The sequence below is a fragment of the Perognathus longimembris genome, chromosome 16 (assembly GCF_023159225.1).
Source record: "Perognathus longimembris pacificus isolate PPM17 chromosome 16, ASM2315922v1, whole genome shotgun sequence".
NCBI lineage: Eukaryota > Metazoa > Chordata > Mammalia > Rodentia > Heteromyidae > Perognathus > Perognathus longimembris.
The window spans coordinates 29,138,114-29,426,471 of NC_063176.1; the positions used below are offsets into that span (position 1 = coordinate 29,138,114).

General features: G+C 41.9%; 5 protein-coding genes, 1 long non-coding RNA gene, 1 other non-coding gene and 2 pseudogenes across 12 annotated transcripts; 6 read left to right on the forward strand and 3 right to left on the reverse strand.

Moving 5' to 3' along the window:
- Nucleotides 1-377: 377 nt before the first annotated feature.
- On the reverse strand, nucleotides 378-40,542 carry Ppat (phosphoribosyl pyrophosphate amidotransferase). Its single transcript, XM_048364731.1, has 11 exons — nucleotides 40,281-40,542; nucleotides 16,837-16,903; nucleotides 15,440-15,646; nucleotides 12,502-12,614; nucleotides 12,258-12,403; nucleotides 10,861-10,933; nucleotides 9,001-9,152; nucleotides 8,447-8,574; nucleotides 7,338-7,559; nucleotides 3,815-3,935; nucleotides 378-1,109 (listed from the first exon to the last, which is right to left on the reverse strand). Exons 1-11 carry the CDS (start codon nucleotides 40,406-40,408, stop codon nucleotides 913-915), a joined length of 1,554 nt encoding a protein of 517 aa, XP_048220688.1. The 5' UTR covers nucleotides 40,409-40,542; the 3' UTR covers nucleotides 378-912.
- On the forward strand, nucleotides 18,996-76,941 carry Paics (phosphoribosylaminoimidazole carboxylase and phosphoribosylaminoimidazolesuccinocarboxamide synthase). 4 transcript variants are annotated; one of them, XM_048364735.1, is made up of 14 exons: nucleotides 18,996-19,527; nucleotides 22,593-22,682; nucleotides 22,985-23,425; nucleotides 24,545-24,634; nucleotides 35,895-36,022; nucleotides 41,160-41,217; nucleotides 44,267-44,464; nucleotides 47,783-47,961; nucleotides 49,581-49,760; nucleotides 49,882-49,995; nucleotides 50,613-50,696; nucleotides 52,769-52,949; nucleotides 54,162-54,320; nucleotides 55,161-55,979. In XM_048364735.1, the coding sequence occupies exons 1-14, from the start codon at nucleotides 19,140-19,142 to the stop codon at nucleotides 55,325-55,327; spliced, it is 2,457 nt and encodes an 818-aa protein (XP_048220692.1). In that variant the 5' UTR covers nucleotides 18,996-19,139; the 3' UTR covers nucleotides 55,328-55,979. The 4 variants fall into 4 exon arrangements, with proteins under 4 accessions (XP_048220692.1, XP_048220691.1, XP_048220689.1 ...); XM_048364734.1 differs by lacking the exons at nucleotides 18,996-19,527; nucleotides 22,593-22,682; nucleotides 22,985-23,425; nucleotides 24,545-24,634; nucleotides 35,895-36,022 and adding an exon at nucleotides 40,726-40,854; XM_048364732.1 differs by lacking the exons at nucleotides 18,996-19,527; nucleotides 22,593-22,682; nucleotides 22,985-23,425; nucleotides 24,545-24,634; nucleotides 35,895-36,022 and adding an exon at nucleotides 76,887-76,941 and having other exon boundaries at nucleotides 40,930-41,217; nucleotides 55,161-55,339.
- On the forward strand, nucleotides 59,870-91,352 carry Srp72 (signal recognition particle 72). 2 transcript variants are annotated; one of them, XM_048364729.1, is made up of 19 exons: nucleotides 59,870-60,028; nucleotides 62,875-62,995; nucleotides 64,401-64,524; nucleotides 66,033-66,176; nucleotides 66,256-66,367; nucleotides 69,702-69,733; nucleotides 71,542-71,666; nucleotides 71,753-71,810; nucleotides 73,009-73,140; nucleotides 73,891-74,019; nucleotides 74,947-75,019; nucleotides 77,227-77,291; nucleotides 79,857-79,952; nucleotides 81,020-81,123; nucleotides 81,222-81,299; nucleotides 82,541-82,678; nucleotides 85,723-85,760; nucleotides 88,170-88,329; nucleotides 90,022-91,352. In XM_048364729.1, exons 1-19 carry the CDS (start codon nucleotides 59,917-59,919, stop codon nucleotides 90,197-90,199), a joined length of 2,019 nt encoding a protein of 672 aa, XP_048220686.1. In that variant the 5' UTR covers nucleotides 59,870-59,916; the 3' UTR covers nucleotides 90,200-91,352. The 2 variants fall into 2 exon arrangements, with proteins under 2 accessions (XP_048220686.1, XP_048220687.1); XM_048364730.1 differs by lacking the exons at nucleotides 59,870-60,028; nucleotides 62,875-62,995 and having other exon boundaries at nucleotides 64,524-64,658.
- On the reverse strand, nucleotides 78,497-102,698 carry LOC125364942. Its single transcript, XR_007213597.1, has 3 exons — nucleotides 102,680-102,698; nucleotides 82,013-82,016; nucleotides 78,497-78,817 (listed from the first exon to the last, which is right to left on the reverse strand). It is a non-coding gene; the product is annotated as an uncharacterized LOC125364942 (long non-coding RNA).
- On the forward strand, nucleotides 92,852-101,444 carry Arl9 (ADP ribosylation factor like GTPase 9). 2 transcript variants are annotated; one of them, XM_048364736.1, is made up of 4 exons: nucleotides 92,852-93,665; nucleotides 96,600-96,759; nucleotides 100,279-100,454; nucleotides 101,030-101,444. In XM_048364736.1, exons 1-4 carry the CDS (start codon nucleotides 93,384-93,386, stop codon nucleotides 101,207-101,209), a joined length of 798 nt encoding a protein of 265 aa, XP_048220693.1. In that variant the 5' UTR covers nucleotides 92,852-93,383; the 3' UTR covers nucleotides 101,210-101,444. The 2 variants fall into 2 exon arrangements, with proteins under 2 accessions (XP_048220693.1, XP_048220694.1); XM_048364737.1 differs by lacking the exon at nucleotides 92,852-93,665 and adding an exon at nucleotides 96,033-96,257.
- A 3,303-nt stretch (nucleotides 102,699-106,001) lies between the features above and the next one.
- On the forward strand, nucleotides 106,002-148,199 carry Thegl (theg spermatid protein like). The gene is made up of 10 exons (XM_048364117.1): nucleotides 106,002-106,184; nucleotides 106,428-106,692; nucleotides 119,400-119,433; nucleotides 126,679-126,744; nucleotides 131,400-131,528; nucleotides 134,916-135,053; nucleotides 139,273-139,387; nucleotides 144,169-144,300; nucleotides 146,488-146,663; nucleotides 148,006-148,199. Exons 1-10 carry the CDS (start codon nucleotides 106,002-106,004, stop codon nucleotides 148,118-148,120), a joined length of 1,353 nt encoding a protein of 450 aa, XP_048220074.1. The 3' UTR covers nucleotides 148,121-148,199.
- LOC125365087 lies at nucleotides 134,043-134,173 on the forward strand. Its single transcript, XR_007213639.1, has one exon. It is a non-coding gene; the product is annotated as a small nucleolar RNA SNORA40 (small nucleolar RNA).
- Nucleotides 148,200-210,378: 62,179 nt separating the features above from the next.
- Nucleotides 210,379-231,452, reverse strand: LOC125364514 (annotated as a pseudogene).
- Nucleotides 231,453-265,087: 33,635 nt separating this feature from the next.
- On the forward strand, nucleotides 265,088-266,667 carry LOC125364466 (annotated as a pseudogene).
- Nucleotides 266,668-288,358: the final 21,691 nt, after the last annotated feature.

Consider the following 288,358-nt stretch of genomic DNA (forward strand, 5'->3'; position numbering starts at 1 on the left):
ACGTAGATCACATTTTCTAGTCAAGTACGGCAAAATGTTCTCAACAAACAAATCTGTACAACCATCTTAAGGCATTTCAAAGAGACATGGTAAAATCTGCCCACCTGTACATCTCATCATAATGTAATCTCCACTGCAAACTAATTTCAAGAAGCTAATAATCATTAGCTTTTCAAAAGTTGATTATACGGTATGCTAAAATTTAGGAGTAAAATGATGTCTGTAATCACACAAAGTATGATTCATTCTGATTCATTAAAATAAGTGCCTCACTGTATAGATGGGACATTGAGACATAGACTTTTTTCTTTTTGACAGGGTCTTAAAGACTGTCCTTGAACTCAGAGTCTTCTGAATCAGTCTCCTAACTTTTTATCTTTTTCTAATACACTAAATCCCCAAAATAATGATGTGGGGAATAAGGCAGACAGAGAAGCCAGCTATGACTGTAGGTAGAAGTAAAAACACCTATGGGTTATAATGAATTCAAATTTCACATGAATTGGTATATTTAACTCATCTGACCATGTCACAACTCCTAGTTGTTAACCTCTTGCACACCCTTATAGCATGGACTAGACAAATATCGTTTAACTACCTGCCTTCTCTGACCACATAAAGATTAGCCAATGCTTATACATATAATATACATGTATATACACATACATGTATATACACATATATATGCATGTACATATACATATATACATAAAATATCCTGCATGTTGAAATATATGCAATTAGAAGGTCCAATTAGAACACTTTGGTACCCTTTTCAGAAAAAAAGTTTCAAAACTTCTGAAGGCAAACATAAGCATATGGCATTTTATTTTGTACCAATTAAGTAAATAATGTATAACCACCACTTTTGACCAGCATTCTGTCTGCAAGTAATGTATCTTTCCCCATCAGCTACCATTCCAGTTCTACAGGGTATTTGCCAGTGAGGCAAGCTGTACAATGACCAGACTTTTCAAAATATTCCAGACCATTTCCATTTTCTTGAATTTTAATGTCATGCCTTTTTACTTTCTGTTTTGTAAATTTGATCTTCTCTTGTACAGATGAAACCAGTCCTTCTACTGACAGATATACAACACTGTTTGCTCCTGCAGGGACAAAGAGGGAGAAATAAAAGGCTGAGAGACTATCTTTAAAAGGAGCAAATAGGGACTGGGAATATGGCCTAGTGGTAAAGTGCTCACTTCATATACATGAAGCCCTGGGTTTGATTCCTCAGCACCACATATTTATACATATATGTGTATGTATATATATACACACACACATATATATGTATATATATGTATATATACATATATATACATATACATATATATATATATGGAAAAAGCTGGAAGTGGGACTGTGGCTCAAGTGGTAGAGTGATAGCTTTGAGCAAAAAGAAGCCAGGGACAATAATCAAGCCCTGAGTTGAAGCCCCAGGACTGGCGAAAAACAAAAAGGAGCAAATACTTTGACATAGGATAATTTATGTCAGCAAAGAAATTCCCTTTAGCCTTTCTTTAAAAAAAAAAAATGCCAGGAATGTGGCTTGGTGATAAGAGTGGTAGAGTGCTTGACTAGCATGCATGAAGCCAGAATTGGAGTTGTGGTTCAAGTGGTGGAGTGCTAGCCTTGAGCAAAAAGAAGCTCAGCACAAAAAAAAAAAAAAAAAAGGATTTAATTGTACAGGTTTGTAATAGCAGTAGGCTGAAGCAGCAAGATAAAAAGTTCTAAGTGAGCCAGAGCCAGAGTTCTAAGTAAGCAGAGCACTTACCGAGTAGTATGTATAAATACTCTGAATTTAATCTCTACGGCCAAAGAGGAGGAAAGAAAAAAAAAGAATAAGGCTTAAGAGTCTTTAGTTTTAAACAATTTAATGGGAATATGGGGTATAAAATGATTAAAATAGCACAGGACGCTTCAAGTCTAGAAGGACTTAGGAATAATTTTCTTGACTGAGAAAAAAGTTTTGGGGATGACAGAAGTACGGCTGAAGATCCAACCCAGGATCTATGATTCTAAGATTTCATTCAGAAAGATATGGCCTCAAACTTAGGGTCATGGTCAATTTTGATGTTATTATGATAGTACAGAAAATAAATGAAACAGCTTTTGGGCCATGAGTGAATGTCCACAGTATGAAATAAGCTATCAGAATGATACTCAAATTATTTAAATGGCAAAACTTAAGCATGATCAGAAGAATTATACAAGCCAAAAGTAACCTGCTCATAATTACTAAAGCACAATAAATAAACGGGTTTGAATTCAGGGCCTCATGGTCTATCTACCTTGGCATATGGCTGGTGGAACTAAACAATCTAAGCCACACCTCTACTTCTGGCATGTTGCTGGATAATTGGAGGTTAAGAGTCTACAGACTTTTCTGGGTGAGCTGGCATTGAACTGAGTAGCTAAAAACAATTATTGTTAAGTAATTTATAATTAATGTGATTTTGAATGTAAAATTTGTTTTTATTTGTTCCTAGATGGTCATGGAGCTTAAATCTAGGGCCTGAGTGTTGTACCTGAGCTTTTCTTGCTCAAGGCTAGCACTTGAGCCACAGCTCCATTTCTAGCTTTCTTTGTGATTAGAGATAAGAGACTCATAAACCTCTCTGCTAGGCGGGCTTCCAATTATGATTCTCAAGTTTCAGCCTCCTTTGTAGCTAGGATTATAAGTGTGAGCCAACAGTGCCCAGCTTGTAAGATGTCTTATTCAGGATAATTTAGTATCCAGACTTCATTTTTATAAATAATCTTTCAACTTTTGGCACAGAATCCATATCCAATCGTTCTATTAGAATCTATGATAAAATTATGTTTTAATGATAGGTTTGCAGCTCCCTCTAACCCTTTCTTCCTACTTGGATTGCACCTTGAAGTAACACAGCATTTACTCTCGTGGTGGTCTGTTGATGCCCACCAGTGCCCCTACAATAGTGTTTCAAAGCTACTGAATACATACACACACACACACACACACACACACACACACACTGTAATTGAACACTAGCTTTGACAAGTTTTAGATTTTCTGTTAACAAGTGTAAAAATTTTTGTGTACATGCTAGTCCTGGGGCTTGAACTCAGAACCTGAACAGAGCACTGTTTCTGAGCTTCTTTTACTCAAGGCTAGTGCTCTACCTTCTGAGCCACAGCTCTTTATCCAGCTTTTTTTGATGGTTAATTGGAGATAAGAGTCTCATGGACTTTCTTGCCCAGGCTGGCTTCAAAAAGCAATCCTCAGATCTCAGTCTTGGCTAAATAGTATTGTAAGTGTGAGCCACCAGCACCTGGCAAAATTGTATACTATTTACCACTATTATTATTATTATTATTGCCAGTCCTGGGGCTTGAACTCAGGGCCTGGGCACTGCCCCTGAGCTTCTTTTTGCTCAATCCCCTGGCTTGTTCTTGCTCAAGGCTAGCACTCTGCCACTTGAGCCACACACAGCGCCACTTCTGGCCGTTTTCTGTATATGTGGTGCTGGGGAATTGAACCCAGGGCTTCATGTATACAAGACAAGCACTCTTGCCACTAGGCCATATCCCCAGCCCTTCTATACAATTTTTTTTTTTTTTTTTTTTTTTGGCCAGTCCTGGGCCTTGGACTCAGGGCCTAAGCACTCCCTGGCTTCTTCCAGCTCAAGGCTAGCACTCTGCCACTTGAGCCACAGCGCCGCTTCTGGCCGTTTTCTGTATATGTGGTGCTGGGGAATCGAACCTAGGGCCTCGCGTATCCGAGGCAGGCACTCTTGCCACTAGGCTATATCCCGAGCCCTTCTATACAATTTTTAATACCTACCTAGGTATTCTGCAAGATGATCAAATTCTGGTTTGTTGGCAATCAGTTCTTCTTTCGTAGGAATGTTTATTCCCATGAAGCATGGATATCTAATTGGTGGTGAAGCTACTCGAATGTGTACCTTAGAAAGAAATTAAAACACTCAGAAAATTTACATAAGACTTTTCATTCATAATGCAACATAAAATTCACAGACAATACAGTAACAACATATACATAGTATAAACTATGGAACTTGTTTTACTAATACAAGACATTTTTATTTTCTTGTACCACCTATTAATAAAGTTTTCTTCTTTTAGATCTAATTTAATGACTCTACATTCCCTAGGGCTGCTTTCATGTTCTTTTTTTTTTTTTTTACATTTATCATCTTTATTTGTGTTTTTAAAAAAATTTTTATCGTCAAACTGATGTACAGAGAGGTTACAGTTTCATATGTTAGGCACTGGATACATTTCTTGTACTGTTTGTTACCTCCTCCCTCATTCCCCCCCCCCTTCCCCCTTTCCCTCTCCTCCATGAGTTGTTCAGTTGATTTACCAGTTTTGCAAGTATTGCTTTTGTAGTCATTTGTCTTTTTATCCTGTGTCTTCTCGATTTTGTTATTCCCTTTCACTTTCCTAGTTCTAATACCAGTATACACGGTTTCCAATGTACTCAGGTAAGATACAGTGATAGTGCAGGTACAACCACAGGAAGGGGATACAAGAGGATCATCAACAATAGAAACTATGGTTTCACATGGCATGCTGAAAGTAATTACAATTCCATAACATGGAGTTCATTTCACTTAGCATCATCCTATGTGTTCATAAGGGTATAAGCTACTGGGCTCTTGTGATCCTCTGCTGTGACTAGCCTAAACCTGTGCTAATTATCCCCAATGAGGGAGACCATAGAATCCATGTTTCTTTGGGTCTGGCTCACTTCACTTAATATAATTTTTTCCAAGTCCTTCCATTTCCTTACGAATAGGGCAATATCATTCTTTCTGATAGAGGCATAAAATTCCATTGTGTATATGTACCACATTTTCCTGATCCATTCGTCTACTGAGGGGCATCTGGGTTGGTTCCATATTTTAGCTATGACAAATTGTGCTGCGATTAACATTGTTGTGCTGGTGGCTTTAGTGTGTTCTTGTTTGTGGTCTTCTGGGTAGATGCCCAAAAGTAGGGCTGCTGGGTCATAGGGTAGCTCTATGTCTAGCCTTGGTTTTGTTTTGTTTTGTTTTTTGTTGTTGTTGCCAGTCCTGGGGCATGGACTCAGGGCCTGAGCACTGTCCCTGGCTTCTTTTTGCTCAAGGCTAGCACTCTGCCACTTGAGCCACACACAGCGCCACTTCTGGCCATTTTCTGTATATGTGGTGCTGGGGAATTGAACCCAGGGCTTCATGTATACAAGACAAGCACTCTTGCCACTAGGCCGTATCCCCAGCTCCACACCTTTGTTTTTACTACATAACTGTCACATAACTTCAAAGAATGAGATTATCATAATCCGTATCCATCAAAAAGAGTGGCTGAAAAGTTATAATTAATTTAAAAATATTGTAAGTACTATTCTAAATACTATTGTAAGTGAAACTGTGGTTCAAGTGGTAGAGCTCCAGCTTAATCTAAGGGAGAGCACCGGGAAGGAAGGAGGGAAGGAAGGAAGGAAGGAAGGAAAGATGGAAGGAAGGAAGGAGAAAAAGAAGGGGAGGGAAGAAGAGAGGAAAGGAGGAAGGGAATATTTCATTCAAGGCTGGCATTCTACCTACTACCACTTTTGTCATACCTCTACTTCCTGCTATTTGCTGGTTAACTGAAGGAGTCTCTCAAAAATCAGCAAGACATAATTTCAAAAATGAAATGAAAACAAAAGAGGCTTAGTTCAAGTGACAGAATGTTTGCAGTAAGAAGCACAAAGCAAGCTGGGCACCAGTAGCTCATGCCTACAGTCCTAGCTACTCGGGAGGCTGAGATCTGAGGATCATGGTTTGAAGCCAGCCCAGACAGAAAGGTCCCATTGAAACTCTTATCTCCAATTAACCCACTCAAAAACTGGAAGTGGCACTGTGGTTCCAATAGTAGAGTGCTGGCCCTGAGCACAAAGAGACTCAGGGACAGTGCCCAGGCCCTGAGTTCATTCCCCACAACTGACCAAAAAAAGGTCACCAGTTATATTGGTTTACTAGTTCCTAAAAAAACAGTGGCCTTTTAAAACCAGGAATTGCTCGTTCTCTAGTTATGGAAGTCCCAGAACACACCTTCTAAAATAAGGCTGATTGGAAATCTGTGCTTTGTTTTTGTTGGTCATGGGGCTTGAACTAAGGGCTTAGGCACTGTCCCTGAGCTTTTTTCACTCAAAGCTAGTGCTCTACCACTTTGAGCCACAAGATCACTTCCAGTTTTCTGGTGGTTATCTGGAGATAAGAGTCTCACAGACTTTTGTGCCTTTTGTGCCCAGGCTGACTTCAAACCATGATCCTTAGATCTCAGCCTCCTGAGTAGCTAGGATTATAGACATGTGCCACCAGCTGACTTTACTTGATAGTTAATTTTTAAAAAGAATAATAATATATACCTTTGGAAAAATAAAATTCCTTGTAATATAAATGTTTCTTAGAAAACTATGAAAAGATAACACAATAAATATTAATAAACCAATATAACACTGCAGCAAAAGTAATAATGATTCTATTACCAGGACAACTGAAGATATATCTGGCCATTACACAGCAATACTTATGGAAAGTTCTCTGCATTGGTCCTTTTCTCTTAAAAATGAGATGTGCTTTTATTTTAAGAAAGCCTAACACATAACAAGTCTACACTTAGGAAGTTGGTTGATTCAAGAATACTGATTTGTGCCACAAAATAATTTTTTACCAAAAACAAGAAAGGTTTACAAATGTTTCTGTTCATGATCCTTAAAATAGAATTTTTTTTCCCAAAATGTTTAGAGTATAATTAACCAAATAACCAAATACAAGGGTCCTCAATTTCCTTCCAGTTATAGCTTTCTTGTAAAAAGTAAGATATACATGCAATGAAGTCAAAACAAGAGTTGAACTTCAGGGGCTGGGGATATGGCCTAGTGGCAAGAGTGCTTGCCTCGTATACATGAGGCCCTGGGTTCGATTCCCCAGCACCACATATACAGAAAATGGCCAGAAGGGGCGCTGTGGCTCAAGTGGCAGAGTGCTAGCCTTGAGCAAGAAGAAGCCAGGGACAGTGCTCAGGCCCTGAGTCCAAGCCCCAGGACTGGCAAAAAAAAAAAAAAAAAAGAGTTGAACTTCAGACCTGACTGGAGAAAATTCAGCTGACATTTTTAAAAACAAAATTTCATGTTCTAAATTTCCATGAACTCATTCAGCAACCCTCTGAACCTTTACAGAACTGAAGATAGTTACTAGGCTTACTTCTAAATGAGGAAATGTGGCTAGTTTAATATATTTGGACCACTAAGCCTTTTTCCTTATCAGCAGCAGGGTAGTTTGTTTTATTACTCCCGTGTTCAGAAGAGAAGTACTTACCTCTTTGGCACCAGATTCTTTGAGTAATTTTATTATGGGTGAGATGGTATTGCCTCTTACAATTGAGTCATCTATAAGAACAATCCTTTTGTCTTTAAAGTTGTCTGATAATACTCCAAATTTTTTTGCCACACCAAGTTGTCTCAGTCTCATGTTTGGCTGAATGAAGGTTCTTCCCACATACCGGTTTTTACACAGCACCTCCACATATGGAAGTCCACACTTGCAAAAAAGAAATGAAAATGGACAATAAGCAGCCATGTTTGGAATACTATAGGCTCCCATTTTCTTCTCTAGCTTCTGTTGCCATTTTAATTTGTGAAACTTCAAATTTTGATGTAATTCTAATTTTCCCCCTACCATTTAAATCTACATATATGGAAGTGGGGGGAAAGATTCTTTTTAGATTTTGCATGTTTCCATCTACAATGGACATCATGGGGATGGGAGGCAAATCTAAACATGAATTTCATTTGTGACTGGTTGATTCCTTGTACACGTGGCCTCAAAATAATTTATGCAACACTTTTAATTTGTGACATTGGATTGGTGCTCAAAACTTTTGGATTCTGGGGCTGGGGATATGGCCTAGTGGCAAGAGAGCTTGCCTCGTATACATGAGGTCCTGGGTTCGATTCCCCAGCACCGCATATACAGAAAACGGCCAGAAGTGGCGATGTGGCTCAAGTGGCAGAGTGCTAGCCTTGAGCAAAAAGGAAGCTAGGTACAGTGCTCAGGCCCTGAGTCCAAGGCCCAGGACTGGCCAAAAAAACAAAACAAACAAACAAAAAAAAAAACTTTTGGATTCTGGAGCACTTTGGATTTTGGATTAAGTATGCTCAATTTTTATCACTACTAAATTTGTTATATACTCATGATGATATTAAAAAAAAAGAGTAGACCAAAATATACTAGTGTTTAGGAGACATTTTTTGTGGTCTTCAGAAGACTGCCATTGAATGAAAAGGCCAATAAGTAATTCTTGCAAAGAAAATATACCCCAAGCCTTCTTTTCTCCTTATAATAAGCTAATGAGTTTCTCTTTATGGGCCAAGAATGCTTACTCTACTAGGAGAATACTTTATTGCATATAAATTATAAGACAATACCTTTGCTGCATAACCAAGAGCAGCAGGTGTAGCAGATTCTGGGACAGTGCTAACCATGTCTGCATCCACAGGAGCTTCAATGGCCAACTGCTGACCACAGCGGTATCTGACTGTATAAACCATTTGTTCTGGTGTGTTGGGAAAAGGAAACAGATTATTTCTACTTGGCATGCTATTGCTATTCTAAAAGCTAAAGCTAGAATTCTAAATAATGAGCCTAAAAAGAAAATATATAAAACAAAGTGCAAATACACAAACTAGGGATCAATTGACAGAAGGGAGTGATATGATCAAAGCACAATTGTTATGGTATATCTAAAACCTGACCTGAATGCAGTCCTAAAACCAATCCTTATTCCTACAAGAAAATCAGATCTAAGAGTTGAAAGGAAAGAAAATAGGGACCTTCTTATTTGCAGAATAAGTAATATATGTACAACATATAATTATGTGCCTCCCAAGTCATGTTGAGCCTGTGAGCCAGGAACTAACTGCCATGTTTCAGTGAGACAAATGAGAGGTTTACATTGACAGTCAAAGAAAAGTTTTCTTACCTTCAAAGATGCTATCTGGTCTTGCAAAATAAACATATTCAAATATACAAAAAGCCACTGGGTTTCCTTCAGATCTTGGTATAATGTCAAGAGTACGGACATTATGTCTGGATATTTCCACAATTTCCCCAGGCAAGACCTCCCGGTAATATCTTGAAAACAATGTTGAGACAAAGCAATTCTAATAAATCAATATTTAAAGAGGCTAATAGCTCCAATTATAAAACACAGAGTCTCTGTTGCACAAAGAGTGGATTCATTTAAGTCTAAGATGGATCATAACTGTAATCCTAGCTACACAGTAGGTGTAGATATGAGCATCCCATTTCCAACAGCCCAGGCAGGAAAATCTGTGAGACTCTTATCTCCAATTAACCACCAAAGAACCAGAAGTGTTGCTGTGGCCAAAGTGGTAGAGCACTAGCCTTGAGCAAAAGAGCTCAAGGACAGTACCCAGGATTCTGAGTTCAAGCCCCATGACAGACAAAAAAGAGAGAGAGAGAAAAAGGGAGTGATATGATCAAAGCACTATATATGCTCGCATATAGTCACAAATAAACCTATTTTGTAAAATGACCAAAAATGCCTTCAGTAGTAAGTTCTTTGTACTTTTCTGTTATCTTTAAGTTCTATCTTAAAAATAGTCTACTTTTCTTTAATTTTTGAAAAAGTAAATGATAAGGCGGATGAAACAGAAGGGAGTAAACCCAGATCAAGATGAATTGTATTTATATACTGCTTTGTTAAATGACATCTCTCTTGTACAACTAAATAAGATAATAAAAAAGAAAAATAAATAAATAGTAAAGAGAATTTTTACCCTAGTTTAAAGTTTATTTTGTGCTAAGAAAGTTCTTCCTTTCTAAAATCTTTTGTTATTTTGAAAGAAAGATGACACTTTGATCAGAAGGTATTACTGGACTATTTCAGTCGTACAACTGCAGAGCACAATGAACAATGCATTTACAAGTATTTATTTATTTATTTATTTATTTATTTATTTATTTATTTATTTATTTATGCCAGTCCTGGGGCTTGGACTCAAGGCCTGAGCACTGTTCCTGGCTTCTTTTTTCTCAAGGCTAGCACTCTGCCACTTGAGCCACAGCGCCACCTCTGGCCACTTTCTATATATGTGGTGCTGGGGAATTGAACCCAGGGCTTCATGTATACGAGTCAAGCACTCTTGCCACTAAGCCATATTCCCAGCCCCTAGAAGTATTTTCTTACAAACACCAGAGAAAATAATTTTGTGTAAATATCAAAAGAGGGCCAGGTATACTTGCTTATTCCTATAATCCCAGCTACTTGGGAAGAAGAGATAAATGAATTGCAGTCTGAGGGCAGCATGAATAAATAGTGGGATTCTACCTCAAAAGTCAGATAAGGTGATGCATGTCTGTAATTCTAGTCATTTAAGTGGCATAGGTAAGAAGACTGTGGCACAAGGTATTTCCTTAAAAATAAAGTAAAAATAGTATGGGGTAGAGCACCTGCCTATCAAGCATTAAATCATGCGCTCACCAATACCACTTTTAGAAAATCCTTTTATTAAAAAAAAATCTTATTTTTTCTTGTCTTTCTTCAGTGTTCTTTAAAAAAATGTTGAGACAACTTTCCCTAGTCAAGTAATGCTTCCAACCCAGCCTCCTGAGTAACTGTGACAATGAGTTTGTCATCTAGTACGAAAACACCTGTTTTGCTGTTGCTCTTGCTATACATATAGCCCAGAGAATGGCCTCGACCTCAGGATCCTCCTTCCACAATGATCTAAGTATTGGGATTATAAGTATGAGCCACCATGTTTGGCTAAAAAATTTCATAACAATGTAGAAAATAACTTATTGAAGTGACACTTACCTTGCACCAATAGATAAAAAGCTGCAAGATTCTGAGGACACCACCCATCCTTCAGTTTCTGATGTTTTCTTTCCTGTAAATGACAGGACAAAGAGACAATTTCAATGCAACAGTTAAACATTAAATAAACTTAAAAACGCATGGCTACATGGGAGGTGGAGGTCCAAGATCTTGGTTCAAGACAGCCTAATGTTAGCATAAAATCCTGTCGGTAAAACAACCCAAAAATAAAAGTACTGGAGGTATGGCTCAAAAGGTCCCTTACTGGGCTAATTTGAAGTTCTAATCCCTAGTACAAAAAAAAAACAAAACAAACATATCCTCATTTGAGTCAAGTCAAATATAACATAAATAATCCAAGAGTCTTTTCTAGCATTATGATCTCATGGCTTGAATAAGACATGACTTGAGGGCTGGGGATATGGCCTAGTGGCAAGAGTGCTTGCCTCGTATACATGAAGCCCTGGGTTCGATTCCCCAGCACCACATATATAGAAAACGGACAGAAGTGGCGCTGTGACTCAAGTGGTAGAGTGCTAGCCTTGAGCAAAGAGAAGCCAGGGACAGTGCTCAGGTCCTGAGTCCAAGGCCCAGGACTAGCAAAAAAAAAAAAAAAAAAAGACATGGCTTGATAAGGCAAGCTTGACTAATTAAAAAAGAAAACCACTAAAGCAGTTATCTAAAGTTATCTACTAAATTTATTAAGAGACATCCTCACATGTAGTCAGAGAAATGTACTGTGTATGTGTGTGTAAGAGAGACAGCGTGTGGGGGTTGGGAGGGAATAGTGGGCATCATACTCTCCCTTGGCTTTTTTGCTTAAGGATAGTGATCTATCAATTGAGCCATGCCTCTCCTTCTGGCTTTTTGGTGGTTAATTGGAGATAAAGAGTCTCACAGGAGCTAGTAATGTGGCTTAGTGGTAGAGTGCTTGCCTTGCATGCAAGAAGCCTTGGGTTTGATTCGTCAGCACCACATAAACAGAAAAGGCCAGAAGGGGCTCTGGGGGCTCAAGGCTCAAGTAATAGAAGGTTCACCTTGAGCAAAAAAAGCTCAGAGACAGTGCCCCAGGCTCTGCATTCAAGCTCCAAGACTGGCAAATAAATAAATAAATGAATTAATGTCTTACACAATACAGGTTGGCTTCAAACCTTAATCTTCAAATCAAAGCCTACAGAGTGGATAGAATTACAGGTATAAGCCACCAGCACCCAGCTAAAGAAATGTTCTTTTAAAATTAAGAATGCCAATTTCTTTCTTTTCTTTGCATCTCCCCTCACTCATAAGTTATGTTATACTTAAAGAGTTCAGTAATGAAACAATGACTTTGAACAGCATTATGAAAATTATATCCCCCAAAAGGAAAGAAAATCACTTTCCTTCTGAAGTTTATTTACCTTTATCATTTATATCAGAGACTGGAATAAGACGGCCAATGCAGAGAGGACGATTTCCATAAGGATCCCGTACTGCATAAATAACATCTCTGTGCATTATAATCAGGGAGTACGCTGTGGGTGCTTCCTTCATTAAATTTTTAATCCTGGAATTAAATAACCGAATGAGTCACATTGGCTATAAATATTCACAAGGCAAAGCTTTTCCTACCAGAGCAGCTAGTACAAATGGTTTGACAATTACCTTGCTACCCAGTCTGGGGTGTCATCTCGCTCCTGAGGAGGGGTATACGCCAGTAACTGGGTTATCATTTCACTATCAGAGCTTGTTGATAGACCAATGCCATGACGCAGAAGCTATACAAAAGAGAGATGCCATCAGCAAGGGGCTCCCCATCTTCCCCTCACTCAACAGTAGCTTGTCCTGTCAGTTGAATTTTTAAAACAACATATAGAAATAAATGGATTTGTGAATAAATATGAATAGTTCAAGGCTAAAAACAAGTGTTTTAGATATAAAAAGGTATTTTTGTTTTATCAATTTCATTTTTTCTTTTTTTTTTTGGCCAGTCCTGGGGCTTGGACTCTGGGCCTGAGCACTGTCCCTGGCTTCTTTTTGCTCAAGGCTAGCATTCTGCCACTTGAGCCACAGCGCCACTTCTGGCCATTTTCTGTATACGTGGTGCTGGGGAATCGAACCCAGGGCCTCATGTATATGAGGCAGGCACTCTTGCCACTAGGCCATATCCCCAGCCCCTATCAATTTCATTTTTTAAACTGAGCTCCTCTGCAATGGACTAGGGAGTTTGTGTACTTCTCCAGAGCAAATATAGGCAACCACATTACACACTTGTACTAAAACTAAGGGAAATCAGATAGATATCATTAAATACTACAAGTAATAAGCCCAAATAATATATATATATATATATATATATATATATATATATATATATATATATATATACTATACACAAGACCTCAAGAGTTGAACTACTGAAGGACTAAGTTTAGAACTAGCATATAGAACTGAAAGGGAGGATGGGGGTTAAATTGTGGGCCTTTTTCTACCCTTAAAAATCCTGACCACAGGCTGGGAATGTGGCTTAGTGGTAGAGTGCTTGCCTAGCATGCACTAAGCCCTGTGTTTCACTCCTCAGTACCACATAAACAAAAAAAGCCAGAAGTGGCACTGTGGCTCAAGTGGTAGAGTGCTAGCCTTAAGCAAAAAAGCTCAGCAACAGTGCCCACACCCTGAGTTCAAGCCCCAGGACTAGCAAAAAAAAAAAAAAAAAAAAATCCTGACCGGCAAATAGGACACATTTCCCTTAGAGTGGCACACTATAGTGCTAACTCAAAATTACTTTGTTGGTAGCAGTGATGGTGGCTTCCTATCATCTGTTATTATTGACAAGTGTCAAGAATCAAATACATTAACAAGGTTTGAAGATGTGGTAACACTGGTTCAGTGTACTCAATTGGTAATCAGGAAGCTCTGAACAGGACCAGCACCACAGACAAGCCCAGAATGACTTCAGTGAACACTATAGAACATATTCAGTGGAAAGCTAAATGTGCAGAGCATCTGAGGAAAAGGTATGTTTTCAATTGAACTCTTGGATATTATCTTTAAATGGCGAACTTATAGTAATTAATTTACTTCATAGTTCTTCTACTATTGTGATTGCCTGCATTATTTAAATCAATTATCCTTTTTTCATTTGTGGGAAGAAGACACTCTGTATTATAGCCATAATAATGAAGAGCATACCATGAAACGGAGACTCCCCCTAAGGGTGTCTGACCAGATGATTATTCATATTATGTATGTTAATTTCATCACAGATCTTTGTTGTGACCATGGTTTAATGTTTTGTGCGCTCTCTCTCTCACGAGTCTGTGTGTATGTGTGTGTGCATATGCACACATGCGCGTGCACACCAGTACTGGCACTTGAACTGAAGTTCCTGAACTCTTGCTTAGTTTCCTGGCTCACAGTAAGAACTCCATTACTTGAGACATGACCCCAGTCCAATCATTTTGCTAACTAATTGGAAATGGAATCTCACTTTTCTGCTTTGGCTGGTTTTGGACCTCAGTTCTCCAGGCTTCAGCCTCCTGAGTAGCTAGGAGTACAAGTGTGAGCCACCTGTATCTAGCTTATTTTTATCTTTTAATAAAGGAATGAGCCATTAGGCTACTTGACTGAAAGCTGCCAGACACTTCCCAAGACCAGCCAATACATCAACTGCCCAAGAAGAGCTGAACAATTGCCTGGGAATGGGCAGGTTTAGAAGGCAGCTTGGGAGCTGCTACAGTTTTCTCCATGGCCCCAATCCCCATTTCAGGCCTCTGAGAGACTCTGCAGTGACTCCTGAAAGTCTATGGGAAAAGGAGCAATTGCAACTTGAGCTCATGCCATTTTCAGAAAAAGTCTAGGAGTAGTCCATCAAGCAGTTACTTCTACAGGAATTACTTAAGCTGTCACCAACAAAAATGAAACTGTTTTCAAACTCTTCAGCATTTGGGGGAGACTTATTTCAGCCACTGACACCTAAAGAAGATTTTTGATCAGATGTGAGTAATACAAAAGAGACTTGTTGTGGTAGAAAGGAATCACTGCCCCAGACCTGTGGAACTGGGCTCTTATGTGACCCCAATTCCAAGCCGAACTGAATTTTAGGATGCCTACTTGGTATCCTCTAGAAAACTGGTGGTGTGAGATGCTTCCCTTCCCCCATTTAATCCATCTGCTGGGTTTAGTTTAAATGTGGGAAACATTTTCTTTCTCCTTCCTCACACAATCTCTGAACACAGGAACAAAGTTATAAGGGCAGTAAATAGCTCCAATAGACGCAAATTTCTCTGCTCCTAATAGCAATAATTAATCAATTCCAAATCTCAATTTGAACACACCATACTTCAAGATCAACTCGAGTGAGTTTATTAGAATCTAGAATTACAAGTCATCCTGTGGTATTCATTGCAGTTAGGTAAACGTTGACAATAATTAGAACACGCTCTTTGCTAAGACTAAGACGTTCAACTTCTTTTTATTGATTGATCTGCAGTTAGGTAAACGTTGACAATAATTAGAACATGCTCTTTGCTAAGACTAAGACGTTCAACTTCTTTTTATTGATTGATCTGATCATGAAAAAAAAAACATTAAAAAAACTTACCTTTTTCCTTAATTGAGCAGCATTTACCAATTCACCATTATGTGCCACGGCTATTTTCCCATGCAGTGTTTCAACAACAAAGGGCTGACAATTTTCTAATTCACACTTTCCTGTAGTGGCATATCTTGTATGTCCAATTCCAAGATTTGAAACATACAATTTCTTTAAGTTGTCTTCAGTAAAAACATGATTTACAAGGCCCATTCCCTTGAGAATTAGAAATCAAAGTGCATCTTAGAAAACAGAGTTATGAAATGAAACCCTTTTGTACAACTAAAGATAATAAATAAGAAAAAAACAAAACAGAGCTAATACGGCTGGTAACAAAAGCCTTTCTGCTCAGGCAATCTGAGTTAGACATGACAGTTCACTTTCTCTATGCTTCAGAATTCTAATAATAAAGAATCCAGGCAAGGAAAGGGGGAAGAGAAAAATGAGGGCACAGGGGTGGGAAATGAAAAACATAATTTAAGACTTACAGATATTTATTTAAAAAATGCATTGACAGGGCTGGGAATATGGCCTAGTGGCAAGAGCGCTTGCCTCGTATACATGAAGACCTGGGTTCGATTCCCCAGCACCACACATATAGAAAACGGCCAGAAGTGGCGCTGTGGCTCAAGTGGCAGAGTGCTAGCCTTGAGCAAAAGGAAGCCAGGGACAGTGCTCAGGCCCTGAGTTCAAGGCCCAGGACTGGCAAAAAAAAAAAAATGCATTGACAGTCATATAAAATTAAAATACAGTAGTAGAGTCAGAATGTTTATAATGTTGAAGTACTTAGTTTTTTTGGTTAAATAAAAATAAGACAGAATCTCACTATGACTCCAGCTGGCCTGGATGTTACTATCCTCCTGCCTCTTCTTTCTCAGTGCTGGGATTACAGGCACTTACCACCATCACACCTATCCCCTACTTTATGACATTTTTTTATTAACACATGTAAGAATATACGTACTTAGCAATAAAAGTTGTCAAATAAATACTAAAATGTGAATTAAAACATCAAAACATCTTCAAGTACTTAAATGACCTGGAAGTTGGAAGTGGACAATCCAAATACTACTAATTCAAATGGCAAATTAATCATATCTAGTGAATGTCATCTTTACCATCAAATTTTCCAACATTCACATCCAATACTGGTGGCTCATGCCTCCAATTCTAGTTACCCAGGAGGCTGAGGATTGAGGTTCAAAGCCAACCCAAACAGACAAATCCAAAAGAAATTCATCTCCAAAATACCAGCAAAAAACTCAAAGTGGAGCAGTGGTTTAAGTGGCAGAGGAACAGCATTGAGTGAAAAAATCTAAGGGAAAGCTTGAGGTCTTGAGTTCAAGTCCTAGTTATGTATGACACACAAAAAAATAGACAAAATTGTTTTCAATATTCAAATTTACCTTATGTACTTTGAATGATGGCACTGAACTCCCATCACTGGTCACAATTCCAGCACTCTCCTGACCCCTGTGAATATACAAAAACACCAATTGTTTTTTGCTTTGGGTTTTTGTTTTGTTTTGTTTTGTTTTGCCAGTCCTAGGCCTTGGACTCAGGGCCTGAGCACTATCCCTGGCTTCTTTTTGCTCATGGCTAGCACTCTGCCACTTGAGCCACAGTGCCACTTCTGGCCGTTTTCTATACATGTGGTGATGAGGAATCGAACCCAGGGTTTCATGTATACGACACTCTACCACTAGGCCATATTCCCAGCTCCCCAAAACACCAATTATTAAGTGTGCCCAATTGATCAGTTTCTTCAGCACTTTATCATGCATACCTTCCTCTGCCGGGATTACATGTATCAGTACTGCTGGTGCGGATGGTGGTGATGACACTAGTGCTTGTAACAAGAATTCTAATACCAGTTACTGCCATAAGATCTTCTTTACATTAAAAAAATATGTACCTTGCCTTCAGAACAAGTGCCATGACTATCATTCCTATTTCACGTATAATAACACTAGGAAAAGAAACCAAAGTAAGTTTCCCAGTACCACACAAAGTGGCACTACCAGAATTATAACACAGGTAATCCATCTCCAGAATTTGTGCTTCAGCAGATGAGGCTGTGAGACTTGAGGCTAAGTGTGGCCATGTTTCTCCAGTATTATCCCAAAGAGTAGGGAGATCAAGTTGATATGGCAAAGAAATTCAACCCAAATTTTCTCCAACAAATACTTTTTTTTCTCCTTTTAAGTCTAAAGAAAGAATAAGTGCTGCTTCTACAGAGCCTTCACTGACAAGGCAGGTACCCTTTCCCATGTCTGTACATAATTTCCTGCATTAATAATTTTAGGTGATGATAGGAAAAAAACCAGGAGCTAGACCACAGGTAACAATAATGCTCAGTCTAGTCTGCACCAAGAGGTACACACAAAGGTTTAAATTGTTGTTGTTGGTGTTTGTTTTTGCTTTGGGTCTTTTTTCCTTCTGGTGGGAGAGGCAAAGGCAGGGGGCAGAAAGGGAGGAAGAGGGGCTGGGATATGGCTTAGTGGCAAGAGTGCTTGCCTCGTATACATGAAGCCTTCGGTTCGGTTCCCCAGCACCACATATATAAAAATGGCCAGAAGTGGCCCTGTGGCTCAAGTGGCAGAGTGCTAGCCTTGAGCAAAAAGGAAGCCAGGGACAGTGCTCAGGCCCTGAGTTCAAGCCCCAGGACTGGCAAAAAAAAAAAAAAAGGAGGAAAGGATCAATGGTAGGAAGGGTAACAAATACAATAATGCTATTTTGTATTCCCGTGCAGAAATTACCTGTGTAACTTGTGGGCAGGGATAGGAGGTGGAAGCTAGGAGAAAGTAAAGGGGTGACATTGTCCAAAAGAAGAAAGGTACCTGATTTATGAAGTGGTAGCCCCTCTATACAACACATTAATAAAAACATTTTTAAATTAAAATACACGCACAAAATCTTCTCCCATGTGTATGTACACTAATAATTGCTAAAATACTGATTTACTTGTAAAAAAAAGAATGTTTTCCAAAATTACAGATTATAATTATTTTGATAGTTTACTAGTGATAAAAATGGCATTATCTTTGTATTCATAAACTGCTTTGTTAAATGGCAACTCCTTTGTACAGATACTTAAGTATATTAGCAATATACAGAGCTAAAAATGATTTTTACTGAATTCCCAATGCATAATGCTAAGCTAAAAATTCATATGTATTATTATTCTCTATGAGACTAAATAGTGACTTGGAATTTATTTAGTGACATGATGTGGTCTTTAAGTTGGTCAGTGCTAGAAAACTAGGTGACTTATGTTAAGAGAAAAATGAAAGCATTAGCTATAGATCTCAAAAGCATAATGTAAAACATAGCTCTTAACATCAGCTCTAAACCTTAAAAAAAATTCTGCCAACAATTTCCAAACAATTTCAGAAAATCAACGACCACAGCAATTATGTAAGAAAGCAAATACACACACCAAAAAGCACTATCTCTCCCTTTTTCCTCATCAGTACAATTTTTCCTTAAAGCTGAAAATAACAAGATCAGCAATTATGTAGATTCAGGCTTCTTTAATCACAAAGCCTGTTTATTTGGCAGTTTCTCAAGTTACTCCCACAGGAAGCTTGAACCAGTTAAACTAGATCTTTTCAGGCTCTCAGGAGCTTATTGACAACCAGCTGTCTGGTTTCCTAGGAAACAAAACTGTTGGCTAGAAATAGTGAATCATTTCCAGGTCACTTTCAACATGGAGAATGGAGCAGGGAAGCATTGGACTGAGGAGGAGGTTCAAGCTTTATTAAGTGTCTGGGCAGAAAGAAATATACGAAAACAACTTTATGGAACACTGAGAAATAAAGGAATATTTATTTACATTGCTAAAAGACTGCAATCATTAGGAGTACACAGAGACTGGAAACAGTGCCGGGCAAAGTACAAAAACCTCAAATATGAATACAGAACAGTTAAACATGCCTACAACTCTGGAGACAGCTCTAAGACTATGAAGTTCTACCATGATTTGGATGCAATCTTGGGGCATGGACCTTCCACACAATTAACAGATGGCCAGGCAGCAAGTGGGTGCCGGTTCCTGGCAATGCAGAGCCCAAGCACAACCCCAGACACCACTGAAGGTAAAAAAAGAAAAAGTATTCATTGTTTTTGTCTGTTTTTCTTTCGTTTTACAATGTTACTGTAACAAAAGAGTTCTGGACTTCAACTTCAATTTTTTTGCACAAGGTAAGAATTTTTTAAAAGATGGTAAATGCCTCTTTGTATATTTATAAAATATGGAACAAAGCACATTTTAAAATGGTATTATCTGTGCGTTATTTATGTTTCAGGTGGTTTGAAAGATGGGTTGAGTTAAAAAAAATCTTAGGTTAAGAGTGGTAAAAGGGGGGAAAATACCTAAAACACTGCTAAATTGCTATTTTCCCATAATCCCAAACAAGACAAAATCTTCTCTATTTAAATATCCCCAATTTTCTAAATTTATAAATAAAAGTAAGGATCCTAGGAATTAGATTGCCCCAGGAAATTCGATATTGGGAATAAAAATGAGACCACCCACAAGAAAGACCCCCTTTTTGTTCTAAAGATAAAAAAGACCCCCTTTTTGTTCTAGGAGAAATTATATCTCCATTTGTGTATTTCTCTACTTTCAACTTTTGTATGTAAGTTATAGCACATTCTGTGGCAAAGTGGAGACAGATTAACAATTTCTCATCAGTTCTGGCCCAAACTATAAACTCATTTTTCCCTATCTTTGTATAGTATGTTGTTTTAACATGGGTGAGCACTAGTGCTCACAGCAAGGAGGTGGGCAGTGGTGGCTAGGGACACTGCTAAGATAACAGTCTTTTGATACTGGTTAGGTAAGTCTTTTGGATGTGATGCTTCCAGAGTTCCTCTCCTGGCTCGCTAGCCCCTGCAGTACTTCACAAACCTAAGTGGGGAAAATAGAAAATTGAAATTTTGAAATCTACCAGCTCAAAGTATGTTAACCTGGTAGACTCTTACCAGCTGGGCTGTGCAACCAAGATCTCATTCTTCTTCCACAAATACAATTTGGATTTCACTGTTTATAGGCCTGGTAAATTCATATTACCGTATAACTTTTTTTTTTTTTTTGCCAGTCCTGGGCCTTGGACTCAGGGCCTGAGCACCTTCCCTGGCTTCTTCCCGTTCAAGGCTAGCACTCTGCCACCTGAGCCACAGAGCCCCTTCTGGCCGTTTTCCATATGCACTCTTGCCACTAGGCCATATTCCTAGCCCACCATATAGCTTTGTTATACACTCTATCTGAGGAACTAAAATTCATGAGGGGGTTTTCTACTTTGTCATGGCTGGGTTAACAGACATGTGTCAACTGCACCTGGACTATGAGTGCAATGGATGCTGGACACAAAGTGTGATCCTTTGACTTCCACACCCTGTACACCCTTACAAGATGTGATTTTTAAGAGCAGAGCTGTTCAAGTACCATTGTCTGTACCATGTACAAAGCACATACGCAATCCAGTGATGTGAAGTCTCAAAAAGGAGGGAATCACAAGAGAAAACTACATGAAGAATATATAATAAAAGTACCAAATGCAATGAAGCTTAAGAGGATAAACAATACAGCTGAATTAACGTTGGATTAGCTGAACTTTATGATTACAGCTCAAAGATAAAACATTTTGTTAAAAAACAAACTACTCTACTTAAAATACCTTCTAACAGGGGCTGGGAATATAGCCTAGTGGCAAGAGCGCTTGTCTCGTATACATGAAGCCCTAGGTTCAATTCCCCAGCACCACATATATGGAAAATGGCCAAAACCCCTTAGCTTCACTCATAAGCAGAAGGGCCTGTATCAGCAATTTAACCACGTATGTGTCTTCCAAACCCCCATTCTAAAATCAAACCCTCTCTTTCCCACTCAAAATCAGTCTTCCTATAAACTGCCATCTTGGTAATGCTGTATTTCAAATCATGCATACAGAAATGTTTTGAAAGGCTGGGTGCTGGTGGCTCATGCTTGTAATCCTAGCAACTCAGGAGGCTGAGATCTGAGGATCACAGGTTAAAGCCAGCCTGGGCAGGAAATTCTGCGAGACTCTTATCTCCAATTAACCACCAGAAAACTGGTGCTGGCGCTGTGGCTCAAAGTGGTAGAGTGCCAACTTTGAGCTGAAGAGCTCAGGGACAGCACAGCACCCAGGCCCAGAGTTCAAGCTCCAAGACTGACAAGACAAAAAAAAAAAATAATAATGTTTTGAGATTACCACCCAGGGGTGGTAATCTGGTACTGGTCCCGAGGCTTGAACTCTGGGTCTCAGCACTGTCCCTGAGCCTTTGTTCTAAAGACTAGTGCTGTACTATTTGAGCCACAGTATCACTTTTGGCTTTTTCTGAGTAGTTTATTGGAGATAAGGGTGTCATGGACTTTGCTGCCTGGCTGCCCAGGCTTCAAATGATCCTCAGATCTCAACCTCCTGAGTAGCTAGGATTATAGATTCTTATTACTACCATCCAGAATTTCATCATCTCTCACACAGATTGTTAATATACTCCTTAACTATCTAAGTTTCTGCTTCTTCCCACATTATCTTTCCCAATGCTACCCAAACAAAATATGGTAACAAATGTTTTCATGAGTATAATTCAACTCAAGATATTATTATTATCAATATTAGTCATTTAAGTTTCATTTTCTTAAACTTTTTATTATTAAAAAATTTTTGAACTCAGGACCTGAGTGCTATCCCTTTACATTTTTCATTCAAGGTTAGCACTCTATCACTTGAGTCACAGCTCCACTTCTGGCTTTTGAGGGGTTAACTGCACATAAGAGATTCACAGACGTTCCTAACTATGCTGGCTTGGAACTGTAATCCTCAGATCTCAGCCTCCTGAGTTGCAAGATTACAGGAGTGAGCCACTGGTGCCCAGCTTCCTTTTAGTTCTTTAATGCTGGTACTGGAGCTTAATTCATGACGTGGGTGCTGTATCTTAACTTTTTTCATTCAAGGCTACCACCTGAGCCACAACTCCACTTCTGGCTTTTAGGAGATTAATTGGAGATAAGAGGTTCATAGTCTTTCCTGCCCAGACTGGCTTGGAAATGCAATCCTATGATCTCAGCTTCCTGAGATTACAGGCATAATCAGCTTCCTTTTTACTTATTTCTAAAATTCTGTTCTTCTTCCAGGCAAAAAAAGGTCAGTTGCATTAGAAGATAAGGAAGATACCTTGGGAAATTCTTTACTTTTGTTTTCTCACATCAGGCCACTGGCACTAGGTACAGTATAATGGGTCAAAATTATAATACAGTTGATCTAATGTCAAATTACAAAGACTCTGACTCAGAAAGAAGAGTGGGGAAAGGGACCAAAATGACTAAAAATAATTTTTACTAAAGCCAGTCACTGCCATGACAATGAACAGATGCAAGTTTTGTACTCATCAGTTTAAGGAAAAACCTAGGTTACAACTTGTTATTCTGTCTTCTAAGGTTAAATTCACTTTCTGTGATAATACTATGCCCCATCATTTATCATGTCTGATGTATGCAATCCATGTTTCTTTCTCTCTCTTCCCAAGCTGATACAGGAATCTCAACATCACTAATGGAACCCCCTAACAATTCAACTTTTATTCCAACGGTAGCAAATGAAGGAGGAAAACACTGGACCGTGCCTGAAGTCAGGGCTCTACTAGGGATCTGGTCAGATAAAAACATACAACAACAACTAGAGGGAACAGTAAGAAATAAAAGGATATTCGAACAAATTGCGGCCAAGTTGCAGAAAATTGGAATAGATAGAGACTGGAAACAGTGCAGAACCAAGTATAAAAACCTAAAACATGAATACAAGACTGTAAGAAGAGCTCAAGACCTAGGTATGACTAGGAGTATGAAATATTTTACTGAGTTAGATACTATTCTGGGACACAACAAAACAGAGAAATCACAAGAACGAGATTGTCAAGATGCAGAAGAGTCCATACAATGTGCTGATATAGAAATGGAGGCTCAGTCAGGTAGGAAGATGAAGAAGAGTATCTTTTTTTTTGCAAGGGGAGGGAGGTGGCAGAATTGGGGTTGGGACTCAGGATTCACTTGCTAGGCATTTGCTCTGCCACTTGAGCCATACTCCCCAGCCTTTTTGTGCTGTAGTTTAGGTCTCCTTTAGTTTGGATAGTGTCTCCTGCTTTTTTCTGGAGATGTCCTCTATCTGCAATCCTTCTATTTACATCACCGGAGCTGCGCAAGTGTACATTACCATGTCCAAGTACAAGAAAATTGTGTGTGTGTGTGTGTGTGTGTGTGTGTGTGTGTGTGTGTGTATGTTTGGAGTATGTCAGTATTGAGGCTTGAACTCAGGGCTTTGGCACTGTCCCTTAGCTTTATTTGCTCAAGGCTGGTGCCCTATCACTTGAGCCATGATTCCACTTCTAGTTTTCTGACGATTAAATGGAGATAAGAATCACACAGTACTTTCTTTCTGTGTTGCCTTTGAACTGTGATCCTCACATCTTAGGCTCCCGAGTAGCTAGGATTACAGGTGTGAGCTAACAGCTTTTAGTGAGAAAAATCCAAGTTTTAAATGAAAGCCTCTTTGGAACCTTGAAGCACTCTAGACTTATGTCTAAAGTGTGAAGACTGGGGAAGATGGACTTGATCATTGACAGTGTGATCACCACTGTTCTTCAGACTTTATTACCTGTCTAGAAGACGGGGAAGGGGGTGGGGGAATTGACAGAAAGTGAGACAAAAATGGGACAACAGCAATAAGAGAAGTCTCAAAACATTTCACTAAGAAAAATACAAGTATGTTACAAAGTTATACTTGACTCTATTCAAATTAACAGGTAAGACATCTGAGACAAAGTAGCCCAACAGCATTGAGAGATTTGATGTCCACACTGTTACTGTGGCACATATCAGTTATGTCTGAAGACCTATTGATTTGTGAATGCCCAATACCTAATAGTGACCTAAGGCAAAATGATTCTTAAAGGTACGGAATTTCAGCTACAGAAAAACCATCACATTTAGTGTCAGGTACATGCTAAAAGAAAACAGTACTTCCGACTTTAAAACAACTCTAAAAGGAAATTTAAAAAGCAAACCATTATATATATCTCCTTATGTCATAGTCACTGCTGGAGAGGTTACTGAAGATGACTTGGTCAGAAATAAATCTGAAGACACAGGAGTTTCACATGTAAAACAAATCTCTGATTCAAGTAAGTAATCTGCTTTTTAAAAAATGTGTATTGACTGAGTTATTATGCATCGCAAAAAACTTGAGGACCCCAATTCTCAACATGTAACCTCAGGTCACAAACAAATCAGGTTAGATGAGGTCATGAGAAGGGGACCTTCCAGATTATTTTCACATACACTCACTCTCACACAAAGTATTAGGCCCCAGCATCAAAATTCTGGAGTCAGGGTTCAGCAATCAGTTTTAACAAATCCTCTAGGTGATTCAGATACACATTAAGTTTGAGAGCCATTGCCTCATGGTATTCTGAAGGGTACTCAATTTTCACCTGATGCTTTGTCTCCGCTCCTCAAAGTAAAGTAGGAAAGAGGGAAATCTGAAATTCATGTAAAAGTTGAGCTCTCAAAAAGACTTTATGTAAAGTATCCAACAGCCTTGAAAAGTATATAAAGAAAACACCTACATAATCAAATTTAGCAAGCTTCTTTCTTTGACTTATCAGCTAGGACAGATTCTACTGGTCTTAGGTTTCACAGAGTATTCTAGCAACAACTTTGCTACAAAGAATTAAAAATTCTGATTACATAGCAGGAGGCAGTGCCTGAAGCCTATAATCTTAGTGCTTGAAGGTGGTGATCAAGACAACATGGCTGGGGGAAAAAACAAAACACAAAACAGTTTGAATTTCCCCCCTAACCAATAGCTGAGAGAAGTGGCCTCATGCCTAGCCAGCTACATAGGAAAGAACAAATAAAAGGATCACTATCTAGGCGGGCATAAAGCAAAACTCTATGTAACCAATGTAAAAAGAAGCTGGTAGAGTAGCCCAAAGTAGAATGCTTGCCTAGCAAATCCCAGTACAAACCCTTTACCCTCCCCCAGCCCACTATACTGTTTAATAAAATGACAAGCATGACCACCATACACATCCAATAAATAAATAAATAAATAAATAAATAAATAAAGGATTATACTGTTAATTACAAAGAACAAAGTAAAAGTATAAAGATTACCTAGTATGCTGGAGGTGCTGGACTGATCCCCAGCATTAAAAAAAAAGGAGGGCGGGGCGGACAATAGTATCCCAAAGATCTCAGCCTATTAGTACTCAGAAAAACTCAAGGTAATTTTTAATATATAAAGATTTAAGTCATATCTAAACTTAAGTTCTTTTCACTGACAAGTTTTACAGGATGACTCAAAACATATCTAGAAATTATCAATGAAGTATGATAGTTTAAACATTTACATGGAAATGAAAGCAAAGATATAAACCTACAAAGATCTAATCAATTAAAATATGAAAAAATTTAAGTAAGCAAAAATTTTAGGCATACCAGGTATTATACCTATTAACTCATAAATAAGCGCCATTCAACTGTTGGTAACACTGGAATGTTCACATTACATAAATGAGCCTTACCTATACCAATGTTTATTTTCAGAGGAAAAAAATCTATATCAAATGTTCTTTTTTTACAAAACCCCAAAGTTATGAGTACTTTCATGTAAAACTAGACATTGTCATTCTGATTTTATATATTTTGCCGATTAAACTTGTCATTATTGCTTTATATTTTTAATGTTGACACCTGGTCATCCCAAATGCTGGGATTATAGGCCTGTGCTACACACTCAAAATATTTTCATTCTTATCTTAAATATTTTTGTTGTTAGCTATATAGGTCTTGAACTCAGAACCCTAAAAAGGTACTCATTTGAGCCAAGCCCCCAGTTGTTTTTCTTATTTATTTAATAAGGTTCTCCAGTTTTTGCCTAGCCCACGTGGGACTTGAAAAGGGATCCTAGTTTGTCTCCTGAATAGTTGAGATGATAGGCCAGGTGGAAAAGTCTCCAATTAGTCAGCAAAAAGCTGAAAGTCAAATTGTGGCTCAATTGTAGAACACTAGCCTTAAGCTAAAAAGTCAAGCAAGAGCATGAGGCCCTGAGTTCAAGCCCAGCACCAGTAATAATAAATAAATAAATAAATAAATAAATAAATAATATGGCCTTCATCAAGTAGAGTAGAAAGGCATGATCATCAAACACAGCTTACAGAGAGGAAGGTGGTAATTACTATCACTTCCTCTCACTGACCTCTTACTAGGATCTTCCCAATCGCCACTATCCAAGTAGCTGGGATTACAGGGGTCAGCTACCAGGCTTAGCCTCTTATCTCAAATCTTACAATTTTTCTTTCATATTTCAAATACCCAGCTAGTAGAGCTACAGACCCTTTGGATTCTCAGTAACTAGATTAGCTCCTAATTTTTAACTCAAGAAGATTTTGATCTAGTTGGGACCAATTAATTCAGCACCTGTACTTAGACTCCTCCGTCATAGCCATTGTTGGGAACTGCAGCCGCACTGTCATGGTTAGAGAATAAGACCAGCAGAGGGCTACACACAAAAAAATATAAGTTGTCATTTGAGTCCACTCATATACATTTTCACTTCAAAATGTATGACTACTAATACAATACACAAGAAACCAATCACTGAGAGGTATCATAGACCCGGAGCTACTCATATCACACAAATTAAATAAAAATGGCTCATGAAATTGCATTAACTACTTAATAGTTAAGTATTAACTATTTGAACTTGGGAGAATTTTTTCTCTTTTTTCCTTCTTTACCTGAAGCATAGGCAAGAGAGAAAACTTGCCAAAGGAGAAAGACCTGCCAAAATAGAAATTCATGTTAGACAGTTACGTCTGACAATCTTATGAACAAAAGAAACAAAATTGACTTATTTCACCTCTAGGTCTGCTGCTATTTTTATTTATATATATTTGAATGCCTTAAATTTTTGGTATTTTGTTAGCTGTTTAGTAAATGCTTATCATACTTAGACCAATTTTGATCCAAAGGGGAAAAAGGGAAGAGTCAGGCATTCTTTTTCTTTGTTTTTTTTTTGGCTAGTCGTGGGGCTTGAACTCAGGGCCTGAGCACTATCCCTAGCTACTTTTTGCTCAAGGCTAGCATCCTATGTCTTGAGCCACAGTGCCACTTCCAGCCTTTTCTGTTTATGTGGTACTGAGGAATCAAACTCATGCTGGGCAAGCACTCTACCACAGCCACATTCCCAGCCGAGTCAGGCAATCTTAAGCACAGGGTACCGGTGGCTCACACTTGTAATCCTAGCTACTCAGTAGGCTGAGCTCTGAGGATTGCAGTTTGAAGCTAGCTGAGGCAGCAAAGTCTGTGAGACTCTTATCTCCAATTGACGGAAAACCTGAGGTAGTGCTGTGGCTCAAAGTGGTAGAACGCTAGTCTTCAGCAAAAACAAACCTCAAGGACAGAGCCCAGACCCTGAGCTTTTGTTTTTTGACCAAAAAACAAAACAAAACAAAAAACCCCAAAAGAACAAAAATAACACTCTGCAAAAAATCATTCTAATCTGCAACCTAAAAGCTCCAAGTAAAAAACCACATTGTTCATCTGAGAATAACCCTAAAAATGTATTTCCAAAATTAAAATGTTCACTAGCTCCACAATTAACAAAAATGAGCAATGAGATGGCCACCAGTATGTGGCAAGAGAAAGTATTAAATCTTTCTGCATATTTTGCATGCAACCTGGATAATATGAGTAGTACAATTATTAAATAACGTACTTTAGTCATTTGAGACATAATGTAATTGAGTGCTTTTTTACCCCCTTCATTTTAATCCGATAGAAGATCCAAAGAAAGAAAAATTGATTGCTAAAACTTTGGAAACTTCAAGAATTACAAACATAAAAAAAGAAACTTCAGAAATGGGTAAGATGTTAAATTTAAATAATAGTTTTTTAAACACATGGGCTTTAGCCAGGTGTGGCAGTACCCAACTGTAATCCCAGGAGGCAGAGACAAGAAGATCTAAATTTGAGGTTGGCCTGGCCTACACAGTGAGAACCTGATTCTAAGGCTTGAGTTTTAACATCCTTACTGGTAACACTGCAATAAATTTAAGAAACTATAGGTGGTCTTAGCCCCCCAGTTCCTAGCATAGCTTCAAAAACATTTAGGACTTCCAGGGACAGAAACATTAGTGATGCTGCAAAGGTATAGTACCTGGTGGCTCCCACAGAGCCTCAGGACCCTATGATTAGAGGGTTGCAACCCAGAGTCAGCATGACTGAGGGAGGGAAGCAGGCCTAAGAGTAATTCAACCTTTTGACAATGATTTAATCAGTCATATCAATAAAATCTCTTTCTTAACCACCTCTTGTTTCCAATGATGCAACAGGGCATGCTTTCTTAGTTGCTATTCCAGCTTTGCTGTAGTTTTCATTAGGAATTCCAGAGTGGTGTTATTTTTCTTTCTCTTTTGATCTTTTAGACAAGGATTCTTTTTGTTTTTGAGGTCCTAGGATTTGAAATCAAGGTCTCACGCTTGGTAGGCTCTACCACTTGAATCATATCCATAGCCCTTTCTCCAACTTTTCCTGCAGCTAGCCGGTGAAGCAGCATCTTCCAACCTGTGTCTCCCTCACAGCTGAAGTTGTAGGCAGGTCTCACTAACATTCTGCCTCAGGACTGGTCTCAAACCATGATCAAACTATGACTTCTGCCTCTCTCAAGTAGCCGACACACACACACACACACACACACACACACACACACACACACACACAGTTACTGGTGTATATAGAGAATTAAATTTAAGTTTTCCATAGATGGGAAAAGAATCTGCTTTTCTTGGGTTAACAATCTATAATGCTAGTATATTTAGTTTTTTTGCAGTAACCAGAAACAGTTGTTCATTAGTTGCAGATTCTGTATTTGTGAGCTTGTCAACTCTCTATGATATATTTGCAACAGCAAATCAACCGTTAGGGTTATCTGTACATATGTTACAGAGCAGCAGAGAAGTCTGAGTTTCCTGATGTGCATATTCCTAGATGAGATACATAAGCCACACTTAGCCTTCATTTTACTTCTCTTACTAGAAACCCTAATTATTTCTACCATTTATGAAATACCATGCTGTCCTATACTTTAGGTGATGGTTTTGCTGTTTAAAAGGCTCTAAAATGTAATTCTGTCATGCTAGCTAGGGCTCCTAAGGGGAAAAAGGCTAAGATGGACTGAAGAAAATAGATCAGATAATCTTCATTTGGGCCAGAATAGAATTCTGCCGGCTATAAATTCAATAATAACAAATTCATTTATTGACTAGGTATCTTTAAACAGAAATACACTTAAGATTATGTATCCAGGGGCTGGGAATGTGGTTTAGCAGTAGAGTGCTTGCCTAGCATGCACAAAGCCCTGGGTTTGATTCCTCAGCACCACATAAACAAAAAAAGCTAGAAGTGATGCTGTGGCTCAAGAGGTAGAATACCAGCCTTGAGGAAAAAAAAAAAAAAAAAAAAGCCAGGGACAGTGCTCAGGCCCTGAGTCCAAGCCCCAGGACTGGCAGAAATAAAAGTGTGTGTGTGTGTGTGTATGTAACCATCTGTTGGCAAAATTGTTCTAACCAATCAAATTTTGCCTAGCAACAAAAGTTCAGTATTCACATCAATTTTATATAGTACCACTACTAAGAATGAGAATCAACAGTATCTCACTAGGCAACCTTACATGACTTCAGAGAACCACCTACTATTTGAGGGCTTGACCATGCTATAATATAAACTTTATCTTAGTTCCACAGTACAAGTATGTCCTGAATAGGAAGCACTGGACCTTTATGGATATAATACTTCAACATACCTGTTTCTGCATGTACAGATAGATGCCTAACCACATTTGCTCATAAACCACTATTTTATAATAATCATTACAATAAGCTACTTTTAGATATCCATATTGTTAAAACTATTTAATTACATAGAACATTATCCCAAATCTATATCAAACTAAAGTACAGTCAGCTGAGCAACTGACAGTACTTCAACTGAGAATTGCAATACAAGTCTAAGAGGCAGTGCATCCCCAAACTATAAATACCTGACTTTTATCTTTCTTTCTTTCTTTGTTTCTTTCTTCCTTTCTTTGTTTCTTTTTTGTGTGTGTATTCCAATCCTGGGGCTTTTGTGCTCAAGGTTAGCACTCAACCACTTGAGTCAACAGCTCCATTTCTGGATTTTAGGGGTTAATTGGAGATTAGAGGTTCACAAACTTTCCTGTCCAGGCTGGCTTTGAACTACAATCCTCAGCCTGAGTAGCTAGGATTACAGGTGTGAGCCACTGGCTGGCCTGGCCTAAACATCTGACTTTTAAATATTAGTGTACACATATATTGTACACAGAAAAAATCGATATTATGTTTATTGTATTAAACACAATCAGTTCCTTAAAATATGCACTGATTGTCTTAATTGGCCTAGTCAACCCCTTTTGGGAGAATAATATAAGCTCTTCATGTCTCAAGGTGGAAACTGCTAAATCTTAAGTCTTCTTAATTCACATCAAATGAATTGCAAGAGCATAATTCTTAGGTATAATAAGGTTGCAAAGAGAACAGACAGAAGAGTTCTTGTCAAGCATTGAAACGAAGCAATAAAAGATGTTACAACTTGCCATTAAAAGTACTATCACACATACTTAAGTACATCATACTGTTTTGGAAATTCAAAACAAAAAGATTTTACAAGGTAAACCCAACAAGGTCATTTTCAAACTTGGTTTAAGATGGCAAGTCTTGGCTTCATGGTTACTGCTTGGAGGCAGGCTGGAATGCGATGTTAGTAGTTCTTCAGGCAGACTTTAATTGCAAAGGTGGAGGAGTTTTAAACTGCTATTGTTTTCTAGTAGAGAAAGACACCATTAATACATAACACCTCAAAAGTGAGAGACAGCCTTTCAGTCCTATAATATATCCCTAGGGCAAATGTGGGTTTAAGTTGAATCTTAAAGTTGAGTCTTAAATGTTTCCTATCAGGTTTAATATTGCCTGAAAGTAGCTAAATGGTAGATCTCTATTGTGTACTGCCCCAAATGCTTCCTGTATCTAATTTGGTGGAAAATATGGTAAGGGAAGAAGGAAAATATCGATTCTCTATTCTTACTAAAAGAAAATTAGTAAATAAATCTTTTACATTTCTAAAAATCCAATGAAGATCACCTATTGATTGCAAGTAGCTAGTAAGTATCAGGGAACAAACTGCTTTATAGGATTCAAATATAAGAAACATCAATAGGCTGAAATTATGTTGAACTATAGGTAATAGTCTCTAAATGCTAAAAATTATTAACAGAACATAACAATTAGTGACCCAGAGGTTGGAAAACACTGGTTTGACAATGAGGTCAGAGTGCTGATATTCATAGTCTGATGAAAAATTAAAACAAATGCAGGATGGGGTCACAAGAAACAAAAAAATATTTAAGGAAACTGCCAGAGGATTAATAGAGTTTGGAATAGAGACTAAAAACAATGTCACACCAAATATAAAAATTTTAAATGTGAATACAGAGTTTTACAAAAGAAAAATGGCAACCCTCAAAGAAAAATGAGATCTTATGAAGAAGTTTTAGGCATCATAAGAGGACTAGCTCGTTTAGAATTGTCAGATGGGAATCTGGTAACTTTGGAAGTGACTAATTACAGAAGCAATCCTAAGCTCATTTCTTTTGTTCCAATTCCTTTCCAAACCTTGTACCCAATATTTCCTAATTCTTCCACTCATCTTCATTTTTCCAATTGCTTAAAAATGTTCTCACTTTGGTATTTTTGAATGCTTAAAAACTGTATCAAAAGATGTCACATTCTGATCTTTTTTCTATGCTTTTGTTTAAGAATTATCTGAAGGTCATAGCAAAAGCCATGGAACTTGGGGCATCAAGAGAAAAGTACAAAATGGTGAGTCTGAGAAACACCAATTTTTTTCTACATTGTTAAACTTTGATTGCTTTGTGCTGATATTTAGTCCTGTCCTTGACAAACTAGTCTAAATACACTGTTTATGGACTGTATGAGAGAAGAGAATGAGAAATTTCTTTTATAGCTCATTAGAAGTAAAAGTAACATTTAAGTAAATGGATAACTCCTCTGTACAACCCCATAATAATAACAATAAAATTGTATTATAAAAAACAAAAATGCAGGGCTGGGAATGTGGCCTAGTGGTAGAGTGCTTGCCTAGCATGCATGAAGCCCTGGGTTCGATTCCTCAGCACCACATATACAGAAAAAGCCGGAAGTGGTGCTATGGCTCAAGTGGTAGAGTGCTAGCCTTGAGTAAAAACAAGTGAAGGACAGTGCTCAGGGCCCCAGGACTAGCAGGAAAAAAAAAAAAAAGGAGCACTATGCTGGTAAAGCACTATGCTGGTTCCACAAGACCTATAGTGGAAGGGGGGAGGGGGGTTCTGGGACCTCCCCTAAATGGATATTAAAAATGTGCAGATAATCAAGTATCATATAAAATTATTAAAGTTTGTATTTGCATACAAACTACACACATCCATCTTTTTAAAATCAACTCTAGATTACTTATACAGTAGTAATGTCACTGTTATGGAAATAGTTATTATACTGTATTAGTTAGGAAATAAGGACCAGAAAATGTGCTACTGTAAACATACCCATACATAGGGTACAACAGATGACTGACTGTAAAGAAGATGCACATGATTTGACAATCAGAAAACTTGAGTCCTGCCACTTGTAATCTCAGAAAGGCCGAGATCTGAGGATTGTGGTTCAAAGCCAGCCATCCAGCAAAGTCTGTGAGGCTCATATCTTCAACCACCAGAATACAAGAAGTGGTATTGTGGCTCAAAGTGGTAGTGCTCTAGCCTAGAGTAAAAGAACTGAGAGACAGTGCCCTGAGTTCAAGCCCCATGATCATGATCAACAATGAACATATGTATTCATTTCTACTGGGTGCATACCCAAGAATAGGATAAAGGTCATAGGGCATGCTTATAATTTATGTACTGTTCTACACACTTTACATAAATTAATGACTATAGACACTATCGTATCCCAATGAAGTGTGACTGTCAGTCATACCTGCTTTATAGAGGAAGAAACAGAGGCTTAGAGAAGCTTGTACTTTTGAACCAATGGGCTATATTAATTCTCTGTGAAGGAAGAAGCCTCATATGCCCTGTGTGATACAGTATCCACCAGCGTATTATATGTATATTAAGTTCAACAAATGTATTAAGTACAGTCAATGATAAGATAATACAATGGTGGTCTTCTAAAATTATCACTACCAGGCAGTGACTTTGGAGCCATCATGTTACAAGGAAAAGCATTATTCATGTGCTTGTGGTAGCAATTCTAGTATAAACAATGCTGCACTGCCAATCATATAAAGTACAGCACAACTAGGTATAGTATGTAATACTTGATGATAACAGTTATTGGCTTATGAATTTACTAAAGTATACTTTTCTGCATTAAAGTGGTCTTTCTTTTTCTTTTTTTCTTTCTTTATAGTGCCAGTCCTGGGGCTTTATTTCAGGGTCTGGGTAGTGTTCTTGAGCTCCACCTACAGCTTTTTTGTGGTTAATTGGAGATAAAGAGTCACATGGACATTCCTGCCCAAACCACAATCTCAGCTGCCTGAGTGTAGCTAGGATTACAGTCACGAGCTACCAATACCTGGCTCTTACATAAAAAAAAAAAAAAAAAAAGACTGTAAAACAGTATGTTAGGTTACCCTGACAACAACCCCATACACTTCATGTTTACTGTATTTTGACTGCAGCAATGGCTCTCATTGGGTAATTGAGACATAGGTTTATGTAAATACACATAGGATCCCCTGACAAGCAATGGCCTAATGACATATTTTTCCAGAACATATATCCCTGTGGTTAAGTGACACAAGACTCATAGGAGAGTAACAAGTACTCTGCCTTTCCCCTTTACCTCCTTTTATAGTCATTTCATTACAACTTAGTTGCAAATTGTACTTCTCTATTTTGGATATAAACGCAAGTCAAATGGGATGTCCCTGTTTATTGCTCCTCAACACTAGTGGCTATGCTATGGAGAAGGGAAAATGCTAAAGATTTATTCACATAAAAGTGTCATTCAGAATGCACTAAATTTTAGTATTTAGACCTTAAAATATATTCAGCCCAACAGATGAAAAAAACCAACTTAGAAGTTAGAAGATTAAGCTGGTATTACTGGGAAACTAGATTCCAATCTCCCGTTTGACCAGAATGACAAAACATTGGTACTCTTGAGACTTTGGGGGAGTGGGAAAGGATGAGCATAGATAAATTCTGTTTATATCTATGCATAAAGTTTTTTTAATGGTTGAAACCAGAAGAATGGAAACATTTAAGATTTTAAACAAAGGATCATTTATTTTAAATAAAGGATCATTAAATTATGAAAGTCAATCACATACGAAAATTGAACAATGCAATCTGTTGAGGTTGACTGAAGGTGATTGGAATAAACCCCCTTACACACTGTTTAAATAATGTAAGCTAACAAAAAAATAACAGTCAAGGCTGGGAATATGGCCTAGTATAGAGTGCTTGCCTTGTATACATGAAGCCCTGGGTTTGATTCCTCAGCAACACATATATAGAAAAAGCCAGAAGTGGCACGGTGGCTCAAGTGGTAGAGAGTGCTAGCCTTGAGCAAAAAGAAGCCAGGGAGAGTGCTCAGGACCTGAGTTCAAGCCCAGGACTAGGAAAAAAAAAAGTCACTGAAAAAGCTTTTGAAAATCAAAGAATATATCCAGTTACCTTTTAAAATACTTTACATAAAACATAAGAACATTTTGTGTTCCTAGCACAACCTGTTCTTTCTATAATTAACAAGGATGGTTTTAAAATAAATCACTTCCTCAAACCAAAAATCACTTAGGTAGATATAAGGTCTAGATTGAGAGGATTAAAAAATAAAACTCTTGCAAGGCTCTAGTGGCTCACACTTGTAATCCAAACTTATCAGAAGGCTGAGATCTGAGGATCCAGATTCAAAGCCAGCCTGGGGAAGAAGTCAATAATACTCTAATCTCCAGTCAACCAAAAAACAACAACAACAACAAAAAAGCCAGAGGTAGAGGCATGGCTCAAATGGCAGAACACCAGCTGTGAACAAAAAAGTCAAGTGTGAGGCCTGAGTTCAAGTCCAAGTACCGCACCCCCTCAACCCCAAGTAATGAATGTTATATATTTAGCCAGTCCCTAAAAAATAGAAATCAAAATAAAATAAGTTATCTCTAGTCTCTTAATTTGGCAACTATAATCAAGTTCTCTGCAAATGTCCTACTGTGTTACATTAAATGAAGATCATGGGGAGCAACTACTTCATAGGTTTGTCTGAGTGCTTTTCTTTTTAAAGATAGTATCACATGCTCTAATTGCAGAACCAGCATCCACAACTCTTAAGAAAACTGCTCGTAAGGTCATTACAAATCAATTTCCTCACCGCAGAATAAGAGAACCTAAAGATTCCACAGTTTGCATCTTCAGAAAAGACATACATCTTCATCAGGTAAATTTTTACAAATTTTTAGAAACAGTATAGAAATGTTTATCAGGTGTTAGGTTCAATTCCAAACTTAAGTCTTTTCTTCTATGGCTATAAAATACCGAAGTGCCAGGTGCTGGTGGTGCATGCCTATAATCCTAGCTTACTAAGGAGGTTGAGATCTGAGGATTGAGGTTCAAAGCCAGCCTAGGCAGGAAAATTCCAGACTCCTCCAACTAACCACCCTAAAGAGCAGGACATGGAAGGGTGGCTCAAATGTTAGACTGCTGCTAGCCAGAAGAACAAAAGTTCAGAGCCAACACCTAGACCTTGAGTTCAAGCCTCAGGACTAGCACCAAAATAATAATCCAAAATAATACCTCAAGTGATGTAGTTTTTATGAAGTTCATTTAGCTTTCAGTTTGGGAGGCTGAAAGTCCAAGATCAGGAAACCCTACCAGTTTAGTCTCTAGTGAGAGCTTATGTTACAATATACTTGCCAAAAACCACTGGAGCCACAAGATAGGCATGAAAAAAAAAATTGTCTCAGAAAGGCAAAATTTACTTCTGCAGGATAGTGACCCATAAGCCAAAACAGTGCTACCACACTGAAGACAAAATTCCCAAAAAAGAGCCCCTTGAGTGTAATTCAAGTTACAAACCATAAAATCAAGGAAAGGCTAACCAGCCTAGGACATAGGGGTGCATGTCTATAACCCCAGCTAGTGATAGTTGGAGTGGGGGAGGTAGGAGCGTCCCAAGTTCATGGCCAACATGAGTAGTATTGCACCACCCTACCTAGCCCTCTTTTATAGAATCTTCAAATATGTCAAAACCATCTATACTCCATAAAACCTAACTAGGTTGCAAAGATGAAGCTCTTTAACCTTTATGGGTGTCTATCTAGTCTGTTCAGAATTCTGCTAACTACTAAACTGAGGATTTCAGGACCAAAGAGCATCTGGTGACTCTAGGAATATAGCATGAGCACATCTACACATAGTTTACCGCTAAGGAGACAGCCTGCTCCTTCTTTTTTTTTTTTTGGCCAGTCCTGGGCCTTGGACTCAGGGGCTGAGCACTGTCCCTGGCTTCTTCCCGCTCAAGGCTAGCACTCTGCCACTTGAGCCACAGTGCCGCTTCTGGCCATTTTCTGTTTATGTGGTGCTGGGGAATCGAACCTAGGGCCTCGTGTATCCGAGGCAGGCACTCTTGCCACTAGGCTATATCCCCAGCCCAGCCTGCTCCTTCTGACAGAAGGCAGAGCTATGGAATAAGGCTGCAAACAGCCAAAACACCCCCTCCCCCCAAATAGTTCTCAATCTTTCTCTGGCTCTTCCTTACCTCTTTAGTGAAGTAAATAATTATCATGCCTTCCAGATATATGGGATTTTCATTGATTTTACAATTAAAACCAGTTCTCTCAAAGGCTGAGAACTTTTGTTCATTTAAAAATCTGAATTATGCTAGATGTAGGTAGCTCCTATCTATAATCCTTAATATTCAAGAGACTGAGATCACAGGATTGTGGTTCAAAGCCAGCAAGGACAGTCAATTCCAAGAAGCTCTTATCTTCAATTTACCAGCAAAAAGCTGGATGTGGCGTGTAGTGTAAGTGGTAGAGCGCCAGTCTTTGACTATCTGCTTAAAATAAACGAACAATTAATTAAATCTTAAAAAGGAAAAAATTAAGGGCTGGGAATATGGCCTAATGGTAGAGTCCTTGCCTCATGTACATAAAGCCCTGGGTTTGATTCCTCAGCACTACATAAACAGAAAAGGCCAGAAGTGGTGCTGTGGCTCAAGTGGTAGAATGCTAGCCTTGAGCAAAAAGAAGCCAGGGGCAGTGTTCAGGCCCTGGGCTCCAGTCCCAGGACTGGCAAAATAGGAGTTGGGGAAAGAAGCAACCCCAGCTTTGTATGACTGAATGACTCTTGTCCATCTGAAAATTAAGCTAAACAAGGTTAACTTTCAATACCAGTCTTCTAGTCTGATAAAATAATCTGCTAAATGCAAGCAATTTAAATTGCTCTATCACATACTCCCTCATCTTTGTGTGTGTGTGTGTGTGTGTGTGTGTGTGTGTGTGTGTGTGTGCCTGCCCTGAGGCCTGAACCAGGGCTGTCCTTGAACTTTTATACTCCATAGTGCTCTACCACTGGAGCCATATGTCCACTTCCAACTTTCTGGTGTTTAATATAAAAGTCTGCTGGACTTTCTTGTCTCTTCTGGCTTTGAACCATGATCCTGACATCTCAGCTTCCTGTGTAGCTAGGATTAGACCTAAGCCACTGGTGCCCAGCCCTCCCTTGCTTTATTGCCTTTATCATATACTAATCTCATAGTTCTCCCCAAATAAAAGCAATAGTGGGAAACACAGAAATAAATAAGGTCTCCTAATTTTATAAAGGGAAGGAGACAAGGTAATGAGTGTTAGGTCACAGCACCCTATATGTTAGGTTTTTAAAGTAGGTAGCCAGAGCTGGGGATATGGCCTAGTGGCAAGAGCGCTTGCCTCGTATACATGAGGCCCTGGGTTCGATTCCCCAGCACCACATATACAGAAAACGGCCAGAAGTGGCGCTGTGGCTCAAGTGGCAGAGTGCTAGCCTTGAGCAAAAAGAAGCCAGGGACAGTGCTCAGGGCCTGAGTCCAAGCACCAGGACTGGCCAAATAAATAAATAAATAAAGTAGGTAGCCAGTAAAAGAGAGTACATTCAGTGCATGGGGCATTCAGGCAGGAGAGAAAAGTTTATTACCGAACTGCTGGCCTGTGGCAGAGATGATGCCGGGCAGGAGAGAAGGGGCGACCCCTATCCGGCCTTGCCTTATCTAGGGCAGGGGCATGGGGGTGTGGCCAGGCGGATTAGGACGTGACCTCAGAAAAGGGGGAGGTAACTGCTTCCAGGTCTGCTTGTTACCCAGATAACTGGGTGGAGACTTAATGAGGTGGGGGTACATCTGCTGGGAGCCCTCCAGGGGACGGACCTTACACTGAGCTCTTACTAATTTTGACAAAAACGTAAATATAGTTAAAAAAACAAAACTAGTTCATATATTTCCTTCAGACCTCTAGATCCATCCCTACTCTCCCTAACGAAATATTCAAATTAACTTCTAAAATGTTATAAACAAATGTTGCACAGAATAACCACATAATCTCCTTGGATTATATATCTTATCTTTTCAATAAATGGCTTTCAAATGAAAAGCATAGTTAACCCACAATTCTCGAAGATGAGGATTACTCAAAATATGAAACTCAAATTCAAGCATGTGAAACTCTGTAATGAGCAAAAAGTTGTTTGGTGAAAGAATGCTGCAGCTCTGTTGATGATAAGTATGCCCAGTTCCTGTAGTGGGTTGGAAGTTGTTACTACTGCATTGCCTCATGTTATGTCAGCAACAATCAAACCTAGGTCGGTATTTCTTAGTCCAACAGAATCCTGTATACGAACCTGCAGTTATATCAGGTAATTAGAGATAGAGATCTTGGAAGCAAAGGTGTATTTCCCGCCTAGAGGGGGTCTCCCAGTGTTTCCAAAACAATATAGTGCAGCAAGACAAACGTTACAACCCTTTTAAAGAGAGTGGATTTGTGGCATCTTATTACCCCTTAAACTCATCATTTACTATCTAAAGCTAACCAATGAATCTATTCCCAGGGATTAGTTTGTTTCCGGTTAATTTATAAGGAATATACTACCATGAACACCAACTAGTCCTGTTTCCCTGAATTTGAATTCTAGGATCCCTAAATTCCCATGGCTGTGCCTATTTTCAACCTCACAATTTGCTCAACAGTTCTGTCCTTGCAAACAAAACCTTGTGCTGGTTGGATGTCCTGTAAGAAAACCTAAAAAGGTATAGCAGGACCTGCACCAGCCACCACCCGACAGATTAATGATCACAATTACAGTTTCGGGCTTGAGAAAGATTAGAACCAGCTCCTTCCCGATCTACGCAAACCCAAACATAACAAACAAGCCGTATAAGGAGATGTGTATAGAGTTGATGGGAAGGAGAGACCCAAAAGAGCAACAAGGACTGGGGTACGGGGGGGGGGGCTGAGGCTGGGTAGAACAGGGCAAAGTCCAAGGAAGCAGGGCGCCCCTCCACCCAGGTCTGTGCCAAAGGCAGATATTGGCTAGGCAAAAAGGTAAGTCCTTTGGCTATGGGGGCCACACGAGATCACTAGCCCAGGAGGTGGGAAGTGGCTGGTGGAGATGGAGAAAGCTCTCTTTCCACTACTCGCACAACCACCCCTCACCCCGTTGCTCACCGGTGCTGCAGCCCCACGAGTCCCAGAGCGATCACATGTGGCACGTCTAGTTGTGTGGGCCACTCTCCAGAGGCGATGCACCCGAACACCCCACATTCCTCTCCAATCCCCGACTCTTCCAGCTCCATGGCGCCGCCAAAAGCACGTGGAGGGACCTGCTGCCGTAGTCGAGGTCAGAGCACCAAACAGCAGCCGGCTCGGCACAGAGCGCCTCCGAGGCTCGCGCGCCTGGAAAGCTTCCTTCTTCTCAAGAGGCTCAACCCTCGCTACTGCGGCGGCGCGCGCTTTCCACAAACCTCCCCCCCCTCGACCCGCCTCCCGTTACCAACCAATGAGCGATGGTCCTTTGAGGCCGCGCCCCCTCGGTAGGCGGAGTCTCGGCCGCCATGGGGTGGAGCTAGCCTCCTCCGCCCCAAAGACGCACCGAAATAGTCCTGCACGTGGAAATCTCCGTTATTTCCCTGTGCCTCGAACCCGTGTGCTGAAGGTAGCGGGCTTTAGGCCATTTGTCTCTCAGTGACCGTGAAGTTTACACATCCCTCCCTACGTGCTTTCCCCTGGCCGTCAGGACTTGGTACGTTCCAACCTGTGATGGGGGGGGGAGCCCATCCGTGAGCTCGGCAGAGTGGGGAGGGGCTCCAGTGCGCGCCACTTTGGGCCTTAGCAGGAGCGGCGCTCGCGCGCCTGCGTGGCGGGAAGTCCCCGGGGAAGCCCTCCCTCTTGTCGGCGGCGTCACCCTAGACCATCCGCGTGCTGCCGTGGTCCCGGACCGCGTGTGTAGCCGCGGAGTCTACTCAGCTTGCCCCGGGGCGTGTTTGTGGACAGCGTTTCCTTTCAAAGTTCTTCAACCTCTCTGACTGTAAAACTGCTCTTTTCCAGACCCCAGTGACTCTGCCCAGTGACTCCAGCCCGCTCAGGACAATGGCGACCGCTGAGTGTGAGTAACCGGTGTCCGGCCCTGTGAGGGTCTCCCCCTCTCCCGCAGTCCCTTTCAGCCACCCGGAACCGTACTCGGCCTCCCTTAGGTGGAGCCTCCAGGCTTCGTGTGGGGCGCTCACGTGGCCCGGTGAATGGGGAGAGCCTGGCTCACCCGACGCCCGGGGTTCTCGGACCTCTCCAGTATCTCCCGGAGGGGAGCAAAGCACCGACTGAGGGGGTGGGGTTCCTAGAATGAGAAATTGCCAGAAACTGGACAGATGCCGGTAAACTTTTGTGAGAGATGTTGCATAACAGTCACACGAAGAACATCTAGAGTTTACTTTTCAAACCAAATGCTTGCTTTTCCTGTTTCATCAATGATCTCTCCTACCCCTAAGGTTAATAATTTAGTCTTGGGAAAACCTGCCCAGGTTTTCATCGATTGTTTTTTTTTCCTAAAGCAATCTAAAACGTGATGGCTTTGGAGAGCTCCAAAAATCATCATCAAATATTTCCTCGTTAACTTTTTGCCAGATTTACGTAGTTTGATGTTTACTTTATTCCTGAGTGGTCAGATTTTCTGGGAAGATCCTCATGCCATTTAAACTTACAAAATGTTGTTTTGACCCACACATAGGGGTTTCTAAATTTGTAACAAATTAAATTGCTTGTGTTGGCTCATCAGAACTTTCTTTTCCAGAGGTGGGGGGGACTGAATTTAGATCAAACCGTCACAGATCCAAAAAATAAGATGAAGTTGATATTAACAAACGCATAAAACCAGGGCATTGGGCCAGAATGTTTTTTTTTTTTTTTTGGCCAGTCTTAGGCCTTGTACTCACGGCCTGAGCACTGTCCCTGGCTTCTTTTTGCTCAAGGCTAGCACGCTGCCACCTGAGCCACAGCGCCCCTTCTGGCCGTTTTCCTTATATGTGGTGCTGGGGAATCGAACCGAGAGCTTCATGTGTAGGAGGCAAACACTCTTGCCACTAGGCCATATTCCCAGCCCCCGAATGTTTTACTTTTATGGTTTCCAAAAGACTCAAAATGTCATTGGTTAAAAATACTCATTGGAATCCATAGAACTATAATTTCCAGTCTTAAGTTTCTTTACAGTCTACTGGTCTCCATCTTGTCTTCAGCCTTGATTTAAGTAAAAACAGGGAACCAAAACCTTGATGAAGCAAATTTACTTGTATCCAAGATTCTCACAGTTCAACATGTAAGAAATTTGAGGGGATATTTTGCATTCTTTTTTATCCACATAGAACGCAGCATGTATTCATATTCCATTTGGTTAGTGGCCACATGATGGACAGCACAATCCTAGAACATTTTTGACTCCTCTCTGGAAATCAGTTCCATGAACCATTCTCAGTCTTTGTCAGCCTCTTAAGAATTCATTCATGAATTCATAGCCGCCCTTTGGATACTTACAGCATATGCTGCCTATTTTTTTGGGGGGGGGGTTGACTAATTGGAAAGGTACTGTATGCTACATATTCAAATGCTTTTGTTTCTTAATTTGGGCACCACTCTAGTCTTACCTCTCCTTCTGTCTGAAATATTTTGAATGCTGGATCACTGCTGTCTCTTGCACAATGGCATCATCTGCCTCGGTTGCTGCAACTGTGCCCTAAACTCTTCCCCCAGACTCTTGGCTCCCACAACTCCTTTCTACTTCATTCTCCATACCACAGCTATATTAACCTTTCTAAAAATACACCTTTTACTAGAGGACTTAAGACCCCAGTGGTCCTTAAGATGTAACTTAGTCAACATGGCTTATAAGGCCTGAGAGGTGAATGTTGGAAATAGAAGGGAACAGAGTGTCAGGTTGTAAAAAAAAAAAAAAAAAATTGTCAAAAGGTCTGGCAAGGGAACACAAAGATTCAATTAAGGAACTTGGAATCCTTGAAAGTGAATAGAGAAAAAGAGTTTGGAGCACTGAGCTAGGTTTGAACTCTTGAGAACTTTTAAGATCTTGTTAATAATGAGGAGCTCAAACTACTTATCCTCCAAATTAGGTGCCCTAAGTGACACTTACTACAAGAATATAACCCAGAACCAAATTTAGTCTGGTTGAAAAAAAAAAAAAAAGAAAAGCTGAATTTATTTGTGACTAACTAGGATTACAATCTGGCAAACACCATCAAAGAACCTTGAATCTTATTTTGTATTTTCACAAAATGGGGACTATATTTATACCTTAAAAGTGCAAAAAGGTTTGATAATTAGATCGACTGACTTGTTAGTCTAGTTGGTGTGGCTATATTGCTTCCTAAGAAAGGAAATGCCTTTTCTGTGTAGTTCAGGGGAGAAGTCATATCAGGAAATATCAAGAAATCTCTCTGGCCAGGCATCAGTGATTCATGTTATAATCCTCGAAAGGCTGAGATCTGAAGGTTGTAAGCCAGCTAACCACCACAAAAGCTGGAAGTACAAGTGTGGCTCAGCCCCATCCTTGAGTGAAAAAGCTAAGGGAGAGCACTTTGACCCTGAGTTCAAACCCCAGTCCAGCATGCACACAAAATGTTTCAGGAAACTGACCAAGTCCAAAGGAGGGTGAAAGTGCAGCCCTGGTCACAGATGTGCTTGCGTATTTACATACGTAAAACTCCTTAGCAGTCAATGGCCTCCTGGCTCCATTATAAGTGTCCTGAGCCAATATTACTCTATTTGATTTTCTTCCTTGACACTAGTTTTTTGGTTTCCTTCACTAGTTGGTGATGTGAGCCCTGTCCAACTCTTCTACCATATTTCATGCAGTCCTTTTCTATTCCTTAGCTGCTAACCTCAGATCCCCCATCTAGTGTGATGTACACATAATGATAGTGCTATTTAAATTCAGAGACAGGTTAATAGTACAAGGAACTCAGGGTTCCATATCAGAAGACAGGATTTTGTCTAGGTAGGAACTAGTTTCCCATTTACTTTATAAAATGAGGCAGGAGTTCTATGCAGATTATGTTAAGATAAATAATCACTATATATTCATTTGATTCATTGAAACAATTTAATGCTCAGGAAATTCCTAAAAGCTAAGATAACTTTTTTTTTTCTCACAGTGCTCACCATTGGTAAGAAACTTTATGAGGGTAAAACAAAAGAAGTCTATGAATTGGTAAATAACCCAGGAAAAGTCCTCCTGCAATCTAAGGACCAGATTACAGCAGGAAATGCAGCTAGAAAGAATCACTTGGAAGGAAAAGCTGCAATCTCCAATAAAATTACCAGTTGTATTTTTCAAATGTTACAGGAAGCAGGTAAGTGGTTCTCCATATAGTTCCTTCCCTAGTCTGTTTCCCATGCAGTCTTAAGTCATTGCCTTGGATTACTCAATCCTTGAAGACTTGAGTTCTTTATATAAAAGCTTAGTTCTTTGTTCCCTACTTTTTTTTTTTTTTTTGCCAGTCCTAGACTTGGACTCAGGGCCTGAGCACTGTCCCTGGCTTCTTTTTGCTCAGGCTAGCATTCTACCTCTTGAACCACAGCACCACTTCCAGCTTTTTCTGTTTATGTGGTGCTAAGGAGTCCAACCCAGGGCTTCGTGCATGCTAGGCAACCATTCTACCGCTAAGCCACATTCCAAGCCCCCCTACTTTATGATTGTATAAATTAATACACCTCTTCAAATGCCTTTCATTTCCCAGAGTGTCTGGAAAGCACTATTTCTTAAATCCAAGGAGAGGTGCAGTATATTTTGTTCCAGTCAAAATAGATGTACCTCCCTCCCACAAAATAAAGTAATTAAAATTAAGTCTATTCTGTCAGTGTATCTCTGAAGTAGTCTAGCTTCTGGAAGCATTGTTTTTTTACATTTTAAGTTAGTGTAGGAGAGAGTAGTCGGCTAATTACAATCTTGATTGTTTTGTAAGCCCTCTATTCATTGGAAATGAGTTTATTGTACTTTTAAGGGACCATAGTTTCTAAGTCATGGGATCCAGGGTTTTATTTCAAGGTTTCCTTGGTGGTAGTTCTAGTGAATGCATTTCTAGAGAGAGATCAAGGTAAATTTAGGTTTCTTTTGCAGTGCAGATAGGTTTTAATTTTGATTACCTTCACCTATATATGTACTTTTTTTGTTTTGTGTTTGTAGTACTGGACATTGAACCCAGGGTAGGCACATTTAGACAAGTGTTCTACTACTTGGGCTGTGCTACAACCCTTTCTCCAACATTTTCATTTCATTTGTGAGACAGGGTTTTATTGCTACCTTTACCTGGCTGGCCTTAAATTCTTCTCTTGCCTCTACTTCCTGAGTATGTGGGATTATAGGCCTCTGTAAAGTATGATGAATAACCTACCTCAAAAATTTTATATACATCTGGAAAACCGTACATTGACTTGCTATACGTAAAAGTTGTCTGTGTGTGCTAAATATTTATGATCAAAGATTCCCCAGTTCCTTTCTGATTATAGAAAGGTTAATTTGAAGTTTGAGGATTAGGTTAGGATTTAAGATACTAACCTCCCAGGCTGAAAATGGGCATCTGTATCAAACCCATGCAGATTTACAGGTGTTTTAATTCATGTTAATGCTGCAACATTTCTTTTGTACTGTGATATTCATATAATACCTCCAAGCAGTATAGCCCATGAAAACTGTGTGGACTGCTAACTCTGCTTTGCCTAGTAGTAGCTGACATTATTACAGTGTCTCAGTGTCCTTATTCTGTTAATGACCATACTACTATACTTTTTTGGATGCTGATAAGTTAAAAATTACTTAATAAGTTAAAAAGTACTTAGAATAATAGACTCATGAAGTAGGTTCCTTTTGTATATGTGCATGTACATATGCACACATACATGTGTCAGTACAGGGCCTTGTGTTCTCACTTGGCTCTCTTCATGTCTGATGTTCTTCCATTTGCACCATACTTTCAACTTACTTGCTGATTAATTGGAAGTATTTCATGGATTTTTCTGCCTGGGCTGGCTAGAAACCTTGATCTACAGTTCTTAGTCTTCTGAATATCAAGGATTATAGGCATGAGCTACCTGCTTCTAGCTATGAACTGAGTCCTTGAATTTACTGATATTGTGGCAAAATACATAAAATTAACCATTTACTGGTTTTATATTGTCAATGTGGCATTCATGTTAACAATATTGTACATTCATCCCATTTTTCAAAACTTTCTGAAGTAGAATCTCCATTCTTCTCCACCTCAGCACTTTGTAACCTTTCTTTTATTTGTTCCTATTTATTTGCTGGTTGACTTAGGCAAATGGAATCATAAGCATTGTTTGTGATGTATTTCATTTCAATTACTTTCAAGGTTCATGCATAACATGACAAAGATTTTGAAGGATTATAACTTAGGATGCTTTTCGGGGCCTTATTTGCTTTTCTTTTTCTTTTTTTGGTTGGTTGGTTAAGTATTTTGGGACAGGTCCTGGGGCTTGAACCTCCGGGCCTAGGTACTATCTCTGAAGTTTGTTATTCAAAGCTAGTGCTCTACCACTTGAGCCAAAGCTTTGCTTCTTCAGTTTTCTTGGTGGTTAATTGGAGCGAGTCTCAGGAACTTTCTTGCTCTGGATGGCTTTGAACTTCAATCCTCAGATCTGAGTCTCCTGAGTAGTGAGGATTACAAGCTTGAATAACCAGTCTAGGCTTTTTTTTCTTTTGTAAGGTCAGAGACTAGGACTTGAACTCTGTACTTGATGCTTTCACTCATTGGCTGGCATTCTATCAACTGAGCCACACCTCCCACCCTTCCCATTTGCTTTTTGGAATTTTTTCACAAAGTCAAATACAAGGAAATAGATTATAACAAATTAAACAGCAATTGAAACAGATTACAACAAATTAAACATAACTGATGATAAAGCATGATTGATTGACACAGTTTGTGCGTATCAGCTGTATTTTGTTATGTGCATGTAGCAACTTAAAATTTATTTTGTGTGTTTGTGTGTGTGTGTGTGTGTCAGTGGTGAACTCTGGGTCTGGGTCCTGTCCTTGAGCTCTTCAGCTTAAGATTAGTGCTCTACCACTTACCTCAGTGCCACTTCCCATTTTCTGGTGGTTAATTGGAGATAAGAGTCTCAAGACTTTCCTGCCTGGGCTGGCTTTGAACCATAATCCTCAGATCTCAGCCTCCTGAGTAGCTAGAATTATAGGCATAAGTCACCGAACCCAGCTAGAATTTTTGTTTTTAAAATTTCTTCTATTTATTTGCCCATGCTTGGTGAAAACTACATGGATTAATCAAGTGACTGTAGTCAGAGCTAAAGGCTAATTCTGATTGTGATTGTAATAACCATTGTATAAGGTCCTCATGAACTGTAGACTATGAAAATTCTGTGACTAAGTTAAGATTTAGAAGAAATTTAGTGCCACTTGAATATATATCTTGTCCAAAGTTAGATATTTTGTAATAAATACTCAATATGTATTGTTGATGAATGAATGATAAATACCCTAGAAGCCAAGTATTTGCCATGTAATATCAAAATGAATTATTTTTTGCCAAAAGTGGTGGCACTTGCCCCTAGCTTAGTAGCTAAAAAGATTCTATAATATTTTGTAAAAGGAAATTTTAGTAAATAATTTACTTGTCATCATCAATGTGTAGGTATTAAAACTGCTTTCGCTGGAAAACATGGGGAGACAGCTTTCATTGCACCTCAGTGTGAAATGATTCCAATTGAGTGGGTGTGCAGGAGAATAGCAACTGGTTCCTTTCTCAAAAGAAATCCTGGCGTCAAAGAAGGATATAAGTTTTATCCACCAAAAGTGGAGATGTTTTTCAAGGTAATTATTTTATCTGACTGTGTATATGATATTGTAGATCTCCTAAAATTTATGTAAGGTACACTTCTATTAGTAATGATAAATCAAATGTTTGAAAGAAAATATATTGAAACCGCGCTAACTTATTGGTCAGATTAATTAACAACATAAACAAATTTAACAGAAGAAAGACTATTAAATTTAGAGAAGTACCATTTAGAAAGACGAGCAATGCTTAAAGTTTCAAAAAATGTACAGCTGGTCATGGTGACAAAGGCCCTTAAATACCAGAAGTCACCTATAATCATAGCACTTGGGTGGTAGAGGCAGCAATATCACAAATTCAAGGCTAGCCTACATTACATAATGAGAACTTGTCTAAAAAAGAAAATTACAGCTGAAATCTTTGTATAGTCTGATTTGATACAGTAAAGCATAAGTGTCACTGGTTTTTGTTACATCCTTTGTTCACACTGTTTAACTTTTTTTTTTTTTTTTGGCCAGTCCTGGCACTTGGACTCAAGGCCTGAGCACTGTCCCTGGCTTCTTATTGCTCAAAGCTAGCACTGCCACTTGAGCCACAGTGCCACTTCTGGCCGTTTTCTGTATATGTGGTGATGGGGAATTGAACCCAGGGCTTCATGTATACAAGGCAAGCACTCTTGCCACTAGGCCATATTCCCAGCCCTGTTTAACGCTATTTTATTTAGTTTTTTTTTTTATGCCTGTCTTGGGGCTTGAAACCAGAGGCTGGGCACTGACCCTCAGTTTTTTTCTTAAGGCTATCATTCGATCATTCGAGCCATAGCTCCACTTCAAGATAAGACTTTTCCTGCCCAGGCTGGCTTTGAATCTTGGATGGTCAGATCTCAGCTTCCTGAGTAGCTAGGATTATAGCCATAAGCCACCTCTACCTAGCGTAACTCATTTGCTTTCTTTTGTGCTGTTAAGCATGTCTTCTGCAAAAGCAATGTTAGTAATGTTTGTTTGTTTGTTTGTTTTTTCCAATCCTGGGGCTTTAACGCAGGGCCTGAGCACTGTCTCTGGGGTGTGTGTGTGTGTGTTTTTTGCTCAAGGCTAGCACTTTGGCTTTTCTGTTTATGTGGTGCTGAGGAATAGAACCCAGGGCTTCATGTATGCAAGGCACACACTCTACCACCAAGCCATATTCCCTGCCCCCTCAGTAATGTATTTTTTTTTTTTTTTTTTTTTTGGCCAGTCCTGGGCCTTGGACTCAGGGCCTGAGCACTGTCCCTGGCTTCTTCCCGCTCAAGGCTAGCACTCTGCCACTTGAGCCACAGCGCCGCTTCTGGCCGTTTTCTGTATATGTGGTGCTGGGGAATCGAACCTAGGGCCTCGTGTATCCAAGGCAGGCACTCTTGCCACTAGGCTATATCCCCAGCCCTCAGTAATGTATTTTTACCTAGTAAGTTTAAAGTAGCTATGAAAAACAATTTTTTTTAATTAAGTGGTGTTGTAAGCAAAAATGTTGTCTAGAAAAAGTAGTTGCTTCTAAGGAACATAAGCCCAGGAGAAAAAAAAACAAGGTTTTGTTTTCTTTTTTGTTTAGGAAAAGTTCAGAAGTTTCACATATAAATAAATGATATGATTTTAAGTTAATTACAATAATTTATTCTCAGGATGATGCCAACAACGATCCACAGTGGTCTGAGGAACAGCTAATAGCAGCAAAGTTTTGCTTTGCTGGACTTGCTATAGGCCAGACTGAAGTGGATATCATGAGTCATGCAACACAAGCAATTTTTGAAATACTGGAGAAATCTTGGTTGACCCAGAACTGCACACTGGTTGATATGAAGGTATAGATGAATTAAGAGATTTGAAAGTCAAGGTTATAACTGAGAAATGTTTAGGAGTGTAATTTGTTTGGGGGGGGTTGTTGTTGTTTTTAACTTTTGCATGATGATATCTTGTTTCTAGATTGAATTTGGTGTTGATATAACAACCAAAGAGATTGTTCTGGCTGATGTTATTGATAATGACTCCTGGAGACTCTGGCCTTCAGGAGATCGGAGCCAGCAGAAAGACAAACAGGTATGTATTGCTTTGTAATATCTTTCACAAGATCAGGATGGCAGAAAGGAGAGAGGAAAAATAATCCTTCTGATATGAACCTGATCTGTTACTTGCTATGTAAAGCTAAATAACTACTACACCTTGATAGGAAAATAATATGAATACTACTTTAAACTTGCCGACCAAGTTTCTCATTATCTTTATAACCTCTCACAACAATAACTGGGAGTTTCATCTTTGTCTGGCTGATTGGAAACTAGGGCTCTAAGAGGATAATTATCTTCCCAATTATAAGAGTGAGAAAGTGGCAGTCTGGGACTGTACACCAGGTCTTTTGAATCTTTCTGTGTTTCTGCTCTTTTTAACAAAATTGGGTGAAATTGTCTGTATAAGCAATACCTTAGAAGGCAGAAACCACTCAAGGCAGTGGTTATATTTGCTACTGTCGAAGTCAACCTTAAATGAAAATAAAACTTCTATACTGAACACTCTTTAATTCAGAAAATGAATTTGTAGACTTGAGATGCATCTTTACTTTTTGCTATTTAAAGCTGTCATTATCCCTTATCATAATTCAGAAAACAGTTTCAAATAGGGAAAGGTACTTGTTTTCTAACCTTTATATTTTTTCCTAGTCTTATCGTGATCTCAAAGAAGTAACTCCCGAAGGACTTCAGATGGTAAAGAAAAACTTTGAATGGGTTGCAGACAGAGTAGAGGTAATCCTTCTACAGTAAATCTGTAGATAATAATTTCTTTCTTTTTTTTTTTTTTTTTAAGAAAATCTTATTTCAAAATGGATATGCCTGTAATCCCAGGTTCTCTGCATGCTGAACTAGGAGGAGTCTCAAGTTCAAAGCTACTCTGGGCTTACTTAGTGAACAAGACTTTGTCTCAGAAAATATCCTAGCTACATTTTTCTCAGATCCTGGAAAAATGTTTCCTACTTAGCTTTCCATTGCTACTCTGAGCTCCAATGGCATGGGATGGGTGAAACTTCATGCAGCTTTTTTGTTGGTTTGGTTTTAAATCCAAAGCCTTGTCCTCAGCCTTCCATGCAACTGTTAAAAGTCATTTTAATTTTATACTACTACTATTACTAATACAATTCCATCCAAGTTGGATGTGATTTGTGGTTACTTGAGGATCACAGTCACCTTTTAGAACATTTAGAACATTTCTACGAGAACACACATGTGAGTTCTAAGCAGCAAACTTTTTTTTTTCACTGTTTTTTTTTTATTAATTGGACATAAATTTTTTTACAAGGTGTTGTGCAAAGAGGGTGCAGTTACATAGTAGGGCAGTGTGTACATTTCTTACGATATCTTACGACCTGTTTTTCTATCCCTTGTCTAGGTCAGGTTGACATATATGCAATATACAATGTATCAAGAACATATACAGTATTCACAGACTTGGTCTCTACTGTCTCTCCGTCTCCCTTTGTTAACAGTCATATATCAGGGAGATCATGCCCCTTTGTTTTCTGTGTTCTAGGCTTGTCTCACTCAACATTATTTGTTTGAGTTCTGACCATTTCCCTGCAAATAACAGTATTTCACCATTCCTAATCGCTATGTAGTATTCCATTGTGTATAAGTACCATATTTTTTGGATCCATTCGTCTGTGGAGGGGCATCTGGGTTAAGCAGCAAACTTAAGAAAGATTTCTACATATTCTGATTGGACTGATCATGCCTTAAAATATTGAGCCGAATGTACTAAAATCCTTGGGATGATAGTAGCAAACAACCTTATAACAAAAGTTTGTTATAGTTTTCTAAGTATTAATCGAAGGCTTTAAACATTTAGCTTTTACTAGTAAACATAATTTGTCTGGTAAATGTTGTTCACATGTGCACATTCTAACACCAGGGCTTTGTCGTAGGTCCTTACATTCATTCATTTGGCTTTGCTCACATTTGGTGCTCGACCACTTGAGCCTCCAGCATGGCTTTTTGCTGATTAAAATGTAGTTTCATAGACTTTTTCTTGGCTGCTTCAAACTGTGATCCTTCAGTTTTCAGCCTCCTGAGTACTTAGGATTACAGATGTGAGCCACTGGTGCCTAGCTCTGCTCAAAAGTTTTACCTGTAGCCAGGTGTGGTGGCACATGCCTCTTAAGTCAGAGAACTCAGAAGGGTAAAGTAGGATATCAAAAACTAAAGGCCTTCCTGGACTACATAACAACAACAAAATGCCTTACCTATTATGTCTTAGTTAAGCAGACCACTTCTTTAAAATCTTTATTAAAAAGGTTATGAGCCGGGGTGTTATAGTTACCTAAGTAACATAATGAGTACAATTGCTTTTGTTTATTGTCAGTTCTGGGACTTGAACTCAGGGCCTTTGTGCTGTCTGAGCTTCTTTTTGTTCAAGGCTAGCACTCTACCACTTGAGCCACAGCCCACTTGCAGCTTTTTCTGCTTTTGTGGTACTGAGGAATAGAACCTAGGGCTTCATGCATGCCAAACAAGCACTCTACCACTAAGCCACATTCACAGCCCTATGTTTACTTTTAATCACTGTTAACCCCATCCCTCCTTTTCTTCCACTTACCCCTCCTAGTCCCCTCCTCCCAAGACCACTTCTTTTTTATGTAGAAGTTACTTTTTTTTTTTTAGTACATCCTTTTGTTTTAAATTTGGTCTGTTAAAGTATTTGTTCAGATGTAATTATTCTGCACACTGTATTCTAAATTGGAAGAACTATTCTTGTGGTACTCCTTCCTATGTGTATTCACTCTTGTTTTTATGTTCTTTCTCATGGCCATGCTTTTCTTTTCCAGTTACTTCTGAAATCAGATAGTCAGTGCAGAGTTATAGTATTGATGGGTTCAACTTCGGATCTCAGTCATTGTGAAAAAATCAAAAAAGCTTGTGGAAATTTTGGAATTCCATGTGAACTTCGGGTAACATCTGCCCATAAAGGACCAGATGAAACTCTAAGGATTAAGGCAGTGTATGAAGGTAAACTTCAAGTAACTAGAGCATTTCAAGTATTTCCAATTTTGCCAAAGCATTACATATTTTAGACTGATAATGTCAAGACACATTTTTTTGTTTCTGAGGATTATTTGAAGTGCATACTAACACCAAAAGATCATAAGGTATTTTAAGAGCTTATAAAAGAACAAATTTCAAGTACAAACATAGAAGGAAGATAGACTAGAACTTTGAGCCACTCTGGTATCTTAATCTAATAAACATCCCCTCCTGCCCAGCCTCCAGCCTTGTTTCTCAGAGCAAACAGTCCATGTCAACTGCATGATACCTGAGGTGGAAGCAGCAGAACCTCTGGTGTCTTTAATAGCCAGTCTTTGCTGGGAGGCAGTAAGACATAAAATTAAGGCATAGTTTCAGACTATAATAACAACAAGAAAGTTATGAGATAGCATTCATTTCAAGTACAGCTTAACAACCAAATATTTCTCAACTTACAAAAATGAAGGTTGACTATTTTCTCTAAAGATAATTGCTGTGAAGAATGTATACACTGATTTGGGAGGACAGTGATAGTGTTTTAGACTCCTTTAGTAAACTAATAGCAGTTAGAATTTTTTTCTCCAAAAAAAAAAAAAAGTAAAGTATTTGAAATGTAAGGCATTCAAGGTAGTATGTGCCTATAATCTCAGTGCTCTGGAAGATCATGAATTCAGGCCAGCCTAATCTACAGTGTGATTCTTCCCCCCCCCCCCAAAATGCAAACTTTTATATTCTGGATTACAAATATTTGCTTTAGGAATCAAAGGTACTTTATAAAAAAGTCAAAGAATCTTTATAAAACCTGTTTCAACTTAAGAACTTACCCTAAGACTCCTTGCACAAGGACCATTCAACAGAAGATAACTGTCCAGTTGATATTATTTTGAACAGCCTAAGCAATAGAAGAAGGTCCTTAGAACCATTTTCTCTCTGACCCACTGGCATTTCCTTTATTCTGTAAATCTCAAAAGCAGTCAAACCTATTCTAGCTAGTTAATTACTTGATATATAGTAGATGGCAGATTGAATCATATTTTGAATATATGTCTAATAGTGTCATTGTAATATTTTTTAGAGAAGATTGCTCAAGAAACTCAAGGATTTAAGATACTAAGGGCCTGGTTTTGTTTGTTTGTTTGTTTTTCCCTTTAAATCTTTTTTAGTGTATAACATGATTTTAACTTGTCATTGCCCCAGGAGATGGCATTCCTACTGTGTTTGTGGCTGTGGCAGGAAGAAGCAATGGCTTGGGCCCAGTGATGTCTGGAAACACTGCATATCCGGTCATCAGCTGTCCTCCTCTCACACCAGACTGGGGAGCTCAGGATGTATGGTCATCTCTTCGACTACCTAGTGGTGAGACACATCAAAAACTTTTAAAAAATGTTATAAAAATTTCAAATATAAACAATGTAAACAGAATTAGGAAGTCACATGTCCATTACCTGACCCTAGTTACCATTTTTGTTGCATTTATAGCCTCACTTTTCTGGATTATTTTAAAGCAAATTGTAATACTTCATACACATCTCCAAGAGATAATGACTTTTTTTTTCTTTTCTTCGTCATGGCGCTTGAGCTCAAGGCCTGGGCACTGCTCTTGAGCTCTTTTGCTCAATGCTAGTACTCTACTACTTTGAGCCACAGCTTCACTTCCAGTTTTCCATTACTTAGTTGAAGGTAAGAGTCTCATGGACTTTCCTGCCAGGGTGCAGATGGCTCACACCTGTATTCCTAGCTACTCAGGAGGCTGAGATCTAAGGATCAAAGTTCAAAGCCAACCAGAGCAGGAAAGTCCATGAGACTCTTACCTCCAGTTAACCATGAAAAAACCAGAAGTGGTCCTGTGGCTCAAAGTGTTAGAGCACTAGCCTTGTGCTTAAGAGCTCAGGGATAGGGCCCAGGCCCAGAATTAAAGCCCTATGACCAACAAAAATAAACAAACAAAAAAAACTAACCCTCAGATCTCAGCTTCCTAAGTAGCTAGGATTACAGGTATGAGCCACCAGCTCTGTTTTGTTTATATAAGTTACAGTGGTACTGTGTTGATCTTCATTTGGGGAGAAGTGCTGAGGATTAAACTAACTAGGGCCTCATATATGGTAGCTAGACAAGCACTCTATCACTGAACCACATCCCTAGCTGCTGTATTTTCATTAACTGTCTGATTTCCCACTTCTCTTTCTGAACCATTAGGTCTTGGCTGTTCAACCATACTATCTCCAGAAGGATCAGCTCAGTTTGCTGCTCAGATATTTGGATTAAACAACCATTTGGTATGGGCCAAACTGCGAGCAAACATATTGAACATGTGGATTTCCTTGAAGCAAGCTGACAAGAAAATCAGGGAATGTAATTTATAAGAAAAAAATGTTATTTCTTCTAAAATTCACAAATTCCTAGTTTCACAGCCAAAAATCAGCAAGATCAAACGATGATTTTAAATGGATAAAAACAGTGTACTGGTGTAGAAGAGCTTCTCTAGACACAAGTATTAGTAGAATGGCTCTTGGTATTTACTCTATAGGTAGCAAAATTACTATAGCATTTTAGGATTAATCTTTTTGCCCACTATCTATGATCATTGTTAGCTAATAGGTAACATGACCTAATCAAATATATTTTATAAATGCTAATGTCCTTTTTCTAAAGATCTGAAGTTCTTACTTGCCCTTTTGTGTCTTCGTGCAAGTTTTAAAGATTGAAAATGCTTATGGTGAGAGAAATATAATCAGCTTTCTGGTCTACAGATTTGAAGGTTGTGCATTTTTATTTTTGTTGAGGCTTGAACTGAGGACCCTTTGCCAGGAAAGCATGCACAAAGCCTTGGATTCGATCCTTAGCAACATAGAAAAGGAAGTTGAGATTGGTGTTGGAGGAAACATAAAGTGAGGAAACACTGAGTGGAAAGGGGACTTTTCTGAGATCTTTTTCTGTATGAGGACAGTTTTCCTTGGAAAAAGTAGTCTGTTATCTTAAAGGAAAGATTAAATAAATCTTAACTATAAAACTTGGTATGGTGGGTGCCTCTGTGTAGATCATAAACTCCTAATTCTAATAAGACATTTTAGCTGTATCAGCAATCAGCCTGCAGTCATTTTCAGAAACGGGGCCTTACAGTTGATAACCTTTTTTTGCTAATATATATCTGGGCATGGACCTAGTGAGCTTGACTTACTAGGAGTTCTTCATGAGGTCATATGTATTGCTTAAATCTTGACTTGCATAAGCTAAGATTTAGACCAAATTGGTTGTTAGTGTTTCCTTCATTTTTCTTTACCATATTTATCATGTCCATACATATATTTGTTGCATAATCTAATGTACTGAGCAAACTGAATCCTTGACTAGTCCAGTCATTTGTTGCTTCTCTCCCTCTCTCTTTCTCTACTTGTACTAGGGCTTGAACTCAGGGTCTGGGTGCCATTCCTTAGCTTTTTCTTCTTAAGACTGATACTCTACCACTCGAGCTGCCTCACCATTTGTACTTTTTTGCTGGTTAATTACAACTAAGTGTCTCACAGTCTTTTCTGCCCAAGTTGGCTTGAAACTGTAAGCCTCAGATCTCAGATTCCTGACAACTAGGACTTTAGACATGAGCCACTGGTGCCCTGCTGAAATTGCTTTACTTTTATTGGTGTTTATGAATTTGGCTTCTTATGCCTCAACTACTTGGGGGTGTTAAGCTCATGTCTAGTAGAGTAAAATAAAAATAGAATGAAATTTCCTTCAGCAACACTGTATTAAAAGGAAGGATTTAACTCCTATTCTGGTCTTAATATCTCTTACTTTTCTTAAATTTTCGACATAGAACTTACATTTTTTTAAATCTACCCTCTCCCAACTAGAAAAATACATTCCACAAGTACACTGAGATAGCCTTGTTAATTTTATCCCAGCAATTAGTGTAATGCCCCAAACATGGCATAAACATGACACTGAGATACTAAATAAATAGAAGTACAAATTTCCAGAGGCCTGAAGACATGGAACCACATACAACTTAATATTAGAAAAATATCTCATGCCAGAATATGCCTTAGCTTATTTTAAAAAGCTTTGCCACCAGCCTTTTAACACTATTGGCAAATGTTAGAACATTTAGGAGATGGGACCAGTTTGAAGAAATGAAGGTCACTGGAACTGTGCCTTTGAAGGATATATTAGAACCCTACGCCCTTCTACTTCCTAGGCACAATGAGCAGCTTTGCTCAGCCATGTACTTCCTACCATGAGTTTCTGCCTAATACATGCCTAAAAGCATGAGAGCCAACCTACTATAGACTCAAAACATGGGTCAGAATAAACCTTTCCACCTTATAAACATTTCAGATACTTTATCAAAGTGACAGAAACTTCTGTGAACTGAAAAGGAGGCAAGTAGAATCTAGATTAAAGAAAGGCCATATATTCTAGACTTCATCATTTGGATTTTATCATGAGGGTTTAAAGGACCAGTCATTTTTTTGTTGTTTTTTGCCAAGTGAAGTGGACACAGAAGGCAAAATGTGTGAGGGTGCCCTCACCAGACACCTTGATCTTTGACTTCCAGCAGCCTTTACAACGTGAGATGGATGTGAAGTCACTGGTTTAGAAGACTCCGGATTCAAAAATAGTTTAAACCCACATAAATCTTGTTCAACACACACATTAAGCTGAACAGGTAGAACTCCATTAGAGAGGAGTTTCTACAGTCTATAAAGTGAATTGGACCATAGTGATAGTGCCAATCCTTACATGAAGCCAAGTCTGAGAAGTTAGCACTACTAAAGCAGTGTTTTTTAGGGGTCATAAACATCTTTAGAGCATCCAGTGGTATCTAAAATCCTTTCTCAGAAATTCACACATGTCAAGTATCAGAAGTCATCTTGAACAGCCCTAAAATCTAGATATAATTGGCTTGAAACCTATGACAGTTGTGATGAAATCAGTTCTCATGGTATTTATTGATTCACAAAGATTATATCCTCTTGCACATAGACTCTACTTCAGTCCTAGCTTTTGGTAGCCAGGTTACAGGGCTTTGAACTCAGGATCTTCATGCCTCCATTATATAAGTACTTAAGTATATAAAAAGTATTGTGCTGATGGTCTGAGAATGTGGTTTGGCGGTAAAGTGCTTGCCTAGCATGCATGAAGCCCTGGGTTCAAGTCCTCAGTGCCACATAAACTGAAAAAGCCAGAAGTGGCGCTGTGGCTCAAGAAGTAGAGTGCTAGCCTTGGACAAAAAGAAGGGGTGGGGGAGGAGGAGCCGGGAATATGGCCTAGTGGCAAGAGTGCTTGCCTCATATACATGAAACCCTAGGTTTGATTCCTCAGCACCCATAAACTGAAAAAGCCAGAAGTGGCGCCATGGCCCAAGTTGACAGTGCTAGCCTTGAGCAAAAAGAAGCCAGGGACAGTGCTCTGGCCCTGAGTTCAAGCCCCAGGACTGGCAAAAAAAAAAAAAAAAAAGCCAAGGACAACACTCAGGCCCTCAGTCCCAAGCCCCCAGGACTAGCCAAAAGAACAAAAAGTATTGTGCTTAGATCCTAGGGATACTCCGAAGAGTAAATACAGTCTGGCTTCACAGAATTAGAAGCCATTCAAAGTGAGATAGGCCTCAAAGGAAGCTCAGTGATCAGAAGAGAGCCTGAGGGTGGCCCTTTAAAAGCATTTGCATAGCATGCACTAGATTGTTAAAGTTGTAGGAATTATGAAAGCCTTGTCTGGAGTAAGTTACTCAGTGTAACTGGGGTGTCAAGCACATTGGGAGGTCCTGTAATCCAGAACCCCAGAGGCTAAGGTGGGGTGATCCTGAGTTTAAGGACAACCAAAGCCATACAGCAAAATTTCTAGAATATGTAATGTTTAACACACATACTTTATGTATTATGCGATGATAATATAGTGATAGCTATATCTCCTGCATACAACAAATATACCTTGATAAATGCCTGTGTCTGTTGTGCTTACTATGTGCCAGATGCATGAATTATATTTTGCCCCTGTAACAATTATATCCTGTGCTTAAATTACAGTGGGCAAAACAGTACGAGAAGGAAGTTGTTGGCTGGGTGCCACTGGCTCACACCTGTTATCCTAGTTATGAGAGGGGAGTTGTTGGCTGGGTGCCACTGGCGCACACCTGTTATCCTAGTTTCTCATGGGGCTGAGATCTGAGGATCGCCATTGGAAGCCAGCCTGGGCAGAAAAGTACCTGAGGGGGAAAAAAAAAAAGTACAAGAAAAAAAAGCCATTAGTGGAGTCGTGGCTCAAGCGGTGGAGTGCTAACCTTGAGCACACACAAAAGCTCAGGGAGAGTGCTCAGGCCTGCAAAAACAACAAAAACACTATCAATCCTCTAGTCGGTCCTAAAACCAGGTTCAAAATTTGAACTGACTTGTTACCTTTATAGCTATAGCATTATTGCTATGCTCCTGAAGTGAAAAAAGCAAAAAGAAAAAAGGAGGGAGGAATTCAATCTAAGGGTTTTCCATTAAGCAGGGCTTTCACTTTGTGTATGCTTCCTTCAAGACTTTAACCTTCGCCAGAACCAATCCAAGTTCTCCTAGAGGCATTACAGTTCCACGTGTTCTCAACCACCAATGAGAAGCCGTGCATCTCCCAGGGCCCCAAGCAATGCCTCCCTACTTGTATTTACCTTATAAACTACCTCCCAAAGACTGTAGCCCCAGAAATGCTCGCTACTTTGGACTGACGTCAATCGGCAAGCCCCTTCTAGACCCCCCTCCTGGGTCGGAAGCCTCCTAGGCAGCCTTCAAGCCCGGACTACGGGTTCCATTCTCGCCATGAGACCGGAAGATTACGGTTTCTGACGCTAAGCAACGAGTAAAGATGCTCCTAACTCCATGGTGCTTAGCAACTACCAGCTTCCTCCTCCGCTCGGCCAGCTTTGAGAATCCGCTTCCGGGTCAGAGGTCGCCCCGCCCCTCCCCTCGTCTCCTCCAAGATGGCGAGCAGTGGCAGCAGCGGGGGGGCGTCGGTGCCGGCCCTGTGGAGTGAGGTGAACCGTTATGGCCAGAACGGCGATTTCACGCGCGCTCTCAAGACCGTCAACAAGAGTGAGTGTTGGGGCGGGCGCCGAGGCGGGTCTGCGCGACGGGAGAATTTCGCTTGTTTCCGGCGCGCGGGACCCCCTCGGAGCCGCAGCGCGGAGCGGGAGATCCGGGCGTCGTCCGGGCTGCGGCCCGTGGCGGGGAGGGTGTTCGGCGCGGCCGCTGGGCTCAGCTGGGCTCCTCGGGTCCCAGGTGGCCGAGAGCCACGTGGACTTCCTTTCCTTGCGGCGGGACGGCTTTAAAGAGACCGAAGATCCCGGACTCGTACCAGCTGTTTTTCCTTTAGATTTCTTCCCTGCTACCTTGTTTTATAAAGGCCAACATATGCCAGATCGCCTGTTCTTCATCCTCCTGAGCGAGGCGATCGGGATAATATTGTGGACCGAGCTTGTTCTCTTGGGCTGGGCCTAGGCAAAGGACCTACCTGGGCCACGTAAGTGACAAGCTGATGCTGACCTGGTGTAAGTTGCACGGAGGGCAGGGCCTGTCAGTGTGTCAGACCTGCCAGTTCGAGTTGCCGAATCACCCCGATGTCATTTCACCAGAGAATGTACGGGTGAAAGCACGAACATCTGACATAACGCCAGAAAAAAAGTTTGGCTTGCTCTTTTGCTCGTTAAGTGACTTTCAAGGTTTTGCTGCCTGCTATGTGAGGTTCACGGTGTGGTCTTTACCACAGATCATAATATGGCTATGTGTTTTAATGTTCGTAGTTGTTCCGTGACTTCTCTGCTATAGATCCAACCTGTATATGTTAGGTTTACCAATGTAATTAAGCATTTCAGCTCTGTAAAGCAGGAGAAACATAAAAGGCATGGCAGTGACACATGGGCTATATATAAATACTTATCATCAACTCACTGCTGAGATAATGTAAACGTAGTGGCATTGGTTGGCACATACACACTTTTTTTCATCTCAAAAAGCTTAATTAAAAAATTAATAATTATACAAAGAATTGTAGCTATACTGTTCGATAAATCAGGTCATGAGTACAATGTATCAACGTCACACCTTCCATCGTTCTCCCCCACTACTTCCCTTTCCCATCCCTACCCTCAAACTACATTTATGTATTTTAATAACTTAAAGGGGGGAAATGGCCCTGATAGATTATTTTACAGTTACCATTTTATCCTTTGTCTTCCACTTACACAGCTGTCACCAACTTTTATTTGGCAAATTGGCAATTCATATTAAATTAGCCTTTAAATCATTTGGAAAATATATTAGAATTTCCAATAAGCTAACTGAATATGGAGCCGTTTATATTTTCCCACGTTTGTCTTTCCAATAGATGTATGGTCATGCCCTGCAACATGTGTGGGAGCAGCACATGCACTTTTGATGACTTCAGACATTGAGGAAGACAGCTACTAACTAGAATTGTTTGGCTTCTAAACTTATTTGAATTATCAGCCTTTGGCTAAACCTCCAACCTGTACTTAGTAACAGTGTAGTATTTTGTGGAATTTTTTTTCTTTTTTGGTCAGTCATGGGGATTGAACCTCAGTGTTTGGGTTTTTATTCAAGGCTAGCCACAGTGCCACTTCCAGTTTTCTAGTGGTTAATTGGAGATAAACACCTCACTATCCTGCCTGGGCTGGCTTGAAACCACAATTCTCAGATCATGACCTCTTGACTAGGTAGGATTACAGATGTGAGCCACTGGCATCCAGCTGTGGAAATTGTCAAAGGTGATGAGTTTGTTCAGCAGTATTATATTAACTTGACATACGTTAATATGACATTTCTTTGATTCTTAGACTGAGAAATGGATTCCTGTAGTTGCCCAAATGCAAGGATAAATATGATGTTGGCTGTTTTGACACTGAACATCTGTTAGTGTTGAAACTTGGCCACCTGGGTCCTTATTTATGCTTCTTTTGAGTCACCATAGGTGAAAAGGGAAATTTTGAATGGCTGGGGTAGTTTTGTTTTATTTTTGTTGTTGTTTAGTGGAGTTTTTTGTTTTGTTTGGAAGCATTGCTAGCAAGATTATGTTTGCATGTACTTTATGGTAATAAGATTATCCCTGAGCATTCCCAATTCATTTTCTTGATAACCTTGTAAAATAAGTTATGTTTTTATGCTCGTCTTGTAGATCAGAAAACTGAAATTTTGCTTTAAATTATTTTCCTGAAAACTCCCAAGGAGTTAGTGGCAATTGAGCACTACTGCTAAGACATCTGTGATCTTAGCATTTAGAGAACTGAGAGTTTGAGAGCATTGGTTTGGTTACGTAGAAAGACACTGTCTTTAAAAAAAAATAGTAAAAGTTATTTGCTTCGAACTTTCATGTGAACTTTTCTTTCTCTGTGAAGTAATGAAATTTGTAAGGTATATGCATCACAAGATCATGAACTCAAGGCCTTGCACATGATAGGCAAGCTCTCTACCAATAAGCTTTATCCTCGGCCCTCTTGAAAAATCTCTGTGTATGTGGATGTATGCACATGCCAAGCTCAGGGCCTGGACACTATCCCTTAGCTTTTTCACTCTAGGCTAGCGCTCTACCACTTGCACTGTAGCCCTACTTTTTGGTGGTTAATTGGGGAGTCTCATAGACTTTACCTGTCCTAGCTGGCTTTGAACCATAAACCTTGGATCTCTGCGCCTGAGTAGCTCAGATTACAGGCAGTACGGCATCAACTTCCAGCTGCATCTTGGAAATCTTTATCTTACTGAGAATCAGAGCTGTGATTCCTATTGCCACTCAAAAACAGTTATTGTTTTACTGTTTTGACAAATCTTATCTACTGTAGTGAACATGGAAATGTGACTTCCTGAGGCAACATAAAAATGAGAAAAAGAATAAATTTTAAAATGACTTTATTAAAATTCTTCTCCAGTACTGCAGATAAATAAAGATGATATAACTGCCCTGCACTGTAAAGTGATATGCCTTATTCAGAATGGAAGTTTTAAGGAAGCCTTGAATGTCATCAATACACACACCAAAGTATTAACCAAGTAAGTGATTCATTCAGTGTACAGAAACACTTGTATTAAGAGTTATAAACTCTTCCATGGGTTCTCGTCCACTAGTCACTTGTTTTTTGTTGTTGTTGTTTTTAGCCTACTTTTTCTTCCATTTTCCTTTTGCTTTCTAGTGTTTCTGAAGCTGGAAGAAGCACTAGTACTTGTGCTTAGAGAGCCATTTATTTGTTTATTTTCCCTAGTCTTCCTTCTAGCGTACTAAGAATGAAGTATGCTGTAGAAGATAAGGAACATTAATGTAAGCAGAGCTCATGTCGGCTAGAGACGCAAGGACTCAGCAAAATTTACACAGCATATAAGCATATAAGTTGGTTGAGGTCTTCAGGGTGATAGGACATTGTTAGTCTGACCAATTCTTCATTGAGAATTATTTAAATTAGTATAATTTAGGCTAAGGTCTTTCAGTGTTAGAGTTCTTTGACACACTACATAACAGAGGTCTTTGTTCGTTTGTTTTTATTGTTGGTAATCTTTTTCATTTTATCATTTCACAAGTATGAACAACCTATGAATTGTTACTTTAATTTGACTTTTCTTTTGGTTATATTTGGCCCGAAAGAATTATGTATCAAAATTAACTTTATAAGTTGGGCATTGGTGGCTCATGTCTGTAATCCCAGCTACTCACAAGGCTGAGATCTGAGGATTATGGTTCAAAGTCAGCCTGGGCAGGAAAGTTGGTGAGACTCTTATCTCCAATTAACCACCAGAAAACCAGAAGTGGCCCTGTGGCTCAAGTGGTAGAGCACTATCCTTGAGCTGAAGAGCTCAGGGACAGTGTCCAGGCCCAGAATTCAAGCCCCATGACTGACAAAAAAAAGAAAAGAAAAGAAAAAAATTTAAGTTTATAGCATACTTGTTCTTCAATGGAATGTTTACAAGAAAATATATATTTTTATAAGAAGATAAAAATTTATATAAATACATGTTTTATAAACACATATAACAAATTTATATATTCGATCTATTTGCAAAAACAAACTACAATGGGAAACAATGAATAAAAATTGTCACTTGTAGGGAATGAGGATGAACAGATTAGATCTCAGTAGCAATAAAACTAAAACTTCCTGGTATTTATCTTTTTGTTCTTATTCTTGTGCCATATAAATGAATTGCAGATTGAAAACTGATATTAAAGCTTATTAGAAATAAAAAGAGGAAAAATAAAGTACAAGGAATGATGCTCTTAAGAATTATTGATATGAGTCACCAGCACCTAGTTCAACCTGTGTGATTTTTAGACATGTTATTTTTTGTCCTGGGCATTGGGGTTAAATAGGTTAATATATATTATGTGCTTCAGGCAATTTGTGGCATATAGTGAACACTCTGCACTGTTAAGTAATAATCATATGTTGGTGTGCTTTATCTTTAGTAACTCACTGTCCTTTGAGAAGGCATATTGCGAGTACAGGCTGAACAGAATTGAGAATGCTTTGAAGACGATTGAAAATGCCAACCAGCAGTCAGACAAACTAAAGGAGCTGTATGGACAAGTGGTAATTACTGCTTTAAAATACCTGTTGACAATCATCCTGAGTGAGCATGACTCTGCCTTTAACATGGAGCAGGGATGAGGAATTCCAGCCCATCCTGGTGCTCCACAAAACTGGTCATCAAGCCAGTTCTCGAGGTTTGAACATATTCTCTCTTCTTGCTCTTCACTCACACAGTTGCATACATAATGTTCTTTGAACAAGGGCCTTCCTCAGGGTAACTGGAAAATTAAACAAAACTATTCTATGGAATTTAGACTTAGTTGGAAAGATGAAGACAAGTGAGCTTCTGTACTTATACAGATTTAGAACAGTATTTCTAATATTTAACTGATATTATATTTTAAGCTTAAAATGCATGAGAATTTTATTTTCTCTATGATGTATATTATTCATGAAAATATATCCTGTGAAAATACTTTTTTTCTAAATGATATGAGATATAAAAATAAGTGTGGAATAAAATAATGCTATTAATGAGAAGATAAAAATCTGTAGATGGGTAAATACAGGGTAAATCCAAGGTTGATGAAGAGCACCAATCTGTCATATATGGTGGACTGATTGACCCAGAGAAGTGTTTATTACTGTCCTTTAAGAATAGGAATGATAATGTGGAAACAGTGAAATAATCCCTCTATAACTGATATAAGCTAATAGAGAACATGAATGAAATAAACAAGAATTATTTTGTGGGTACTTGAGACTATGTATAATGGCTAATTTCTGAAAAACAAAAATTGAAAGGTTTATATGGTGAACTCCTAGGAAACCTTATCTTTTTGTTAACATTTCATTTTTGTTTATTTGTTTTGTTTTTGTTGCCAGTCCTGGGGCTTGGACTTAAGGCCTGAGTACTGTCCCTGGCTTCTTTTTGCTCAAGGCTAGCACTCTACCTCTTGAGCCACAGCACCACTTCCGGCTTTTTTCTATATATGTGGTGCTGAGGAATCGAACCCAGGGCTTCATGTATACGAGGCGAGCACTCTACCACTAGGCCATATTCCCAGCTCAACATTTCATTTCTGTTTGCTAGGACTTAGTCATTTTCTGTGGAAAAAATTTTTTCATTGTAATTCAAATTTACTTACAAATTTCTATAGAAAGATTTCCTCATAATCCCTTTAACTTCAAGAAGGAATGTAAAGAAAAAAGTGTGGGTACTGTAGCTAGGAGTCAGACCTTACATATTTTTGTAAACTGAGTTATATCTGTAATATAGTCGGATTCATTGCAAACGAAGTTTTTGAAAGCATTATAGTACACAGAACTAATTAAAATATTTTTTAAAAATAGTTGATTGCTTATATTTTGCTGAGGTAGATTTCCTACTTAGTGGTTCCAAAGGCATTCATAGTGTATTAGATAACTTTATATGAATATAGTTCTCGGATTTTTTTTATTTCTTTATTGTCAAAGTGATGTACAGAGGGATTAAAGCTTCATACATAAGGCAATACGTACATTTCTTATCCAATCTGATTTCTTTTACTTACCTTTTTGTTCTCCAGCTATACCGCTTAGAACGCTATGATGAATGCCTAGCTGTATATAGAGATCTAGTCCGAAACTCCCAAGATGATTATGATGAGGAAAGGAAAACAAACCTTTCAGCAGTTGTTGCAGCTCAAAGCAATTGGGAAAAAGTGGTTCCAGTGAGTATCATTGTGTGCCTATACCGCCAGGAAGTAATACTCTTGTGAAGTGTTTGACTGATACTTTGCTCCATGACAGGAGAACTTGGGCCTCCAAGAAGGCACACATGAACTGTGCTACAATGCTGCTTGTGCACTGATCGGACAAGGCCAGTTGAACCAGGCAATGAAAATCCTACAAAAAGCTGAAGGTTAGCAACTTTTAAAGAATTTTCTATAAATATAATCTGGATAAGACCTTTGTAGAGTGTCTCCAAAAGTTGGAGTTGTTGTTTGTGAAATTATTAAATAGAAGTTTCTAAAGCAGTGAGAGTTTTTCAAAGTTCATCTACTCCATCTCTTTTGGACCATATCTCTATTCCTGTTGAGACACCAAGTTATTTCACTTGTCTATTTTTAGTCATATTAGATTTTTAAAAAATTTTTTTATTATAAAACTGATGTACAGAGAGGTTACAGTTTCATACGTTAGGCATTGGATACATTTCTTGTACTGTTTGTTACCTTGTCCCTCATACCCCCCTCCCCCCTCCCCCTCATATTAGATTTTAAAGTTTGAATTTTGAGGAATTGCTTTCGGAGCAAGTTGCTGTGAATGTCAGATATAAATGAAGTGACTTCTTTATAACACTACTCAAGTACATTTTAATTAAGAAAAAGGAGTCTGTGCCTGGGTTCTGGGGGCTCATGCAAGTAATCCTAAGTACTCAAAAAGCTAAGATCTAAGAACCAGTTTAAGGCCTACCTCAGAACAGTCCACGAGAAAGAGAGATAGAATGGACTAGACACATGGTTCAAGTGGTAAGAATGCCAGTTGTGAGAGAAAGAACTGAGAATAAGTGTAAGACCCTGAGTTAAAGTTCCAGTACCCTCATACACATAAAAGAAAGGAAAGAAGAAACTAGAATATAGTTCAGTAGCAGAACACAATCACAAGGCCTTGGGTTCAATCCTCAGTACCAAAAAGAAAAGAAAATTGATTTGCGAACTTATCTCAGCTCTCAACTCCAAAAACTTTTAGACTCCTCTTCTGCATACATTTTCCCTAGAAGGTATAAAAGTGATGTTACTGAGCTTTCAGAGGATAGTGAGAAGGATAAAAACTGAAACAGTAATTGAACATCTGAACTGAAAGTCAAGGCTAGAGCATCATGAAAAGAAAAATCTGTGTAAGGATTAAAATGGGCTGGGGTTGTAGCTTTGTGGTAGAATGCTTGCCTTCTGTGCATATGCCCTGAGTTCTACCCACCCCCCCACCCTGCAGCACAAAAATGCATAAATAGATAAATATATAAGCAGTTGGATAGAATTAAAATTTTGTCAGGGACATTAGTGTACACTTATAGTCAGACAACTGAGGCACAATAATTGAAAGTTCAAGGCAGCCTGTACAATGGAGTCAGGCCCTCATTTAAAAAATGACTGCAGGGCTGGGAGTGTGGCTTAGTCTTAGAGTGTTTGCATAGCATGCATGAAGTCTTGGGTTTGATTCCTCAGCACCACATAAACAGAAAAGACCAGAAGTGGCACTGTGGCTCAAGTGGTAGAGTGCCAGCCTTGAGCAAAAGAAGCTCAAGGACAGTACCCAAGCCCTGAGTTCAAACCCCAGGACTGGGGGGTGGGGGGGGATTGCAAAAAGTGTGTTTATGCATGTGTATCTTGGTACTAGGACTTGAACTCGGGCCTTGTGCTCCCTCTCGGCTATTTTACTCAAATGACACTCTGCCACGTGAGTCACACCTCCACTTCCAGCTTTTTGCTGGTTAATTGGAGATAAACTCGGGCTGGCTTCAAATCATGATCCTGATATTTCAGCTTCTTGAGTAGGATTACATGTATCAGCTGCCAGAGCCTGGCAATTAAAATTCTTAAGCTGGGCTCAGTGGTTTATACCTTTAGTTATACCATTTGGGAGCGAAAGCAGACAGATTAGTTAGTCCAGAATTCAAGATTAATCTGGGAAAAATAGCCTAACCCTGTCTCATTAAAAAGAAAAAACATACCAATTACATCCAGTAGAGAAGGACATTCTAGTGCATTACAGACTTTTTTCTAAGCAGTACTGTGGTTTGAACTATCATCTGACTCTAGGCAGGTGCTCTACCACTTAAGCCATACTTCCCAGCCCAACACTGAAGATTTGAGTGTAGAGTAGTATAGACTTCATTGGGTAGTTCATTGGTGTGTAGCAGATTTTAAATTAAAATGTATATATTCTTCAAAGAATTCAATTTTGGGCATTGGGAATATGGCCTAGTGGTAGAGTGCTTGCTCTGGGTTCGATTCCTCAGCACCACATATATAGCAAAAGCCAGAAGTGGCGCTTTGGCTCAAGTGGTAGAGTGTTAGCCTTGACAAAAAGAAAGCAGGGATAGTGCTCAGGCCCTGAGTTCAAGCCCTAAAACTGGCAAAAGAAAAAACGATGTTGAAGGGCTGAGAAGGTAGATTGGCGGTCGAGTGCTTGCCTAGCATGTATGAAGCCTTGGGTTCAATTCCTCAGTACCACATAAGCAGAAAAAGCCAGAAGTGGTGTTGTGGCTCAAGTGGTAGAGCACTAGCCTTGATCAGAAAAAGCTCAGGGACAGTGCCTAGGACCTGAGTTCAAGCCCCAAGACTGGCAAAAATATTCCATTTTCTTTTAAGGAAATAATGACACCAATTTGACATATGTCTTTATGCTAATCATAATGGTTTAAAAAAACCAAAATTTAGGAAGTACATTAGTTTAGCTATTTTATTGTAATCACAAAACAGATGTATCAAGCATCATTAAAACCAATATAAGGGGCTGGGAATATGGCCTAGTGGCAAGAGTGCTTGCCTCCTACACATGAAGCTCTGGGTTCAATTCCCCAGCACCACATATATGGAAAACGGCCAGAAGGGGCGCTGTGGCTCAGGTGGCAGAGTGCTAGCCTTGAGCGGGAAGAAGCCAGGGATGGTGCTCAGGCCCTGAGTCCAAGGCCCAGGACTGGCCAAAAAAAAATAATAATAAAATAAAACCAATATAAAACATAGTAGCATAGATCCATGTTTATTAAACACAAAGGTATACACAGAGTAGTGGAATGACTCAAATGGTAGCACTTGCCTAGTAAATAGGAGACCCTGAATTAAAACTCCAATACCACCCAAAAAACAAGAAGCTGGACAAAATGACTTATGCCTGTACTTGGAGGAGGTGCAAATTAGGATCAGAACGCAAAACCAGCTGAGGCAAACGTTTCACATACCCTCTTTGCCCACCAAATTCAACAAATGAGTCAGATATGGTGGTCCTTGCCTGTGATCTGAGCTATTCTGAAGTCTATATGTGGGACAGTATTGGTTGAGGATAAGCTTGGGCAGAAAACTCAAGACTATCTGAGAAATCTCAGAAATTTAGTTCTTGCTCTTTGATGGGTGGTGCTGGGATTTGAACTTAGGGCCTGATGCTTGCCAAGTAGGATTCCTTGCTCTTTGGAATGGTCAAAAGAATGAAAATTACCCAGCAATACTAACTTTGAGACAATTTTTCTCTGATAGATCTTTGCCGCCGTTCATTTTCTGAAGACTCTGTAAGTATTACACTGTTACTAAATCCAGATTATAGTTTTGACTGATAATGTCAGCTTCATAGTAGAATTGACCAACTTTTTGTTATGGATGGCACTGTTCTTTTAGCTCATACCAACTTAGAAAATAATTTTCTTTAGACACTTCAATGAATCTTTCTGAGAATTCTATATGGTTTATATTGGAAAAAGCTGCTTTTCACAGGAATAATTCTTTCAGAGTAGTATTGTTTCCTTATAAAGCACAACAACCATCTGACTCCTAGTCAACAAACATCAGGTTAGAGAGGGAGTACTGGGCTGATGAAAGAGAATATAGCTTTAAGTATTCACTAGGCAAGTTTTCTGAAAGAATTGTAGAACATAGATTGATCAAAGCATCAATTAAGAATGCTACATATTTTAAGCTAGTACTCATACTTGTATTACTAACTCCTCAGAAGGCTGATATTTGAAGGATCCTGGTTTAAGGCCAGCCCAGGTAGCAAAGTTCACTAGATTACATCTCCAAAATAACCAACAAAAAGCAAGGCTGGCCAGGGACCAGTGACACACCTGTAATTCTGATTAGGAGGCAGAGATCTGAGAATCGGGGTTCGGGGCCAGCCTGAGCAGAAAAGTCCATGCCACTCTTTTTCTCCAATAAACTACTCTGAAAAAGCTGAAAGTGGCACCATGGCTCAAGTGGTAGAGTACTAGCCTTGAGCAAAAGAATTTCAGGAACCGCTCCCAGCCCAGAGTTCAAACTCCAGGACCAGCCAAAAAAAGGGATGGGAGGGGCGGGTAGAGACGTTGATCAAGTGGTAGAGTACTGCCCAGCAAGCTTAAGGGTTCAGAGTTCAAACCCTAGTATCACCACTTTTATAAGAAAAATAATTTTCAATTAAAAAGTTACTTAGTTAATTCCATATTTTTTTCCTTGTGTGGGCTTGAACTCAGGACTTGGGCATTATCCCTGAGCTCTTTTGCTCAAGGCTAGCGCTCACCACTTTGAGCCACAGCTGCAATTCTGGATTTCTGGTGGTTAACTGGAGATAAGAATCCCACAGGCTTGACTGCCTGGGTTGGCTTTTGAGCCATGTAGTCTTCAGATCTCAGCCTCCTTAGTAGCTAGGATTACAGGCATGAGCCACCAGCACTGGGCTAATTCCATCTTTTTTGAAGTTATGTGCAAAATATTATTTGCCTTAAAAATGTGGTAGGTTTGACAAGCATTTTTTTCCCAGTAGGATGGTAATGGGGTTTGAACTCAAGGCCTTTGCTTGCTAGGCAACAGCTTTACCACTTGTCACACACACACACACCCTTTTTGCTCTAGTTATTAGATAAAATCTTGCACTTTGGGTCCAGGCTAACTTCGAACTGAGATCCTCCTAGCTATACCTTCTGAGTAGCTGAGATTACAAGTGTGAGCTTCTATAGTTGTCAAGAAAGGCATTTTTAAAATGCATTCTTTCAGGAAAGTTGTTGGCAGAATTTGGCAATTTTGTAAAAAGTTAAATCTGCGTGTTAATGCTTTTATGTTATTATTTTCTTCTTGGGCTTTAGAGGATAGTGATCATTAGTACATTGTATTTTTTTTTTAACCTTGTTAACATGTTCTGCCAAGATCTTTCTGTCATTTTCTCAACAACTCTCCTTAGTGACAATTCTAAATTTAAAAGAATTGATGTCATGGCAGATTCCTGAAATTACGTATCTTCTTAATGGGTTGTATATCTGTCAAACATTTGGATAACTTGATAAAATAATTTCAAATTTTAGGTTTGACAATTTTTACAGAAAAAAAAAATCTTTCTTCTTCTGCTTAGGATGGGACTGAGGAAGACCCACAGGCAGAACTGGCCATCATTCATGGTCAGATGGCCTATATTCTACAGCTTCAGGGTCGTACAGAGGAGGCTCTGCAACTTTACAATCAGATAATAAAACTAAAGTGAGTTGTTAAAATGAAGTATCTTTTATGGGATGAGGCTTCTTTTTAAAGTTTGTCCTATCTTAACTATTTCTTCTTATTCACAGGCCCACTGATGTAGGACTACTAGCGGTAATTGCAAATAACATCATTACCATTAATAAGGTAAGGGATATCCAGAACTTTTCTATATGTGTATCTTGTGCTGAGAATTCTTTCATTACCCCAGCTTTGTTTCTAGGGTAAGCATTCTTTTTTCCATGTTAGAAAAAAAATCCTCGAGTACAGAATTACAATGGAGAATATTAGTTAACTCTCATAAGATTGATGATTCTGTAATGTATATTTAGGAAATAAAGCACTCATGTAACCAGTACATTAATCCCAGTGTGTTGAAAGTGTAAGACTAACCTGAGAACATAGGGAGACCCAACCTCAAACTAACCAAAGAAAAACAAAATTCCTTCTGATATTAAAGATTTCTTGTCTTTATAACTGCTGTATTTGATTAAGAAAGAACTTTGGGTTCTCAGATTTGAGTTGACCTGTGAAGATTTGATTGGTTTAAAATTTTATTATTATTAGAACATATTAGTTGTACAAAGGCTGGGTCATTGTGACATACATGCATACAATATACCGCATCTACTTTATTCTCTCTCATCACTCTCTCTTGACCTCCCGTCTTCCCTTCGAGTAATTTCAACTGTTTTCATTATTCTGTTTTCACACATGTACCAAAAATGCTGACACTTGTTGAAGGTTTACAGGTAAAACAACAGGATAAGCACGTGTAAATATGAAGAAATATTTCTAAATCACAGGGGGACAAAATGATAAAACACAAGAGGATACATAGGTATAAGGGACTAAAAGGAAAAAAAAATAAAAAGTTAAACAATATCAAGGTATGAGACTTTTTTGCTAAAATGGCTTCAGAAATTTGTATACTGATTTACTTATAATTTGAGACTTTTTATTTATTTTAATTTTATATAAATTCTAAACAGCATGATTTGTAGAAATTGCAAAGTAAATATATTTGTAGTCAGTCTCAAAACAAGCAGTTAGCCATAGAAAGATTAAGCAGTTTTTATCTCTTTTTCCTTAAGACAGGTCATTTCAGTCTTCTCATCCCTGTTAAGTAGATTTTGAAATAAATATGTACACCAGTAGAATTGAATTGCAAAGATTTCATTTACATCTGTGAACCCAAAATTAATTTTTATATGTCTTACTAGCTGAGGCTCTCTAACCAGGTTGTATTCATACAGAATAAATGAAATGAACAAGATCTTGGAGTTTTAAGAGGGCTGAAGTTGGAGATCCTACTAATAATGGCAAATGAACTTCCTTTTGTTAGGACCAAAATGTCTTTGACTCCAAGAAGAAGGTGAAATTAACCAATGCTGAAGGAGTAGAATTTAAGCTTTCCAAGAAACAACTACAAGCTATAGAATTTAATAAAGCTTTACTTGCTATGTACACAAACCAGGTAGGTAATAGATCACTAGTTTCCTGACTCTTATAAATGGCAAGTGAGACTTATTGCATGTGTTGGTCTAGTGTGTGTGTGTGTGTGTGTGTGTGTGTGTACTCATGACCTCACTCTCTTGGCTTTTTCATGCAAGGCTGGTGCTTTACCACTTGAGATACACTTCCATCTCTGGTTTTAATCTCAATTGAAATAAGAGTCAACAGAGATACCAGTCATGATTATAAATGCTCCCTTTCATTTTGGTTCTGCATAAGCAGAAGTTACAGATGTGGAAGAGTGTGTGTGTGTGTGTGTGTACATACATGTATGTATACATGTATATATACACATATGTGATCTTTATGAATATTGAACTTACAGCTCATGTAGAGTGTAAGTTTTTATTAGAGTGAGAGATCGTAATGCTTTCATTATTTACAACTCAGTCAAGTTATTAATACTTGGGTAAGAAATATGTTTTGTGGTTTTTATACTTGATGTATTCCATTTTTAAAACCTAATTTAAGCATTCAGATGAACATTTAGAACTTTTTTGCTACCTAATGAGTTTTAAAATTTATAATTTAAATTTAGCAAATAGAAATCTTTCTTTGTAAGTAAAATTGGAAATAGATGCCATAAACTGATTTTATAACCCTTTGAAGTTTTTCATCTGGAAAAAAGAGAGAGAAAACAAAACTCTCTTTGGGTTTATTTAGAATGTAAGTTCATTAACCCAGTTTTTGTTGTGTTGGGATCGATTTATAGGCAGAACAATGCCGAAAAATATCTACCAGTTTACAGTCTCAAAGTCCGGCACATCTCCTTCCTGTGTTAATCCAAGCAGCCCAACTCTGCCGTGAAAAGCAGCACACAAAAGCAATAGAGCTGCTTCAGGTAAAAACATTATACTTGAATTTTTAATGAAGTGTCGGGCAGTTACTACCCTATTTTACTTTCTTATTATAAACTATAAGCTTGTCATTTCAGTATAACAAGTCATAAGTTAATAAGTAATATACCACTAGATAAATTCCAGAGTCATTTTAGTTAATTCTTAGGTTCTACCTTTGTTTTATGTAAATTCACATCATATAAGTATTTGTAATAAATCCTGAAGAACAAACCTACAACAGGTTTTAGTCTTAAAATACTGAAACATATGAAACCCATGTTCCATTAATGTGTTCTCCAGTGAGTCTGACTCCAAAACTAACAGTCATGGAGATACTACTTCAGTTCTATTACGTTACATATATGAATTTTGTCCATGTAGATAATGTTGAAAAGTTGAACAGGTAAAATTAGGACCATCTTGAGAGGTAAAGTTGCCTGTCAGGCATGTCCACCCCCACCCCCATAACTAATCATCCCTTTTAAAAAAATACAGTAATCTTTTGTTTCTTTGAAGTGATTTCCAGGAAACTTGACAATATTGTATTTACTTCTAGATTCTAGAGCATATGTTTATACCAAATTGGATGTAAAACAAAGTTTTTCCAAGGAAGTTCAATACTTTAAAATTGAGTGTAAAAATGTTATATCGTGGGGCTGGGAATATGGCCTAGTATAGAGTGCTTGCCTCGTATACATGAAGCCCTGGGTTCGATTCCTCAGTACCACATATGTAGAAAAAGCCAGAAGTGGTGCTGTGGCTCAAGTGGTAGTGTGTTTGCCTTAGGCAAAAAGAAGCCAGGGACAGTGCTCAGGCCCCAGGACTGGCAAAAAAAAAAAAAAAAAATGTTATATCGCTAAGATAGGTAATTATATAATGTCTGCAATTGTATAAATGTAATTTTTTTCCCCCAACTAAAAACATTTTAGGAATTTTCAGATCAACATCCTGAAAATGCAGCTGAAATTAAGCTCACCATGGCACAATTGAAAATTTCCCAAGGTATTAATATTTGAGTTTAACTATTTTGCATAATAATAAAATGTAATTATTGTTTGAAACCCAGAGCTAAATTTTTATGGTCTCCAGATGTTGTAATGAGGAAGTTGGCCTGTAGGGTAATTCCTAAATTGATAGAACAATTTTCACTTAAGGCCTCAAAGTTAAGTAGAAGCATAGGCTTCTTGTGTTCCAAAAGACCACAGTTAACTTGTATTTCCTCAGTACATCCTGTATAGGAGTACTTGGTCATGTTTCTATGTTTCTGTAGAATAAGAAAAGGGTTACTTTGTATTGCACATTCCAGTGTTTCACAGCTTTGCCCTTACTACATAGAATTTAATGAGAGCTGATATGTTTGATTTTTAACAGAAAACTGCTGAGAATGTCTGCAGTTTCAAACTAAACTTGAGTGATTATCTGGACTTAAGTTGTCTAGTGTGCTAACTACTAACCAGGTGCAGCTATTTGGCATTTGAATTAATCAAAATACAATTAAGTTTAAAATTCATTCCAGGTATCAGCACATGCTTATAGGTGGAAGATCTCAAGTTTGAGACTAGGTTGGGCAAAGCTATCAAGATTTTATCATGAACAAAAGGGTTGTAGGCATAGTTCAGTTGGTACAACAATTGCCTAGCCCTAGTTCTACTTTGGTCCACAGTTTACTTCCTCAGTTAGCATATAACAAAGCAAAGTAGGTGACAGGAATGAAAATAGGTCCTAAGTGTAGATAGGGGTGTGAGTGAAGGAAGATAAATATGGTCAGAATATATTATGGACATGTGTGAAAAAGGAGCAGTGAGGCCAACTGGAAAGGAAATGGGATGAGGAAGTGATGAAGGGGTTAAGTCTGGTCAAGGTACATTGGATGCATATATGAATATGTCAAAATGAGACTCCCCTGTATGACTATGCTGATACAAAATGTGGGCAAAATAAAATTCAGTTCCATAGTTGTCTTAGGCACACTTCAGAAACTTAGTAGCCACATGCAGCTAGTGGCTGCTTTGTTGGATGGCATAGATAATAGGACATTTACAACATTGCAGAAAATTTTGTCCTGCAGCTCTAAAGGTGTACTGCTGAAGTTTGCAGTGAATGAAAAATAAATTTTAGCACCACAACTTCTCATTGCAGTCCTATCTATAGTAAAATATTTCATGCCCTTAGGGAAAACCTCCATCCTTCAAATTACAGTCTGGTAATGGAGAACTAAAACCCGTCAGACTGGGAGTGGCCATTACCTTTGTTTGTGAGGCTATACAAGCATATTTCTTCACAAATAAATTTCCTTACCTAGCCAGGAACTCGTGGATCATTCCTATAATCCTAGCTACCCAGGAACCTGAGATCTCAAATTTGCTGTTCAAAGCCAGCCCAGGAAGGAAAGTCAGAGAAACTCGTAGCTTCATGGAACCACAAACAAATGCTGAAAGTAAAGCTGTGGCTCAGGTGATAAGACACTAGCACTGAACAAAAAAGCTGAGTAACACCCAGTCCCTGAGCTTAAGCTCCAGTCCTGGCACAGAAATGCATGAATGAATATGAATTTCCTTTTATGCCAGTCCTAGGGCTTGGACTTGGTGCCTGGATGCTGTCCTTGAGCTTTTTCACTCAAGGCAAATGCTCTACTTATTGAGTCACAACTCCATTTCTGGCTTTTTGATGGTTAATTGGAAATCAGAGTCTCAGGTTTGCCTGCCGAGGTTGATTCAAACTTCGATCCTCATATCTCAACCTCCTGAGTTCTTGTGGTTAGAGGCATGAGCCACCTGTAACTGACTGTGAATATTAATTTGCTTATCTGAATAAAAGGACTATACTGTCCCTCAAATCCCAAAGCTTATATATTTAAAGATGTTACTAAAGGGCTGGGAATATGGCCTAGTAGTAAAGTGCTTGCCTCATATACATGAAGCCCTGGCTTCGATTCCTCAGCTCATATATAGAAAAAGCCAGAAGTGGCGCTGTGGCTCAAGTGGTAGAGTGCTAGCTAGCCTTGAGCAAAAAGAAGCCAGGGACAGTGCTCAGGCCCTGAGTCCAAGCCCCAGGACTAGCAAAAAACAAAGCAAAACAAAACAAAAGATGTTACTAAATAGTATTCACTATTTCTTTACTTAGGATAAGTGAGAGGAAGTAAAATTTCTTGTATTTTTCCATGTATGCTACCTTTACTGTGTTGCTCTTTGTGTTTTTAATCTCTTAAGGTAATATTTCCAAAGCATGTCTAATATTAAGAAGCATAGAAGAGTTAAAGCATAAACCAGGAATGGTGAGTTTGTAAGTAAAATATTCTGAAAAGCTGACAGAATTAAGTGATCAGTCCATTTGTCTATCTGAAGTCTCTTTATTTTCTCATTTTCTCAGATTTATAAAGTAGGAAGTACTAAGAATTATTAACAGTAACTTAGCTGAAATAAATTTAAATTTCGTTCTGCCCTCTGCCTTTTGTTGGTTTATTTCTCAGTCAAGCATGGCTGACACTATTTAGGCCTTAAGTGATCAGTGAAAGCCATCTTCAAATAATCTGAGATCTATGTAGGACATAATTTTTAGCCTAAATTATTTATGATGTCAGCGATTTGTTGTTGTTATTGGTTGTGGGGCTTAGCTTTTGTGCTCTACCACTTTGAGCCACAATTTCAGTGATTTTTTTTTTTAGTTAAATTAGTAAATTTGGTTTTTAGTTCTCTATTCAAATATCACAGGATTGATCACCAATAGGGCTATTTTGTAACAGAGATTAATTCTTTGGTGGTAGGATACCCATCTGTTTATTGAATAGGAAGTGTTGCTTATGTCTGTATCCTCTATCATAACTTATTTGCAATTAGCACTCAGTAATTGTGTAATAATATTATAGACATATTGATTGGTTGATTGTTAGCATATACTAGTTGAACAAGCAAAGTTTTGTCATGCCATTTCCAAACTTGCAGGCAGTATATCCCAAACTCACCCCTGCCAGTATCCTTTACCCCACTCCCTACCTTCTTAAACCATTTCAAAAGGTTTCATTGTTCTTTTCTCATACATGGAAATAAACTACTTTCATCATATTCTCATTTACCCTCTTGGCACTGCTTATCCTGTTGGAATCCATTCTCCAACAGAACCTGTTTTACTTTCCTGCCATTGTTTTTGTTTGTTTTAGTGTATATTAATAGTATGGTAGCATTCCAAAATACACATATTTTGGTCAGAGTAACCCTGTCCATTTGCTTTTTCTTTCCCCATCCTCTAACTTCCTATTGTTTTGTTTTGTTTTGTTTTTTGCCATTCCTGGGGCTTGAACTCAAGGCCTGAGCACTGTTGGCTTCTTTTTGTTCAAGGCTAGCACTCTACCACTTGAGCCACAGCGCCACTCCGGCTTTTTCTATGTATGTGGTGCTGAGGAATCGAACCCAGGGCTTCATTTATACAAGGCGAGCACTTTACCACTGGGCCATATTCCCAGCGGCCCCCCCCCCCCCCAGCCTCCTATTGATAACAGCTTTCATTGAGATTCCTTATGCCATCTTCATACATAGTTGCAATGTGATTTGAATTTACTATCTCTTTCCCTCTTAATTCATATTTTGTGGCTTGTGTTGTAGTTATTTCCTATTGGAATTAATATATTCAGTCAAATTAATCAGTAATTATTTGTCACTAGTATGTATGTGTGAAAGTAAAATGTTTCTTATATTTAATATCTGGCCTTTTGTTACCCTTTAAGAGATTTATTCATTCCATGTAGGTTGTTTCCATAGAAGTTGAACATAAGTGGCAATGTGGTTCAAGTGGTAGAGTGCCAGCCTGGAGCATATAGAAGCTCAGGGACGGAGCCCTGGCCCTCAGTTCAAGCCCCAGGACTGGCAAAAAAATAAAATGAAATAAAATAAAGAAGGAAAGAGAAAAAAAGAAAATGAAGTTGTACATAGTATTCCCTTTTTGTACGTATCTGTTCTCTTCATATCTCTTCTCTTTCTTCCTGGTATTAGTTACTTGTATCCTTTCTTTTTGTTCTGATCATTCTGATCAGAGGTTTATCAGTTCTACTGACTTTTTTTTTTAAAGAGCTAACCTTTTGTTTTTGTTTCCTTCTATGCTTATCTTCTTATCCTCCAAATCTCTCTCCCTTCTACTCTAACCATCTGAGCCTCCTTACTGTCCCTCAAGCACCACCCCTTAGTTGATTTGCGCAGCTCAGGCCCCAGGCAGTTTATCATAGGAGTTTAGCCACACTATTATATTCCCCCTGATCACATAGTTGCATGTCCAGAGATGTCTTACAGTATTATAAATGTGTCTAAGCACTTATTTTCAACTTCTAAAATTAAACTGAACAAGGAATGCTTTGGAAAAAAGGTTTATTTTATAGTGACAACCTTCCTATTTTGGAAACACTTATTCCATGGTATTTCTAGGAATAATGTTACTGCGCCCTCTAAAAAGTAATTTTTATGGTGAATTTAGGTATGTCAGAGAGTGTAGTAATCTTCATTTGCTATTGTTTTTCATTTTGTAAAAGTATAGTTGAGCAGGGCACTGGTGGCTCACACCTGTAATCCTAGCTACTCAAGAGGCTGAGATCTGAGGATCATGGCTCAAAGCCAGCCTGGGCAGGAAAGTTCCTGAGACTCTTACCTCCAGTTCACTAACCACCAGAAAACCAAAAGTGGCACTGTGGCTCAAAGTAGTAGAACACTATCCTTGAGCAAAAAATAGAGCTCAGAGACAGCACCTAGGCCCTGAGTTCAAGCCTCACAAACACTAAAAACAAAACATTAAAAAAAAAGGTGTATTTGAGACTGAAGGAAGAATTTTATTTATTTTTTTTCCTTTGGGTGTGTAGGTATCTGCACTAGTGACCATGTACAGCCATGAGGAAGATATTGATAGTGCTATTGAGGTCTTCACACAAGCTATCCAGTGGTATCAAAACCATCAGGTAAATAAATGACTAGAATGTTTTGAGAATTGGTTTTTACATTAATAGTAAACAGCTGCAACAGTGAACTCAAAAGGTCAGAAATTGAGAAATGTCAAGTCACCACTTAAAAATATAATGTTGTTACTAGATAATCAAATACTTTTTAAAAGTATACCAGGTTCAGGGCTGGGGATATAGCCTAGTGGCAAGAGTGCCTGCCTCGGATACACGAGGCCCTAGGTTCGATTCCCCAGCACCACATATACAGAAAAAACGGCCAGAAGCGGCGCTGTGGCTCAAGTGGCAGAGTGCTAGCCTTGAGCGGGAAGAAGCCAGGGACAGTGCTCAGGCCCTGAGTCCAAGGCCCAGGACTGGCCAAAAAAAAAAAAAAAAGTATACCAGGTTCAAAACAAGTTGTAAGAAATAGGCAAAATGGGGGGAGGGGGAAGTTGGAATCAAATTCAGGGCTTTGCACCAGGCAAGCACTCTACTGCTGAGCTACATACATCTCCAGTTCATTTATATTTCTTATACCTGCTTCCTCTGTGTGTCTGTACATGTATTTCTGTGCATAATCTCAAGAAGTAAGAATTAAATATTACATGCTTATACATAAGAACACACATCTGAAGTGGCTAGAGGATCCTGGATGGTGGTAATTATTGGAACATGGAATAATTGTTTATTATGTCTCCACCTAACAGAAGCATCTTTTTTTTTGTATATAGATAGTATCTACGTATCCATCCATCCATACAAGTGGCATGTATACTTAACCACTGTTAGCAGTGGAGGGGCAACAGTGTTCTGACAAGTATTACATCAAATTATTGTTTGAGAACTCTAGTGGTCTAGATTTAATTTTACTTATACATAATCTAGACATCTGGTTTATGTTAAGTTCTATTTATTTTCTAATTCTACATTCTTAAATTGGTGATTACTTATACTAATTTATGTGCTCACTTTACTGAATGTGTGGTTATTTCAGATATTAAATAATTTGATAGGTCTATTTTAAAGGTCTAATAAACTTCATTGAGTTTTTATATATTTGGCTTAAACCTTTTTGTTTTTAACCTTAGCCTAAATCTCCTGCTCATTTGTCCTTGGTAAGAGAAGCTGCAAACTACAAACTCAAATATGGGCGGAAAAAGGAGGCAATTAGTGACCTAGAACAACTATGGAAGTAAGCTTTGAGAAGTGTTGATGTAGAAGTCCATATTGTAATGATGTGTTTTCTTAGTTTTGTAAATGAGTCATTAACTTTCTTATTTCTTCATTTAGACAAAATCCAAAAGATATTCACACCCTGGCACAGCTTATTTCTGCTTACTCACTTGTAGATCCAGAGAAAGCAAAAGTGTATCCTTTTCATCTTTGTTCTGTACAGCTCCCCACAGAATAATAGAGTTCTTCTGGTACTTATTCTGACCAGGTATTTTTCTGTTTTCAGTTTCAGCTAACACATCCCTTTCTAACTAGTAAAAGTAAAACTTGGAATTATTGATGTATGTGATTTTAAAATACAGTGGAAAATGAAAACACAGTGACAGGTCCACCTTGGGACAGTTTGATCCAGAATCAAAAGTAAAAAGCTACACCCCTATAATTCCTCCAGATTTGTTACTAAGTAAATAATAGCCAGCCTATTGTTATGTGAGGAGTTGCACATGGATTCTGAAATGTTACTCTGATTGAACTATTAGGAGTTGCAAGTCCATGTCAAACAATTACTGTTCAGATTCAGTGTCATGACTGAACTTGTGTCATACATACTATTGAAATCAGGGTGCATTCCCTAAATTGATGTGAACTGGCAGATGCTAAGCAGCCACAAATCAAAACCCTTGCCTTAAGCAAACTTGGTAAGTTTTTGGAACTACCATGATTGAGAATAGATGGTTACATTTTGACTCTTCAAGTTCTCTTTTTAGAACATATGCTATGTAATTGGTATGCTTGCTTATTGTATAAATAGAGAGTTAAATAACTTTTTTTTTTGCTTTTAATGAAAGGACTCAGGAAAAGAAAGTGATTTTTTTTTCTTTTGTCAGTTGAGAGGCTTCAACTCAGACTGAGCTCTGTCTCTGAGCCTCTTTGTTCTCAAAACTAGCGCCCTACGACTTGAGCCACAGCACCACTTCCAGTTTTTGAGTGGTAAATTGGAGATAAGAGTCTCATAGGAACTGTACTGCCCAGGCTGGCTCAGATCTCAACCTCCTGAGTAGCTAGAATTACAGGTGTGAGCCACTAGCACCTAGCATTTTTTATTGCTGTTGTTGTTTTTTGCCAGTCCTGGGGCTTGGACTCAGGGCCTGAGGACTGTCCCTGGCTTCTTTTTGCTCAAGGCTAGCCTTTTACCACTTGAGCCACAGCACCACATCTGGCTTTTTTTGTTTATGTGGTACTGAGTAACCGAACCCAGGGCTTTGTGCATGCAAGGCAAGCACTCTACCACTAAGCCATATTCCCAGCCCAGCACCCAGCATTTTTTAAAATATGAAATGCTTCATGAATTTGCTATGCTGATCTTGTGTCATTCCAATATTAGAGACAGTTGTGTAATGTGCATATTGTATTCCTAAACTCCTGTTCTATCTCAGTCTTAGTAAACACTTGCCCTCTTCAGATAGTATGTCTCTAAAAATAGATGTTGATGCTCTTGAAAATTCTCCTGGTGCTACGTACATTCGGAAGAAGGGTGGAAAAGTTACTGGAGATAGTCAACCAAAGGAACAAGGGTATGTCTTCCTTTCTTTTTTTGAGACAAGATCTTGCTATATACCCCAAGACAGCCTTGAATTCACTATGTAAGTCATGGTGGTCTCAAACTCAAGGTACTCCTGTATTAGGTTACCCAAGTATTGAAATTGCAGGAGTACATCACCATTTTGTGTTTTTTTAATTGAAAACTTTTTTTAAAAAAACATTAAAATGCTAGTTTTAAATTATTTAAGAAATAAAAATACATTCATAAAGCTTCCATGTAAGTAAAGTCTACCTTTTTGTTTCTTGTCCTTTTATTTTTTTGCTATGCCTAGCTCTTATTCCTTATTTTCTCATCCCTCTAGGCCAAAACTATACCCTTAATTAGTAAATCCCCTAGATTTTGTATATATGTATATATGTGTTTACATACACAGATACTGTTGTCCCATAAATTTATTGTATATGAAAAGGATTGTATTGTGCTTAGTTTTCAAACTTGCTTATATCTAATAAGTCATAAAGATCAATCTATTTATTAAATATAGATAAATGGCATTCTTCTTTGCAAAATATTTTATTGGTTAGATATACCCTACTTTATTTACCTGTAAGTTGCTATGTACATTTTATTCTATCATATAGTTGTGTTCTGTGGTTTATTTTTCTGGATCTGAAAGAATATTTTAAGATTGTAGTTTGTGGTTCAACTGATAAGAATGCTCATCTAACAGGCCTAAGACCCTGACAAACCTCAGTATTGACAAAACGGAAATTACATAAATACATACATACATATTCAGAATAAATAAAGCCTAGATGAGATTATTTCTCCGTTTTTTTGACTTGTAAATTTCATTATCTTCCTCCTCATTCCACCCCCCCCCTTTTTTTTTTTGCCAATCCTGGGACTTGAATCAGGTCCTGGACACTGCCTGAGCCTCTTTGTACTCAAGACTAGTGCTCTTTGAGCTGTAGGGCCACTTCCAGTTTTTTCTAAGTAGTTTATTGGAGTCTCACAGGCTTTCTTGCCCAGGCTGGCTTCAAACCATGATCCTCAGATCTTAGACTCCTGAGTAGCTAGGATTACAGGTGTGAACCACTGGCGCCTAGCTATTCCCCAGTTTTTTAAATGCTTTTATTTATTTTTTGTGCATGTGTATGTATGTCTTTGTGCCAGCCTTGGGGCTTGAACTCAACCAGAGCACTGTCCCTGAGATTTTTTTGCTCAAACCTAGAATTCTATTACTTGAGCCACATCTCCACTTCCAGCTTTTTTTGGATGGGGGGGTGGGATGCTGGGGCGTGGGAGAGTTATGCTTAAATTGGATATGAGTGTCACTGACTGTCTTGTGTAGGCTGGCTTTGAACTATGATCATCAGATCTCAGCCTCCTGAGTAGCTAGGATTATAGGCATGAGCCACCAGAACCCTGATTTTTTTTTTTTTTGCCAGTCCTGGGACTTGAACTCAGTGCTTGAGCACTGTCCCTGGCTTCCTTTTGCTCAAAGCTAGCACTCTACCACTTGAGCCACAGTGCACCACTTCCAGCTTTTTCTGTGTATGTGGTACTGAGGAATCGAACCCAGGGCTTCATGTATTCAGGGCAAGCACTCTACTGCTAAGCCAGATTCCCAGCCCCAAACCCTGCTTTTTTAAAAATCCTTTTTGAAAGAAATCTCATAGGTGTTCCAAATGCTGTGTGTGTGTGTGTATTTTGTTTTATTTTAAAGTCAGGCTCTCAAAACAAAGCCAGACTGACCTCTAACTTATAGGTGCATATAGGTGGCTCATGCCTGTTTCTAGCTACTCAGAAAGCTGAGATCTGAAGATCATGGTTCAAAGCCAGCTTGGGGAAGAAAGTCCACAAAACTTATCTCCAATAAGCAACACACACAAAAAGGAAGTAGAGGTGAGGCTCAAAGTGTAGAGCACTAATAGCGCTTAGGCCTTGAGTTCAAGCCTGATGACCAACAGGAAGTTAAAAAAAAAAGTACACATTTTTTTCTTCTTCACTCTAGTTTTCACAGTGATTGATGATTTTTTTTGAAGTTTTCTTTATTCCCTAGGACTTTTCTGTATCTGTCTATTTTGCTAATGTAATAAAGGCTTTCATATTTTAAAAGTCATAATTCACAGGGTTCAGAGTTTGAAAGATAATGTCTGGTAGTGTAGCTCAGTGTTACAACTTGCCTAGAATGCAGAAGGGTCTTGAACTCAATTCTCAGCATCACTGAAAAAGAAAAGCAAACTAAAAGATAAAATTTAAAGTAAGTGGCCTTCCTCTTACCACAGTCCAGTACAGCCTTGCCCAGTGTAACTTGTTTGGACTATCCATCCAGAGACAGTTTTTTTTTTTTTTTAAAGTTTTATTACTTAAATTAGAACAGGAAAGATTGAATTCAGTGCTTTCTCAGAAACTGGCCTTCTTTATTTTTCTTTCTCTTGGTATTTTGTTGTTTTCTTTTTCTGTTTTTCCATAGACAGTCTTTACAGCTACTTTACCTATTTTACATATTCATCTGGTAAAGATTCTAAGCTCTTGGGCTGGGGATATGGCCTAGTGGCAAGAGAGCTTGCCTCGTATACATGAGGCCCTGGGTTTGATTCCCCAGCACCACATATACAGAAAATGGCCAGAAGTGGCGCTGTGGCTCAGGTGGCAGAGTGCTAGCCTTGAGCAAAAGGAAGCCAGGGACAGTGCTCAGGCCCTGAGTCCAAGGCCCAGGACTGGCCAAAAAAAAAAAAAAAAAAGAGATTCTAAGCTCTTGTCAAATGTAGAATAATTTATGCTGAGGTTGTAGAAGGTAACCAGTTTATACTGGGAAAGTTTTAAAGTAAGGTCAGTGTATGCCAGTGAAGTTTTGCTCTGTGTAGTTGCTATGTAGTTTCTGAAAACTGATTTCTGTAATTTCTAAATTACCTTTGGAAATTTTAATTTCATTTAAATGGTATTAATATTTCAGGTAGTTTGTTAGCTGGTACTAAAGCTTAAAACCATTATTCTGACAAACACCCCAGTTTGCTCTCTCCTACATACTTTCTACAAGCACAGTAATGATTTTTCTTGTCTTTCCAGACAGGGAGATTTGAAAAAGAAGAAGAAGAAAAAGAAGGGTAAGGTTTAAAAAAATTTTTTTAAGGAGCGAAACTTGAGTTTAACTGTCTAAACTCAGACTGTTGCCATAGTGTACTTGCAGTGGGCAACTGTGAATTTAACATACTGACCTGAGTTTTTCATCTGTAGAATAAGATATCATATTATATAGCTCAGATAATGAAATGAGATACTACTTGTAAAGTCTTAGAATAATGCTTACTATCTAGTTTTATATTACTGTCCAGTAACTTTAGGATCTTTTGAGTATAAATATAAAAGTCTTTCAATGTCACTTAGGAAAATACACTGTTTATAGTCTTTTTTTTTTTTTTAAAGGGGCTGGGCACCAGTGGCTCACATCTATAATCCTGGCTATTTAGGAGGCTAAGATCTGAGGATCACAGTTCAAACCAGCTCAGGGAGAAAAGTCCCTAGGACTCTTATCTTGTTACAGTAATCACACACACACACACAAAAAGTCAGACGTGACACTCTGGCTCAGGTGGTCTCGAATGCTATCCCTAAGCAAAAAGGTATCCAGGGACAGCACCCAGGCCCAGAGTTCAAGCCCAGGATCAGAAAAAGAAAAGTTTTCAGCAGGGTTGGTTGACTCAATAGTAATTGTATCTCTTTGTTTTGTTCTCAGGATGTCAAAGAATATTTGCTGGTAATATAGGGCCACATTCATATCACTTACATCCAGCAGGACGAATAGGGACTCTCTGGACTCAGAGAGCCTTGCTGAGTGGGCTAACCAAATCAGTATTTGCCTTGAATCACTCTCCAAAGAATATTGTGCATTGATTGGCTTAGGCTATGGGTAGAATTGCTGTGCTTGGCATCATTTAGTCAGAGATTGCAACCTACCTATTTCTGTTTTGGGGAGAAGTCTGAAGTATGAACTTGGTTAATTTTGCCCCCTACTACTCAGGTTTCCCCTAAGTATTAGATAACTCTGTTACCATGCTCCTATCCTTTTTTAGCTTCCAAAAACTTACTGACTTTTATTCTATTCTTTCAATATGTTTATTGCTGTTTCAGTGGAATTTGGAAAGAATGCACAAGTTGAAGGATGCCTGTGGTTCATGCCTGTAGCTGGATTCTGACTTCTCAGGAAGCTGAGATCTGAGCATTGTGGTTCAAAGCCAGCCTGGGCAAACAAATTCTTGAGACTCTAATAGCCAGTTAACAAAAAGTGGAAGTGGAGCTGTGGCTCAAGCAGTTGAGAGCTAATGGAGGGCCAAGGCCCTGAGTTCAAGCCCCAGTACTGGCACCAAAAAAAAATTTTTTTTAAGAACTGCAAAACATTGCTAAGTACCTCCAACTGAATGAGTTTATAAGAGTTCATTCAGCCACATCAACCATTTAGGATTTTGAAGCTGATATCCCCAGTTAGCTGAAACCAGCCCATTGAGTTCAGTGGGGTCCAAAATAGCTGTTCTGAATTCTTTAACCCAGTGAAATGCTTGTGAGGTTCACATTGCTCAGCACCTCAAACTGAGTGAATCTGTAAGAAAAAAAAAGTGAAAAGGCTAATATTCACATTCAATCCATTGTCTTTAAGTCTTAGTAGTAGTTCTTTACTTTTAAGTGTCAAAGTACTTGGATAAGATGTCATTAAGTATTTAAGATTATAAGCAAACCAATATACTAGTGATTCACACTTCAGACGGCTGAGATAGGAGGATCGTGGTTCAGAGCCAGCCCAGACTTTTATCCTTTTTTGTTGCCAGTCCTGGGGCTTGAACTCAGGGCCTGTGCACTGTCCCTGAGGTTTTGTGCTCAAGGATAATTAGCACTCTTATCACTTGAGCCACATCTCCACTTCAGTTTTGTTAGGAGTTTTAGGAATTTGGGGGTTTGGTTTGGGGTTGGTTTTTTTTTTTTTTTTTTTTTTTTGGCCAGTCCAGGGTCTTGGACTCAGGGCCTGAGCACTGTCCCTGGCTTCTTCCCGCTCAAGGCTAGCACTCTGCCACCTGAGCCACAGCGCCCCTTCTGGCCGTTTTCCATATATGTGGTGCTGGGGAATCAAACCGAGAGCTTCATGTGTTGGAAGCAAGCACTCTTGCCACTAGGCCATATTCCCCGCCCTGGGGTTGTTGTTTTTTTTCTTGGTGATTACTTGGACATAAGTGTCTCACAGACTTTTCCCCTGGGCTGGCTTTGAACTGCAATCCTCAGATCTCAGCCTCCTGAGTAGCTATGATTACAAGCGTGTGCTACCAGCGCCTATCTTAAATTTTTATGTAGATATATCTGTGAAATATTTTCCTTTATGGCCTCTGAATCTTGTTATGCTTAAAAATATGGTCTAGATTATATAAATAAACTTTCTCAGACAAATTTTATTTAGAGTCTTTATTCCCATATTGTATAAACAAATGATTAAAGGTATAGTTCTCATTTCTTTATCACATGCTATACAGGAAAGCTGCCGAAGAATTATGACCCAAAGGTCACCCCAGATCCAGAAAGGTGGCTACCAATGCGGGAACGCTCTTACTACCGAGGAAGAAAGAAGGGTAAAAAGAAGGATCAGATTGGAAAAGGGACACAAGGAGCAACTGCAGGAGCTTCCTCTGAACTGTGAGTCACACCACCACAATAGAGGTAGCTTACAATATGTACAGTATGGGTTATTTCTGAGATTGCCTCAAGGGTATTAGTGAGAATCAGCTACATACATATGTATGTATATGTTTATATACATGTTTACATATTTACAAATACAATTTTTTTTTGTCATGGTGGTATTGAGGTTTGAACTCAGAGCCTGTACTTGCTAAGGAAGCTCTCTTCCACTTGAATCACTCTGCCAATTGTCTTTGATACATGTTTGCAATATAAAAGCTATTGTAGAGACTGAGGGTATAGCCCAGTGATAACGTTTTCCTAGCATGCACAAGCCCTAGATCCAAACCTAGGACCACATACAAAAATAGGTAGGTAGGTAGGTAGGTGTATTTAAAATATTTCTTTTTTTTCTTTTCAAATTTTTATTATCAAACTGATATACAGAGAGGTTACAGTTTCATAAGTTAGGCATTGGATACATTTCTTGTACTGTTTGTTACCCTGTCCCTCATACCCCCCTCCCTCCTCCCCCTTTCCCTTTCCCCCCTTGAGGTTTTCAGTTCACTTTCACCAAACAGTTTTGCAAGTATTGCTTTTGTAGTTGTTTGTCTTTTTTTTTACCCTGTGTCTCTCAATTTTGGTATTCCCTTTCAATTTCCTACTTCTAATACCAGTATACACGCTTTCCAAAATACTCAGATAAGATTACAGAGATAGTGTAGGTACAACCACTGGAAGGTGATACAAGAACATCATCAATAATAGAAGCTACAGATACACATGGGATGTTGAAAGTAGTTACAACTGTGATATAACAATCGTTTCCATAACATGGAGTTCATTTCACTTAGCATCATCTTATGTGTTCATAAGGGTATAGCTTTGGGGCTCTTGTGATGCTCTGCTATGACTTGCCTAAACCTGTACTAATTATTCCCAATAAGGGAGACCATAGAGTTCATGTTTCTTTGGGTCTGGCTCACTTCACTTAGTATAATTTTTTCCAAGTCCTTCCATTTCCTTACAAATGGGGCAATGTCATTCTTTCTGATAGAGGCATAAAATTCCATTGTGTATATGTACCACATTTTCCTGATCCATTCATCTACTGAGGGGCATCTGAGTTGGTTCCAGATTCTAGCTATGACAAATTGTGCTGCGATGAACATTGTTGTGCTGGTGGCATTACTGTGATTTTGTTTGTGGTCTTTTGGATAGATACCCAAAAGTGGGGCTGCTGGGTCATAGGGGAGTTCTATATTTAGCCTTCTGAGGAATCTCCTTTAAAATATTTCTACATGCAGTTATAGATCATTTAAATTTTCTCTATTTTCTCTATCTAAAAATTGACATGTATTATATATTTTTTCTTTTTTTTACAGTTTTTATTAGCATACATTATCTATTCAAGGGAACATTTTATTGTGTAATTTCCACAAATATATACAGTATGTTCCAATCAGTCTTTCTTTCCCATGGCACTCCCTTACCCCTTCCCTATTATCTTTTTTTTAGTTGTAAAAGAGTGTAATCATTTTATTGGAAAGAAAAGTGGGGAGTGAGTTGGGTATCCACTCTGCAAGAAGTGGAGAATGCATAGGAGCTTCTTGGGTATAGAAAGTAAAGCCATTGCTCATACATTTTTATACTCTTCCTTTGTTAAATTTCCTTATGATCAAAACTTTTCTGGTCTAATGGTTTCAGAGATGCCAGTAAAACTGTGAGCAGCCCACCCACCTCCCCAAGGCCTGGCAGTGCAGCAACAGTATCAGCCTCTACAAGTAACATCATACCCCCGAGACACCAGAAGCCTGCAGGGGCTCCAGCAACCAAAAAGAAACAGCAGCAGAAAAAGAAAAAAGGAGGAAAAGGTGGCTGGTGATTCAAATTTTCTTGTTGGAGGCTGTTTTTAAACTAGTGATACTAGGAACATAATAAAGGTAACACAGCAAGAAGCACAGAACTGCTCTCTTTCATCCTCACATTTTCATAAAATAATTTCTTAAGCATCGAGTAGGAAACGTCTTCTTCAGACTGCTTAGTCAGACTTGGCCAACTGGTACCACCTAGCTTGTGGAGTATGAGAACTGAACATGATTGGGCGGCTACCTACATATATATCTGTTGCATCCTTTGTCTTTTTGTGCTGGGTTTTTTTTCCTTTTTACAAGTGCAGGTTATGTGAGATTTTCCAGGATTTAAACAAAAAACTGTTTCTACTATTTTAACTGGAGTCTAAAACTTCCTATATGTCCCACTTTAAATTATGTCTTAAGGAGGCCCTAGGAGACTAAAAGTAACATCTTCTAAGCATTCCAAATATTTGTTTAGAAATATCATGTGATGAAAAGGGACTTCAGTAAGAACCACTATATTCTTCACTTAATTTAATGTAGCCACAAAAAGACTGAAGCAAATACGTGAATTTTAACAATACATTTTCTGGCATGTGATACTAGAATATGGGCTATTTTATTTATATATAAAAAATATTGTATGGTCCTTAATGTCCCTAATCATTTTCAGATTATGTTGATGTGCTGATTTAGCACCATTGAAGACCTCAAAAAAAAATCCATCAATGTTACAAGTAGATGACTTTTAGACATAGAAGTCTGAGGTCAGATGAGTTTGAACTATCAATCAGAAAGATATAATGGCCCCTATCAAAAACATAGACATTGACTTCATTATGTAAAGAGGATACAGTATCAAGCAGTATTAAAATTTAATGAGAGTGTTTGGCACAATTAATTGTTACTCAAATGGCTCTTCTTACGGGTTATAACCATTCATTGCTGTTCTCAAAGTGATAAATGTATTTTACAGTTGGTGTGTGATGTAAATGCTGGTAATGTTTTTCCTTGCTTACAAGCCACCTTCACATTCTACATCTGTGAGGCATATGTTGGGATGCGTACCCTTGTTAAGTATCCATTTTATGCTGCCCAAGATGTCATTTATTTTAGAATTCTGTTTCCTTGTGATCAGATTACTCTGTTCTTGTTAATAAAGTGCTGCTGTGTTTGAACATATCTACTGAAACTTTGAGTTTTCATTTGGAAAAAAGAAAGTTTTTTCTCTTTTCCAGTATAAGAAATTGGTGCTGCCTTTCATTTAATATAATCAGAATCTGCATTTGGCATCTAAAGAAGAAATCTTAAGCTAAGAATGATTTATTAGGCATAATACTTATTTAAGCTTCACAGAGAACAGTCTGGTTAAGAATAATTCTCCATTAGATGAGTAATTGTAAATAATTATTTAGGTTTCCATTAAATTTTTGTGGTTAAAGATAGCTAATTTTCTAGGTTAACTAAAGCAACAGATTTTGTGAAGATGATTCATCTTTAAAATTTTTGACTCAAGACAGTGAAAATTACAATTCTCTTTCAATTTTTGTTACTAGCAGCTATTGATTTGCTAGTCCTAGCTAACGAACTGAAGCCTCAGTTCATATAAGTTATTGTCGAATGAAGAGAAAACATCTACATTATCTTTCTAGTATTCATTTTCTCTTTTGAACAGACCTTTAACCAGTGACAAATATACTTTGCATATACATATGTATGTGTATGTGTGCATTTATAAAAATCGGTATGGATATATCCATTCACTGTGGCACATTTTTAAATAAAGTATTCTAGCAGTGAATATGGATAAAGGTGTTTTGGGTGTTCGAGTTTTTTGGAGTACTTCTGGTTAGTATATCTGTGTGTGTGTGTGTGTGTGTGTGTGTGTGTGTGTGTGTTTATGTGTTTATGTCTGTACTAGAGTATTAACTCTGGGCCTTGTTCTCTTGCCTAACTTTTTTGTTTAAGGCTGATATTTTGCTTAGATAAATTGTCACACATGCTTCTTAGGCTGGCTTTGAACCTTGATCCTTAGATCTCTGCCCCAAGTAGCTAAGATTATATCTTGAGCCACTCACGCACAGTTAGTTGGTATATCTTAAGAATTTTTTAACCTGAATATTTAAAATTGTCCCCTAACCTTCTCAGCAAATCCACAAAACTAATGGAATGGGAGACCGGCATGTGCTGGGTGCCTAATTTACCACATACAGATCATGAGGAGTGCCGACTATGGCTTGATTGAGATTTTGATGCTAGCAGCCAGGATCCTGACAGGCTTCTTTTTTTTTTTTTTTTTTTTTTTTTTTTTTGCCAGTCCTGGGCCTTGGACTCAGGGCCTGAGCACTGTCCCTGGCTTCTTCTCGCTCAAGGCTAGCACTCTGCCGCTTGAGCCACAGCACCGCTTCTGGCGGTTTTCTGTATATGTGGTGCTGGGGAATCGAACCTAGGGCCTCGTGTATCCGAGGCAGGCACTCTTGCCACTAGGCCATATCCCCAGCCCCCTGACAGGCTTCTTAATCTCCAGAGATTTTTTTTAATCTCCGGGGTTTTGTTTTGTTTTGTTTTGTTTTTTCTTAAGCAAAAAGCATTCGGATTTTGACACATTATTTACATTATTTTTTGTCCCTAGAGATGCACTACCTTGCCAGTAAAAGGCTCCAGGTTGTGAGCTGGAGGGAATGTGGGAGTACTCAGGTGGAGACCCCACCTGGTAGGGGAGGCATGCAGCCGTAAAGATCGGCCACTAAGATTGCTTATGACCCATCCTTCATAGAAAACTTTGTGATCCTGCCCAGGCAGAATCGTGCCACTGCCCACCTGACAACACGTGGCACCAAAGGACAGTTTTACTGCAGTGAGCACAGTCTGGTTTTTTACACTTGGTTCTCCCCGCTCTAGGTTGGAATCTCCCAGTACCCCTAGCCTGGGCTGGATTCACTCCCTAATAACCTCGCCCTTCTCTCTTTAAATTCGGGCCCCTCATCAGGACTCCCCAGTTTGGGTGTGTCCGCAGCGACAGCCCTAGGGGCCCAAGCGAGCACCAGCTGCGCCCCCAGGCTGGCAGCCCTGGAGACGGGGGCGTGGCCTGGGCCCTGGCACCTACGTCCCCGCCGCGCCCAGCTCAAGGGCCACACCTGCCGGGACCCGATTCACCGCTCTAGCGCGCTGGCGCGCTGAGTGGAGGAGCGGAAGGATACCGGGCAGGTGGGGATGGAGAGGGGGAAAATGAAAAAAGAGAAGGCAAAGGAAGCAGAGATTAGGGGAAGAGGAAGAGAAGACAAAAAGAAGGAGGTCGAGAAATTCAGGGACAGAGAAAAGAAGGGGAAAGAGAAAAGCAGGGAGGTGATAATGATTAAGAGGAAAGACGAGAGGAAGAAAGAGCCAGTGAAGACTATGGAGAAAGAGAAGGAACAATTCAAAGAGAAACCCGAGAAGGAGAACAACGACGGGGACACCCTGATAAATACTTTGCCCCCGCCGCAGGTTGGAGAGGTAAGACATTCTCCAGACCCCCTAATCCCCCGTCTCCAAGGCCATTGTCTATGGCCAAGCCTGGCTGGGGCTCTGTTACGTGTCAGGCCCAGGCCCCTGACCCAGCGGGAGGGAATCGGGGCTCAGCTGCCGCTTTCCCTTGGAGGATGGATGGAAGGGGTTGTGCCTGGCATCGAACGTCCACCCTTAGCCCTCACCCTGCCTAGCTTCACCCCTTCCCCACCCCTGCGGAGGACCAGAGGTCTTACCTGTACTTCCAGGGCACTCTAGAAAGATCTTTTCCCTCTTCCTGTCTCTGTCTCTGCCTCTGTTCTCCAAAACCCTACCAACGCAAAAGCCTCTGCCCAGCAGGCTCCTGTCGCGGAATAGATTCTTGGTCGCCAGGCACAGGGGTTCGGAATATATCCCAAATGTATTTCTGGGCTCTTTGTTCTTCTCTGTCAACGCTGACTTCTCTCTGCGTGGCACCCAGAAAGGAGGTGACCAACTTTTCCCTGAGCGGTTTCAGATGCACAACCCTTTCGCGTGGTGGCTCAGCTCTCCCGGAGCTCCTGCTGGCTCCTTCCCGGCTTTCTGGTTCTAAACCAGAGACTTGATCTCTGCCAAAAACAGATCCATAAATGACTCAAGGCAGAACTTTTGACAAGGGATAATGAGCACAAACACACATTCTGCACTTGAACTCTTGACTCGCGGTGATCTCAGTGTTCCCTAGAATATGATGGGTACTTATGTTTTATTTATGTTTAAAATATATTTTGTTTAGGGGCTGGGAATATGGCCTAGTGGCAGGAGTGCTTGCCTCCTACACATGAAGCTCTCGGTTCAATTCCCCAGCACCACATATATGGAAAACCGCCAGAAGGGGCGCTGTGGCTCAGGTGGCAGAGTGCTTGCCTTGAGCGGGAAGAAGCCAGGGACAGCGCTCAGGCCCTGAGTCCAAGGCCCAGGACTGGCAAAAAAAAAAAAAAAAAAAAAAAAATATATATATATATATATATATATATATATATTTGTTGTTGTTGTTGTTTAAAATGTAAACAAATTATAATGTATTTGTTTTGTTTTGGTGCTGAAACTGAAAACAGGGCTTCCACCTTTGGTCTACCACGGACTCCAAAACCTGTATTTTAGGCTGAAAACATAAAATGTAAAATCTGAAGGCAGAATTGCTAGGTTGGGAAGGTTTCAGGGCAGCAATGTGACTGGCTGCTATCACTGAGTAGGTGACTTTTTAACACAATATTTAATAAGATCCAGGGTATCATTTTAGGTATCGTTATGAAAGACATGAGACCTGTCAGTGAAACACAAGTCTTTATTTTGGAAATGTTAAAGTGGAAGGATATTCATCTTGAATGGAGCTCCACTAGAAACTGGGAGGATTCTTATACCATAGTCATTTTTTATCTTATTGTTAAAGCTTGCATTAGTTATATAGAGGGGGATTCATTGTTACATTTCCACACGTTTATAGCATATTCCAATCAGCCTAACTCTCAATCACTTCCCCACAGCCATTTTTGGGTGTCAAATGTGCAATTTGAAAACATCCCGGGAAGATTCTTGTGTACCAAGTCCTACTTTCTTAGCATATTGTGTCCTCAGAATGGCACTGTGGCCCTTAGATACAGATGGGCGAGTGGGGGAGAAGGGGTGGAGGTATGAAGTACTCACAAAGGTTTCATCTGCATCAAGAAATACCACTTGCAGCCTACATGTTTTGGGCTGTCTGGGCCTTGACTTTTTCCTCTCAATGGCTCCAGTCCTACAACTTTAAGCTCACCCCCAGATCTGTTTTTCTTTCTTTCTTTTCTTTTTTTTTTGCTGATCAATTGGAGTCTCAGATTTGTCTGTCCAAGGTGGCATAATTTTCAGATCTCAGCCTCCTGATTAGCTAGGATTATAGCCATGATTCTTGCTAACTTTTCTCTGAGACTGGCATTGACTCAAGATCTTTTTGGTCTCTACTTCCTTAGTAGTTGAGATTATAGGAATGCATCACTGTATTGGCCCTAGGATTCTTCCTTTTAAAATTTGTTTCCAATATACCAGATTTTTTTTTTTTTGCCAGTCCTGGGCCTTGGACTCAGGGCCTGAGCACTGTCCCTGGCTTCTTCTTGCTCAAGGCTAGCACTCTGCCACTTGAGTCACAGCGCCACTTCTGGCCATTTTCTGTATATGTGGTGCTGGGGAATTGAACCCAGGGCTTCAAGTATACGAGGCAAGCGCTCTTGCCACTAGGCCACATCCCCAGCCCCCAATATACCAGATTTTAACATCAGATTTTAAAACAAATACTATTGTTACTGAGACTGATTAAACAATTTCTATAAACTTAACTTTTTTATTTAATCATATTTATATTAAAAACATAAGGTAGGAAACATGCAATTAACTTACCCAATTTTACAGGCAAAATAGATTAACAATAATGAGCTTCTAAATGCTTGCATCCTGAGTGGATTAGTCAGTACTTGAACCACTGAGGTCCCAAGATCCCAAAAAACACACTGAATTCTGCAGTTGGCCAAGAGATGTAAAGTCAAGAAACAAAGTCTGGAAAATGACTCTGAGATCAATGATACCTGTGTAAATATCAATATGTGTATTATGTATCTGTTATATATATATATATATATATATATATATATAAAACATAACCTTGTAACATACGTGAAGTACTTAATAGACTGACCACAAGTTGGAGTTGGATAAGAGATACGAGATAAATATCGCATAAGTAGTAATGGCAAATGAAAAGATGGTAACTGGTTTGTACTGTTTGGTTAACAGACTTATTACATTTTTTGTTGTTTTATTATGGTTTGCAATTCCATGATTAGATTAGGGCCACCATAGGCAGATACACTGAGAAGTCAGGGAATCAAGGCCCTAATGGCACAAGTTTTTCCATTTACATTTATTTTACAGGAGAAAAATAAGATCCTAGTACTTGGCCTGGATGGAGCAGGAAAAACCAGCCTCCTCCACTCTCTAGCTTCCCACAAAGTCCAGGACAGTGTGGCGCCCACCCAGGGTGTCAATGAAGTTTGCATTGACATTGACAACAACCAAATGAAGTTCCTGGAAAGTAAGTCTGTTTCTCACTAGTTTGGGGAGAGCCATTTTTCCATCTTAAGCCAGACATGGTATGGTCAACATTGGGACTGTCAGAAAAGTAGTACTGGATCAGATTTTCCAACATTTTTAGAATACACATATAGTTTAATACCAAGGTGCCCAGGGAAGAGCACTTTCTCCGTGTGTGTGTGTGTGTGTGTGTGTGTGTGTGTACAAGTGTGCATGCACCAGTACTGAGGCTTGAGTTCAGGGCCTGGGCACTATCCCTGAGCTCTTTTTGATCAAGGCTAGCACTCTATCACTTCAGCCCCAGTTTCACTTTCAGCTTGTTGGTGATTACTTGGAGATAAGAGTCTTGGGCTTTCTATTTGAGCTGGCTTTGAACTGTAATCCTCAGATCTCAGCCTCCTAAGTAGCTAGGGTTATAGGCATGAGCCATAGGAGCCTGGCCGCACTTTCTTGCCTTTGTAAATATTTCTCCATTTTTCAATGCTAGTGACAAAGCAGAGTTTAGAGGAAAGCCTTAGAATTCTCTCCCATACTCTTTTGTAACCATCTCACTGTCTCCACATTACTGTAGATACATAAGTAAGCTGAGTAAGTACAGTATGGTTCCTTCCCAGCAAGTGCTCAGATCATTGCTATAATGGTTTCATTTTTACTTTCATCTAGTTTCAGAGAGCACTATTTCAATACATACATTGAAGCAAATCATTTGCTATCTTAAAACCCTTTAATGTCCATTTTTAAATAGCCTTTTATCTTACTCAAAGATAAAAGCATAGTAGAAAATTTAAAATATTCTGAACTGAGTCATTATTGAAACAAATCTACAGATTAAAACTGGCATGCCAAAAATAAGTATTTAAAGAGTTATAATCTTGTTATTATAGGCATGAAAACTTGTAGATTAACAACTTAGTCTAAAAACAAAAACAAAAAAACACGAACAGCAATAATAAGACCAAAGAGAGTAGAATGAAAGAGATCATTTAAAAAAACAACCATCAGGATTTAGTGGTACATCCTTGTAATCTCAGCACTTGAGAGGTGGAAACAGGAGGATTATAAATTAGAGTCCAAGAAACTGGACTCCAGTGGGCTACACATATAATCCTAGCAACTCAGGAAGCTGAGATCTGAGGAACATAGTTCAAAGCCAGCCCAGGCAGGAAAGTACATGAGACTTTCTCCAATTAACCACCAAAAGCCAGAAGTGGATCTGTGGCTCAAGTGGTAGAGCACTAGCCTTGATCAAAAAGCTTAAGGCCAATCTCCAAGCCCCAAGACTGACACAAGAAAACAGGAAAAACATCAAGCAAGAAACAATGATTACTTCTTGGCTTTTTGGTTAAGATTAAATATAGCATTTGTTAGCAATTTAGTATCTGATACATCATATATTCATGGTTAATAAATGGATTTATGGAATAGGAATAAAAATATCCACTCAACACAAGCCTACAAGACACAGGACACACACACACACAACACTTAAAAATTAAAAAAAGAAACTTACGAAATTAATAATAAAGATAGACTAGCAAAGACCAGAGATGTCAAAAATTAGTTCTTTGAAAAGATAAGCATAATTCTGGTGAAATTACCGAATACTAGAAATTACCAATAAGAATGTCATGAATGAAAAAAAGAACCAATCATTGATAAAGATGCCAAATATATATTTCTGTTAGCATTTAAGAAGGTTTTGTCAAGTCCCTTTAACAGAGGTCTGTAAACATTCTGTCAAGGGCTGTTTAGTAAATTACTTAGGCTACAGTGTGGTCTGTGTGGATTCTGTTTCAGCCTCTCAACTCAATATCGTGTTGTGAGTAAAGCCGCTGGCCATTTGTGAACAGTTTCACATGTGTGTTATGATGAAACTATTTGTGGGCAATAGAATCTAAATTTGGTATCATATTTACATGTCATAAAAGTCTTGCTTTACAATTTAAACCACACCCACAGCCCTTTTCTTTTTGCTTAGTTGTTTTTTTTAGATAGAGTGTCACCATTTTACCTAGGGCTGGTCTCAGCCTTCTACTCTCCTATCAATGCCCTTCTAGTAACTGGGGTCACAGACATGCACAATCATTTCTGACTTATTGAGATGGGTTCTTAAATCACTTTTTGCCCCAGCTGGCCTCCAAACATGAACCTCCTCATTTCCACCAAAGTAGCTGAGATTACAGGAATAGCTGAGATTACAGACATGAGCCTTTATACCTAGTCTATAATTCTTCCTCCCCCTACACTCCAACACACACACACACGTGTGCATGCACACAGTTCTGATGGCTCATGCTGTAATCCTAGATACTCGGGAAGCTGAGATCTGAGTATTGCTGTCCAAAGCCTGCTGGGGCAGGTAAGTCCATGAGACTCTCATCTCCAATTAAATACCAAAAGGGCTGGTAGTGGAGCTGTGGTTCTCTTCTCCAATTAAATACCAAAAGGGCTGGTAGTGGAGCTGTGGTTCAAATGGTAGAACGCTAGCCTTGAACAAAAAAATCTCAGGGACAGAGCCCAGGCCCTGAGTTCAAGCCCTAGGATGGACACACACACACACACACACACACACACACACAGACACACACACAGTGTAAAAGTCATTCTTGGCTGTGAAATATACAGAAATAGGTGGTCAGACAGGCTTGAGCTGTGGATTGTAGTTCATCAACCCTTCGTTGTAAAAGATTTTTTTTTTTTTTTTTTTTTTTTTTGCCAGTCCTGTGCCCTGGACTCAGGGCCTGAGCACTGTCCCTGGCTTCTTTTTGCTCAAGGCTAGCACTCTGCCACTTGAACCACAGCGCCACTTCTGGCCATTTTCTGTATATGTGGTGCTGAGGAATTGAACCCAGGACTTCATATATCCGAGGCAAGCACTGTACCACTAGGCCATATTCCCAACCCTAGAAGATTTTTAATTAATGATAATATATGTGTAATGGGGACCTGAACCCATTATGCATATATTATCATTAACTAAGAACTTTCCTGAGAAGGGTCAGTAGAATGAAATTCTGTAACCTAAAAGTGGTTTACCTCCCAAGAAAAACTTCTGAATTAAAAGGAGAAATTAGTTCTGAGATTTCCCCTCCCCCCCCATACTAGGACTTGAATTCAGGCTTCATGCTTGCTAGACAGGCACTCTACTACTTGAACCATATTCCCAGCTCTTTTTACTGAGTTTTTTGACAAAGGAATAAAAAAAAGTTGTGGAAGTGAGAGTAACCAACACATCTACCTCATTTAAAAATTATTTTAGAGTAAATGTATTTTAAGCTGTTTCCTTTAATGATCACTTGAATATGCAGCAGCTGCCAAGTCTGCTGTGTGTCATGGGATCAGAAGATAGCACTGTAGTGGTGGTGTCTACACACCAATCTCTTGTGATTCCAGAATGAAGGGTAGTCATCCCTAATGACCAAATGTTTCCCAGTAACACCCCCCTGGGCACTCAGAATTGTCTTCATTCTGGCATGTTCTGTAATGTTTTGGTATCTTTTTCCTGTCCTGTCCTCTGCAGTTGGTGGCAGTGAACCTTACCGTTCCCAGTGGGAAACGCACCTGTCCAAGGGCTTGCTGCTCATCTTTGTGGTCGATTCGGCGGATCACAACCGATTATGTGAAGCTAAGAAATACCTTCATCAGCTAGTCGAAGCAAACCCAGTCCTGCCTCTGGTTGTGTTTGCACACAAGCAGGTAAAAATCGATATAGAAGTTGCATTGAACAGCTTTACTGTGGAAACAAACAAAAAAAAGTGTAGATATTCAGCAATGCGCTATATATTTAAGTGTGGAGATTATTCATCTTTGTGTGCCTTGAAATACTTGAAATACCTAGTTTAGTGCTTCATGCATGAGAAGAATTCAACTGTATGTAGAACTTATTTCACTAAAAATATAATGTGTACAAAACAATGAATAAATCAAGTTTCCATTAATAAATATAAATATGTCATTGTTGATTCTATAGAAAATGATCTTGAAATTTTAGGACAATGAAAAAAATATTAGGAACGGATTAGAAAATTAAGGTATTATACTGACTTAGCTTTATCCCAGAAAATAATGTTGTGGCTAACCCAAACACTGGAATGATCCTGGTGAAAATATTTACAGCCAGCTAGCCACTGAAGTCATGATAATGAGGACACCTTATCCTTCATATTAACATGGGAGAGTCATTAAGAGCAATAACTAAGAGTGAAAAGGAAATGTATCTGAAAGGATTGCAAAATAACCAACTTTTTTCTCTGCTTCCATTCTGGGTGAAGGACCTGGAAGCAGCTTATCACATCACAGATATCCATGATGCTTTGGAATTATCTCAGGTAGGAAATAACAGGAAACTGTTCTTGCTTGGAACTCAAGTAACTGAGACTGGCTCAGACATACCATCCACTTTGCAAGATGCGAAAGACCTGATTGCACATCTGGCTGCAAATTGTCAGTGACCAGGACCAGGGCCACTGTGCAGCTCACCATCCAGCTCATCGTCACAGAATGGGGGATGGTAGATACCAAAGGTTTCCACTTTCGAATAAAAAATAAGCCATTTCCTATTTTCTCGATGAATGATGTATGTATAAAGATAATGCTAATTCACTAAAAGCATTTCTTAGATTTTGAACTTTAAAAATATTTGTACAACAGTGTATTTGTGGGAGAAGAATTGGGATTTATTTTTGGTGTCAGGGATCAAATCCATGGCCTTGTACATGCTAAACCCACAAACTACCCACTGTGCTATACCTCCAGTTGTGGGATTGGGCATTTTTTTTTCTTGTACCAGGTTTTGAACTCAGGGCCTTGAGCAATCCATTTGTTACTTGGCTGGTGCTCTTATCACTTTTACCATGCCTCCTTCCTGGTTTTTTGCTGATTATCTTAGAGATGGAGTCTCACATATGGAGTCTTTCTGACTGGGTTATGTAGCTAGGATTACAGGTAGGAGCCACTGGCACCAGTTTGGCTGAAATTAGGATTTTTTTCATCATAAGCAAAACAAGCAGGGTGCCAGTGGCTTATGTCTGAAGCTACTCAGGAGTCTGAAATCTGATTATAGTTTGAAGCCAGCCTCAGCAGGAAAGTTTATGGAACTTATCTCCAATAAACTATCAAAAAGCTGGAAATGGAGCTATGACTCAAGTGGTAGAGTGCTATCCTTGAGCAAAAGCCTAGGACAGCACCTAGGCCTTGAGTTCAAGATCTAGTACAGGCACACACAGACAAAAAAACAAGCATTGAAGCATTGGCAGGACTTTATTGTTTGTGGTTTCATAAACTTCAGGCTGTAGTTTCTTCGCCTCATATGCTTGCACAGAATATCATGTCAGTGGGAACATGTCACAGATTGTTTTTCCAATTCATGGCAGCCAAGAAAGCAGAGAGAAAGAGAGAGAGAGAGAGAGAGAGAGAGAGAGAGAGAGAGAGAGAGAGAGAGAGAGAGAGAGAGAGAGAGAACAAGATACCCTCCACCTCACCTCCCACACAAAGTGACTTGCTTCCTCTGGTTATAAATTCTACCTCCTAAAGTTTCCAGAATCTCCAAAATAGTGCCACCAGCTTGGGACCAGGCCTTCAGCATAAGAACTTTTAGGGTAAGAATCCTTATTCAAACCATAACATTCTACCCCAGGGCCACTAAAAGAAAGGTTCATGTGCATATCACAATGCAAAATTCATTTAGTCCATCTCCAGGAAACCCTGTAGTCGTAACAGTTCCAGCACCGTTCAAAACTGCCAAGTTTAGGCTGGGAATGTGGCTTAGTGGTAGAGAGAGTTCTTGCCTTATATACTGGAAGCCCTGGGTTGGTTGCTCAGCACCACATATATAGAAAATGGCCAGAAGTGGAACTGTGGCTCAAATGGTAGAGTGCTAGCCTTGAGCAAAAAGAAGCCAGGGACGGTGCTCAGGCCATGACTTCAAGCCCCAGGACTGGCAAAAGAAAAAAAAAAATGGAAAAGAGGATTTGTTCATCAAATTTTGCTGCTCAGATTTTGGAATCTGGCAAAAAATGGTGAAGCCTGAAGTTCTAAGGTACAATGAACATAATGCACCTAGGGCATTATGTGTGCTTTTGGAGATTCGAGATAGGAGTGGCTGCCTTTAAATCTCTACCTTCCTCACAGCATTATCTGTAGTGGATCATGTGACAGTAGCCACTCAGAGTCTGTCAGATCTCCCATTGTTAGACTATGGAGTTGGATCACAATGATTCTGGATTGTCAGAAACATTGGGTTTTAGTTTCTGCCTCAAAAGTTTTTTACAATGGGACCTATGGACACGCCTTAATAGGCATCCTTAGTTTTCTCCCTATAAAAGAATCACATCCAGCTGGGGATATGGCCTACTGGCAAGAGTACTTGTCTCGTATACACGAAGCCCTGGGTTCAATTCCCCAGCACCACATATACAGAAAATGGCCAGAAGTGGCGCTGTGGCTCAAGTGGCAGAGTGCTAGCCTTGAGCAAAAAGAAGCTAGGGGCAGTGCTCAGGCCCTGAGTCCAAGCCCCAGGACTGGCCAAGGAAAAAAAAAAAAAAAAGAATCACATCCAAAGCAGATTGCTTCCAGCCCTAAACTGATTTGTATGCTGCCTTTCCCCTGTATTTTTGTTTTGTGTTTTTTTGGTTTTTTGCTATCAGTCCTTGGGTTTGAACTCAGGGTGCTGTCCCTGAAGTTTTTTTGTTTTGTTTTGTTTTTTTGCTCAAGGCTAGTGCTCTGCCACTTGAGCCACAACTCCACTTCCCATTTTTTCCTTTATGGTCAAAGTGAATTACAGAGGGTTACAGTTTCGTATGTGTTCAACTTGTTACTGCCTCATTCCCCCCCCCTTCCCCCTTCCCCCTTTCCCTCTCCTCCCCTCATGAGTTGTACAGTTGGTTTACACTAAATGGTTTTGTAAGTATTGCTTTTGGAATGGTTTGTCTTTTTATCCTTTGTCTCTTGATTTTGGTATTCCCATTCCCTTCCCTAGTTCTAATACATGTATATACATTATCCATGGTACTAAGATCAGATACAGTGATAGCCGGGGTGAAACCACAGGAAGACTTACGCCCCCCCCCTTTTTTTTTTGACACTAAATTGGAGATGAGTCTCCCAAGCTATCCTACATGGGCTGTCTTTGAACTGTGATCTTCATATCTCAGCCTCATAGCTAGGATTATAGGCTTGAGCCACCAGCACCCGCCTTCCTTGTGTTTTCTAAGGGAGTCAGGGACTTATACAAGTTTCTGGAGATGATTTTCAAAGGTGATAGGAAAAGTTTTTAGGATGAAGAACGAATGATATTTCTGTTCTTCCCTGTTCATACATGTGGGAGTTAACTGGAGTTACTGATTACCTGGGATGTCAGAGGGGGTGATAGAAAAGGAGACTTGAAATAAAGTCAATCTATAGCTATACACTGATGCCAATATATAGCTGTGGTGTGGATCAGTTATTCTGTGTGACCATTACTAATCTCTCTCCATGAAAAGACTCCTTGGGTTTCTGGGTCATGTTGAAATGATGGCTATAGTCCACATTTAAATACCAAGAAGACCTAAAGACCAGAGTATAACAGTTGCAGTCTTAGATGATCTCTCTCCTGGGTTACTTGTGGAGGTAGAGAGGTGATGCTGGAGACTGCTTTCAGGGCCTGTCACGTCTGTCACCAAGCTATATTTGCCCCCAAGCCCTAACCCCTGCAGTTTTTGATGGGTACAGCCTCTATGACTCTTCTCTTGTATACCCATTGTTAGGAGAAAGCCCCTTCCTGATAGATTCTTTGAATATTCAAAGAAGACTTTTCATTTAGTGGTTGTCTAGTTTTACTGTGTTAGAGGCCATCCCACCTCTTTAAGGTAGATTGACATAACTCTGCTGACTGTTTATAGGCTGACTTCCGTATTTCCCCCACCTCAGGTCCTTTAGCCCCTCCCATTATCTCCCAGCTGCACCCATACCTGAACTCCCTGCCCTCAAGCTATAATTAACCACTCCCACTGGCCACTCAGACCTACCTATTTCCCTTTTAGCACCAGAGACACATAAGTGACCACTTGGATAAAGTGCAGAGGCCATGTTGCTCCCTCTCCCATGGGAGACATGGCCCCACTAATAAACCTTATGAACCTTCTATCCATGACTATCTCTGTGTGGTCCCCTGGAATGGCTGGAGCAGATTCTTTCAAGTTAGAGGATGCTTTATCCTCCCATCCCTAAAAAAGAATGCTCCCCGCACTGCTTTTGGCCAGTACAGGGGTTTGAACTCAAGTCCCTCCCTCCCTTCCTCCCTTCCTTCTGCTTGAACTCAGGGCTAGGCATTGAACCTGAGTTTTGTTTGCTCAAGGCAAGTGCTCTACCACGTGAGCCACAGCTCCAGGGACAGGAAAGCCTGTGGGACTCTTAATCACAGGAAAAGCTAGAAGTGCCATTGTGGCCCAAGTGGTAAAGTGCTAGCCTTGCGCAAAAAGGAGCTAAGGGCCAGTGCCCAGACCCAGAGTTCCAGCCCCAGGACCGGCAAAAACAAAACAACAAAAACAGTATCATGGACTTAAACCCTCCCAGTTGGCTTCAAATTGCAATCCTCAGATCTCAACTTGAGTAGCTAGGATTACAGGAGTGAGCCATCAGTGCCTGGTGTGGCTTAACTTTTCACTCAAAGCTGGCACACCTCCAGCCTGGCTTTTTTGCTGCTTAATTGGAGATAGACTTTTGAGAACTTTCCTATCCTGGCTGGTTTTGGACTTCAATTCTCAGATCTCAGCCTTCTGAGTAGCTAGGATTACAGGTGTGAACCACCTTTGCCAGGCACGGATACTGCTTCTTGGAACCCCTGAGACCTAATATAGATTCGCTGAGTGTGCCGTACTACACTGGAAGCTCACATGTTCTGCATTAAGGACTGCGGGACCTAGAGGACCTAAAACTCTTCTCCCTTGACCGGAAACTGAGTCACAACACTGCCTACCTGTACGTTCCCATAGCAACCGACAAGGAGAGGGAGAAACTAGGGGCGGGGCTGTCGCGCTGGGCGGGTCAGTGACAGGGCAGCGCAGTCAGGGGGCGGAGCAGTCAGGAGGCGGAGCTATTCGCGCTGGGCAGGGCGGGGTAGTGGGAGGGCGGGGCTGGTATGGCCGGGGCGGGGCGGGGCGGGGCGGGGCGCGGGTCCCCGGGTCATGAGTTACCGCTCAGACCGTGATCTGCGCTGAGCGCGGCAAAGGTGAGAGCTGCACGTGGAGGGAACTTCTTAGAACCATGGAGGAACAGGATTTTTCGGGTTCTTACGCAGAGTCGGAGATAACAGAAGGGCTGGAAACGACGGATCAGTCCCTTTGCTCCGAAGTCTGTCAGAAGCCCCTTGTGCTCAGGCTCCTGAATACACACCCAGAGGAGACTGTGGAGGCTGAGGAAGACGAGGAGGCAGAGGACGACGAGGAGGCAGAGGAAGAGGAGGAGGAAGAGGAGGAGGAGGAGGAGGAGGCCGAGGGGGAGGAGGAGGCCGAGGAGACCGAGGAGGCCAAGGAGGCCGACAAGCTAGACCAGGGAGACAAGAGCACCAAGTTTGACCAGTCACTCGAGTCCAGGGAACCCTTCAGGCCCCACGAGTCCTTTGAGCTCTCCACACATTTCGAGGCCCAGAAACCCACTTCGCACTTCGAGGCCCGTCAACCCTCCACACAGTTCGAGTCCTATAAATCCGCCATACACTTCGAGACACGTAGAACCTCCTCGTCCCCCAAGACCCATGAGCCCGGTACACCCCACAAGCTCCAGGGGGCACGTGTGCTCTACACGACCCGCAAGGCCCAGGAGCCAACCGTGTCCCTGGAGCCCCTCAAGCTCCACAAGCCTGATAAAATGGATTTGCTTCCTACAGCGACAGTGACACTATCCCCATCCCTCATCACCAGGTGCCCTCCACGGCTTTATCAGTCTTCTCAAAGCGGTAGGTGATGTCCCCACGTCCTCCCCCAGAAACCCCACCCATCTAGAAGTTGGGTGTCCTCTTTGAAGGTTTGTTTTAAATTCCTTTCAGATTTCTTAATTCTAGTGCTAACTACCTGCTGCTTTTCAGCTACCTGTTTTGGGACTTCTTGGGAGTCATGGGAAATTAACATCCTAATTGTAACAGAGACATTGACTTCTAATGACCCTCTTTTGAAGGCCTTCCTAATTTCCCTCTACAGCAGGCCACTGCATATGAGTTACACTCTAATCAGTCCCTGTTACTGCACTTAGTGCTTTGTTTTACATCATTTCCTTTTCAACTGAAAACAGACACTTGGAGGGAGAATATTTTTGTTATTAGCACATGATTCTAGAGAGGGAAACAGTCGTGGAACAAGTAGTCAAGGAGTGCACTGAATTCCTCACTCTCTTAGTCCTCAACCAGTTGGGACTTGGGTATAAGCAACCCATCTGACCACATCAGATGACCTTCTTTTGTCCACATTGGACCTGACCAACTTTTATCACACGCTTTCACGGATTCCTCCTGACCTAGCTTTAGTTCTGTGGTTTGTTAGTGCAGGTGTGCCCTTCAGTGTCTTTCTTTTGCCACACCATGGCTCTCTGGCTATCCACCATACTTTTAAGAAAATTCCAACTCTGGTTAAACCCAGCAATTCCTCTATCCTCTTGCTAAACCTAAGCAGTTGACTCTTGCTATACAAAATTGCACACATATTGACTAGTTTTATCTCAAGTTCATTACCACAGTCCTTAGTTGGCCATTTGGTTCTTCCTAGCAAAGTAACTTTGTCACTTCCCTGAAGAGTTAGCCTCACAATCTATCAAGAAAGTAGAGGCAATCAATCATGAATTCACTGATTTTCTTACCACAGATCTATTTGTCTTACTCCCACCTGTACTCATGGATTCTTTTGTTGTTGGTTGTGGGGCTTGTGAGCTACTTTGCTCAAAGATAGCGCTTTGCCACTTTAAGCCACAGCACCACTTCTGGTTTTCTGTGGTTCATTGGAGATGAGAGTCTTATGACTTTCCTGCCCAGGCTGGCTTTGAACCATGATCCTCAGGTCTCAGCCTCCTGAGTTGGTAGGATTACAGGCTTGAGCTACCAGTGCCTGGCTAGATTCTGGTGGGGTTTTGTTTTTTCCTCTCATTTCAGGGAAGAATTGTGCTTCTTTGTGAGAATCAACATCCTCCACTTGTGCTTTAGATTCTACTCATCTCCTTGAAGAGCTTTGTCCTATAGCCATTCACTTTCTCTGACATCTTTTTTTCCCCTTTCTAATGGATTCATTCCTTGGCCTACATACATATTCTAGAATCTATCATCTTGAAGTGACCCTTGACCCTATGCTTTCTTCAGACCCCTTTCCTACCCTCCCATCACCATTTTTCTGTTCCTTACTATAGAACTTATCAGATGAGCTGTCTATACTCATGGTCTCTATTTCCTGAAGCTACTCTAGTTTACTCCCACCCTGCCCTGTTCATGGAGTGTTCAGAATCTCCACTGATCATCCAAGTAGCTTCTCAGTTCTTGAATATCCTCACTTGGAATGATCTTGTCTTTCATTCTTATCTAAGGCATCCACCAAATTTGTTCCTGTTATGCTTCCTGGAACTGCTATGCTATTTCCATATTCTATCTCAAGTGTTCTTAACCATGATCTATCTTTTCAACTCATTCCTCTATTCTTTTTTGTTTGTTGTTGTTTTGAATTTCAAAAAAATATTATAAAGGCAATGTACAGAAGGTGTATAGTTACATAAGTCAGATAATGAATAATTTCTTTTTAGACAATGTCATCCCTTCTCTCACTCTCACCCAGTTTGTCCCCCAAATCCCCACCTATGAGTTGTATATATCTTAACCAAAATTTATCTTCAAAAGAGCTCAAAGGTGGGTGCTTGTGGCTCATGCCTGAAATCCTAACTACTCAGGAGGCTGAGATCTGAGGATCGCAGTTTAAAGCCAGCCAGAGCAGGAAAGCCCATGAGACTATATCTAATTAACTACCTAAGAACAGAAGTGGAGCCATGGCTTAAGTAGCAGAGTGTTAGCCTTGAGAAAAAAGCTCTGGGACAGCATCCAGACCCTGAGTTCAAGCCCCAGGACTGCTCTATCCCTCCCCCCTCCCCCCTCAAAGTGCTAACCCTTCAATTCTGCTAATCTCTCATACAGCATTACCTTAGGACTTTCTGTCCTTACCTTCTCAAACTTGCTATCTTCCTGCCTCAGTCTCTTGAGTGATGGGGTTACAGGTATGTACCACTATGTCTGGCTAAATCTTGCTGGCATGTTAAAAATAGATGAAGACAAGGGTAAACAACTGTATAGACAGGTCTTTTAAACTCATGACTCTGAACTTCAAGTGCACTCATTTTCAGATGTCAGAAATAGCCAAGTGTTCACTTCCCTGAAATCTCCTGCATCATTCTTAATCATCTTCCTTCCTTTAGCTTCTCCTTTTATTAGCTGAGAATAGGGCTGGAGGCATGGCTCAAGTGGTAGAGCCCTTGTCTAGCAAACGGAAGGCCCTGAGTTCCTATGGCCACCAAATTCCTAGTATCATCAAAACAACCCCCGCCCTCCCAAAAAAGTTCCAAAACAAAATAAAAATTGAGAATAAAAGAAATCACAAACTGTTTCACCTTGAATCTGTACCCATCTATAGTCTACTTTTCTCCTGTTATTAGTGGATGAACTGTTCTCACTTCTGTAAAGGCTATTCCCTGAATCTATACTGGATGTCATCTCATCTAGCTTCTGTAAGTTCTTTGCTCTTAAATTAGCTCCTCATTTTCCTGTATCATCATGTTCTTTTTACTAGGTCATTCCTGTTGGCATACAAACAGGTACAATAACTCCTGTCTAAAAACAACCACTCAAACACAAGCATTCTCTTAACTCTATGGATCCATCCATGTTCCACTCTATTTTTCTGCTTTTTTTTTTTAAAGAAAAAAATCCCCTCAAAATAGTTGTATTCTCTTCATGTTCTCTTTTTTTACTTATCTCAAGAAGCACTTAAATTAAGCACCATCCCTCTGCTTAGCTGAAGTTGCTTTTATTGAGGTCATAATGACCTCTGCCTGGCCAAATTCAAAGGCAAATTCATCCTCATGGCTCACACATTTGACAGATTTATCTATCCTAGAGATCTCATTTTCTGGAATACCACTACCTCTACATCCTACCTTGTAGATTGTTTCATATTTAGTTTCCTTTGCTAGATCCTCCTCTTCTGAGAGTTTACATTGAAGTGACTGATGGCTCAGTCCTTGGATTCTTCTAGAACTTTCCTTATTCACTTGGTGAGGTCATCAATTCTATTGGTCTTAATTCTGATAACACACCCAGTTATGTTTAGTCTCCGTTTCTTCCCAACTCTCCAGTTCTCTAACCAATTATCTGTTTAGCCTCCCTGCTTGAATGTCTACATAAGATAAAGTAGCAAAAATCTTGACAACTTTTTTTTCAATCTGCCTCCAGGCCATTAGCAAATCCAGTTTTAAAGTATTAAGTTGTTGTACCACGAAGGTTACAATTCCAGAATTGTATGGTTATGAGTACCATGCCTTTTGGTCAATGTCACCCCTTTATTCTCGCTTATTTTCCCTTTCCCATCCCTGCCTTCAAGTTATATAGTTCATTTTTTACAAGATGTGCATTGAGGGCTGGGGATATGGCCTAGTGGCAAGAGTGCTTGCCTCTTATACATGAGGCCCTGGGTTCAATTCCCCAGCACCACATATACAGAAAATGGCCAGAAGTGGCGCTGTGCCTCAAGTGGCAGAGTGCTAGCCTTGAGCAAAAAGAAGCCAGGGACAGTGCTCAGGCCCTGAGTCCAAGCCCCAGGACTGGCCACAAAAAAAAAAAAAAAAAAAAAAGATGTGCATTGAATACAGTAACTGCATTTGCTTACCCTTTACACATTCCTGTGCCCGACTCTCTTTGCCTATCCCACAAAACATGTTTCAATTTCCTAGTTTTTTTTTTTTTATAAACAGTATGTATTTGTTCAGAAGAGTTGTGCCTTTTGATTTCTCTGCTAAGTTTACTCACCTTTAGTCAGTTTGGGTGTAAATGCATTGAGCCCTGCAAAATTTTGACCTATATCTCTTTTTAAATATTTCTTTTTCCTTTTTCTTAAATTATTAAGTTGTTGTACAAAGGAGTTACAATTCCTTAAGTCAGATTATGAGTACAATGCTTTTTGGTCAATGCCATTCTTTCCATCATTCTCCCCCATCACCTATATCTTGACTATGACCCTTAACACTTCACACCATTATCTTGTAAGCCAATGTTGTCTTTTGCCTAGTTTACTGCAATTGCCTCCAGCTGGGCTCTTGTTTCCATTCTATCTCTGCCCTCCAACCTATTGTAGGTATGGGGCCATGACTTCTTCTTTTTTTTTTTTTTCCACTCCTGGGTCTTGAACTCAGGGCCTGAGCACTGTCCCTGGCTTCTTTTTGCTCAAGGCTAGCCCTCTACCACTTAAGCCACAGAGCCACTTCTGGCCTTTTCTATATATGTGGTGTGAGGAATCGAACCTAGGGCTTCATGTATACGAGGTGAGTACTTTACCAGTAGGCCATATTCCCAGCCCCAGTCATGAGTTCTCTATAAAGCAAATTTCATGCTCATCTTCTCTCAACTGTCCTATTATGTGTATTATATAAGCTCAACTCCCTAGAAGGCCCACAAAGCCCCACTTGATATAGCCTATCACTAAGTTGATTTTGAACTTGAGATCTGATGTGTCTACCCTTTCCTACCTACTATGGAAACTTAGTTTCTGCTCTCTGATCACCTGGGTTTCCTTACCTACCTTGAGGTCATTTCACCTACTGTTTCTTCTGCCAGGATACCCTTCCCTCTAGTATCTGTTACCTCCTCATAAGGAAAATAACACTTTTTGGCCTGCTTATTTTCTTTTGAATACTTGCCTGACTATATTATGTACCTCTTTATTTTCTTGTTTTTATGACTCTAGTGAGGGCAGGACTTACATTACTGTTGAATTAAGAATCCTTATTTGGGGCTGGGAATGTGGCTTAGTGGTTGCCTAGCATGCCTGAAGCCCTGGGTTTGATTCCTCAGCACCACATAAACAGAAAAAGCCAGAAGTGGCGCTGTGGCTCTAAGTAGTTGAGTGCTAGCCTTGAGCAAAAAGATGCCAGGGACAGTGCTCAGGCCCTGAGTACCAAGCCCCAGGTCTGGCAAAAAAAAAAGAGAGAGAGAGAGAATCTTTGTTTGATTTCTGTGTTACCAAATCCAGCAATTCCTTCTTCTAACCTTGAGGTTGTTAAGATTCAGAGTTAACACTTGTAAGGCACTGAGAATAAATAGATAGTATATATGGTAAGTGCTCATTTGGTAGCTGTTAGTGGTAGGAGTGTATTTCTTCATATTACTTCTTGGCAGTGTTTCATACAACTGACTAGAATGTCCCTTCTCAAACACAGGTGGCCTGTAAGACACCACAGTCTTTTGGCTCATCACATCCCTGAGAGGAGTTCCTTCTTAGGGCCACTCACTGAGTTTTCTTGATATTGGGGGTGGGGGAAGGAGCAATACTGGGGTTTAAACTCAGCCTTGTACTTTCTCAGATGGTTTTCTACCACTTGAACTACACCTCCAGCTGGGCATTTTGCTGGTTAATTAGAGATGGAGTCTTTTTTTTTTTTTTTGCCAGTTCTGGGGCTTGAATTCAGGGCCTGAGCACTGTCCCTGGCTTCTTTTTGCTCAAGGCTAGTACTCTGCCACTTGAGCCACAGCGCCACTTCTGGCTTTTTCTATATATGTGGTGCTGAGGAATTGAATCCAGGGCTTCATGTATATGAGACAAGCCCTTTACCACTAGGCCATATTCCCAGCCCCAGAGATAGAGTCTTTTTATTTTGCCAGTCCTGGGGCTTGAACTCAGGGCCTGAGCACTGTCCCTGGCTTTTTTTTGCTCAAGGCCAGCACTCTACCACTTGAGCCACAGCATCACTTCTGGCTATTTTCTATATATGTGGTGCTAAGGAATCAACCCAGGGCTTCATGTATACAAGGCAAGCACTCGTGCCACTAGGCCATATTCCCAGCTCAGAGATGGAGTCTTGGATATTTTATATGGCTTCAAATGACAATCCTTCAGATCTCAGCCTACTGAATAGCTAGGATTACAGGTATGAGACACAATTCTAAGGGATCCATTCTGACCCTTTGTGTTTTATACTATTTTTTCTCTTGGTGGTTATATCCATACCTATGGTTTAAATACTAGTTTCTATGCTTTTGCCTCATAAATATTTGTTTTAAAATTTTTTATAAGGGGCTGGGGATATGGCCTAGGGGCAAGAGAGCTTGCCTCATATACATGAGGCCCTGGGTTCGATTCCCCAGCACCACATATACAGAAAATGGCCAGAAGTGGCGCTGTGGCTCAAGTGGCAGAGTGCTAGCCTTGAGCAAAAGGAAGCCAGGGACAGTACTCAGGCCCTGAGTCCAAGGCCCAGGACTGGCCAAAAAAAAAATAAATAAATAAAAAAAATTATAAATATTTTTAACTGGGAGTGAGCAAGGGAAGAGATGACATTGTCTAAAAAGATGTCTGTTCATTACCTGACTTATGTAACTGCAGCATCTCTATACATCAACTTTATATGTTGTGATGGTTAAAAAAAAAAGTAGCTTAAGAACCTGCGCCAAATATACTTTCAATAGACTGAAAGTGGGTTGTCTGTAGGTTGAGAATAAAATCATTTGCCTTTGTGGCTGGAGTGCTTACTGAGATTGTCAATGAGAAATTTCCATTTCTAGCCCTGAGTCTGTAAATTAGGAGGTTTAATCATAACATTTTCTTTTAGAAACCTTGTAATCCCATCCTCCACTTTAGGTTCCTTTTGCATTTCCCCATCGCTTGTGGCTAGCTGCTACCTAGCATCACTTTGTAGCCCTGCCTATCTTTGAACTGGAGTTTTGTTTGATATAGGATATGACATAGAAATCCAATGTTCTCAGTGACTACCCAGAGGTGAAATCAGGTGGAAATGAGTATGAAGAACAGATTTGAAGTTATCAGGATGGCAATAATGACCTAAATGCAAATTTTGGAGTGTTAGAGGAGGCACAGCTTGCTGTTCCCAGCAATAGTCAGCCAGACAGTGTGGCGTTTTGTTGCACTAGTTTGAAGGGAAGTCTCAGGTGTGTTGAACTGGGTGCTCTGCCCCACCCTTTGGCTTTCCCCCAGATGACTCTGGGCTGACACTGAACAACCAGGAGCACAGGGGAGGGGCCTGGATGTGCAAAAAGAGCCACCAAGAGAGAACAGTCACATCAAAGCTGTCTGTAGTCTTAGCTACTCAGGATGTTGAGTTCTTGGGATCATAGTTCAAAGCCAGCCTGGGAAGGAAAGTCGGTGAGACTCTTCCCTCCACTACCCACCAGAAAACCAGAAATGGAGTGCTGGGTCAAAGTAGTAGAGTGCTAAAGCAAAAGAGCTCAGGGAAAGCATCCAGGCTCTGAGTTCAAGCCCCACAACTAACCAAATTTTTAAAAAAAGGGCGGTGATGTTGGCTTGTGTAGTCACACTGTGTTGGCTCATGGACTTACCTGAGCCTTGAAAAGTAATGGAGGTCTTACTGGAATTTCTTCAAGGCAATTTACCTTCCAGAGCAATACTGGCTATAATGTAGAGATGTTTTCCTTCCCAGGTCCCTGTCATCATGACAGTGAATCACTCCAGCTGCAGCCTGCCTCTCTCTCCACCTCTCCTTCTGCTTCCCCAACCTAGAGCTGTTCACAGGACAGCTGTGTTGCATTGAGTACTCAAGTGTGACTTCTTAGGACTCAGCGCTAGGTGGTGCTATTTCTTCCTTGTTAGCCCTGGAGACCCAGGGTCAGTCCCTCAGCTCCACTAAGGACCGTTTGGAATCCTGCTTCTTTCCAGCAGAGGGCAGTCTTCTCCATGGATGACTCAGAGCCCAGAGCTGACAGCCCTTTTGTTAGCATGAGCAATGGAATTTGAGTGCTACAGAATAAAACTTGAACACTGAATGGAAATATTAGGGATAGAACATTCTGATGGTCTCTTAAAGGGAGATCCTTGCTCTTAATGATCGTGTCCAAATCCTTCAGAGGCTTCCTCATGTTGTTCCTGAGTCTTGTAGGGCTGGATCACCCAATCACAAGTGCTGATTGCCCTTCCCTTCCCTTCCTGCCATCTCACCCCCTGTCCTTCTGGGCCTCTCACTGGATTCCACCACAGGGCATTTACACTTGTGTCTTCCTCTGTCTGAAATGCCCATCCTCTCCTCATTACTCCTCCCAGATAGTCAAGTATCTGGCACCTTCTTGTCTTCCTTTCCTCAGCATCAGTTACTCCAGAAGGCCCTTTTCCAACTCTTCCCTCTGAAGTAGGTGCCCCTTCCTTCCACCCTGCCAGGCACACCATAGCAATCAGCTTCCTTCCCACCATGTCTCACTGACTGGAGCCACTCACTTGCTTCTTTTTTTTTTTTTTTTTTTGGCCAGTCCTGGGCCTTGGACTCAGGGCCTGAGCACTGTCCCTGGCTTCTTCCCGCTCAAGGCTAGCACTATGCCACTTGAGCCACAGCGCAGCTTCTGGCCGTTTTCTATATATGTGGTGCTGGGGAATCGAACCTAGGGCCTCGTGTATCCGAGGCAGGCACTCTTGCCACTAGGCTATATCCCCAGCCCCACTCACTTGCTTCTTTTTTTTTTTTTTTTTTTTTTTTTGGCCAGTCCTGGGCCTTGGACTCCGGGCCTGAGCACTGTCCCTGGCTTCTTTCCGCTCAAGGCTAGCACTCCGCCACTTGAGCCACAGCGCCGCTTCTGGCCGTTTTCTGTATATGTGGTGCTGGGGAATCGAACCTAGGGCCTCGTGTATCCGAGGCAGGCACTCTTGCCACTAGGCTATATCCCCAGGCCACTCACTTGCTTCTTGATTATCTAAAAGTCATGAGAGAGGGACAGGGACTTTAAACTCTATTGTCCCATTTCTATTCCAAAACTTAGAACCAGTGAGATAAGCATGAAAGACATTGACCGGGATAGTCCTAGACTCACTGCATAGTTACTGAGTTGGTAGCCTATGTTACTGGACAAAGAAGTTTCATTACATTTCTTTGTATGCCTACCTGTGGCCCTCACCAACTGCTCAGCTTCTGGAATTGGGGTACACCGGTCAAGCCCAGTCCTACCTCTCTGAATGGTTCTTAATTATACTTAAGTTGGCCCTGCATAGCACAACATATAGCAATTCTTTCTAAGTTACACTGCAGTATGAGAAATGGAAAATGCTTCATGGTAACTTGGGTAAAGTGGCTCTGAAATTATTTAGAAGACCATGTGGCCAAAGCATGCTATGATCTTGCAGAAGGGAACTCTGTTCTAAGAGCTGGGCCAACAGAGGGAACACATGGTACTTGTTCCATTGTAAGTGCTTATTAAGTACTGCAGCCAAGTGTTGGTAATAGTGACTAGCATTCCTGTTCTAGGCAAGGGCGTAAGATCTATTTCACATCCAGGTACCAGTGTCTCATGCCTATAACCCTAGCTACTTAGGAGGCTTAAGATCTGAGCATTGTAGTTCAAAGGCAACCCAAGCAGAAAAGTCTGTGAGATTCTTTATCTCTAATTAGCCACTAAAAAAAACATAAGTGGAGATGTGGCTCAAGTGGTAGAGCATCAGCTTTGATCGAAAAGGCTGAGAAACAGTGCCCAGGCCATCAGTTCAAGCCCCACTACTGGTATACACACACTCATCTATTTCATTTCTCACACGATGTGATCCTTAAGTACCATATCAAACAGACCTTTCCCAAGGAGCTTACAAGTGAAGAGAAAGAACAATATAGATACAAAGGAATGTGGACATTCAGCCCAACCTAGCCAGCCCTCCAGGAACAATGATCTCTCTCCTTCCTCCACCACCTTGCACAGTATTCCTGGCTCTAGCTTACAGATGAGGAAGCTGAGACTCAGAGATTTGTGTGAGAGTATGCGTGGTGGGACCAGAGCCTGGAAGCAGGGTAGTGAGTAGACAAGCGCTGCGATGACAGATGCTGCAGGGAGCAGTGGCTGACAGGTAAAGGCCAGACTGGCCTTGAATGGGAGCCAGTGCTGGGGTTCTGTGCTATAGAAGAGGGGGGTCTCACTGGAAAAGGTTTTTGGGCCAGGGAAGTATGCTGGATCTGTGCCACAGGAAGACAGATCACCAAGGGGGATAGGTTGGCTGCATAACAATTTCCCTCTGCTCCCAGAGGGATGGGAACTTTTGCAGCTGTGTCAAAGTCATGGCTGCAGCCACAACCCAGGGGTGCTGCAGCTTGAGAGGACAGCTAAGAGAGCAGGAAGTTTGGTGCTTTTGGCTGGAGCTCTAAGCTAAAAGACAGAAAGCTTGGGGTGTACCCTTAGATTGGCAATAGTTGTATTACCTTTCTAGGAAATAAGTTGGGTAGACAGACAGTCACCAGGAACCTTCATTGTTGAGAGACTGTATTTAAACGTTGATTACCTTGACATAATAAGGCATTGCCAAAGTGGTATTACTCTACATTTGTACTGGGGTTTTAATTTAGAATCTTGTACGGGTTAGGCAAATGCTTTGCCACTTAAGCCATGCCCCAGCCCTTGATTACTGTCTAGTCATGAGGATAAGGAGATTTAAATTTTTTTTTGTCAATTTAAATAACCTTTTAAAGAAAAATTAGGAGCTGGGTCTTTATTAGTGTATTAGTTATCAGGAGCCCAGTGGCTCACTCCTGTAATCCTAGCTACTCAGGATGCTATGACCTGGGGATCACAATTTGACTCCAGTGTTGGCACAAAAGTCAGAGAGACTCCACATGGTTTTAGGCTAATACATTTTCCTTGACCACTTTTTTTTTTTTTGGCCAGTCCTGGGCCTTGGACTCAGGGCCTGAGCACTGTCCCTGGCTTCTTCCCGCTCAAGGCTAGCACTCTGCCACTTGAGCCACAGCGCCGCTTCTGGCTGTTTTCTGTATATGTGGTGCTGGGGAATCGAACCTAGGGCCTCGTGTATCCGAGGCAGGCACTCTTGCCACTAGGCTATATCCCCAGCCCCTCCTTGACCACTTTTTATTGGGAAAAATAAGTAGTAAAATGTTACATAGGTGGACTGTCCCTTAGAGCTTACATATAAAAGAACCTCTTCTTTTCTGGAGAATAATTCTTCAGGGAAAATCTTGCCTTGTATTTAGTCATTTATGGCACATTTCTGGAAACTTTCTTAATCTTCTTAATTGAAGTTCACTTCAAGAACCACATTAGCAAGGGTAAAGTTTGAAGAAGGAAATAAAATGAGACTTGTTGCTCATCTCTCCATGATCAAGCTTTATTCTTTATTCTGTGCCTTGTGTGACACCAGTAAGACCTTGCCAGAGACATCTCTGAAAGGATGTCAGTATATAATGCAGTACCCTGTGCTGACCACAGTGCAGCTGAGTCCTGCGCACTCTGCTCCAGGCCCGGAGCCCTCTGCCTCTCCACCCAGCTACACCTGATGGGGCTCGGGGGCGGGGGGGGGGGGGGAGTGGTGCAAGCCATCTCCAGTGTCCCTTGCTGCGTGACACTGGCAGTGAAGCTTCGGGCGCTGCACAGCCACCTCCTGTACAGATCAGATAGCTCGGTGCCTGAGCCTTCCAGGTAGTGGTGTCTGTCATGAGCTTCCCCTGCATGTCCTCAAGGTGGTGGCCCCGTCACTCAAGCCTGAAGTGGAGAATGATGGTGCTGTCCATCCAGATCTGCCCAGCACAGATGGCAAATCAGCCTTGCATTTGTTTGCACCCAAGAAACAAAGGGTGATGAAACCTTTGCCCTCCAGAATCATCCCCCATTTCAGTAAGTAGCCTCCTCTTGCCCACAGGATTCATTCCACTGTGCACACTGTACTTTCACTAGGATGGCATATCTGTGTGAAGCTTCATTCATAGGAATCATAACTGAGGTCTGTCTTAGCTGGTATACTGAACAATCATAATGGTTTACTGTAATAAAAATTATTTAAGGCAGGTGCTGGTAGCTCACATCTGTAATCCTAGCTAATCAGGAGGCTGAGATCTGAGGATCAAGGTTCAAAGCCAGTGTGGGCAGGAAAGTCCACGAGAGTCCAGTAAACCACTCAGAAAAAAGCAAAAGGAAGGAAGGAAGGAAGGAAGGAAAGAAGGGAAGGAAGAAAGGAAGGAAGGAAGAAAGAAAGGCAAGGGAAGGAAGGAGAAAGAGAGAGAGAAAAAGAAAAAAAGAAATGCTTCCTTAGGTGGAGGCATGGCTTAGTTGGTAGAACACTAGCCAATGAACAAAAGCATCAGGTACCAAGTTTAAGTCCCAGTCTTGGTCCTAAAAAAAAAAAAAAAAAAAAGACTTCTTTAAAAGACTTAGTGTTGGGTGTTGGTGGCTCACATCTGTAATCCTAGCTACTCAGAAGGCTGAGATACGAGGATTGTGGATGGAAGCCAGCCTGGGCAAGAAAAAGACTTATTAGTTGCTTCAACAACGTGTGTGTGTATACTGGGGATTGAAACTCAAGGCCTCATTCTGGCACTTGGCTTTTTCACTTCATTTCCCTGGAGTTATTTTTCCTCACTCTTTGATTTGCGATGTTGTCTTCATTCCTGTCAAATATAATTGTTGCTTTCATTTTCTTTCAGCACGACCTGCTTCCTGTGACTTTGTAAAGAAAAGGTAAGTTCACGTAGGGAACTTAGTGGCCAGCCAAGCTGGTTGGGCAGAATCCTGGAGCCAGGAGGGAGATCTATCCTGGAGTCTCTGCCATGGAGATGCCACTGCTTTCTTTTGTCATAGGCTGCTTTTGAGTCACAATTCCTATGGGACAATGAAGTAAGGCATGCCCTGAGGTGAAGGAAAGCTCTCCCAGCCAGCTCTCCCAGCCATTCAGTTTTTCCCTGGCATTCTAGAACACTGTTGTATATTTGTTTTTTTTTTTTTTTTTTTTGGCCAGTCCTGGGCCTTGGACTCAGGGCCTGAGCACTGTCCCTGGCTTCTTCCCGCTCAAGGCTAGCACTCTGCCACTTGAGCCACAGCGCTGCTTCTGGCCGTTTTCTGTATATGTGGTGCTGGGGAATCGAACCTAGGGCCTCGTGTATATGAGGCAGGCACTCTTGCCACTAGGCTATATCCCCAGCCCTGTATATTTGTTTAATAGAAAATGAGTCTTCCAAGGACCTAAGGCAATCTCATGTCATAGCTTTTGGGAGGCCCTAGGTTAGAAGGTCCTAATCCTTTTCTGGCCTCTAGGTTAAGTACAGCAGCTAATTAAATCAAGAAAGTTCTGTTTAAGCTGAGCAGTGGTGGGTCACACCTGTCATTTTAGCTACTCAGGAGGCTGAGATCTGAGAATCAAGGTTAGAAGCCAACTAGGGCAGAAAGCTCCACATGTCTCTTATCTTCAATTAACTAGCAAAAAGCCAGAGTGGCTCAAATGGTAGAGTTCCAGCTATGAGCAGAAAAACACATGAAGTTCGAGTCCTTGTATTGGCAGCAGCAGCAGCAGCAGAAGAAGAAGAAGAAGAAGAAGAAGAAGAAGAAGAAGAAGAAGAAGAAGAAGAAGAAGAAGAAGAGGAGGAGGAAGGAAACGAAGAAACAAAGAAAAAGAGAAAGAGTGAAAGAAAAAAGAAAAGAGGGAGGAAGGAAGGGAGGAAGAAAAAAGAGAGAGAGAAAGAAAAAAGAATCTAGTCTTTTAAGAAGTGGCTTGATCACCGTATTTTTATTACTGCTTAACCTACTTACCATTATATTTATTGTTTTCATTTATTTTGTATTTTCTATTTCCTATGTTTTCTAGTTATTTTTTTTTTTAGCTCTTACCAGTGGTAGACACTATTACTGTTAGGAAAATGGAGGAGAACCAGAAAAGGAATAGGCTGGACTCAGTCGGCAACAGTTTATTGAGGAACAGCGAGGGGCACAGACTTTCCAGCGAATTTGGAGGTTGTACAAGGTGATGAATTTGGGACCAGGCTTATAAGGGGTCTGAGCAAGGAGGCAGAGATTATTGAAAGTGCCACTAGGTCTAGGAAGTTGGTGGCTTTTCCTTGTTTACATCTGGGCCTACGTGAATTGCCCTGCCTGCATAGCAAAGCAGGTTTGTCTATATCTGAGGTTTTGCCTGGTGTCTGTATGAGCCTGGAGCAATAGGGTGGGGGGGTCAATCCTTCAATTACATATTTTTGTGTAATACTTTTTAAGTCCTTTCTTACAAGAAATCTGAAAATTAGGATAGGGCAGATTGTCAATTAGCATATACCAGGAGAAGACACAGAGCAAGTATGTTGTTTGCCCAGGGTGGTCTTAGCTTTGGCTTAGTGGAGAAGTCAGGAATAGCACTTACTGAGTATTATAGACATCCATTCATAAGTCCACAGGACTTCAAATAAGTAATGTCTGCAAAGTGAGTCAACTTTCTTGTGGCAGTGAAAATAGTTGGTGCTAAGTTGTTGGAGTTTTTTGTTTTTGTTTTTGTGCCTGTACTGCCCGAACTCAGAACCTGGGCACTGTCCCTTAGGGTTTTTTTTGTCAAAGCTGGCACTCTATCATTTGAACCTCACCTCCACTTCCAGATTTTTGGTGGTTAATTAGAGAAAAGAATCTCAAGGCTAGCTTCAAATCATAATCCTCAGTTCTCAGTCTCCTGAGTAGGTAGGATTTCAGGTGTGAGCCACTAGCGCCTGGCATATTAAGTTCATTCACTTAAGAAATCAGTATAAAGAGAATGGTTACAAATGTTTTTGATTTTTATTGCTTGATTGTGAAGGATTTGTGCTAACTCCATCATCTGCCTCTGTACTCCCTAGACAATTCTTCCTTATATAAATGTGCTGTGTTTGATTATTTATGAACAGAATTTTTTTTTTTTTTTTTTTGACCAGTCCTGGGCCTTGGACTCAGGGCCTGAGCACTGTCCCTGGCTTCTTCCCGCTCAAGGCTAGCACTCTGCCACCTGAGCCACAGCGCCCCTTCTGGCCGTTTTCCATATATGTGGTGCTGGGGAATCGAACCAAGAGCTTCATGTGTAGAAGGCAAGCACTCTTGCCACTAGGCCATATTCCCAGCCCCCAGAAATTTTTTTTTCTGACTAGAAGTCAGATTGTAAGAGAACATTCAGACTGAGAGAACTTGGTGGATGGCCACTCAGAAAAGACGGGATATCTCCATAAACTTTTCTCTACAAACATACTGTTTTGCATCCAAAGTATGAATTACAAAAACTCTCTTAGCTATTGGCTAAGAGACTAATTAGCAATGAAACAAGGGTACAGCAATGCAATCCTCTTTACAAAAGGAACACAACAAGACATAGACAATTCCTGAGAAAAAAAGGAGGCTGGTGAGGTGGGGCTTAATGGTAGAGCTCCATGCAGGCATAGGCCCTGAGTTCAAACCCCCAAAAAGAAAAGAAATGAATTAAGAGATGTAGGTTAGAAATGTAAGGTATTGGGCCCTTAGAAAAAATTAACAAATATTAGAGAAATTACTAACAATTGAAATAACAACCCAGTTTGCATATCTATAGTAGTAATGACTACACGGTTAGTATTCTTGCATAAAATACCACATTATCTTTCTGGTAAAAAGATAGTAGTAAGGGGCACCTTGGCACATTCTAAAGCTAAGTTATAATAAATGATTAATACACAACACAATGTTTTGTCCATAAGTATAGCTTTCTCCACCTCTGAGTCAGCTCCTGGAGAGTGGCCCAGGCTGGTAACAGGAATTACCCGCATGGCAAGGCTGCTCTTGTGGGGAAGAAGGATGGAGACAGTGTCACACTGTGTGCAGATGATAACTAGGCGTGACTCTACCATTGCCCAATACCAGTTACAAAGCCAAAAGTTCACAGCCAAAGAGACTCTTGGTTAAGTTGCGAGCAAGCTATGCTATAAACACAGACAAACATGTTTGTGTCTTTCCAAAATGTCAGGATTTATTGACTAACAAAACATTCATAAGCTATGTCAATTTGATTGGCTTTTATTCACCAACTACTCCTGGTTTCAGTTGGTATTTGTCACCCTTGGCAATCACGAGTTCTTCAGTTTTCCCCTCAGTACTTGTACTTCCAGTACTCTATCAGAGTCACAATACTAGTCCTTTTGGTTTTAGTTTGAGTTTTAGATGAAGTACCACTAACTTTGCCCAGGTTGGCCTCTAGCTGCAGGCCTCCTACCTCTGCCTCACAAACAGCTGAGATTTCATCTGTGTGCCACCAGGCACTCAGCTGGTAGGTAGGTGTTTTGAGGGTCAGTTAGAAATAGGTTGTGGGGGCTGGGAATATAGCCTAGTGGCAAGAGTGCCTGCCTCGGATACACGAGGCCCTAGGTTCGATTCCCCAGCACCACATATACAGAAAACGGCCAGAGCGGCGCTGTGGCTCAAGTGGCAGAGTGCTAGCCTTGAGCGGGAAGAAGCCAGGGACAGTGCTCAGGCCCTGAGTCCAAGGCCCAGGACTGGCCAAAAAAATAAATAAATAAATAAAATAAAAATAAAAATAGTTAAAAAAAAAAGAAGTAGGTTGTGTATCCAGGGACAGAAACAGAAGTCCTGTGCCGTGTCAATTTTCCCAGACAAGGTTCCCACCAGGTGATCTGGTGTCAAGCAGAATTCCTGCCACATCTCAGTCTTGAGGTGCTTCTCCTTTGAACAGTCCAATGTAAAGGGGGTCACAGCTGGTGGTGCTGTTGATTGTTGTTGTTGTGGGCATAGACTTTTTCCAGTTCAACTGCCATGGCACAGCTAAGACGAGGCCATCAAATGTAACATAAGTCAGTATCAAAGGCTTGAGAAGTGATACTGTTAATTCAGCACAGTTAGAAATCAGTTTTGATGAAGGGATTTTTAGCTTGCTCTTCTGAGCAAATGGCTTCATTTTGTGAATGTGAAATCCTGGGTGTTGCTAACTATTAAGACCCCCCTGGCTCCTCCCACTTTCTGAGAGGTGCTCCCTGGTGCATCTATCAGTTCATTAAGAGAGCATGTCTTCACATTTGGGGTGTGTTGTAGCAGGGCGAAGGCCGTTTCTATGAAGAGTTTGAAGATTGTGAAGGAGCTCAGGTAGGTGTGTGGAGAATGCTTTTTCCATCACCTACCTATCAAAGCATTTCCTCTGACTACTTCACTGGGCCTCTTGCTCCTCCCTCCTTGCAGGTAAGCTTCTCAGGATGTCTGTCTGATGGATTTGGAGACAGAACTGGACCTTCTGAGTCCTCTGTCTTTGGGATCTGCTTATCCACAGTGAGCGATGTTTGTGATCTTTCTGACACACAGCAGCCTTAGTTAGCCCCTAAGGGAGGTCAGTGGCTCCTGTCATTCTAGGCACAAGTTCAATTCAGGGATGCAAATGAATATCTTCAATATAATTTTATCCATATAAGAGACCATATTTTTATTCTATTTGTCCAACTGTTGCATCTGTTTTTCAGTTGGCTCTTAGTTGTGGTGGGCAAAAAAATAAAAACCCAATGATTATTATTAGGCTCCTCAAACTCCAAGTACATAAATAATTACAGTAAAAGCTAGAATAGCATAAGAGTTGTATTAGTCTGCATTAAGTAGACAGTGCTGCAGTAACAAATAAGATACAAAACTCTTGATAATTTAACACAGTGAAAGTTGATTTCCCCCTCATGCTATTGTTTTGTGTGAGCTTGTTGGTCCTCCTCTATCTTGTAGCTCTGCTATCTAGAACATGTAGCTTTTCACTTTAATTCATGGTCAGTGAAACAGGGAAAGAGAGATGAAAGGAAACACTAACTCTTAAGTGCTTTGCTCAGGAAGTGATCCTCAGCATTCCTGCTGAAGTTAGACATAACGGTGAACATGGCTCCAAACTGCTCCAATGGTGCTGGGGATGTAGTGAGCATGGATGCTTGGAGAGTTCAAACTCCTGCCACAGAGCTGGACGCTGGTGGCTGTCATCCTAGCTACTCAGGAGGCTGAGATCTGAGAACTGCAGTTCAAAGTCAGCCTGGGCCAGGAAAGTGAGATTCTTATCTCCAATTAATCACAAAAAAGCCAGAAGTGGAGTGGGTGGCTCAAATGTTAGAGTGCTGATAAACTCAGGGGCAGAGCCTAGGCCCTGAATTCAAGCCCCAGGACTGGCAGGCACACACACACACACACACACACACACACACAAGCGTGCGCGCGTGCACACACACGAAGAGAAAAAAATGACCAAGAACTGTTCAAGGCAGCAGAGAAGAGCATGAGAGAGTTGATTGGTGTTAACGTATAGGTCATCCTTTCAGAGCTCCATCAAAGCCAGACATTTTCTGAAGCTGTATAATCTTTTCACAATCCAGTGCCTGAAGCCATCTACAAAGTAACTTTATACCACAGTTCATTTTTTTTTAGAAGTGTGGCTCAAGAGACAAAGTGCTTGGTTCAGTGCAAAGGCCTTCGTTCAGTCCTTAGTATGCAAAGAAAAAAGGAAAAAGAAACTCCAAATCAGATTCCTCAGAAGGCTAAATATAGAACTCCCCTATGACCCAGCAGCCCCACTTTTGAGTATCTATCCAAAAGACCACAAACAAAATCACAGTAATGCCACCAGCACAACAATGTTCATCGCAGCACAATTTGTCATAGCTGGAATCTGGAACCAACCCAGATGCCCCTCAGTAGACGAATGGATCAGGAAAATGTGGTACATATACACAATGGAATTTTATGCCTCTATCAGAAAGAATGACATTGCCCCATTTGTAAGGAAATGGAAGGACTTGGAAAAAATTATACTAAGTGAAGTGATCCAGACCCAAAGAAACATGGACTTTATGGTCTCCCTTATTGGGAATAATTAGTACAGGTTTAGGCAAGTCATAGCAGAGCATCACAAGGCCCAATAGCTATACCCTTATGAACACATAAGATGATGCTAAGTGAAATGAACTCCATGTTATGGAAACGATTGTTATATCACAGTTGTAACTACTTTCAACATCCCATGTGTATCTGTAGTTTCTATTATTGATGATGTTCTTGTATCACCTTCCAGTGGTTGTACCTACACTATCTCTGTAATCTTATCTGAGTATATTGGAAACCATGTATACTGGTATTAGAAATAGGAAATTGAAAGGGAATACCAAAATTGAGAGACACAGGGTAAAAAAAGACAAACAACTACAAAAGCAATACTTGCAAAACTGTTTGGTGAAAGTGAACTGAACACCTCAGGGAGGGAAAGGGAAAGGGGGAGGAGGAAGGGGGGTATGAGGGACAAGGTAACAGTACAAGAAATGTATCCAAAGCCTAACGTATGAAACTGTAACCTCTCTGTACATCAGTTTGATAATAAAAATTTGAAAAAAAAAAAGAAACTCCAAATCAAACAGTAGGCTGTATGCCCTAGTATGTATTTAGTATTTCTTTCATCATGGACTATATCAGTTATTCTAGAACAGAAACTCTTTGGTCCACAGTATTTTGGGGTACTTGGAACCTTTCAGCAGTCTAACTAATTAAGAAATTATTAGTATCTTTTTGCAGTATGAGAGTGGGAACTTGGGACCTCATGCTTGCTAGACAGGTGCTATACCACTTGAGCCATGCCTCTATCTAGCCTGGCCCTCTGTCACTTCAGTTACACCACTGTCCCCTTCCTATAGAATACTTTGAGCAAGAATCATCTAATGTAATCATAGTTCTTAGTCACTTTTCTTTTGCCAGTCTTGGGGCTTGGACTCAGGGCCTGAGCAACTGTTCCTGGCTTCTTTTTGCTCAAGGCTAGCACTCTAGCCAACTTGAGTCATAGCACCACTTCTGGCCTTTCCTATATATGTGGTACTGAGGAATCGAATCTAGGGCTTCATATATACGAGGCAAGCACTCTTGCCACTAGGCCATATTCCCAGTCCCTTAGTCACTCTTTTAAATTAACCAGCTTGTATTTTTTTTCTTTTTTAGTTCTTTTTCTAGAAAAAGAATCCAAGATCTTGCTAGGCCTAAAAGACAATGGGGAATTCCAGATCGGTAAGATGATTTTATATGGTCTTGTTTGTTATGGTTGTATTTGTTACATCAAGTAGATAAGTGTTATTCCTACCTGCCTATTAGCCCCGCATCCCAAGTGTATCCATCCAGTTCTACTAACATGGATCTACTGAGCCAATACCATCTTGGCTGGCTCAGCCTAAGGCAGGCTAGACTTAATGCAGCAGTGCTAGAATCACCTGGAGAATGATGCTAACTTATGATGCCTGGATCCCATCCCCAGAAACCATGATTTAATTGGCCTGGGTAAAGCTTGGAAGTGTCCAAAGCTTCCCAGATGTTTCTAATTAGCAGACAAGTTCAGAACCACTGCTCCAGTGTGTGATTTCACATTTCCTGCAGACCCTGTAATACCCACTCCTGCTGACCCAAGCTTACCTATTCTCAGGGCCTCCAACAAACTGCATCCTCTGTCCTTCCATACCTGCCCATATGGCATACCTTACTCTTATCTGGCCCCTGAGGAAAGCCTGAATAATTTAGAGAAGAAAATATAGTTTCCATAGTTACCACAATTTTCCTAGTTGTAATTATGTTGCATTAGTGTGATTCAGTGGTTGCGGTTGAGGAGCCAATATTGAAGTTATTAACCAAAGCCCTAAGTTGGTATTAAGGTTCACTTTTTGTGTTGTATAGTTCTCTGGGTTTTGACAAGTACAGGATATAATGGATTCACTATGTGTGCATGTGCATGGCACACTAGAGCTTTGGACTCAAAGCCAGGGTGCTCTTCCTTAGCCTTTTGCTGGTACTTTACCACTTCTGCCACAGCTCCACTTCTGGCTTTTTCTGGCCTCATGGACTTTCCTGCCTGGCCTGGCCTGCAGCCATGATCCTCAGATCTCAGCCTTGTAACTAGCTAGCTAGGATTACAGGTGTGAGCCACTGGTACCCTGCTTCGTTGGTTCACTTTTACAGAATATCTTCCCTGCCCTAAAACTCTTGTGTGTCATCTATTAACTACCTCTCTTTCCTCCTGCTTTGGCACCCACTGACCTGTTTTGCCTTCTCCAGAATGTCATATAATCTGATTCATACAGTATGGTTTCAAAGTGGCATGTTTAATTAGTAATGAGCATTTAAGTTTTCTCCATGTCTTCAAGGAATAACTGCCTTTTCCTTTTTAGTGTATATTCCATTGATCCACTGTGTGGATTCACCTGTTGAAGGGTAGCTTGGTTGTTCCTAATATTTGACAGTTGTGAATAAAATTGTTATAAACATTCATGTACACGTGTAGACACATTTTCAACCTCATTTGAGTAAATATCTAGGATGTGAGTACAACTGATGGTTCATAGCATATTTAGTTTTCTAAGAAAGTGTTAAATTAACCTCCAAGGTTTTTGTGTCATTCTGCATTCTCACTAACAATGAATGGGAGTTCCACTTGCTCCACATTCTTGCCAGCATTTGGTGTTGTCAGTGGATGTTAACCATTCTTAGAGATGGCATCTCATTCTTTTAATCTGCAGTGACCTCATGACATCCCATTAAGTATATTTTGTCCTTATTTTTGGAAAGGTGTCCAGATCTTTTGTCCATTTAAAAATTGTTTTAGAGGCGATATACACCAGGGTTACCTTCACATACCTCAAGTGATAAGTACATTTCTTTCCTTTGCTTAGTATCATCTGTTCCTTCATTCTCTCATTCTTTTGTAGATTTGCAATGGAATGATTTGTTTTTTTCTCATTAAAAGTTGAGTGTTCTTTGTATATTTTGGATACTGTGGTGTGTGTGTGTGTGTGTGTGTGTGTGCATGCCAGTTCTAGGACTTGAACTCAGGGCCTAAGCACTGTCATCCCTGAGCTTCTGTCTGAAGGCTAGAGCTCTACTGCAGCTCCACTGCCAGTTTTTTAGTGATTAATTGGAGATAAGAGTCTCTGGGCTTTCCTGCTCCTGGCTTTGAATCATAATCCTCAGATCTCAGCCTCCTGAATGACTAGGATTGTAGCATGAGTCGCTGATACCCAGCTGGATACAAGTTTTATTTATTTTTTAACAGGATATATGTTTGCACATATTTTTCTTAGTTTGAGACTTGTCTTTTAATTCTCTTTGCTGTGTTTTACTTTTTATTAAACCAACTGACAAGCTTTTCTTTATATGGACTTGTTTTTTGGTATTAAATCTATATACTAATTGTCAAATCCAAGGTCACCTGGATTTTTTACATAGTTTTCTTCTATAAGACCCCTAGATATTTTATAGTCTTGCATTTTGCAGTTGTCTATATGTTATTTAGCACTTCTTTGATTCCTTTCAGCAGGGATTTGCAGCTTCATGTACATCTTGCAAATATTTCACATTTCAATGGTTCATTGTTGCTATGTAAGAATCCAATAAACTCTTAAAAAATTAACGTTGTATCCTGCAACATTAGTTTGATCTAAAAACTGGATTTTTAAACGGCTGCTGTTTGTATTTGCTTGTGTTGGAAGATTAAAACACAACATTTCCACTTGAATTAATGCCCCTAGAAATGTTTTTAAGCATTAAAAATACAATGATACTGAATTCTCTTTCCCTTCATGGACAGGAACTACATATATAGAGTGATGAGAGGACCACACTGGTAGACATGTGAAACGATATCACTGTAGCTATAAAAACCTTGAAGTAATCCTTCATTTCTCCTATTTGAAACTAGTAGAAAAATTCAAGGAAGGAATTGATTTAGAAGATATAACAGTTAAGTAATTTACCCAAGTTGACCAGTTTGTAGATACCAAAACTGGGATTTGAATCTGCACCTATTGCACACAAAGCCTATTTATTTCTACTATGTTACTCTGACTCTCAGCTTTTTGCCAGTTAGTTACAGGTAAGACATTCTCAGATTTGTCTGAGACTTAACAGGCTGACTTTGAGCCCTCATCTTCATATCTCAGCCTCTGGAATAGCTAGGATTACAAGCATGAGCTACTAGTGCCTGGTAGAAGTGGTGATAATATTTCTAATAACGACTCTGGCTAATGTTTACAAAGCAGAGAAAGGTCATGTCCAAAAATAGAGAGACAAAGCTGAAACACAAATAACAATAGCTTGGCTCCTTTAAAAAGGGTGAAATCATTGAGTTGGTCAGTTCAGTCATGGGCCAAGTCAGCAGCCTGAGGCTCCTTCTTGGGCCTTCTGGGCCTTCCTTACCCATTCTAGCTGTGTCACCACCCAGAATTCCTCTCATTTCTTCCACATGTGCCTGGCTCAAGATGAATGTTCTGTTTCCCATCATGGCCCCAACATGGCCTGGGCTTCATTCCTCTGGCCTGAACCTTTTCTCTCTTCCATGAAGACCCTGTAGCATAGTCCTGCACTGGTTTTCCCCTTTTCTTCCACCATGCCTAGCAATCTCACCTATTTCCCAGAGCTTGTGAATAAATCAGCTAATGCCTATAATGCTATTAGCAGAAAATACTCCACAATGGTAGCTCTTGACATTATTCCATTACTACTTTTTGCCACTGGTGGCCAAACCAGTAATTCTAGCTACTCTGGAGGCTAAACTCTAAGGAGCATAGTTCAAAGCCAGCAGAGCAGGAAGTCTATGAGATTCTTATCTCTAATTATCAAAAAGCAAGAAGTGGAGCTCAAGTGCTGTAGCACCAGCCTTGAGCAAAAAAGCTAAGGGGCAGGGCCCAAGCCCTGAGATCAAGCTTCAGTACACACCCACACACACCCACCCACCCACACACACACACACACACACACACACACACACACACACACACACACCTACACACATTGCTGTTTTATTTTCTGACTGCTTAGAATGGGATTCATCCAAAATGAGAGAAGAGAGGTTGTTAATAGGTCTGTTTCTTGAGACCTGACTAAATTACTGTTATTCCATGAAGGTAGAAACAAAATAATCTTACCACTACAATAGGTTCCTTTTTGTTACCACTTTCTTTTCCCTTATACCATTTTGAATTTAAGGTTTTGTACTTGCTAGAGAAATGCTTCACCACTTGAATCATGTCCTCAATCCTTTTTGCTTTAGTTTTCAAATCGGATATTGCATTTATGACCAGTCTAGTCTGTGCTGATATTCTTCTGTTCATGGGATGACAAGTGTGTACTACCTTGCCCAGCTAACGGTGGAGATGGGGGTCTCTCACGCTTTTGCCTGGACTGGCCTTTAACTGTAACCCTCCTGATCTTGCCTCTGCATTAGCTAGAAATACAGACATGAGGCCATGTGTAGATGCTCCCCACTTTTCTTTTTTTCTTTTCTTTCTTTCTTTTTTTTTTTTTTTTTTTTTTTTGCCAGTCCTGGGCCTTGGACTCAGGGCCTGAGCACTGTCCCTGGCTTCTTTTTACTCAAGGCTAGCACTCTGCCACTTGAGCCACAGCGCCACTTCTGGCCATTTTCTATATATGTGGTGCTGGGGAATTGAACCCAGGGCCTCATGTATACGGGGCAAGCACTCTTGCCACTAGGCCATATCCCCAGCCCCCCACTTTTCAAGATAGTAGATAAAAGTCTTATTCAAGTTCTATTTTAGCTTATCTCTTTCTGGTGCTTGGAAATTATAAAATTCTGTCAGAGATAGTGTTTGTCAAGATCCATTTCTAAGATATTCTTTTGCCATGGAATGTTTTTACTATTTTATTTTTATGTCTTTTAAAAGATGTGTGCTTTGGGGAAATCAAGATCCTATCCGTCCTATTTCTAAGCATGCTTTGAAGGCTCAGCTAACCGAGAGACTTGAGAACCTTGCTCAGCCCAGGAAGGCTTCCCTCAGTTACGTACCCAACAGGTTAGTGCCTACCTGTCACCTTACCAAGATGCTTTAGGGAAAATGAACCCAGGCCTTTTATCTGAGATCCACAGATCCTTCAGTCTGCAGATAAAATGTATTGAGGATTACAACATCTAGATCTATTTCCAATTTTATCCAGAGCAATATTTAAAATTTAATCTTGTAGAATATTATACTTCTTAGGCTTTGCCCTATGAGGATTTAAAAAATAAGGATTTTGTAAAGAGATCCCAAGGTTTTTTCCTTTCGTTCTATTTTGTTTATCTTTCTCTTCTGCAATGTCAAATATGCTATTTATCTCAGTATTTTTCTAGTGCTAGACACTGAATCCAGGTTTTCATGCATGCTAGGCAACACTCTACTAATAACTTCTGTCCCCTGAAATAACACTCATTTCATCCATGTATTGTTTTCATCGCATACATTGTGCTTTTCATCTCTAGAAATTCAGTTGATTGACTAAAGACATGGCTCAAGTAGTAAAGCACCAAACATGAGTGAGTGTAAAGGTCTTAAGTTTAAGACTCAGGATTGGTGTGCATTTGCATGCACGTGTGTGCACGTGCGTGCACACACACACATTCAATTGGGGTATTTTTTGGTGTGTGTACTAGTCCTGGAGCTTGAACTCAGGCCTGAGCACTGTCCCTGAGCTTCTTTTGATTAAGCCACAGCTCTACTTCCAGATTTTTCTCAATAAGTTTATTGGAAATACAATTCTCATTGACTTTTCTGCTCTGGATGGCTTCGAATCATGATCCTCAGATCTCAGTCTCCCGAGTAGTTAGGATTACAGGTGTGAGCCACTGATGACAAGCTCAATTGGGATATATATATATATATATATATATATATATATATATATATATATATATATATATTATTTTTTTTTTTTTTTTTTTGGCCAGTCCTGGGCCTTGGACTCAGGGCCTGAGCACTGTCCCTGGCTTCCTTTTGCTCAAGGCTAGCACTCTGCCACTTGAGCCACATCGCCACTTCTGGCCGTTTTCTGTATATGTGGTGCTTGGGAATCGAACCCAGGGCCTCATGTATACGAGGCAAGCTCTCTTGCCACTAGGCCATATCCCCAGCCCCTCAATTGGGATATTTTTATATCTTATTTCTACTTAACATCCTTAAGGTTTTCTCTACCTTCTTGGACATGTGGAATATAGTTGTGATTACTGTTTTGTGTTGGTACTAGGGCTTGAACTCAGGACCTGGGCACTGTCCCTTAGCTTTTTTACTCAGGGCTCTACCAATTGAGTCATAGTTCTACTTGTGGCTTTTTGGTGATTAATTGGAGGTAAGAGTTTCATGGACTTTTCTACCCGGCTTTAAACCTCAATCCTCATATTTCAGCTTCCCAAGTAGTTAGGATTTTAGGTGTGAACCATCAGAGCCCAGTTATCACATTTTTAATCTATAGTTTTATAACATTTCTAGGTCTGTTTCTAATAATTGATCCTTCTCATGGATCAAAATTTACTACTTCTTTACATACTTGTTTTCTTGTGTTTTTTTTTTTTTTTTTGTCAGTCTTGGGCTTGAACTCAGGGCCTGGGTGCTGTCCTTGAGCCACTTTGTGCTCAGAGCTAGCATTCTATCACTTGAGTTACAGCTCTACTTCCAGCTGGTAACTTTTATTTTATTTTTCCAGACCTGTGGCTTGAACTCAGGGCCTGAGCACTGTCCCTGAGCTTCTTTTGCTCAAGGCTAGCATTCTGCCACTGGAGCCACAGTGCCACTTCCAGCCTTTTCTGTTATTGTGATACTGAGGAATTGAACCCAGGGCTTCATGCATGCTAGGCAAACATTCTACCACTAAGCCACATTCCCAGCCCATCATCTAGCAACTTGTTTGTTTGTTTGGCTGGTCCTGGGGTTTGAACTCAGGGCCTGGGCACTATCCCTGGTTTCTTTTTACTCAAGGCTGGCACTCAGTTACCACTTGAGCCACAGTGCCACTTCTGGATTTTTCTGTTTATGTGGTGCTGAGGAATCAAACCCAGGGCTTCATATAGGCAAGTACTCTACCACTAAGCCACATTCCTAGCCCATCAGCTGGTAACTTTTAATTGAGTACTAAGATCATTCCTGGAGGTTTTGTATTCTTATTTTTAATTTTTCCTGGGACATAATTACATTATTTCTAAGCAGTTAAATCTTTCAAAGCTGGCCTTCTTTTTTGTTTTATTTATTTTTTGTGGTATCCTGGGGCTTGAAGTCCAGGCCTGAGTGCTGTCCCTAAGCTTTTGTGCTCAAGGCTAGCACTCTACCATTTGATCCACAGCTCTACTCCCAGCATCTTGAATATTTTAGGGGAGATAAAAGTCTCACAGACTCTCTTGCCCAGGCTAGCTTTGAACCATGACCTTCATATCTTAGCCTTCTGAGTAGCAAGGACTACAGGCATGAGCCACTGGCACCCAATTTGCTTTCCTTTTTAAAAAACAGGCTTGTTGAGATTCTCTGTCTATACAATTCATTCCTTTAAAATGTATAATTTAGAGCATTTGTGTGTGTATCTTTCTTTTATTTTGTAACAAAGCCTTACAGACAGGTGCAAACAGTAAATACTCTTTTGCAACCCAGAACTCATTGTTGAATATGAGATTTTGGTTCATGTAAGAAGGCATATGATTCCTACAACAGTTGGCAATGTGGGGGTTTGTTAACTCACACAGGTTGGCTCTATGAATAAAGTTGATGTAAAAGCTAAAAAATGTATAATTCATTGTTTTATGACATATTCACAGAGCTGTACAAGCATTATAAAAATCTAATTGTAAGCCATTTTGTCTCCCCTAGAAGAACCACTGAACCTATTAACGGTTAGTGTTCCCCTTAGATTCTTCTAATGTACTTCCTTTCTCTGAATTTGCCTATTGTGGATACTTTATAAAGATAGAATCATACAAAATGTTGTGTTTTATGACCAGCTTCTTTTACTTGTACAGAATATTTCTATGTTGAGCATATATCAGTATTCCATTCCTTTTTATGGCTCAGTATATACTGTATGGCTTTGCAACAGTTTTTAATCCACTCATCATTGGACATTGACTTGTTTCTGCACCTTGCAGTGAAAAATGCTACTAGAAACCTTTGTGTAGCTGAATGTGGTGTCACATACATGTAATCCAAGAATTTGAGAAGCTGAAGCAGGAAGATCATAAATGCAGTGCCAGCCTAAGCTACATGGAAAGATCCTGTCTCCGAAAGCTAAGGGCTTGGGGTTGTAGCTGTGTGGTAGAGAGCTTGCCAAATATGCACAAAGTCCTGAGTTCAATTTCTAGCACTGCAAAACAGCAACAGTTACAATATTAATTATTTGAAGGAATGCTTGTTTCACTCACTTCTTTCTTCTTCTACAACTTGCAGGGCTCAATATTGCTACGGCTGTGGGAGAGAGTCTGTAATTTGGAAAGTTCCCCATGCTGCATTGTTTACCCAGCCCTCCAAAAGGATCCAGAAGCTGGCACAGCCCAATAAACTCAAAAGACACTATTCAATATACAGGTAAAGTATATTGAGATTCTCCACAAATACTGATCTAGTTTTGTTAAGTGCACAAAGTTGCTCTCATTTCAACAGTATGTGCAAATTCATAAGCTGGAAGCCTACTCATGTCCCTAAAGCATCAACTGAAAAGGCAAATGTTTCCAATCACTGTAGGTACCCAGAAGATAATCAGTTACCACATTTGGACTCAAACTGTGCTGAAGGTAAAGTTCACATGTCATTGTTGGCCCAACTACAAGGAAATCTCCCTGTGGTGCAGCACTTGCCTCGCATTCATAAGGCCATGAGTTTAATTCCCCACTAAAACAAAAAGGATCTGCAAATGAACACCATAGGTTTTTGCAATTTGTCTATCTGATATGCTCTTATGACTCTATGACTTTGCAGGTGCTTTTTTTTTTCTTTGATTTAAACCTTGGATTTCACTTTTTTTTTTTTTTTTCCAGTCCTGGGCCTTGAACTCTGGGCCTGGGAGTTGTCCCTAAACTCATTTTGTTCAAGGCTAGCACTCTCCTGCTGATCCATAACACCAGTTTAGGATTTTTCTGTGACTAATTGGAGATAAGGGTCTCAAGGACTTTCCTGCCTGGGCTAGCTTTGAACCAGGATCCTCAGATCTCAGCCTCCTGATTAGCTAGGATTACAGGTGTAAGATACCAGCACCTAGCTGATTTCTCCTTGTCTTTAAAAGACAGATTAGGCAGTATCTTAACCATGAGAGTCAAGCTTGTGACACAGGTGCTATGTTAGAGGGTACAGTAAACAAAGATGAAGGTGACAGTGCTCAAAACACTTAAGGTGAATGTGTCTAGGAGGCTATCAATGTCTTAAGATACTAATAAGCCAGGCACTTGTAGCCCATGCCTATAATACTAGCTACTCAGGAACCTGAGACCTGGAGGATCATGGTTGAAAATCAGCCTGGGTAGAAAAATTTGTCAGGCACCGGTGGCTCATGCCTGTAATCCTAACTACTCAGGAGGCTGAGATCTGAGGATCAAGGTTCGAAGCCAGCCTTGGCAGGAAAGTCTATGAAACTCGTATCTCCAATAACCACAAAAACTATAAAAAGCTATAAGTGAAGTTGTGGCTCAAAGTAGTAGAGTATTAGCTTTGAGGACAAAAGCTCAGGGATGGTGTCCAGACCAAGTTCACGCCTCAAGAATAAAAGAAGGGAGAGAGAGAGGGGGGGCGGAGAGGTGGGGAAGAAAGGAAGGGAGGGAGGGAGAGAGGGAGGGAAGGAGGGAGGAAGGAAGGAAGGAAGGAAGGAAGGAAGGAAGGAAGGAAGGAAGGAAGGAAGGAAGGAAGGAGGAAAAGCTTTAAGGTGGAAGAATTCAAATGAGATCCACAACTTGATGCCTCCTAAATAAACTCTCAACAGCCAAATAGAGGCATTTGTGAAACCTCCAAGGGGCTTGGAGCTGGGTAGCTCATGCCTGTAATCTAGCTACTCAGGAGGCTAAGGTCTGAACACTGAGATTCAAAGCCAGCCAGGCAGACAAATCTGAGTCACTCCAATTAACTAGCAAAAATGCCAGAAGTAGAGATGTGGTTCAAGTAGTAGAACACTTGAGACAAAAAGCCAAGTGAGAGTGAGGCCCTGAGTTCAAGCTTTAGTACTGACAATAAATAAACTTCTAAGAGAAAGCCTACTCTACTTATCAAATAAAATCATCTGCAATAAGATAAATAAATGATTTCATATCAGAAACCCTAGTGGTCAGAAGACATTGTTGGGATGACATATTTAATGCACTAAAAGAAAATTATTGTTTCTAATTAAGCACCAAAAAGTAGAGCTGTGGGGCTGGGAATATGGCCTAGTGGTAGAGTGCTTGCCTTGCATACATGAAGCCCTGGGTTCAATTCCCCAGCACCACATATATAGAAAAAGCCAGGAGTGGCACTGTGGCTTAAGAGCTAGAGTGCTAGCCTTGAGCAAAAGAAGCCAAGGACAGTACTCAGGCCCTGAGTCCAAGCCCCAGGACTGGCAAAAAAAAGTAGAGTTGTGACTCAAGTGGTAGAGCACCAATCTTGAGCAGGAAAAGATAAGAGACTGCGCCCAAGCTTCAAGTTCAAGACCCACACACAAAAAAGTAAATATAAGTTGGGCACTGGTGGCTCATGCCTGTAATTCTAGCTACTCAGGAGGCTGAGATCTGAGGATCAGGGTTCAAAGCCAGCAGGGGCAGGACACTCTGTGAGACTCATTTTCAATTAACCACTAGAAAACCATAAGTGGCACTGTAGCTCAAATGGTAACACGCTAGCCTTGAGCAAAAGAGCTGAAGGACAGTACTCAGGCCCCAAGGTCAAGCCATGACTGACCAAAAAAAAAAAAAAAAGTAAATATAAAATAAAATTTCCAGAATAGGCAAGTATATAGAGATTGAGAGTAGATTGCTGGTTCTCAGAGGTGGGAGAGGGGAGAATAATAGAAGTGACCAGGAACAGTGGTGGCCTTTTCCTTTGTGTTGATTAGGACACTTTGAAATTCATGGTGATGGTTGCATACATTTGCAAATATCTAGAAACCATTTAGTTGTATACTTTGAAAGGATAAATCATAGTATGCTAATTATGTTATAGATGCTAATTATATCTCAATAGTATAATTGAACATAGTAAGTTAGTAGTTTACTGCATTATATTTGTTAATTACATCTCAGTAGTCATAAAACTATATGATAGCCTATCTCTCCAGGGTATTTATATATTTGTGAAAACCTTTTTTTCATATTAGATTTGTAGATTTCTTGATTAATGGGTGGGTTTGGGGCCAGGGAAAGAAAGCCTGTGACAGTTGGGTCAATGGCAGGGGTCTAGGACCAGTCTACCTGAAATTGCTCTTCATGGGAGAGAGAATGGCCTTCATAGGAAGGTCCTCAGTGAGGAATGGGATTTTTATCTCTGGGATCTAATCAGAGATTTTGGTAGGAAGTAATGTGTTTTCAAACAGAAGGTCCCAGGTCATCCATAATAGATCATGGAATCAATTTGTGTTCTTTTTTAACTGAGTCAGGGTTAAATTTGAACCTGGCATAGGGCCAGGAACTGGTGGCTGACACCTGTACTTCTAGCTATTCAGGAGGCTGAGATCTGAGGAACTCTGAAGCCAGCCTAGATAGACAAATCCAATAGAGTTATTTCCCAAGTAATCACCAAAAAGCTGGAAGTAAAGGTATGGTTCAGAGTAGTAGAATTTTAGGCTTTAGCATAAAAAGTTAAGTGAGAGAGAAGAGGCCTTGAGTTTAAGCCCAGTACTGGCATTAAAAAAAAAAAAGGCCAGGTGCTGGTTGGCTCACACCTGTAATCCTAGCTACTAAAGAAGCTGAGATCTGAGTTCATGGATCACGGTTCAAAGCTAGACTGGGCAGGAAAATCTATGTGACTCTTATGTCCAATTAACTACCATAAAACCAGAAGTGGCACTGTGGTTCATGTGGTAAGAGCACTAGCCTTAAGCTGAAAAGCTCAGGGACAGCACCCAAGCCCAGAGTTCGAGCCCCACAACCAACACCACCAACAACAAAGAAAAATATGCAAAAGTTAGATCTAAAACATACTATGGCATAGTAAGTTATACAGGACTCTAGGCATTAACACACTGAGACCAAAGGAAGATACTCTTGGGAGAAGAACACAAAGGCGCAATGCCATGTGCCTCTGATTATATAAAATATCTATCAAAATGAACTCCAGGAAATGGAAACAAGGATTTTTCTTTGTTGTTGTTTTTTCTTTTGTCTTGTTTGTTCATTTATCTGTCTTTGGGAGGGTAAAGGGGGCATAGATGGTAAGACAAAGAGTGAGCAAATGCAGCAGTAGTACATTAGACACCATGTCAAAAATAAACTATACAACTTGTAGGTGGGAGCTAGTGAAGGGGTGACATTGTCCAACTGTACTCTTTACTGATTTGTATAACTGTAACCCCTCTGTACATCACCTTCATAATAACTGTTAGGTTTTTAAAGTCTAACAATAACAATTAAAAAATTTAAGATTATATGGCATATGATAAGCATTGTTTCATAATTGGTTTCACACACACATATATAAACACATAAATAAAAAGGGCTTTTTAACTGTAAATAAATTCTGACAAACACTAATTTGTTTTTAAAGAGAGCTAATGATTGTTGGCAACAATGTTCCTTATGTGGAGAAATAATTGATTGGAATTACACTATTTCATATTTCCATTTGCATATAGGCCCTACAGTGATTACTTACCACGAGAGTGTCTTCGCTTCTCTGATCCTTCTCCCCGGATTCTGCGCCTCTCCATTGCAAAAGCTGCCGATCCAAACTACATTCCACCAAAAGGAGTAAGTGGGCTCTTGTGAGAGCTGCAGCTCTGGTCACTTTATCACAGGGCACTAGCAGATATCTCTGTCACCCAAGGCACTGTTCTCACTCTCTTCCTCCTGCTTCATGGGGTGGCCAGATGCAGGAGAGAAGCTACGTACGCTGGGGTTGATAGAGGACCAGCTGTGGAATAAGTATGGCAGCTGGTGAAGCCATGGCAAGCTATGGCAGCTGGGGTCTTGGATCTGGTTATGGATCTAGACACAGTGAGAGGAAAGAGGAACAAGGCAGAAGTTTCCAGAAGGAATCTGAGTGCAGAGAGGTGAACCTCCTCAGAAGGGTAGAAGGACTGAGTTCAATGGCATGACAAGTTCAGCTGTGTTTAAGGGTTTCAGGTCTTCTTCATTACTGAAGTCTGCTTATATATCTGCATCCCAGTTTCCAAGGTCCGATTCCTCCCCAATCATTGCCTCAACTTTAACATAAAGGTTAAAGGTTAACATAAAGTTTGAGAATTCAATTTTTATTATAGTTCACTCACCCACAGAATGTAGTTTTGCCTTCCAGAATTTTAAGCCTATGAGAATAGAAGATAAATAGAAGATAAAGGTTCTTTTTAGGGAAATCACAGAAGTTTCCTGGCCTCTTACCCAGACCTTAACATGACAATTTAAAGGCCTGCACTGGTCATTTTGTGTCTCAAGTTCAGCAATATACTTAGAAGCAATCAGCCAATGCTACTGAATCTTTTCTTTTCTTTTTGGCACAAGGGAGTGAACTGGGCCTCCTGCTTGCTAAACAAACACTCCATCACTTGAGACAAACCTCTAGGCTGTTTTTAGTTTTTAGTTCCTTAGTTTTTTGTTTTTGTTTTTTTTTCAGATAGGCCCTTAGGTTTTTTTTTTTGTTGTTGTTGTTGTTTTGTTTTTTTCATATAGGATCTCTACCTAATTAGGCTACCTGAACATCCATCCTCCTCCTCTCCCCTCATGCATACCTGGGATCACAGGTGTGCCATACACCTGGCCCTCCACGGTACTTCTTATTTGTTACTGAGATGGCTCATCATCACTTAGAGCTTGCTGTCTTGCTACCACATGCCATGAACTGCCAATGGTTGGTTTGTTTGCTTGTTTTTAAACCACGAAAAATGAGCCATTAAGGCTTATAATCTAATTAGCTCCGAATTTTTTTTTTTTTTTGGCCAGTCCTGGGCCTTGGACTCAGGGCCTGAGCACTCTCCCTGGCTTCTTCCCGCTCAAGGCTAGCACTCTGCCACTTGAGCCACAGCGCCGCTTCTGGCCATTTTCTGTATATGTGGTGCTGGGGAATCGAACCTAGGGCCTCGTGTATCCGAGGCAGGCACTCTTGCCACTAGGCTATATCCCCAGCCCCCCGAATTTTTTTATATTTATACTTTTTTTGGTAATTTTTTATTGTCAAGATGATGAACAGAGGGGTTACAGTTACATACTTGAGGTAGTGAATACATTTGTCATTTTTGTTACCTCCTTCCTCATTTTTCTCCTGCCTTCCCTCCCAGAAAAAGAATTTTTTTAAACAAATATTTGAACCAATATAGAGAACTTATCCTTAATGTTCCCATCTGGTTTCTGTTCCTTCATACTAAACCATCCCCCCAATCATTTTATTATGTGGAAGGAGTTTATCAGTCAGGAAGAAAGGGTTGGCCTGTCTCTGCTCTCAAGCCCAGGGTTTCAGGTAGGAAATCCATAATAGCATGGATGGCTGGAAAGGGGAGCCTGGAATCATCTGGAGACTCTTTCATACCTAAGTCAGCTTGCGCTTTCTAACCTAACACTATAAATGGGGAGGCTTAACCAAAGGTTCTGGAAGCTGCAAAGGTCAACATTAAGATGGACTTTGGCTGAAGGCCCAATTCCTAGCCTGGGTACAGCTGTCATCTTGCTGTGTCATGTGACCTCTTTGTATGAGAGAGAAAAGAGAGAGAGAGAGAGAGAGAACACACATTGTGATCTCTCTTCACTTTCTTCAAAGAACACTTCCTCCATTAAGGAGAGACTTACCCTTATAACCTTTTCTAAAAGTAATCACCTCTCCTAGATCCTACACCTGCCCCTGGGGATTGGGGACTCAACTAGAAATGCAGAGGCAAACTTTCAGTCAGGCATAATGGCCCCTATGCATGATGCCTAGGTGGGGAAGATTTGAGGCTAGACTTAGTTGGTAATAAGTACAGGAACATTTTCCTATGGCCTCACCATGTGGCAAACACCTTTCCAGGTATGCCAGCTGTGTTCCGAGATGTATCCTAGAATGGAATGCTTTTCTTTAGGTGTTCTGAGACCTAGGCCTTTTAGGGCTTGGCCTTGGAATTCACAAGCCACTGCAATCTGCTCTGTGGACTGATACAGTTAAGTGTGGCCAAACTCAAGCAGGCGAGAACACGAACCCTACCTCTGAAGGAGAGAAGTGTAAAAGAATATAGAGGCCTGAAAAAAATACCTGCCACATCCAATGCTGTGTGTCTTGGTATTCTTTACCCTGGTAATTAATAATCTTTGTGTTGTATATTTCAAATTTAAAATCAAACTTTTGTGGCCTTTAAGGTTTAGCTTACTTTTTACATTTGTCATATTTGCTTTGTTTTTGTGCTGGTACTGGGGCTAGAACTCAATACCTTGTGGTCTTAGCTTTTTCTTTTTTTTTTTCAATCTGGTGCTCTACCTCTTGAATAACACCTCTACTTCTAGCTTTCTGCTGGCTAATTGAAGATAAGAGTCTCCCAGGCCAGGTGTTTGTGGTTCATGCCTATAATCAATCCTAGCTTGTCAGGAGGCTGAGAATCGCAGTTTAAAGCCAGCCCAGGCAGGAAAGCCCATGAGACTTTTTTTTTTTTTTGCCAGTCCTGGGGCTTGAACTCAGGGCTTGGGTGCTGTCTCTTAGGTTTTTCACTTAAGGCTAGCACTCTACCACCATAACTCCAATTCTGGCTTTGCTAGGACTAACTGGTGATAAGAGTCTTATAGACTTTCTTGCCCAGACTGGGTTTTGAACCATGATCCTCAGATCTCAGCCTTCTGAGTGGCTAGAATTATAGGCATAAGCAACAAATAGTTGGTTCATTTGATTTTATTTCAATCATCTACACTGGAAAACAAAAATTTTTGAAATATTAAATCATTGCCTTAAAATTTAACATATTAAATGTATACAGTATGCACGAAGCTTTTAATGTTCTAAGAATAAACAAATTCAATTTCAATTTAATGTCATAATTCAAAATTGATTCTCCAGACATGCATTTCAAATGGAAGTTTTATGTTTTATCACTGCCTGCTTGGATGAGTGTATCAGCCCACAAAACCACATTGCCATTTATTTCTCAAGTTAGTATATAACATTGTTTGCTATTTCCTCCATGTCTGTACTTAAGCACTTAAACTGGAAAATCTGGCTTAGAATTTACACAGTCCTCAGGTTTTGGTATGTGAGAAAGATGGAAATCAATTTTACCAGTAGGGCCAGGGGTTCTGCCTGATTGTCCTCCTTCCTGTTGGATTGTGAGAAGTATGGTCCAGAGATAACACTATACTTTGTAATTTTTTAAAATAAGAATTATTTATTTATTTTCAAAGTGATGTACAGAGGGGTTACTGTTTCATACGTTAGGCCATGGGTACATTTCTTGTGCTATTTGTTACCTCCTCCCTCATTCCCCCCTCCCCCTTACCCTCTCCCCCGTGAGTTCTTCAGTTGGTTTACTCCAAATGGTTTTGTAAGTGTTGCTTTTAGATTCATTTGTCTTTTTATCTTTTGTCTCTCAATTTTGATATTCCCTTTCATTTCCCTAGTTCTAATACCAGTATATACAGTATGCAGGGTACTCAGATGAGATACAGTGATAGTGTGGGGACAACCATAGAAGGGGATCCAAGAGGATCATCAACAAAAGAAGCTACAGTTTCACATGGCATCTTAAAAGTAATTACAACACTGACATAACACTCGTTTCTATAACATGGAGTTCATTTAGCATCATCTTATATGTTCATAAGGGCATAGCTATTGGGCTCTTGTGATCCTCTGCTGTGACTTGCCTAAATCTGTGCTAATTATTCCCTATGAGGGAAACCATACAGTCCATGTTTCTTTGGGTCTGGCTCACTTCACTTAGTATAATTTTTTCCAAGTCCTTCCATTTCCTTACAAATGGGGCAATGCCATTTTTTCTGATAGAGGCATAAAATTCCATTGTGTATATGTGCCACATTTTCCTGATCCATTCGTCTACTGAGGGGCATCTGGGTTGGTTCCATATTTTAGCTATGACAAATTGTGCTGCGATGAACATTGTTGTGCTGGTGGCTTTAGTTATACTTTGTAATTTGAAGTTAATGTTGCTATACATTGTAGTTTGATGTTAATGTTTATTTATTTACTTTTGTCAGTCATGAAGCTTGAACTTGGGCCTGGGTGCTGTCTCTGACCTCTTCAGCTCAAGGCTGTGCTCTACTACCCTGAGCCACAGCCCTACCTCCAGTTTTCTGGTAGTTAATTAGATGTCCCATGGACTTTCCTGCCCAGGCTGGCCTTGAACCCCAATCCTCAGATCTCAGCTTCCTAAGGAGCTAATACCCAAATTACTTCTCATTATTTTATTTATTTATTTTTTTTCAGTTGTGGGGCTTGAACTCAGGGCCTGGGTGCTGTCCCTGAGCTCTTTTGCTCAAGGCTAGCACTCGTCCATTTTGAGCTACACCACTTCCAATAATGCTTATTTGATGGTTACAGGTATCTTTTTCTCTTTCTACCATAGACTGAAAACAGAGTTTCCGCTTCTGCCTTGAGTGCTATTGCAACTCCAAGGATTATAGACCTTGCCCACCCAAGGATCAAGTTAGAGGGGCTCTGCTATGAGAGAGAGAGAAGCGAGAAGCCCATCCGCCCTGTAAGCATGGCCGCCGCACCATCCCTCGGCTCTAATCCCTGCTTCTGTGGTACAGTTTTACCTCTGCAAGGCACAGCCCAAAATCACTGGAAAGGGATTCCCTTCCGGCAGCAGGAAGGAGGACCTGGCTATGTGATATGGAGTCAGAAGAGTGGTGGGCAAAGAGCATGGGGTTTGGGAGCCAGTAGTGCTGGGTTCAAGTTCCTACCTTACTCCTTTTAGCTCTACATTGAGAGCCCTCCTGAGGGGCTGAGGGCACAGAATAGTTGTCTGAGTGCATCTGTGAGCTGGCCCTCGTTCCCAGGGAACAAAGCAGAGCTCTAAGCTGCTTAGTGGAGATGGCAAACAATGGATCTTGTCAGCTCGTGATAAATGGTCTGAAAGATAAACTGGAAAATGAGGGACGTGGTGGGGATGGGCTGCGTGCAGCAGATGCTGAGTACCTTGCTAAGAAACGGACTGACCCAGCTCTGAAGGATAAGGAGTCAGTAAGGAAAGGGCTGGAGAATATTCCAGTAAAGGGAAGACCACTGGCCAAACCCCTCAGATGGGCTTAGCTAGAAGGTGGGTAGAGAATGGAGCAAGGGAATGGTGGAGAAACATGAAGAAGTGTGAATGGACAAAGACACGGCTCCCCTCACTGGGCTTGGCACAGTCAGTGGCTTCCCTCCCTTTCTCTCCTCCTGACTTCGCCTCCTTTAGATCTGGCGCCAGCTTTGTGCCCTGTCCTAGTTGGGTTTTCAGTAAATACCTTGGTTGTGTTGCCTCTCTAGGAACCCAAGGGTTAGATGTGGAAGCCTATACGAAAAAGATCATTCTAAGAAAAAAAAAAAAAAACTCATGGAGAGAATGTATTTGAGTTTGCTGGAAAATGACTTTCATCTTAGGTCTTGGTATATAACGTGGGGATGATAGACATCTATTGCTGCTGGAATTAGTTTTTTTTTTTTTAATATACAAAAAAGATCACAAAGAGATCCTGCTCTGAAAATCATACTCTCCGACCTCAGAACAACATTCACCAGTTCCATAGGAAACACTTTGGGGCTGCTGAGCAGTATCAGCTGTATGTACTTTTTCCAGTAAGGTCTCAACAGAGAGTATCTTGTAAATGGTGGAAAGACAATATGGAAGATTGATCCCTGAAAGGGACAGTGAGTCAGCACACAAACTAGTGTGTACTAGCTATTGGGAAACAGGTACCTGCCTCTGAACAGCTAATATTCTAATGGGGAGAACAGACACTAAAGACATAAGGCAACTTATTCAGGTGCAGATAAGTGCTATGAACAAGAGTAAAAGGGCTTAGCATGTTGTATGTCTGTAATCTCAGCATTTAGGAGGCAGGGGTAATGAATTAAGGCCACCCTGGGCTACATAGTATAAACAAAAAACAAAGCAAAACAAAACACAAGCTGGATGCCTGTGGCTCACACCTTGTAACCCTAGCTACTCAGGGACAGTGCCAGAGCCCAGAGTTCAAGCCCTAGCACTGGCAAACAGAACAAACAACAATGAAACAAAAACACAAATAAAAACCAAAAATGGTTACCATTATAAAAGCATATCAGAAAGCCTGACCTATTTTGTTTAGCTGGTCAGAAAGATCTCTTTGCAAACTTGATGTCTGAATTTTGGGACATGAAAGAGGAAGAGGCAGCCAAGCCAAGACAGGATTTTCAGCAGAACTACCAAGTGTAAATGTGGTGAGGTAGATGGAGCTGAGCCAGAGGGGTCTTGTGAGCAGGGAGGGAGGAGAAGATGAGACATACAGTAGCAGCCAAGATCCTACAGGCCTTATGGGCACAGGGAGGAAGAGCCTGCCCCATGTGTTAGCCATAAGTACAATGGAGAGCCAGGAGAAGGGTGAAAAGCCTGGGTTCCGTTGTGGCTTGGGCTTTAGGGTGTACTTAGGCCACAGAGATGTTCAGATGGTTGAGTGGGATGATGTAGGTGGATCTCTTAGGATCTGGTCTGTCTCATGGACACCCTCACTCACTGCTCTTTCTCTCCTGACACAGGGAGGCTGCACTGTACTGAAGGAATGGGAGGAAACAGGGAGAGAGCACTTAGGAGGGAGCAGCCATCCAGGAGAGGAATAATGGTGGCTGCAGGGGTGGGAGATGCCCAGGTGAGGTGGCATGGTGACATTTTCAATGTAACTTGGTGTCTCTGTTTCTGCTGCAGATAACCTCTGCCGCCATGTTAGCCGTACCTAGCCCCCGAACAATACATCTAGCGAAATCTAAGCCCCTTCATCCAGATTATCTACCTGCCCGGAATGCCAAATGGCCAGTGTCTCATGCTGCTACCCACTCAAAAATATCTCCCAGAATTCAGGAGCTTGCAAATCCAAATACAAGGTATGTTGGTTTAAGGTCAGCGTGGGGCAGGACAGTTTGGGAAGAATGGGAAGGTTAACCTGATCAGGCCAGGGAAGAAAGTGCAGAAAGAAAAAAAAATGCAATAACAACACAAAAAACATCAGTAAAGCCACATACCAGTGGCTCATTCCTGTAATCCTAGCTACTAAGGAGGCTGAGATCTGAGGATCATGGTTCAGAGCCAGCCTGGGCAGGAAAGTGGCCCAGTGGCTCAGTGGTGGAGCCCTAGCCTTGAGCAAAAGAGCTCAGAGACAATGCCCTACACCCTACAACAACAACAAATAGATGAGAGAAATCTACCATGAAAGGGTTAGCAGAGAGCCTGATGTGGTGGTATATGCCTGTGATCTTAGAGCACTATAGCGGCTGAGGCAGGAGGAGGTCTCAAGTTCGAGGCCAGTCTGAATGCCAGGGTGAGTCTGGTCCAACATCCCTACCCCAGTGTAAAAAAGGGTTATGAGATGTGAGCATGAAGTTGTTCATCACAATGATAGTGGAGGAGCAAGGTGTAGTTCATACCAACCAATATCAACCAATAAAAAGCTGAGCATGGTGGTACACACCTGTCACTCTAGCTACTTGGGATAGCCTGGAGCAGAAAGTGAGACCCAGTTTGAAAACTAGGCAGAATGGGCTGGGGCTTTGGTCACATGATGGAGCACCTGCCCAGCAAGCTTGAAGCCTTGACTCGAAATCTCACTCCTGCAAAAAATCAAGGCTTTGCAATCCAACAGATAGGCACCCGTGGGGCTGGGGATATGGCCTAGTGGCAAGAGTGCCTGCCTCATATACATGAGGCCCTGGGTTCGATTCCCCAGCACCACATATACAGAAAATGGCCAGAAGTGGTGCTGTGGCTCAAGTGGCAGAGTGCTAGCCTTGAGCAAGAAGAAGCTAGGGACAGTGCTCAGGCCCAGAGTCCAAGGCCCAGGACTGGCCAAAAAAAAACCCACAAAAAACCCCAAAAACAAACAGATAGGCACCCATGGATTTAGTCACAGATTTTTTGTCTTCTTTTGCATGCTGATAACTTAAGGGACTTGTGCTCCAGTCTCCAGTCCGTGGCTTTTTGAGAGTCTTGCTCTGTAATGTAGTTCAGGCTGGCTTTGAATTTGGAACCTCCTACCTCAAACTCCCAAGTTCTGCAATTCCAGACATGCACTACAACACATCCCCTAGCTCATTCATTTAACTTCTCTGAGCCTTCATTTCCTCTTCTGTACCATGAAAGTGGTAAGTCTAATGGCATAATGTCCCAGTGTTTGCTACTTGGGGAGAGCACTGGTTGATTTCAGGTTGACTCCTTCTTCTCCCATTTCAGGGCTCCTGTGAATGTGGTGTATTATGACCCTGATGCCTTTAAAGTCAAGCCAGCTGCTCTGACAGCACAGTGTTCTGCGAGAGTCAAACAGTTGGCGGAACCTGTTGTACACTAAGTACAGACCAGCATTTCCGCCACACATCAACCACGTATCCGGAACAAGTATTAGATGATGTAGGGGCCTGCCTTGGTTTACCACCCCTGGACCCCAAATGTGATGCTCTAGAGAAGACCCCCCCCCCCATGAGCACCAAGTAGCAATTGGTGCCACTGCCTGGAAGTGTGGCATTAGCAGGTTTAGGTACCCCAGCGTGCAATAAAGAGAAGTAGAGCTTCTTCTGTAGCCTTCTGCCTCCCTGTAGGCCCCTGGCTACCCTTGGCTGTGGCTCTTCTGCTTGTGGCCCTGGTCTTCCTTTCTTCTGAATCCTGGTTCCCAGGCCTTGGGCCTGCTTTCAGCTCTTCCTTCTCTAGCAGCCCTGGTTGAGATCACTGTGTGTGCTACTTCATTCCCTTCCAACCCCCCCAGCATTACCTGCAACTACAATGAACTGGGCCAGAAACTTGGAGAAACCGGAATGCTGGCATTTAGGGAGCAGGTTACCACAAAAAGAGGACATCTCCAATCCTGCTTCCTTCCCTCATGCTTAGACTTCAATGACAGGAATGACAAAAAAAGCAAGAGTTGCCCAGCAAGGTGGTGCATACCTATAGACTGAGCTGCTAGTGAAGGCTGAGGTGGGGGAGTCACATGAGTCCAGGTGTTTGAGATTAGTCACGGCAACACAGTGACAGCCCATCTCAAAAAAGAAGTGTTAAAAAAAAAAAAGGAAGAGACCAAAGACAGTGCTTTAGAAATTTTTCGTTTTTATTATAAAAATGATATACAGAGGGGTTACAGTACATCAGTTAAGTAAAGAGTACATTTCTTTTTGGAAAATGTCATCCCTTCCCTCACTCTTCCAGTTTTTGCCTCCTGTCCCAAAAGACATTGCTTTAAATGGCAAATATGAATTGTGTCTATCAAACTTTATATGCCCCGGGTTTTTATTTATTCTATTCTCCACACACCAGTATTTTGTCAATTAAACTAACTTTACAGAGCATACTAAGATTTGCATGATGGGCTGGGGATATGGCCTAGTGGCAAGAGTGCTTGCCTCATATACATGAGGCCCTGGGTTCGATTTCCCCAGCACCACATATATAGAAAATGGCCAGAAGTGGCGCTGTGGCTCAAGTGGCAGAGTGCTAGCCTTGAGCAAAAAGAAGCCAGGGACAGTGCTCAGGCCCTGAGTCCAAGCCCCAGGACTGGCTAAAAAAAAAAGATTTGCATGACATGAACTTGTTGGAAAGCTTATCTTGCAGATGAGTGCGCTCTTTTTTTTTTGCGGGGTGGGGGGGGTCAGTTGTGGGGCTTGAACTCTGGGACTGGGTGCTGTCCCTCCCTGAGCTTTTTCAGCTCAAGGCTAGCACTCTACCATTTGGGCCATAGCACCACTTCCGGTTTTCTGGTGGTTAACTGGAGATAAGAGTCTCACTGACTTTCCTGCCCGGGCTGGCTTTGAACTGCAATCCTCAGATCTCAGCTTTCTGAGTAGCCAGGATTATAGGTGTGAGCCACCATTGCCTGGCATGTGTTCTATCTTGAAAGCCATTGTTTTGTGGATAGGCAATGCCACATGGTAGTTTTGAACTGGACTTTTTTTTTTTTTTTTGTCAAAGTGAGGTACAGAGTGGTTACAGTTTCATACATAAGGCAGTGTGGACTTTTAGAATCAGATAAACCTGAGTTTGTATTTCCAAGGAGTCATTTCAGATATATGATCTTAACTGCGCCTCAGTGTCTTACATTGTTGTAAAGACTAAATGAAAAATGCATCTAATAAAGCATGAATCTGAATTTAAAAATTGTTGTTTAGATCTGGACTCAGTGGCTCATCTCTATAATCCCATCTACTCAGGAGACAGATTGGGAGAAGCACAGTTGGAAGCTGGCTCCATGCAAAAGCCTGACATCCCCACCTGAAAAATAGCTAAAGTAAAAAGAGCTGACAGTGTGACTCAAGTGGAAGCACTGTCTTTGGCGTATCTGAATAGCTATCATAACTACCTTTGCACTGTGGGGTCATTATCAAGTAAAAGGTTGTTTACTCACAAACATTTGGGCACTGGGGCAGTGACTTCACCCTGGTAAGAAGCAGCTACTGAGATTCCCCTATGCTACTTGGAATAGCATACAGATTAAAAGATTGGAACCGTGTCTCTGGAACTTTCCAAAGGATATTTTCAGATCATAGTTGAGTTCAGGTAACTGAAACTTTGATAGATGGACCCACAGATATGTGGAGGAGGCTACTGCTATTAAATGAAAACAGGAAGGAAGAGGGGGAAGGAGAGGAAGAAGGGTAGGAGGAGGTGGCTATGGGGAGTGGGGGAAGGAGGGGAAGAGATGGAGAAAAATGGGGGAGGAGGAGAAAGGAGGGGAAAGGAGGAAGGAGATGAGGATGAGAGGATGGCCCTGAGTCAGCTGTGGAAATCCTTGGGTCCTGAGGTCCAAATTCCCATGAGAGCCTTGTCCTGCTAGCTGCCAGCAGGTGGAAGGAGAGAACCAGGCCTCCCAGGAAGGAAGTTAAAGAAGATAAAAATGGAGATTAGCTCATCCAATTATAAACATAACAGGGTATATAAACACAACAGGGTATTAGCTTTTTGTACTTCAACTGACCTCCAAAAAGTGAATGAAGGGGCTGGGGATATAGCCTAGTGGCAAGAGTGCTTGCCTCATATACATGAGGCCCTGGGTTCAATTCCCCAGCACCACATATACAGAAAACGGCCAGAAGTGGCGCTGTGGTTCAAGTGGCAGAGTGCTAGCCTTGAGCAGAGAAGCCAGGGACAGTGCTCAGTGCCCCAGGACTGGCAAAAAAAAAAGTGAATGAAAGAAAAAAAAATAAAAGTCTCAAAGTCCAAAATCAAAAAAGCAAAAAGGAAGAATTCAGGGAGGAAGGGAAAGCTCTAACATCAGTGCTGCCCTCTCCTCTACTGACCACACAGAAAAGCAATTCCATGGAAACACACTAAAATACATTACAGGTATCACATAGTATAACTATCCTATTTTATGTGGTAAATACATGTATTAAAATACAATGCATATTGAGTAATAAAATACATGTATTTTTGACAGTGATAGGATTTCATCTCAGAGCCTTAAACTTGCTAGTGTAAGATTGAGAAATATTTGCCATGAGCACAGGCATTTTAGCTCTCTATTTCCTGGCTGCCATTCTGTGAGCCAAAATGACACTTTCCTTTCCTTAAGTTATGATGTCAGCTTGGAAGAGCCGTGACAGAGCCAACACAAACACACCTGTAAATATCCTCTCCTGCTCCTCAGGGCCTCTCTACTTGGGATTGAAATGGACTAAAACACTGACTAGGAACTTTTCAACTTCCAGTACTTAGAACATGGTAAGCATACAAGAATACCAACTGCCCAAAGACAGACCACCCTGTAGATATTCTGGACCCTTCTGATAGCCACAGCCTCATAACTGTTAGGTAAGCCTGGGAGAAATGGCCCCTTCCTTTGAAGTTCCTGCCTGGCACCTATAACTCAGGAGACAGGCCCAGTGGGAGGCCTCCCAGGCTCTGAGGTCACCTTATCATCTGTTGTGGCCATACCTCCTCCTCACCCATCTCTCTCCCCACCATATTCTCTCCCTACTTGCCTCAATGTTGTGAAGGCTGGCAGTTTTGTTTCTCCTAATAAACTCTCTTCTGTCCGAACCACATGGGGGTCTCCTTTCAGCAACTGTTTGTTACACTTGGTGCCAAAACCTGGGAGGAAGTAGCTGGAAGCATGAACCACCAGCACCTGCTAGTCACAAAGTCTTTCACAAGTCCGAAGAGGAAGGCAGGGGCGAGTTCAAAGGTCAGGTGCATAATGCTGAGGGTGGAGGAATTTACCATGAGCCCAAGATTGCAGTGGGGAGGCTGGCAAGGCAGAGCCCTCTAAGCCCAGTCCCCAAAGCAGCTCTGCCCTCATGACAGCCTCGCCCCCATGACAACCACACCCATAGGTCCCGCCGCCTGGCACACAGTCCCGCCCTCAAGGCAGCCTCGCCAATTGGGACCAGCCGCAACCCAAGACAAGCCACACCCACAAGGCCTGCCTCCTGTCTCCTCTTGGGACCAGCCCTGCTTGCTTCTGACTTCAGCTTAGTGAGACCTGCCCTGACTTCTCTGTGTTTGGGTCGTAGGGCTTGAACTCTGGGCCTGGGCGCTGTTACTGAGCTTTTCAGCTCTAGGCTAGTTTGAGCCACAGTATCACTTCCGGTTTTCTGGTGGTTAATTGGAGATAAAGAGTTTCACCGACTTTCCGGCCTGGGCTGGATTTGAACCATGATGCTCAGATCCCAGCCTCTTGAGTAGCTAGATTACAGATGCTTTAAGATGTTTGTGGGGACCTGTTTCAGCAGCAAGAACAGCTAATCTCACCCCTGTGCCCTGGACTGTTAGGGAGTAGGTCCTCAGCCTTCCATTTTCTCCTTGTACTTTACTGAGCCTTTTTTTTTGGGGGGGGGGGGCAGGGAGATTGTTTTAAATCTAACCACAGTTTCATTATCAAGCATTAGGAATTAAATACAATTCACCTGGCAGGTCAATTTTAAGCCATTGATACCTATTTTTTTTGACATTAATAAATGTTTATGTGGGGCATGGTGACAGAGTCTATAATCCCAGCACTGGGATAGAGGTTAGAGGGTGGAGAAGCCAACATGAACGGTGTAGTGAGGCTCTCTCAAAAAAACAATAAAATACTAATTTGAATGAAAAAAAAAACCTGGGAGGGGTGGTGTCACTGGATCCCCTCAGCTTCTCTTGCTGAGGGTCAATCGCCACCTGGCTGCCGAAGGAACCCCACCTTATCCTTCTCGCTTTTGCAAAAAAGACATTGCTGACTACCCATCACTACACTGTCTTCTCTCTACGTCTGGTGAGTGACTTCTATGGACCGTCTGTCTTTTTTGACATGGTACTGAAGGGTTAAATTAAAGTGACTCTGTTTTGAGGTGTCAGTTTGTTGTTTACATTAAAATATACATGACCCTGAGCATGCTTAAAAAAGTTTCAGGAACTGGTTTGTTTGTGCTAAAGCTGTTAAGCTGCAAATTCTTTAACCCTAAAGCCAGACTCCCTACAGCGCTTGTAAATTCCTAGAACAAAGCTATCTACAAGTTAAAGAAGCTACTCTGTGCTGTGCCTGGCCTTGGAAAGGACTGCACAAAGTACGAGATAAAAGGACACTAGAAACAGACCCAGACTGTCAATCACCCCATTTGGCAGGACAGCTTGTAAAAACCCAGACAGCTGGGAAACTCCCTTAATAACCTTTGTCTATATTCATTTTTAAAACCTAAGCAAGCACTAAAACCTTTGTACACAAATGTGTGCATGTTAACATGTTGAAAACAACCTCATTTTTTGCATAAAAACTGTCACCATGGTGTGAGAAAAAGTTTTTTCTACTGAACTAAAGTGCTTCTGTCGTGAATACTGATTTGTTTGGTACTGATATTTCCTGAAATTATTTGCTTTTTGGTTTCAATTATAACAACTTAACCAACTCCACAAGCCAAAAAAAAAAGGGCAATTTGAAACTCAAACCGCAAAGATACTCATCAGATTTGGGTCCTTACAAATGTGTTTAAGGGTTGGGCTGGGAATATGGCCTAGTGGTAAAGTGCTCGCCTCATATACGTGAAGCCCTGGGTTAGATTCCTCAGCACCACATATATAGAAAAAGTCAGACATGGCACTGTAGCTGAAGTGATAGAGTGCTAGCCTTGAGAAAAAGAAGCCAGGGACAATGCTCAGGCCCTGAGTTCAAGCCCCAGGAGTGGCAAATAACAAAACAAATGTGTCTAAGGGTTATTACATTAATTGCTTGTGTAATATTAAGCTCGTTGAGTTTTATATAACTAAGCCAAAGTTCACTTATGTCAAGGGTCCTTCAAATGAACACCTTTTAACTTGAATGCTATTTTCTGCTGTCTAATATCTGTTTTCCCAAGTATATAAACTGTCTTGGGTACACAGTTGACAATGGTTTCAATCTTAATATCCTGAAGTGCTATATTCAGTTAAAAATTAACAAGATTGTTTAACCAGTGGCTGTCTCAAAACTCTCATCATGACCACTACTGAGTTTTGTTATTACACATCTGGTCCTCTGCATCATTTACAATCAGACTCACAGAGGGACAGATGACTCCTAGCAGTTTGTCCGATTTAACTTTTATTCGTAATAAATTCAAAGTAAGTCCGACTTGAAAATGATTTCTCTTGATCTCCTTGTTGCTTCAATTGGAAATAAAAAGGGACTAGGTTTCAATGTTCACTTGATCTGCCCTTGCCCCCTTGCCCCCAATGTGGGACATGCCATCCCAGCAATGAGCAAATGGGATGCTATCCCAGTAAGATGCAGACACCCTGGGACAAAGCTTGTCCTGGTGATGAGGAATCACCCAGAGGCAGTCTGAAAGAACTACACAGATAAGAGGGGATGGTGTCAGATCTGAAATAGAGTTACATTGTGTTTGCCCTTTCAAAATGAACCAGAGCCAGGAGTCAAAGGAAAATAGTTAATAAACATGCCTAGCTAATGTTCATACCTTTCTTCTAAATGGGCAGGGACTTGTATCTATTACCTGATATTTTTATTTATACTGAGTCCCATCCACACTCTATAGTCCAGACATCTATACTCTAATTACGAGAAATGATCAAGGCCTCCCACTGGGCCCTTAACCATTCCAATCCAGCCCCAGCTTCTGACTGGTTATTCTTAACCAGTCCACCACGTTCTCCCCTACCCAGCCAGAAGATGAACCAGTCAGAAGTAGTCAGGGACATGATCCAGCAACTCCAGAACCGCTTAGTTTTTTTTTGGTTTTGTTTTTTTGTTTTTTTTTTTTTTGCCAGTCCTGGGGCTTGGACTCAGGGCCTGAGCACTGTCCCTGGCTTCTTCTTGCTCAAGGCTAGCACTCTGCCACTTGAGCCACAGCGCCACTTCTGGCCATTTTCTGTATATGTGGTGCTTGGGAATCGAACCCAGGGCCTCATGTATACGAGGCAAGCACTCTTGCCACTAGGCCATATCCCCAGCCCTCCAGAACCGCTTAGAATGCAGGAGAAATCAACTAGCCAAGTCATCCAATATTTTTCTTTTACATCTTGAATGGATAGCTGCCCTTCCTTCTGCCATTTGTGTATGTTCGAATTACTTTTTTCCTTTTCTTATTATTCAGTTTCTGCCCCATAGACTTCTTTCAGACTCCATCCAAAGATATAAACACCATCAAGGATCTGTTACTGCTGCCTTCTCCCAGATCAGAGGACATCTTGGCCTTCTACCCATAATGTCAATGCCCTCTGTCAGTGTGAAGTAGCCAGGGAGAATCAGTGCCCCTTTACAACTATCAAAGGATGGAATGTCAGGTCCTGCTAGGAAAAACGTCCCATCCCTTTGCTCTGTTGCCATGCATGACCGCATGAGGCCCTTCCCTAGGACTCCCCACCCAGCCCCTGTATCTCAGGCAACTGGTACACCTGGAGGCAGTGGGAGGTCCCTCAGACTCTGAGGTCATCTCCTCATCTGCTGCAGCCACACCTCCTCACCCTCCCCTATTCTAATCATCTCTCTCCTTACCACCATAAGTTCTCTCTCTGCACACCTCCATCTTGTGCTGGCTGGTGGTTTGGTTTCACCTAATAAACTCTCTTCTGTCTGAACAGTGTGGGGGTCTCCTTTTAGCAACCATTATAGTAACCTCTAAGACTTTTAAATCAATAATTTCTTCAGATATATATATTCTGACACACAGGGGACCAACAGAAAACTACCAGGGAGCACATGGTTCAGCTCCAATCATCTGTGATACCATCTTTCCTCAGCCCCACCCAGAGCAGCATGGGGTTGCTGCACAGCTAGAGATTCACACATAGGCTAGTGTATGACTGTCTGAAAAATTCAATTGCCTCAGATCCAGGAGTGAGAGCCAAGGCACAAACTACAGCTCATGACTGGATATTCTCTTGAAAAGTTTGGATTGCTTTTGAGTGTTGAGCCTAAGACCAACAAAGGCAGGCCTGGGACCTGCAGGAGGAGCCCAAGGGGCAGAGAGCTTTGTCTTTGGCAGTGGAGCACAGTGGGAAAAGAGCAGAAGGCCAAGCTACTACCAGCCAGCCATGCACAGGAGCGACTCCCGCTGATGTCCATGAAGCTACCCGGCATAGAGTATCTTCAGTGACTTATCACAAGTACAAAAGTGCTGTGGGCCCCAGGAAGGAGGAAATATCCCATGGGTACCCTGTGGCTTTCAGGAAGGATGACTATCTGAGCAGACCCTCCTGGCTGTTTGACATTTATCCAGCTATTCAGTCAACCTATGTCCTCAATGTAGAGGGATAATGGAGTCACCCAAAAAACATCCACTGGTACTATATTTATGGAACTGCGGAGCAGAATAATGTGTGCAGGCCCTCAAAGCTTATCAACACTAGCCAATGTGCCCACACTATGAAGAAAGATCTTCCACTGACCACAGTTTGTTACACTAGATCAGGCTGTGCCCAGACCCTACAAGCTTAGTGAAACTGGTACTGTGGAGGAAAAAGGGTGTAGAAAATCTGCTGTTTTGCCAAGGAAGATGGCCACCGTTACACACTCTCCTGGGTTGACAACACTGACAAATACACAACCATCCTATATTCCCAAAATCTAGAGGGTGGAGCCCCCAGGGCCCATCTATTCAGTCTCCTGTTTGGGCTGCACAGAGGATCATCTGCACAGTCTCCAAACTTTCTGATAAACGTTTACTGGGGCTTCTGTTTTGGCTGCCCAGGTGGATCATCTGTGCAGATATTTTGGGCTTCTGGACAAATATACAACCTGCATGGGTGCACATATAGTGGTTGTGAAGCACCTTGCAAAACATCTATTGAGGATCCTGTTTCATGGGGGCAGGAGGATCATCTGCACAGACCCTGTAAAGTTTCTGATAAATATCCATCCCCCATTCTGTGTTCCCATATAATGGATGGAGCACCTTGCAGAAGATCTACTGCGGCTCCTATTTCAGCTAAATAGGATAATCATCTGCATAGACCCTCTGAGCTATGTGATCAATAGCCAATCCCTCCCGGCATCCACCCTGAATGGACTGAGTACCCTGAAAAAAATCTACTGGGGCTCCCGTTTTTGCTGCACAGGATGATCACTTGCACAGACTCTCCAGGATTCCTGATGGTGAATGGTCAACCTTCACAGGTCCCCACATAATGGATGAAGCATCCAGCAATACCTCTATTGGGGCTCCTGTTTTGATCTCCAAGAATGATCATCTGTACACAGCCTCCAGGATTTCTGATCAATGCCAACTCCCCCGAGTCTCTACGTAGTGGAGCACCTCGCCAAACCATCTACTGGGGCTCCTATTTCAGCCTCAAAGGATGATCATGTACACAGTCTCCTGGATTACTGAAAAATAAGCCCCCACCCCCACCCCAAGCCCCCATTTTGTTTTCCACTGAATAGAACCACCTTCACACATGGGCCTGCCTTGACAATACTGACAAGTATACAACTATCCTGAGTTCATTAACACTATCTATCTACTAGAGCTCCTGTTTAGGCCAAACATGATGATCGTCGGCAAAGACTCTACTGGACTGCTGTTCAGACACAGAAGAACTTAGTGTACCCTCCCTCTCTGAGGTGGAGGTCAGACCTGTACACTTCCTCCCTGTGAGGAGCAACATCAGCTGCTCACCCCCTCCCCAGTGAGCAGTGATTGTAAATGGGTATCCAATCATCAACTGGGGCTCATATGCAGTTTACAAACACTGCACCTCCTCACACTTTTTTTTGCTGTAGCCCCCCCAAAAGACAGGCAAATTACCCAGACCTCTTATTTCCCATGAAACTAAGCCCAGAAATCAAACCATGTACTTAAGTTATTTGAAATTTGATACTGGAGTGAAAGATACACAGAGGAAAAAACATAGTCTCACCAACAAATGGTTTTGGGAAATCTGGGCATCCATACACAGAAAATGAAGTGGATCTCTGTTTATCACAATGCACTAATATCAACTCAAAGTGGATCCAAAGACCTCAATGTCAGGCTCAAAACTGAAATTACTGCAAGAGGGAGTAGGAGGAACACTAGAACTCATAGGCACAGGCAGAAATTGCTTGAAAAGAGTCCCAGGGCATGACAGATAGGAGAGACTTGACAAGTGGAACTATATCAAAGTAAAAGTCTCTGCACAGCAAAGGACATAGTTACCAAACCAGAAGGATAGCAAACAAAGCTAATAAACATACTACCAAAGCTAATAAATCGGGCTGGGAATATGGCCTAGTGGTAAAGTGCTTGCCCTGTATACACGAAGCCCTGGGTTAGATTCCTTACCACCACACATATAGAAAAAGCCAGAGTGGAGCTTTGGCTCAAGTGGTAGAGTGCTAGCCTTGAGCGAAAAGAAGCCAGGGACAGTGCTCAGGCCCTGAGTCTAAGGCCCAGGACTGGGAAAAAAACAAAAACAAACAAACAAAAAAAACAAAGCTAATAAATCAACCACTAAATAGGCAAAGGAGCTAAAGACAACAAAGGGTAAGAATGGCAAAAACAAAAACAAAAACAAAACCATGAGGAAATGCTCATCATCCCTGGCGATAAAGGAAATGCAAAATGAAACAATGCTGAGATTCCATCTCAGCTGAGTTAGATAAAGCCAAAATTGTGAATTCAAAAAACAAATGTTGGCAGGGATGTGGGGGGAAAAAGTACCTTGCTGCACTGTTGGTGGGACTATAAACTAGTACAACCATCCTGGACAGAAGTCTGGAGTTTCTCAAAAAACTACAACCCAGCCATACCACCTACCCAGAACATCACAAGCCAGGATATGATAAAGACACCTGCACATCCATGTTCATTGAGGCACTATTCACAATAGCCAAGATATGGAAACTGCCCAGACACACCACAATAGAGTGGATCCAAAAAAGGAAGAGAGGGAGGGAAAAAAAGGGAAAGGGAGAGGCTGAGAGAGGGAGGGAGCAAAGGAAGGAAGGGAGCACTTTTCTTTTCCCCTTTGATTTAATCTGGGCCCCCAGCCCATGGCACAGAGCCACTCTCATCTGGGACAGGTTTTTCCCACTTCACCACTCCTAATTAGAAATAACCTCACAGACATACCCAGAGGTGTGCTTTCCTAATCTCCTAGCCCCTTCTCGATCTAATTAACTTAGCCCGATTAAACATCACAACCCATTCCTTGTCAACCATGCAACCAAACACATCTCATGTAACTGGATGAGATGTCTACACCCGACCCCCAAAAGCTCATGTTTATCTTAATGCACAATGTATTCAGTTGCTAACCAAAAGTCTACACAGTTTCACAGTTCCAGGACTGCTCAAAGGTTCAAGTCCAAATTTCTTCTGCGACTTGGGGGCAAACTCTTAGTTGTCAGGCCCTGTAAAATAAAAAAGTGTGTTATATATTTCCAATATACAAATGGACATAATGAAAATTACAATCCCCCAAGTGGTGAGCTGTGATATAGGAAGAATGGAACCAAAGCAAATCTGAAAAAAAGGCTGAACACATTAAGTACAATAGCTACATCAGGATCATCCAGAGCCTCTGGAAGCATCATGTAAATCATGTAAGTTCCAAAGGTTTGGAACAGCTCTGTTCCCAAGGCCTCGCCAGCTGCAGCCTATCTGGTCTTTTCCTTCAGCTCATACCACTCATTGTCTGTAGCTCTCCTTGACAGACATTAACTTCCTGAATTCTCCATTGCATCTTCAGCTTCAACATCACTTCTTCCTTTGAAATCTATCTTTGTGTCCTCCTAACTTTCACTGCAAATGCCTGCATAGCTAGCAATGTAGCACCAATGTCAAGATCTGCTACAGTTCAAGCAGTAGCTGGGCCCTAAAAGATCATGGCTTTAGCTATCCTTGAATGCCTGGATGGCACCAAGGGAAATACTTGCCTAAGCAGCTTTCTGTGAACAGAGCATTCCTAAGCACACTCTCTGTCTGGAAAGCATGTTCTTTCCCATGAATTCAGGCTTGAGCTTGCCTGTGGTGCATTCTACACATTCATAACATTCCCTTAACCTGTCTTTCCTATTGTCCTGATGAAAAGTACTGGTTTCTTTCTTTCTTTCTTTTTTTTTTTTTTGGCAGTCCGGTGGCTTGGACTCAGGGCCTGAGCACTGACCATGGCTTCTTTTTGTTTAAGGCTAGCATTCTACCACTTGAGCTTCAGAGCTACTTCTGGCTTTTTCTGTTTATGTGGTACTGAGGAATCGAACCCCGGGCTTTATGCATGCTAGGCAAGCACTCTACCATTAAGCCACATTCCTAGCCCTTGGTTTCTTTTTAATTTCATTAATCTCTGAACAGCTAATATTCCTTGATCCCAGTTTTATACATGTGCCTCTTTTCTTCTTGTCTTATAATGCTCACTACAAATATGGCTAAAAGCACCTAGCAAAAGCCATGCCATGGCCCACATGCTGATTTGTCTTGAAATTTCCTCTGTAATATCAACTAGTCTATCACCTCTATATTTACCCTCACACTGAGCTTCAGCATATGGACAAAATACCAACAAGCTCTGTACTAGAGTAAAACACATATGGCCTTTAATCCAATTCCCAATAGAGGCCTCATCCTCCTAGGAGACCTTATTTGAACTCTTTACTGTCTGCATGCCCCAGCCGCATTGTGGTCCTGGGTGCCCAACAGAATTGTTCATTAAGCTATACTTACACGGCATTTCAAGCCTTTTCTAGACAGCATCCACAACATTTCCAAATTCCTCCCACCATATATTTACAGAGACTTCTGAATCACATCATAAGGTACAGTGACAGCAAAATGTTCACTCTCAGTACCAATTTGGTATATTGATAACCTTTTCTGTCACCTGTAACAAATAACATGGAAAAGAAACAGATGGACTTTTTTTCATTTTTGTTCATTTTCATTTTTGTTCATGGTTTTAGTACAGAACTCTTTGTTCTGGGCCCATAAGCAGTCAGAACATGACAGCAGCAGAGGCCTCTGGCATCACCATCTACTACTCTGTTGCCAGGTAGAGTCTCCTGTTCAATCTCCCTTTGTTGTGAGCTTGTGTCTTAGGGCCTGTCCAGCACTCACACCTGGACTCTACACAGTCTTCTCTCTGCCTTCTAATTTTGGTTCAAAGAATATCTTTTCAGGAATACCTTCCTTATCTTCTTTATCTTCTTATAATTCATTGCCAATTTATTTCATGTCATAATATTTTTATAACTTTAAAATGCCATACCTCTTTTGTCCTATGGCATATATAATTACCTGTTACTAGTGCTTCCTGAAGGAGCATATGTTCCATGGAAGTGAGAACTTTGCTTTGATCACACAGCAAAGTACCCTGCACCTGAGATAAGGCCAGCACATAGCAGGCACTCCATCAATACCTGTTATCTTACTACTGGGGTTTGTGGTAAACATTCTGCCTGGAATAATTATCTCACTGCTCCTTCCTTCTCATGACTTCCTTCCCTTTCCCAGCTATTTCCTTTATCATTTAGTAGGAAAAAACACCTACATGGCCCACAATTTTCAAGGCGATTCTTGCTCTACTAAGAAAATATTCATCTTAAACTTGGACCTCTCTCACCATTTGGTTCCAGTTCTGGGACTTGAAAACAGAATCTGGACATCATATCTGAGTTTTTTTTTTGTTCCAAGTTAGCACTCTACCACCAGGACTAGATTTTTGGTGGATAATCTGAAGAGAAGAGTCTCATGGACTTTCTTGTATGGGTTGACTTCAATCAATCCAAAGATCTCCTATGTTGAGCGTGAGCCTGGCTGGTGGCTCATACTTATAATCCTGTATACTTAGTAGGCTGAGATTAATACCTGGCTTTCCCTGTAATAATTTTATTATTGTTATCTTTTTTATTTTATTTTTATTTTTTCAAATTTTTATTATCAAATTGATGTACAGAGAGGTTACAGTTTCATACGTTAGACATTGGATACATTTCTTGTACTGTTTGTTACCTTGTCCCTCATACCCCCCTCCCTCCCCCCCTTTCCCTCCCCCCCCCCGAGGTGTTCAGTTCACTTACATCAAACAGTTTTGCAAGTATTGCTTTTGTAGTTATTTCTCCTTTTTTACCCTGTGTCTCTCAAATTTGGTATTCCCTTTGAATTTCCTACTTCCAATACCAGTAAACACGGTTTCCAATATACTCAGATAAGATTACAGAGATATTGTAGGTACAACCATAGGAAGGTGATACAAGAACATCATCAATAATAGAAACTACACATACACATAGGACGTTGAAAGTAGTTACAATTGTGATATAACAATTGTTTCCATAACATGGAGTTCATTTCACTTAGCATCATCTTATGTGTTCATAAGGGTATAGCTATTGGGCCTTGTGATGCTCTGCTATGGCTTGCCTAAACCTGTACTAATTATTCCCAATAAGGGAGGCCATAGAGTCCATGTTTCTTTGGGTCTGGCTCACTTCACTTAGTATAACTTTTTCCAAGTCCTTCCATTTCCTTACAAATGGAACAATGTCATTCTTTCTGATAGAGGCATAAAATTCCATTGTGTATATGTACCACATTTTCCTGATCCATTCATCTATGGAGGGGCATCTGGGTTGGTTCCAGATTCTCGCTAAGACAAATTGTGCTGCGATGAACATTGTGCTGGTGGCATTACTGTGATTTTGTTTGTGGGCTTTTGGATAGATACCCAACAGTGGGGCTGCTGGGTCATAGGGGAGTTCTATATTGAGCCTTCTGAGGAATCTCCATACTGCTTGCCAGAGTGGCTGAACCAGTTTACATTCCCACCAACAATGAAGTAGGGTTCCCTTTTGGCCACATCCCCTCCAACAATTGTTATTATTAGTTTTCTTGATATATGACATTCTTGCTGGGGTGAGATGGAATCTCAATGTTGTTTTGATTTGCATTTCCTTTATGGCCAGTGATGTAGAGCATTTTTTCATATGCCTATTGGCCATTCTCATTTCCTCATCAGAGAAGTTTCTTTGTAAGACTTTAGCCCACTTGATGAGGGGGCTATTGGTTCTTTGCGGTTTTGTTTTGGAAGAAGGTAATTTTTTTAGTTCTGCATATATTTTAGAGATGAGGCCTTTGTCTGTTGAGTGTCTGGTAAATATCTTCTCCCAGTCTGTGGGCTTTCTGTTTATCTTGAGAGCTATGTCCTTTGCCGTGCAGAAGCTCTGCAGTTTGATGCAGTCCCATTTGTCCAACCTTTCTTTGATTTGTAGCCTTTCAGGGTCTTTGTTAAGGAAGTTCTGTCCTGTGCCAAGGAGCCCAAGTGTTTCTCCTACTCCTTCCTTTAGTGTTTTCAGGGTGCCTGTTTTGATTTCAAGGTCTTTAATCCATTTGGAATTGATTTTTGTGCAGGGTGATATATAAGGATCTAGTTTTAGTTTGTTGCATGTGTTGAGCCAGTTTTGCCAGCACCACTTGTTAAAGAGGCTATCTTTCTTCCATACTATTGTTTTAGCTCCTTTATCAAAGATTAAGTAGGCGTAGTTCTGTGGGTTCAATGCTGGGCCTTCAATTCTGTTCCATTGGTCTTCAGGCCTGTTCCGGTGCCAATACCAAGCTGTTTTTATTACTATAGCTTTATAATACAGCTTGAAGTTGGGTATTGTAATTCCTCCAGCACTGTTCTTTCTGCTTAGGAGTGTTTTTGCTATTCTAGGTCTTTTATTGTTCCATATGAATTTCTGGATTGCTTCCTCTATTTCATTAAAGAATGGTGTTGGGATATTAATGGGTATTGCATTGAATTTGTAGATAGCCTTTGGCAATATTGCCATTTTGATTACATTAATCCTCCCAATCCAGGAGCATGGGAGGTTTTTCCATTTTCTTAGTTCTGACTTAATTTCATTTTTCAAGCTTTTAAAGTTCTCATCAAAAAGGTCTTTCACTTCTTTGGTTAAGGTTATTCCTAGGTATTTTATGTTTTTGGGGGCTATTGCAAAAGGAGTTGCTTTCCTGATTTCAGCCTCGGTCTTCGGGTTGTTAGCATAGAGAAAGGCCATTGATTTTTGAAGGTTTATTTTATATCCTGCAACTTTGCCAAAGTTTTGGATCAGCTCTAGTAGCTTGGGGGTAGAGTCTATGGGATTCTTTAGGTATAGGATCATGTCATCTGCGAAGAGAGAAAGTTTAACTTCATTTTTTCCTATTTGGATCCCCTTTATATTCTCTTCTTGCCTAATTGCTCTGGCTAGGAATTCTAGTACTATGTTGAAGAGCAGGGGAGAGAGTGGACATCCCTGCCTTGTTCCTGATTTTAAAGGGAATGGCTTTAGTTTTTCACCATTTAGAGTAATGCTTGCTGTTGGTTTGTCATAAACTGCCTTGATTATATTCAGGAATGTTCCCTGGAATCCCAGTTTTTCCAGGGCTTTTAGCATAAATGGGTGCTGGATTTTATCGAATGCTTTTTCCGCATCCAGCGATAAAACCATGTGGTTCTTTACCTTGCTCCGGTTGATGTGGTGGATTACATTAATTGACTTGCGTATATTAAACCAGCTTTGCATCCCTGGGATGAATCCAGTTTGATCGTGGTGTATGATTTTTTTGATGACCTGTTGAAGTCGATTGGCCAGAATTTTGTTGAGAATTTTTGCATCTATGTTCATCAGGGAGATTGGTCTGTAGTACTCTTTCCGTGATGAGTCTCTGCCTGGTTTTGGGATGAGGGTTATACTGGCTTCATAAAATGAGTCTGGTAGCGAACGTTCTCTTTCAATTTCATTGAAGAGTTTGAGAAATATTGGAGTGAGTTCTGTTTTGAAGGCTTTGTAGAATTCTGCGGTGAATCCGTCTGGACCTGGGCTTTTCTTGGATGGGAGATCATTTATTGCTGTTTCTATTTCAATACTGGATATGGGTCTGTTTAGAAGGTTTAAGTCTTCATGGTTGAGTTTGGGGGTATCAATTTTTTCTAGGAAATCATCCATTTCTTCCAAGTTCTCGAATTTGTTGGCAAAAAGGTTTGCAAAATAGTCCCTTATTATTTTCTGAATTTCGGTTATTTCTGTGGTGATGCTACCTGTTTCATCTCTTATCTTGTTTATTTGAGTGTGCTGCCTTCGTTTTTTGGTAAGGTTTGCCAGGGGTCTGTCTATCTTGTTGATTTTTTCAAAGAACCAACTCTTTGTTTTGTTGATTCTTTCGATGGTTTTTTTCGTCTCTAATTGATTTAATTCTGATTTGATTTTAATTATTTGCTTCCGTCTATTGACTTGGGGTTTGGCTTGCTGTTCTCTCTCCAGAAAATTAAGGTGCTTCCTTAAATTACTGAGTTGCTGTTTCTCCAGTTTGTTGATGTATGTACTCAGAGATATAAATTTCCCTCTGAGTACTGCCTTTGCTGTGTCCCAAAGGAGCTGGTACTTTGTGTCCTCAACTTGGTTGAAGTCCATAAACATTTGAATTTCCGTTTTAATTTCTTCAATGATCCACTGATGGTTCAGCAGTGTGTTTTTAGTCTCCATGAATTGTGGGATTTTCTGTGGTGGCTGAATGAGTTGAGCTCTAATTTTATTCCATTGTGGTCTGAGAGAATGCAGGGAATGATTTTGATACTTCTGAATTTGTACAGATTTTCTTTGTGCCCTAAGATGTGATCTATTTTGGAGAATGTTCCATGTGCTGCTGAAAAGAACGTGTATTCTGTCCTTGCTGGGTGGAATATTCTGTAGATGTCGATTAAGTCTAGTTGGTCTATGCAATTGTTTAGTTCTGTGGTTTCTTTGTTCAGTTTTTGGCATGTTGATCTGTCCAGAGGTGATAGTGGAGTGTTAAAGTCCCCCACTATCATTGTGTTAGGGTCTATGAATGTTTTTAGAGCCAGTAGTGTTTGTTTGATGAAGTTGGGTGCTCCTGCATTTGGTGTGTAGATATTTAGGATGGTTATTTCTTCCTGTTGGAGAGATCCTTTTACTAGTATGTAGTAACCTTCTTTGTCTCTTCTTACCTTTTTTAATTTGAAGTCAATTTTGTCTGATACTAGGATTGCAACTCCAGCCTGCTTATGGGGGCCATTTGCTTGATAGATTTGTTTCCAGCCTTTCACTTTTAGAAGATGTTTACTTTTTCTGGATAGATGTGTCTCTTGGAGGCAGCAGAAAGATGGATCTTGATTTTTGATCCAACTTATGAGCCTATGTCGTTTGATTGGAGAATTAAGTCCATTAATGTTGACAGTTAGGATTGAGAGGTGATCGTTTGTTTCTTTCATTATCACTATCTTGTTTAAAGCTGTGTCTTCCCATTTCTTGATCTAGTGTTTACTAATTAGGGTTCATTTCTCTGTCTGTGTTGGGATCTTGATTATTTTCCCTGTATAGTACATCTTTAAGGATTTTGTGTAAAGCTGGTTTGGTGGAGATATATTGTTTCAGTTTTTCCTTATTGTGGAAGACTTTTATTTGACCTTCGGCTATGAAGGAGAGTTTGGCTGGGTACAGAATTCTTGGTTGGTAGTTATTTTTATTTAGAGTTTGGTATACTTCATTCCAGGCTCTCCTTGCTTTCATGGTCTCTGCTGAGAAGTCTGGGGTAATTCTGATTGCTTTTCCTTTATATGTGATTGTTTTCTTTGCCCTAACAGCTTTGAGTATTTTTTCCTTGCACTCTGCTGAGCTGTTTTGATCACAATGTGTTGGTGGGAAGTCCTATTCTGGTCTGGTCGATTTGGGGTTCTAAATGCTTCTTGTATGTGTATAGGCCTTTCCTTCTGGATGTTTGGGAAGTTCTCAGCTAATAGTCTGTTAAATAGGTTGCCTATCCTATTAACCTCTTTCTCCAACTTTTCCTCAATACCTATTATCCTTAAATTGGGCTTCCTGAGCGTGTCTTGAATCTCCTGTAGCGATCTGTTTTGTCTCTTGGACTGGATTTGTATTGATTTTTGATCTTTCTCCATAGAATCTAAAGAATCTTCAGCTCCTGAGATTCGATCCTCTGCTTCAGTTAGTCGGGACTGTAGGCTAGCTACTTGATTTCGAATCTCTTTTCCTTCTGACTGGTCTTTCCTGATGATTTCCATGTCATTTCTTAGGTCCTGTATGGACTTCTTTACTTCATTAACTTCATTACTTTGGTTTTGAGTGTTGTCTCTCATATCTTTAAGCTGGGTAGCTATCTTTTCATTTGACTCTTGAAGCTCATTATCTTTCTATTTGTGGATGCCATGAAATTCTCCATTAATTTTTGCTTTGCCTCCTCACGCTCTAACATAATTGACTGAAGAGTTTCAAACTTTTCATTTATCATGTTTATCAGTAGACTTTGTAGAGCATTTTGGGGGTTTTCTTCTATGTTTTTGATTGACTGCTCTGCTTCCTGCTTGTTTTGAGTGGGGGATAAGACTTCATTGTTTGCCATCTTTCTTGTGTTTCTTCTGCCCATTTGAATTGGGAATGCCAGTCTACCAGCACCTGTGAGCACCGTTTAAGACCCAAAGCAGCCCTTACCAAGCACTGTTGTGTAAATCTTACAATTTCACAATTATATACAGATAACTTGTATACCTGTCTATAAAGATAGATTTGGTGTTCCTAAAGAATACAATTTCAATATAACAACCGATCCTGGGCCCTGTATTCAGTAGTTACTTATTTACTGTTACAACCCTATATGCAATTCTTGTTTTTATATTAAGTTCTTTTAGGACTGGCTTTCTCTATGAACCCCTTTGATTAACTCGTATTAAGCTGGGATACCCTCTATCCAATAACCAGGAGTCAATGGAACTTGGAGGTCCAGGCAGTAAGTCAGGAGGGTAAGTTGGAGGTAGTAAAGAGAATAGAGTAAAATGTATTGGGGGGGGGGGTGGTGATTTTGGTTTAGTTTCAGTGACGTGGAAATGTGGAGAAGAGTAGAATCAGTAGAAAGAACAATGTTAAAATGACAGACACTGGAGAGGTAGCAGAGAAGGGTGGAAGTGTTATTTATAGGAAAGTAATTTTTAAAGGAAGAGGACACAACGAGAGAAATAAAGTAAAAATACTGGAAGACAGATACACAAAACAGAGAAAAATTATTTAAAAAGGAAGCATACGTAAATAAAAAGGAAAATAACAGAAAAGGAACAACACAAGCAAATAAACAAACACAAAAATAACTTGATAAAACAAACCGGTAAAAATGGAAAACAAACAAACAAAAAACAAACAAACCAAAAAAAAAAAAACACCAACCAATGATGTTTCAGATGTGAAAAAATTAAAAAGAAAATTAAAAAAAAAGTTAAAAAAAATGTTTGAAAAGAAAAAGAAAAAGAGAGAAAAAAAAAAAGGGTCCTCCTTGTTGGGTGGTTTCTCCCCAGTCTCTGGTTTCCCTGCAATGGACTGCAGTCTATTTTCCTGATTGGCTGGTTTGACTTGATTTCAGTTGGCAAGGGGTGGTTCTGTTCTGACCTTCTCCCCTGTTGGTGCAATCGTGGGTCTCTGAGGTTCGCACAGCTTGCAGGCAGGCCTTGGGCGTCCTCTGTAGATGGGGAGGTGAACAGTCTTAGGAACTGTGGCTCCTCTGTCTGCTGTGGGGCCACTGCCTTTGATGCCTGGTCTTGACTAGGCTGTGAACTCAGCAGGGCGGGGCGCCTCTGGCCAGTTTTGCTCCGCTGAGAGTTGCTTGCCTGAGGGAGGCGGCCTCCTTGACATAGGTGGGTATGGAATGCAGCTTCCTTTTGGGCTGGGAATTAGCTTCCTCTGTGACGGGCCCTTTTAGCTGTCCCAGGAACTGTTTGTTCCTCTGTCTGGTGTTTCCGTGCCCCTGGTAGCTGCTCGAAGCTTTTGCTTTAAGTTTAGAAATTCCAGCGGGCAGGGTGGGGCACCTCTGGCTAAGCCCCGGACTCGCCTCCCGCCAGGACAGGGGGCGTTCTTCTGGGCGGGGCTGGTTCTCACTGATTCCACCCCTCCTGCCCTTTTCAAAGATGGCTTTTTTGACCTCGCTTTCCCCAGGCCCGCTTCAGTTCCAGTCTGGTCTGACCCTATGCCAGTGGCAAAGATGGCGCTTTGCTCTGGCGGTGGGGACAGGGATGCCTTCCAGAAGCTGGACTGTGGGCACAAGTGAGGATAACTTTTGTGGGGTACTCACGCTGTCTCTGCGATGTCAGGTCCTCCGTGCTCAGCTGCTGTCTGGAGTATTTAACGCTTTAGCTGTGCGGAGTGCGGGGGGGGGGGGGGGGCTGTGCCAGGCACTGTGCCGGAGCCGGCGCTGGCGCGGCGGCGGGACGCCGCCCGGGGCTCAAATCTGTGTTTTCAGACCAGCAAAGTCGATTTTTCCTTCCTGTTCAGAATCCCTGTACTGTTAGAACTTACTTTGGCTGTCTTTCTAGGAGTAACAGTTTCTATGGGGTGAGAAAACTACGATATCGGAGGGAGCTCTTCAAGGGCTCTGCTTCTCCTCCGCCGTCTTCCTCGGGACTCACTATTGTTATCTTTAAGTACTTATACAAAAGAGTTTTAATTTAACATGTCAGTTTATGAGTAGAATGCATCTTCATCAATTTCACCCCTGCCATTACTCTCCATTTGTTCCAACCTCAGCCATCTCTACAAGTTTCTATTTTCATATATGCACATGGAGTAGTATGACTATTTTTGTTCACTCTTAACTTCAATTTGTACCCCCTCCTGTTAACCTCATCCCCACTCTAGAAAACATATTTTGCTTCCTGGTACTCGCTTTGTTAAGCTGTTAATTTTTCAAAGAAGATACACCACTGGAATCCTGCCCTGCAAATACCTCACTTTAGTCAATTGGTTTGTGTACATATGCATTTGCCCCCGTATATGTTTTCACATGTTTATAATGTGTGCCTAATTTTACTCATTCATCAGGAAGAGTAATATTGTAACTTTCACAGAAATGGATGGATTTGGAGAAAATGTATGCTAAGTGAAAATGCGTGGAAATTAAATCTCAGTATCTTGACTGATCTGTTCAAGCACTTCCCAGGAAATGTTCAGCAAATAAGTAGTTTTAGAGATAAGGCAAGGGGGGCATCAATTTCTGGAGTATAAGATATAAAATATTCTGAGAGCTTGGGAACTGTCCATGAGCTTTTGTTCTCAAGGCTAGCACTGTACAACTTTGAGCCTCAGTGACGCTTCCACTTTTGGTTGGTTAGTTGGAGATAAGGGAAGACTTTCCTGCCCTGGCTTCAAACCACAATCCTCAGATCTCAGTCTCCTGAGTAGCTAGCTAGGATTTTAGGCATGAGCCACCAGCACTTACCAAATTTATGCTTAAAAAAAATTGCTAACAATCTGTTCCCCTTTGGGTGCCATCAGAATGACACCAACATGTGTTTGGTGTTAGCAAATTTGTGCTTTTAAGCAAGAAGCAAAACCAAAACCTTGCAAGCTGTCCAGCCTCCGTGTAATTTTTCAAAGGCAGAACTTACCACTACATACTGTACCACAATTGCACACAGGTTTTAAAATGCTCAGTGCATTCTGAGGTTGTTTATGGTGAATAGAGTCAACATAAATCAAGGTGTGAACAGAAGGAATTTAAAAGAATAACTAAATCAAGGGGACACTATAAGTTATGCTAGAAAAGAGTACAGCAATAAGCATGAGCCTTCAAGCTGGACTACCAGGGGACAATAGCTAGATTCAGTCCACTGTTATTTTTGCCATGTTTTTTATTAACATCAATTAACTGTGCAAGGCTTTTTATTTGGACATATCCATATCTATGTTTGTTAAATCTTCAAGTAAATTACATAAAGTCCTTGTGTTCAAGTTTCCTCATCTACAAAAGTTATATATTTTACTAAATACTACTTATCATATAAATTATATCAAGATTTGATTACTAAACAGGAAAGAAAAAAATCCTAACATAAAATATGGACTTTACTAGGCTTGGAGGGGCTTAGTTTTTTGAGTTCTCTGTAGATGACTGATATCAGGCCTTTGTCTGTTGCTGTGCTGGTAAATATCCTTTCCCATATCGTTGGCTGTCTTTCTATTTTGGTGGCTATGACCTTAGCTGTGAAGAAACTTTTTAATTTGTAGTAGTCCCATTTGTCAAGTCTTTCCCTATTTGTTGTGCCCCTGGGACTCTATTCAGGAAGTTCCTTCCTGTGCCTATAAGTTCTAGTGTCTTTCCTACTCTGTCCTTCAGTAGTTTCAAGGATTCAGGTCTGATGTTGAGGTCCTTGATCCATTTTGAGTTGATCTTGGTGCATGGTGATAGGCTTGGGTCTACTTTGAGTTTTCTGCATATGGCTGCACAGTTCTCCCAGCACCAGTAGTTGAGGCTATGTTTATTCCATTGTATGTCTTTAGCTCCTTTGTCGAATATCAGTTGGCTGTAAGAGTGCGGTTTTATTTCTGGGTCTTCAATTCTAATCCACTGGTCTTCTGATCTGTTTTTATACCAATACAATGCTGTTTTTGTTATGATGGCCTTGTAGTAGAGCTTGAAGTCTGGTATTGTGATACCTCCTGCACTGCTTTTTTTGCCTAGAATTGCTTTGGCTATTCTAGGTTTTTTGCTGTTCCATATGAATTTATGGATTGGTTTTTCTATTTCAGTGAAGAATGTGGCTGGGATTTTGATAGGTATTGCATTGAATTTGTATAACAATTTGGGCAATATGGCCATTTTCACTATATTTATTCTGCCTACCCATGAGCATGGGAGGTCTTTCCATCTCCTTGTGTCTTCTTTGATTTCCCTTATTAGATTTTTGTAGTTTTCATTGAATATGTCCGTCACGTCCTTGGTTAAGTTGATCCCTAGGTACTTTATTCTTTTTTTGGCTACTGTAAATGGAATTGTTTCCATAGTTTCCTTTTCTGTTTGTCTATTGCTGGTGTACAGAAAAGCTGCTGACTTTTGTGGGTTGATTTTGTATCCTGCTACTTTGCCAAATTGGTTTATTAGGTGTAGGAGTTTGGGGACTGAGTATTTTGGGTCCATCAGATATAAGATCATGTCGTCTGCGAATAGGGATAACTTGATTTCTTCCTTGCCGATGTGGATCCCTTTGATGTCCTCCTCTTGCCTTATTGCTATGGCTAGGGATTCTAGCACTATGTTGAACAGAAGTGGGGAGAGTGGGCATCCTTGTCTTGTTCCTGAGTTTAGGGGGAATGATTTAAGTTTCTCTCCATTTAATATGATATTAGCAGTTGGTCTGTTGTATATGGCTTTTATTGTTTTGAGGAATGTTCCATCTATTCCTGTTCTCTCCAAAGCTTTTAATAGGTATGGATGTTGTATTTTGTCAAAGGCTTTTTGGGCATCGACTTAGATAACAATGTAATTCTTAATTTTAGATCCATTTATGTGGTGAATTGCGTTGATTGATTTACGGATGTTGAACCATCCTTGTGACTGAGGGATGAAGCCTACTTGGTCATGATGTATGATTTTCTTGATCAGTTTCTGGATCCTATTAGCTAATATTTTATTGAGGAGCTTTGCATCTGTGTTCATTAGTGATATTGGTCTGTAGTTCTCTTTTTTTAGTTGGATCTTTGCCTGGTTTGGGAATGAGTATGATATTAGCTTCGTAGAATGAGTTTGGGATTTCTCCCTCCATTTCTATTTCGCAGAAGAGTTTGAGGAGTATTGGAATTCGCTCCTCACTAAAGGTTTTGTAGAATTCGTTGGTGAATCCATCTGGGCCTGGGCTTTTCTTAGTAGGGAGGTTCTTGATTACCTCCTGTATCTCCCCGTAAGTTATTGGTTTATTTAGTTGATTTATTGCTTCTTGGTTCAGTTTGGGCAGTTTGTACTTCTCTAAGAATTGATCCATTTCTGTAAAATTATTGTTTTTTGCTGAGTAGAGGTTTTGGAAATAGCTCCTTATGATTGTTTGAATATCGTGTGTACTTGTTGTAATTTTTCCTGTGGAGTCCCTGATTTTTTGAATATGAGTCTCTTCTCTTCTTTTTTTGTAAGTCTTTCAAGGGGTCTGTCAATTTTGTTTATTTTCTCAAAGAACCAGCTTTTAGTCTTATTTATTTGTTGAATGGCCTCTCTATTTTCAATCAGATTTATCTCTTCTTTAATCTTTGTGATCTCTCCCCTCCCAGTTGTTTTAGATTCTGTCATTTCTTGTTTCTCCAGTTGTTTTAGTTTGATCGTGAGGGTATTCACCTGCTCTGCTTCCATTCTTTTAATGTGGGTGCTGAGTGCAATGATCTTGCCCCTCAGTACTGCCTTAGCTGTGTCCCATAGGTTTCTTTGTGATGTGTTTTCTTTGTCATTGTGGCTTATGAATTCGTTGATTTCATCTTTAATTTGATCTGTGGCCCAAGTGTTGGATAGCAGCGTGGGGGTTAGCCTCCAAGAGTGTGTATAGGCTCTGTGGTATCCTTTGTTGTTGAGGGTTACCTTTAATCCACTGTGATCAGATATAATACATTGGATGACGTCAATACTTTTGTATTTGCTGAGGTTCTTTGTGTGGGCTATGACGTGGTCTATTTTGGAATATGATCCATGGGCTGCTGAAAAGAAGGTGTATTGTGTCTCTGTAGGGTGAAAGGTTCTATATAGGTCTGTTAGATCCATTTGGGAAATGGTGTTATTTAGGTCCTCAGCTCCCTTACTAATCCTCTGGGTGTTGGATCTGTCTCTTGGAGAGAGAGGAGTATTAAAGTCACCCACTATGATTGTTTTTGCGTCTATCTTGCTCTGTAATTCTGTGAGAATTTGTTTGATGTATGTAGGGCCTCTTTTGTTCGGTGAGTATACATTTATCACCGTGATTTCTTGATTCTGGATTTTTCCTTGTATTAATATGTAGTGTCCTTCTTTGTCTTTTTGAGTGGACTTTAAAGAGAAGTCCAGCTTGTCTGAGATCAGAATGGCTACGCCTGCCATTTTGGTGGGTGCATTTGCTTGGTAGATCTTGCTCCATCCTTTCACTCGAAGCCTGTTTTTGTCCCTTGCTGTAAGGTGGGTCTCTTGTAGACAGCAGATGTCAACTTTTTGTTTGCGAATCCATTCTGCCAGTCTGCTCCTCTTTATCGGGGAGTTTAAACCATTTATATTGAAAGAGATCAAGGATAAGGGTGTTTTTTCTCCTTCCATTTTCTTGGTGGGCTGTTTTTTCCTCTTTTTTTTTTTCTTGTCTTTAGTGAGCTGGTGTTTCTGCTGGACTTTGGCTATTGAAGTTTCTTTCTGATTCTGTCTGTGTGTCTTTTTCGATCTCTGTTGGGTGGGGTTCCCCTCTTAATTCGCTGTAGGGCTGGTTTTTTATTCACATACTCCTTTAGCTCCTCTTTGGTGTGGAAAGATCTGGTTCTCCCTTCGAATGTGAACTCCAGTTTCGCTGGATATTTGATCCTAGGTTGTAAATTGTTATTCTGGAGTACTTAGATGGTGTTTTTCCACTCACTTCGAGCTTGGTAAGTTTGTGTGGATAAGTCGGATGTTATTCGAATCCTCTTCCCATTGAAAAAAGTTTCCTTCTTCGCTTTGGCTGAATTCAGAATTTGCTCTTTAATCTTGAGGTCTGTAGTCTTGAATATTATGTGCCTTGGGGTGGCTTTCCTGGGGTCTGGCCTGCCAGGTGTCCTATAGGCTTCGGTTACCTGGATGGGGTCCCCTGTGGGATTGGGGAAGTTTTCTGCAATAACTTTATTGAGAACATGATTAAGCCCTCTGCTCTGGTATTCAGCTCCTTCTTCTATTCCAATTATGCGCAGATTATATCTCTTGTCTTTGTCCATTAGTTCCTGGATTAGTCTGCCCTGAAGCTTCACCTTTTCTTGGAGTGTGGTCATTTTCTGGTTGTTGTCAGCTGCTTCATTGTTGAGGCGAGAGATTCTGGATTCTACATGGTCCACTCTTTGTGTTATGGTTTCAATTGCGGAGTTTATGGATGTCAGAGAGCTATTTATGGTTGTCATATCAGCTCTGATCGTGGAGATTTCTTCCTTTAAAGAGTTGTATTTTAAATCTATTTTTTCATGCATTTCAATTCTCAGGATGTGGAGATTTTCTTTAAAGGCAGCTTGCATTGTATCCATTTTTGCTTCCATTTCTTTCTTGGCTTCCTGGGTGTCCTTCCAGATTTCCGCTCTAAATTCCTGGAATTGTTTTCTGATTTCATTTCTGACGCTTTCGATCATTCCTGTTAACATGGCCTCATTTGCTTTTTTATTCTCCATCTCCTCTTCAGTCGTGCTGCTTTTTGGAGCTGGCGAGTTGGCTTGCCCTTTGATGAACTGAGTTATGTTTCTTTTTGATTTGCGCATCTGGAGATTTGGATGGCTTCTCAGGTTTGGTTTGTAGCTCTTCCCTCCCTCCTGTGTAGGCGTGACTATGGCAGCAGGTGCTGCTGCTGTGTCCCCGCCCACCAGTGCAGGGTATGCCTACCAGAGCGGGCGCTGTCGCCGGGGGCCCCGCCCTCCTGTGCGCTGTGCGTCCACTTCAACAAGCACTTCGGCGGGATATGCCTCCCAGAGCAAGTCCCAGGTTGTTGGGTTGTGCTTGCGCCCTCCCTCGAGTCCGTTGGCGGGAGCGGTATGTGTGGGGCCCAGTGGGATCGACTGTCCGGGTGTGGCTTGGCACCTTCAGACCTCCGCTGTGAGAGGGGGACGTGATCAGGCTCAGGTGACCCTGCTGGTCTGGTATTGCCCACCAGCGCCTGTGGTTTTAGTTGTAAGAGTCTGCGAGGTCCAGGCGCCTCGGGTGGGGTTTGCACAACCGGCCGTCTCCCGGCCCCTGTTGGGAAGGGGGCGGGGCCTGTTCTGCCAGTTCAGTGGGGTGTTGGTGCTGCTGCGCCCTTCCCCTGCTAAACTGACTTCCCAGCGCCTGATGGGAGCTTCCCCGCCTGATTTGGGGGTTCTTTGTTCCCTTGGGGGTGGGGGAGGGGGAGGGAGGGAGATCTAGCTTCTTTGTTGGGCTTGGGTCTCAGATAGCTGGTCTCCCATTGGGGGAGGGGATAATGGGTCACTCACTTTTGCTGCTTTTTGTGTGTGTCCCGCGCAGCCGTTGGCCCTTCAAGGGTTGGCTAAGTGTTGTGGTGGCTTCCCTGGTTCCCGATTTCTGCCGCGCTGGGTTCCCTTGTCCGAACCCGGTGTGGACCCGAACTTCTCGTCGCTGCCGGCATGTGTCTTGGTCCGCACCCTGCCTTGTGTCCGTGGGGTCTCCCACTATATGAATTCTGCACTCCTGGCAGCCTGTCTGCCAATTGCCGGATTCCCCTTTCCCATCCTGGCCCTGTTTGGGCCAGGGTCGGCTGGTGGGGAGAGGGTGCCCCGGTGAATCTCCGGCTCCATGTAGGTTTTCGGTTCTTCTTTTTTGCTCCTTTTTGTTTTCCTGCGTTTCTCCACTGCTTCTGGCTGGTGGTTTTGCTGGGTTCTTGATGGGGTGTTGGGTGTTGGAGTTCCCAGCTCACTATTCCGTTGGAGCGAGTCGGGGTGCCTCCCTATTCTATCGGCGCCATCTTTCCTCTAGTGTGTCATTCTTTATGTCCATCTATGCCAAAAGTTAAGTGCACATCTGATCCTGACAATACTTTGGTATAGACTAAGATTTTGCTTCTTCATTTTTCTCTCCTGTGCTCTCATAAACTCTTTAAGATCAAGGGACCAGAGTCATTTTGGAACAAGTGTGCAAATGTGGCTGCTAACCTTGATTTTCCTGACCCAGGATTGATATTTTGCTTTATAGGATGCAGGTCGACATGTGTGCTAGCTGTGTGGACTGTGGCAGCCCGTGGCTACAGGAAGCTGCCTCCACAGTCTGCTTCCAAACTGCCTGGTTTTGAAAAGCCAGATTTTGAAGTCAGGCCCCACTTTACCACGTGAACCCCACTTTACCACGTGAACCTGAGATTAGCAGGCCCTGTGAGCAAACCCAGGACAAGCTTATTAGGGCCCAGCTGGTCGAGAACTCTAACGACTGGGAATGCTTAACTCTAACTGCCTCTAGAATGCCTCGAGCCCTATGCCTCGAGCCCTGAGCCAATCAGATTTGTACCCATGTCCTAATCTTGCTTGCTTGAACACCTGATTGCTGTAACTTTGTTTTTTGTCTTACTTGAACACCTGATGGCTGTAACTTTGTTTTTTGCCTTTATAAGCCCTGTGCAATCGCAGCTCGGGGCTTCCGCTGTGTCGGTGGGTAGGACGAGGCCTGAGTTGCAGCTTGCCTGAATAAAGCCTTGCTTTTGCATTTCGGAACGTCTGAGTCTCGGTGGCCTTCTTGGTGGTCTCCTCGCGACTTGGCATAACAGTTTCACTAGTGATTCCTTATTCTCTCTCTCTTGCATGGAAAACTGCTCAGGGAATCTAGGAGTCACTGGGGGTATTCTGGTGAACATTTTGACAAGCCCAGAGTGCTCCTGCCCTGGCTCTGCCCCTGCCCCTGCCCCACCCCCACCCCAAAGATTAGAGTTGGGCTTATAGCAGGCCTATCATGACAGTTGCAACTGAGACTTACTCCAAGGTTAAAAGCAACAGAGTTGTGTTTGGTGGCCACAGGGTTGCATTGGGATAGCTTTGGTTTTTTCCCCCTCCGTGTCTCAGAAACTGTCGTGGCTGCTGCAGAGAGCAGACTTGGTTGGCCTTTGGTCTGTGTGGATTTTGTGACTAGGAAGATGGTTAAAGGTCCAAGCCTTCTAAAATCTTTTTAAAGTTGTCACCCTGCTTAAACCAGTAGGGCACCAGCCTACAAAAGCCAGAGTACTCAGAGTAAGCAACCAGAGAATACTGGGAGATTTCAAATGTCTTTAACTAGTCTGTGTAGAAATTTGCAGGCAACCCAGCAGGAGGTGTGACAATCTATCCAGTGGAATCTGAGAGATGTCACTACAGCCTTGCCCAGATCCAACCCATCTCTCTTGCCTGCCTCCATCACACATGACTAACAAATCCTGCTGATTCAGGATGAAAGACACAGCCACTTCGGATCCGCTGAAGCTGAGACTTTTACATTTTCCTGACACTTTGCCCTCTTGATTGTTATTAATTTGTGCTCTCTTCCACCTGCTGGTAAGGTTAAATATTATTTGATTTGATGACACATGGATCTCGTTCAGTCTGCTGTTCTGTAAGTGTTACAGCAGAACTCTGGGAAATATTTGTTGGTCAATTCTCAACAAGTTACAGGTAAGCTCTACTCCTATTGTTCTCCTGTTGCTTTAATTGGAAATAAAAAGGGCTTTTATGGCTAAGACTCCTTGGATTGCAGTTCAAAGCCAGCCCGGGCAAGAGAAAAAAAATACCCTCTAAAACTCCATCTTCCCTACTAACCAGCAAAGAGCCAGACTGGAAGCTTGGCTTAAGAGAACCAGCCAAATGCTGAAAGTGGCACTGTGGCTCAAGTGGTAGAGCACTAGCCTTGAGCAGAAGTGCTCAGGGACAGTGCCCAAGCCTTGAGTTCAAACCCTGTGAATGCCAACTGGGACAAGCTATCCAAGTAATGAGCACCTAGATCTTCAGGATGAGGTCAATCCTGACAACGAGGAACCATGGAGAGGAGTAAGAGATGAAGTATCATCTTAAATGGAGTCAATTTAAACTTGCCCTTTCAAAATTAATCAGAGACGAGAGATCAAGAGGAACAGTCGTTTACCCACCTAATGTCCATACCTGTCCATTTTCCATCTGGACAGAAACTTGCATTCTTGCCTTTGTTACTTGCTATTTGTATGTGTGTGTGTGTGTGTGTGTGTGTGTGTGTGTGTGTGTGTGTGTGTGTGTGTGTGTGTATGCTTCTGACTGGTTACTCCCAACCAGTCCACTATCCCTAAACACTTCCTTCCTGCCCCCAGTCCAGTTATTCCTCCTTCCTTGTAACGGGCCACAATTGGGTTTATGTTCCAAATGGAACTTTTCTGGCTTGTGCCCGGGGTGCGTTCTCCCATGTCATTCAGTTAACTGGTCCTGTGAACTTGTCATCCTTTTGCCTGACATTTTCAAAAGTCTCTTTTAACAGAATGACATCCCTCACCCAGGATGCCACCTGGGAACTTGCAGTTCAAGGCCATCCTCTCACTACTCTTTGATGTGCCCAAGCTGCAGGAGGTAGCCAGAGGAGACCGTTGGCCCTGATAACCATTCTCGTGGAAATGATGAGGACTTTTACCAACCAAACTGTCAAACAAATACTTGTTGGATGGTACCAGGCCAAATGATGAACCAGGGACCCCTGACTACTTCGCCCCTTTACAGCAGCAAGTAGCTACAGAAGAAACAACCTCTGCCCATACTCCTGGCCTGGTACCCCTCCTCTGTTATTAATAAACAACAAATGGGGGAATGTTAGCATTTCCCTAGCCTCAGGTCCTCAGTTCCTCCCACTAGCCCCCAGATCCACCCATACCTAATGAACCACTCCTACTTACTACCTACCTACTTCCCCTTTACCCCCAGAGAGAGAAGCTGCCACCTGGATAAGGTGCAGACGTCATGTAGCTCCCTCTCCCGTGGGAACTATGGCCCCACTAATAAACCTCATGAACCTTCTTCTCCTGTCTGTGATTATCTCTGCATGGTCCTCTGGGATGGCCGGGACCTATCCTTTCAATAGGAACAAAGCAAAGCCAGAATTCAGCTCTGATGAGCAATCCACAGGGGTATTCTCACATGCATGGTGCATCATCCAAGGTTGTTGTTTCCTTACAATGAATCAGATGCTACCATGACAGCTTAGTGACAGTCACTTACAAACACTCATTAAGTAAGGTAGGGATACCAGAAGACCACTTTTGGAAAGTGGACATTATCAGATTGTAAACATGGATAAGCTTTCACCTTTACAAGGTAAAGAGTGAAAGGATATGTCCCGGCCATCCCAGGGGACCATGCGGAGATAATCACAGACAGGAGAAGAAGGTTCATAAGGAGGTTGATTAGTGGGGCCATATCTCCCATGGGAGAGGGAGCAATATGGCATCTGCACCTGCTGTACCTTAATCCAGGTGGTTGCTTATATACTCTGGGGCTAGAGGGGAAGTAGGTAGGTCTGAATGGTGAGTGGGAGTGGCCTGAGCTGAGGACCTGAAGTGGGGGAAATGCTAACAAAGAGATTGTTTTGTTTTGTTTTCAATTAAAAAGTCAATAGCCCTAGGCACTGGTGGCTCAAGCCTGGAATTCTAGCTACTCAGGAGGTTGAGATCTGAGGACTGCAATCTGAAGCCAGCCCGGGCAGGAAAGTCTGTGAGACTTTCATCTCCAATAAAATACTCAGAAAAGGCTGCAAGTGGCGCTGTGGATCAAGTGGTAGAGCACTAACCTTGAGCCGAAGAAGCTCAGGGATAGTGTCCAGGACTTGTGTTCCAGTCCCTGGACTGTTTTGTTTCTTTTTTTTTTAACCCTGAGTCATTCATTCACTCTGTAGTCACTACAGCCATCTTGGAAGCCAGAAATGAGCGGACAGGTCAGTTTCTGCCAGGAGCCAATGACTCTTTGTTGCAAACCATCACAAGCGCCTTGTCCCTCTGGCTGCAGCTGGGAGCAAGGCCGGGAGCAAAGCAATGATGGAGACCAGACCTTGGAATTGATTTCTGGGTACTAGAGGACCTGTTGCCTCTCTCCAGCATCAGATGCCTCTGGTCCCATGGAGAGACTTTTTATTCATTATCAGACAAAAGTACACACAGGAAGGTGGCTACATCAAAGAGACTACTTCAGTAAGGGCAGAAAGGTGGCTATATCAAAGAGATAAGGGTGTCAGTTGTGTGTGGGGGGAATAATTCTAGGACTGGCAATTACCAGTAAACAAGATAACAACCGATTTGCATAGGCCACTGGCCAGCTCCAAGGTCTGGTGATGTTTGGGATTAACAAGAGGGTGAAGACTGTGGCCACTGTAATGCTAAGCACAGTAGGTCTTGAAAAGGAGGCCCTAGGCCTTGAGGGACAGAGAATGGCATTCCAACTCTAAGGCCAACCTTATGGCTTTGTGATTACTGTTTCACACAACTCTAACTGTAACAAGATCCCACTTTACCAATCTTGAGACAAAGTTCATCTGGGCCTGCTGTAATCCCCCATGGAACACCATGTGTGTGGCTGCTACTACCTGACCACACACACACACACACACACACACACATACAGACACACACACACAGAGTTAAAGTAAACCCCATTTTCAGGCAGCCCCCGTTTTGTTGTCTGTTTAAACTATGAGTAACCCAGGCCACCAATTATCCCGGCTAGCAGGACAAGCTTATTAGGGCCCAGCCAGTCAGGAAACTCCCTGCTTAACTCTAACCGCCTGGGAATGCTTAACTCTAACCGCCCCAGAATGCCTCGAACCCTGAGCCAATCAGATTTGTACCCGTATCCTAATCTTGCTTGAACACCTGATTGCTGTAACTTCGGTTTTTTGCCTTTATAAGCTCTGTGAAATCTCAGCTCGGGGCCTTCCTCCTAACCTCCGCTGTGTTGGTGGGTAGGACGAGGCCCGATCTGCAGCTTGCCTGAATAAAGCCTTGCTTTTGCATTTCGGAACATCTGGCTCGTGGTGTTCTTCTTGCGACTTGGGCATAACAAAACACTCTCTCTCTCTCTCTCTCTCTCTCTCTCTCATTCCAACGTCTGGCTCTTGGTGGTCTTCTCGCAACTTGGGCATAACTGAAGTAGAGTGGGGGTTCACTACAATGAAACAGGGTCTCCTCCCAAGGGAAGGGATTCCTGGTTCCCCCAAGAGTCCACCACACAGTCTCCAGCTACAAGGTGACAAAAAGACAGCTTTATTGGGGAAGTAAAAAGTGAACAAAAAGTGAACCGACCGGCCTTGGTCGCAGCCCGGACTCGGGAGCCGAAACTGCTGACCACGTGTGCAGGCTCAGGGCCCAGACTCGGGAGCTGGGACCGACCGCACGTGTGCAGCCCAGACTCAGGAGCTGGGACAGCATGTCCGTGTGGCCTTCCAGCCTGGTTATAAGGCAAACATCACAGACAAACTTGACACACGCAGGTGACCAATGAAGATACAACACTTACAGAGCATGCTAGGCCGTACGCAGGTGGCCAATAGAGTTACAGTCTGTCTCATAATATTCATTTGAACTAACCTATCATTCTAGTTAGAATTGATGCATGGATTTGGCGGGGCTCACAAGATGCAGGTGGATATGCCTACTCATAACAGGTTCCCTTGAAGCTCCCAGGCCTCAGGACATAACTTATCATAATAAAGAGGAGGACACAGGTTCCCTTGAAGCTCCCAGGCCTCAGGTAGTCAATCTACATAGTAAAGGGGAGCTTCCCAGAATAGGGTGGGGGAGGGCTTAGTGGAGACGGAGTTGGCTTCTGCTCTGATCTGAGCTGGAGTCAACCTGAAGGCCCTCCACAGCTATTGATGGCACTGGGCAGATCTGGCCTCCCCATTACAATAACAAAACACACTCTCTCTCTCTCTCTCTCTCTCTCTCTCTCTCTCTCTCTCTCTCATTCCCTGCTCTATTTCTCCATCTCCCCATACTTCCCTTCCTACTCTATCTCTCTTTTTCTCTTCCCCTCACAACTCTCTCCGTGGCAGTACTAAGACTTGAAATCATAGTCTCCAGCTTGCTTTGTTGGTTTCTCTACCCCTTGAGCCATGACCTTAGCCCAGTGTTTTGCTGATTATTTTAGAGATGGAGTCTCCTAGACTCTTCTGTAAGAGCTGGATTTGAAATTGTCCTCTATATCTCAGCTTGCTGAATAACTAGAATTATAGGCACGAGCCACTGACATCTGGCTACTCTTATCTTTTACTTGATATTTGGGGGTGAATGGCTGGTCCTAACCTATGAAACACAGGAGTTTGTGGCTGGGGTCTGAAAGCTGTTGTAAAATTCATAATGTTTCCCTTTTTGATTTAATCTTCCAGTTCAAATCCAACCATTTAGCAAGGCCTTGTATGGATAAGGGAAAAATCACAAGCTTCCCAAATAACATATATTTTTGTGGCAAAGTAGGTTACAAATAATATTTAAAGTGCACTTGGAATTATTTTATTGTGCACATTGGGTTTGAAAATTCTTGAGTAAGATGATACTACTATTTCTGCTTGTTTTTTTTTCCCCTATACCTTCCCATATAAACAAAGGTGAATCATCTCCATACCCACACACATTTGCATCTACGCCATTGGCTGTACTTCCCAACAAGATTTCACCCAGTGATGCCATCATTGCTATAATCACCATTCAACATTTCTTCAGTGCTTTCTGTTTGCCTGGCTTTCCACTAAAACACCAGCCAATCATCATCTTACTAATCCCCTCTGCAGTTTGTTTCTACAAGCATGGAGTAGGTAGCACCAGACTCTGGATGACTAGGTCAAAACTGAAACATCACTAGCAAGGCAACATCACTCTTCCCTCTAATTAAAATCTTTCAAAAATCTGTGGGTGGCTTTCTGTTCATAGCTTTTATACTATCTATGAAGACATGGAGAAGGAATGGAGAAGGAAGTGCACTAACAGCAATGAGCATGGTCAAAATCCAGAACAATAACAACACCAAATGCTGACGAGGATGTGGAAGACTTGGAATTCTTCATGGCAGGCAGGAAAGAAAGTGTTCTAGGTACTTTAGAACACTGTAAACAGTTTCTTATGTAACTAAATTTCTATTTTTAATTTCTCAAACTTAGAAACAATAAAGATTGCATTCAATAGGCAATTGGCTAAATACAATGTAGCACATTTAGACAATGTAATTTTATTTATTACTAAAGTGAGCTCTTAAGGCATTATAGCATGTTGGCATAATAAGCATACTACATAACAGTATAAGCATAATATAAAATCTAATTCCAATTATACAACATTCTGGAAAAGGCAAAACAAGGGAGTCAGGAAAAACTTTCGTGGTTGCCACAGGTTGAGGGAGGGAAAGATGATGGAGTGGGCACAGTTGAAGGACAATGAAACTACTGTCTACGATATTCTCGTTGCATGCATGTCGTAATTTCATAGAAGGCACAATATCAAAGGTAAACTGGAATTTAAACAATAGACTTAGGGTGCTGAGGAAATTTCAGTGAAAATTATTCAATGATCATCATGTGTCATTGTGAGATGTCAATGATGGGGATAGCTGGGCCAAGGGGTGGGAACATAGCAATCTATGTACTTTCTGCTTAATGTTTCTGGGCACCTAAAACTGCTCTTAAAAAAGGAAGGGAAGAAAAGGAGGGAGGGAGAACAGGGGAGTGGGAGAGGATGCTTTCAAAAAACATCACGAGAATAAACATAAAATGCTTAGTAAATATGAAGTTTGCTTTAAAATACATGAATGGTTAAATAAAAATCAAAAGACAGGAATCCTGTCTTTGAGGAATCCTCAAATGTGAGAAGACAGAGGTGAATGCCACCTGAAACCTGTGGATGCTCTTGGTTATTTGCTGATCTAAGGGCTAGAGCTTAGTGTTGATTTATTTCTCCTGTGGTGCAAAGGACTGAATCCAGGATTCTAATGAAGTCTGGCAGTAAACTTATACCTACTGATAACAGGTCATCTCTGAAAGAGAGCCTAGAAATGATGGTTATTGCCTATGCCTCAAATGCAACTGCTAGGACTTTGTATGTGATCGTATGTGATCATATGTGCTCGGTCCAGGAATGAAGCTCAGAAGTGAAGCCTCAGGAAGGAGAGGAATTGATCTCAATGATGGGTCCACAGCTTTGACATAGTCAGTACTTCTGGTCACTAGATATGCTCTCCACACCTCTCTCCATACATCCAGTCTCACAATCTCCACAATGGAGGCAAAATAAAGGCTCAATTATTTGTAGGAGGATAAAATCTGAAGATTATGATTTGAAGCCAGCCTGGGCAGAAAAATCCCTAAGATTCTTATTTCCAATTAACCTACAAAATGTTGGAATTGGAGGTATAGCCCCAGTTGTAGAGCACCAGCCTTGAATGAAAAAGCCAAGTAAGAGCATGAAGCCCTGAATTCAAGCACCAGTACTGGCATCACAAAACAAAACAAAACAAAACAACCCAACAAGGGTTGGGAATATGGCTTATTGGTAGAATGCTTGCCTCATATACATGAAGCCTTGGGTTTGACTCCTCAGCACCACATATATAGAAAAAGCCAGAAGTCGTGCTGTGGCTCAAGTGGTAGAGTGCTAGTCTTGAGCAAAAAAGAAGCCAGGGATAGTGCTCAGGCCCTGTGTTCAAGCCCCAGGACTGGCAAAAACAAAAACAAAAACAAAAACAGTCCCTACAACCCCCAAAACATATATGTGTCAGGGTCCTCATATTCTTGCAAACTGTTACTACAAGAGGTGAGTTATGACTATCTCTAAAGGTAGGCAAGAATACTTGTCAATTAAGAATATAGATATTTAGGTCTTAGGGAAAAAAAGTTGGCAAATTACATTCAGCAACATCCAAAAATGATCTTGCCTTCTCAGGACGGTCAATTTACCATTTGGTAATTCTGTAATCCAGCACACTGAAATTCAGTGATGGATTTCAAAACAAAATGATGACTAAAATAAGTCCCAAAAGAATTGTTTGACCTTCTGAAAATATAATTTTAAATATGCAAACCAGTTAGTGTACTTGTGAAGTATAGATTTAAGACAAAGCATGAAAATGGTGAAAGTGAAATTGAGAGCTGGGGGTGGGGGGGTGTGTTTAGCCTCCCACGCTCTCCTGCCCTGCAGGAGAGACGGGCCAAGAAGAGGAAAGGGCCAACGAACTGCCACCCAGCCCCCCTTTTGTCAGAGGACACACAGACAGTCTGGGAGCAAAGTCAGTGCTAAGAGTCGTTTAATGGCGGCAATGAGCTGTTCTTTTACATGGGTGGAAGGGCAGCGGAAGGGGAGGGGTACATGCACCTATGTAGGGGCTGGGATTTGATGCCTGAGCTGTCCGTCAGGGTGGAGCTCTGAGGGACCTCCCTAAGTGGCGGCCTACATCTATGTCATGGCCCCCAGGACCACCTCTGGGTTCATCACCCCCAGCCATCTTGGCGCACACGAGGTCCAAGGCTGGGAAAAGAGGCGGGGCCAGCTAGAACCACTTCGTAATGATGCATGGCGTCGGGCGGGTTTGCCCCACAGAGACAATGGTTATTTCTGAAATAACAGGCCGAAAAGGGTTGCTAATATGCTCTTTCCTAAGATATGTCGAGTTATATTCTTTTAGTTATTCTACTTTATAACATGAATATCAACTAAATTACCTTTGTGTATAACTGTCACTTAATTTCTAAAGGTTAAAATACAGGTGTATCTTATACAGATGCTCAGGCCTATAATCCTAGCTATGTAAGAGATGGAGATCAGCGGGATTGAAGTTCAAGACCATCCCAGAAAAAGTTCATAAGACTCCATCTCCGCAGAAACAGCTGGGCATTTTAGTATATTTCTGTCATACTATATACAGTAGGAAGCATAAAGAGATGATAGACCAGGCTTGCCAAAATCAAATTCCTATTGTCAAAAATAATCAGAGCAAAGAAGAGCTTGAGACATTCCTCAAGCTCAGAACACCTTCCTGATAAATGCAAAGCCAAGTGTAAACACTAGATCTGCCAATAATAACAATGAATAATAGTAGTAATGAGTCTGACCAGGTGAAGTGGTATTAGGTGAAGAGGAGGACAAAGAAAGGCCCATAGGTAGGGAGGGAGGACCAGTGTCCTCTTCACTCATTGGTGACAGTGGGCTGTAGCTCCTGGAATCAGGGGTTTGAGGATAATGAGTTACTTGAATTATTTCCATTAAGGGTTTTGGAACACTCCAGGCATAAGTAACCACACTGCTTCTGGGTTTACATGTCAGTGTATGCCCCAGAGAAGAGAAGGTTGCCAGCCAGGCTTCCCTGTGCCATCCTGGAATTCTGGGAACAGTGGGAACAATAAGCTTAGATACTGGCTCTTCCTCTGGGATGCTACAATATCTCCACCAGTTTATCTCTCCTGCTGAGATCCTCACAAAAATACCAGTGGTAGTCAGGACACAGGATGCTGAATACAGATGGTGCCCCATGGTAGCTGATGCTGACATTCAGACTCAGGAAATGTCTGAAGCATTTGTTTGAGGACTGCCATTAATAACATATCAAAGCACTGAGGAAGGTTAAGATCTGCCAGAATTATTATGGGTCTATTTTTTTTTTTTTTTGCCAGTCTTGGGGCTTGGGACTCAGGGCCTAAGCACTGTCCCTGAGGCTCTTTTTGCTCAAGGCTAGCACTCTACCTCTTGAACCAAAGTGCCACTTAAGGCTTTTTCTGTTTATGTGGTGCTGAGGACTTGAACCCAGGGCTTCATATATGTGAGACAAGCACTCTATCACTAAGCCACATTCCCAGCCCCTATAGGTCTATTTTTAAACTATGATCATTCAGAACAGTCGATTCTCTCTCTCTCACACACACACACACACACACACACACACACACACATATATAGTGTGTGTGTGTATATATATATATATATATATATATATATATCCTGTACTAGATACATGCACAAAACACAAATTTTAACATATCTAAAAACTGTGTGTGACCCTATTAATACATTGTGGACCCAACTCATTTTTAAAGAAATGAATATAAATTCTGAAAAACTATTAATTCATTTAAACATAATATGAATTATCATAGGTATTTAAAACCCTTGTGCAGACATGCTTTGCGAATTATGTTTATTTGGGTTCCATTCTTTCCTTCTCTCCTTTTTCTATTCCTTCTCTTCTACCTTTAACTCTTCCTCTTCCACCTTCTTTTCTAGTCCTTCTCCTTCTTTCCTCCTATTCTTCCACCTCCTCCTCCCTGTCCATCTTCTGTTTATACTTTCATATTTCCCTTCTTCGGTTCTTCTTTTGCTGCTGCTGGAATATCTGAGCTACATCCCCAGTTCAGTCTCTCTTCTTAAATGAGAATGGTGGTGTGCTACCAAGCTACTGACCAGCAATATATATATATATTCATTGTGCTATAAGCTTACAGGCTTCGAATGCAACACCTTTGAATAAGGTAGGAGCCTGGCTCCAAAGCCATTTGGCTATCTTAGATTTGATTATTAGTTGACCCAGTTCTTAAGAGCTTTGGAAAGTTGCCAGGGTTCCTGGTATATTACAGTTGGGTTAATCACAGAAAATAGCTACAATTAGAAACACTCCTGGCATATTACAGTTGGGTTAATCACAGAAAATAGCTACAACTAGAAACCCACCAAAGGACTCAAACACACAAAGACTAATGATGGAAAAATGTTTCTGCAATGATTTCCATAAAATGCCCTGGCATTTGTTTGTGTCCTTTCTATTAAAGTCAATCATTCTTGGTTACTTTCCTTATTCGTTTCAGCTTTCCTAAAAACAAAGCCTTTCTATGTGGTGAAATCTGCTTATCAAGTACATTCTGCAGACTAATTACTGCATTTCAAAAATAGTTTCTCCTCTTTCACTTTGAAATGGATGGATGAGGGGCTGGGGATATGGCCTAGTGGCAAGAGTGCCTGCCTCATATACATGAGGCCCTGGGTTCGATTCCCCAGTACCACATATACAGAAAATGGCCAGAAGTGGCACTGTGGCTCAAGTGGCAGAGTGCTAGCCTTGAGCAAAAAGAAGCCAGGGACAGTGCTCAGGCCCAGAGTCCAAGCCCCAGGACTGGCCAAAAAAAAAAAATAATAAATGATGGATGACTTCCATCAGAGGAAGCCATGACAACAGGAAGCTCAACTAACTTCAAATCAAGTCTTAGGTGCCAGATGGGCTAGAGCTGACAGTAAGCCTCTGCAGTGTACTGTCACAAACCTGTGCATTAAAATGTTTTCATGTAATTGTTCCCCATCCTTCTCACTTCTGTCACTTCTTTTTACCAAATATATCATTGTCTAATATATAAACTATTAGATAAATGTACATATATGTGTACGTACGTGGATGGCTAGCCTGCTTCTCAGTTCTTTTTGACTGATTTGCTGATGAGGTACCTGGAGAGAAACATCTGCTTTTGTTCATTCTGAAAATATTAAGAATTTTTAAATTAATCATTCCACAAACATATATTAGTAATTTTTTGTATGGGTATGACAGTATTAGAACTTGAACTCACAGCCTTGGCACTGTCACTTAGCTTTTTTTGTTTAATCCTGACACACTAGAGCAAAGATTTACACCTAGCTTAACTGGAGATAAGAGTCTTAGGGCACAGCTTGCTTCAAGCTGCAATCCTTAGATATCAGCCTCCTGAGTAGCTAGAATTACAGGCATGAACCATTAGCACTCCGCTAGTTTTTTGTTGTTGTTGTTGTTGCTTTTTGTAAATGTATGGATCAGGGAGACAAGAGATAAAAGAAATAAATAGAAAGACAGAGATAAAAGAAAGAGACAGAAGAAAAGAAAAAGAGAGGAATTCTACATGAAAGCCTAAGACTAGATCTGACTTGATGTTAAATGCACATACAAGTAGACTCTGACTTACAAAGGTCTCTTGAGGAGTGATGGTCTGACTTAAAACTGTTCACTTCTTAGACTTTACCATATTAGGAGTCAATATGTGTAAGTGGTAAGGGGTATTTTGAATTCTGATCATGAGACAATATTAGCAATCTTATCTACCCAGAAAGCCAAGATCTGAGGATCATGGTTCAAAGCCAGCCTTGGCAGAAAAGTCCTTGAGGGCTTTTAAGTACAAACAGCCACAAAATGGGCTGGAAGTGGAGGTGGGACTGAAGGGATAGAGTGCTAGCCTTGAGCATACAAACTTAGGGACAGCATCCAGGTCCTGAATTCAAGCACTAAGAATGGCACACACAAAAAATTGAGCATAGGTTTTAAGTGTGCAAGATAATGGATTTCATATAGGTACATATGTAACTGTATATGTGTACATGTTGTGAAAATCATATAATGCTACCCAAATGAAAACGTGTGATAGTTTCATGTTCAGAAAACCCATGCTTCTCAGTTAACAAACACCAGTTTCCCATAGAGCACATGTTCAAACACCAGGTTTGCACGTTCTACTACCAAACATTTAAAAAGTGTGTTTTCTCTGCTCTTGAACCTATTCTTGGAGTCTGGATATTGCCCTTTTGTGGACAGCCTGTGTCTCTGGGAGCCTTTCAAACTGTATATAATGCAACAGTTGCCTGTTTGTTGTCTGCTGCTGTCCATCATCTCATTTACCAAGTAAGCATGCCTTCTGACTAAAGGATCATCGATGTCCTTGTCCACTATAAGGGTTGAGAACTAGGCCCCAATCTCTTACCTAGTCTCCCTACTTGTGTTTCCCTACTTCAGTCTGACTTACACACAGGGTCTCAGGAATCTCCCTCAATGAACTGGGACTCTGGTTCCCTGCAGAGCTCTCACAATATGGTCTAGAATATTTGATACAGTGTAAACGGAGGAAAACAACCCTCAAGCTCCTGTGTATTCCTGTGGAAGAATGAGCATTGAGTAATGAGAGCTCCTCAGATTCTTGCTCCTTAAAATAAGGACTCAGGCCCAGTGGCTCATACCTGTAATCCTAGCTATTCAAGAGGCTGAGATATGAGGATCGTGGTTCGAAGACAACCTGGGCAGGAATGTGCATGAGACTCTTATCTCTAAGTAACCACTAGAAAACCAGAAGTGATGAAACTATGGCTCAAAGTGGTAGAGTGCTAGTCTTGAGTAAAACAGCTCAGGAACAGTCCCAGGCCCTGGGTTCAAGCCCCATGACTGACCAAAACAAAACAAAACAAAAGACACAGTACAAAAGAGCAACTAAGAAGTCAACATCTTTTAGTACACAAGCATCGAACTGTTTCCAAGGTCAAAACAAATACAGAAATGTATCTCAGCCAGATACCAGATGTATATGTCAAACAGTATGAAACAAGTGTGTTTCATGCCTTTGTTTCCTACCCCCAGCCCCTAAATGTGACATCTGGTAACCACAGGCCAATTCATCCCAAAAGATCAGAGCAGTTCAAAGTCATTTATCCTTTTAACAACACACTGGAAGAAGGTCAGCAATGTGTGGACTCTGCTTGGATATGGAAACAGATCATGAAACAATACTGAGCAAAAACAATCAGTTTCCATAATTATGGAAATACATGAGCCTGCTGATAGAAGAGTTTGGGCTGAGGGTGTGGCTCAAGTAATAGCACACCTGCCTAGGAAGTATGAGGCTCACAGTACATTTCCCATGGATGTGCAATCAATCAATTAGTCAAATCAATGGAAACTTAATTTGAATCATGCTCACATTTACTGGATGGCTCTGGAATTATTCATACCATTCATAACAGCAGATTTCCAGGTCTCAAGGGTGTGGGAAGTAGGGATGAGTAGGGGAAGTTCAGATGACTTATAGGGCAGTGAAATTACTCTGCTTGATGCCACAATGATAGACCTAGCAATGTACATCTGCCCAAGCCATAGAATGTACAACAGCAAAAGGGAGCCCTAAGATCAACTAGGGACTTTATACGAATCTATGAATTTGGGCTCATGAGGGGACATAATGGAGTATATAAGAAATCTATCTTTGCTCAGTTTAGTTCTGCAAATTTAGGTTTACTGCTCAAGAAAAACTAGTCTACCCATTTTTTTAATAAAGTAAACTAGCGGAAGAGGAGACTGGTTACATGGTACATTCTTGGAAATCTTGAATCTTCCTGTAAATACAGGTCAGGCTAAAATATGTTGACAGTTCTTTATTTTGTGATGGTGTATTGCTAATTTTCAAGGTGTGAGACTCAAAAGCAAATGAGAATGATGAAAGACCTCGAACCCATTGCCAAAGTAAGCCAGTTCTCACTTGGTGACTAGCATGAGCATTAAACCCATCCTATCACAGGAACCACATTTAACCTTTATAGGGAAAATTCCAAACACTGTATCTTAGCAATTCTCAGCATAGGAGTCAATGCACCAACACACATGCACGAAACAGTTTAACTACTTGAGAAACATGAGGGTAGGGGAGGGGAGGGGAGGGGAGGGGAGGAAAGCTGCTCAGGTTCCCAACAAAACCCTTCTGTGTGGGAAATGTGTCACAACTGACCCTGCTGTGGCTCTTCTTCCACATAGTAATAATAATCTGGCAAGTCTAATTATTATCCGGAACTTTCTTGGCTTTGGCATGGTGTTTAAAAATTACAATCTCAAACTATTATTGGGGGTTTTACTCCTCAGAGTCCCTCCCTAACCACCAGTCTCAAATTATTGCTGCAAATGCAATAATCTCTGTCAAAAAGTCAGTATTACAATATATTTAAGATTTAATTGGCTTTTCTTCTCTCTCTCTCTCTCTCTCTCTCCTCTCTCTCTCTCTCTCTCTCTCTCTCTCTCTCTCTCTCTCTCTCTCTCTCTCTCTCTCTCTCTCTCTCTCTCTCTCTCTCTCTCTCTCTCGGGTTGGTCCTGGGCCTTAAACTCAGGGCCTGGGCTGGATTCTGGTCTGAGCCTCTCTGTACTCAAGGCTCTACCACTTGAGTCATAGCACCACTTCCAGTTTTTTCTGAGCAGTTTATTGGAGATAATAAGAGTCTCACAGATTCCTGCCAGGGCTGGCTATGAGCTGTGATCCTAAGATCTGAGCCTCCTGAGTAGATAGGATTACATGTTTGAACCACTGTTGCTTGGCTTATTTGTTCTTGAACCACACAATACATTATTCTGTTTCTGGTTGGTTTTTCTAAACAGAGAACAGGGGGACCCAAGACAAGCTTTCTGGAGACCCAGATTGCTGTTGCTTGTTGGGAATGGCAAGTAGAGCAGGTAGAATCACAGCTCTGCTCCCTATTCCTCCTCCTCCTCTTCCTACAGTTAAGGAAAGAACAAAATGGAAACGAAACAACAAAATGGGCAAGGAAAGCCAGGCACCAGGAGCTCATACTTAGATACTTGGGAAGCTGAGATCTAAGAATCAAGGTTTGAAGCTAGCCCTGGAAGACATATCCAAGAGTCTCCTATCTCCAACTAGACATGAAAAAGCTCCAAGTGCAGACATGGCTCAAATGATATAGAGCATCAAACTAGAATGAAAATCTAAGAGAGAACACTCAGGTTCTGAGTTCAATCCGCTGTACTTGAGTAACATTTAAAAAAATTAGGGCAATGAAATCCTGATTCTGAAAATGTTTTATTATTCTGTATGGGCTGAAGCAGATGGGTTTATGGGCTAACACAGAAATTTGATGGGGGGGGGTTGTGTCTTAACTTCTGACTCACCATTGCTTTTCTCAGGGTGACTCAAAACATGCATGAGTTAAATGCAGAAATAGTGCTCTCCTGTTATTGTGCTTGTTTTTTGAATTTCACTTTGGATTTGTCACTGTGATTCAGCTGTGAGTAGAAATAAGTGTTCCACATTCAAGTGAAGTTGGTTTCTGTCTAATTGTGCCAGCACTTCTGCTCTAAAAACCCTAGCATTTGTGAAAAGAGTTGAAAATTAACATGCAAGAATCTGGGAATGTGTGTGTGCCTTTTTACGAGTGCCTACTCTCCCTCTTTTCTAGGAGACATCTGACTGTCCTACCTTGATTTATGGAATGGAGTTTAACCTGGGCCTTTGGATCTCAGCTTCTGCTGCTTTCCACATTTCCTGGCTGCCATGTCCATTCTGGAAAACCCATCTGGAAGAATGTCCAAAAGTGGTCATTATAATTAAATCTGCCACTCAAAGTAGCAGTGCTTTTTTTCCACTCAGCCTCAGAAGGAAGAGACGATTGGTGAAAAAAACAGAAATCAATTTTAGAGGAAAAGAGAGAAAGAAACAAAGAAAAATAGAGAAAGGAAGGAAGAAAGAAAGAGAGAAAGAGGGAGGGAGGGAGGGAAGAAGGAAGGAAGGAAGGAAGGAAGGAAGGAAGGAAGGAAGGAAGGAAGGAAGGAGGACACTCGAAGAGCAAAGACTAGCACATTGAGCAAGATAGTTTCAGAACTCTGCTTGTGGGAGATTTTCACAGGGAACTTATTAGTCAATGTCAGACAAATATAACATTAATGCACAAAAAACCCAGTTCTCAGTGCTCAGCATGAGAGAACATGTGATCTTCGTGCTGAGTGGGGTTTGGGTTGGTGAGAAGATGGGGTCCTGCAGCCATCCAGGGTATCAGGCACCCCCCCACCCACCACCACACACACACATTTTTCTGTATTCACAGACGTCTCCTCTCAGCCAAAGGCTGGAAAGAGCTCTGGGAAAGTGAGGCATGGCTTCTATAGCCACTTGGAGAAGTGGCTGGAAGGAGAGTGGCTGACAGAACCATGAACACAGGAAGAACATCCCATAGTAACCAATACCTGTTTATTTTCAGAATATAGTAACTTGTCTAATACTAAGATATTCTCTTCCATGAAACAATTTACTTAAAACCATACTTTTTTTTTTTTAACAAAATAGCTATTAGGAGATAATAAGCCCCTTTCCTGGGCATTTGGCTCCCTACACTAAAAAGCAGCAGCATATGGTGGCATGTGGCAGTCAGTTTCTTCTCCCCTGCTAAAAATCTTCATGCATACAGCAGCATCTAGTGTGTTCTAGAAAAGTGGGCTTCAGTATAGGCTGCCCTTGGTCTAAGCCCACATAGCAATCCATTTCATTTTCATTTATTCATTCAGCAAATGCTTAAGAAGTTCTTGCCACAATCCAGTCTGTTCTAGTACTGACAATCTTTACCAATTATAGACATCAAGGGGGCACCTGGCCCAACTCCAGACAATGAGAAGGAAGGAGAAGACTGTCAGGGAGGCTTTGGGAAAGGGTTTTTTCCTATTGAGAAAACAGATGCCTAAAGAGAACACTGGGATTTTCCTTCTCTATTGGGATGATGTCAGGGGAGATGTGATGCTTACAAGTGGAGCAGTCATTTGTGACCATGAGGAGATACAAGAGAATTCCAGAAAGGAAGGAGGCCCAGTGAACTAATCACACCTGCATTTCCAGATCATTGTTAAAGGGGAATGAGAAATTCACTAAGCCATTTTCAGTCACTTACAAGCAAAAGCAACTTAACATCTATGCAGGATTTTAGATAGGAATGGGTAAATATTTTAATCAAATGAAAAGATGACACTCTGGCATTTTCATTTTTTTCCGAGCTTACTTTTCATCACAAAGATTTCAGTAGCAGATTTCTGTGTGGACCAAGAAGAGAACCATGCTGTCTTTGTGATCTGTAAGGTTTCGGGAGACAGCCTAGCAAACTGCATGTTTGAATTCAGAGCTTCCTGCGTGCATTCACAAGAACCCAGCTTAGGAGTAAACTGGAAAGCTAAGGATGTTTAAAATGAATGGAGGAACTATTTAGGAATAAGCTTTGAGTTTTAGAGTAAATAGGTTAAATACCATTTGCTGGAATGACTTAGCAGGAGTTACAAATATGTCATAAATCACTTGGCTTCTCATGGACAAGAAAGGGAATACTTTGGCCAAGCATGGTGAGATTCAGGTGCTAAGGCAGATCTGCTTTATTACATAGTTAACTACTAAAGACTTCAATGTCTGCTCATTTTTCATGTCATTGGTTGTTTTAACTAGTAGTTAAACTAGTAGTTATAATTTAAGAGAGCAGTATTGTTTTGATGCGGCTACCCATAGGAAATATATAGTGGAAGAAGTTAAAGACTACAAAATCTTAAGGGAAACTGATGAGGAACAGTGAAGCACTGGGATGATCAACAGTTCCCACTTCCAGGCTCGACAAGGCCAAGAGACATGACACTTAGAGCTGGGGGTCCTGTACCTGTGGAGAGGACCTCTCAGCAGGACCTCTCTGCCTTAAGCAGAAGATAGTCACTATCATATCCTACCTCTGGAGTCAGGGACCAAATACTCTGATCGCTTTGTATGTTCACCAATTGACCTCCTACAAGTGCCTGTCTGTGGCTAAACCTAGCCAGAAGTAAGAACACAGGATTCTAGCTGAAGGAATTGGTAAGTGTCACTCTCCTTGACCTCAGAGTAGAGTAGAAAAGAGGAAGAGTGGAAATAGAAGGAAAAATGGGTACTATTCATTTACATGATTCTGTATTTTTTGGCCAATAACTTCTTTACTATCTACTCACCTTTCTGCTAGGATATGGGCTGGGGTCTGTGATAGGATATGAGGTCCCCAAACACTACAACTTAACCTACATAAAGTCTTGCTTCTATCCAGACCCCTCTCTGCACAAGAGTCCAAGTCTGCTGAGTTGACTTGATGTTGTTCAGTCCCTTGGTAAATGTTAGTATTTCCAATTCTCTTCCTTTGGAAGTAAGATGGGATTGTCCTCCTCTGCTCCCTGGGGGCTAGATGTGGTCATGCAACTTTCTTTCGGCAAGTACAATTGCATATATCACAGAACTAACTAGCTGCCAGGGCAAGGCTCTCACTCTTTTCCCTTCCACAGAAATTTGTGTAAATGGTGTGCTAAAACTTAACCACAGCTGCAGCAGTTTTACCTTTTTTTTAAAGCAAGATCTTGCTATGTATCCCAGTGTTGCCTCCAACTCTCAATCCTCCTTCCTCAGCCCTCTTAGTGTTGCCACACTTAGCCACCACTGTTTCCAAGGTTCAAGGAATGAAGGCTGTTTTTCAGTTCAGTAAATTAACCATACATCTCTAGGCACTTTCTGTGGTTATCCTCCAAGACTAAGGCATGGCCGCCATTCATATGATCTCAGATGGTTGTATTCTAGCTCAAGATTCTAGCAAGAGATGGTGCTTACTCCTTTTAGGAGCCTGATCCAGAAGTGGCACATATTGCTTCCTTGGCTCCATTTACTGTTATGGCTATCTATTGCTGCTTAACACTCAATTCCAAAGCTGAGCAGACTGAACAAACAAATGGTCAAGAATTTTAAATGGTTCATATTACTAATTAACTATTATAAAATATATGAATCACCCAAGAAATATGTTAGTACATTCTGAAGCAGTGTAAATGAGCATAGATTTACCATTCTGAGCCTCCAAGAACCTCCAACTGATGCCATTCTGAAATACTCTGGGGATCATTTCTTGAGCAGAAAGGGACAAGATTGTTTTATATTTACAGTTTAGTGATGCTGCACATCTATTTCAAAGACAAGGAAATTAAAGCAGTCAAAGTTGTCTTCAATGCAGCAGAGTGGGGCTGGGGATTTAGCTTAGCGGAAGAGCACCTGCCTGGCGAGCACAAGGCCCCGAGTTCGGTCCTCAGCTCTGGAAAAAAAAGAAAAAACAAAATCTATAGAAGACCAAAGAAGCAGAGTTAATGAGTGAAGAGTGTGAAATGAATTAATATAGAATGGTAACAAATATGTAAGAGCTAAGATTGTGCCATGAGCACAGGCATTTTGTGAGGCAAGCACTCTTGCCACTAGGCTATATTCCCAGCCCCGGCACAGGCATTTGAGCTCTCTGCTTCCTGGCTGCCATGCTGTAAGCCTGCTCTTGCCTCACATTCTGTGTAACATTGTACACAAACACCAGAAATTGACTCTTAAGTTATGTATGTTGGCTTGGCAGAGCCATGACAGAGCCAACGCAAACACACTTCTAAATATCCTCTCCTGTTCCTCAGGAACACTTTACATATTTTGGAGAGAAATGTCCTAAAACATTAACTTAAAGAAAATAGGAACTTTTCCATTTTCAGTATTTAGAACATGGTAAGATGAATATGTAAGAAAGATTTCTTGGGCAGTTCTCCCTAGAAAACCCTGTGCTTAAACTGTCCTCTCCTCTACAGGTCCTCATTTGCTTCATCCCTTTCAGTCCAATGTGCTAAGCTGAACCTTGCATTGCAGAAAACAGCCCTAACTGACCCAGGACAGGATCTGAAGCATTTTGGAGGATGGAGGTGGAGATGAGGACATGACTACCAGAGTCTGGACCTACCAACTGCCCAAGACAGACCACCCTTCACTTGATCTGAACCCTTCTGACAGCCATAGACAACCTCATAACCTATAAGCCTTATAAATCAATCATTTCCTCAGATGTAGCTATTCTCACAGACCCACAGGGGACCACCAGAAAACTACCAGCAAGCACATGACTCAGCCCCAGTCACTCGTGACACATGTCTTTCCTCAGCTCCACCCACAGCATCATACAGGTGTGGCATAGCTGGAGAGTCACAATGCACAGTGGCGATCAGACTGTTTGCAAAATTCAGTTGCCTCAGATCCAAGAGCGAGAGCCAAGGCACAAGCCACAGCTCATTACTTGGATATTGTATTAACTTTTTTTGGATTGTTTTTTTTTTTTACCTAAAACGTACACCTAAAACCAACAGGCCTGGGACTTGAAGGGGGAGCCCAAAGGGCAGAGAGCATTGCCTTTGGCAATGATTCCCAAGGGGCAAGGAACAGAAGACCACGCCACCACCAGCCAGCCAGCCAGATCTGCAGGGGCGACTCCGACTGACATCCAGGAGACTACTCCTCGCAGGGTATCTTTTGCCACATATCGCAGGAACTCCAGCACTGTGGGCCCCTGGGCAGAAAAGATCCCAGGTGATCCCGTGGCCTTCAGGAGGGAGGACTACCTGAGCAGGCCCTCCTGGCTGTCCGATATTGGCCGCTATCCAATTACCCTATATCCGTGTGTAGGAGATGATGGAGTTCCCCAAAAGACATCCAGGGGGGCTCCTATTTATACCACAGAGGAGTGAAATGTGCGCAGACCCTCAAGGACTATGGACACCAGCCAGTGTGCCCATATCATACCTTACGGAGGAGCTCGAGCTCGAAGAAAATCTTCCACCAGGGCTCCATATTTTGTCACTGCGGATCAGGTTGGGCGTAGATCCACCAAGTTTAGTGACTCTGGTCAATTCTCACCCATGCCCAGTGTCTCCCCAGCGGGGGACAGAGGCCATAGAAAACCATCCATTGCCTTTGCCACCAATGATGGCCACCTTCACACACCCTCCTGGCTTGATAACCCGGACAAGTACACCACCAACGCGGAGCCCCAAACACCGGAGGGTGGAGCCCCCCAAAGACCATCTACTGGAGCTTCTGTTTCGGGTCCCCAGGGGTAACATCTGCGCAGAGCCTCCCGGGCTTCACAGAAACATTTCACCTTCCCAAGGCCCCATAAAGATGCTGGAACATCCAGTAAAAATTCTGCTGGGGTTCCTGTTTTGGCGGCCCAGGAGGATGATCCACCACCCAAATCTTTCTTGAATATCTTGGTGTACCCCTGTTCTGAGGTGGAGGTCAGACCACACACATATTCTCCCTTTGAGGATCAGCTTCAGTTCCACAACTGGACCCCAGTCTGCAGCCGTAATGATCCAGGAACCACCAAGGACCTCCATCGATCTCCTGGGGCTCATAGGCTGCCGACAACCACCGTGTCCCAGCACATCTTTGAGGATGTAACTCCCGAAAAGTCAGGAAAATTACCCAGGTCTGCATCCCCTATACCTTTAACTGAAAGCAGAAGCAGTGGCAACCTGGCTGCTAGGAAATACCCAGCAGCCAGAGAGACTCAAGCAAGAAAGGGCAAGGTGCCTTCGAAGGTCACCAAGACAATGGGATCTGACCTGAGCACCTGCAGAGGGCCCAGACCTGCCGCTGGGCCTAAGGCCACAGCAGAAGAAAATCCACTGCTCCAGGTCCACTCACACACCAAGAAAGGGCACCAGGAAAAACAGTGCAAGCCATTCCCAAGGCCTATCACCACCACTACAGAAACACAGAAGGGACAAGGTTTTATACCAATAAATACTCTATGGACTGTAACACCCCCCAGCTCTCTAAGAGTTGAGAGCCAAGTTGTTGGAAACACCGATATAAAAATGATTTCATCAGCCAGTGATAGTAAATTAGACAGGTCATCCTCAAAGGTCAGTAAGAGGATAATTGTTGACCTGATCCCCAATAGAGCTGAAGATCAAGCCACTGAACACCTGGCTTGGAGGGATGCAGCCAAGAAACTGAAATGGGGCAAGGCTGCTTCCCCCACCAAGATCGGACCCCAAACCTCAAACCTCCAAACAGCAGAGAGAAGAACCTCTAGCACCCAGGCTGCACAAGCGACTTGGGGAGGAGAGGTTTTAAAGCAAGACAGGACCACCTTGCTCAGGAGCACTGGAGAAACTGAGCACCCTCAACCAGCTGCAGCCACAGCTGCTGATATCCAGGCTGCTGGAATTCACTCAACAGTGAACAAGGCCACTGGGAACACCAAGATCATCAGTCAAACTAATAGCTCCATTAAAGTAGTGGCTAAACCCACTTGCCTCCATTCTGCTAGGCCTAAGGAATTGGCCCCAACCACTGGCATCTGTGAAAATAAATATAGCACCAAAGGCAAGGGACTTTTGGCTGCTAGGGATAATCTGGAAATCAAAGAACCTAAAGCACTCAAAAAAACCACAAAAAGACAACATGTGCATCAAACCCTGTACACTGGCCGAGTTAAACTCCTGCCTCTCATGTACAACCCAGAAGAAGCTAAAAGGTGGAAGGATACAAAGTGTGATCTTAAAATTACAGGCATCAGTATTAATCACTTTCATGGCCAGGTGGACAAACCACAGAAATAACTAAACCTATTGAGAAAAAGCAAGAACTAAAATTGGTCATAGAGTCGAGGCCTAAAGCCTCCTCAGAATCCACATGAATGTGTATATATTATAAGGACGTACTTCCTGAGTGCCCAAGAAGTCATGCAGCTTCACCAAACCTGAAAGTAGCACAAAGATTTGCAGGCTGGAAAAAGAAATTCAACTTCAACAGCAGGTGCAACTAAACAGCCTGTACAGCATTTATAAAGAACTTCCATTTGTTAAGAGGTATAACACATCCTTTCTGGAACATTCGGTCACAAGTAATGAGCCATATAGAAAAAAATCTGACCAGTCACCCAAAACAAAAAAGAAAAGACACGAACATATAATTCTATGGAGACCAATATAAACTTGAAAGAACACTTCTTAAAAAAGTTATAAAAGAGTACACATGAAGAAATTTCAGCTAATAGAAGTACCAGACACCAACATACAGGAGTCACAACATGAAAAAAGTGATGAAATGATACAATAAGGAAAGGAATGTTAACGAGAGAGGAGAGACTGAAAAACTGATATGAACATAAAACTACCCAGTACAAGATGCTTCAAGCACCACAAAGAACCATCCCGAAGACACCAAGGGTAAATCCAACCTATTTCCAATAGCTGCTCATGGATGAAGAATTGGAAGAGACACAAATTCTTCTGAAAGATAATGGAGAATGACTATCACCTTTTGAAGTTTTTCAAAATAATGATTTAGCTATACAACACTGACTGTTTTCACAGACAAGAACACTTAGTGAAGTGTCTAGAACCTTACTAGACTCTGATTAACATCTTAGCAAATGGAAAAATGCTCAACACTGTATTTGAAATTTTTTCTTACAATTTGAGAGATAAAAGTTTACTATTCTTTCCAGCATTAGGAAAATTGGTCAAACACCAGTTCATAGTGCCAGGCTACATACATACAGTCCCCTGATTGACTGGCCAAACATTCCTCTGTCATTCATGACAGACTGAGGGTTAGGGACCAGTTATTGTGGGGCTGTGAACCCTAGCCTGGGAATGTGAGCCAATGCTGCATCAATGCTGCTGCACAGGAAAGCAGTCAATTTTATGTGTTCTGGGAATTGTAAGAGATGAAAATCTCCAAATGTAAATTTCTATTTTAGTTATTTTTATTTAATATTTTATTTACAAATAAAACTTCATTTTTATTTTAATACTTATTCTTACTTTAATTAAATATTTGTATTTACTTTTTATTTATCTTTATTTTCATTCTTTTCATTTTTGTTCTTATATCTATTTTTAATATTTGCTTCTATTAAAATTTTTTTAAAGTTCTATTTTATTTCTGGTTTATATTTTATTTATATTAATATCTAATTTTAATTTTTATGGTTCTTATATTTTTATTAAAACATTTAAAATTTTCTATTTAGCTTTGTTGTTTATCTTTTTTTTTTTTTTTTTGCCAGTCCTGGGGCTTGGACTCAAGGCCTGAGCACTGTCCCTGGCTTCTTTTTGCTCAAGGCTAGCACTCTGCCACTTGAGCCACAGCGCCGCTTCTGGCTGTTTTCTGTATATGTGGTGCTGGGGAATTGAACCCAGGGCCTCATGTATAGGAGGCAAGCACTCTTGCCACTAGGCCATATCCCCAGCCCTTTAGCTTTGTTTTTTATTTCAATTATATTTATACTATTATGTTTGCTGTTACGATTTTCATTTTTATTTTAATATTAAAATACTTCTATTTAAATTATTTGTTTATTTTGTTTATTTTTGTGTTTGTTTTATATTTATTTTATTACTAAAATATTTACATTTCTTAAGTTTTATTTTAAATTTTATTTTGTTTTTTTATCCTTAGTTTATTTTTGTAGGTTATTAAAATATATATTATTTACTTTCATTTTTATGTTATATTTACTTATATTTTAGACACGCATTTACATTTATTATTTATGTTTAAAATTATTTATATTTCTCTAAAATATATCTAAAATAGCCTAGAAGCTGTGACTTTTGTTTTAGTTAATTTTGTTTACAATTAAAAAATGGCAAATAATCTTCAAAATAGTTTCCTAGAAGACTTCATTTTTATTTGAAATGATTTTATATACAATTGGATACAAGATAGCATTGTCCCTCAACATGCTTTGCTTTCACCATTCCCATTTTCTACGTTCTTTGTGACGCTTTTAGGAACTTGTAAAAACTACAAAGTTCCCAACTATATTTTCTCTGAAGACTTCAGAAAAAAAAATTGGACTAACATCGAATTCACCTTCAAGACAAATTTTAATTACTAGCCTTTACCTTCTCCCGTAGTATGTGCTGTTGTTTAAATTTTTAATAAAATAATTAAAATCCTACTTGTGATTGTAACTTTGAAAAGAAAGTCTGCCTGAGAGTGAATGGCCCATGTGAGAGAATGGGTTGGAGCGATGGGGTGAAGGTGAGAGAGCCTAAGGGAGACAAAGTTTGCGGCTCAAGAGGGAATGGGGCAACTGGAACAAACCAAAGAACACTAGGAATATTGAGGCAGCAGACTTCATAGTGAATTTGATGTGGGATAGGGCTGTAACAAGGAAGACAAAGACACAGAAGAAGATCCTAAAGTGTATGTGACAGTATAAAGCCAATAAACTGTGCTAATGAGTTTTTCATTGCTGTGAAACAGTTTGGGGGGGGTGGGGGGGGCGCGGTATGTGTGTCAAGTTTGATCTGGCTCACTAATTCAATTATGGCATGGAGGGGATGGCAGAAAAAAAGAAAAGGGACAGAGGTGGGGAGCAAGAAGGTTAAGAGAAAGAGGGATGGAGGAAAAGGCACTCTTTCCCCCTTTGATTTCATCTACACAGAAACCTATCTCATCTAACCTGAAGACACATCTGAGTTTCACAGTTCTAGTATCGCTCAAAAGTTCATGTCTAAACTTTCTTGAGACTTGGGGGCAAACCCTTAATTGTGAGGCCCTGTAGAATCAAAAAGAAGTTCTACACTTCTAATATACAGGATATAGTGAGGGACAGAGCATGGCCTAACCCCACGCATGTGTCCTGATGGCCAGCACACAGCCTTTACCAGCAGACCCTGGGGCACTTGGGTAGCAGCCGCCTTCCTGCATCCTTGCACCTCATTGGGATGACTTGATGGTGGCAGGGGACTCTGGGCCTGGGCTCCACCTTGCTGGACCTAGTAGGCCTCGCCAGGCTGCCAACGATGTGTTGTCCTTGGATGGCTATGGGCACAGTTCAACAAGGTGAGAATGGCAGAGGCCTTCGGGGGATGGAGGACGGACGATGGAGAAGGCATTGGCCTTGGAAGCTCGCCAGTATATAGGCTAGGGAGCCCACCGATCAGGGGCCTGGGGTGACCTCCTTACCCCAGATGGCAATGGGTACAATGGCTGGCATCCTCAGGAAAGCAATAAAGTGACAACCACACATGCCCACCAGACACCCGACTGACTTGCCACTTGTAGGCTCGAGTATATAAAAGGAAAAACCTGCCTAACTTCCCCGAACCTTTAAAAAGATGACTCTTGATCCATCCAGATGTTCCAAATGTGAAGAGGTTGCGCACATATGCCATAGTAGAGGTAGAAAATCACACTTTTCAATGATCATTTGTTTATAAAAACCATAGACATGTGTTCTTGAAGAGACTTCGGTAATTTTAAGACCACCCCTAGGTGACACTCATCCTTGTTTCTTCCATAGGTTGGAGGATGTGGAACAGAGGACCCACAAGAAGAGGGGGGGATGGGTAGAGATGTTTTCCAATGACTGCCATAGATCGGTGTGCATCACAGCCCCTTGCTATATAAAGCGTTGACTGTGCTAAGTACTTTTGACGTTTTGAAGTACCTGCTATATTTTTTTAAGTAGGAGTTGGAAAATAGCATGTTTTGTAGGTACCTTTTAAAAAATTCATATGAAATGTATTTGGGAGGAATGGTCAACCCCTTGAGTTGTAGGTATGGTGCTCATACCCTGGTTCCCAGGAGTAAGAAATGCAAAGAGGGTCAAATCAGTGCTTACAGTGAAGAGTAACACAGTCCCATTTTGTTCTACTTTCTTGTGTACATAGTATATATAAAAGACAAAGGAGTCCTAGCTTACATTTAGTGTTTCTAGATATTAGGTTGCCAGTACATGGCAAAAATGCACTTAGCAGATGAATACTCTTTGTATGTTTTATGTTAAAAGTTCTAGAAACAGACTGAGAACTCTCAGAATTTCTCCTGAGACAATTCAGCCAAGGGTACAAAGAAATGTGATTTCCAAGGCACTGTGTGAATGGTAATTGTTATAGACTGAGGGAGACTAAAGCATGGGGAGCTGCTGGATTTTCTCCAGCCCTCCGAAAACTACTTGGCTGGTGAATATGGCTTAAAAAGGTTTAATAGGCGCTATCTGAAGTAGAGCTCTAGGAACCTCCTCAGGAAGGAAGAAAGGCAGATTGTACACAAAGGCAGCTATCTTGAGTGTGTTCCAAGGAAAGAGTTGAGAGTAAAACCCAGTGGGAGGGCCAAGGCACCTTCAGTTTATGAGACAACTGAAGAGTAGAAAAAGTTCTTGTGGATTTCTGCTGTGCATGAAGGACTAGATCCTTACTAAAGTTTATTGAAAGCTACAACTGAAAGGCTAGAATTGTTTTTTAGTTACTCTTGCTAGACAATGGTATCTCTAAAGTGTTACCAGTAAGGCCCAGCACTGGTGGTTCTAGCTACTCAAGAGGCTGAGATCTGAGGGACCATGTTTGAAGCCAGCCTGGGCAAGGAAGTCCATGAAACTTTTATTTCCAAAAAACCACCATACAACTGGAAGTGGAGCTGTGGCTTGCTCAAAGTGGTAGAGTACTAACCTTGAGCAAAAGAGCTCAGTGATGGCACCTAGGCCCTAAGTTCAAGTCCCATGACTGACAAAAACAAACAAAAAAAGTGTTACCAAGGGTCATATCCAGGAAAAAAAATTAAAATGTTATTTCGAACACTACAAAGGAGGATAACTGAGGGGTTGATTATACTCAAGACGTATTTATTAGCTGATGCCCAGTGGTTCACACCTGTAATCCTAACTACTCAGGAGGTTGAGTAGCTCTGAGCATCAAGGTTCGAAACCAGTCCAGACAGGAAAATCCACAAGAATCTTATCTACAATTAACTAAAAAGCTGGAAGTAGAACTGTGGTAGAGCACTATCCTTAAGCAAAAAAACTCAAAGGACAGTGCTAGGTCCTGGGTTTAAGCCTCAGGACTAGCACACTTACACACAAAAAAAAGATGTAATTTATACATACACTGACTTGCTAAAATGAAATATCCTTGTACAAATAACGGGTGTTAATTTTAAAAAATCCCCAAATAAATGAATTAAATAAAATGGAATAACCCACCAAGAAGCTAAGGCATGGTATTTTATACATATGTAATCTCAGTATTGGAGGGCTGAGGTAAAAGCACTGAGTTTGAGTCGAGCCTGTGCCACATAGGAAGAGATGTTTGTCTCAAAACAATCACCACCGGGTTGGGGGGGGGGGACAGGAACCATTGGCTCTCTCTTTTAATCCCAGCTAATCAAGAGGCTGAAATTTGAAGATCACAGTGCAAAGCCAGCCTAGGCGGAAAAGTGTGAGACTCTTATCTCCAATTAACCACATTGAAAAGCTAAACTGGAGCTGTGGTTCAAGTGGTTGAGTATTAGCCTTGGGTAGAAAAGCTCAAGGACAGTGCCAGAGTTCAAGCCCCAAGACCAGCACAAAACAAAAACAAAAAACAAACCCCAGAAGGGGTAACATCGTCCAAAAGAAAAATGAACACATTACCTATATAGTAAAATGGTAACCATGCTGTACAACATCTTAAAAATAACAATAAAATTGTATTAAAAAAAAAAAAAGCAGATGGGTACCAGTAGCTGACATCTGTAATTCTAACTACTAAGTAGGCTGAGATCTGAGGATTGAAATTCGAAGCCAGCGCAGGCAGGAAAGTCCATGAGACTCTTATCTCCAATTAGTCACAGAAAAAGGTGGAAGTGGATCTGTGGCTCAAGTGGTAGAATGCTAGCCTTGAGCAAAAGGAGCTCAGGGACAGCACCCAGGCCCAGAGTTCAAGCCCCATGACTGGACAAAAAAACAAACTAGCACACCCTCCATTTTCCTTTCTTTCCTCCTAATAAACTTATAATAGAACATATTTTAGCTTTAGTGAAAAATTGGTAATTCTTCCATAACAAAACAGTTCAGTCGTTATTGAAATATACCTCTTCCTCTCCAAATCTAAATTTGTAAGCAGCAGAGCACCTGCCTACTACACACAAGGCCATGCTCCATCGCCGATGGGGCAGGGGAGATCAAAAAGCCCAAATGAAGAGAAATGGGAAGTGACCGAAAGAGCATGAGACTGAGGTCAAGGCCCCACACTAGCACAAAAACACAAACTGAGAGTTCACCCATCCGCATGCATTCAATTACTACTACTACTGTATCAGTCAGCCCTTTCTTTCCTGTTCACAGATGAACTTAGATCCCTAAGACTCCAATGCATGAGCACTCCCCAGGTCCTAGCAAGGTATCCTCAGAATCTTTACTTCCAATAATAGGGTGACTAGGAGCACAAGCAGAAACTTAACAAGAATCTTTTCCTCTCACAGAGGCTGGAAAATTCCCCTATCATACCAGGTATTGGAAACCAGCCTGGGCCATATCACAACATAACTAAAACACTTTTTTTGGCAGTCCTGGGGCTGGACTCAGGGCCTGAGCACTGTCCCTGGCTTCTTTTTGCTCAAGGCTAGCACTCTACCTCTTCAGCCACAGCACCACTTTTCTATATATGTGGGGCTGAGGAATCGAGCCCAGGGCTTCATGTATATGAAGCAAGCACTCTTGCCACTAGGCCATATTCCCAGCCCCTACTCATGCGTCTTAAGTCAAAACTATTCTAGGGCTGGGAATATGGCCTAGTGGCAAGAGTGCTTGCCTCTAATGGGGAGCCCTAGGTTCGATTCCCCAGTACCACATATATAGAAAACGGCCAGAAGTGGCGCTGTGACTCAAGTGGCAGAGTGCTAGCCTTGAGCAAAAAGAAGCCAGGAACAGTGCCTCAGTCCCTGAGTCCAAGGCCCAGGACTGGCAAAAAAATAATAATAATAAACAACAACAACAAAAAAACTATTCTAGCAAGGCTAAGGAGGCTCACCTATAATCCTATTTACTTTTCTGAGGATGGAGGTTTGAGGCTAGTCTGGGCAGAAAAGTCCAGGGGACTCTATCTTCAATTAACAAGAAATAAAATTAGACTAAAAAATGTTGCTCAAATGGTAGAGCTCAAGCCATGAGCAAAAATCACCTGAAAGCTTTAAGCCTTGAGTTCAACTCTAATGCGTGTGTGCACATGCGCATGCAAACACACACGTGCATACACACACACACAGAGTTCTAAATTAAGATAGGTGTGTTGGCACATCTATAATCCCAGCTATTTGGAAGAAGGGAGGACAGAGGTATGAAGCGAAGTTCAAGGCCAGTAACAGCCAAGATAGGAAGACTATCTCCAAAAAACAAAACAAAGAGGGCAAGGTGTAGCTCAAGTGGTAGAGCCCTTGCCTGGCAATCTCAAGGCACAGAATTCAATCTTCCTATCCAGAAAACCGAAAGAAACAAAAACCTATGCTAAAGTAGCCAGGTAGTTGGCTGGAGAAGCAGTCTCTACAAAAAATAACTGGAAACTCTTCAAGGGATGTAAGATGACCAATTTTTTGGAACCCATTAGTGAGAAAAAAGAGAATAAAGGATAACTGTTATGTGCCTCTTTATATTCATATAAAATTATGTGTGTGTATATATACACATATATATACAAATTTATACACACAAATACACTGAAATGAACTCGATATGGAAACAAGAGATCTCGTTTCCAAATTTTTCATGTTTTGATGGTTCTGTCTTATTTTCTTTATGTATGGTGTCTTCACCTGTATCTTTTCAGGAGGGTGAGGCTGAGAGTAGGGAACTCAAGTGAAGAAGTGCTGCAGTGGAGCTCACTGGACACTGATAAAAGTGAACTATACAACTCATGGGTGGAGAATGGACTGAGGGACAGAGAGTGAGGGAAAGAAAGATATTGTACAAAAGAATATATACTCATGTAATTGTAATTCCACTGTACATCACCTTTAAAATAACAAAATTTAAAATAAATAATTAAAACTTGAAAAAGGATACCTGTTTGGATAATAATCAGGGTAGAGGTTGACTGCACAATTAGAATAAAAACAACCCTGGCTCACTAGGCATGGGTGGCTCATACCCGTAGTCCTAGCTACTCGGGAGAATGAGATATGAGGATCATGATTCAAAGACAACCAGGCAAGGAAGTCCATGAAATTCTCATCTCCCAAAAGCCGGAACTGAGCTGTGGCTCAAGTGGTAAAGCGCTAAGCCTTGAGCATAAATTCTCAGGGATAGCATCCAGAACCTGAGATCAATGCCCAGAACTGGTACCAAAAAATTATAAATAATTTTTTTTAAAAAAACCTGATTTACACCTGTAATCCTAGCTAATCAGGAAGTTGAGATCTGAAGATCACAGTTCAAAGCCAGTCTGGGAAGGAAAGTTCCTAAAACTCTTATCTCCAACTAACTATCAAAACACTAGAAATGGAGCTGAGACTCCAATGGTAGAGTACTAGCCTTAAGTAAAAAAGCTCAGGGATAGGGGGCTGGGGATATAGCCTAGTGGCAAGAGTGCCTGCCTCGGATACACGAGGCCCTAGGTTCGATTCCCCAGCACCACATATACAGAAAACGGCCAGAAGCGGCGCTGTGGCTCAAGTGGCAGAGTGCTAGCCTTGAGCGGGAAGAAGCCAGGGACAGTGCTCAGGCCCTGAGTCCAAGGCCCAGGACTGGCCAAAAAAAAAAAAAAAAAAAAAAAGCTCAGGGATAATACTCAGGCCCTGAGTTCAAGCCCTAGGACCAGCACCAAAGATACAAACCAACCCTGAGAGGAGAAAGAAAATGGTAGAGGGTGAATCTACATGGAAACACAATGGGAACACATGCACTGGAACTGCATCCATGAAGTGGGACAATTAGCTTATTTTGCTTATTGATCCTTTTAATCCCTGTAGGGTTTGGTAATATTCCTTCTCATTTATGATACTTATGTGTCTTTTCTTTTGATCTTGGTCAGTCTAAAATTTTCCTGTGGACCTGCCAGGCACTGGTGGCTTATGCATGTAATCTAGCCTACTTAAGGAGCTAAGATCTGGCACAAAATGGCATGAAAGGGCAGCAAAACCTATCTCCAATTTACCACCAAAGAGCTGTGGCTTATGTGGTAGAATCTTAGCCTTCAGAAAAAAAAATCAGGGACAGCTCCCAGATCTTGAGTTCAAGGCCCAGGACTGAAAAGGAAGATTTCCTGTGACTGTTCTGGTTTCTGAGCTGGTACACTATGGCTCAGACTCTCAGCTTTGCTGGTCAAAGCTGGTGGTCTACCACTTGAGCCACACCTGAAGTTCCAGCCTTTAGCTGGTTAACTGGAGATAAAAGCCTCTCAGATTTTTCTGCCCAGGCTGCCTTCAAACCTCCATTCTCAACCTCCTAATTAGCTAAGATCCCAGGCGTGAGCCACCAAGGCCAGCTTCTTGCGGCTCTTCTTTTAAATAATTCAGTGCTTCATTTCTTTATTGCATCCCTCAAAGATATGTATGTCCTACTCTGAAGAAAACAGAGTGCAAAGAGGTCCAACATCACCACCATAGCAAGTCATAGAACCCAGACTCTTTCAAGTACTGTTTAAGTAAAGCTGACTAGCAACCAGAAGTGAGAGGAGAACTTAATGGATTAAAAGCTTCCCTTACCTGTATGAGTCCAAACATGTTGGACAGAATTGGTTTTTTGGTCAGAAAAGTAGTTGCGGGGCTGGGGATATGGCCTAGTGGCAAGAGTGCTTGCCTCGTATACATGAGGCCCTGGGTTCGATTCCCCAGCACCACATATACAGAAAATGGCCAGAAGTGGTGCTGTGGCTCAAGTGGCAGAGTGCTAGCCTTGAGCAAGAAGAAGACAGGGACAGTGCTCAGGCCCAGAGTCCAAGCCCAGGACTGGCCAAAAAAAAAAAAAAAAAAAGAAAGAAAGAAAAGTAGTTGCATTTGCCACACGTGTACACTTTCCTTGGGAAATGGTTTCTTAAGTGTTTCCTTCAGTGATATTCACTTACGGTCATGTAAGCACAAACGATGCACTTGAAGACTCACTTGTTATCCCCAGCCCGAGTGTAGTGATCATATCGATTGGTATTATAGCCACAGCGCTCACATCGAATGGGGCCCTTGGAGAAATCTCCCTCCTCTGGAGTGGAAGAGCCAGATTCCCTGGCTATGGCTTGCTTCTCTGCACTTTCTTCCACAAAAAGCTTCTTGGCACTGTGAACTTTGATATGGTGCACAAAATGCTCCTCAGATTCTGCTTCATATTGGCATGGCTTATAGCGAAAGGGTTTGCTCTTAGAGTTCTTGCATTTGTACTCTGTTCCAGGTGTTTCAGGAGGAAGATCTTTAGTGGAGCTGTAGATTTCTGGATCAGCTGAAGAGGCCTCAAAGACAGGCTGTGCTTCTGCAACACTGAGCTCCATACTTGTCAGTTCCAAACTCCCTAGCCCACCAGCTTTACCTTTCATTTCAGTAGATTGCTCATGTCCTTCCCCATCACTATCTGAAAAGTTGTTATCCCCAACAGGCATCAATTCCACCATCTGTCTCTCTTCTCCAACCAGATAATCACAGAAGCTGTCATTTACGTCCCCCATTGAGGCTACGTTTGCTAACATGATAAGCTGAGGGACAGCCAGCTCAGCTTTGGAGAGGTGATGCAAGTCATACATGTCATTAGTTAAGGCCAGGCCCATGTTACCACTGCAGGTGAACAGACCTCCGCCTCCAGAAGACTGCCCCATCACTTGGGTAGCCAAAATTGTGATCTGAATAAAGAACAAACAAAAGAGTACCTGTTAAAACCAACTCTAAGAGGAAAACCAATGCATCATTCAGACTCATGACCAAAAACAACTATTTTTTAAAAATATAATCTCTAAAATTCAAAGAGACTTATTAACTACTAACAACAAACTTTGAATACATTTCTGTGGTATATGATGTATGAACTCTATTGTCAGTAGTCAAGGCTAAGCATGATGAAGATGCAGACTAGCCTGGACTATAGCAAGACTGTGCCTTAAAAAGCAATATATAAGCTGGGTGCTAGTGGCTCACACGTGTAATGCTACCCAAGAGGCTGAGATATGAAGATCACAGTTGAAAGCCATTCTGGGCAGAAGTCTGTAAGACTCTCTCCTTTCCACTAAGCTACCAAAAACTGGAGATGTACGTAAAGTGGTAGAGCACTAGCCTTGAACAAAAGAAACTCAGGAATAATGCTCAGTCCCTTAAAGCTCCAGGAAGGACAGACAGACAGACACAAGCTATGTAAATTAGGCAAGGTCACACCTGTAATCCAGCCTACTCAAGAGGCTGAATTGGAAAATCTTGATTGGCAGAAAAGGCCAAGAGACTTGCATCTTTAAACACCAAAAAGCCAGAATGGGGGGCTGGGGATATAGCCTAGTGGCAAGAGTGCCTGCCTCGGATACACGAGGCCCTAGGTTCGATTCCCCAGCACCACATATACAGAAAACGGCCACAAGCAGCGCTGTGGCTCAAGAGGCAGAGTGCTAGCCTTGAGCGGGAAGAAGCCAGGGACAGTGCTCAGGCCCTGAGTCCAAGGCCCAGGACTGGCCAAAAAAAAAAAAAAAAAAGCCAGAATGGCGTTCAAGTAATAAAAGTGCTAGCCTTCAGCAAAAATAGCTGAGGAACAGTGCTCAGACCCTGAGTTCAAGCCCTAGTATCACCATTACATACATACAAATAGAGACATAGAGCGATGTATTGTCAATTCTCTTTACTGAAATCACTCACAAAACATATTCTCATCTACAAAAAAGTTTTATTACTTGTTTGACATAACTCAGTCATCAAGTAGGTCTACCATTTTTTTGCAAGTGCTCAAAATAGTTTTCAAGGGTGTGGGGGGCTAATCTTTATTTTTATACTAATAGAAAGGAAAGTTTTAATGTAATACTAGAGTAGTAAACAGCCCTCCCCCTATTGTCCTTCAACAGTTGAACAATAGGAACGAGAAAGCCTAGAAATCCACAAATATTTCTTTGTCTATAGTAGATGAATTAAGCCATGTAGAAGGAATTGGTTAATTTAATTGTATTGCTTAAGAACTCATCTAACTCACATACCTCCAAAAGAACAAAACGACTGTGAAAAGCACTTTATCTCTCAATTTTTGATGGCACCCCAAACGTAAAAGGCAAAATAAAAGGACCCTGAATAATGCAAACATCACAAATGAAACATTTTTTTCCTAACATCCCGTTAGTCCAAGAGGCTCTTTTCCTGTACCTTAGCATGCTCCTTTCCCAAGCAACACTAGGCCCGCCTGGTGCAGGCTGTAAAGTAAATACTCAGCATCCTTCCCCCTTACCTGGAGATGACTTTCCAGACAGGCCAGTTACCATAAAATGTTAACAGGACCCCTTAAAGTGACCATCAGTCTGGCCAGCTGTAGGCCCCTTATCAACTACTTGAGCAGCTGCCATAAGAACTAGTTTGCCATGATGAAGTCCCTGGCCCACGCTTCCACACCAAGGTCCCTGCTTCCTAGCCCCTTAGGTTACATAGGTTACCCAAGACAAAGGCTGGTGGTGCTTCTTCTGTCTGTGAAAATTGGCTTTGTCAGTCCCTTTGCTGGCATTAACCTTTCTTTTTTTGTTCTGCCTGCCTGGATGTCCATGTGGTTTTCTGGCAGGTTCCGACATTGGTGCCTGACTTGGATCACCCCCCCTCCCCCAGTTCTGCTCTTCCCCTCTCAAGAATCTGAGGACCTGGTTCTGAGACACCCCTGTGCTAATTGCCCTCTCTCCTGGACAGTGGAGAACCCAAGGGCCTGGACTTCTGCCAGATGACAAAGCCACCACAAGGTTTCTGCTCCCAAGTGGCTCTTTCACATCCAATTCAATAGCCTTCATTCATCTGCATGAGTTAAGTGGACTTGGGCTCTCTACAGTGATATTTTTCTCTATGGGCCCTGGTATCAGACTCTACTTGTCTATCAAGCCCAAGACTTTCTGGATAAGAAAGAATTTGCTTAGTGACAACTGTCTTAAAATGTTCATTTCAAAATGGGAAAAAGTGAGGAAGATAAACCCCAAAAGGTTCCAATATGTAGCAGATGGTATGACTATATCTGAAAAGATGGAACATATGAATAAACTTATGAGATGGTATGTAATTAAGTTCGCTATGATGTAAATAAGGTCAAAATCAACACACTGATATAAAACTAGCATGTCATTCTTTATTTCCATCTATAAAAGTAATTGTGCTTTAATATATCTTTCTCGATCATAAAAACCTCATTGGATACAGAGCTAAGAGGATACCAACTCCTACAGTCTTCATTGTAATCACAAAGGTCTAGAAATATCTACAATGTCTTAATCTCAATATCCTAATATGTTATATACAATTAAAAACAACAAATTGTTGAATTGATCACTATTTTAAACTTTAATAACCACTATTGTTAAGTTTTTGTTGTTACAGACAATTCTCTACAGCATTCATAGTCAGACTCAAAAAGACAGATGACTCTTACAAGTTTTGTCAGATGTAACTTTGGCCCTTAGGTTCTAGGTAAGATCATGCCTTAAAGACTAGCTCTAATGACCACCTAATTGCTTTTAATGGAGTAAAGCAGTCTTTTGTAAAGACTGACAAGTGCAGAAAAAGAACCCTGTGAGACTGTCATCTCTAACCAGCCAGCAGAGTGCTAAGAAGTACAGTGCCATTGAGCCACGAGCTCGAGGGAGTCATACAGTCCAGCTCTGGATGCTGCTCTGCGCACCCGGTGCTCGCTGCCACTGCCAACACCCGCCGGCCACGCCCCCTCCGCACGTGCCCGCAGGCCACTCCCTCTTCCCCCCCCCATGCCCCTCGGAGGCCAAGGCTTGGGGCGCGCCAGGGTGGGCGGGGCCAGAGGCGGGAAGGAGTCACTCCTAATCTGCCTGGTCTGGGGTCACTAAGTGGGAGACAATACACTTCCTCACTTTCTTTTATAAACCAACACAGTTGCCTTCAGACTGTGCTAAGTGCAGAATAGAGTTGTTAGTAAATGTGCGGGAGCATGGCCCCCCTGGCTCAAACCTGAGATCCTAGCTGCATGGGAGGCTGAGATCTGACCATCTGGGTTCAAACCCAGCTAAGGCTGGAAAGTCCTTGAGACAATCCATTAACCAACAAGAAGCCCAGAGAGCCCCTGGGAGAAACTTTTGAAGTCTCCACCCATCACTACCTTAGTTGGTTTTAACCTTCTACAGAAAAATGCCTTCTAATTTTTATTGGGGGAAATGAAATCATCTTGGGAGTTGTAAGAAAACATATCCGGAAATAGGTTTGAGGTGCCAGACTTTGAAGTCAGGCCCCACCACGTAAACCCCATTTTAGAATCGAACCCTGAGTCAATCAGATTTGTACCTGTGTTCTAATCTTGCTTGCACAGCTGATTGTTGTAACCTTGTTCTTTGCCTTTATAAGCCCTATGTAATCACAGCTCGGGGCTTCCTCCTAACCTCCGCTGTGTCGGTGGGTAGGACGAGGCCCGAGTTGGCAGCTCGTTAAATAAAACCTTGCCTTGCTTTTGCATTTTGGAGTGTCTGAATCTCGGTGGTCTTCTTGGGGGTGGTCTTGCGACTTGGCACAACATTTGGGGGCTCGCCCAGGATAGCCCCAGAGACCCCGAGATCCCAGACTCCGAAGGTAAGAAAACAGCACTGTTCATTTGTCTTGTCCTGTAATTTTTCTGTTTGTCTGTTTTGCTTTTGCTTATACTTGTAGGGCGCGAGTCAGTTTGGTTTTTGGCTGGAACTGACCAGGAGGGCCTCCTAAACGAGACTCAACCCGCCTACCTTGTACTTGGGTCTGCTCCTTCTGCTTATCTGGCAGGAGATTGTGGGCCAACTCGGGTCCACTCCTTCTGCACCCTTGCAGGAGGTTGTGGGCCAACTCCGGTCCACTCCTTTTGAACCCTTGCAGGAGGTTGTGGGCCAACTCGGGTCCACTCCTTCTTGCAGGAGGTTGTGGGCCAACTCGGGTCCATTCCTTCTGCACCCTTGTAGGAGGTTGTCGGCCAGCTTGGGAGATCTCCAACTCGTAGCTTTTCTTAGGCCTGTGTGTTTTCCTCCTTTTGTATTAATTATTTGTTTTTTGTAGCCTTTTGGACTGAACATCTGATCAGAGCTATGGATAACGTTCTATCTTGAGGACCTCCATCTAGCCCCCTAGACTTGATCCCAGCTCACTGGAGGGAGGTTAAGGAGATAGCTCAGAACCAAGGTGTGGCCCTTAAGAAGGAAAAGTGGATCACCCTGTGCAAGTCAGAATGGCCCACCTTTGAGGGAATTGAGGGAGCTTTGACATAGGTAAGATCAGGACTTTGCAACACCTAATCTACACCCCTCGTTCGGGCCATCCAGACAAGATAGAAACCAAGAAGGAAGAGAAGAAATTGTACTCACCTGTCCTCCAGTGAGGAAGCATGGAGGAGGAAATGTTTCCCGCTCCATACTCCCCACCCCAGTTAACTCTACAAGAGGAGGACTCTGAGGAAAATGTTTCAGCTGTGCCCTCCGCTCCGGAGGGTTTTGCCCAGTCAACTTGCCAGCGCCGACAGCCCAGGACACGGACGCATCAGCCCCAAGTCCAAGTCCTGACCCGCAGCCACCGACAGGGTGGACGTAGGGCCAGCCCAAGCCACCCACAGGTGGCAGGGAGTGACCTCACCATGCTGCGCTGTCATCTCTGTTGTTTGTAAGTCTAACAGTCTCTTTTGTGTCAAACCTGCATCGCTCATTGGAAAGATGTACAGGCGATGGTTCACAATCAGAGTGTGAGTGTCCACAGAAAGAACTCTGGGGGGACCCCCACCCAGCCTTCTTAAGCAGAAAATTATTTGGTATGCTAAAATGTTTTACTAAGGCTATCAAGCTCTGGAAAATGAGGCTGGAGAATGCTAAAATCATAAAAAGGCTTTGGTAATCAAGAATACATTTCTAGATAAGAAATTTGGAAGTAAAATTGTCCTAAATAATTATTGCAAAGTGAGAAAAGGAGAATTATGGCTACCAAAATGTTTAATTGCCATTCCAGCTTCTTTGTAGGATTTTTGTAACAGTTTCCAGCAGGCCCACAAAGAAGCACAGGTGATTCCTACAAGTTTGTCAAGACCTAATACTGACCCTTAATAAGTTCCAGGTAAGAGAGCATGCTTAAAAACTACTTCTGTGTGGACCACCTTGTTGCTTCTAATTGGAGTAAAGTGGCCCCTTATAAGACTCATTGATCTGAATCTGCGGTTCGAAGCCAGCCCGGGCAAAGAAAGGTCCCTGTGAGAGACTTGTCTCTAATCAGCCAGCAGAGTGCTGGGAACGGAGTGGTGTGGAGCTCAAAAGTGGTAGGGTGCTAGTCTTGAGCTGGAGAGCTGAGGGACAGCACTCAGGCCCTGAGTCCAAGTCGAAAGTCACTCCTCCTGGGACAAAAGTGATGGAGCATCCAGAGGCAGTAAGCCACTGCTTGGATGGCAGAGATGGTGTCATATCCTAGAGTCACTACTGTTGGCCTTTCAAAAGTTAAAGCCAGGGGCTGGGGATATAGCCTAGTGGCAAGAGTGCCTGCCTCGGATACACGAGGCCCTAGGTTCGATTCCCCAGCACCACATATACAGAAAACGGCCAGAAGCGCCACTGTGGCTCAAGTGGCAGAGTGCTAGCCTTGAGCGGGAAGAAGCCAGGGACAGTGCTCAGGCCCTGAGTCCAAGGCCCAGGACTGGCCAAAAAAAAAAAATTTTTTTTTAAAAAAAAAAGTTAAAGCCGGGAAGTCCTAGAAGCATAGTTCATAAGCATGCCTTTCCAGTGCCCATGTCTGTCTACTGGGCAGGAATTTGCCAGTCATCTGTGATAGTGATTAGTAAGGGTAAGTTTGTCAAATGAGAGGATAGATTAAAATCTCACCCCCCGCATTTACTCAAAGCCCTGACTGGCAGTGAGAATTTTACGCTCATACATCTGAAAGCTTGTAGACCTGAGATTGTGTCCTTATTGAGATCTGTTAAAGGCCTGCAAAGGTATATTGTTAAAAATTGCAAGACCTGTCAGCTTGCCAATGCCCCCAATCAACAGATTACTAAAGGAACTCGCCTCTGTGGGAATAGGCCAGGTGTGTATTGGGAAGTAGATTAGATCCTGAAAGAAATCCTACCCAGGAGACTGAACTCCTTAGAACCATGGTGGAAGGGACCCTAGACGGCATAGCCACTTGGGTTCATTGCTTCCATGCCAGACTAAGGTTATAGGTTCCTGGCTAGGTAAGGTCTACGCCCCTGAGTCAGCCTGAAGAAGTTACAGAAGATGGATGATCTTCACCCATCAGCCCCCCTTTAAAATCAAGGGACCAGAGTTGTTTTTGGGAAGATGAGGCAGGATAAACTAGAGACATGCAAAACAGAGGTACAGAGACTATTCTTGTAAGAAATGGTGACAGGCCCTTTGGTTACTACTTTTGGCCCTACTGGCCCATGCCTTACCTCTATATCATCCCCTAGACATGCAGCCATTAAAATGGACAGAATGGAGCCATGATTGGCTCCCAAGGTACCAAAAAGAAAAAGGGGGAAATGAGTTGCCAGGCTTTGAAGTCAGGCCCTACCACGTGAACCCCATTTTAGAATCGAACCCTGAGCCAATCAGATTTGTACCTGTGTTCTAATCTTGCTTGCACAGCTGATTGTTGTAACCTTGTTCTTTGCCTTTATAAGCCCTGTGTAATCACAGCTCGGGGCTTCCTCCTAACCTCTGCTGTGTCGGTGGGTAGGACGAGGCCCGAGTTGGCAGCTCGTTAAATAAAACCTTGCCTTGCTTTTGCATTTCGGAGTGTCTGAATCTCGGTGGTCTTCTTGGGGGTGGTCTTGCGACTTGGCACAACAGGTTATGCCTTAAAACAGAATAAATATAGTTTCTCTTTCTAACCTAATAAAGATTGAGAGGAGTCAACATCATGGTTAAGTGACTCATCTTGTAACTGTTGTATCCTGGGGAGGGAGAAAATCCACCCAGCACTGTTAAACGTGACAAGTGAGTTTTATTAGTTTGCAAGTGCCTTGCCCCAGGCTACACCAGAGCTAGGAGCAGTTGCAGCCTCCTGGGGGCGAGTTTCTTTACTTTCTTCCCTTCCCCAGGCCTCTGTTCTTCATAGACCTCTCCCCTCTCATGGACTCCACTTTCCACGTGGCTCTCCACAGCGTCCACTCTCCTCGGGCTCTGCTCCTCGCTCCAGTCCGCTCTGGCTCCAACGGGCACCAGGCTCTGGACTTTCCCACAGGCCTCAGGATCCCGGGCCCTCCGCAGTCCTCAGGCTGTTCTGGGCTCCACTTGGCTCTGCTCTGCCTTGCTCCTTTGTCCACTCTGTCCACTCTCCTTGGGCCTCTAGTTCTCAGCAGGCCTTGCCTCTGAAGGCCTCGGCTCTCTCTCTGCCCAGAGCTAGGCCTCTCTGGCCTCCATTCTCTGCAGACCTGGGGCTTGGGCCTCCTCCGTCTGCAGGCCCAGGGTTCCAGCTCTCCTGTCCACAGGCCCAGGCGCCCCTCAGCTCCACAAGGCACCTCCAGGCACCTTGCTTTCTCTCCACCCCTTCCTCCTTTTTTCCCGGAAATCTCACCCTCTTATGTCCTCCCAGCTGCCTACAGTCGGGGGGGGGGGTGTTCCTGGCCCCTCAACGTGGGGCAGGATTCCCTCTTACAGTCCACGGTGAGGAGTGGCAATGACAACATGGGGTAGGACATCTTGCTTCCCTACCAGGTTATTACAGTAACCCCAGCACTCAGGGGGCTGAGACAAGAGAGAGGATTGTAAGGTTTGACAGAAAGGAAACCCACCACATGGTTCAAGCAAAAAGGAGTTTATTGGGGGGGAAGCAAACTGCCAGCCCACACAAGATGGAGACATGCGGAGACAAAATGGAAAGAATTGGAAAAGAGAGAAAAGAGCAAGAGAAAAAGGGAAAGAGCAGGGAATGTTTTGAGCTGGATTATATAGGGAAAGGCAGAAGGTATGGCCAGGTGGATTGGATGTGACCTTAGAGAAGGAGGTAACTGCCTCAGGTGTGCCAATTATCTAGGTAACTCAGGTACTGGGTACAGACTGAAACAGGTGGGGGCATCTGCATGGAGCTCTCCTAGAGGTGGATCTTACATTTGGGCCTTTTAATAATTATGAAAAAGTGCTCCAACTCTCTTTGGCTACTTCCTGCTGGCAAGGGGTGTCAACGTTGGGGGTAAAAAGTGGAGATGTGGCCCCTCCCAGAGAAGGCAAGCAGCAGCTGTCCCTTGGTGGTCCTGGAATAAGCCTGAGGCAGAGACTGTAATTAGGAATTGACCACAAATACTTGTCAGTTATTTCTCTAAAATTCCCGCTTTTCCCTTTGGCTGTGTGTTGTATTCTGAGAGCGAGAATAATCCATGGAGGCACAACTTAAGGTGGGAAGGGGTTTTATTTACAAAGGAACTTTACAACCTAAAACCCAGAATCAGAGCAGTCCTCTACCTCTAAATGCTAGCCTGTGACTACCTTGTCTTGGGCTACTTACCCAGAACTCAGATCTGAGAACTGACCTGACCTGAACTCTGAACCTCCACTCGTTAATCTCCAACCGCCTCAGCCTCCAAACCTCCGTAGGAGCAAGCTTCCTTCCTGCAGATCTTGCCTCTCCCCCCAGGCTTCAAGCCTCAAGCCTTCCCACAAGCCCTAGGCTTGTCTGCAGGCCTCAGGCTCCAGGCTCTTCCATAGCCTCAGGCTTTGTACTCACTTCAGGCTTCAGGCACCTATCAGATCAGCTCTGCTCTGTGTCTGGTATTCTCTGCTCCACTCCACCAGCAGGCACTGTCTGCTTCTGTCTCTTCCCATTTCCTCCTGTCCCCACTCTCTCATCTAGACATGCAGCCTATTATATACACTGGGGGGAGGGGGACTCCAAAGCCCTGCCCCCTTCCTAGACTGCCCCTCCCTTACCCCCACATGCAGCCTAATGCCATGCCCCCTCCTACAGTCCACTGAAGTGACATGGCAAGGGGCAGAAGTTCCTAGCTCCGTGGGTTATTACACTATGGGTTATTACTCCGTGGGTTATTACCAGAATGGCTAGCCTTTGAGAGGGAACCTAGAGGAGGGTCCCTGGAACCCAGCCTGAATCACACTTTCGAGGGCACAAGCCAAAAGTTTGGGCCATTGAGACTGGTTTTCTAGTCTATGAGGCATTTAGACTTTATGGAGTAGTCTGGTGAGGACATCGAAGTCCATAAGCTTATATAGATGGGGGTCTACAAGGACATAATACAGGAGGTCCCCAAGGACATAGTCAAATTCTTGATTCAGGCATCACTGAAATGAGAACAGACTGGCCAAAAGGCAGTCCCTCTGATGTGCTCAGACAAATAGAGGACTTGTAGAGGAGAGTCACTTACAAGACTTAGAGAAGAGATGGTGTGGTGGATGCATAGCCAGCAATGGTAAAGGGGAGAAGTCCAAAATGAGTTTCCTTGGCTTTCAGCAGTTTGGTCGGAGGAGGGGTGGTCAAGGAGGCAGATTAACCCTCAAAAGAGAAGAGGAAGTGTGGAATCCAGCAACTCCTGACTCTGTCCCCTCCAGGGTCATGGCACCTGATGTAAATAAAGTTCGCCAGAAAGGAAACCCATCACATGGTTCAGGCAGAAAGAAGTTTATTGGGGATAGGGGGAGCAAACTACCAGCTCACACAAGATGGAGGCATGGGGAGTTAGAGGGGAAGGAAGAAGGGAAAAAGAGAGAAAAGAACAAGAGAGAGTAAGAGAGACAAAGAAAGAGCAGGGACTGTGTTGAGCCAGATTATACAGGAAAGGGTAGGAGATATGGCCAGGTGGATTGGATTTGACCTCAGAGAAGGAGGTGTTAACTGCCTCCAGATGTGCCAGTTACCTGGGTAACTCAGCTACTGGGTGCAGACTTAAACAGGTGGGGGGCATCTGCATGGAGCCCTCCCTGGGGTGGATCTTAACAAGCATCACCAGTGAGACAATGTATCAAAAAAAAATAAAAACTTGCCGGGCTAGATTTACCTCCCCTGGTGCAGGGATGCTAAGCTTACTCCCTTATCAGTGCTCCCCTTTTCACCCTCTCCCCTGGGTGCCCAACCTGCAGGCGGCCAAGGTGGAGCGAAGGGACACGAGCAAGCCTAAAGTGCATGCGGCTGAACGAGATCACCTTTTCCTTCCTCCTTACCCACCAAGGAAGCCAGGCGCACACGGATTTCGGAGATGCTTCGGAGAGCAGTCCGGTTTATTTGAGAGGGGCTCACAGTAATATAGTAGTGATGACGAGGATTGAGCATGAGCTGGCAATAGGCTGGCGAGGTTGTCTGTCCAAGAGCAGCTCCCAAGGACCTCCCTCATGGGCTAACATCACTTCCCATAGTACCGCCCTCTGGACAAAGCCCGTAAAAAGGGAGCACATGTGCTTGCTGGCACAAGTTGGGGGATGGTCTCAAAGCTACCCCTTCTGGTTCCGGACCCAGAAGAAGATAGGTGTGGCTCACTTCCACACTGCCCCAGGGCTGGGGGAAGGGCAGCATCTCAGGAGCGCTCTTATCGCCCTCCCCCCTTAAGGCCAAGATGAATCCCCAACATCTGTCCCTTTAATTTTTTTTCCTTTCGAACAGCAGGAGGCACCTTACTTGAGGGCGCGCCATATCTTAGGTTGTGGGGGATCTTACCTGTCTTCGGCTAATGCACTAGCACTTCAGGCCAACCTGCCTGCCAGGCCGGCCAGCCGGATGAGAGGACTCGGGGAGAGTGGGACTGGCACTTGAAAGCAAGCCCTGTTAATTTTCTCTCATGCTAGCAGACCTCAGTGAGCAGTGGGTCCTAATGGGCGTGTGACCAACCTCATGGGGTTCCTAAATGGCTAAAGGCCAAAGGCCACTTGTTGTCTGGACAGCTCTGGCCTTTCGCTCACAATATAAGAGACCAATTTGTCTAGCACAGGGCAATGCAAACATAATGCAAATGGAAGCATCAAGCAGACATGAGCATAAGCAATCGTAACACAAGGCAAATGCAACATGAGCAACTATAACACATGAGCAATTATAACACAGGCACAGTGCAATGGAGGGTCTCTTATCTGGCTCAGTCCATAGGAGATAGAGGAATCCTGGTCCATTTCGGTGTCACTCAAGGTAGTACAGATAGCTCTCCCTTTCCTCGATGGTGAGATAGAAGCAGGTTCAGGTCCTGGCGATTTGGCAGCCAGGGTGCTGATAACTTAACGATTGAGGTTAATAAACACTTTATAGAAAACATTGCAGCAAGGTACCAATCCCTTGCTTATTGCAAACATTTATCATAAAACATTAAGGTGTCCAAACCCTTTAGCTCCTATTTCCCTCCAATGGGGACCCCCAAGATAAGCAGCAAGGGGAGGGCAAAGGAAGGAACAACAGTGTGCAAAATTTCCCTTTAGTTCTTGTGCAATGCGGTGGGCCATGCTGCCACAGCAAACATTACACCAAAAGGTGCCAGGCAAGGTCCAGGGAAGACACAGGGCCTACACTGGGTCCATCGCTGGTACAGGCAGGCTTTCCCGTTTCTCCACGGAAAAATCCACCATGGTCTTTGTTTTCCTGAAGAGAAAACAAGGAGAGACATCCCTCAAGGGCAGCTGCCCTTGGGTGGTCATTCAGATGAACAATATTTTAAGTCTCTAGCTGGTATCCTGATTGGATTCGGTTCCCCAGTTGGGATAATGCATGCAAAGCCTCTTCCCGCACTGATAAGTGGGTCCGGGCCTCACCATGCTCCTGTAAGGGCATCCTTCCAATGGACTTCCACCTTTAAGTAAGGTGTTTGGCTTGACCAATGACTCTGGAAAGCCGATAGAGGTTGGTCCTTAGAGAAATTTAAAATATTCAGTGTAAACATCGCTGTCCTCAGCTGGTCATGGGGGCTTCCCCCCTTTTTGTTTTAATAATTGATCCTTTAGGGTCTTATTATGCCTCTCAATTATGGCCTGACCCTTTGGGTTGTATGGTATTCCAGTGGTATGTTTAATATTCCATGTTTGGAAAAAGGCCTGTAAAGGCTTGCTGATGAAACAAGGTCCATTATCTGTCTTTACCTGTAAGGGGAGCCCTAAGATAGCAAAACATTGTAGGAAGTGGCTCTCAGCATGCCATGCTCTTTCCCCGAATGTGCGGTGGCCCAGCAAGCATGTGAATGAGTATCTATGGACATAAATATATATTTCAACCTTCCAAAAGGAGCGTAGTGGGTTACATCAGTTTGCCAGATAACATTAGGCTTTAGGCCTCTGGGGTTGACCCCCAGAGATTGCAGAGGAGGGACTTGTAGAAAGGGCATACATGACTTGCAAGTCCTAATAATCTTTTTTAAGTCTTTTATAGGAATTGAAGGAAATCTCTGATGCAACCCTCTCCACTTTAAGTGTGTACGCTCATGGAGTCCTTGGGCCATTTGAAGGTTTTGAGGTTGTACAATAACCATAGCTACAATAGTCCCATTAGTGGCCAGCTGGTTGGCCATATGATTACCTTGTGTCAGGTCCCCAGGCAGTCCTTGGTGTCCACTAAGGTGCTGTAAGAATATAGGCTCAGCCCACTCTTTTAACAGAGACCTGACTTGGGTCATCAGAGGGGTGATTGGGTTTTCATCTAATTTAATATATGAGGACACCACGTTTGGTAGCAAATTAACCACATACAAACTGTCAGACAACAGGTTCATTGGCTGTTTGACATGGGTCAGTGCCAGGGTGACTGCGTACAGTTTCTTAAACTGTGCAGACCCAGTAACTGCCTCAAAGTAATGGGTGTTTCCTTTCCCATCGGCAGGAGGGGAGGCAGAGTGTACCACCATGGCAGACCCCACTCTTCCCCCATCTGTAAAAACATTGGCAACCTTGACAAGAGGCCTGGTAGAGAAAAGTACAGGAGGGGTTCATTGTAGCCTGGAAAATGAGGTCACCCACCTCAAGGTGCCATAATGGCAATCTACCTTTCCCATAAAACCCTCCAGGGCACTGGACACCTGTTCATTATTCCTTCTGACCCATTCAAAATCTGGCAACTGTTAGGGAATGGTTAGCACATCGGAGTCTCGCCCATAATGTCTCAGGGAAGTATCCCTGCCCTTGATTATCAAGTCAGCTAGCTGGTCTAGCTGGGATTAAACCCTGGGAGCTCCTACTACTGATGTGTGCACCCATTGAAGAGGCTCGCCTGACTGGGTAATAGTGGCTGAGGAAAGCTCAGATCCAGGGAGGATCTAAAGGCAAAGTGGGCACTCAGGCTTGTAGCGGGCCAACCGTGCCATATAGGGCCATTTGGATATTCTGGAAGGCTGTTTGAAGTGGTGGAGTTATTGTAATGACATCAGTGGGCGCTTTGCCCTTCAAAGAGTCATGGAGCGGAAGCAGCTCCTCTGTAGGCAGGTGAAGCCAGGGTCTTAACCAGTTAATCTCTCCCAACAGTCTTTGCATGTCCACCAGAGTATAAGATGACTGGAAAGATAACTGGGGCTTAAGGGGGCACACAGAGTCTAGTTTAAGTTCTGCCCCCAAGATCTTAAAGGGGTATACTTTCTGAACCTTGTCACTGGCTATATGCAGTCCTCCTCTTTGTAGGGGTGTTTGTAGCTTGCTATAGGCAGCGTCTAGCACTTGGACATCTGCTGCTCCAATAATTATGTCATCCATATAGACATATAAAATAATATCTGACTGGCTCCTAAGAGGTTGAAGAACTTGTGACACATAATGTTGGCAGAAGGCAGGACTATTAACCATGCCCTGAGGAAAGACTTCCCACTCATACCTCTGGTCTGGCCCCTGGTAGTTAACTGAGGCCATGGAGAAAGTGAACTTTTCACAGTCCTGGGGGTCAAGGGGAATGGAAAAGAAACAGTCCTTGATGTCAATTATAATGAAATTCCGATCCCGAGGAATGGAGGGGATCCATGGCAGCCTCCGTTAAGGGGTGGCAGCAGGGATTATCCGCTCATTAACTTTTTTTAGGTCCTGTACCATCCTCCATTTACCTGAGGGTTTTTCCTTGTTCTCTGTGCCTGTGAGCTATAGTTTAGCACAGAGAAAATGCTGCAGGAGAGCCTGCAGGGCTACAGCGGGGGGGGGGGGGGGGGGCGGGCTGCAGGCAGACTGCTAACCCCGCCCAGCTGTGCAAAGTTGACAGAGGTCTGCCAGTCTCTGAATCCACCACGCCCACCAGCAAGGGTGGGGGCGGGAAGGCGATCATCCCGACTTAGCAAGCACTGATAATGTTGGGGTCCATCTTCCCCCTAGATGGAAGGGGCCTGAGGCACCTCCCCCAGCTGGGGAATGCAGCCCTTCCATCCTCCCTACATTGGAATCTGGAGAAACCGGTCCGATAAGAGACCCCCCACCTAGCTGGCAGCCAGCCCCGCCCTGGAGGTCGAGTGACATAGCCCCTTGGAGGTCAAGTGACATAGCCCCTTGGAGGTCAAGTGACATAGCCCCTTGGAGGTCAAGTGACCAGCCCCTTGGAGGTCACCTGACAGCTCATGGCCTATGGGAATCCTGGCCAACCCCCTTCCCCCCGATCATCTACCCTTGCCCCTCTCTCAATAAAGTTAGTTAGCTCTCAGAGGCTGACCCGTGGTCTATGTCCGTTGCTTCCAGAGTAGGATAGCGGTCACATTACCACGCGGGTCGCGCGCCCGCCAGGACGGAGACATCCCCACGTCTCACCCCGACAAAACCTGCAGGCCGAGGGTCGGGGGAGAAGGCGATGAGAGGATAATAAGAGAGAAAGAAGTGAGCACTTGAGCCGGAGCAGAGAGAGCAGTCCCCACAGAGTGGCGCCCAACGTGGTTTGCACGAATCCACGCAAGAAAGCCCGGCTCCCGACCGGCCCTGACGGAAACAGGTTGGAAATCCTGAGACGCGCGATCCTCCCACCCCAGGTAAGAGGATGGGACAAGTCCAGAGTCGGCGAAACAATTCGCCCCCTAAGATCCTAAAGTTCACCCTCCAAAACGCAGGGATTAATATCTCAGAGCCCTGCGCCATACAAATTTGGGAGGAATTGACCCACAGGGTCCCGTGGCTAACTGGAGCCAACCCACTCTCATGGGAAACTTGGGACCGACTAGAGCGGGAATTACAAACAACAAAATGTGGAGGAGAACCCCCACTGCGAGCCATTAAGACTCTCAAGGCTTGCCTCTCTTGGGACCCGGGCGGGAAGTCCCTGGATTCAGGAGAAGGAAGCTGGAGGGAATTTTGATCTGGAGTGGGCCCCGATGCCTACTCCAAAAAGCCCTGGGACCAAATCTCGTTCGGTACCCAGGAATCCAAGGCAGACCGGAGATGAGCAGAGCAGCCGCAGGCTTGCTACCCCTCCCCCATGTGAGGCTCAGCTTGACTCTATACATATGCAGATTTCGGCAGCCCTGAGCCGCTTTTCTGTGGCGGCGGTGCCCCGCAGCAAAAAAAAAAAAAAAAGACCGGCCTGGCCACTTTTAAATTCAGAGGCCTTGAAACTACAGATTTTCATGAGTCCAGGAGGATGGTTCTTGAGAGAGGCGGGTAAACGCACCCTGGACAAAACATCTGCTTTATGGCCTGGCTTTAAGATTTCCCACCAACCAAGGCAATAAACAGCCTAAAGCCCCTTGCTGGGCAGTCCCTATTCCCAGAGACAGTAATCATGATATTTGAAAAAAGTTCCGATTCTTAATTAATACAGGAGCAGATCGGACCATATGCATTTAATTGGACAACATTATTATTGGATCAGCAGACGCCCATGTGCTAGATTTGGCCTATAGCAAGGCCCAAACACTCCTTCAAAGAGGAGGGCTGCGTATAGCCAGTGACAAGGTTCAGAAAGTATACCCCTTCAAGATCTTGGGGGCAGAGCTTAAACTAGACTCTGTGTGCCCACTCAAGCCCCAGTTATCCTTCCAGGCAACTTATACCCTGGTAGAGATGCAAAGACTGTTAGGTGAAATTAATTGGCTAAGATCCTGGCTTCAACTGCCTACAGAGGAGCTGTTACCACTCCATGACTCTTTAAAGGGCAAGGCGCCCACTGATGTTATTACAATAACTCCATCACTCCAAACAGCCTTCCAGAAAATCCAATTGGCCTTAAATAAGGCACAGCTGGCACGCTACAAGCCTAAGTGCCCACTCTGCCTTTGGATCCTCCCCGGATCCGAACTTTCTTCAGCTGCAATTACCCAATCAGGCGAGCCCCTTCAGTGGGTGCACGCATCAGTGGGAGGAGCTCCCAGAGTTTATTCCCAGCTGGACCAGCTAGCTGACTTGGTAATTAAGGGCAGGGATACTTCCCTGAGACATTATGGAAGAGATCCTGACGTGCTAACTATTCCCTACCGGTTGTCAGATTTTGAATGGGTCAGGAGAAATAATTCACGTGTGTCTAGTGCCCTGGAGGGCTTTATGGGTAAGATAGATTGCCACTATGGCACTTCAAGATGGGTGACTTCATTTTCCAGGCTACAATGGACACCCCCTGCGCTTTTCTCTACCAAGCCTCTTGTCAAGGCTGCCAATGTCTTTACAGATGGTGGGCGAGCCGGCTCTGCCGTAGTGGTGCGCTCCGCCTCGCCCCCTGCCGGTGGGAAAGATAACACCCATTACTTTGAAGCCGTCACTGGCTCTGCACAGTTTAAAGAGCTGTACGCAGTTGCCTTGGCACTGACCCATGTTAAACAGCCAATGAACTTGTTCTCCGATAGTCTATATGTGGTTAACTTGCTACCCAGCCTGGTATGTTCACATATCAAGTTGGATGGAAACCCAATCACTCCTCTGATGATCCAAGTCAGGTCTCTGTTAAAAGAGCGGAGTGAGCCTATTTTTTTACAGCACCTTCGTGGACACCAAGGACTGCCTGGGGACCTGGCACAAGGTAATCGTAGGGCCGACCAGCTGGCCACTGATGGAACCATCATAGCGCTAGCCATTGTACAACCTCAAAACCTCCAAATGGCCAAAGGGCTTCATGAGCGTACTCACTTAAATTGGAGAGGGTTACATCAGAGATTTCCTTCAATTCCTATAAAAGACTTAAAAAAGATTATAAGGACTTGCAAATCATGTATGCCTTTCGTGCAAGTCCCTCCTTTGCAATCTCCAGGTGTAAATTCAAGAGGTTTAAGACCCAACTTAATTTGGCAGACTGATGTGACCCATTACGCCCCCTTTGGAAGGCTAAAATATATATTTATGTCCATTGACACCTGCTCTGGTGCATGTTGGGCCTCTCTGCATACCGGTGAAAGAGCACGGCATGCTGAAAGCCACTTCTTACAATGTTTTGCTATCCTAGGACTGCCTTTACAGGTTAAAACAGATAATGGACCTTGTTTCACCAGTAAGCCTTTACAGGCATTTTTCCAAATGTGGAATATTAAACATACCACTGGAATACCTTATAACCCAAAGGGTCAAGCCATAATTGAGAGGCATAATAGGACCCTAAAGGATCAATTATTAAAACAAAAAGGGGGGGGAAGCCCCCAGGACCAGCTGAGGACAGCGATGTTTACATTGAATATTTTAAATTTCTCTAAGGACCAACCTCTGTCGGCTTTCCAGAGACACTGGTCAAGCCAAACACCCTACTTAAAAGTGGAGGCCCGGTGGAAGGATTCCCTGACAGGGGCGTGGCGTGGACCCGACCCAATTATCAGCGCAGGAAGGGGATTCGCCTGCGTCTTCCCTACTGGGGAACCGAATCCAATCTGGATACCAGCTAGAGATGTAAAATATTGTCCAACAGAATGACCACCCAAGGGCACCTACCCTTGAGGGATGTCTCCTCTTGTTTCCTCTCAGGAAAGCAAAGACCGAGGTGGAATTTTCTAAGGAGAAACGGGAAAGCCTGCCTGCACCAGCGATGGACCTGGACCCAGTGTCGGCCCTGTTTCTTCCCTGGACCCTGCCTGACGCCCTTTGGAGTACCGTTTGCTGTGGCAGCCTGACCCACAGCCTTGCACAAGGACCAAAGGGAAATTTTGCACGGTTGTCCCTCTCTTTCGCTCCCCCCTTTGCTGCTTATCTCAGGGGTCCCCATTGGAGGGAAATAGGAGCTAAAGGACTTGGACACTTTAATGTTTTATTATAAATGTTTATAATAAGTAAGGTATTGGCACCTTGCTGCAATGTTTATTATGAAGTGTTTTACTAACCTCAGTTGTTAAGTTACCAGCATCCTGGCTGCCACATCACCAGGACCTGAACCTGCCCCTCTACCTCACCAGCGGGGGAAGGAAGAGCCATCTGTGCTGCCTTGAGCGACACCAGACTGGACCAGAATTCCTGTTTTCCGTGGACTGACCCCGATAAGAGACACTCCATTGCCTTGTGCCTTGTTGTAATTACTCATGTGTTACAATTGCTCATGTGTTACAGTTGCTCATGTTTGCATTTGCCTTGTATTACGATTGCTCATGCTTATGTCTGCTTTATGCTCCCATTTACCTTATATTTACATTGAGTCTCTTGTTGTAAGCGATGGGCCAGAGCTGTCTAGGTACCAAGTGGCCTTTAGCCTTTTAGCCATATAAGAACCCCAGGAGGCTCGTCACTCGAACCCTAGGCCCTGCTGCTCAGTAAGGTCCGCCGGCACCGGAAAAAAAAAAATTATCAGGCTCTCTTTCGAGTGCCAATCCTACTCTCCCCAAGGCCTCTCATCGGGCCCGCCAGCCCGGCAGGAAGGTCAGCCTGAAGAGCTAGGGCGTTAGCCCAAGACGGGTAAGACTCCCCTTGGGGGGGGGCAACCTAAGACATGGCGCGCTCTCGAGTAGGGCGCCTCCTGCTGTTCGAAAAAAAAAAATATAAAAGAGGCAGATGTTGGGGTCCATCTTCCCCCTAGATGGAAGGGGCCTGAGGCACCTCCCCCAGCTGGGGAATGCAGCCCTTCCATCCTCCCTACATTGGAATCTGGAGAAACCGGTCCGATAAGAGACCCCCCACCTAGCTGGCAGCCAGCCCCGCCCTGGAGGTCGAGTGACATAGCCCCTTGGAGGTCAAGTGACATAGCCCCTTGGAGGTCAAGTGACATAGCCCCTTGGAGGTCAAGTGACCAGCCCCTTGGAGGTCACCTGACAGCTCATGGCCTATGGGAATCCTGGCCAACCCCCTTCCCCCCGATCATCTACCCTTGCCCCTCTCTCAATAAAGTTAGTTAGCTCTCAGAGGCTGACCCGTGGTCTATGTCCGTTGCTTCCAGAGTAGGATAGCGGTCACATTACCACGCGGGTCGCGCGCCCGCCAGGACGGAGACATCCCCACGTCTCACCCCGACAAAACCTGCAGGCCGAGGGTCGGGGGAGAAGGCGATGAGAGGATAATAAGAGAGAAAGAAGTGAGCACTTGAGCCGGAGCAGAGAGAGCAGTCCCCACAGATAACAAAAATCTAAGATCCTGTCTCTTTTTCCAACAGACACACAGTCCAATCCAGTAGGTTTGGGGCCAGCTTTGGGGGTGGAGAAAGCGCACAAAGCTCCGCGCCCCGGGACGCTGCTGCTCTCAGCGCTGCCAACAGCCGCCAGGCCCCGTGTTTCGCCAGCCCAAAAATTCTTGCTCCAGGCCGCTCTGTGCCTCCGCTGGCCCCAGAAGCGGAAAACTCCGAGCCCGTCATCTCCCAAACATTGCTGGGGCCACAACCTCCTGCGGCTCCTGCCGCCGCCTTGGGCCCCGCGTCCCCAAAGCCCAGCGCTCGGTGTGCACAGCTGCTCAAAAGTCGGTACTTTAAAAGTCCCGGGGGAGGGGGGCCCTGGACCAGACTGCTGCCACTGCCCCGCCTGGCGTCAGGAGACGCGCAAAGCTGCGCGCCGCCCAGGGCTCATGTTCGCGCCCATCCCCGCGTTTTGGAGGATGAACCTCAGTATTTTAAGAGGCCAATTATTCCACCTGTTCTGACTCTATCCCATCTTCTTTGCTGACCGGATGGGAGAACCACGTGTCCCGGAGACTCTGCTCCAATTCCCTTAGGGGTTGCCGGTAGCTGCCGGACTCCCTCCCGCGGGCTCTGGGCCCCACATTGGGTGCCAATTGCCGGGCTAGATTTACCTCCCCTGGTGCAGGGATGCTAAGCTTACTCCCTTATCAGTGCTCCCCTTTTCACCCTCTCCCCTGGGCGCCCGACCCACGGGCGGCCAAGGTGGAGCGAAGGGACACGGGCAAGCCTAAAGTGCATGCGGCTGAACGAGATCACCTTTTCCTTCCTCCTTACCCACCAAGGAAGCCAGGTGCACACGGATCTTGGAGACGCTTCGGAGAGCAGGCCGGTTTATTCAGGAGGGGCTCACAGTAATATAGTAGTGATGACAAGGATTGAGCATGAGCTGGCGGCAATAGGCTGGCCAGGTTGTCCGTCCAAGAACAGCTCCCAAGGACCTCCCTCATGGGCTAACATCACTTCCCATAGTACAGCCCTCTGGGCAAAGCCTGTAAAAAGGGAGCACATGTGCTCGCTGGCGCAAGGTGGGGGATGGTCTCAAAGCTACCCCTTCTGGTTCCAGACCCAAAAGGAGATAGGTGTGGCTCACTTCCACACTGCCCCAGGGTTGGGAGAAGGGCAGCATCTCGGGAGCGCTCTTATTGCCCTTCCCCCCTTAAGGCCAAGATGAATCCCCAACAAAAACCAAGTGTACACATAAATTGACATGCTGAATTGAAGCTCCTTTGTACAACTATTTAAAAAGTAAATTTATTTTTTAAAAACTTAAGTCCTAGCAGGGTACTGGTGGCTCCTGCCTATAATCCTAGCTGTTCAGGAGTCTGAAATCTGAGAATCACAGTTCAAAGCCAGTGCAAGCAGGAAAGGCCACGAGACTCTTATCTCCAATTTACCACCAGAAAACCCGAAGTGGCACTGTGGCTCAAGCGGCAGAGCAGTAGCCTTAAGCTGAAGAGCTCAGGGACAGTGCCCAGGCCTGGGGTTCAAGACCTACGACCTACAATAATAAAAAATTAAGTCCTTAGATGTAGATGTGGCTTTACTGAGCTGGCAAAATCTTATTTTGGTGGAGGAATTATTCTGGGATTATAGGGGTAAAGACTGTAGTGGCTGGCTTTGGAACAGTGTTATGTTGGAGTCTGATCTGACTTCTGTGTCTTAAAGCAGGGTAACCATGCTTGATGCTTGCGTGGCATATAGTAATTCAGAGAGGACAGAGAATCATAGATTCCATTCTGTTTTCACCTGAACTACCTTCTTAGCCTGACTTGAATACTTTCCTTAAATGGGATTGCAAACCTAGGGCCTATAGCTAACATCCATAAACCTAGCTATTCAGGAAGCTGAAATCTGAGGATTGTAGTTTGAAGCCAGGCCAGGGAAGGAATACCTGTGAAACTTATCTCCAATTAACCACCAAAAAAGGCCTGAAGTGGAGCTGTGGCTCAAGTGGTAGAATGTCAGCCTTGAGTGAAAAACTTCAGGAACAACACTCGGGCCCTAGATGCAAGCATTTCAAAAACAAAAACAAAAAGTGGTCTGGGGATATGGCTTAGTGGTAGATTGCTTCCCTAGCATGCATGAAGCCCTGGGTTCGATTCCCCAGCACCATATAAACAGAAAAAGTCAAAGTGGACGCTGTGGCTCAAGAGGTAGAGTGCTGGCCTTGAGCAAAAAGAAGCCAGGGACAGTGCTCAGGCCCTGAGTTCAAGCCCCAGGATGGGCAAAAAGTAATACTAATTTTTAAAAAGGCCCAATACAGGTGGCTCATGCCTGTAATTGTTGCTACTGATGAGGCAACTATCTAGAATCATGGTTCAAGGCTAGCCCCATCAGGAAAGTCCCTGTGATCCTTTATTTTTAAAGAGCTGGAAGTGGGTAGAGTGCTAGCTTTGAGGGGAACAACAACAAAAAATCTTGGACAGCACCCAGACAACAAAAACAAAATAAACAAAAATTACCTGGACACCAATGACTCATACCTGTCCATTATCCTAGCTTCTCAGGAGGCTGAGATCTGAGGATTGTGGTTTAAAGCCAGGGGAAGGAAAGAATGCCTGTGAAATGTATCTGCAATTATCCACCTAAAGAAGCCTGAAATTGATCTATGGCTCACTTGGTAGAGTGCCAACTTTGAGCCCAAAGTCTCAAGGACAGTATTTAGGCCCTGAATTCAAGTTCCAGGACCAGCCCGACCCCACACACCGGCCCCGGCCCCCATGCGCACAGAAGCGGTCCACGGGACGGCCGGGCAGCCAAAATGGCGGTGGCAATGCTGCACCTGGAGCTGTTGCTGCTGGCCAGGGATTTGGCAGGTAATGCGCATTAGTGGGCCTGGAGACGGGACCCTGCCAAGGAGCCCACTAAGGGACTCACCGGTTGCGTGGGGCCACCGAGCTCCCCCGAGCCCAGGTGACTGTACCAAATGCCCATTATTGGAAGTTCCCACCCCTTAAGGGTCAGCAAGGCGAAGTGGAGGGGGAGGGTGGGAAGCTACCCATCTTGCTTGGGGTACCTGTGCTAGCTCCTTCTGGGTGGCATCCCTTTATCTGCTCTGGCTGCCTTAATGCAAGTGGTCCAGTACCAGGCTGGACGGCGTCTAAGAGGTGCTGGCACTGAGAGCTGGGAATCTTGTGAGGAAGCACTTCACACCAGCCACACTGACACCTGTCTTAAAATGGACTTAAGTGTAATGGTGTTAAGTTTTTGTTTTTTGTTTTGTGCTGGTACTGGAGCTTGAACTTAGGACACTTGGCTCCTCTGTCCCCACAGTAGCTGGCATCTTATCATTGGAGCCACACCTCTAATCTCTAGTGTTGCACTCTGCTTATTATTGATTTGCAGAGGAAAAGATTTACTAGAAACACATAAGAATTACACACTTGACCTTTGTAACTTGGCTTTTGAGTCCTTCAATCAAACCAATGAAAATGAAGACTGGCACCATGGCTCGTTGTAATCCTACTCAGGAGGCTGAGATATGAGGACCATGGTTCAAAGCTAGCCTGGGTAGAAAAGTCTATGAGACTCTTATCTTCAATTAACCACCAAAAAGCCACAAGTGGAGCTGTAGCTCAAGTGATGAAGCAAATGAATGTTCTTCTCAGCTGTCTGTTTAGAAGTGCCATGGGAAAGAAATGTCTTTATGATACTGAAAATTTGGTAACCTGATCTCAGTGCTGATCCACAATTAATGAAAGCCAAAATAAGGTTTACTAGTTTTGCCAAGCAAAATGAGGGAGGTACACTGTTGCTTCAGGAAATGGTCATAGCCAAGGGGAGGAGGACGTGTGTGTGTGTGTGTGTGTGTGTGTGTGTGTGTGTGTGTGTATTGGGGCTTGAAGTCAGCCTCACACTCACGCTCATCTTCCTTGTTTATGGATGGCCCACTACTATTTGTGTATTTATGTCACAGTTCTGGTTCAGCATTTTTCTGGTTAATTAGAGAAAGTCTCAAAGAGTTTTCTGCTCAGGCTGGCTTTGAACTGTGATCCTTCAGGTCTCAGCCTTCTGGGTGGCTAGGATTATAGGCATGAACCACCAGTGCCTAGTAAGAATAGGCTATTAAAGCCCAGCCAGATGCTGGTGGCTCACACCTGTAATTGTAGTTACTTAGGAGGCTGAAGCCTGGAAGATCAAAGTTTTGGGTACAGTACCAGCGCGCGTGTGCGCGCGCACACGGACACACACAGAGAAAGCCCAAAGCCAGTGGTTCACATGTGTAACCCTTTCTACTCAGGAGGCTGAGATCTGAGGAGCAAGGTTGGAAGCCAGCTGGCAGAAGGAAAGTACATGAGAAACTTTATCTCCAATAAACTACCAAAAAAACCTAGAAGTAGAGATCTGTGGTTCAGGTGGTACAGCATTAGCCTTGAGGAAAAAAAAATCTCTGGACAGCACCCAGAACTTGTGCACACACAAAAATAGTTCAGGCCTCAGGACTAGTGCACACACATGTATGCACACACACACAACCCAGCAGCCTGGGCTTCTGGGTGTATGCAATGAGGCATGTCTTGGGGCTGGATAGTAGTAGTCATTGGTATAATCTGGAAATTCTGGCATTAGTCTTTGTGTTTGAATTTCTTGCTGTCCTAAATGTTCCTTCACTCTGGTGCAAAGATAAGCAGAGAAGTGTGGAGGCCTTGTCTGGAGCTCTAAAGATGTTCTTGGGGTCTCTCCCAAGGAAATTGGATTGGGGGAAACTGTACAATGAGATAGAAAAGAAAATGTGCATAAGTGCAAGTATGCTAGTGGATAAAGTGAGTTCATTCTCAGGCTGAAACTACAGTTGGTGTCATATTTAGATATCTGTTCTGGTTATGTTTAATTTTAGAGGGCATAGAATGAGGTTCAACGATGCTACACACTAGCAGGAAAGAAGATAGTCTAGAAACCTCATTTTCTAAAACCATTATCAACAATTCACCTTAATACACGCTGTGCAATGTCTGTTTTCTCTATGCAGCCTTTATGCATCCTCCTGTATTTCACCCTAACCCACCTACAGAATATAGAATGGTAAGTCAGAAACAACTTGTATTGTTCTACTGATTTGTCACCTTAGAATGTGTTTTTTGTTTGCGTGTGTGTATACTGGGGCTTGAACTCAGGTGCTACGCTACCATTTGAGCCACACCTCACATCTCCAGACCCATGCTTAGCAAAGGGCCTGGCTTCATCCCTCAACACAGACACACACACACAGACACACACACACACAGACACACACACACACACACATTAGCTAAAAGTTGGCAATTACTTTGTGATAAACTGTTTTATTCCTTATGGCATTCCTCATACTGTGCTGCAGAAACAGTCTATAAATGCATCTTCCTTACCAGACTTAGGTATGTCTCATTCATTATTTACCACATTTTTTTTTTTTTTTGCCAGTCCTGGGGCTTGAGGTCAGGGCCTGAGCACGGTTCCTGAGCTTCTTTCTGCTCAAGGCTAGCACTCTACCACTTGAGCACAGCACCACTTCTGGCTTTTTCTATTTACATGGTACTGAGGAATCAAACCCAGGGCTTCATACATGCTAGACAAGCACTCTACCACTAAGCCACCTTCCCAGCCCCTTCCACATTTCTTGATTTAAAAAAGATCCAACGACTTAAAGCCAAATCTTTTTTTTACTCCAGTTAATCAGTTAAGCTCCAAATAAGGACATTCATAATTTAGATAATTTAGATAATAAGCACTGAGTAATACATTATTTCAAGCTCTGAGTAAACATACTTACAGTTTATAAATGTAATGGTTGTGTGTGTGTGTGTGTGTGTGTGTGTGTGTGTGTGTGTGTGTATGCATGCGAGTCAGGGCTGGGGCTTGAACTCAAGTCCTGGGGGCTATCTTAGTTCAAGGCTAGCACTCTACCACTTCAACCCATAGCTCTACTTCTGGCTTTTTTGGTGGTATATTGAAGATTAGAATCTCATGGTGGCTTCTCAGCCGCCTGAGTAGCTAGGATTATGGGCATGAGCCACCAGCACCAGGCTGAATCTGTTTTGAGAGAGTCTGGCTATGTTGCTGGGATGCCCTTAAAGCTAACTCTTGTGCCTGTCTCTGCCTCTAAAGAAGTTTCTTACACATACTTCACCTGACTTTTTTGTGTTTATGGACTGAACTCAAGCCCTCTGCTTGCACAGACCAGGATGATAAATTCTCCTACTTATGTCTCTTTTATAGCTTAGATTACATCAGTGTCGTGCCACCATACAGTATTATTTATTAAGATTGTAAGCTAGGTATCCATGGCTCACTCCTATAATGCTTAACTACTCAAGAAACTTGAGATCTAAGGATCACAATTTGAAGCCAGTCTATGTAGGAAAATCCACAAGACAATTACCTCCAATTAACTACCCCCCCAAAAAAAAAGCTGGAAGTGGAGCTATGGCTCTAGTGGTAGAGCTAGTCTTGTATGAAAATGCTAAGGGACAGCACTCAAATCCTGAGTTCAAGCCCTAATATGTACACACACACACACACACACACACACACACACACACACACACACACACTAAAGACTGTAGTCTCACATGAGTTGCTGGTGGCTCATGCTTGTCATCCTAGCTACTCAAAATAGGTGTCGGAAATCTAAAGATCAGCGTTTTGCCTGAGTAACTCTACCTCAAGTTAACCAACAGAAAGCCAGAATGGTTCAGGTAGTGGAGCATTGACCTTGAAAGTGGAAGTATGGCACAAGTGGTAGAATGCTGACCTTGTGTGGAAAACTCAAACATTCTGAGTTCAAGCTCCAGTACCAGGGCCAAAAAAAAAAAAAAAGAAAAGAAAAAAAAAGAAAAATAATTGCTGTCCTGCTAACTTGTTCAGGCTGATTTTAACTATGATCTCCTAATCTTTGTCTCTTGTGATTACAAGTATAATCCACCACATCTTGCTCCTCTAATACCCTTTCCATGCTACTCTTAATTTTTTAATTATTTATTTTTGTGCCAGTTCTAGTGACTTGAAATCAGGGCCTGGACATTGTCTCTGAGCTTTTGTGCTCAAGGCACAGCTCCACTTTAGGATTTTTTGGTTGTTAATTGGAGGTTAGAGTCATAGACTTTGCTGCCTGGGCTGGATTTGAAGTGTGATCCTCAGATCTCAGCCTCCTGAGTAGCTAGGATTACAGGAGTGAGCCACTGGTTCCTGGCTTCCCTGCTTTTTTGCTAAGGCTAGCGCTCTACCACTTGGGCCACAGCTCTACTACTGGCTGTTTTGGTCGTTAATTGGGATAGTAGTCTCCGGGATTTTTGCTGCCTGGGCTTATTTCAAACTTCGATCATCAGATCTCACCCTCCTGAGTACTAGACCCATGCTCTGAGTCAAGCCCCAACACTGTCTCTGTCTCTCTCTGGGTGTCTCTGTCTGTCTCTTTCTCTCTTTCTCTCTCTCTCTCTCTCACACACACACAACATATATAATATATAATACAATTTTATCTCATTTCACTAGTGTTTTTGAATATATGTATACACACATACATGTTATAGAGTACAGTCCTTTTTGATAGTTATGCTGCTCTTAGGTTATATTTTTCTCTTTAAAAATGCACTAAAAAGGGGCTGGGGATATGGCCTAGTGGCAAGAATGCTTTCCTCCTATACATGAGACCCTGGTTTCAATTCCCCAGCACCACGTATACAGAAAACGGCCAGAAGTGGTGCTGTGGCTCAAGTGGCAGAGTGCTAGCCTTGACAAAAAAAGAAGCCAGGGACAGTGCTTAGGCCCTGAGTCCAAGCCCCAGGACTGGCAAAAAACAAACAAAAAAACACCACAAAACACTAAAAACACATGGAATAATCTCAGAGTAAGTTGTAATAATTTTGCTCTCAGAGCTTAGGGATCACAAAGCCAGACCTAGTAATTGTGTGATTCTTAAAAATTAATATTTTTATTTTCTTTAGTTATGCAAAGAAGTTGCCTTGTGCTCTCCTCTCACTGGCTGGATAGATACTTTTGATTTTTTGCCAAGCACTATTGTGAACTTTTTTTTATAGTAGAGACTTATTTCAAAACTTTTTTAAATGGGTCATTTGGCTTGAATTCAGGGCCTAAGCTCTATCCCTGAGTTTTTATGCTCAAAGCTAGTGCTCTACCACTTTGAACCACATCTCTACTTCCAGTTTTTAGGTGGTTAATTGGAGCTAAAAGTCTCACAGACTTTCCTGTCCTGGCGGGCTTTGAACCATATCCTCAGATCTCAGCCTCCTGAGTAGCTAGGATTATAGGCATGAGCCATCGGCGCCTGGTATCAAAACTTTGATCAAACAAATTCTTTCATATTTGGCTTATAACTTTTATTTTTTTATTGTTACTATGAAGGTAATGTGCAGAGGGATTACAGTTATATTAGTCAAGTAATGAGTACATTTCTTTTTGAACAATGTCACCCCTTCCCTCACTTTCTCCCAGTTTTTCCATTTATGGGGTATAACTTTTTAAAAGAAATTTATGCTGGGGGCCAGTAGTTTACACCTGTAATCATATGTGCTTAAGAAGCTGACATCTGAGAATTACAGTTTGAAGTTAGCTTAGTCAAACAAATACTTGAGACTCCTATCTCCAAATTAACCAGCAAAAACTAGAACTGGAAGTGGTAGTGGAAAAGGCGTTGGCTTGCCTAGCTAGAGCACAAGTCCTGGAGTTGAAGCCCCCAGTATCAGGACTAAAAAGTCATAACTTAGTTTATACAATTATCTAGATTTTTGGTTTTTAAGTTGGAGATTCTAAAAGCTGTTTTTAGTGGAAATCATTCAGTTGTCCTAGAAAACTATTACAAGTATTGCTGTGAGATTAGTTTTGTGAATATGGGTTCAGGTGAAACACTTTCTTATCCTTTCTAAAAGTAGAAAGCTGGCTGAATACAGGTGGATCATGCCTGTAATCCTAGCTACTCAGGAGGCTAAGACCTGAGGATCATGGTACAAAGCCAGCTGGGGGAGAAGCCACCACAACACTTCGCCAACCCCTGAAGGGCCAACGGCTGCACGGGACACACACACAAAGCAGCAACTGTGAGTCCCCCATTACCCCCTCCCCCAACGGGAGACCAGCTATCAGAGACCCAAGCCCTACAAAGAAGCTAGATCTCCCTCCCTCCCCCTCCCCACCCCCGAGGGAACAAAGAACCCACAAATCAGGCGGGGAGCCCCCATCAGGCGCTGGGAAGTCAGTTTAGCAGGGAAAGGGTGGAGCAGCCCCAAGGCCCCACAAGTTCCTGAACTGGAAGAACTGGCCCCGCCCCCTTCCCAACAGGGGCTGGGGGACGGCCAGCAAGGCAAACCCCACCCAAGGAGCCTGGACCTCGCAGACTCTTACAACTAAAATCACAGGCGCTGGTGGGCAATACCAGCCCAGCAGGGTCACCTGAGCCTGATCACGTCCCCCCCCTTGCAGTGGAGACGAGGTCTGAGGGTGTCAAGCCACACCCGGACAGTTGATCCCACTGGACCCCCACACATACCGCACCCCCCCCAACGGACTCGCAGGAGGGCGCAAGCACAACCCAACAAACCCGGGGCTCGCTCTGGGAGGCATATCCCGCTAAAGTGCCTGTTGTAGTGGACGCACAGCGCACAGGAGGGCGGGGCCCCCGGCGACAGCGCCCGCTCTGGTAGGCGTACCCTGCACTGGTGGGCGGGGCCAGAGCGACAGCACCTCCTGCCGTAGACACGCCTACACAGGAGGGAGGGAAGACCTACACAGACCTCCAGATGCGCAAATCACAAAGAAACATAAGGCAGTTCATCAAAGGGCAAGCCAACTCGCCAGCTCCAAAACGCAGCACGACTGAAGAGGAGATGGAGACTAAAAAAGCAAATGAGGCCATGTTAACAGGAATGATCGAAAGTGTCAGAAATGAAATCAGAAAACAATTCCAGGAGTTTAGAGCAGAAATCTGGAAGCATACCCAGGAAGCCAAGAAAGAAATGGAAACAAAAATGGATACAATGGTGGGCTGGGGATATGGCCTAGTGGCTAGAGTGCTTGCCTCATATACATGAGGCCCTAGGTTCGATTCCCCAGCACAACATATACAGAAAATGGCCAGAAGTGGCGCTGTGGCTCAAGTGGCAGAGTGCTAGCCTTGAGCGGGAAGAAGCCAGGGACAGTGCTCAGGCCCTGAGTCCAAGGCCCAGGACTGGCAAAAAAAAAAAAAAAAATATGGATACAATGCAAGCCTCGTTTAAAGAAATGGAAGCAAAAATGGATACAATGCAAGCCGCCTTTAAAGAAAATCTCCACATCCTGAGAATTGAAATGCATGAAAAAATAGATTTAAAATACAACTCTTTAAAGGAAGAAATTTCCACGATCAGAACTGATATGACATCCATAAATAGCTCTCTGAAATCCATAAACTCCGCAATTGAAACCATAACACAAAGAGTCGACCATATAGAATCCAGAATCTCTCGCCTGGACGATGAAGCAGCTGAAAACAACCAGAAAATGACCACACTCCAAGAAAAGGTGAAGCTTCAGGGCAGACTAATCCAGGAACTAATGGACAAAGACAAGAGATATAATCTGCGCATAATTGGAATAGAAGAAGGAGCCGAATATCAGAACAGAGGGCTTAATCATGTTCTCAATAAAGTTAATACAGAAAACTTCCCCAATCTCACAGGGGACCCCATCCAGGTAACCGAAGCCTATAGGACACCTGGCAGGCCAGACCCTAGGAAAGCCACCCCAAGGCACATAATATTCAAGACTACAGACCTCAAGATTAAAGAGCAAATTCTGAATTCAGCCAAAGCGAAGAAGGAAACTTTCTTCAATGGGAAGAGGATTCGAATAACATCCGACTTATCCACACAAACTTACCAAGCTCGAAGTGAGTGGAAGAACACCATCCAAGTACTCCAGAATAACAATTTACAACCTCGGATCAAATATCCAGCGAAATTGGAGTTCACATTCGAAGGGAGAACCAGATCTTTCCACACCAAAGAGGAGCTAAAGGAGTATGTGAATAAAAAACCAGCCCTACAGCGAATATTAAGAGGGGAACTCCAGCCAACAGAGATCGTAAAAGACACACAGACAGAATCAGAAAGAAACTTCAATAGCCAAAGTCCAGCAGAAACACCAGCTCACTAAAGACAGGAAAATAAAAAGAGGAAAAAACAGCCCTACAAGAAAATGGAAGGAGAAAAAACACCCTTATCCTTGATCTCTTTAAATATAAATGGTTTAAACTCCCTGATAAAGAGGAGTAGACTGGCAGAATGGATTCGCAAATAAAAAGTTGACATCTGCTGTCTACAAGAGATCCACCTTACAGCAAGGGACAAAAACAGGCTTCGAATGAAAGGATGGAGCAGGATCTACCAAGCAAATGTACCCACCAAAACGGCAGGTGTAGCCATTCTGATCTCAGACAAGCTGGACTTCTCAGTAAAGTCCACTCAAAAAGACAAAGAAGGACACTACATATTAATACAAGGAAAAATCCAGGATCAAGACATCACGGTGATAAATGTATACTCACCAAACAAAAGAGGCCCTACATATGTCAAGCAAATTCTCACAGAATTACAAAGCAAGATAGACGCAAACACAATCATAGTGGGTGACTTTAATACTCCTCTCTCTCCAAGAGACAGATCCAACACCCAGAGGATTAGTAAGGGAGCTGAGGACCTAAATAACACCATTTCCCAAATGGATCTAACAAACCTATATAGAACTTTTCACCCTACAGAGACCCAATACACCTTCTTTTCAGCAGCCCATGGATCATATTCCAAAATAGACCACGTCATAGCCCACACAAAGAACCTCAGCAAATACAAAAGTATTGATGTCATCCCATGTATTATATCTGATCACAGTGGATTAAAGGTAACCCTCAACAACAAAGGATACCACAGAGCCTATACACACTCTTGGAGGCTAAACGCCACGCTGCTATCCAACACTTGGGCCACAGACCAAATTAAAGATGAAATCAACGAATTCATAAGCCACAATGACAAAGAAAACACATCACAAAGAAACCTATGGGACACAGCTAAGGCAGTACTGAGGGGCAAGATCATTGCACTCAGCACCCACATTAAAAGAATGGAAGCAGAGCAGGTGAATACCCTCACGATCAAACTAAAACAACTGGAGAAACAAGAAATGACAGAATCCAAAACGACTAGGAGGGGAGAGATCACAAAGATTAAAGAAGAGATAAATCTGATTGAAAATAGAAAGACCATTCAACAAATAAATAAGACTAAAAGCTGGTTCTTTGAGAAAATAAACAAAATTGACAGACCCCTTGCAAGACTCACAAAAAAAAGAAGAGAAGAGACTCATATTCGTAAACTCAGGGACTCCACAGGAAAAATTACAACAAGTACACACGATATTCAAACAATCATAAGGAGCTATTTCCAAAACCTCTACTCAGCAAAAAACAATAATTTTACAGAAATGGATCAATTCTTAGAGAAGTACAAACTGCCCAAACTGAACCAAGAAGAAATAAATCAACTAAATAAACCAATAACTTACGGTAAGATACAGGAGGTAATCAAGAACCTCCCTACTAAGAAAAGCCCAGGCCCAGATGGATTCACCAATGAATTCTACAAAACCTTTAGTGAGGAGCTAATACCAATACTCCTCAAACTCTTCCGCGAAATAGAAACAGAGGGAGAAATCCCAAACTCATTCTACGAAGCTAATATCATACTCATTCCCAAACCAGGCAAAGATCCAACCAAAAAAGAGAACTACAGACCAATATCACTAATGAACACAGACGCAAAGCTCCTCAATAAAATATTAGCTAACAGGATCCAGAAACTGATCAAGAAAATCATACATCATGACCAAGTAGGCTTCATCCCTCAGTCACAAGGATGGTTCTACATCCGTAAATCAATCAATGTAATTCACCACATAAACAGATCTAAAATTAAGAATTACATTGTTATCTCAGTCGATGTCCAAAAAGCCTTTGACAAAATACAACATCCATACCTATTAAAAGCTTTGGAGAGAACAGGAATAGATGGAACATTCCTCAAAACAATAAAAGCCATATACAACAGACCAACTGCTAATATCATATTAAATGGAGAGAAACTTAAATCATTCCCCCTAAACTCAGGAACAAGACAAGGATGCCCACTCTCCCCACTTCTGTTCAACATAGTGCTGGAATCCCTAGCCATAGCAATAAGGCAAGAGGAGGACATCAAAGGGATCCACATCGGCAAGGAAGGAATCAAGTTATCCCTATTCGCAGACGACATGATCTTATATCTGAAGGACCCAAAAAACTCAGTACCCAAACTCCTACACCTAATAAACCAATTCGGCAAAGTAGCAGGATACAAAATCAATCCACAAAAATCAGCAGCTTTTCTGTACACCAGCAATAGACAAACAGAAAATGAAATTATGGAAACAATTCCATTTACAGTAGCCAAAAAAAGAATAAAGTACCTAGGGATCAACTTAACCAAGGACGTGATGGACCTATTCAATGAAAACTACAAAAATCTAATAAGGGAAATCAAAGAAGACACAAGGAGATGGAAAGACCTCCCATGCTCATGGGTAGGCAGAATAAATATAGTGAAAATGGCCATATTGCCCAAATTGTTATACAAATTCAGTGCAATACCTATCAAAATCCCAGCCACATTCTTCACTGAAATAGAGAAACCAATCCATAAATTCATATGGAACAGCAAAAAACCTAGAATAGCCAAAGCAATTCTAGGCAAAAAAAGCAGTGGAGGAGGTATCACAATACCAGACTTCAAGCTCTACTACAAGGCCTTCGTAACAAAAACAGCATGGTATTGGCATAAAAACAGATCAGAAGACCAGTGGATTAGAATTGAAGACCCAGAAATAAAACCGCACTCTTACAGCCAACTGATATTCGACAAAGGAGCTAAAGATATACAATGGAATAAACTTAGCCTCTTCAACTACTAGTGCTGGGAGAACTGGGCAGCCATATGCAGAAAACTCAAAGTAGACCCAAGCCTATCACCATGCACCAAGATCAACTCAAAATGGATCAAGGACCTCAACATCAGACCTGAATCCTTGAAACTATTGAAGGACAAGAGTAGGAAAGACACTAGAACTTATAGGCACAGGAAGGAACTTCCTGAATAGAGTCCCAGGGGCACAACAAATAGGGAAAGACTTGACAAATGGGACTACTACAAATTAAAAAGTTTCTTCACAGCTAAGGTCATAGCCACCAAAATAGAAAGACAGCCAACGATATGGGAAAGGATATTTACCAGCACAGACAGCAACAGACAAAGGCCTGATATCAGTCATCTACAGAGAACTCAAAAAACTAAGCCCCTCCAAGCCCAATAAACCTATTAGGAAATGGGCCAAAGAGCTAAAGAGAGACTTCACAAGAGAAGATATAAAAATGGCAAAGAAACACATGAGGAATTGCTCAACATCCCTGCTAGTAAAGGAAATGCAAATAAAAACAACCCTGAGATACCACCTCACCCCAGTTCGAATGGCCTATACTCGGAATTCAGGAAACAACAAATGCTGGAGGGGCTGTGGGGAAAGAGGAACCCTTCTCCATTGTTGGTGGGAGTGCAAATTAGTACAACCACTTTGGAAAACAGTATGGAGGTTTCTCAAAAAGCTCAATATAAACCTAACCTATGATCCAGCCATACCACTCCTAGGCATCTATCCTAAACAGCAAAACCCAAGTTATCAAAAAGGCATTTGTACTTCCATGTTTATCGCGGCACAATTCACAATAGCCAAAATATGGAAACAACCCAGATGCCCCTCCACAGACGAATGGATCCAAAAAATATGGTACTTATACACAATGGAATACTACATAGCGATTAGGAATGGTGAAATATTGTTATTCGCAGGGAAATGGTCAGAACTCGAACAAATAATGTTGAGTGAGACAAGCCTAGAACACAGAAAACAAAGAGGCATGATCTCCCTGACATATGACTGTTAACAAAGGGAGACGGAGAGACAGTAGAGACCAAGTCTGTGAATACTGTATATGTTCTTGATACATTGTATATTGCATATATGTCTACCTGACCTAGACAAGGGATAGAAAAACAGGTCGTAAGATATCGCAAGAAATGTATACACTGCCCTACTGTGTAACTGCACCCCCTTTGCACAACACCTTGTAAAAAAATTTATGTTCAATTAATAAAAAAAAAAAAAAGCCAGCTGGGGAAGGAAAGTCCATGAGACTTTTCTCCAATTAACCACCAGAAAACCAAAGTGGTGCTATGCTCAAACTGGTAGAGTCCTAGCCTTGAGTGAAAAGAGCTCAGGGACAGCACCCAGGACGAGTTCAAACCCTAGGACCCCCAAGAAGAAAAAAAAAATTCTGTTTATAGTAAAAAATATTTATGAAAGATTAATTTTGTATTAATTTAGTGTTGTGTTATAAACCATGGTTTATTCTTTTTATATTTCCTTATAAAATAACTGTTTTTTTTGCCTCTGAAGTTATTCATTAAAGTTCAGGAAAAAGCCTTTAAAAATATACTTGTAGAGCACAACATTATGCAATTGTAATTTTAGTGTATTAGCCATGTCCTGATTGATGTTGGAGATTTAGGATATGGCAGTTTCCTAGGGGAACATACTATCTAGATTACAAGGGAAGGACAGAACTTAAGAAAAGACTTGATGTTCTGGGGATAGTAAAGGCAAGAGGCCTGGTAAGTGTTGGCAAAGGAAAGATAAAGATAAGATGGTTATGAAGCTTGGACATGACCTATAGCTAGAGGTATCAGAAACATAATCAAAATCAGCTCTTACATTAAGCATGGGAGCGTAGCCAGCCTGGCACCCCACAGGGAAGGCAGGAGGAGGCCTAGTTTCTTTCCAGCTTTAGCTATAAGACACTTTGTCCAAAAAAAATCAGTACTCAAGCTTTGTGAATTGACCTTAGAATGAGGTACCGTACCAGAAGGTAAGAGTAAAAGGAGCTTTTTACCAGTAGATAAAAAGTTAAATGAGCAAGAGATAATTGCTTTGTTAGGTGCTTTTTTTGTTTTTGCCAGTCCTGGGGCTTGAACTCAGGGCCCAAGCACTGTCCCTGAGCTTCTTTTGCTCAAGGCTAGCACTCTACCCCTTGAGCCACAGCGCCACTGCAGGTTTTTCTGTTTATGTGGTACTGAGGAATTGAACCCAGGGCTTCATGCATGCTATGCAAGCACTCTACAGCTAAGCCACATTCCCAGCCCTCACTGCCTAGGTCCTGCAGCATTTGTGATTATTAGATATGTTAACATTTGTGTAAAAATATTTTGGTGTCAGGCACAACGGCTTACACCTGTAATCCTAACTCAGAGCCAGCCAGGTCAGGAAAGTCCATGAGAATCTTACCTCTAGTTAATCACCAAATAATAATAATAATAAAAAAAGCAGAATTAGTCGTTTTTTGCTTTTGTTTTTGTAGCTATGGCTCAAGTGGCAGAGTGCTTGCCTTGAGCAAAAAACCCTCATGAACAGCACCCAGGATCTGACTTCAAGCCCTAGGACTGGAATATACACACCCACATATATACACAAACGTGTTCTAGGAGACTGGAAATGGTCTCCTTTATCTGGGAAGCTGATTAACGAGTGTTATGCCAGATTTCCGGTCCCCAAAGACCACCAAGGAGCCAATACCGATGCAAACGCACAAGAGTCTTTATTGCAAGCTCAAGCCTGGACTCCCAACTGTCACCAACACAGCGGATCTGGATTGAGAGCCCCGACCCTCAGATAGGCAGGGTTTTTATTGTGATTAAAACAGGGGCAGGGTATTTCCAACTTGGCAGATACTTGATTGGATGACATTTAGCAAGCAAGTCTTGTCCTATATCTATTGGCCATCTACCCTTTCAGTTATATATTTTGGCTTTGATATCGGGAACTGGCCTCAATATCAGGAATTGACAACAGGTGGTCACGTAGCACTGATGCAAGGGGTTAATGCAGGGGATAGAGCAAGTCACAAATGGGTTAAGCAAGCCATTTACAGAAGCAGAATATTGTGGTCAGGCTGACCTAGTACCAACTTTATTTTAACAATTGTGACCATGTTTCCCCATTACCACTAAGCAAGCTTGAGCAGGCTAAAACAATCCAGTACTCAATCATAAGTAAACCAACCCAACAGTTACCATGGCATTTCTACTACTATTATGGTTATTTCTATAGTCTATGACTATGATAATTTTTTATTGTCCATTACCATGGTTGCTACCCAGGTATAGAGGTGAACAAGTGCTCCCTACATTTTTAAATGTCAAACTACAAGAAACTAGTCTCATGGGTGAGGGTGCAGCCCTCTATCTTGGAGTCATCACCAGGGTTTAGAAGCTGTTGTAATTTTAACACTAAAATTTATATTTAGTTTCTCCAGTTTTCAGGTCAGCCCTAACACGAGGAGAGTGTGGGAAACTCAAAGAAGAGGGATAAACTATATAGCAGAAACTACTTAAGGGGGTTGACTGCTGTGACAATGGCATGAGATACTCTTTTGGTTTGCCTCTGGCTCTGGTTTCAAATGATTGGAGATGGGTTCGACATATCAGAGTGAGTTTCAGTCTTTTCTAATTCATTTCAGCCATTGGTTTGTGGCTATTTATGGGCTGCCTATTCTAGTACCACTCAAAGTTGCTTCCAGTGCTGTTGATCCAGTGCTGGTGATGATAATATAATAGTCAGTAGGTTTGAAACAGATTTGGAAATCAAATACTTTCTGGTATGCTGGAAATAGCCCTTAAAGTTTATATTTATGACAGGGCTGTTAGACCATATAAGTACTTTACTACTTTGGCAATATTTGCACATAATCCCTCCTCTTACACTGTGTGTGTGTGTGTGTGTGTGTGTGTGTGTGTGTGTGTGTGTGTGTGTATACTGGGGCTTGAGCTCAGTGCCTTATACTTTTGTTTTTTGTTTGTTTGCCAGTCCTGGGGCTTGAACTGGGGACCTAAGCACTGTCCCTAGCTTCTTTTTGCTCAGGGCTAGCACTCTACCACTTGAGCCACAAGGCCACTTCTGGCTTTTTTCTGTTTATGTGGTGCTGAGGAATCGAACCCAGGGCTTCATGCATGCGATGCAAGCACTCTACCACTAAGCCACATTCCCAGCCCTGACTGCCTTATGCTTTTGCTTGCTTTTTTTTCCCCACTGTGGTTAGCACTCTACTACTTTAGCCAGACCTCCAGCCTATGCCCCCCACCCCCATGAATTGAAGATGAGTCTTGTAGACTTTTCTGCCCAGTCTGGCTTTCAACTTTATTCCTCAGATCTCAGCCTTCTGAATAACTTAGTTAGGATTACAGCCATGAGCCACCAGTGCCCAGCTGCTTGTTTTCTTTCACATTTCACAATTCTGTTTCTTCTGCCCTGCATTTTATTTCTTTCCCTTATAATGTTATCCTTAAACTATAGTGCCATTCTGAAGTCTTATATACATCTGTATGTTGAAGTATGTTCAAATATATCCCTCATAGCTTTGCAGATTATCTCTTGCTGCTAAGAATGCAAAGAGCTTAATTAAATACTTTCATGCTCATAAACTAGTTTTCTGCATCTAGGGTTTTGTGGTGCTGCTGGTTATAGAGCTAACACCTGTTAGGGTGCAGCTAGACCCTACCTTATTTCTGTTATTCTTGGTCTACCAATATTCCCCTTTGGTGCCTTTTGTGGTTGTGGAAGATTGACAATGTGAGTAAATGGGAAGATTCTAAATTAGGAGTTGAAGACATTGAAGGGAAGCAGGCAGGGGTTATATAAAGGAATAGCTACAGACTTGTCCCTTTTTGGGAGAAATGAAATCACAGCACAAACTTGGGTTGATTGGATGATGGATGGGAAGCAGATACCATTGTGCTTAGAAGTATTGACTCTTAAGGATTCTGATACAATTAATTATAGTTATGAATGAATATAAACTGCAGTGTTTGTGAGGCTAATAGGTCGAGATATGTCTACTGGTGGCAAGGATGGAACCAATTTTCCCTATCCATGGAAAAATGGTCTTCCAATATTAGGCCAGGATCCGAATTTTTAAACTATCTGGGTAAACCGTACTATATGTCCTCATATTCTTTTTATTGCTCTGTGTCATTTTCTACAAACGTTTTTGCATTATTATTATTTCTGGTAATACTTTAAAATTGTTATAAAAGTGATGTATGGATTACCATTTCATAAGTCAAGTAATGAGTACCTTTCTTTTTGGACAATGTTATCCCTTCCTTCACTGTCTCTCAGTTTTTTCCTCCTTTTCCTACTCACAAATTGTATAGTTTCTTTTTAACATAGTATCTACTGAATTACATTATTTTTATTATTAAGTAGTTGTACAAAGGAGTTACAATTTCATTAGGCAGGTTATGAGTATAATGCTTCTTGGTCAATGTCACCTTCATTCTCCTGTTTTCCCTCCCATCCCTACCCTCAATCTACAAACTTTTTTTTTTGACAGTCCTTGAACTTGGGTGCCTGGGCGCTGTCCTTGAGCTTTTGTGCTCGAGGCTAGTGTTCTATCACAGCTCCACTCTGGCTTTTTGTGGTTAGTTGGAGATAAGAGTTTCACATACCTTTCTGCTGGGGCTGGCTTCAAACCGTGATCCTCCAATCTCAGCCTCCTGAGTAGCTAGGATTATAGACATGATCCACCAGCTCCTGGCTAAGGCTGATTTTTAAGGCCAGTTTGGGAAACATAAATGTTCTCAGCCAATGTAAGGTGAGTGCCTATATCAAAAACCAAAGGCTAGGGCTAGTGGCAAAATAGCCACTTGCCTACAGGCACAACCCCAACATTATGAAACAAACAAAAACCAGATTTGGAAGACAGTCTGTAAGAAATGAAATGGTTAATAGTTTTTGCCTTGATTTTACTGAAGCAGCAGTTCCACTAAGCAGGGGTTTTGATTATTTATTTTCCTTTTTGTTCCAGTCCTTGGGCTTGAACTCAGAACCCGAGCACAGTCTCTGAGCTTTTTTGTTCAAGGCTAGCACTGTACCACTTGAGTCACATCACCACTTCTGGCTTTTCTGGTAGTTAATTGGAGATAAGAGTTTCTTGGGCATTCCTGCTTGGGCTAGCTTCAACCCCACCATCTTCAGATCTCAGCCTCCTGGATAGCTAGACAGGCATGAGCCACTGGTGCTGGACTTTCAGCAGTTTTATAATATTTTTCCACAGTTCAACCAGAATACTGAAACATCAGGAATTTACTTTTTTCCTTGATATATAAAAATATTACAAGTGTAGATAATGCTCTTATCCAGTGAATCTTTAAGTGTGGTGCAAAATATCTGTAGTTTCATCATGACCAGGAATTGTTAGAAACGCAGGTTCTCTGATCTCACCCTGAATCTATTGAATCAGAATTTCTGGAATGAGCCTTGCAGTCTGCATTTTTAATAAGCTCTTCCCTGGATCCAGGCATTTATAAATGAAGTGGTTATTGCTGATGGACATGTAATGATCAAGCGACCATTTGCTAAATGTAAATGTTGCTGCTGGCTTTTGCCTCATTCTTAATCTCCCAAGTTACTGTCACTTGAAGAGATGGAAGAGGTGTATAGCTCTCCCATTTCAGCCTATCACAGATTATGCAACACACATTTATTGAATACATATTTGAGTTTGGCACTGTTCGAGTATTTGGGATACTACAAAGCAGTAAGTTCCTATTTCTGTGATACTCAGATTATCTTAAAAGAGATACACTAAGGGGAGGCAAACTATGGTTCATAGGCCAAGTACAGCTGCAGTTCTTATTGTGTATGTGTATTGGTACTGGGCGCTTGAACTCAGGGCCTTGTGTATTTGTTCAGCTTTTCTTTCTCAAGGCTGATACTCAACCACTGAGCCATGCCTCTACATCTTTCTTTTTGGTGGTTAATTGGAGATAAGAATCTCTGAGTTTTGACTGCCCAGACTGGCTTTGAATCATGATCCATCCCTCTGATTTCAGCCTCCTGAGTAGCTAGGATTTTAGATATGAACCACCAGCACCTAACAGCTGCTAGTTTTTAAAGGCATTTTATTGTTATCATTAAGGTGTTATGAGAGGAACTAACGTTTCATAAGTCAGGTAATAAGTACATTTCTTTTTTGGACAATGTTACCCCTTCTTTTGCTTTCCCCCAGTTTCCTTCGCTCATCCCTGCCCACAAGTTGCATGGTTTATTTTCTACATAGTATATACTGAATACCATACTATATTTGTTTGCCCTTCTCCTTCCCTTTTTGCACCCTTACAGCCCTCCCTAAGAAGAAAAAAAAAAACCAAAAGTAAAAAAATCACCATCAAAGGCAATTCTTTTCTATAAATATTTTAAATGTTCAGAGGAGTTATCCCTTTGGGTTTCTCCCTAAGGGTATTGTCCCTTAGTCTGCCTGTGAATGCTTACCATTTCATAAATTACCATGTCCAGTTAATTTTAAATCTAGTGTCCACATATGAGAGAAAACATGCACTGTTTGTTTCTCTGAACTTAGCTTACCACACTTAACATGATTTGGTCCAGGTCCATCCATTTCTGTGCAAATGACATAATCTTTGTAATGGATGTGTAAAATTCCATTGTGTATATGTACCACATTTTTTGGATCCACTCATGTATTGTACAGTATCTGAACTTTTCATAATTTGCCTGTTGTGAATAGTCCAGCAGTGAACATGGGTGTCCAAGTGTCTTTACTACATTGTGGTTTGTAATGCTGTGGAGATGTCCAAGAGTGGTATGATTGGGATAGAGAGATTTTTATTTTTGCCAGTCCTGGGGCTTGAACTCGGAGCCTGGGCCCGTCCCTGAGCTCTTGCTCAAGGCTAGCACTCTACCACTGGAGCCGCATCGGCACTTCCAGCTTTTTCTGTTTATGTGGTACTAAGAAATCAAACCCAGGGCTTCATGTATGCTAGGCAAGCACTCTACCACTAAGCCACATTTCCAGCCCGTTTAATTTTTTGAGAAACCTTTAAACCCCTCTTTTAGAGGGGTCATACTAGTTTAGATTCCCACCAACAGTGTGTGCAGTAGGGTTTCTTTTTCCATACATCCTTACCAGCATTTGTTTTTGTTTGAATTCTTAATGTTGGCTAGTTTAACTGGGGTAAGTTAGAATCTTAAAAGTTGTTTTGATTTAAATTTTCTATAAAAATTGCTAATTTTTAAATAAAATTTTGTTATTAGTAATCTGGTATACAGAGGGGTTATCATTTCACAAGTCAGGTAATGAGTACATTTCTTTTTTTTGGACAATGTCACCCCTTTCTTTGGTTTCCTGGGTTTCCCCCTCCCATCCCTGCTCACAAGTTACATAGTTCATGTTCCACATAGAACAACTGCTATTTCTTCTTTTAAACTTAATTTTATTGTCAAGGTGATGTACAGAGAGGTTACAGTTACATACGTAAGGTAGTAAGTACATTGCTTGTCAAACTTGTTACCTCCTCCCTCAGTTCTCTCCCACTTTCCCTCCTCCCCAAGGTTGTGCAGTTGGTTTACAACATATTTTCTTGTAAGTATCGCTGTTGCATTGGCTTACCTTTGTCGTTTGTCTCACCATTTTGATGTTCTCCTTCCCTTCCCCAATTCAAATATATATATACAATAACCTGGATACCAAAATCAAATACAGTAACAACAGGGGCTAAACCATAGGGAAGAAAAAGAAATAATTTCACATAAGAACTGTTATTTCTATAAGCAAAGATTTATTGAAATACAGTCACAGCTGTTTGTTTATGTATGGTTTAACACTACTTTGTGCTTCAATGGCAGACTGAGTTGTTATAGAAAAGAGTGCAAATGCATACTACCTGGCTCTTTACAGAAAGTGTGTAGGTACTTGCAATAGACTATAAAAGATTAATATATAATAAGGCAGTAGGAGGTGATAAATGTTTGGAAAACCCATAAATCAGGTTAAGGGAATAGAGAGGGAATCCTTTTTTTTTAATCGGTCATGGGGCTTAAACTCTGGGCCTGGACGCTGTCCCTGAACTCTTCAGCTCAAGGCTAGTGCTCTACCAGTTGAGCCACAGTGCCACTTCCAGTTTACTGGTAGTTAGTAAGAGATAAGAGTCATGGAATTTCCTGCCTGGACTGGCTTTGAACCAAGATCCTCAGATCTCAGCCTCCTGAGTAACTATGTAAGATTGGGCTCAAACTTGAGCAGCTTTCCTGATGCAATTTAGACTGTCCCCCACTTGATGAGCAACCAACGGAGCTGAACTAGAGATCAGTTGACTCCAAACACCCACAATAGCTGATCCCCTTGACCTAGCCCAGTGGCTTTATGGAAAATCCAAGCTCCAGGCTAATGGTCACTCACCCTGGTTGGGGTTTCAAATCTGTCGTTATCGTGGTGGATGGAAGTAAAGTGCTCGCTCGGTCAGGAGAGGTAGGAGAAGTTACCTCGGTGGTGTTAGCATTTCCCTAGCCTCAGGTCCCTCCCCACGGCAAGCAGCCTGCATCTAGGAGAACTGTAAGTCTGCCAGGACTGTCGGTGGGGGCTCACCAGTATGTACCTTAAAAGGAGTTTGTTGTTCTGGATGAAGCTGTGACAATAGATCTATAACTGATTTCAACATATTCTCAACATGGGTCAATCTATCTTTAGTAGGCTCATTGAATAATTTCTCCTCAGTGTCTGAGCCATCTGAGTCTTCCTTAAAATCTAGCCCATTGGGTTCAGATCTTACTATTTTCTCAGCTCTTCCCAGGCAGCTGCATACGCTCCCAGGGCTGGGCAACACTCATCAGGTCCCTGTTCAGTTTCTCTGATCGACTGATTGAATTTAATCTGTTCATGTCTAGGATCTAAGCAATTTCGGACCAGATACCAAAGAATAATAGCATCCACTGGGGTTTTCTCAGGGCCATTTGCATCATAATGTTCCTGAATCTTTTTTTCAATTTTCTGCCAAGTTTCTAAGTTATTGGTTCCTTCCTCCAGGAACTGGGGGTATGCTTCCTCAATAAAGTGAAAGAGACGTTCTAACTGACTTTGGCCAACTTTCACCGCCCGGCATGAAGCATGCCCTTTGGGGTCTGCACGTATAGCATGCAGCCTATACTTTGTCCCCTAATTTCTTACTCCTGACAATACTTTCTCTCTCCCGCTCTCCTTCCCAAGTGATCGGACGTCCTTACCTGAGCGGGGTCCTCTGCCGTCGTCCCAGATGTTCAAGTCCCTGTTCGGGTGCCACATCTGCCGAGCCAGCCGGCAGCAAAAAGGGAATCCTGACTGAGGGTGGTGAGGATTAAAGAAAAGGAAAAATACAAGACAAGAGAAAAAAGACAAGAGGCAAAGATGGGGCATGGGAGGTCTGCAGCCTCAGATTGTAACTCAAGACTGCAGCCATGTTTATTCTTAAATTCCAGCTTATATGCAGTATGAAAACCAGGAAATAGCATAGGCTTAAAATTCCAGAACACAAAAAGGCTTGGAGTTAGCAATACCCGACATAGCTAAGACAGAGTGAGGTTGGTTAACATAAGAATGGACTCCAGGGCTGGGGATATGGCCTAGTGGCAAGAGTGCTTGCCTCCTATACATGAGGCCCTGGGTTCAATTCCCGAGCACCACATATACAGAAAATGACCAGAAGTGGCGCTGTGGCTCAAGTGGCAGAGTGCTAGCCTTGAGCAAAAAGAAGAAGCCAGGGACAGTGCTCAGGCCCTGAGTCCAAGCCCCAGGGCTTGCCAAAAAAAAAAAAAAAAGAATGGACTCCAGAGCAATACCTGATGGTAGCTAAGACAGGATGAGTTTGGTTAACATAAGAATGGACTCATGGCAGACATAATAAAGCATTTCCGATTTTCCATTAAGCCATATCCTTGCACATCCTTGAAAACACAGCCAGAGGTCAGGAAGAATTTAGCTGCAAGTATGGCTCCCAACATTACAGGCCTGATCCACTGGCATCTGCAGAGAGGGAATTCTTTAGATAGAGTTATCAGGGAAGACCTATCTGAGAATAGGACTTTAAAGATAATTCTAAGTGAAAGATATTTAAAGGAGACTGGAAGTCTAAAAGGAAAGCATATTTAAAAGAGATACGATAGAGCAAGTGCGCAAATCCTGAAACTTGGAATGTTCTTGAAACTGAGAGGATTGTGTGGCTGAAAGATGGTGTAATGGTAGACAAGGTTAGGAAAGTTAGCATGCCATATTCTGCTCACCTTTGACTATTTCTTGTAATAGGATTGTTTAATTGTAGATGCTTCAGAAACATATCAGAAGCCCTAAGGCAATAAAAGGGCTTTTTTTTTGTCTCAACAGGTGGCAAACTGGAAAGTAAATATCCAGTGCTATCTTCCAAACATCTCTAAGAAACATTTTTTTTCCTAAACTTTACTCTGTGTTCATCACTCTTTCATTTTGTCTGTCTCAGCCCCCATGTATTATGTGTCTGCTTAACTGGTTTTTCCTGGAGAATGAAACATTTGGCAAAAAGCAAATTTCCTTTATTTGAAAGTAGATTGTCTGTGTTAGCAGCTTTCCATTTTTTAAAAAGAATATATAGTAAGACATATATTATGAGCCAGTAGTCACATAATTATGTAAATTTTTAGTAAAACAAAAATGTGGTGTGTGTGTGTGTGTGTGTGTGAGTGTGTGTGTATGTGTATGTGTGTGTATGCGCACGTGTGTATTGACCCTGGGGCTTGAACTCAGGACCAGGGCACTGTACCTGAGCTTTTTTGCTCAAGGCTAGTGTTGTACCACTTGAGCTCCCACTCCACTTCTGGCTTTTTGGGTGCTTAATTGGAAGTGATAAGAGTCTTATGGACTTTCCTGCCCAGGCTGGTTTGGAATGGCAATTCTCAGATCTCATCCTCCTAAGTAGCTAGGATTACAGGTGTGAGCCACCAGTGTCTGGTTTAAAACAAGAAATATTTAAAGTAGTACTTCTCACCCCCTCCCCACTATCTTTTTTTTGTAACACTGGAGTTTGAACTTGGAGCTTTACCCTTGCTAGGCGTGTTCTACCACTTGTGTCATACATCCCTACAAAATAGTACATTTATTTGAGGGTAAAATATGTTTTCTGTTATTTCCATTAAAAACAAAAGTATTACAGGGCTGGGCACTGGTGTCTCACACCTGTAATTCTAGCTACTCAGAAAGCTGAGATCTGAGAATCACAGTTGAAAGCCAGCCCAGGCAGGAAAAGTCCATGATGAGACTCTTATACTCCAATTAATCACAGACAAAGCTAAAAGTGGTGCTGTGGCTCAAGTGGTAGAGTGCTAGCCTGGAGCACAAAGGAGCTCAGGGACAGAGCCTAGGCCTGAGTTCAAGCTCTAAGACTGGCAAAAAGAAGAACAACTATGTAAACTTTTAGGTTGATTTTACATTGTCTGTATGAGTTGTGACTTGCTCTTTGGAGAACACTGGCCTCTGCTGACTATTCAAAAATGTTTTAGTTCTTAAACGTAAAGTATTGTGACTGGTGTTATTTATTTATTTATTTATTTATTTATTTATTTATTTATTTATTTATTTTGGCCAGTCCTGGGCCTTGGACTCAGGGCCTGAGCACTGTCCCTGGCTTCTTCCTGATCAAGGCTAGCACTCTGCCACTTGAGCCACAGCGCCGCTTCTGGCCGTTTTCTGTATATGTGGTGCTGGGGAATCGAACCTAGGGCCTCGTGTATCCGAGGCAGGCACTCTTGCCACTAGGCTATATCCCCAGCCCATGACTGGTGTTATTGAGTTACATAGAATGTTTTTCCTCTTGAAAAGGTATATATTAGGGCTGGGGATATGGCCTAGTGGCAAGAGTACTTGCCTCGTATACATGAAGCCCTGAGTTCAATTCCCCAACACCACATATACAGAAAACGGCCAGAAGTGGTGCTGTGGCTCAAGTGGCAGAGTGCTAGCCTTGAGCAAAAAGAAGCCAGGACAGTGCTCAGGCCCTAAGTCCAAGCCCCAGGACTAGCAAAAAAAAATTAAAAAAAAAAAAAAGAGGTATATAGTATGGACGGAGCAGAAAGGCCCAAATATGTGAAATAAAACAATAAGTGTCAAATAAAAGTACTGTTAGTGCTAGAAAGTGGAATGACTTGTTTGTCTAAGAATGTATTTCCCAAAAGGTACCATCAAAGTTGAAGATGTGAAGATATGAAGATATACTGTGCCTTTTTTTTTTTTGTATGTGTGCTGGTCCTAGGATTTGAACTCATGGCCTGGGAGCTGTCCTGAGCTTCTTTGCTCAAGGCTAGCACTCTACCACTTGAGCCACTCCTCTGCTTTTTTTGTGTGTGCTTCATTGGAGATAAGTGTCATGGACTTCCCTGCCTGGGCTGGCTTCAAACCACAATCCTCAGATCTTAGCCTCTCGAGTACTAGGCTTACAGGCATAAGCCACTGCTGCCTGACAAAAATATTATACTTTTATACAAAGAAATGGGTAGGGATAATTATCCTTACCTAAATGGATAGAATGGTAGAGGGTAAAATGCAAAGGCAAGGAAATATGAGGTCTAATGAAAAAAGTGAGTGAGCCAGCAGTGAGACCAGTTTTTAAAACAGAAGACTCCTGTCTGTGAGTAGGAGTGAGGTATGTTAGAAAGATTAATTGACTTGCCTAAGTTTCCAAGTGGTAAAAGGACTCATTTGTTCAGACTTCCGATTCAGGGCTTAAAGTGTTTTCCCATCTGTAAAAGAGTGAAACTAATGACTGCTTAGCATCTCTCTGAAAACAATGAATAAGTGAGAAGTAATGGTATTGGATTTTTTTTTGGTGGGGGGGAGGTGTCTTGGGGCTTAAACTCTGGGCCTGGGCTTTGTCCCTGAGCTCTTTTGCTCAAGGCTAGTGCTGTACCACTTTGAGCCACAGCTTCACTTCCAGTTTTCTGATAGTCAATTGGAGATAAGAGTTTCACAGACTTTCCTCTCCAGGCTTGCTGTGAATAGCAGTCCTCAGACCTCAACCTCCTGAGTAGCTGGATTATAGGCGTGAGCCACTAGCTCCTGGCTAGTAATACTTTGTTTCTTCTTCTTTTTAATTGTTATTATAAAGGTGAATGTACAGAGAGGTTACAGTCTCGTGTCAGATGAGTACATTTCTTTTTGGACAATGTTACCCTTTCCCTTGCTCTCTCCTAGTTTTGTTCCTCCCATCCTGACCCACAAGTTGAATTTTCAACAGTGTCCATTTTCAGCAGTGCCCTGTGAGTACCATTACTACATTTGTTGGCCCTTTGTCCCTCCATTTCTGTGTCCTCCTCCCTCCCCCACTACTCTCCCCAAAATAGATAAAGAACAAATAATACAAAAAGAAAGCAAAATCAAGGAAGAAAAACCCTCTTGTTTCTATTTCCTTGAGTTCATTTTCTTTTCTTTTTCTTTTTTTTTGCCAGTCCTGGGGCTTGAACTCGGGGCTTGGACACTGTTCCTGTACTTCTATTGCTCAAGGCTAACACTCTATTTCTTGAGCCACAGTGCCACTTCCGGCTTTTTCTGTGGTACAATTCTGAGGAATTGAACCCAGGGGCTTCGTGCAGGCTATCTAAACACTCTACCACTAAGCCACATTCGCAGCCCTCAATAAATATTATTTATATGATCAAAGCACACAGGCAATCATGCCTTTGTGTTTCTCCCCTAATAGTACCCTCCTTTGGTGGTACAGGCATTTTTATTATGTGAGATAAGATTAGAAATGGAGGTTGGAGCCAGGTAGATAAAGTGAAGTACTTTGATTGCCTCACAAAGTCAGTGTTGCTTTTTCCATACAGGTTGAAGGAGTAGGTATACACCAAGGGAGAGACTTTTCTGCCCAGGCTGGATTCAAACAACAGTCCTCCAGATTTCAAGCTACTGAGAAGCAAGGATTACATGCAGGAGTCACCAGTGCTCAATACATTGCCATATTAATAATGGTAATTTTTTGGCTTTTTCAAGTGCTTATCATCACTGTTCTCAGCATTCCACATATACAAGCTAATTTAATTCTCAACTATCTTGTGACTTATCTATTATTAGCCAGTTTTAATAGGTTAGTAAAGTGAAGAAGTGATGTGTGTATTAAGTTAACTACTGTATTTAAATGTATTTGTATGTGATAGAGTTGGAATTCACACCCCAACCCAAGCTCTTGCCACTGAGCTATCAGACACTCTATAGACTGGTTTATACACCAGAGATTTCAGTTCTTAAAAGCTGCATTAAAATTCAAAATAACCTGGCAAGGTGTACATTATTTTGTTGTAGATTAGGAAGCTGAGAGGTTATTCATCCTAAATCACACAAATAGCACATGTTCATGCCAGGATTTTATCATTAAGTTACTATATATTAATTATATAAAGAGAATTCATTGTGATATTTCCACTCATGCATATAATGTACTTTGATGAAATTGACCCCATCTATTTCTCTCTCTCTCTCTCTCTCTATATATATATATATATATACACACACACACATATATATACACACACATACATACATATACTCAAAGACAGACAGACACACACATATATAGTTTCAGGAATGAATTTTTGTTTTTGTGCTGTTACTGGATTTGAACTCAGGGCCTGGGCACAGTCCTTTAAGCTTTTCACTCAATATTGGTGCTCTGCCACTTGAGTCATCCCTTTAGTTCCAGCACTTTGCTGGTTAGTTGGAGGTAAGAGTCTCAGAGACTTTTTGCCTGGGCTCAACCTCCTAAATAGCTAGGATTACTAGTGTGAATCACCAGTGCCAAGCTTCATCGAGTGTATGTGTGTGTGTGTGTGTGTGTGTGTGTGTATGTGTGTGTGTGGCCACAATATTATTACATTTGATAAAATGAATAATTTTATTATTGTCTTGTTGTGCCAAGTCGTGAGACCACCACCAAGAAGACCACTGAGACTCAGACATTCCGAAACGCAAAAGCAAGGCAAGGCTTTATTTAAGCGAGCTGCAACTCGGGCCTCGTCCTCCCCACCGACACAGCAGTGGTTAGGAGGGAGCCCCGAGCTGCGATTACATAGGGCTTATAAAGGCAAAGAACAAGGTTACAACAATCAGGTGTTCAAGCAAGCAAGATTAAGACACAGGTACAAATCTGATTGACTCAGGGTTCGATTCTAAAATGGGGTTCACGTGGTAAAATGGGGCTCACGTGGTAAAATGGGGCCTGACTTCAAAGTCTGGCACTTCATTTCCCCCTTTTTCTTTTTGGTACCTTGGGAGCCAATCATGGCTCCATTCTGTCCATTTCAATGGCTTGCATGTCTAGGGGATGATATAGAGGTAAGGCATGGGCCAGTAGGGCCAAAAGTAGTATCCAAAAATAACTCTGGTCCCTCGGTTTTAAAGGGGGGCTGATGGGTGAAGATCATCCATCTTCTGTAATTTCTTCAGGCTGACTCAGGGGCGTTGACCTTACCTAGCCAGGAACCTATAACCTTAGTCTACTTTACCAAGGGACTGCAGGATTACTGCAAACTGAAAATTAACTTTCAGCTATACAGACTTACCATTATCTGTATAGTGTTTAGTATCCAAATGTAAGTCACAAAATACATAAACTTCTCAGCTGTGCTCTAAGGGTCGGGTGGCTATACCTGTATTCCTGAGCAAGCCCAAAACTACCTAAAATAAGGGGGCCACCTCACTTTGGAGTGAGCTGCCCAAAATAACATCAACACTAGCCAGGGTAGTAAGGAAAGAAGGCAAAAAGAAAATTATAACAATATTCAGTCTAACTTTCTTTTCTTGAGGCAAAGGCAAAGCGGCTGAGTCGGGTGCTTGGAGACCTCCCATGTCCCACCACGGTAGTCGTCATCCAGGGCTGGTGGGAGCAATGGACCCAAGTGGTGATGCCATCTACCTTAAGGCGGTGGGAGTAGTCAGTAGCACCACGTAGGGTCCCTTCCATCGTGGTTCTAAGGATTTGGGGTTATGCCTCCGGACGAACACCCAATCCCCTGATCTGAATAAATGGGGGCTAGGGACAGAAGTGGAATCATATAATGCCCTAAGTTGGGGCCACATTTTCTTGTGCACGAGCTGCAAATAATCAAGTTTACACAAAAATTCAGTATCATCCAAATTAGCAAGCAATTCAGTCTGAAGGCTAGGGATAATGGGCGGGGGGTACCCGTACATTATTTCAAAAGGAGTAAAGCCAAGCTGATAGGGAGAATTTCTTTTTTTTTTTTTTTTTTTGGCCAGTCCTGGGCCTTGGACTCAGGGCCTGAGCACTGTCCCTGGCTTCTTCCCGCTCAAGGCTAGCACTCTGCCACTTGAGCCACAGCGCCGCTTCTGGCCGTTTTCTGTATATGTGGTGCTGGGGAATCGAACCTAGGGCCTCGTGTATCCGAGGCAGGCACTCTTGCCACTAGGCCATATCCCCAGCCCGAGAATTTCTTACTCTAAGCAGAACAAAAGGAAGGAGTGACACCCAGTCTGCACCAGTCTCTAAGGCCAATTTAGTTAAGGTCTCTTTTAGAGTCCGATTCATTCTCTCTACCTGTCCTGAACTCTGGGGTCTATAAGCACAATGCAATTTCCAATCCGTCCCCAGTGCAGCGGCTATTCCCTGACTTACTTTTGAGATGAAAGCTGGTCCGTTGTCCGACCCAATGGTAGATGGGAAGCCCTACCTGGGTAGGATTTCTTCCAGGATCTTCTTATCCACTATATTCACAGTCTCATGCTTTGTTGGATAGGCTTCAACCCATCCTGAAAAGGTGTCTACAAAAACTAGCAAATATTTGTATCCAAATTTTCCAGGTTTGATTTCTGTGAAATCTACTTCGCAATATACGCCTGGCCTATTCCCACAGAGGCGAGCTCCTTTAGTAATCTGTTGATTGGGGGCATTGGCAAGCTGACAGGCCTTTAACAGATCTCAATAAGGACACCATCTCAGGTCTACAAGCTTTCTTTCCTAAACAGATGTATCAGCTTAAAATTCTCACTGCCAGTCAGGGCTTTGAGTAAATGCGGGGGGTGAGATTTTAATCTATCCTCTCATTTGACAAACTTACCCTTACTAACCACTATCACAGATGACTGGCAAGTTCTTGCCCAGTAGACAGACATGGGCATTGGAAAGGCATGCTTATGAACTATGCTTCTAGGACTTCCTGGCTTTGATTAACTTTTGAAAGGCCAAACAGCAGTGACTCTAGGATCTGACACCATCTCTGCCATCCAAGCAGTGGCTTACTGCCTCTGGATGCTCCATCACTTTTGTCCCAGGAGGAGTGACTTTCCTCTGGACTTGGACTCAGGGCCTGAGTGCTGTCCCCCAGCTCTCCAGCTTAAGACTAGCACCCTACCACTTTGAGCTCCACACAACTCCATTCCCAGCACTCTGCTGGTTGATTAGAGACAAGTCTCTCACAGGGACCTTTCTCTGCCCGGGCTGGCTTCGAACCACAGATTTCAGATCAGTGAGTCTTACAAGAGGCCACTTTACTCCAATTAGAAGCAACAAGGTGGTCCACACAGAAGTAGTTTTTAAGCATGCTCTCTTACCTGGAACTTATTAAGGGCCATTATTAGATCTTGACAAACTTGCAGGAATCATCTGTGGGCCTGCTGGAAACTGTTACAAAAAACCTACAAAGAAGCTGGAATGGCAATTAAACATTTTGGTAGCCATAATTCTCCTTTTCTCACTTTGCAATAATTATTTAGGACAATTTTACTTCCAAATTTCTTATCTAGAAATGTATTCTTGATTTGCAAAGCCTTTTTAACACTAACACAACACTTAAGCTTTTATCTGCATCGGAAAAACTGAAGCTCACAGGCAATCTGAAACCAGGTGCCGCCCTTTGCTTACGGGCTGCTTGTTTCAAAAGAGCCTCTTTTTTTTTCCTTCAGTCCCAGTTACTGCATGGCATGAAGACCTTTGAATTTTTAATGCAAGAATTACAATTACAGAATTAGAAATACTTATCCATTCAGCTTTCCAATATATTAGTGAGAAACGTTGGCCCATTTCTTCCTACATACAGAGTTAATGAGTTTACTTCTATCCCCATTAGTTTAATATATATCCTTTTAAATCCAAATTTCTGACACTTAGCTCTGATTTTTTAATTAAACATGTTTTTAACTATAGTTCCTCTTTAAAACAATGCAATAATCCTTTAAAGCATTTGGTAATGCCCAAACTTGATGACCATTTGAATTTAAACTTAAACTTAGTTTTGCATCATACTGCAGTCTTGAACATATTCACACTCTGGTTTTGAGCTATCTCCTTAACCTCCCTCTAGTGAGCTAGAATCAAGTCTAGAGGACTAGATGGAGGTTCCCATGATAGAACTTTACCCATAGCTGTGATCAGATGTTCAGTCCAAAAGGCTACAGAAAAAAAAAAAAAAACTATAACAATATAAAAGGAGGAAAATACAGGCAAGAACAAGAACAAGAAAAAGAAAAACTGGAGATTTCCCAAATTGGCCCACACAACCTCCTGCACGGGCGCAGAAGGAGTGGACTCAAGTTGAAAGCGGGGCTCCAGAGATCCCCCTTTAAGGGTGGGGAGTTTAGGGCATCCCCCAGTCTCCCCAGGATTGCCGAGTAAGCGCATCTGCTTCCACAACCCCTTCAAGAAATAAGCAAAAGCGCAGGCGCACGGCGTCCGGGAGGAGGAACGGAGGGGCGTTGCCAGCGGCGGGTGACCCGGACGCCCGGCGCTGGGGGTGGGGGGTAAGGTGGGCCTGGGAGGGGGCCGCGGCGCATGCGCAGGCAGCTCCCAGGCGGCCAAAGGGTTGCGCGGCGCCGCAGGACTGGCCGGGCTCCACTCGGGATGAGGATGGACGAGGTCGTGCTGACCACGCTCAAGATCCTCATCATCGGGAGAGCGGGGTGGGCAAGTCTAGCCTGCTCCTGAGGTTCACAGATGATACTTTTGATCCAGAACTTGCGGCAACAATAGCTGTTGACTTTAAGGTGAAAACAATTTCAGTGGATGGAAATAAAGCTAAACTTGCAATATGGAATACTGCTGGTCAAGAGAGGTTTAGAACATTAACTCCCAGCTACTATAGAGGTGCACAAGGTGTTATATTAGTTTACGATGTCACAAGAAGAGACACTTTTGTGAAGCTGGACAATTGGTCAAATGAATTGGAGACATACTGTATGAGAAATGACATAGTAAACATGCTAGTTGGAAATAAAATCGACAAGGAAAATCGCGAAGTTGATAGAAATGAGGGCCTGAAATTCGCACGAAAGCATTCCATGTTATTTATAGAGGCAAGTGCAAAAACCTGTGATGGTGTACAATGTGCCTTTGAAGAACTGGTTGAAAAGATCATTCAGACGCCGGGACTGTGGGAGAGTGAGAACCAGAACAAGGGCGTGAAGCTGTCACACAGGGAAGAAAGCCACGGCAGAGGGGCCTGCGGCGGTTAATGCTCTGTGTTATAAACTCTGGGAAACTCCATCTCTCTTGCATATTGGATCAGATAGTGACATCTTTCTGTGTATAAACTCACTGCTGTTTTAGGGACCTTGCAGTTTGCACATAATTGTTTTGTATCATGGCAGTAAATACTTGCAAGAAATCCCATTCATTGGTTTTCCCAGGTAGAATGTTATGGTAAGCATGCACAGTTTGGAGTCTCTAGGTTTTTATGTAACATAAAACAGGTGTACCGTTAGGTGTTCATTGGATTTTATGATTTACATTTATCATGTAATTTTTTTAAAACATCCATCTGTCTAGTATACATTGGTATAAAGTCTACTTTTGGTCTCCTTTTTTGCTTAACTATTCCTGTCAATTACTGAATTACTTGGTATACAGGTATCCTACCTGTCAGATTTCCTTTGAGGAATAACAGCTTTTCTAGAATGTGGGAGATTCTTTTAGAACTAAGCAAAATTCTCAGAATGTAGCCCAGGTCAATTCATAACTAAATCTCCATTTGTTCTGATGATGCTTCAAAAAGGTACTTACATGTTAAAGAAGTTTGAGATTTTTTTTTTTAAATTTACTTCAATGATTAGTTCAGTTATTTAACTGGAGTTTTAATCCTGTAATGTGTCCATTGGATTTATGATCCTTTCACAGTGTTTTTAGTGCCTGGTGATTGGCAGAATGGCAATAAGATTTTCCCCCATTTTGGTCCCAGAAGAACAGAGCAGAGCAGAGCAGTATACTACACTACTTTAGTACCTTCAACCTTGAAAACCACCACCTTTTCTTACATGTGCTGTTAGTGTCCATCCAGGGACCTCAACTGTACCCATGTAATGTTTTTGAATATCTGTGTCTTATGGCTTCCACAAGTGGATAATTGATCCTCAGAAACCTGTTTCTGTATTTTAAAAGTGAGGAGAAACCATTTGAGAAAGGCATATTGCTTCCAGATTCTGACGTGTGGGAAAATGCTGTTGTGGTGAAAAGGTTGATAATTTGCTATCACATGTAACCAATAGTTTATCAAAACCAACTGTACAGACTAATAAATCTTTTCCACAGTAAAAAAAAAAAAAAGAAATAAGCAAAAGCGAAACAGACAAACAGACACATTACAGAACAGGACAAATGAACAGGGCTGTTTTCTAACCTTCAGAGTCTGGGGTCACGGGGGTCTCTGGGGCTATCCCGGACGAAACCCCAAATGTTGTGCCAAGTCGTGAGACCACCTCCAAGAAGACCACCGAGACTCAGACATTCCGAAATGCAAAAGCAAGGCAAGGCTTTATTTAAGCGAGCTGCAACTCGGGCCTCGTCCTACTCACCGACACAGCGGAGGTTAGGAGGGAGCCCCGAGCTGTGATTACACAGGGCTTATAAAGGCAAAGAACAAGGTTACAACAATCAGCTGTGCAAGCAAGATTAGAACACAGGTACAAATCTGATTGGCTCAGGGTTCGATTCTAAAATGGGGTTCACGTGGTAAAATGGGGTTCACATAGTAAAATGGGGTCTGGCACTTCAGTCTAATGCAAAGATTATGTTAGTTTTCCCACTTTCCAAGTACATACTCTTATGGGGGTAGGGTAGGTTGGTTGTGGGGCTTGAACTTGGGGCCCAAACACTGTCCCAACTTTAACACTTGCATACTCCATATTTTCTTATAGTTTTTTTTTCAGTGTTTTTTGACTCATTGATCTAATATTCCTCTATTTTACCATCAATCACTCATGCCATACTTTCATATTTTTAACTTGATCTGTTCTACTAGCTATGGGGTCTTTTTGGTTTTGTTTTGTTTGTTGTTTTTGTTTGTTTTTGTTTTGGTGGCCCTGGAGCTTGAACTCTGAGCCTGAGCACTGTCTTGGAGCTTTCATGCTAAAGGCTAGCCACAGCTCTGCTTCTGGCTTTTTGGTGGTTAATTGGAGATAGATGTCTCATGATTTTCCTGTGTAGGCTAGGTTTGAACCACCATTTTCAGATCTCAACCTCCTGAGCCACTGGTGCCCAGCTTTAGTTATGTTTCTTATTGCATTTTTAAGTTAGGCTATTCTATAATTTCCAAGATTTCAATTCGATTTTTTCAAGAGTCCTGTGTTTTCCTTAATCATATCCTGTCTTCTTTATTTCATCATTTGTCCCTTTGATTTCTCATTAAGCTCAGTTTTTATCTTGGGGTTGGGGTGGGGGTGGGGGGTGGCAGTCCTAGAGCTTAATCTGAGGGCCTGGTTGCTAATTGTTCCTGAGGTATTTTTTGCCCAAAGCTAGCACTCTACCACTTGAGCTACAGCTCCACTTCTGGCTTTTTTTTTTTTTTTTTTTTTTCGTAGTTATTTGGAGAAAAGTGTCTCACAGACTTTCTGCCCAGGCTGGCCCCAAACTGTGATCCTCATATCTTAGGTCAGATCTCAGCCTCCTGAGTAGCTAGGATTATAGATGTGAGCCACTAGCACCCAGCTAGTTTTCACCTTAAATCCATTGGTCTGCTTATATATGTCCTTCAGTTTTATTGATTATCCTCGTTTTAATTCATTGCTTAAAATTTCTTCCACTTTGCTATTGATTACTTAGATCCTTTATTGTAGAGTGTTAACTTCTAAAAGAGACATGTTGCCTTTCTTATACTTGAATTTTGTGATTTTTTTTCCATTGAGATTTATATATCTAGGTCCAGGATTTTGTTTGTTTTCGCCATTCCTGGGGTTTGAACTCAGGGCCTGGGCACTGTCACTGAGCTTCTTTTGCTCAAGGCTAGCACTCTTCCACTTGGGCCACAGAGCCACTCTGGCTTTTTCTGTTGATGTGGTAGCGGGGAATCAAACCCAGAGCTTCATGCATGCTAGGCAAGCATTCTACCACTAAGCCACATTCCCAGCCTCTAGGTCCAAGTTTTTACTGTGAGGTTCCAATCTTTCATGTCCTTTTATTTTTATTTATTTATTTATTAAAAAAAAAATTTTTTTTGGCCAGTTCTGGGCCTTGGACTCAGGGCCTGAGCATTATCCCTGGCTTCTTTCCGCTCAAGGCTAGCACTCTGCCACCTGAGCCACAACGCCCCTTCTGGCCGTTTTCCATATATGTGGTGCTAGGGAATCAAACCGAGAGCTTCATGTGTAGGAGGCAAGCACTCTTGCCACTAGGCCATATTCCCAGCCCTTTCATGTCCTTTTAGTTGTCATTTCTCAGACTTCAGACATCATGTTGTATTTTTCTGTTACTGGTTTGGAAGGACGTGGATCCATAGTCAAACATTTACTTTTCAGTGTTTCTTAACTGTGCAAATCTCTTCTCCAGTCAGGGTAAGGAAGCTTGGTTGCAAAAACTATCACAGTTAATAAACCACAACCTTGTATTTGTGACGAATCCTAGTGAGGACACTGCTGGTATAGTATATTTAGATTAATATAAAATATTTAGTCATGCCACTGCCAGTGACTTACACCTGTACTCCTAGCTATGTAGTAAGGAGCCTGAGAGCTGAGGATTTGGGGTCAAAGCCAGCTTGGGCAAGAAAGTCCATGAGATACTTAAATCTCTAACTGATCACTAAAAAGCCAGAAGTGGAGCTATAGCTCAAGTGGTAGAACACTAGCCTTGAGTAGAAAAGCTCAGAGCTACATCGAGGCCCTGAGTTCAAGCCCCAGGACTAGTGCCTCCCTCCCAAAAAAAATTTAGTCTCATCTCTTAGTTGACTAGGTGTGTTAGTAGGAAGGATGAATAATATAGGATGTATATACGGTTATACAGGGAAAGAAGGGTATCAGCTAAGCTTTATTAGAAGAAGTTAGTAAGAAAGTAAGAGTGAAATAAGTAAAAAAAATTAATATTAAAGGAGGAAAAGAGAAGATAAATTCAAACAAAACACAAAAACAAACATACAAAAGTAAATGATAGTGGGCAGTCTACTAAGAATATAGGAAACAAGGATTAGGGATGGAAATATAGAGATAGAAAAAATATGATCCAGAAAGTAGTTTTAGTTTTAGGTTAAAAAGTTCAAATGAGGAGCTGGGAATATGGCCTAGTGGTGAGGGTGCTTGCCTCGCATACATGAAGCCTGGGTTCGATTCCCCAGCACCACATATATAGAAAATGGCCAGAAGTGGCGCTGTGGCTTAAGTGGCAGAGTGCTAGCCTTGAGCAAAAAGAAGCCAGGGACAGTGCTCAGGCTCTGAGTCCAAGGCCCAGGACTGGCAAAAAAAAAAGTTCAAATGAGGAAAGTTGGTAGGAATTGAATTCTTAAAGGCCAAAAACAAAATAGGGATTTTTAATTGTGTGTGTGTACGTATATACATGTGTACACACACATTCTCTGTGGGGATAATGTGGGGATTCAGAGGATCTGAGTAGGAGGGCTCTAACTCATCTACCCGTCAACACATGCATTCAGGGATAGGTCCTGGTGACTGAGGACTTAACAAGCCTCAGGCTTAATACCTGGTTACCACCCTGCTTCAGGCTGTGAATCTGTTCTGGCCTTGGAAGCTGGGGGCTCTGATCACTGCAGTACCCGTCACCATCCTAACTGTGTGCAATAGTGTCTCCAACTCAGTATTTCACGCCATAGCGACTCACTTTTGTGGGTAACTAAAGCAGCTGCCAGGCTGGAGTCTGGAATGAATGTCTCTTCAGAATCCTAAGCATCTATCACCCATCTTGCCAGGAGTCGCAAGCAGCTATCTCTGATGCTAGCACAGTTTCCTGCTGCCTAAACTTTTCTGTGAGGGCCTGTCAAGACACTTTTCATCTCCTCAGCCACCTCTTAAGTCCATCTCATGCCTGGAGTCTACAGCAAGGTAGACTGTGATTGCTCCTTTTTCTCAGGAATCTAGAGTGAATCCATCTTCAATAGTAGGCACTCTTTCAAGATGGTGTCTCATTGCCTCTGAGGTAGGGAACTGACAGAATAGATTCCTTCGTTAAAACTAGCCTTCCATATCAGAGTACTCTATCCCACAAATCTCTGTAACTTGCAGGGATTTGTGAACCTTTATGTATGTGTGCCGGTCAAGTCGTGGGTACTGTTCCTGAGCTCTTTTGCTCAAGGCTAGCACCCTACCACTTGAGAGACAGCTCAACTCTCCGCCTTTGGGTGGTTAGTTTGAGATAATCATCTCAAGACTTTGCTCCCAGGCTGAGAACTTCAGCCTTCTGATTATACCTGTGAGCCACTGGCGCCCAGCTTGTATAGGCTGTTCCTATAGCTAGAATTGGCAGTCTGTCCTCAGAGCTGTCTATTCTACTTTGTAATGAAGTCTTCAGCTTCCCTTCCCCAATCTGGGGAACTAGGTATGGACTTGGAACTCTTGGATGCTTTTCTTCTGTTGCCTTGGTTTCTCTATGGCGTTTTTCTGCCTTCTTACTACTTCCTTCATGGTAATCTTCCCAGTTCTCTTTCTTCAGAATTTAGTCTCTTTTGTCACTAGAAGCTTCTCATTCATGGAGTGAACTTCCTTTCTTTCATTCTGTCCTTCCTTCCTTTCCTTCTCTCTCTCTCTCTTTCTCTCTCTCTCCTCCCTCCCTCCCTCCCTCCCTCCCTCCCTTCCTCCCTCCTTCCCTCTCTCCCTCTCTCTCTCTTTCTTTCTGTCTTTCTTTCTTTCATTCTTTCTTTCTTTCTCTCTCTCTCTCTCTTTCTTTCTTTCTTTCTTTCTTTCTTTCTTTCTTTCTTTCTTTCTTTCTTTCTTTCTTTCTTTCTTTCTTTCCTTCCAGTTCTGGGGCTTGAACTCAGGGCCTGAGCACTGTCCCTGAGCTTCTTTTAATCAAGGATAGCACTCAACCATTTTCTGGCCTTTTCTGTTTATGTGGTGCTGAGGAATCAAAGGCAGGGCTTCATGTACATGAGACGAGCACTTTTATTACTAGGCCATATTCCCATCCCATTTTAGGTTATTTTTCAGGTAGAGTCTTGCCCTTTTTGCCCACATTAGCCTCTGACCATGACACTCTTATGCCTCCCAAATAGATAGAAAATTAGAAGCTTATTTGTTGATAAGGAATCTAGCTAACTTTTTGTCCAGGCTGGATCCTTGAACTGTGATCCTCCTAATTTCCACCTCCCAAGTAATGGTAGCCACCATGACAGTTTGGTTTATTTTCTTAAGATAAACTTTTTATTTTGGAGTTATTTTTCATCTATTTATTTATTTATTTATTTAGCCAGTCCTGGGGCAATGGGACTCAGGGCCTGAACACTGTCCCTGGCTTCTTTTTGCCCAAGGCTAGCATTCTGCCACTTGAGCCACAGTGCCACTTCTGGCTTTTTTCTATATATGTGGTGCTGAGGAATAGAACCCAGGGCTTCATGTGTACAAGGCGAGCACTTTGCCACTAGGCTATGTTCCCAGCCCCTGATTTATTTTTCTTTTAGAGAAAAGTAGGATACTTATTGTATACCCTCACTGATTTGTTCATAATATTAACAATCTTAACATTACAATAAAAAGAGAATAAAACATACATGCCTAGCCACTCCTATTAGGAAATCAAGCCTCTTTTATTCATTCACATCTTACAGAACAGAAAAAAACCAAACAAACCGATCAAACCTTTAATCTACATAATGTAAATAAAAGGAGTGGAAAATACTATATGTGTTCAGCCAGGAATGAAAAGAATGTAATGTTGTGAGGTGTTTTCCCTTATTATTATGAGGTGTTTATGAAGTAGGCAAGAATATGATGTTATAGGCAGAGGAATCACAAGTTTGTTTGTTTGTTGCAGTTGTAGGGCTTGAACTCAGGGCCTGGACACTGTTGTGAGCTTTTGTTCTTAAGGCTGATGCTCTACCACTTTGAGCCACAGCTCAAATTCTGGTTTTCTGATAGTGTTGTGCCAAGTCACAAGACCACCCCCAAGAAGACCACCGAGATTCAGACACTCCGAAATACAAAAGCAAGGCAAGGCTTTATTTAATGAGCTGCCAACTTGGGCCTCATCCTACCCACCGACACAGCAGAGGTTAGGAGGGAGCCCCGAGCTGTGATTACACAGGGCTTATAAAGGCAAAGAACAAGGTTACAACAATCAGCTGTGCAAGCAAGATTAGAACACAGGTGCAAATCTGATTGGCTCAGGGTTCGATTCTAAAATGGGGTTCATGTGGTGGGGCCTGACTTCAAAGTCTGGCACCTCATTTCCCCCTTTTTCTTTTTGGTACCTTGGGAGCCAATCATGGCTCCATTCTGTCCATTTCAATGGCTTGCATGTCTAGGGGATGATATAGAGGTAAGGCATGGGCCAGTAGGGCCAAAAGTAGTATCCAAAAATAACTCTGGTCCCTCGGTTTTAAAGGGGGGCTGATGGGTGAAGATCATCCATCTTCTGTAATTTCTTCAGGCTGACTCAGGGGCGTTGACCTTACCTAGCCAGGAACCTATAACCTTAGTCTACTTTACCAAGGGACTGAAGGATTACTGCAAACTGAAAATTAACTTTCAGCTATACAGACTTACCATTAGCTGTATAGTGTTTAGTATCCAAATGTAAGTAACAAAATAATACATAAACTTCTCAGCTGTGCTCTAAGGGTCGGGTGGCAATACCCGTATTCCTGAGCAAGCCCCAAACTACCTAAAATAAGGGGGTCACCTCACTTTGGAGTGAGCTGCCAAAATAACATTAACACTAGCCGGGGTAGTAAGGAAAGAAGGCAAAAAGAAAATTATAACAATATTCAGTCTAACTTTCTTTTCTTGAGGCAAAGGCAAAGTGGCTGAGTTGGGTGCTTGGATACCTCCCATGTTCCATCACGGTAGTTGTCATCCAGGGCAAAGGGGTCAGCTGGCCTGGCGTGGAAGCAATGAACCCAAGTGGTGATGCCGTCTAGGATCCCTTCCACCGTGGTTCTAAGGATTTCAGTCCCCTGGTCTGAATAAATGGGGGGTAGGGACAGAAGCAGAATCATATAATGCCTTAAGTTGGGGCCACATTCTTGTACACGAGCTGCAAATAATCAAGTTTACACAAAAATTCAGCATTATCCAAATCAGCAAGCAATTCAGTCTGAAGGCTAGGGATAATGGGCGGGGGGTACCCGTACATTATTTCAAAAGGAGTAAAGCCAAGCTGATAGGGAGAATTTCTTACTCTAAGCAGAGCAAAAGGAAGGAGTGACACCCAGTCTGCGCCAGTCTCTAAGGCCAATTTAGTTAAGGTCTCTTTTAGAGTCCGATTCATTCTCTTTACCTGTCCTGAACTCTGGGGTCTATAAGCACAATGCAATTTCCAATCCGTCCCCAGTGTAGCGGCTATTCCCTGACTTACTTTTGAAATGAAAGCCTGCCCATTGTCTGACCCAATGGTGGATGGGAAGCCATACCTGGGTAGGATTTCTTTCAGGATCTTCTTAGCCACTACATTCGCAGTCTCATGCTTTGTTAGATAGGCTTCAACCCATCCTGAAAAGGTGTCTACAAAAACTAGCAAATATTTGTAATTTCTGTGAAATCTACTTCCCAATACACGCCTGGCCTATTCCCACAGAGGCGAGCTCCTTTAGTAATCTGTTGATTGGGGGCATTGGCAAGCTGACAGGTCTTGCAATTTTTAACAATATACCTTTGCAGGCCTTTAACAGATCTCAATAAGGATACAATCTCAGGTCTACAAGCTTTCTTTACTAAACAGATGTATCAGCTTAAAATTCTCACTGCCAGTCAGGGCTTTGAGTAAATGCAGGGGGTGAGATTTTAATCTATCCTCTCATTTGACAAACTTACCCTTACTAATCACTATCACAGATGACTGGCAAATTCCTGCCCAGTAGACAGACATGGGCATTGGAAAGGCATGCTTATGAACTATGCTTCTAGGACTTCCTGGCTTTGATTAACTTTTGAAAGGCCAACAGTAGTGACTTTAGGATCTGACACCATCTCTGCCATCCAAGCAGTGGCTTACTGCCTCTGGATGCTCCACAACTTTTGTCCCAGGAGGAGTGACTTTCCACTGGACTTGGACTCAGGGCCTGAGTGCTGTCCCTCAGCTCTCCAGCTCAAGACTAGCACCCTACCACTTTTGAGCTCCACACCACTCCGTTCCCAGCACTCTGCTGGCTGATTAGAGACAAGTCTCTCACAGGGACCTTTCTTTGCCCGGGCTGGCTTCGAACCGCAGATTCAGATCAATGAGTCTTATAAGGGGCCACTTTACTCCAATTAGAAGCAACAAGGTGGTCCACACAGAAGTAGTTTTTAAGCATGCTCTCTTACCTGGAACTTATTAAGGGTCAGTATTAGATCTTGACAAACTTGTAGGAATCACCTGTGCTTCTCTGTGGGCCTGCTGGAAACTTACAAAAAAACCTACAAAGAAGCTGGAATGGCAATTAAACATTTTGGTAGCCATAATTCTCCTTTTCTCACTTTGCAATAATTATTTAGGACAATTTTACTTCCAAATTTCTTATCTAGAAATGTATTCTTGATTTCCAAAGCCTTTTTAACACTAACACAACACTTTAGCTTTTATCTGCATCGGAAAAACTGAAGCTCACAGGCAATCTGAAACCAGGTGCCGCCCTTTGCTTACGGGCTGCTTGTTTCAAAAGAGCCTCTTTTTTTTTTTTTTTTTTCTTCAGTCCCAGTTACTGCATGGCATGAAGACCTTTGAATTTAAACTTAGTTTTGCATCATACTGCAGTCCTGAACATGTTCACACTCACACTTGCACACACACATACACTTTCAAAAGATCTTAAAGCATGCTGAATAAGCATCAGCCGTACATTTTAAGACAAAAACTTTTAACAAATGATTTTAGCATTCTCCAGCCTCATTTTCCAGGGCTTTATAGTTTTAGTAAAACATTTTTAGTCTTAGTAAAACATTTTAGCACACCAAACAATTTTCTGCTTAAGAAGGCTGGGTGGGGGTCCCCCTAGAGTTCTTTTTTGCGGACATTCTCACTGATTGACTGATTGTGGGCTGTCACCTGTACATCTTTCCAGTGAGCTAAAGTCAAGTCCAGGGGAGTGGAAGGAACGTTCCCCATCATCCATTTGTCAGTCAGGCACAGTGCAAGAAAGAAACACACAAAAATGAGCTATCTCCTTAACCTCCCTCCAGTGAGCTAGGATCAAGTCTAGGGGGCTAGATGGAGGTCCTCAAGGTAGAACGTTATCCATAGCTCTGATCAGATGTTCAGTCCAAAAGGCTACAAAAAACAAAACAATTAATACAAAAGGAGGAAAACACACAGGCCTAAGAAAAGCTACGAGTTGGAGATCTCCCAAGCTGGCCCACAACCTCCTACAAGAGTGCAGAAGGAATGGACCGGAGTTGGCCCACAACCTCCTGCAAGAAGGATTGGACCCGAGTTGGCCCACAACCTCCTGCAAGGGTGCAGAAGAAGTGGACCCGAGTTGGCCCACAACCTCCTGCAAGGGTGCAGAAGGAGTGGACCCGAGTTACGAGTTGGAGATCTCCCAAGTTGGCCCACAACCTCCTGCCAGATAAGCAGAAGGAGCAGACCCAAGTACAAGGTGGGTGGGTTGAGTCTCGTTTAGGAGGCCCTCCTGGTCAGTTCCAGCCAAAAACCAAACTGACTCGCACCCTACAAGTATAAGCAAAAGCAAAACAGACAAACAGACAAATTACAGACAAGACAAATGAACAGCGCTGTTTTCTTACCTTCGGAGTCTGGGATCTCAGGGTCTCTGGGGCTATCCCGGACGAGCCCCCAAATGTTGTGCCAAGTCGCAAGACCACCCCCAAGAAGACCACTGAGATTCAGACACTCCGAAATGCAAAAGCAAGGCAAGGCTTTATTTATCGAGCTGCCAACTCGGGCCTCGTCCTACCCACCGACACAGCATTAGAAGGGAGCCCCGACCTGTGATTACACAGGGCTTATAAAGGCAAAAAACAAGGTTACAACAATCAGCTGTGCAAGCAAGATTAGAACACAGGTACAAATCTGATTGGCTCAGGGTTCAATTCTAAAATGGGGTTTACGTGGTGGGGCCTGACTTCAAAGTCTGGCACCTCAATAGTTAATTGGAGATAAAAAAAAAATCTCAGAATTTCCTGCCTGTGAACCACGATGCTCACATCCCCGTCTCCTGAGTAGCTAGGATTACAGAAGTGAGCCACTAGCACCCTGCTCACCAGAAGTTTAAATGTCACTCATTTTCCTTGATCCTGTAATTCCTTCTATTTAGGACTAGATTGTTTATTTCTTTTCTTTTTTTTTTTGGCCAGTCCTGGGGCTTGACCTCAGGGCCTGAGCACTGTCCCTGGCTTCTTTTTGCTCAAGGCTAGCACTCTGCCACTTGAGCCACAGCACCACTTCTGTTTTTTTCTGTATATGTGGTACTGAGGAATCGAACCCAGGGCTTTATGTATGCGAGGCAAGCACTCTACCACTAGGCCATATTCCCAGCCCTAGATTGTTCATTTCTGACAACTTCTCACAAACATCTTTATAACCACAAATAGTACTTTGTCTTGCTTGCTCATCCTTTTGACTCTCCTGTAGTTGACGCTCAATACATGGTCTTCCCAGCTAAGCCAAGTGTTGCTCAGTTGGAAAATTGAGCTCCGCTGTAGGAGAAAAGGGCAATCAATTGTACCATTAGCTGAGGCTTTGGAGAGAAGGAAGCTGAGAGAGGTGCTTTTAGCCTCCCTAGGGAATTCCCAAGAGTCGCTTTGAAAAAGTGACTGGGCAAGGTCACGGGGGAACTTAGAAGCATAGTGGGCCCACCACAGAAAGAAGGAAATTTGGCTGGACTGTCCTTGGGCCACAAGGTAGATTTCCACAAGGACACATTCAGAGACGGCTGCTTACCATGGCCCACCCCCAGCTCTCAGGTCAGGGAAGGACACTTCCTTAGGGTGAACAGAATCCTTAGCCAATACTCTCTCCTGGAAGACAGAGCAGGAACTTTGTCAGCATACAAACAAGACTTGTCAAGTGGGGATAAGTAGCTGGATGTAGGTTACTCCCTGAACTCCTTCCTGTCCTCAGATTAAAAAGAAAATGTACAATATTATGTGGTTTGTGGTCACTTATGTTCATTTATAGCAGTTATGCTCTATAAAGTTGATATTAACACTGATTACTGAATTTAACATAACACAAATATTGAACTTTTATTGCTAGGTGATATATAGAGTTAAGGTAGGTTCCTGTGAGCCTCTGGTCACAATCTTTTATCAGTATATAGTGTCATTTTATGTATGTTTTTGTAAAAGATTCTTTAATATATTGTCAGATCATTAACACTGAACTCTTGACCAGTAACACGATGACTCATGCCTCAACTAAGCTTGTCTTGCAGATATTAAGAACATTGGGGCTGTTAATACTTCAGTATCACTCTTAGGGTCCTCATTAGAGAAATAAGCAGTAAATAACAGAAATAGTGAAAAACATGGCACTAACTAGACCATGAAAAATACACTTGTAATATGAAAGGTGTGCATTATGAAAGCTGACAAGAAGGCAAGCATCACTTAATTCAAACTGAGCTGGGTGGGGACCTCATCTGTGAACACACTTCAACTTCTACGCTGTTATGTGCATATATACACTAATGATTGTGGAAACACTATAAGTATTGATTTGTATTTTAATGCATAAATATACGTGTACATAAAGCAGGCTAAAATAATGTAGGATGCTAAGGGTAGTAACTTGGAATGGTCAGTGAAAAGAGATGTAGGGTAAACCTTTAGAGTTCTGATCATGTTCTTGGTCCAGAGCATTGATTATATAGGATGTTCACTTTGTGAAAACCAAGCTGTGAATTTATGGCTTAGTTGTTTTTGTTTGTTTGTTGTTTTACAGATCCTGGGGCTTGAACTCAGCGCCTGAGCTCTGTCCCTGAGCCTCTCTGTGCTCAAGGCTAGTGCTCTACCACTTGAGCCACAGCACCACGTCCAGCCTTTTCTGTTTATGTGGCACTGAGGAATTGAACCCAGAGCTTCATGCATACTAGGCAAGCACTCTACTAAGCCACATTCCCAGCCCACCTTCTTTTTTTTTTTTTCACTCCTTAGTAAACAGTATTGTGATCTTAGAATCTTGTTCAAACTTTTGAGTGTCACAGCTCCAGCCTTTATTGGCTTCAAGGCTGTCATCCTGCGATGGCATTTTCACCAGCTTCCTAGTGATTTTGATTGTTTCACCTTCAGAATAAATCTACTGGTTTCAAGCTTCATCTCCCCCTTATTATTTTTTTAAATCTCTTTGTAAAAGGAATAGTAAGTCGGACACCAATAGCTCATGCCTGTAATCCTAGCTACTCAGAAGGTTGAGATCTGAGAGTATCACGGTTTGAAGCCAGGCCAGGCAGAAACGTCTCCAAGAGACTCTTCTCTCAAAGTAACCTCTCAAAAACTGGAAGTGGTACTGTGGCTCAAGTAGTAGCATTAGCCTGGAGCACAAAGAGCTCAGGGAGAACACCCCAGGCCCTGAGTTCAAGCCTCATGACCAACCAAAAAACAAAAACAACGCTATGGGGCTAAGAATGTGGCTTTGCAGTGGAGTGCTTGCCTAGCATGTATGAAGCCCTGGGTTCGATTCCTCAGCACATAAACACATAACACATAAGCACATAAACAGAAAAAGCCAGAAGTGGCGCTGTGGCTCAAGTGGTAGAGTGCTAGCCTTGAGCAAAAAGAAGCCAAGGACTGTGCTCAGGCCCTGAATTCAAGCTCCAGGACTGGCAAAAAAAACCACAAAACAAAACAAAACAAAACAAAAAACAACAAACAAACCAATAGTATATTACTTTCTTGTCCTGACCAAACACTTAAAGATAACTTAAAAGAGGAAAGAGGGCTGGAGATATGGCCTAGTGGCAAGAGAGCTTGCCTCATATACATGAGGCCCTGGGTTCAATTCCCCAGCACCACATATACAGAAAACGGCCAGAAGTGGCACTGTGGTTCAAGTGGCAGAGTGCTAGCTTTGAGCAAAAGGAAGCCAGGGACAGTGCTCAGGCCCTGAGTTCAAGGCCCAGGACTGGCAGGAGGAAAGACTGGGGGCTGGGAATATGGCCTAGTGACAAGACAGTTTGCCTTATATACTTGAAGACCTGGGTTCGATTCCCCAGCACCACATATGTAGAAAACGGCCAGAAGTGGTGCTGTGGCTCAAGTGGCAGAGTGCTAGCCTTCAGCAAAAGGAAGCCAGGGACAGTGTTCAGGCCCTGAGTTCATGGCCCAGGACTGGCTAAAAAAAAAAAGGAAAGACTGTTTTGTTTGGGCTTATAATTTCAGAGGACTTAGTCTATGGTTTTGTCCCATGTTCTTGGTGGCCATGTATTTTGGTGGCAATAGCCTGTGGCAGAGAATCTTCCTAATAGTGGGCAGAAAACAGAAGCAGACTTTTAAAAGAATGCCTGCAGTAACCTCCTCCACTGATGTCCCACCTCCCACCATTTCTCCAGATCCTCCCCAAATAGTGCCATCCATTGGGAATAGAGCATTTGAAAATCTGAGCCTGTGGAGAACATTTCATATTCAAACTTAAACACATGGTTCTGTAATTTCTGGAGAAAGGAAGTGATTTTTCTTCAAAATACACATCTGAAAATATTTACTGCCCTTATACCTGAATAATAACTTTCAGTTCTTTAAATTAGCACATTTTAGTTGTACAAGGCTAGTCTCCTTAGACATTTCCACACATACCCACTATGTGCCACTAACCTCAATCCCTCTCCCACTCTCTCCAATCTCACTCCCTGTTCTTAAAACAATTTCAACAGGTTTTATTATTCTATATTTATATATGTAAATAAACTACATCCACTATAATAAATGATAAGTCTTTGGTACAAAATTTCAATTTGGAATTTTTTGGAATCTTGATGGCATTAATATATAACCTTTTACTGTTCATGATCCTGTTGAAAACGTCAGACTTTTTTTTGGGGGGGGGGGTGGTGCAGTGTCTCCTTATGCAGCTCAATGGCCTTGAGCTCAGGATTCTTTTCCTCAGCCTCCTCAGTGCTTGGATTACAGACCTTATGCCACTGTTCTCAACCTCTGCGTGTGTGTGTGAGTGTGAGTGGAGTGTAAGTGTGAGTGTGTGGCCTTTGCTTTGCTTTTTTGCCCTCTGTCTCTCCTGGAAGCTAGTGGACTATCCCTTTTTGTGTTGCTCTTGTGGAGTGTAATTAATATAAATACCTTAATATCCCTTGTGTTGGTGTGCAATTTTAGTATGGCAATTCAGATTTTCCCTCCTGGGAACATTTCTTGAATTATTCTGTTGATTATTTTCTCACTTTCAGAATGTTGAATTTCCTAGACTGGTATTCCAGTTTTTCCTCTTTTATGTCCTATTTCCTTTATCTGCCTCTCCCTTCTCTTTTCCTGTCTTCCTTTCCCTTTCCCTTCTCTTCCATTCCCTTTCCTCTCACTCTCTCCATCCCTTTCTCCCCTGTAAAACCTGATCTCACTGTTTTTATTGCAATATGCACTTTGGTTAGAAACCAACTGTATTATGATCCTTAGTAAATTTCCTTCCCCCCATCCCCTTTTCTTTTCCCCTTTTTAGTGTGGGCCAGTCCTGGGGCTTGAAATCAAGGCCTGGGGACTGTCACAGAACTTTTTTGCTCAAGGCTATAGCTTTACCACTTGAGTCTTTTTGGTGATTAATTGGAGATAAAAGTCTCATGAACTGGCCACTGGTGGCTCACACCCATAGTCCTAGCTACTCAGGAGGCTGAGGTCTGAGGATAGTTGGAAGCCAGCCCTGGCAGAAAAGTCTGTGAAACTCTTTGTCTCCAATAAACGACTATGCTGTCTGTGTCTCAAATGGTAGAGCACTAGGCTTGAGCAAAAGAAGCTCAGGGACAGTGCTGGGGCCCAGAGTTCAAGCCCTAGGACCAACAGAAAAAAGGAGTCTCATGAACTTTCCTGCCTAGACAGGCTTTGAACTGTAACCCTCAGACCTCAGCCTCCTGAATAACTAGGATTACAAGTGTGAGCCACTGTGGTTAGCACAAATGTACTTCTAAAGTGGAGTATAGTTTTGGAGAAGTAAATTAGAAATTTAATTTTCTCAAAAAAGCTTTTACCTATCATTTGTTATTGAGCAGTTTACCATAGTTCCAGTAATATCTAATGATACTAGCTACTCCTAGGCATCATGTTAAGTGTCTCTTATAAATTGTGTCTTGTCTGTCTTCCTTCGCCATAATTAAGATTCCACTTTTCCCATTCTCCTAATTTAGTTAGTTAATTCAACTTTCCAGCTTCCAAATATTTTTTGCTATTATTTACTTTCATTCTTTTTTTTTCTTTAGTTTGCTAGTCTTGGGGCTTGAGCTCAGGGCCTAGGTACTATCCTTGAGCTTCTTTTGCTCAAGGCTAGTGCTCTACCACTTGAGCCACAGTGCCTTTTCTATTTATGTGGCAATGAGGAATCAAACCCAAGGCTTCATGCATGCTAATCAAGCATTCTATCACTAGGTTACATTCCCAGTCCTATTTAGCTTTATTCTCCTTACCCTGATGAAATTATCCTTTTCAGTTCCTTTACAAAATTGTAAAGAGTTTCAAAAGAAAGATCAAGATAAGATCTTGAGACTGTTCTGTACTGTCTTTTCTCAAAATTATGGTTCAGAGTCTCAGATACCATTGCCTAATAGATCAGTGTTCAAGCCACTAGCTCAGGAATATTTAGAATGTAGTTAGTGCCATTGAGGAACTAAATTTGATTTTTTTTTTAATTTTAAGGAAGGACATTGGGGCTGGGAATATGGCCTAGTGGTAGAGTGTTTGCCTCGCATACATGAAGCCCTGAGTTGAGTTCCTCAGAACCACATATATAGATAAAACCAGAAGTGGCACTGTGGCTCAAGTGGTAGAGTGCTAACGTTAAGCAAAAAGAAGCCAGGGACAGTGCTCAGGCCCTGAGTTTAAGCCCCAGGACTGGCAAAAAAAGAGAAAAAACAAAAAGGACATTTAAATAGTCACAAAGGCTGATGTCTTTGATACTAGATAGCACTTATACTACTGGTAAAGTAGGACTTGGAATCAAGTTATATCTACTATAAGGAATATTTTGTTTCTTTAATGTTTTATTCCCCCTAATTTCCTTTTCATTTTTACTAGTATGGTGGACTCATGAATTCTTATTCAATGGGCTAAAATATTCTTTTATACATTGTGATGTTTAGATCATTCCCATATGACAATGGGAACCTTCAGTCTTCCTTTCAGCATGTATCCATCATTCTTTCTGGATCATCTCCGTTGTCATTCATCTCATACACATACACACACACACACACACACACACACACACACATACACACACACAAACACACACAAGCTCAAGTACTTGCCATGTCACAACCACTTGGATCATCCATTTCTCCTAGTGAGATGTCATTTGAACACAGGAGCTGATACTTGCCTGATGTGCTCATGGCTATTGGGCTATAATTGCTTAAGGTTGATGTTCTACCACTTGAGACATGCCTCTACTTCTGGGTTTTGGCTCATTAATTGCAGATAAGAATTTCATGAACTTTTCTACCCAGGCTGACTTTGAGCCATGATCCTTATATTTCAACCTTCTGAGTAGCTAGGATTATAGGTGTGAGCCACCAGCACCTGGCTAAACCATGATTTCTTAACCTTGACATTACTGACATATTAAATGAGCCAAGAGGATGCTTTAGCAGTTCCTGTTGCTACACAATTGATGACAATTGTCCCTCACTTTCCCAGTTGTTACAACTGAGAATAACTTCTTATATTGTTAAGTTGGCCCTAGGAAATCCCCAAAGGGGACAAAAGATAATCCAGCAGAGTATAGAAGGATGGTCTTGGAGCTAAGAAACAGTACTAGTAACAAGCACACTGTTTACTTCAAATGTCCTTAGGAAGAGAAATGAATATTGGTATGCGCATTACAGTTCCATAGTGTAGATTATTATCTGTGTTGCTGTTGACCTCCCTTTCCCTCTTCGATTCAGTATTGGGGTTTGAACCCCATGCCTCATACTTGTTAGGCAAGTGTTCTACTTGAGCCATGCCCATCATCCCCTTTTGGCTTTTGTTTTGTTTTGTTTTGTTTTTAAGGTAAAGTCTTGGGCCGTTTGCCCATGGGTTGGCTTTGAACCATAATCCTCCTACCATATGCCAGATTTATTTGCTCAGGTTAGCTTCAAATCTGAATCCTCACATCTGATTCTTCTGAGTACCTAGGATTATAAGTGTGAGCCACTGGTGCCTGCCTTCTTCCCCCACCCAGAAACAAAGGTTGTGGAAAATCAGTTTGAGGGCTGGGAATGTGGTTTAGCGGTAGAGTGTTTGCCTTCCATACATGAAGCCCTGGGTTCAATTCTTCAGTGCCACATAAACAGGAAATGCCAGAAGTGACTCTGTGGCTCAAGTTGTAGAACACTAGCCTTGAGCACAGAGAGGCCTAGGACTGGCAAAAAAAAAAAATCAATTTGAAAACATTTAACCAATAGGTCAAGAAGTTCCAGTTCAGTAGGTAGGAGGAAGATTAATTGTGTTTCACCTTTAGCTGTTTGAAATTACATTCTCTCCCATATACATGTGTCTCTGGGCCAGAAGTCATCTGCTCTTTGTTCATTATTGGCAAATACAGTGAAAAGCTTTCTAAGAACTCTCTAGACCATGATATCAGAGCCAGTAGTACAGTCTTCACATGGCTTGTAAGGTGTTGTTTACTATGCCTTGATCATACACCATACTTTAGAGAGGAGTTAAGAAGCACTTAGTGGGGCTGGGAATATGGCCTAGTGGCAAGAGTGCTTGCCTTGTATACATGAAGCCCTGGGTTGGATTCCTCAGCACCACATATATGGAAAACAGCCAGAAGTGGCGGTGTGGCTCAAGTGGCAGAGTGCTAGCCTTGAGCAAAAAGAAGAAGCCAGGGACGGTGCTCAGGCCCTGAGTTCAAGCCCCAGGACTGGCAAACAAACAAACAAACAAACAAAAAATGGTGGAAAGAAACACTTAGTGAAAACTCAGTTCATGCAAAATTAACCAGCATCAAACAATTCATGGGAACAAGGGAGGAAGGTAAGTTTAATTCATACATTTGCTGGATTAACTATTTTACCTGTTAAAAACATCCTGATACCAAAAGTTATCTACTTTCTAGCATATACTAGATCTTTAATTTGGTCACCAGCACTACAAAAGAACTCATTTTTCATACTCCTTTACAATGAAATGAGATGGAAATTTTGTGATGTACAAAGGGGTTACAGTTCCATACTTAAGGCAGTGAATACATTTCTTAGCAAACTTATTACCTCCTCCCTCATTTTCCTCCCTCCTTCTCCTTCCTCCCTACCCATTGTGACATTTTTAATGAAACATTTTAAGATCTCCCCCCCCCACCCCCCGCCCCAACTACGTGTTGAACTCAGGCCCTGGGCACTGTCCCTGAGCTTCTTTTGCTCAAGGCCAGTGCTCTACCACTTGAGCCACAGCATCACTTCCGGCGTTTTCTGTGTATGTGGTACTAAGAAATCAAACTCTACCACTAAGCCACATTCCCAGCCCCAAGCATTTTTAATATATAGAAAGAAACTGATTTTAGTTTCAGATAGATTCGTTGTGCCTTGTTTTGTTTTGCTAAGCAGGGTATGGAATGCAGTGCTCTACTACTTGAGCACTTGTTTAGTGCTAGCTACATCCCCACTTTGTACCATTTCTTTTTTTTTTTTTTGGCCAGTCCTGGGGCTTGGACTCAGGGCCTGAGCACTGTCCCTGGCTTCTTTTTGCTCAAGGCTAGCACTTTGCCACTTGAGCCACAGCGCCACTTCTGGCCATTTTCTGTATATGTGGTGCTGGGGAATTGAACCCAGGGCCTCATGTATACTAGGCAAGCACTCTTGCCACTAGGCCATATTCCCAGCCCCATGTACCATTTCTTGATTTCACTTAATTTTCTTTTTTCTCTTATTATTTCTCAGATGTCATAATTAATTATGAGAATAGTGATTATGATGTAATTGTACAAAGGAGTTGCAATTCCATTAGTCAGGTTATGAATACAATGCTTCTTGATCAATGTCACCTCTTCCCTAGTTTTTTTCCCCATTTTCCACCAGTATTTTTCTGCTGGTGTTGTATATTTTCTACATACATTTCACTATATTTTCCACATATGTATATATCCATAAATTATTTAGTATTTTTATGTGTTTGCAGTTTATATGCGTGGTTTCATATAGTCTGTATCTTGTATGTTTGAAAAGACAAAAGCTCAAAGTAAAATATGTGTTTGAGAATCATATTGTTTCTCCACAGTTCTATGTATGATAACACCTCACATATTATTCTAGTTTTTAATAATGTTTTATGTAAAGGAGATGGCAAAGCTTTCAAACATCTTCCAGTAAAAGAACATGGAGTTTCAGTGTTGAGAAAATAGAAATAGTCTAAGGACTGACAAGATAGTCTTAAGAACTGACTTAGCTGTGAATAGCTGTGTGTAATCCTCTGATAAGAAAGCAGTGCTTGTAAGCACCTGCCTCAGTGCTTCTTCAGTCTCAGAATTCATTCATCTTAATCACTGTTAATTGCCTTACGCTTTGGAGCAAGTCCTTTGTCTCTATGTGTCTCAGATTATTCATCTATTGAAGAACAAAAATTTAAGGATCAAATCTTGTCTAGGACATCAAAGCCAGTAAATACTAATTGAGTGAATATTTCTCACTAAAGGTATTCTAAATTATTTTTGCAGGCTACCTCTAAACATTTGAATTTTTTCCCCCAGTCTTGGTGCTTGAACTCAGTGCCTGGGCACTGTCCCTGAGCTTCTTTTTTCTCGAAGCTAGCATTCTACCGTTTGAGCCACAGCACCATGTCTGGCTTTTTCTGTTTATGTGGTACTTAGGAATTGAACCCAGGGCTTCATGCATGCTAGGCAAGCACTCTACTACTGACCCACATTCCCAGCCCTAAACATTTGAAATTTAATATACTTTTCAGTAGTACTCTTCTTTATAAGTCTCAGCAAAATGCTCATGTAATCACCCAAGTGTTTTCATAATGTCATCTGTTCTAAAGGGCTCTTGTCTTTTGGTGTGACTAGAGCCTAAACCAAACTCTCTACTTCTACCCAACAGATAAGGGAGAGGGGCATCTTCAGAACACAAGAGTGGTTTGTTTCTATTTATGTGCATTGTTTTAAAACAACAAAACTGAATGAATTATGTATGTATATGAAAAAATAATAACAGGCGCTGGTGGCTCACATCTGTAATCTTAGCTACTCAGGAGGCTGAAATCTAAGGATCACGGTTCACAGCCACCCCAGGCATGAAAGTCTGTGAGCCTCTTATCTCTCTAATCACTACTCAGAAAAAGCCAGAAGTGGTGTTGTGGCTCAAGTAGTAGAGTATAGCCAAAGAAGCTCAGAGACAGTGCTCAGGCTTTATGTTCAAGCCCTAGGACCAGCAAAATATATATGGATATATTTTAGATTCACATGTATCCCCTTTCTCTAGCATGCTTACTCTGTCCCAGGGAATGCTCTGTCCCAGGCCCTCTTTTAATATTTCTTCCTTCCTGTTTTTCCTTTTCTCTTTCATATGTTGGCTCTTGGTGAACTTCAGTGAGACAATGTTAAGGCTGGCCTTATCCTCCCAATCCTCCTGCCTCAGTCTACCAAATCTTTAATAGGGATTATAAGTGTATCTCACCATGCCTGATTTCTTCCTTCTCTTCATGAGTTGGGAAATTGTTCTAATCATTGCTGAGTATAAGAATTAATTAAGTAATATAAAAACTTGTCCATTTCTAGGTAGGAAACACTCTGAAAGACTATTCCTAAGCTTACTGATAGTGAAGGTCATCATCAATATGATAGATTTCTTTCTGTTTGCAGACCAGGAGAGCTCTTTCTTTTTATCTTTTTTTTTTTTTTTTTTGCCAGTCCTGGGGCATGAACTCAGGGCCTGAGCACTGTCCCTGGCTTCTTTTTGCTCAAGGCTAGCACTCTACCACTTGAGCTACAGAGCTACTTCTGGCCTTTTCTATATATATATGGTGCTGAGGAATCCAACCCAGGGCTTCATATATATGAGGCGAGCGCTTTACCACTAGGCCATGTTCACAGCCCCAAGGAGAGTCCTTTTTTTATGAACAAGTAAGAGCGTATATGAGCTGTTTAAAACCAAGCAGTCAGTTATTCCAAAATGTACTTCCTTATGAACGTTGACAACATTCATAAGAAACTCCTTAAATACAATATAAAGCCCTTCTTTTCATCCATTTTGTTGGACTGATTGTCTTTGGGTTTAGATCATGTATATTCACAAAAACATTTTCTTATGCCTTCCATCCACCTAGTGACTTTATGGAGATTGATGAAGATAATATGGATAAATCATCTGGTACACCATAGGTTATGAAAGAAGTGGCTACTAATGCCACCAGAGTATAATCTATTATGTAGCAGAGATTTTTATGCACTGTTCTCAAGTCCAAGGTCTCAAACATGCTAAGCACACATTTTACAACTATACCTCCACCTTCCTCTAGCAAATGTTTTTGTTCACTTTTGTATCTCAACATATATTAGAACGGGCACTCTTCATTGTCATATATCACAAACATTACAGATTTCTACTGGGGGAAGAAAATCTCAGTCTGGTGCTGGTGGCTCACACCAGTAATCCTAGCTACTCAGGAGGATGAGGTCTGAGGA

Coding starts and splice junctions, on each gene's coding strand:
- Paics (XM_048364735.1), top strand. CDS start 19,140: ATGGAGAATGGAGCAGGGAAGCATTGGACTGAGGAGGAGGTTCAAGCT. Junction 36,023..41,159: donor AAGACATACATCTTCATCAG/GTAAATTTTTAC, acceptor GCTCTTTTCCAG/ACCCCAGTGACTCTGCCCAG. Junction 54,321..55,160: donor ATCTCTTCGACTACCTAGTG/GTGAGACACATC, acceptor CTGAACCATTAG/GTCTTGGCTGTTCAACCATA.
- Ppat (XM_048364731.1), bottom strand. CDS start 40,408: ATGGAGCTGGAAGAGTCGGGGATTGGAGAGGAATGTGGGGTGTTCGGG. Junction 15,647..16,836: donor CATCATTCAAAGTACATAAG/GTAAATTTGAAT, acceptor CTAATTCTCAAG/GGAATGGGCCTTGTAAATCA. Junction 3,936..7,337: donor AAGAATCTGGTGCCAAAGAG/GTAAGTACTTCT, acceptor TTTCTTTCTAAG/GTACACATTCGAGTAGCTTC.
- Srp72 (XM_048364729.1), top strand. CDS start 59,917: ATGGCGAGCAGTGGCAGCAGCGGGGGGGCGTCGGTGCCGGCCCTGTGG. Junction 85,761..88,169: donor GAAGAAGAAGAAAAAGAAGG/GTAAGGTTTAAA, acceptor CATGCTATACAG/GAAAGCTGCCGAAGAATTAT. Junction 88,330..90,021: donor GCAGGAGCTTCCTCTGAACT/GTGAGTCACACC, acceptor TAATGGTTTCAG/AGATGCCAGTAAAACTGTGA.
- Arl9 (XM_048364736.1), top strand. CDS start 93,384: ATGGAGAGGGGGAAAATGAAAAAAGAGAAGGCAAAGGAAGCAGAGATT. Junction 93,666..96,599: donor CCCCGCCGCAGGTTGGAGAG/GTAAGACATTCT, acceptor TTTATTTTACAG/GAGAAAAATAAGATCCTAGT. Junction 96,760..100,278: donor CCAAATGAAGTTCCTGGAAA/GTAAGTCTGTTT, acceptor TGTCCTCTGCAG/TTGGTGGCAGTGAACCTTAC.
- Thegl (XM_048364117.1), top strand. CDS start 106,002: ATGGAGGAACAGGATTTTTCGGGTTCTTACGCAGAGTCGGAGATAACA. Junction 106,185..106,427: donor AGGCAGAGGACGACGAGGAG/GCAGAGGAAGAG, acceptor CCCTCCACACAG/TTCGAGTCCTATAAATCCGC. Junction 139,388..144,168: donor ACTACATTCCACCAAAAGGA/GTAAGTGGGCTC, acceptor TTTCTACCATAG/ACTGAAAACAGAGTTTCCGC.